Below are 253950 nucleotides of genomic sequence, written 5' to 3'. Positions count from 1 at the left end.
ACAGCTATATCTAATAGCACACACTCGTGCATTAGCCCTCTTTATTGCAGCTCAGATATAGATTATGCTGGGCACACAGGGCTTGTCTCCTTCCTGAATAAGCTAAATTTATATATATAATTATATGGTAGCATTCTCATAAATGCGCCCATCCATGTCATGAAACTGAGCTATTCCTCCAAATAACTTTTCTTCGAATTACCTTTTCTCCCTTGCTTCAATAAGCACTGAAGTATCTAATACTGACATATTGGTAATGCCATTGATTCCTGGATGAACACACCCTGTGACATGTGGGATAGTTCATGTCTTAGAGCTTAATTCAAATCCTCTTCAAACTTAAGCAAGTATCAGTTATACTCCAGTTACGTTTTCACGCCTTGCTTGCTGACACCCATTGGCTAGACACCTTTAAAGAAAAAAAGGAGCCAATTTACTGCAGCCTGAGTAAGCACCACAGGAGAGTTGTCAGTAAATAACATTAATACAATAATATGACCTAAGTCAGCCTCTAGTGAGAGCTCAGCTCTAACTCTGGCCGTACATGAGGCAGCAGTGTGCCCTTGCAGCAAAGAGGGTGAATGGTATCCTTGGCTGCATTAGACAAAGTATTGGCAGCAGGTCAAGGGACGTGATCCTTCCCCTCTACTCAGCACTGGTGAGGCCACACCTGGAGTGCCGTGTCCAGTTCTGGGCTCCCCAGTACAAGAGAGACACGGACATACTGGAGAGAGTCCAACAGAGGGTCATCAAGATGATGAAGGGACTGGAGCATCTCTCCTATGAGGAGAGGCTGAGAGAGCTGGGACTGTTCAGCCTGGAGAAGAAAAGGCGCAGGGGGAATCTTATTAATGGACATAAATACCTGAAGGGAGGATGCAAAGAGGACGGAGCCAGGCTTTTCTCAGTGGTGCACAGTGACAGGACCAGAGGCAATGGGCACAAACAGAAATACAGGAGGTTCCCTCCAAACATCAGGAAACACTTATTTACTGTGAGGGTGACTGAGCACTGGCACAGGTTGTCCAGGGAGGTTGTGGAGTCTCCATCCTTGGAGATACTCAGAAGCCATCTGGACACAATCCACCTAGAGCCAGTGGCCCTGCCTGAGCAGGAGGGTTGGACCAGATGACCTCCAGAGGTGCCTTCCAACCTTAACCCTTCTGCAATTCTGTGATTTCTATTCAGAAAGAGCACTTGAGCCCTAGCACTCAAGGTACAGTGGGAACTAGACGGCTGGACCTATTACTACCCCAAAGTGGGAAAGGAAATTTTTCTTTTCTACAGCATTTCCTATTTGTCCAGTCTATGCTGAGGCTCCACATTGTATGTTTTTACATTGTACAACATAAATTACAAATAAATTTCCAAACAGTTGACCATTCAAGTCATGCATCTAATGTACTTAAAACATGATTAGCTATTAGTGAGACTCTCTGTACCAATCATTAGCAGATAGACATGTTCAAAGGTGCCTTGAAGAACATATGGCTTACTTTGAGGTTAGGCTTATAGTTAAATTTTTTTATTTTCTATGATGAATAGTTTCACAGACACTTTTGAATGGTATGCTGAATATGCTTAAGCAAAGATTTGGGCTAATTAGTTCTTCTCTATTCTCTCTCACAACTTCTAGCACAGTTTTCTTGTGGTATTATTTCCATGTACACAAATGTAAATTATGAAAGCAGTGCTCATACAGCCAATGACAAATCTATAATGGATTAACAGTTAAATATTTTCTATATAGCAAGTGAATTCAGTGAACCAAGAGGTACAAATATCTGTATATCTCTAGCAAGCTGTTTTCTAGCCTTTCTGGTTGGTACTACTGGTCTGTGCATTTGAGAATGGCTTTGAAGAACTTTTATCATTTCTAGCAGAGTCCTTGTTTACCAGTGCACAAGTTACTTTACATATGGAAGATCACACAAAACCAAGCCTAAAAAAAAAAAGTGAATGTCAAGTACAAAGCCCTGAAGATTATTTTGCAATGCTCCTGGTAAGCTGAGCCAGCTACTGATTATGTGGTATTCAACATTTCACATGAAAGCTATAGAAGCCATTTAGTCCTGGATCTTTCAAAGAGAAAAGCAAAATTTTATGGCCAGGACAACAATAGCTTCCTGTCCTTACCAGAAATCTAGCAGTGTTTGAGTACGACTGTTATTTTAGTTGTAGCCATGCTGCGTGTGGATGCCAAAACATAATGCTGTCTTTGGCATAAATATCTTTTACCTTGAAGATCTCAGATCATTTCAATATTGACATACACATGCTGTGCTATTAATATGAAAGTCAACTAGTGCTTATACGTGCTCATAAGGTAAAGAAATGTTTGCCTAAGCAAGACCTAAGTACTTGTTTACATAGGGAAGTCAGTGTGGAACAGTTATGTGTGAAATACATCCCTGTACCTGACTGCACACTAAATCCCTTGGCAGGCAACTGGATGTGGACCAGCTCAAGGCTTCAATAAATATTAAAGCCAAAAGTAGGTTTCACTGCCCTATTTCTATATTAAACAAAATAATATTTATCTTGTGGGAGCTACCAGAATAGGACTAAGCTGAGGTTAAAAAAAAGATCTGTAAGCATTGCCTAAAGGTTGCAGACGAGAGGCTAGTAGGGAGTCTTGAACTCATAATGAGGGTTTTAGAAGGCTGGGCTCCAGCAGCTACGAAAGGACTGGGACAACAAGCTAGGTCTGAAGCAGGGATGAAAAGATGACTGAGGAGTCAGTGGGCTTTAGGACAAGGGAAGGAAGGGCTGCATGGGGTCTGTGGAGCTTTTGCGAGCTACAGGAGACATCAGCACCTGTGAGCTTGTGCCTCTCCCTCCAGCATGATCTGGTCAGAAGATGAGCAGATCCCTGCTGTCTTGCTTCCCAGATACCTTCCCCCTCTTAGCAGTCAGAACAGCCTCTGCTCCTGCTGAGGGAGATGACACATGAAGATGAAGAGCAGGCTCAAGGCTGAGAGCAATGGAAGGGGAGACGGAAGAAGCACCAGGGAAGAAGCAAGAGAGTAGTGACTGCTGCTATCAGCGGATCGCAGACTCCCCTTCAAGTGGCCACTGTCCCTCCCACCCCGGCCCTCCCCTTAGCAGGAACAGCAGCAAGTCTGGCCCTGTTTGTAGCTACAAAAACCAAAGTGAACTCCTGGGAGCAGTGAGCTCTGCTTAACCCCGTTGGCAGTAGAGCTGTGAGGAAACATTTGTCCCTTACTGGGGTGAATGGCAGCTCCTGTAGATTGCTGCCCTGGGCAGCTGCCTACATCAAAAACTAGTTTTCTCTGTCGACACTGTGCAAAGCCTCCTTAGAATAGCTGAGGCACAGTGTTTGCATTTCCCTGAAGACTGAAACAACTAGCTGAATGATACTCAATCTATCTTGGAAGAAGAAAAGGTCTGGACTGACCCCAAGGACTCTAAGGAGCCTAGGGCAGAGGTTTTAAAAAAAAAAAGCTCCATACACTGCTGTTCAGCATTTCCCAGAGGGGAAAATGCAAGTTCAGAAATACTGTACAATAGCCTATCACTTTTTTGAAGCAACCCATACTTCTGCTGGAAAAACAGTTGGTAGAAGGATTTGATGAAAAAGGCTTCCAGACATTAGTCTGCCAGTTCAACACAGAAATGCCAGTCCTGGCACCTAGATATTTCCCAGCAATAATACCTGCCTTGGCGAGCCAGGCATGGATACTTCAGTTTGCAGCCACTGAGTTAGGGCAGAATATATTCGAGTGTGCAGCAGCTGGAAGTCTCTGTGTAAAACATGGGGAGATGCTAAAATCCACACATGGGGATATGATCAAATCATTATTTTATAAACTAAGAAGCTTTATATGAGCAGAGAACAGGCCAGAGAGGGCATACAGCCTTGTGGACAGCTTACAACAGACAAGCGAGAACCCACTAGCATTAGGCTGAAGGGATTTCACTTAATGGAAAGACAAAACATTAAGATAATCCAAAGTTAGAACACTGACAAGCAGATCAAGGTCTCGGTATCTGACCACAGATGCTCTAAAACAGAACTGTAGTTACGACTCTTTTTAACCTCTGCCAGTTCCTGCTCCAGTTCTCATACAAACATACAAAACTTTAGTCTTGCTTAATGCTGAGGCGCTAAGCATGTCCTGGTCTTAAGATTCAGTCCTTGTACACCCAAAAACGTAGCACCATGTATAACGCATCAAGTGCGTGCACACACACACACACAGAGTTGTTTTTCCTTACTCTTTACTGCATTCATTTCAGATTTTCAGTATCAGTAATCCTAAATGTCCAATTAAAAACCAGACACCTCACCTCCTCCCATCCCCAAATGGAATTATTTTGCACATTTTGTGACTGGCAAGGGTTTTTTTAACCTCTAGGGTAGTTATGTTTTCCAGCTTTTGCCAGCATTTCTGAAAGCTAAATTTAAAACAAACAACAAATATCTGAGAGTCCCAGATGAGCCCCTGACTCTGAAAGCTAAGGATTTAGTAAGAATACCAACATAACAAAATTCTCAATAAAATAAGAAAAGGTGACCACATTCATACTAAGGATTGTTATAAGATTAACACAGACTATAATTAAGAGGAAGTTGTTATTCAGCTCAAAAATCCTTCTTTTCCCTTTTGTATTATTTATGGCTCCATTTAGCTGAAGGGATTACTCTATCATTCGGATATGAGCTAAGAGAACTTAAAACTTCTTCTGGAGAAGGCTTGATTTAAACTCTGCTGGACAATACATACATGGCTGTCTGAACTGCCACAAAGTTCTTACGATACAAGAAAAAATATATCCGATTTAAATAAACTGAACTATCTTTGTGCTACATCAAAGGATCGCAAAAGCATACCAGCAAAATAGCTTTCTAAAGTGTCATTTTGGTGTAATGCCTTACTAAAACCACTGTCCTCCCTAAGGTTCTTAATGGCTTTTGACTAAATTTAACAGCTTTCACTCTCTATTTAATCACGCTGATGAAATACATTCAAAGCAGTTTAGATCCGAGTTCCTCACCACTGAGTCACACCGTTGGTCTCAGTTGTCTCCCCCCATGCCACCACAGAAGTACAGCTCTTCTGGAAGCTGATGGAGATGCAAACACCCGTCCAGGCACAGCTCTGTTCAGGGAGTTTGTGGGTGCCTGTGCTTCCCTGTGCCTCCTGATGACAGTTCTTTCTGTTCTCTCCCTTTAAGTCAGCAAAAATAAAATGCAAGAGTCTTGCTTAATGGCCTTGAGCTGTCATTAAGAAGTTTTGTATGGATTTTAGTCTTTTTTTTTGTAAAAAAAAAAAGAAACCACTTTATAAATCAATACAAAACTGGCAAACATTGTTCTCAGAAGCCATAATCTTAGCAAGATTTTAAAAAACGAATTTCACTAAAGTTTTCCAGTCAGTTGTGTCAATCATCTTCTTTCTGTAGCTCCTCTTCCTCCCGTCTGCCTGTTACCTCTGCTCTCAGACTTCCTCTCACCCAGGACACTTCACTTATTCTCATGGTTCCAGCTACTGCCTACATTACCAAAATCTCATTTATCTTTCTACTCCAACTTTTTTGTTACTTCAACCTTTTAGTTTCAAGCACATCAGCTTTACAATTGGAAATTATAACCTTCTCCTCAAAAACCTTGTCCTTTCTTTTATTATCTAAAACCTGCTTACTGTTACCTCTCACCCATACTTCTAAACAGCACTTCAATTTTTTTCCTCTTTCTTCCCATTTGTTTTATCTCATACGCTTATCCCAGTTTATCTTTCTAAACTTTATCCTAAACATGCCTACTGCCACAGTCTTGTTCAAGCAGTTTTACCTAATCTTGATTACTACAGGCCCCTTCCCATCCACTCCCACCTTCCTGTTTCAACCTCTTTCCTTCTTTAATCCGAATTGAGGAATGGTTGTTTTTGACTGATCAGAATTCACCCCTTATCTTTGTTTGGTGTCAATACACCTGCTGATTCAGACAATGCTGCATCAGTTTGATTCATTGTTTCTCTGTAAGAACTGGAGAATTAACTTTTTTAAAGTTAAAGCTCAGGTTCTTTTCAAATGCAGTTATGCAGCAGCTTAAAAATAATTCAGTTATTGGTAATTTACAAATACAGAGAATTCTGTTGTAATCCTGGAACCTCTGTAAAGTACAACCTTTCAGAGTCTATCTAAGCTTGACTTTTAAAATTCATTTTGCCATATTATGCCACCAGTCCTTAATGGAAATAATTTTTGGAATATTTTATTTACCTAGTTGTCCTGGTTTTGGCTGGGAGAGTTAATTTTCTTCCTAGTAGCTGGCATAGTGCTGTGTTTTGGATTTAGTATGAGAAGAATGTTGATAACACACTGATGTTTTAGTTGTTGCTAAGTAGTGCTTAGACTAGAGTCAAGGACTTTTTCAGCTTCCCATGCTCTGCCAGGTGCACAAGAAGCTGGGAGGGGGCACAGCCAGGACAGCTGACCCAAACTGGCCAAAGGGCTGTTCCATACCATATGACGTCATGCTCAGTATAGAAACTGGGGGGAGTTGGCTGGGGGGCAGCAATCGCTGCTCAGGGACGGGCTGGGCGTTGGTCAGCAAGCAGTTGCATCACTTGTTTTTCCTGGGTTTTGTTTCTCTCTCTCTCATTTTCCTTTTAATTACATTATTATTACATTATTATTGTTATTATTACATTTCAATTATTAAACTGCTCTTATCTCAACCCACGAGTTTTCTTACTTTTGCTCTTCTGATTCTCTCCCTCATCCCACTGGGAGAGGGTGAGCAAGTGGCTGTGTGGGGCTTGGTTGCTGACTGGGGCTAAACCACAACACTAGTTAAAACCAAAATATTGAGGCAACCATTGATATAATTTTTCTCAAATGACTGGTCTGCTGCATCTGATTGCCACATGCATCCCATCACAGCTTAGTAATCTCTTAGACAGCTACAGCTGTGCCAGCAAATGCAACTAGTTTCTTAGCTCCCAAGGGCTCAGCTTTGAATTAGCTAGTGCTAAACAGTGTCCCTCCCACCACAATTAACTCGATGCATATTGCAACGTTATTTTTTTTCCTTCTGTCACTAAACTCAAGCTCATTAGTAATGTCTTCAAGCTCACATAGAGTTTGCTATCAAGTTGTTTCATGTGACATGTAAGTATTAAATTCTACAATATTAATATGTGGAAACTGCTTGTTTTTTCACATGTATTTATGTGTATAAATGGTTCTGATGGTTTACTTGATATTGTTCTGAGTCTTACGATTTCCAGAGCTCATTGTCTCAGAAGGCATCTTGGTGTACTTGTGCCTGTTCCTTGTCCTGCCATTTCCTATTATTTTGGAAGTAACCAAAAGCCATGCCCATCACCCTTAAGATTTTGCCATTCCCTGCAACCTTTACGCATGGAAGTAAAGATAGTCACTGTCGTGCTGTTTTCAGGTTGCCCCTGAAGCCCCTGAGCGCACTCATTTTCTGTGCATAGCACAGAGGGAGGAAGCAATGGAAATGAGAGAAAACGTGCGAAGCAAAGGGTCAAAGGTGCATCTGGCAGGCAGGGAAGGAAGGCAACGTCAGAAACCTGTTGGAGGAAGGTGACCGAAGGACAGATGAACAATGTTAAGTGTTATTGTCAGCTAGGGGAAGAAGAGGTGACAGTGTTCTCTATGCCAGAGTTTAGGAGATAATTAACTTAGTCCACGCTTTAGTGAAAAGGAGATAGCAGCTCTTTCACTATGCATTTAAAATACAAATGATAGAATTGAAAATGAAGGGAGTTCACCTGAAGACTAAAAAATTAAGAGGCAATTCATTTTTATATTTAAATACTCTTCCTTTTTTTGTAGTCCACTGCTTTTCTTTTCTGAGTGCACCAACACTGAACATTTTATGTAATCTAGATTCAGCCAAGAAGTTAATTACCGTGCTGGCAAATATTTATACACTTGTGCCAGGAATTTTCCAGGTCAGGTTTTGCACAGCTTCCCTTGTATTTCCCTGCATACTTATTAGAAATGCACAGAACTCTGTCTGCACTGTTCTCTCCTTTTCATTTTATCCCTATATTTGTCCAGAACATGTAGAAATGGCTGAACAGTCTGTTCATTTGAACTGCGATTACACTTTCCACTGTAAGTTTGCATTATACTTGATATACAGTAGATCATATTGACTGAAGCACAAATACAGAACCTGTCACTGACTGCTAATTAAACCTGACATCTGTGCTGTTGATTACACATGTACCAGAATTGAACATTTGCTGAAATTGTTATTAAATTACATTAAAATGATAGCAGAGCAGTTATTGTCTCAGTTGCTATCTGAGAATCAGCTCTTCCCATTCCTTTGGAGGACTGTCTGTCTGAAACAGATGCCACCACAGATTTCCAAGGAAGGGGAGCGTGAATGAGAGAAGGAGCATCTGCAGGTGGTTTTGCCTGAATTACTCATCATCTGGAAAAGACGGAGCTTAAGTAGCGTGCAAGATAAACACAGTGAAATGCGAAATACTGAAATGATGAGCAGGACTGTATTATTTGTCTCATGAGTGAATAAGACCAGGCATCATAATTCATCATAAATGTAACTGGCTGGGAGGGACTCGTTTCATGATTACTTAGGAAAACATTGAGGCTTCTCAAGTGGCACAAGCCTCAGGAGATGGGGGCTGAAGCGTTGTCAAATTGCTTTTGTGTCTGGCATTCTGAACCCTTTGAAGACTGATGTGGGCAGGACTGGCTCTGAGAAAGGCAAAGTGGATAGTTGCTTATCGGAGCAGACTCCTGGGAGCAATAAAATGCTGCTGTCATAGAAGCGGGGATCAGCTGCTTCTAGGAAAGGCAACAAACTTCTGGCTTTCCCAGACCCTTCCCCTTAGCTCTGCTCACAGCCTCTGCCTGATCTGTTGGTGTTTCCCACCATGCTGACACACCATATGCCTGCTCTGGTTATGGGTTACCCAGTTTAATCTTACACCAAACCCTGTACTGCTTCCTGAGGAATATTCACAGCCCCTCACTGAGCACTCCTACACCCCATGCTGCTCCAGGAACAGTCCTCCAGCTGAACGTATGCCTTCTGTAAAGAAAAAAAAAAAAAAAAAAGAAGTGTTATTATCAGCCCCTGCATCCAACACAGAGGAAACTACTGAAGGCAAGACAGTTTGTGGCCATATGTTGGGAAGACAGGGTAGAGACTAATAAGAAATTTAAAAATTTCTTTTTTTCCCCAGGAAGGAAGAAACTTATGGGACTGCTGAGCGTGGGATTGTGGAATAATGTTCATAGATAAGAGCCAGGCTATCCCTGTAGTGCAGAGCTCAAGGACACAAAGACTGCTCAGCTTCTCTTACAACCCCTGTACACTGCAAAAGAATAATATAGGAGACAGGAACTGGGAAAATATATAGAGCTCACTCATTGACAGAGATGGTACGGCCATCAAACAGAGTACAGAACCAGTGTGCCACTAGAACTGAGATGCAGGCTGTTTCTGCTTTCAACTGAAAACATTATGCCAACTGGAAGACATCCATTGCAATTTGTTTTCCAGAGCACAATGAATGTAACTTTCCTGGGGAAATCCAGAAAATGCGATGTGAACTCATTACATGTATCTTATGATGCTGTGATTTTTATCTAGCTTGAGAAAATTAAGATAAAAATGAGTGGGTTTAGCTCAAGAAAAGTAGACAGGCCCAAAACTGGATCACATACTTGCAGAGAGGTGCTCTGGAAGCCCTGTATTTCGCCTGGTTGCGGGAATATTGTTTCAGCGTGAGAGTGACTCAGACTAAGCCCAAAAGCTGTGCTGTCCAAATGTGCACTGAATTTGCCTCTGTTTCAGACTGGATTACTGCATGCCAGTCTGCTTTTGAGATGTGCTGGCGTCGGGTTGAAGGACTTCAGTACCTCTGACTGTCAGGCACGGTATTCTCAGGAATGTTTAGACACAAAATTCCCATTAAAATTATGGACTCAGGGTGGACATAACCTACATAAACACTACTGAAATGTTGACTGTAGGAAACTGGAACTCTTCAAATGTTAGGCTTAACAATGTATGTGTGCACATGCATGTGGATACACACAAACTATTGAAGATGGAAATACAGTAGTACCAACATGGAAGCTGTACAGTTCAAGCATGCTTTTCTTCTATTTCCCCTCCATGAAACGTATTTATGTGTTTGCAATGTCACTGTGGAATACTGTCCTTTTCCAGTCTTTATGTATATATTGTTAATGTACACATAGATATATATCAAGACAGATAAATACATATATGTATGCATACAACTGTATCTGTGCATGCCACTGGTAGGCCTATATATATATAAGAAAAGTATTAACTGAGCAAAAGGCTTTCATTCCTTGCTCACTTTAAAGTCTGTGGAGTTAGTATAATTCTTCAAAAATTACTGTACTGTGTAAAGTTACACAAACATTACGCATTCAGCAAAAACATCTTGACAAAACAAATGCACATTGGTAAAATCTTATAGCTCATGTTCTTACTTTCCAGTCGCTAACGTGTGTTTCAGAATAGAGTCATGACATTAGAGGCAAAGCATGGCAGTGACTGGAGTCTAGGCTAATAAACCCTGCTGGGATAATTAGCATGACCTCCCTGCTATTGCTGTTAAGAGACATTAAACCGAGGGAGAGCACAAGGAGGAAAACAGAAGTGGAAAGGACCAGACAGACAAAGATGAAATCTAGGGACTGGGAAAGTGGAGAAGGTGGCTGCAGGGAGTTCTGGCTACAAAAATGTTGGGAACAATGGATTCATATTCTGTAACTTGATCTAATGGTCCCAGCTGGCCTTAACCCCGATGGAAAGGCTTTGTTTAAGAACTACAGAAAACTTAATTTTTCATAAGCTATGAGTGTAATCTAGGAAGAGAGAGAATTCGTCTGATCTGAATTATGTGGTCTTTGTTCACATTGTATTCCTTACTGAATGTAGGGAACAATATGAGAGCCCTCCTGTGGCCAGCTGAACACCTGTAAATTCCCTTGGTTGCAGTCAAAGACAAGGCAGCCCACTAGGTAATGTGTCTGCTTTCTTGTTCAATGGGAGTAAGTTGTTATTATCACACCATTTATTGTGTCCACAGTGACAGAGGTGTGCATGGCACTCTCAACAGTAAATCAAAGGTGACTGGCCTCAAACACCTATCATCTAAGTTAGTGCACAGACACAGCAAAGTGAAACACAGAGGTAACACTTGTACAGAACATAACGCCTTACTATCTATTGCTGTGAGTTGGCACAACTCCATCAACACAGACAAAAGAAGATAAGTGGATTGAAGAGGTAGCCATATGGAGCACTTCAACAAAAGGCAGCGGACCTGAGGTGGAAAGGATGGCTCTCAGCACCAGTCTGTGTCCTTGTACAGAATGCACAGACATTTACACCAACACGGAATAGATGTGAAATTTCGGGTATTTTTGTTAGATCCCTTTGCAGAGGTGTAGATACTGCACAAACTACCCCACAGGATTCTTGTTAATAGTCTCCCACTTCTACACAACTTCAACTCCACCAGGCTAATCCTCATTCACATCAATTTGGTTTACAGCACTATCAGACCAAAAGGATTCACTAGCGTAAGAAAAGCTGAGAGATCACACTTTCAATAACCTTTCAATAACTAGTAACCTTTCCAGTAAAAGTTTTCCATTTGCTACAGAGGCAGACAAAGATTCTATGCAGCCTCAAAAAAAGGAATAGCTGGTCTAAGTACATAGAGACCTTGAAAGGTTATAAAAAGAACAACTGATATTATAAAGAATATGAAGCAAAATAATCTTTTTCAAGCTAAGAAATTTGACATCAATTTAGTCCTTTCATAACTATGAAAATGCCTTGCCATGAAATAATTTTTAATTTATATAGTCAAATTCAAGACATACTGAGAAACGACAGCTTAGCTCCCCTAGCACATGTGCTCTGAGCTTAGCACGAAGAACCAGTGTGTGTCCTATGCAACGTAATGCATTACATTACTGAACTCTTTAAATGGATGTAGATAGCTGAATACCTTGGAAGAGCTGTCAAGGATCATTTACACAATATTTCTACTGATTTTTCATTAGCATGAGTAAAAGTGCAGGAAGAAAAAGCAGTTTTTAATCCTTTCAGTGCAACATTGTCAGTGTTGCAGTAGTCAGTGTTGCCTACCCTACTGTCAGCAGTTTTTCATGATTTGTAAGTCAAAGCAAAATGCTGTGTGAATAACCTGTATCTGTAGTTCTTCCAGCAGTAGCTCAACATTATGCAAAAAACCTAAACAGTTGCTCCCTGAAATTTTTCAGTTTCATGATTCTCCTAGACTCTTGAATTTAGCTGTCCTTGCTCTCCTTTTTAGGCATATGCAACATGTGACAAACTCTGGCTCAGTACAAGAAGTTTAATGTGTGAATTAAAATCTCTGCAAATCCAAATTGGTCCAAGTACTACCTCTGTTGGTAGTACAGCCAGTTGATCAGTAGATGGTGGTGGTGCACTGTCACCTGATGCAGTTGGCCAAGGACAGTGCCTAGCTACTAAACCATTTTTATTTTAGAGCAGACCAGTAACAGTCTTGGAGATGACTGGGTTTTTAATATATCAGAACATTAAGAAATGAGAAATGCTAAATATCTGCCTCTTCTGAATGATGGAAGAGTTGTACTTTCTTTTTTTTTTCTTCTCCTAGAGTTTCAGGAAACTTCTAAACTTCCTTTTCCAGCATCCTGTATTTTCATTTGGTGGAAGAGAATCCTTTAGCTTTTGCCGTTTTCATACACTAATCAAATGAAAGAAGGAAGGAGAAATAGTATTAAGAGTGGGAGGATACCTAATGCATTTGCCAAACTGCAGAAATCCTGCCGACATGCTTATTTGCCGCTTCTCCTCCCACATTGACTTTGCCACAGTGGCACCTATCTGCAGGTGAAGAAGGGAGGGAAGGAGCTGGTTTCAGTCTCGTCCTCCCAGGCAGGTAGGATGGAGAGGAGGAGCGCCAGGGACATCCTTCACCTGTTTTATAGCAACTGGTTCATGTATGGGATTCTGGCGTGCCTGTATCTCAGAGGCTTGATCTGTTTTCGCTGCTGTGGGTATTTCAGAGCTTCCTCCTAGGGATATATACGGCGTTATGCATCTGGAGCCAGCGTGTTGTCATGATGATGGACTGTATTGATCTTGGGGCCTCTACTGAGAGTGGAAGAAGTGAGGTCTTGGACCAGGACCACAAATGAGTGGATTAGAGCTGCCCTTCTGAGCAGTACAGGCACCGAAGCTTTATAGCAGGACCTCTGATGGGAGTGACATGCTGAAAGCGATATCTAAAATACTGTAGACTAGAGGCCACATAGGGGCAGATCAGATTTCCAGTTAAACATGTTTGCCACCCACTGGCCAGGCTGCAGATTTGCCGGTTGCTGCAATGGGAATCTGCAGCTTGTAGTTCACAAGTCTTTACATATGACGGATGATTAGGATGTAGAAAGCGCAGTTTAACAGTAGAGTATATTTGAATATTTCTAGGCTTTGGTTTACGATTTTAAATGTAATGACTCCAGAACTGGGCAGCGACAAGACCATACTAATACCTTTAATTTGGGGTTCACATACGACATCAAAAGCAATACTTTTTCAGTTCCTAGGTGACACTGACTAAGAAGAGGGAGAGAGGCTGCCTAAAAGACAGATTATGTGCATGAACAATCAAAGCTAAAAGAGAAATTTCATTTGACCTGTGCATAAAACCTATTATGGAGGTAAAAACAGGCATAAGTCAAAGTTGAACTAGCAGTTGAGAACAGGGTGAGGAAGCTGATCCAAATTGTTCCTTTTCCTCAAGAGTCTGGTGTCAGAAGAAGAATCTGGTGTCAGAAAAGAGAATTGAAGAGGGAATCCAGCGGACTTGGCTGAAAGCATCTTCCCACAGGATCTGTTCCTATTCAGTTTTGGTTTTGGTCCTATCTTCACCCAGAAACAGAACTGCATCGTTAAGGTGGATGAGTCTTCACCTCATCTCAAAAGCACCAATAAAAGTTGGGCAGTGAAACAGAGAAAATATGTGCCCGAAGGTTAGCAGGCCAGAAACAAGAAATTACCTTTTCAAATTTTCCCACCATGAATCAGAGTATTGTTTTTTCCCCTTTCCTCCCTCCCTACTTCACTGTAATTTTTCTATCACCTAGAAAATACAAGAAATGCTTGTTTAAAGATGTAATATAAAGAGTAATTCCCATGCTGCCCCTTTTGGATTTGAAAGCTGGTAAGAATTTATTGCTCAGTAAGTTAAACTTGAAAATATGACATTTCTGAGGGCAATGGCTATGTAAATGCATCCTTATACTGTCTCTGGGGTGCCACTGCAAACAAAAAACACAGTCCTCACAGGGTAATGATATCACCTTTATATGACCGAATACAGAAAATGGAAAACCATAAAAATAATCTTTTATGAACAGTTTCTCCTTTATTAGGTCCTGGAAAAATGTGTATTGCTTCAAAAGGTAACAAAGCAGAGAAAGAGTGAGAAATTTAAATAATTTTCATGGTACCTTCAAATATTAAAAAGGGAATACAATAAAATACAAAGGAATTCAGAAACTCATCTCTGATTGCCCAGACATAATTAATTTTGCACTATGAAGATGTCAGTGCAGAAACTTTATCCATATCAGAAAAAAATCAAGTCTTAAGATAAAATTAATACCTTAAAGAAAAATCATACCACTGCTTGTACTGTAAGGCTTAGTCATTAGTGAAGTTATTTAATAAAACTGTTTCATCATGCAGTATAATTAAAATGATAAGTTAACCATAGTCATGACAGTTCTTCCTTGATTAATGTATATTACTCTTATAGTCTGGTGGTTTTCAATCTTAGAGTCATGAACTCTTGGTAAATTGGGCCTAGAACCTCCATATGGACTCCCAAGGTTTTTCATGCAAATGGAAGTTCTAACCCTACAAAGACTGAAGAAAATTTACCTGTCTAAATTTAAATATCTCCAGTAACTGGATGGAACAAATAGTCCTCTAAGGAATATGAAAGTCATGAATATTGCAGAAGGAGAACAAATATATATTTGATGTGTGTGTATGTATATATATATATTTGATGTAGTCTCAACATTAGTTATCACACCTATCCATTTAACATGAAATCTGTTTTTCTTGGGCAGATGCATGACAAAGGATTCAGGAACAAGGCACTACCTAAAGAAAAATATCATTGTCAACACTGCAATAAAACACACCAAGCTCCTTCTGCTCCTTACCATGTTAAGGCACAGTATTGCACTTCCTGTTCCTGTAGATGATGCCTATCTGTAAAGAAAGGCAGACAACAAAGCAAAAATTTGGTCTTTTACTTTGACTTTAATTTAGTAATGTATTTTGTGCCGACTATTCCCTAACTGAGAATGTTTCAAAGAAAGCAACACTGAGTATTAAAGGTAAGTTTTGTACTTTCCAAGACACATGATGGGAACTTTCCTGTTGCCTGAAGAGCTAATGAATTTTTCAAGACAATACTTCAAAATGGCCACTCAGCTGATTACCTCTTTCTGCTGCTGTTGATAGACTTATAAACAGTACTAGGAAGACTTCCAGTAGTGGGAAGGACTCTGCGAGGTTGCTCTCACCATTCTTCTGCCTTAGGCCATGCTCAGTCTCTGCAGCCCATTCTCAGCCATCCCCCTATGTCCCAATTCCCTCCCCAGGCAATCTGATTTCAATGCTTCACTGCCCTGCCTGTTCAGAAACACTTTCTAACATCTAACCTAAATCTCCCTCGGTGACACACAAGCCTCTTATTTTTTGTCTTATCCAACATGAACGTGGCGAACAGATTACTTCCTCTTTGCAGCAGCAACTTTTTACATGTTTGAAGCTTATTTCTGTCTCACTCCTTAGTCTTCTCTTCTTCCAGCTGTCAATCTTTCCAGACAGCTAATTATTCTTACTGCCCTCCTTTGGACCCTTCCAGATCATCCACATTTTTCTTGAAGTAACTGGAGTTGCCAGACATCCCTTATAATGTGGGATTTCCCATGTTTAAGCCTCAAATCTCACATGCCTTATTAAAAACACGTGATATATTGCCTGCTCTTCTATTTCCTCTTCATTTTAATAGGGGACATGGGTTTTGAGGTTGAAACATAGAAAAACCTGCAGCTGCTTTCCTGCCCCATTTTTCAGAGCCGCCTTTGGCAGCATAGAGCCACAACTTGGATGTGGCTGTGACAGAAGTGAAAGCCAGAGCAACCCTAAAGGAGCTGGGGAAGTCTGAAGGGCAGTGCATACCCTGAAGCACCAGGAAGGCATATTGGTGTTTTAAAATTCAGAACCCAGCAACTCTCGTATGCTTCCCCACATCAGATGTAATCCTCCTGCCAAGGACTCACGAATATAATAAGAGAAGAAATATTCCTATGTTTTGTAGGCAATGCTTTTGTTTATACAGCTCAGGAGATGACATTTTAGGTCCATGACTTAACGTTCAACTTGGGATTCTCTATGCTCTCTCCTCTGCAAAATGCTACCCGGCCAGTCATGCTCTGTCCTGCATTGGTTCGGTTGCTTATACCTGATTACCTAAGTACCTTGTCTTTACTGAACTTCATCTTTTTCTTAACAGAACACTTTTTAAATTTGTCAAGATCATTCTGACTTTTAGTCCTGTTCTCCATTACTCCTGCTGTTTCTCCCAGCCTGGTGTCATCTGTGAATTTAATAAGCTTACTCTCCTTTCAAGTGTACAAATTATTAAAACAAAAATACTAGAACCAGACCCTGGACAGCCCTTTAAACTGTATCTGATGTATCTTTAATTTCAACAGAGAATCATCTGCTCTGTTATTTGGAGCAAGTCAGGAACAGAACAGACTCTCCTCCACAGACACCATTTCCATGGATATGATGCGACACAGAGGTATGAGTTTGCTTCTTCCACTTCCAGATGTATGGAATTACTGTGTTGCTTGTAGAAGCTAATATCAGCTCTTGTTTCCGGAAGGAAAGACTGGAGAGGCAGCCTGGACATCCTCAGCCCTCTCTGCTGCAGCAGCAGCACTGTTTCATAGACATGAGTGCAGATCTAGCTGGAGCAAAAGATCAGATCAACCCAATGGAAGAACCATCTCCTCTCAGAGCTGAGAATGCCCTAGCACTAAGACTGTCCTCTGCAAACTATCTACTGCAACAAATAGGAATGATTTGCTGTGGGGTCCCTAGGCACCTTGATAATACAAGAGAGAAATTACAATTGCCTTTTGCAGCCTGTAAGGTCTGTGACATTCAACTGCAGCAGTGTTCATCACTTCTGAAAATTTAAACTGTTTTTTACTCTTACTGGCAGTCCCCAACTGCATGAGAAGAATTTCCTTCAACATCATCAAAAGGCCCGGGATCCCTCACTTTATGAACAGTTTTAGAGGAATCTTTTAATAATTTTCTATGAATATGTATGAATCTTTCCAATCTGGGGCCTATCAGAGGAGTGGGACTTGGCATTTGGGAAAGATTTGAGCCTAACTCACTTGATTTTTTTCCCTGGTACTCAGGCTGATGACATTTCATTGTAAAAGGAGGCTTTGCAGCTGGTGCAGCTGTCCTTTCTATTCTTGTCAAGGAGACCTTGCAGGCAGCAGCAAATTCTGCCATTCCACAAGGTGAAAAAGACACTGGTCATCCTTATCCAGTCTGGATGTCTTGGCAGGACCAGGACTATACTTCTAGGTAATTCAGTCCCAATGCAAAGCTTCTGATGACCGAAGTGGGTGAAAGGGAGGGAAGAAAAGCAACCCAAACAAAGATTTAAAGTTCATTTCACTCACTTATGCTATTTCCAACTTAATTTCTAACTTTTAAACCAATTGCCATTATTTGCCAGACCATTAAAAAAAAAAAAATCCTGTTGAAAATGAAGAGGGTGGTTTATACCATCCACCAGCCAACAGTGAGAACAGAGGTGGCTGGAAAGATATGAAATGTAGAGCTTGTGCTGATAGAACCTGGGGTCGCAGGATTTACACGCACTCAGGGACCACTTACAGGACTGTTTTGTGCTTGTGTGGCCAGATATGTGAACGTCATGGAGTAGTTTTTCTTTGCAATGATGCAAGGAGGTAATAATTCCCACATTTTTCTCTCAGTGTCAGAGGGAAGGTAGCTTGAAGAGCAGGAAGGCTGAGGATTGGGACCCCTAGTTTCTCTAAGGTGATATTAAAAGATTCTTTAACTCCAGACGCCTTGTATTACTAAGCTCCTTAAAGATTTATGACTTCTATGACGATCATTTTCCCCTGTGAAATTTCCTTTCTGCTTAAGTATTTACAGGAAGAAAAAGTTTTCCTCAAGTCAGCAAAGCTTATCCTGTGAGGATTTCTGAATGAAAGGGGGAGATTAGTGTTTCAGGAACATACCTTAACTCACTTTAGAAGCATTTACTGGACTTCCTGCCGTGCCTCCTGTCCAGCTGGCTGGGCAGCCACTGCCCTGCCTGCCTCTGTGCATGGATCTTCGGCTTTATGTTGTGGGAAGGGACTGGGAAAAAAACCCACAAACAAGTTTTAAGATGCTTTACATCATAAAATCCCACTTGGGATGTGATTGTTTTTGACTAAAGGAGGGAGCGTCACTTAATGGGATTAAGGAAATTTCCAGCTGCTTAGAGCCTCCTTTTCTCTGCCTCTCATTGACAGGGAAAAAAGTTTAATTGTCGTAATTGTATTGCAGGATAATGCATCCAGTGGCTATTGACTGAATGCCCAAGGGTAGGCTACCACTGCCTGAACTGTGCAGAAGGGAGTCAGCTGCCCTCAGGGGTTTTTACCAAGACCTATTTCTCACCAAGACAGAGAATATTTATTTTGGTCCTTAGATGCATCTTGACACTTGCCTGAAATTAACAGCTCCTTTTTTATGAAATACTGTCCTGATGGTGATGTTTGGAAAAAAATGCAAATCATCTTCTTTTGTTGAACTTTAGCTTTTCACAGAAAATCACTTCAAACTAATTTCCTTCCCTACTTCTTTTAGTTTTGGAGTATGTTTCACTCTGATAGTGATGGATCTACATAATGGGATCACAAAACTATTTTGTTAGTACAAAGTAAGCTGTAGAAAGATGGGGAAACACAGCAATCCAGCTTAAAAATAATAAAACCCCCCACACCACTGCACAAACTACTTACATTATGTTTTCGAGGTTAGTACAGTATGTTTCAGAGAGTCAGGCATCTTTTCCCTTTTGCCCCACCCTCCAAGTTTATCTGCCTTCATAGCTTTGTTTCACTGAAATATTTAGAGGGGGCATTAAAAAAGGGCTATGAAGCTATTTTGACATTGAGAACTACATGATCAGCATGCTGTTAGTAGGCTTTTTCAACATAAGTAATCTGTAGAGTTGCTTTTGGCATGTATGTTTTGTTAGTATAATTGTATCTTGCAGTAAGCTCATTGTTAGAAAAACAGCCCTATCCATAATGGTTTCTAAAATAGACCAGGTCAGATGTACTATTTTAAAAAGCAGAACAGTACTTAATTATCTGCCAATATATGTGTATTATTTAAGGTTATTTGCTGTTTAACACTATTGTTGGAGTTTTATTAGGGGAAATTAAAGGCATTCTGTGCCCTAAGGAGCTTGTGAAATGTTGCGTCAAAAGAAAAAGATGCGAGTGTTCATTAGTACACCATATTCCAGTTTGAGGCAGAGAAAATATGTACCATGCTCTATGTACTTAGAACTTTTCTACTTTATATTCTGCTGTCCAAAATCTGGTTTACCTTTTCATTTCTCTATCGGAGTCTGTTGTGCAGGCCTGTCTAACTGACAGGCTGTCCTCACGGAGGAGCAGAACCGGTAATGCCAACCATCCACCAGAATGCTAAACGCACCTGGTGCACAGCGTGGGTGGGCACTGGGCTCCTCACCGGAGCAGCTCACTGCATTTGAACCACCTCCACCACAGAGTCCTCTGTGCCCTCTCACCTCTCCTTCATTTACGTGCCTCTATAGAAATACTCGTGATTTCTGTGTATGTGTGTTTAATCTTTGATGTTTAATTCAATTTATGAAAATAAAAAAGAAATACAGTGGTTTTATTGAGTATGGCAGATTTTTTTTTTCTAGATGGACTTGCAGAAAACTGGATAAATTGTGCTTTTAGTTTACACATTTTTAATGGAAACTTTTATATTTTCAAAGGACACATAAAACTTTCACAGAAACTGTTTTCAACAAAGTGAGGTATTTTCTTCTAAATAAGTTTTCAATTCTTCCTAAAGAGTCCAAAATGTTTCCCTTAGAAAGACCAAGAAAGTTGAAATTAATATTCTTTGATTTTGCTGCAAGACTTGCAGGAAACCTCAGGGATTTTTATTAGGAGCTCTGGCACCTTAATTGCAGGGATTTTTACATAAATGAAGCTCTTGTTAAATGTTAAGTAAGGTTAAATCGTGCTCTGCAGAGATTCCTAAGCAGCTTGACTTAATATTGCTCTCTCCTCTTGATTACCTGATTTTTTTATGAATTCATCATTTCACTAACTCTCCAGTTGCCATAGAGCTTAAACAGCTTATTGAAATGAACCAAAATTCCCAAATAAAATCAAAACTGCAGCAAAATAGAACACTAACGTGAGGAGAAAAGGTCCTGACAGGGTAGGTAGAAACAAAATGTCGTAATGTAGCTTGAATGCTGCATGAATCACTGTTGGAGACTTAGAGACTTGATCTTCATGCTGGACTGGTTCCTTGATGCCTGTCTACACCACTTAAGCACATTTTTAATTCAAGTGTCTCCCAAATGTTTTGATATGAGACTTGGAAAAATCCCATTTTTGATCTCTCTGAAGCCCTCCACGGATTGTATGCTTTCCAAAGGAGTAGTTTTGTTATTTACTTCTTGCTAATGACTCTTGGCCAACAGGAAAATGTATATCTGAACAACTTAGGCTATGTCCATACGGACAGGTTGAAAATTTCATTAGATGTTGGACAATACCATATGCAAAATGTTCAGTTTCCGTACTGCAGCAGGCTCACACTCAGTCTCCCCAGAACGCAAGGAGAGAAAAGATGCAACACTAGCCTTTCATGTAGAAATATATTTGGCAAATATACAAGCCTGCTGCAGCATCCCTTGAGAGGCTAAACAAATTTAAACTTGTAAGTCTCACACAGAGCTCCTTTAAGATGTTATTTTCTCCCCTAAATATCATGTTGAAATTCTACTTTTAGCACATTTAAAAATGTAAGTTACATTGCATTTTCAAAACCAAAAAAGAAATCTCTGTGAATAAATAAATCTTGAGAAGTATAGCTATGGGGTGACACGGCATTGCACTACTCAAAAGTTTCAAAAAATACAGTGTCTGATCTTAATAAACGCAGCATCACCTGCAAGCCAGATTAGTAAGAGGGTATGCTCTCCTGCCAAACTTGAGGGAAAGCTCGTATTTTCAAGAGTTCATAACTCAGTTGTAAAATGTTAACAACTGTTTTCCAGACTTTGCTTTGGTATACAAGATTCAGCCCAGAAATCCTTCAATTTCATCACGTATGGTTCAGGTTAAGGGAAAAACAAACTTTAAGTATATTTTCAGTGTTTTTTTTTAATAACACTAACGTTCTACCAGGGTGGGAACCATTGTAAGCCATAGAACACAAATAGTTATTTTTATTTGTACAAATTGAATAAGCAATGTTAATCATATGAGCACCTAGTTTTGTGTAATACTTCTCACCAGTAGATTTCAAGAAGTCAGATGTCATACCCCATGTTAATTAGATGAACACCTAGTTCTATGTAGTACTTTTTACCAGCAGTTGTCAAGGAGTCAGGTTTGAGGCCCCCAATCTACAATGAAAGAAATGAAGAAACAAGTTAAGTGACATATAAACTGATTTGCTAGACTAGCAACCAACCTAGGAAAAAGACCAAGGGATCTTTAGTCCTAATTGGACTTGCTCACCAGAAAGCAAGTTACATGTGCAGTAAAAAGTATGACGCACTGTCTACACATGCGAATGCTGTATTACAGAGTCAGGTCTGTAACACAGCCTGCTCACTTACACAGGTCCGGTGTGGGCATAACCATGGCTCGCTCTGGCACAGTGTGATCAATAGCCCTACACAGCTCCAGGGAGGGTTCCCTTTGCCTGTCAGGGGACCGAGTGTCTGTCATCCATGTGCTCTGGAGCACGCCAAGCTGGCATTTTTCTTTAACAGTAACAGGAGATAATTATTATACAGTTTTGGTATCCTAAGAAACAGGTTTTAGATAGAGCTTTTGCAATTATCCTAAATACCTAGATATCTGGATATTAAACCTACAGTTTTTCGTGGTACATAAATTTAGTTCCTGCTCGTCCCCCTGAAAAACAAAGCAGGGAATAAAATTACCCTTATTACAAAAAAATACAAAATTACAAATTACCCTTCCCCTGAACACCTCTAATGGTAACAGCTTTGTAAAACTTTTTTGGACAATATCTATGGAGTATAAGCATTGTGCACTTCATACAGCAATGTGTCATGTGTGAAATTGTCTTTTGTGGCAATTTGTGTTTCTTAGCCTATGAAAAACTTACAAAAAAAGAATTACATTCCTAAAAAAAGAAATAAATAGTAGCGGTCTGATTCCTTGCTACAATATAAAGCTGAAACTTCAGTCTTCAGTCACTTCTGTGAGCTTATTCATACCCCAGCCCAGGCACACCTGTGACAGTACCGTAGGAACATCCATCTGTACAGAGCATACAAGTATTACCCATTATGAAGACAGCACTGGGACAGATATATAATTAATTACAGTAAATTTAGCACCATGAATTGAAGGACTTGACTCCCATTAGCAAACAGGGGAGGGAAGCTCAGCAGGCAGATAACATCTTTTATAGACAGGGATCATATAAATGCCTATTTCACACTTATTTAATCTTGCAAAAGCACTATTAGGAAAAAAAAAAAGCAGTTCCTGAAAAGCAGATGAGCTATTTGAAGGCATTCAGACACCCCCCATACAGAGTCAGTGTTCAAGACAGCCCTGAGCAGTCAGGACAGCCCGTGATCCAAGCTGGCAGACCTGCTGGGACGGGTCGCAGCCCCAAGTGCCCCCATGGACAGATGCCCAGCAGTGCTGCCGAGGGTGCCCGCCTCACCCCTTTGGCTGTGCGTCGAGGTAAGGATGTGTCGGCATCCACGCTCTGCACCACGACCAGCATGTGGTGCGCACAAGGGGCTGCCTGGGGTGAAGGGTGCCAGGTGGGGCAAGGAAAGGGGTGCAGGGACCTTCAATAAGGCTCTGCAGTGAAAAACACTACAGTGTGTGATTATTGGCGTGTTGCTATCCTCTGGAGATACCAGCAGCCACCAGAGTGGGTATGTTCTTGTGAAGATACCTGAAAATGAGACCACTGTATTTGGGGCCAACAGTGTTACAATATCTTTCTCTTAGTTTCCCAAGTATGAAGCAAGCGTAAGCAGAAAACAAGTTACTGGGAAAACAGCAATGGCTTTGAGATAGAAATGTAATAAACAAAAATCAGAAAAAAAGCCCACCCTACCATAACTAAAAGCCCAACCACCTGAAACTTCATCTGTGAAAAGATCTAAGAATTGATATATGGACTGACCATCAACTGCACCAGCTAGGTTGGAGGCTAGATGTTGAAGTTTCTACGCTGGGAATACAGCTAGAAAACGTTACAAATGCAGTCTTTACCCAGGACTCTCTGAACCACAGGCTGTATCAGCGAAAGCAGAGCAGGAAATACTCCGGCAGATGGAAAGGTCTGTTACATTCCTTAAAATATTGGCATCTAGTGCTGGAGCCTTTTTCCTCTAATAAGGTACAGGTGATGAGAACAGCACAGCCGTGAGGCAGGTCCCCTGCACTCTCTCTGCAACACTGTTGTCAGGGAAGAACTGAGAAATGTGTAACTGCTGAGCCTGGGGTCTAAGACTGAGTAATTGGTACTGAGGATACTGGTAATGTCTGGAGTAGGCAGCAGTACTCTGGTTTCATATAGCCATTTTTTTCATAGTCTGCAGGTGGGAAAACTTTAGTTTAAATCTTATTGATAACATAAAAATAGAAAAAAGCTATTGACTTCGCTGATTTTTTAGCATGCCAAGTATTTTTACAAATAATTTTGGAACCTCTCCTTTACCTTCACAGATAGCTATGTTTCCATTTCGCTTATCAAAGAATATGATTTAGGTGCAAAATGTTTCAGTTAATTTCTCTCTGATACTATTAACTTTTTCTTACTTAAATCTGTAATGTAAATTGATGATAAGCACCATTCTGCAATGTACTCTTTAGTTACTGGAAATACACCAATAGTTCTCCAAATTATCGCAAGTCATATAAGCATCCAGGTTAGCTGCTAACCCTGTGTAGAACTGAAACTTAGGCACTGGGGTTTTTGTCACAGGGTCTAAGTGTTTGTTGAAAAAGGCAGAAGGAAACAAGACATGGAAAAAAGATGTAAATTTAGAAAACTAAAATCTAAGTTCAACACTTGATATTAGTCCCCTGAGATTTTAAAACCATTGCTTCGTTTGGTAGTTTTCCCAGGATATCAGTTCAAAGTCAGTATGAGTGTGCACTAACAAAACACACATCCTGAAATACCGCTATGTCAGTCTCAGCTCTTACCCCAGGCAGTGCCAAGGTGAGCATGTTAAATGGTTGTGGCTTTAGAGATGACGCTGTCCTCCTCATCCTTCAGCCATGACCCCCTTGCACAACCAGAAGGACCGCCAGCAATACCAGTTCCTGGCCTGGGAAGTGCTTTGTCCAGATCAAAACTTCTAAAAACAAATGCTGGTGATTAGGGGGAAACAGCTCTCCCACGGCAGTGTTCGTGGAACTGGCTTTCATGCTTTTCTGTTTCTTCAAAAGGCTAAACAGCCTCTAAACAGTCTCTAAAAAGACTCTACAGCTATTTTCATGGATGTTTTATAATTCACACAGTTTGCCCAAGGACCTGTGATATGGTGGTCATGGAAACGAGAAGATGTATCTGAAAGCCTGTTTCTTTATGAAGCACTTAAAATCATGTCCTGTGCCCTATAGCTGCCTTCAAATACTTCCAGGTCAAGTAAAACATATGTAGCAAAACCAAACTGTGTATGCACAATCACCTGTGGTCTCTTCAGGCAAGGCCACCTCAGAGAAGCAAGAATAATAGTCTAGGAAATGTTTAAGAGACTTTTTTCCAGCCAACATACACAAATCTAAAGTTACTTTGTTCCCAGGGGCCAGTTTTCCTGTACCACATCATGAACATTGTTGCTTAATTTGGCCTGAATTTTTTGGCATATGTTTAACACTGCTTCCCTAATGTCACTGTTCATCTGAGGCTATTATAAAATATCACTTCTAGCTTGTTTCATCCCCTGATTACATGCACATATTCTTCATAGCACAGTTTTCTACAACAATTCAGGAGCCACCATCCTGCTAAACTAGACTGACAATCCAGTACAATCCTTCCCATCCTAACAGTCTGAATTTCTTTCTGCCGGGTTTCACCATCAGTAGTAGCTTCTGCAAATCTTATCTAACACTGTCTCATCGAGGGAGTGTTCTAAAATTAGATTCACGCACATATAATCTAGGTTTTGCTTGGCTTTGCTGGAATTTCTGTCCTGTAGCAGAGATAGCATTTGTACTTCTGACAGCTCTCAGAAGTTCATACCTTGTTTGAAAGCCATGCATTTGTAGATGGATAAAAAGTTATCTCTGTATTTTAATTACAGTGTTTGCAATGCCCCTTGTGGCAATGGCAAGTCAGTTTCATCTAATGATACTTTCCTATAAGGACATGAAATTTTTATACCCATAGATCAACCTCTACTTATTTGAGTTAATTTCTGATAGCACCTCTGGCAAACGTCCTGTTAATGTCCGGTTTTTACCCTACTGCTGTAGGAGGTCTGTGTTAATGCAGCTTATTGGAGGCTACTTTAGACAATCTGGGTTTGCCCTTACCATTGCTGGTGAATCCCAACAATTTTGTCAAGCACCAGTCCCAGATTTTCCACAGTTACTGTCATTTTGCCGCTTTGTATCACCCTGCTTGTTTTAAGGGACCCACCCTGAGTTTAAATCTCAAATTCGTTGGCAAAGCTCTTACCACCTTCAGGAGCTCTGTATTAGGACCTAAACGGTTCAATTAATCAGGCAGCTAACACCAAGCAAGTCTCAAGGTAAGGACAAATAGATGCGACCCCAGGGGGACCGCTGCGCAGGAGAGACTACAGCAGAGGCCACAGTGGGCTGGAGAAAGAGCTCCTGGTTGCAGGCTGTCTGCAGCTCCCAGCTTTTCGTGTTTGTTGAAGAACTGCAGCTGCTGATACTGTCAATTGGCCAGAAAAAGGAGCAGCTGCAAGAGAGGGAGGAAGGGAGAAGGACTGTGTAGGACCTCCTGACTTGACCCCACACTTCTGTAGTGTAAATTTTTCCTCCCTCTCCCTTGCCATACTTCACCCATAAAAAACTTGATTACTATGATTTTATGCAGGTGAAGTGAATTTCACTTTTAAGGCTTGAGAGTTGTTTCATTTTCAGACCCTAAGGATTTACAATGAGGGAGTGGGAAATGAGCTCTGAGAGATCACGGGTGTGATTTTACACGTGTGGGTTTTTTGGGCACTCAGGCTCAGGAGCTGGGTTTTTAACACTGCTGAAAGAACTCCAAACTGAGGATTGCAAACTATCAGGTGAATGCCATAAAATGAAATGGAATCTTTGCAGGAGGTGGTTTGTCTGTGTTAAATTTCACATCTGCCAGTCGTAATAGCATCCTTGTAAATCTAAAAAATTCAATGTTCATGTTATTTTGTGTTTAAATAAAAAAGCATTAATTAAAAACCTATTTTAAAGCCTGTTGTTTATTGATTCATGTCTTCTAGAATAAGCTATGAATCCTCAGCATATAGAGTGACTATAAAAGAGAAACTGTAATTTCCTATGTAGTTAAATTTTTTCCTGAGACCTTACTGCTTATCTAGTATAGTTCAGTCATCTAATTATTACATTTCCAAAAGAATGTGCTGTTTCAATACTGAGCTCCTTATTGGATATTTCTCTTGCAAAGCAATTCAGAGCTTTCTGTTCTATTTTTTTCCCTACAACATACAACTGCATACATTGGGCATGAGGGCCTACAGGAAAGATGGGGACAATCTTTTTAGCAAGGTCTGTTGTGACAGGACAAGGAAAAACAGATTTAAACTAAAGAAGAATAGATTTAGAATAGACATTAGAAAGAAATTTTTTACAATGAGGGTGGTGAAGCACTGGAACAGGTTGCCCAGAGAGGTGGTAGAGGCCCCATCCCTGGCAACATTCAAGGTCAGGTTGGACGGGGCTCTGAGCAACCTGATCTGGTTAAAGATGTCCCTGCTCAGTGCAGGGGGGTTGGGCTAGATGACCTCTAAAGGTCCCTTCCAACCCAAAGCATTCTATGATTCTATGGTATTGATGTTTTAGCAGACAAAAAATTTGGATTTCAGTTTTTTCTTCAAAAAATGAGTGATTCTTTTCATTATTTAAAATATGTTAAACATATTTTGTAGACAAATTTACAGCTGATTTAGCCTGTAAAAAGACCTGTGGCCCCCCATGACAGCATTATGCTTTGGGGACCCTGTGGGAGGCTGGGGAACAAGAATACCCAGTTGGGCTCAAGACCATGGGCTACTGGGACCAGTATGAGAAGAGCTTGGTCTTGGTAGCTGTTGTATGACCCCAGGCTAGACCAGGAGAGATGGATGTGTGTGCGATATTGATTCCTGACTGTGGAACTGGCTGGCATGCTCCAACATGGGCTTCAGTTTGCCTTCTTGCAAAAAACATGGTGTGGCAGGAAAAAGACAGAGGACTGGTAGGACGTATGTCCACGGCTCACACTGGCAAGAGACTTACCAGCCTGGATGCAGGAACGTTTTCAAGTCTGATTGATCAGGTGTTGCCTAAGGACTATAGAGCCCTGCTGTTTCTTCCAAATTCCTCGTTTTCCCCTGCATCAATAAATTTCAATCAGTCCTTGAAAATACATGCTGGAGTCTTTCACCCCAAGCCCTCCTGGCTGCAGCTCACAAGGGACGGCCATTGCTCTCTGGCTTAGCAATTCCTTATCTAGAGGGAAGCTGTCCTGAAAGCTCTCTGCTTAATAAAAACATGCCACCTATCACACATCATAAAAATGAAATAGAGGGGCGTCAGAGAGCAAATATAAACACTCCCACAGACCTCCTGCCACTGTAAAATAATTTATGGGGTTGGAGCTAGACTGGCATACTGTCCCCGATAATGTTCCCACTGGCTTACCAGCATCTATAATTTCCTTGGCTGTTTGCAGAACAATCCCAGGTCTAGTTCCAGTTCAATAAGTGACTTTATTTGGGCCCTGCTCTTAAGAAAGTCTCAGATGTGGCCAGCTCACTCTCACTGAGCGGAAAACTGTGTTCAGCTGTATCAGAATAGCCATAATTAAGTTCACTTTAAGCATTGTGCCTTTTTACAGAAGAGTCCCAAAAGAAAAAGTCTAACTGCCATCACCTCATTCTTTCCCTCCTGAAATGTCTCACACAAATTACTACAAAAGGTCTAGGCAACAAAAATCCTTCTTTGACAAATAAACCAAAACAGAGCAAATAAGAATAGGCTACACACAAATTTTAACATAAACCCCAATACTCTTCTACCCCAAACCTGTAATTTTCTGAGATCATGTGTGAAACTACCAAAATTTCCATATTTTCTCCTACAGGTGGCATGTAATAATACAGTTTTCAGTGTGGGACACATTTTTCTTGCCTTATGAGATCTTAATAACATTCTTATGGAGCTCCCATTCACAAGAATTTTTGTGTTAAGAATGCTAATAATAGGTCCCTAAGAAAGACAAGTCTATAGGAGAAAACCTGAATGGAAAGAGCAAAGAAGAGGGTCTTTCATTACTGTAAAAACCTCTTCTGAGGAACAGCTCTGAGTCCAAATGAGAAAGCCTCAGGCAATATGTAGAGAAGTGAGTTTGCATATACTGAGTCCTATGAAAGATACAGCTAGATGCACTTCCAAAGAAATGTCTGTTATTTTCTACCAGACATGCACAAATTGATGATAAAGAATGAAAGGGAGAAGAATGATACAGAAAGAAGGTGCTGGTGGTGGACTGGGCCATCAGCAGAAGAATACTGGTATTGCAGTCAGGAATTCGAAGTCACACAGCAGGATAACCACAAAGTATATCAAACATTTATGCTGAATTTCTTCTCTGCTGGTTTCTGAGACCATCATTGAAATAGCCTTTTTACTCCCATACAGACACAAAATCCATCAAAGGACATGAGGGCAAAAGGTCAACAGAAAGCACTTTTATACTTGAGTGGTAAGTGCTTTACATGAAGACACAACTGAAAGGTAGTTCTCATACGTAGCATAACATTGGGCTTTTATGAACATAAATCTGACGGATGCACAATGCAATGTTCATTACAAAATCTACATCACATGAACGGGCTGGCTTTTACTTGAATGCTCTTTCCTAGCTGTGCATTCCTCTTTATTTCTCTGTTAAAACAAAGTGTGTGGCTGCTCGGAGAAGCCGTACTGCTGCAATGAATTGCAGTGTGCATAATACCCACTGCTGTATCATGGCACATTTTTCCAGCACCAGCAAGAGAATGCTAGAATAAGAATCCAAAAGGAATTTTGTTCCATTATAAACTCATAAACGTAGAAGCTCAGTTAGTTCTTCACTCATTAAACTCTGTTACAAAAATAGGGCTGGATCCAGTGTGCTTTGGACAGAGGGGGAAATGCATTGGAAACACGTCATTGCAGAGAGCGTTTGCTGCACCAGAACAGCCTGAGGTGGGGCGTGAGAGCCACACTAGGTAAAGGATCTAGGGAGAAGGAAGTATTTTACAGAAGTCATGGTAGTTATGATCAGCAATCTGGATCCAAATCATAAAGGAGCTATCTTCTCAGTAAAACCTCCTGTAATTAAAATCACCTAAGTTCAAAAGGGAAAAAGAACGCCTTACTACATTTTTAATGAAAGCCAGGATATTTGAGTGTAGTTACCTGAAAAAAGCAGGCTGAACTTTTGAAAGCCTCTGGTGTTAAATATAAAAGTCAGCTTGCAGTGAGCCAAGACCAGACTTTCTTGCTGATAATACAATTAAACAAAGTAATACTTATTTGATTAAGTGAGGCCTGGAATTTTTTCTGTTGCCTCTCTTGAGTCACACAAAAATACACTGTAAGTTAAAATTCAGAATAATTACAGTAATGGCTCTATTTAGAAAAGCTGCCACTTCTTTTGCCAGGTCATTTGGAGTGTTATGCAGCAAAATAAACATATGTTGAAAATATAAACACACTAATATGAAAACAGCCTCTTAACATTTAAACAAAGGCCATTTGAGGAAAATGTAAAAAATAAAATAAAATAAACCATCAGAAAAAGGAAGAGGACAGAGGATAGAGGCAAAAAATGAAAAATCATGGGTGAAATGTGACATAACTAAAACATCTCTGACGCAGAATGCGAGGACAGCCAGAAATACCCTCTAAGATGCTGTCTTATGACACTGTGTAGGAGAGGGGGAAAGCAGTTACTGGGGCCAATGCAGATGCCATCCAGCGCTAAAACTCATGAAAAAGAAACACCATGAACACCTCCTTGGGGCGTTCCGACTCTGTCATTCTGAAAAGAAAGAAATGAGAAAAGATGAAGGTTTTCTCCGTTGCAAAGTAAGCTCTGGCAGCCACTCCGCCCCCAGGGATGTGTTGCTGCCACAGCACACAGAGAAGCAATCTTCACAGGATGAACCAGTTCCATCGATGCCTGATCTCCAAAGGAAAGAGATACCTCAAGAAAGGTGTCACCACCTGAAGGGGACTGTTGTGTCCCTTAGCCCCATCCCACTCTCTGTTCCTTTCCCTGCCTTAATCTGTAAGCTGCAAAGCTGGAAGAGGGATAGTCTGATCCAGAAAATGTCCCATAAGAATTCAAGACTACAAGGGACTGGGATGAGGAGGCAACAGATCATAGTACCCTCAGCAGGTAGGAAGTCTCCACAGCTCCTAAGGCTGCTGAGGCTCCTAAGACAAGGGTGAGCTACCACCCTGCTTAGCTTTGGAAACTGCATGTGGAAAACCTCCTACGACAGAGAGCTCCCAGCATCATGGGTCTACCACCAGTTGTGAAGGTGCACAGGAGCTACCTCTGAACTACTCCAGCAACTGCCTGAAATTTCCAGCTTCAGCCGTCGGAAGCTTAAAACAAGAACACACCAAACATGTATTTTCTCCTCTTAGATGATTCTTTGTTTTTTCCTCCATATCTTTAAGTCTTCAAAATTAACACAGGAAGTTCCTGTCCAGGAATAAGCCCTAAGCTCTTGCATGACACTAAACACCCTCAGCATCACTCATTCACTTTTCTTTAAAAGAGAAGTAACCCTTCTATGTCTCTTCAGTAGTTATGTGTGGCCTGAGACTCCCACCTCACAAAATATTTAAGCGCTTGCTTAACTTTAAGCATTTAAACTCAGACGGGGCCCAGAGCAGTAACACAAAAATGAGTGTGCAGAGTGAAATGTAACCCTTTGTGCAAGAGATAAAACCAATGTATCGTTTTGGTACAAACTGTGGCAAAGAACAAATTTTTAAAAGGAAAGAGAGACCAATATTTTGAAATTAAATTAAATCCAAATCTGAGCTTGATTCTGTGTTCAGATACACACATAAAACTCTAACGAAGTGAATAAATGTCATTAATGTGAATGTAACACTGAAATTAAAAGACTGTATGGAGATCATTTAACTGCCTCAGAAGAGAAACTGAGCAAGCGCTTTCTGGCTTTGCTTGTCAATGTGAGCATTGACTAAAGATGGGTATAAAGTTACGCTCATCACTGGTAATACCAAAGCACAATAGAGTGTTGAAAGACATGTCTGAGCTACAAATAGAAAAGCCTGATCAATGGCATTTTTGTAAAAGCTGTTCAAGCTCCCATTAAAGCAACGCCGGGTACTGAGTGTCCTGAGGCCTATACTGAGTGCAGAGTTTCTGACTTCAGAAATGTAACTCTTCATCAAAAGTTAACAGCGCTCTTTTCATTGGCAAGTACCTGAATGAAACCTTGGGTAGCCTGAGGATACACAGAATAGCGTGCAGTGTCAGAGACATGATCATACTTTTAAAAAGCCTCGCTAGTCTGGACACACAAATTAGGTTTTCTTCCATTTACACAGTGCCTGAAAGATATGCTATTTAAATTTAACACAGTGAACTATGAATAGGGAGAATTCTGGGAACATCTGGTGCTCCATATTCTTGACTGTCCTCATGATAGTTCTGCTTCAAAATAATTTCTACATCTTAATCCATCTCGCCCTCTTAGGATCACCTATTTGATCTCGCTACCCCTTCTGTGTAACTATGGTTACCTCACATGAAGTTGGGAGATAGTGAATTATCACACCATCTGAGGGGGCTTTAGCCATGCGTTAGTCCTGAGGGAGGGATGGAGGGACACAGCTACGGGGCTGTACAGCTTCCTCCCAGCTACCTGCCAGCTTCATCCGTCCCTGGCTCACCCTGTACCAGGAAAAGCGCTCTCGGCTGCAGAGCTCCTGCTTGCTGAAGAGGTACCTGACCTTGAGCTGCTTAGTTTTAAATAAAATCTCAGCTGAAGAACAGTTTGGTGACTCCAAGAGATTGTCCTTTTCATGGTTTGACACAAATAGTGACATGGACTATAGATGAGTCCCCGCACACAGGGATCCTAAAATCACGGGGCCAAATCTATTCTCAGTGTAGCTGTATTGGCACTAATGAAGTTACATCTGGGATGAATTTGGCCCTTAGCCCGTGAAAATGGAAACCTTATGAAAATCTATTGCTGACTTAATGACAATGCTGAGCAGTAAGTAATTTTCCAGTAGGTTCCAATACACAGTGGTAATAAATTTCAATAAGGAAATTGTTTTCCTTCTTTACTGGCAGCCAGCCCTGTTTAATCAGACTGCTAGAAGGTGGGAAGTGTCCAGAAATCCTACTTGCTCTTTGCCCCTTGAACATGGTATCTTTTAGGGCTAGAAAATCGGTGTGTGCACCTGTGATACAGCAGAAGAGCAGCCTCCCGAGAGGTCTGCTTTGCACAGCAGCAGCCTGTGTTTCCTCTGCTGTTTCCAAAAGGCTGGGGTTGGTGGAGGAAGCAAAACTGATGTCCTGACAGAAGAGTGCAAAGGGATAGTAGCTCCCTCATGCAGTATTACTTGAATGAGATATGGCTGGAGAACAACTCTCAGGAGAGAAGAGGAAAAGTCTGTAAGAAGAGAATCCCACTGAAACATTGCCTCTGCCTGAGATGGCAAAGCCTGGCAGAAAACCTCACCTCAGCAAGCAGGACAGGTGGAGAAATGCCTTTTCCTGGTGCAGGTCTATTTTACCCCACACTCTTGAGAGCAACAACAAATGCAGAACTGGCTTTGTAGAAGGTCTGTGTGGGGCACAGGTGTGTTCATTACGTATTCACCTCCCTGCCCCAAATTCTCCGTTCTGGTTGGAAGGGGATGCATTGCCATGTCAGCGGAGTTTGCCACTGAAAATCATTTTGCTCTGACTGCAAGATACTAGGATTCATTGTGTTGCTGTAAAAAATACCAAGGGAAGAATAAAATACTTATTTTTAAAATGATTTAATATAGTTCCAAATGTTCATGAAAACAGAATTTTAAAAAGAGAATGAAAAAAAAATCCATAGAAAAAAGGTATTCTGAAAGCCTTTGTTTTTTAACCTCTTTCCTACCACTGAAAACAGCGGCCTCTGTCTAGCATTTAACTTTTCTTGCACCTCCACAGAAACTTCAGCCGGAGCATCGAAAAGCTGTAGTATGTGCTGTTGCTTCACACGGACCATACTCACAGTATTATGATACAAATTAATGTATCTGATTCACAGCAGTCATCATACTTACAACGAACTCCAATGGCAGTGATATCTCTAAAGACCTCAAACAATATAATGAATTATAAACCACTCTAGCTTTCCTTAATCAGCATGAACCTTTCCAGGTGTTCTTTAGCCAAATCACTTAAGCAGTGTCCAGGTTTCTCTACAAACAATGATCCATTTGCTAGTTTATAGTTTCCTGTCCTTTGCCCTCTTAAAATGTGGGATTCAAATCTGCTACTTCTTAATCTTCAGGAATCTCTTCCTGACCCTTGTGAACTTCTAGAAAATGTCAGTGAAAGGATTGCAGATGTGCCTCCTAAAACCTTACAGATATACACTATCTGGACTTCAGGCTCTGTCTGCTTTTAGTGCATCTAGAATTTTTATAGCTGATACTGCTGTTATCTCTAACATGTGGGCAGACTCTCACCCTCCCTTTCCTTTCTGCAGACAGCTACAAATGAGCTGAGTAACAAATGTGCTGTTTCCTATCAGCCAGTATCTATTCCTCACTATTTTTCATTGACCGTATGATTATTCTTTGTCTGTTGTGTATATATATGATCATTTAACATTTATCACGCTAACCACATATAAATTCCAGAACTGGACAGTTGTAAGAGATTGTTTTCTGCGGAACCAAAGTCATTGGAATGATTTGCAGATGTGATCTCCGAGCTGCCTCCTAGTGCTGCAGAAGGAATGGTTACTGTGACCAACAGCCTTCCACTGCATGCTGGAGAGTGACCACTGTTTGCAGTATTAAAGTCAGCCTCAGGCTCAGCTCCTAAGTAGTACAATAATCAAGTTATGCGAAGGGGGCAAAAGGATCTTTTGATGAAGTAAACAGGAACACATATTTTCAATTCCTTTAGGAAAAACAAAGGAACTAATGCTTATTCTTGGATGACTACACTGAGAAGTACATAGTGGGTTTGAGAAGCTTCCATTGATGATGACTCTGTCACTTCACGTTGTGGTTCTTTGGAGCACTTTGGAAGAGCTGACAGTGCCCTAATTGCTCAAGAAATGACTCCAGTGATGTCAGTGGCAGTGGGGTTATTGCTTTTCACTTTTCTGAACAGCTTCCTGGAATTCTACAGCTTGGGTTTCTACACAAAACTTTGTATTTTTGTATTTTATATTTACTAGTATCTTTTCTTGTTTATTCTCAACATTTTGCCTGCTCCATAACTATAATAACCTGCAATGTACAATGAGGATGGAGAATGCAAAAAGTGACCAATATGCCTACTGCCACTTAAGGTATTCCTTATGTTGCTTAACAATTCACATATGCTGAAAGCTCCCTAAAATTTTGTCTATTTTTTTAAAGGTACCTTGAGATATAGTAGATATATTTAGTAGACTCTATAGGAACTAATTTTAAAATCATGACTGACAAGCAAAATCATTTCAGCTCACTGCGACATCCTTCTTTGTAATAACCAGCCCCAAACCATCCCCTGTAGTAGAACTACAATTCATTATTTTCAGGTAGGAATAAGCATCAAAAGCCAACATCTTTGATTTAAATAAATGTAATGAGTACGTATTTACCTTCAGCAACGGATGTTAATTCGTGCAGTAACAAAATAGCAACTGCCAGTATGAAATGGACCAGTTGATGCAGCTCGTGTGCAGCTGAGCAGCAGACAGTAGTGAATCACAGGGGCAATGCTATTCTCCTGAAATGACTGACATTTACAAGGAGAATTTAGCCTTTAAATGTTCAGTAGGTGTCAGGTGGGATGTCATCACACCTCTTCATTTTTCCAATTTTTTTCTGCATGCTTCTCCTTTGAGCTGCCCCTATATTGGGTTTGCATAATAATTACAGAAGTGTTACCAGCTGCGAAGTGACCTGTTTTACAGATTAAGGGGAAGTTTATTTTATAGGGATTAAAACATAGTAAAGTCAACAGATTTTTAAAAGAAGCTGTCCCCCAAGTTTCTTGTTATTTGATTTTCTGCGGCTCATCAAATTTTATATTCATGAAGTAAGCCAGGACTTTTTCCATAGTAAAACAGAGACGAAACTGGTCATAGTCTGTCATATAAATGTATTTTTCCACCAGAAACGCACACTGGTGACCTCACTTGTGGATGGCTGTTTTTCCCTGACAAACGTCACGTTAAGTTCTCAACCTCCCAGAAACCCTCAGTTGATTTATAATGACAAATATGATCTGTGTTTTATAGCAAATACTTAAGAATATTTGATGCTACTCCTCCGGATCAACTGGACAGCCGCTCGTTGCACCGCAGGGTTGGCGCGCTATTATTTTCGCTATTTAAAATTACTGAGATACTTACCAGAGATGGGCGGACAGACAGACAGACAGCGGCCTTGAGAGTCTCTGGTCCTCGTGTGCCCCCGGGAGCGGTTATGGTCGATGTGATGGCGGTGGGAGCGGGGCACCGGGGCCTCCCCAGCCCGGCGGGTGGCGGCGGGAGAGGCAGTCCTTAGGGTGATCTAAGCCAAAAAATTGCAAAGGTTCAGTAAGTGCCGCTACAGAACCACCGCGCTGCAGAACCCAGGGCTCACAGCAGGTGCTCCCACCCGGCAGCCCGGGCGCCGGCGGGGAGGCAGCGGGGCCGCGTCGCCCCTCACGGAGGCCGGGCCGAGGCGGGAGCGCCGCCGCGGGGCCGCCGGGGCGCAGAGGGCGACCCCGCCGCCGCCGCCGGCCGCGCCCCGCCGCCAGCCCACGCAGCGCCGCGGCCGCCGGGGGGCGCTGCGCTACCGGCTACGGCGCCGCCGCCCCAGCGCCTCAGGGCCGGGAGGGCGCCGCGCCCGGCCGCCCCCGCCCCGCCCCGCCCCGCCCCGCGGCCGAGGGAGGCGGCGGCCGACGGCAGCGCTGCCGCCGCTCGCCTTGGGCTGGCGGGAGGCGGCCGTGTTCCCGCGGAGCGTCCCCGTGTGCCGTCGCGGCTCTCGCCTCGTCCCCGCCCCGAGCCCGCAGGCGCTGCGTGCTCAGGGCCTCCGCGAGGGCCCGGGGCCGCCCCGCAGGCGCTGGCGGTCACAGAATCGCAGAATGGTTTGGGCTGGAAGGGGCCTGCAAAGGTCATCATCCAGTCCAGCCCCCCTGCAAGGAGCAGGGAGCTCTGGGCGCCTTCCCCATCCCCGCCGAGCCCCAGGCCGGGGGCGGCCCGCGGGGCCTCGGGGCTGCCGGCGGCAGAGGCGCCGCCAAGCAGGCAGCGGGCAGGGCCCCGCCGGCCCCGGGCCCGCCGCGCCCGCTGCGCCCCGGGTCTGATGGCGAAATGCAGGCAAGGGCGGCGGCCCTGGGGGGCGCGGGAGGGCTGGGGCCGCAGGGCAGGCATCCCTTCTGCTAGTTGCGGTCTGAAGAAGAAAGGCAAATTCTTTGGTCTCACCTAATCCATTTAAAAATGATTTTAACTTCTCTGGTGTTCCCCCCCCCCCCCCCCCCCCCAGCGTTTTTATATCTTACTCCAAGCTTTTTGCATTTTTATTTCTACTCTCAAAGCAAACAGGAAAAAGTACTTTCTTCTGGTTTGTGTGTAAGCATAAGCACCCTCTAGATATCATTCTAAATATTTTTATTTACTTTTTTTTTTTTTACAGCAGCATATTTCATCTGTGCCTTATTCATAGTGAAAACAAATACTTGAATATTATGACAGCTCTTCTCAACTCTGCTGCTTGACCGTGATTACACAGCACTACCCGAAACATCCTTGAGCCAGTGAAGTGGCTCAGAAGTGCTGTTCACAGCCCCTAACTGAGGCCCTGTTCCTCTTCCAGCTCTGTCTCCACAGCTGATTAAAGCAACCACCGTATAAAATGGAGGTTGGGATCGTTTGTGCTAGCACATCTCATTCATCCCGGCCAAACTCTATTTGGTCCAGAATTAGGGAATTCTGACTTTCTGGATACTATATTCACCTCTGAGAGTGAGAGACCCACCAGTCATGGGCAGCTGGCTACAGCTGTCAGCCTGACTTTTGGCCAAAGCTGTTGTGTGGTTTTCTATTTTACACGTAACATTTAAATTATATACATAAACATTTAATAATTTTTTTTCCCCGAGACTTCTTGAAATATCTTAAGCAGGTAGAAATGAGACTATGTGTTGCTTGATATTTCTAATCTTTAGGCAGTTCTGCTGAGTCTTTACTTTCAGCTGTGCCAAGGAAGCACGGGCTGGCACATCCTACCTAAGGCTGTGCTACCCTTAGTGGAAAACAGTGTCACCTAAAGGGGAGATCTGTAAACTTTCTGTAACTGAGATTACCTTTGTGTAAAATAAAATATCTTTGTTCGCATTATCTATCTGCCTTGAATTACACTGTCAAGTGAGGACATACTAAATCGGAGAAAACGTTTAGAAATATCAAGTTCTGTCGTTCAATTCTGATTTTTTTCATTCTTCCATAACAGTCATAGGATAAAATAAGGAATCATGAGACCTGTCCCTTGAAAGAAATCTGAAATGTCCTACAGTCACAGAACGTCTACTTGTGTTTTCCATCAGAAAACCAAGTGGTATTTGCTCTCTTTTTTACAGGAAGACTGTACAGGTGACTGGAGAGCGAGCAGGACTAAGCCTTGAAAGGCAAGTCAAGAGAAGGTGAGTCAAAAGGATAGCCTAGAAGAGAAGAAATTTTTATTAAAAAATATGAAGACCTTTTTTTCTTTTCCTAACCTAATATTGGCATACAATTAACCCTGTGATGTGTGATGCTCGTTTATTTGATGGCCTCTCAAAGAAGCTGTATCCAATTCCTCCATTTGACTGGAGTTGTGGGGCCTTGTCGTGAACAGTACGTTGAATAACAGGCCTATAACAAGGACCAAGTCCTGGGAGGCGGTGTACATTAAGTTCGGCACAGTGCCACGCTAATGCGATGGTACAGCTTCCAGGTGGGAGCTGGCCCCCTCCTGCCAGTCAGAGTGCAGGCAGGATGAACACGTGTCTGCCTGCACCCATCTGCCCTGAGTCTCTCCACTTTCCCAGAAGGTAAAAAAATGCAGTATCACACAGAACATACAGATTGCCCTGTGTCCTGGCTCACATTTATGCAAACGGTACTGATTTCCATATATTCCTGATTCGTCTTTAAAATGACAAATCTTCTTCAGAGTTTACTAGCTGCAGCTAAGCTTCTAAAATCAACTGTCTTGCTGCTGACACGCTAAGAGTTCATGTGCAATTTCCCTTCTCCTGTAGAGTCTGGGGACCCAGTACTTAAGCTGATTTGAAGAGGCTATTTAGGAACTGAACAACCGTGCTATGATGATACGAAGCCATTTGTTTCTTTCATGCTGGGTGCTTGGGCAATGCAGCGCATGGGTTATGCCATCTTGTGCAATGCACAACCACATATTAATTTACACAGAAACAATCTGAACTGGAATTCCAGTTCTCCGCACTCCCATCTGAGATACGCAAATGAAGCCAAACAGAACAGAATTTTGCCCTCCCGACTATACCAATAACCATCCCACATCCTCTGGAGTGTTCTTTCATAGTGCGTTTATGGGATGAAGTTTTCCCACTAAAAATTACTGCAGGAACATCCTCTGTTCATCAAAACATGAAACCAAGTGGCTGCTGCTTCTTGAAAAACATGAAGGCATTGTTGTGAACATTGCTCTAGTATTTACAGGGGAATGGAAAAAATAGCAGCCTTTTAGAGAGATTTAACTCAAATCCCTATGTGCAGCAGCATTGCCTCTGGCCTAAAGCAAATATAGTTTTTAATCCTAAACCTTGCAATCTGAAGCTATCCTGTGGTTCTGCAGTTGTGTTTGTTTTGGAAGATGCACAACAAATAATGAGGGGAAGGATATATGAGACATCACAGAGAGCTATAGGGAAGGGGGTTGCAACTCCAAGGAGGGGAGAGCTTTGTGCATGTGGCCTCTGAAAACCAAAAAAATGTCTGTAGATAATATTTGCTTTTTCTACACTCCCATGGGCAAACAAAAATAAACGACAGAGGGAAATGATGGGGGTTTTTACTCTATAGCCTTTGGTTACTAAAGATCAGATATGGTTTTAATCAGTTGATCTACTGAGGAGGGGAGCAGAAAGTTTTAGCCTCAAACTCCTAGAGAAGGTTGTAGAGCAGACAGGAAATCTGCACTGTAAATGGGAATCTGCTGTGAGCTGGTTGAAATGCTGAAGTGCTGTTCTGGGGGGGGAAAAAAAAGCCATCTGAATTTGCTTTCATCTCTAGTTGGAATGAAAAGTCAGAATTCATACTCCCCTGTATACCAAGTATTTCCTGAAGTTGAATTTTGGGAATACCACAGTGGACTTACCAGAACATTTCATTTTAGTGAAGTCAGAGCATTTTGTCTTGATAAAGTCAAAGGAATTTTTTTCAGCTTTTGATTTGGAAACTCTTTGACACAGAAAATGATGGAAGCCTGTTCCCTGGAGGATGTGTTGCTCCCTGAAAAAATCTCATGGATTGTTTTTTCAAGCAAACTGGGGCAGAAGAAGTTTGTTGGAATCTAACTCTGCAATGATGGCCAGCTTCATAGTAATTCAAAAGCCACTGAAGCATTCCAGTAAGGGGCAGCTTAAAAATCATCAGTACCTGCAAGGATACTGGAACGCATGTTTGCTCTGATGTTCAGTGAAAAAGATAATCATAGATACTTGTAACAGAGGTGGAGGAGGACAGCCCCTCCATCTTACATGCATTGGGCACTATGAGCAGCCTGCCTAGTCTTCATCAGCTTAAGACAGTGGTATATTAAACACATTTTGACAAAGCCAAAATAAATGGCATTAGTATATTCAAATTTGCTTGTATATTCAAATTTGCTTGTGTCCTTGGGAAATTGAAGGCACTGCAATATCCTTGGCTTTTGCATGTAGTGATGATTCAGATTCATGTTTTTACATGGTTGTTTGAACAGCCAGCTTATTATAAAGGTGAGAAAATGACTCGTCTTTACTGTGGTTTCTCCTACTTCAGGAACTGGAGTACTTACAAGGTTACCTTGGCAATTAATTATAACCTGATAATTACACATTAGAGTACTAATGGAGCTGGTAGTGGTGGTTTTTTTTCTATTTTTTGTGCTACAGTATCATGAAATCTATTGAAAAACTTCTATAATTTTGAGTAACATTTTAAGTGATCATAATTAAGAAGATAAGGTCAAAGAAAACAGTTGTTAGTAACTGGGCTGATATTTGTGACTGGTTCTTAGTTTGTAGTTGTAACTAGCAGTTGTTACTCTGAGGCCAACATCCTTTAGAAAATGTCAGGACAACCTTACAAAGCAGCCAACAACCCAGGCTTTGGGGTGAAAATAAAAGTGTTACAAGAAATAATGATGGAAGTATTACAAGTAGGTTAAACGTTTACCAGTGGGAACAAGGAAAGAAGGAGCAAGAGAAAACATCATTGTTGGCCTCAAGGGAATTATAAAGGAAGCAAGCTAATGAACCTGCAAGCAAGGAAGAGCAGGATTCTGACTAAGAACAAGTGAAAACAGACATATTATCTTGGCCCAGGAAGTCCATCACTGCTGGCTTTCATGAAAATAAAATCAGATGCAGATCCTAATATTCACTAATCATTAAAGGGAGGATTAAAACAAATTATGTGACTAAATGCAAGAGAAAGTTCACAGGTGAGTGGGTAAGGGAGAGGGAAACTATTGGCCGCAGCTGACAAAAAGCAAAGTGCACAGAACAGGCAAAAATGAAGAGATGGGGAGAATAGTGATTAACTGCAATTGAACTCTTAATGCAGATTAATTTCAGGTTCTACAAGAGAAAGATGTGAAATGCAGAGTCTATTATCAGATCTGATACTGAGGAGGAGGGCAGTTATTTTAAAGGAGATCCATATGGTTGATAAGGAGGAAGGAAATAAGGACAAGTTTAAATTAAGACATGGGAAACCAGGGAGGAACAAAACAACAAACACTGTCAAGGAGATGGACTAGATGACCTTGCAGGTCTTCTCTGTCTCATACTTCTTTGACTCTTTATGAAGACAGCAGGGTATCAGCAGTGGATATTTAGGATATTGTGTTAGTGGCCAACTTCTGCAGACTTGTCCAGCTCCAAAATTCTGCTTTTCTGCAATGTCTTTGTAATTTTAGAATAATGAAGTTCAATCATATCTTTAAAATACCAGCAATGAGTAGAGGTGCAGCTTTTCGCCTTTTACAGTCCAAGTGTGGTGGTATCTGCATTGTGAATTATTTTGGTGTTTTTCCAGCTGTTTTGTACTCTGCTGAGAATAACCAGGATATTTGGCTGTGCTGATCTGCAGTCACTTCACATAGAAGTCACCCTGTTGACATGCTGGCATGCATCCAGTTTATATTTGTAGGTCACGCTCCAGTAGTTTGCTGTAGCCTTGTACTGGGCCATAACACCATTTCATAGAAACATAGAGTCATAGAATGGTTTGGGTTAGAAGGGACCTTAAAGATCACCTAGTTCCAACCCCCCTGCCATGGGCAGGGACACCTTCCACTAGACCAGGTTGCTCAAAGCCCCATCCAACCTGGCCTTGAACACTTCCAGGGATGGGGCATCCACAACTTCTCTGGGCAATCTGTTCCAGTGCCTCACCACCCTCACAGGGAGGAATTTCTTTCTAATATCTGATCTAAATCTACTCTCTTTCAGTTTAAAGCCATTACCCCTTGTCCTATCAGTACACTCCCTGATAAAGAGTCCATCCCCATTTTTGCTGTAGGCCCCCTTCGGGTACTGGAATGCTGCTATAAGGTCTCCGCAGAGCCTTCTCTTCTCTAGGCTAAAGAACCCCAACTCTCTCAGCCTGTCCTCAGAGGGGACGGGCTCCATCTTCATAGCCCTCCTCTGGATTCTCTTCAACAGGTCCATGTCCTTATTATGTTGGGGGCCCCAGACCTGAACACAATACTCCAGGTGGGGTCTCATGAGAGCAGAGTAGAGGGGCAGAATCACCTCCCTCGACCTGCTGGTCGTGCTTCTTTTGATGCAGCCCAGGATACGGTTGGCTTTCTGGGCTGCAAGCGCACATTGCCGGCTCATGTTCAGCTTCTCATCAGCTAACACCCCCAAGTCCTTCTCCTCAGAGCTGTTCTCAGTCCGTTCTCCGCCCAGCCTGTATTTGTGCTTGGGATTGCCCCAGTCCGTGTGCAGGACCTTGCATTTGGCCTTGTTGAACTTCATGAGGTTTGTACAGGCCCACCTCTCTAGCCTGTCAAGGTCCCTCTGGGTGGCATCCCATCCCTCAGGTCTGTCAACCACACCACTCAGCTTGGTGTTGTCTGCAGACTTGCTGAGGGTGCACTCAATTCCACTGTCCACGTCGCCGACAAAGATCCCAGTAAGTCCCAATATGGACCCCTGAGGGACACCACTTGTCATTGGTCTCCACCCGGACATTGCACTGTGGACTGCAACACTTTGAGTGTGACCATCCAGCCAATTCCTTATCCACAAAGTAGTCCATCTGTCAAATCCATGTGTCTCCATTTTAGAGCCAAGGATGTCGTGTGGAACAGTATCAAATGGTTTGCATAAGTCTAGGTAGATTTGAACTGGGCTGTCCTGGATGTCCCAGCTCTGTGGGGAAAAAGAATGAGAAAATACCAGTCCTTGCACCCAGACCCATGGAAGTGTTGGAGGAAATTGCTAAGGGAATGGCCACCCGGTCACAGGGTCCCAAGATGATAAACCCATATTTCCAGTGGTGCCCCCACTGTTGTCTGTATTTAGATGAGTTGGACAGGATTTTTGCACTGGATACCAGTATCTTGGATTTGATTCTTGCAGAAGTAACTGAGTACTGTCTGGTACTGAACAGTACATGGGAGCCCAGCTGAGAACTAGTGATGCTGGGTCTCGCCAGCCTGGTTAGGTGCCCCTCATCCCCAGCCCTCACCAGCAGTCTTCTCTCTCTGAGGACATGCAAGCTGGAAGAAGCACTGCATTGGAGATAATTCTCTAGTCATCAATCACAGACTTACAGGTTATAATGCATGTCTGGTGCTTATCCAAGTCCTTGGTTTTGGGCAGATGCAAGGTAGTTGCTTTCTGAGTTCTCCTTCCCAGCTGAACAAGAATGACCACAACTGCAGAGATGGTGGTAAGGTACTTTCTAACAGTCCATCTACCAGTCATTTCATTCCTAAGCTTCTTCATGGTGCATCGACTTGCTGCTCAGTGTTTGTAAACTTCTCAGCCTGTTCCTCCTGAGTCTCTGAAAAGTGTGGAGCTGCTACAGCTCCCCCAGGGCAGTGGTGCAGTTGACACCCAGCTCCGCCAGTCTGTCCCTTGCTTGGCAAATCTCAGTAGCAAACTAATTGGAAATGCCAGGATCAGCTATCAGAGAATTTGGGAAAAGGGTGGAGGCCCAGGCTATTCAGACTATCTGTTGCAGATAGTTTATCCAGCTTTAGCTTTATAAACTGTATGTACTCTGTTTCCTACCTCTGCGTGAAGGTGTGGGAGACAGTGTGGACAAACACAACTGCAAAAGCCCCCAGTACATACTGTCTTTTAATTGAGTATGTCCTAGAGAGGGAAAGAATAAACATTAGCAAACAATTCTGACTCTCCCCTAACCTATGCAATGAAATCATCCTGTAATTTATGGTTTGATTTTTTAAAATTACTTTTTATTGGATGAACAAGCTCATGTGTGCATAAAAGAGTTCATCAGTCAAGAACATATATACACAACTTCTTCAGACTAGGCAGACGAAGCTCCTTTTTTTTTCGACAAAAAAAGGAGGGAGTCATGAAGAATGTCTTGAGTATGAGTTGAAATCCAGACAAAAATGGAAAAAACCTGCCCTTTTTGTGTTTTATGGCACTCTACTATCTTTTTAAAGTTATGGTTTTTGTGTCAGCACTCAGCAGATTTAAGGTGAGATAAAGTGTCCATTCTTTTCTTTTTACCCCCTTTATTCCACCATAGCACCTGGGATCTTAAAACCAAAAAAACTCCTTGTGATTTATCAGCCCTAATTGTCTCGCAGTGGGGTTTCAGAGAGGAGATCATTAGCACACCCAGACATAACGCAGATGTTCCAGTGATGACATGTCAGCAGGAGGAGTGTATTTCTCTTTTGCCTCCTCCCTCTTTCTTCTTCCTTATCTAATCTCATTCCCCTCAACACATTTGTCATTTATATCAGTGTGATGTTTATTAGTGGGAGCGAAGGGGAAGGAGCAGCTCTGGAAGGAGGGAGCACCGCTGGGCTGGGCTGGCATTTCAGCTGCCCGGGCAGGGCGGGCTCAGCGCTGGGGTGGCCCATGCACCCCTGTGCACTGTGAAGCCAGCTCGTTTATGGCGAGGTGCCCTCTGCTGCGCATGGCCATGGCATATCAGCACACAGAGTAGTGTGTATCAGGATATTAGTAGGATTAGCAGGGATTAGTATGACTGCCTTGGAAACGCAGGCAGCCAAGCGGCTGTGTTTGTGGGTCACACCTGAGAAAACCATCCCACCAACGTTACCTGAGTAAAACATCTCAACTGCAGCTCTGGCTTCATGCCCCAGTGATGAGGCCCTTTCCATGAGGCTGTTCATTTGCAGGCCGCCTGGGTGAAAAAGGCTCAAAACAATTCAGCTTCTGCAGCACACTTATTTAAGCAAAGCATTATTTATGAAGGTTTTCCTTTAAAAAATAAATGTCCTCTGGCCTGAGGGAAACCAATAAATGCTCTAAATTATGTTTTCAATCCAGAATTAATCTGGATGACTGGACAAGGAAGTAAAGGGATGAAACAAGAGCTTCAATTTACAAAGAAGCAGTTTTTCCTCCAGCTGCCTGGCAGTCTGTGTTGGGGAGCACAGAACTTGGGGCACCTCTGAGTCTGAAAAGGTAAAGAGTAAAAATTGCAATTATATCTGGAATTTGAAAACATTTTCTTTAAGGAAAAACCCTAAGGAACAGAAAATACAAGAAAGATCCGAGGTAGCCATCTTGATAGGAAACATTTCCCAAAGAAAAAACAATGGAAGCCCTGCCAAATCAGGATGCTTAGTGCATGGTTAAATATAGTCCTTCTCCTTTTCCCCTCAAACCTATGCTGCATGCTAGATTTATTTTATTCTTGTCATGGCAAATAATTCCATGGCTGCTTTCCATTTTAGGAGTAAAGGCCAAACTGTTTAAGTACAATGGCACCCATTTTAAGTTTCAATATATCTGCACACATAGTTATAAATCTTAACACATTTACAACAGACATGTCATACAGAGACATCGTATCTCCCTCTATATTTTGTGTGTTTCTAACATGAGGAAGCCAGAAATGGGGTAAGCTATAATGCTTATCAACTTCCAGCTTCCAATTTCCCTTTCCTCATTCATTAAGAAAGCTGTGGAAGACTTTGAGAAGAGCTGAAGAGCTCACAGCTGCTGCTCTCCCGCCCAGCCAACATATCCACAAAGACACAACTCCCCTCCTCCTTCCCACCCCCCATCACTCTGCGTTTGGAGAGAAGAAGGGAGGTTTTGGTAGCAGCTCTGACGTTGTGATGGCAAAGGGATGCAATCTGGGCTGCAGTGCTCCTGAGTCTTTTATAGCTGAGCATCCCCATTAAAATTGGTGCCTCCAAACAGGAATTCTCTTCTACAATTGACCAACAAATACAGAATTAGCTTTTTGTGGCACAGATGCTCACATGTTTTTCCTGCTCTGTCTGCACAGCACACCACTTCCCTGAATTATGCTCCTCAGAACACGCTCAGCATTGGTTTCAGAACAATGCATTTCCCATCAAAATGCATTTATTTAAAGCAGAAAGGACACCTACAAACCCAGGGCCCAGAGATGACCAATTTGAGCACAGGAGCCTATCTTCTATCAGAGAAGGAAACAGAGTTGTCTTTGTCATTGGGACTGACTAAAACCATCTCTGGCAGTGGTACACCTTTTCTTAGTGTGGGTAAAACATTAATGATTTGTCCTTTCCTTGCTGGATGTCACCTCAGTAGGTCAAGAAAGGATCCTGCATTAACTGTTAAGGTTAAATTAGTCCCTCAAAAGGAGGTTGCCATGAAACACTTCCATCTGGAGTAAGTCCTATAGTTTCCTGAGTAACCCGGTGTTCTGCATGGCTAATGGCTCTGGCTTCTAAGCGTGCTGCTAAAGAGCTCATTAGTGTGTTAATAGTGCAGTGGTGCTAACAGATTTTTTGCCAGCTAAGATGCATTGATGGGAAATCTGATCTTGTCTATCCATATCTTAAAAATAGGACTATAAATTTATTTGATAAAAGCTGCAGCACTCTAAAACATATGATACTGTAGGATACTTTGATTGCAAAGTAGCTTCAATCAGAATCAGCATGGCCCTCATTGAGTGGATTACTAACTAAATAGACAATGTATGTTAAAATATAATTTGGAAGCATGAGAACATTGGCAATGGAGTGTCATCACTGAGCAGGTGTATTTCTAGGAGGAATCCAGTTTTGGTCCCATGTTATTTAATATTTTTATCAACAATCCCATAGGAAACATAAGCATTACTATAATATTAACATATATAAAATATTGATATTGATATAACATATTGATAACAAACTCCCCATCCAAAGGAGAAGTGTAAGATGTAGCAATTGTGTGCTGAAGTTAAACAAATTTGGACTGCAAATGAGACACAGACTTTCAACAGTGAGTACAGCTAAATAGCTGGCAAATCACCTAATCAGAATTTGTCAGTTGAATTTAACATAGTGTGTAATTAATTCCTGCATAATTGGATATTCAGGAGATGCAGATAAGCACTCAAGCATGAAGAATGGCAAAATCTGAGGAACAGTATAGTCTTTAGTTTCATGATGATGGACTGTCAGGCCAGTGCTTCCATAGCTGTCATGTTGGGATTTGTTTCAAGAGTGAGCAAGGAGATCTCCATGTCTCTGTCCTAGCTTTTCCACAGTGTTTTTCACCATTTTTAAACATAATGCCTCCTCCGCATCCACTGGTGACACATGTAACAACTAGTTACTGGAGATGGTGCAGGAACAAGTCAAGCACACATGGGAATGTTTGAAAAGCCAGTTGCTAGATGCACTGCAGATGTTGCTCATTTGGAATACTGGTAGCTGTTCTGCTCACAATTATTTCCAAAAATACACTAAACAGTGATGTGAATAGCAAATTCTTTTCTTAATCAATACTTTCACTTTGGAATAGTTTTGCTCTACGTTAGACAATTTAGAAAGGAAAGAAAAAGTGACTGCAAATAGAAGCTAGAATATCTCAGACATTGACAATGGGGAAGGGTAGTTCCTGTTCTCCACTGAATGACATTTTAAAAAACAAGTAGAGTTCAATATATCTTTGCAGAACCTTGTCCTGAGTCTGGCATGCTTGTGGGAAAAGCAAACAAGAACAGTATGCAGGATATTGTATATTACAAATACTCCAGGCATTATGAATGGAAAAAAAACCCCTCCCTGTAGATGTTATTGCCTCATAGATTGTTTTTTTTCTCTTCTTTGACTTTCATTATTCCAAAATTAGTTTGTTTATAAAGTAACAAACTTATAAACTGTGTGTAAAAAATTCAGAGATAATGGTTTTACAGATACCACATTAATTTAAAATAACTTTGTGACTTTTGCTTAAATAAATATTATGGGCTTCAAACGTTGACCCTTCTTTTCAGAAACTGAGTTGTTTTTAAGCAGTTAAGTATCTGGGCAAGTTTCTTCTTTGTAAAGAGGTATTTAAAAATAAAACCAGATGCAGATAAACACTTGAATTTCAGCATCAGAAATCAAGCTTTTGTTTAAAAAAAAAACTTAATGACAAACTACATCAGCTTGAGAAGCGAGTTGTTTTGAACTGCGTATCATTCACCTTCATGAAACAAAAAAAACCCACAACCCTTGAGAATTGTGCTTGGGCAGATATCCTAGACATGCAAGAGATGCAGGCTGGATCCTCTGTTTGTGTATTTCCACAGCCTTCACATCACTAATTTATACCAAAGAAAAGTGTTTTCCTTTTCTGTCTCTTCATCCCATATGCTCCTCAGAATTCAGAGTTGAGCCTGAAGGTAGAAGATGTCACCCTCCAACGTAATATCATCTGTAACAGGTGAATGAAGCTGCGAGGCTGTGGCAGACTCAGTACTGCTGATCTCCAAGTCACCATCTATGCAAAGGGTCTTTTTCTCTGCCAAACACCCCTGATGCCAGCTGACTTCAGTGGGGTCTGCAAGCACTCAGCTTGTCAGAAATACACACCAAAAAGTATCAGAATTAGCCAGTTATAATATTCGTGGTTTCTTATAATTAGCTTCAAGACAGGTAAAGTTTCTGATGCTGAGATGCTTCTGATGATGTGCGTGAGGCTGAGTGGGTAGCACTGCCATAAATCACCACCCATGCTTCCAGCAGAAATGCTGTTGCAATCACTCACTGGAACTTGCGCTGGGGCTGTGCTCTGTGAACAGCAGCAGCATGTATCTGTACTTCCCAAGAAGGGGAGAAAAATGGCTGCGCGGAAGAAACTTCCGCATTACAGACATTCCAGTTGTTCCTTTGAGCCACAGCCATAATTCTCTCCAGATGTAACCCTTCACTTCTCCCTCTTTACAAGTTTATTTTCCTTGTAAGGAAGAAAAACATGGAAAAGGTTTTTGGTGGGTGTAAACCAAACTGAGAAGTACTGAATGTAAAGAATGAAGAAGGCTTTATACAACATCCGACTACAGCCAGTGAGCTGAGTCACACCCACAAAGCCATGGAGGTGCTAAACCCCATCAGATGCCCCTGTCTAGGTGAAATTCATCTTCTTGCCTAACATTGCATGGGAGAGGAGTATGCGTGTGCTGGTGCATATACAGGAAAGGAAATCTTTGCCTCAATTTATGGCTTCAGCAAGGAGCTCTGTGGCCTCTCTAGCTCCTGCTGCAAACTCTGGGCCAGATCAAAGCCTGAAGGTGTTGCACACATCCTGCCTGCGAGGTCACAGGAAACATGTACATGCAAGGCTGTGGCAGCTCCACAGCTCTCGTGCTTCTCTGTAGATGGTCTCTGGATCAGGGAGAAGGTACACGGTGAAAGCACTCAATTCTCACACTTCTTAAGTGTTCTTCTGGTAGGAGTATAGTGATAATTTTGGATTTCAATTTAAGTTTTGGGCAAAGGCACATGCTTTTCTAGTCTGTGTGCAAAAGAACAAGGCTTCCCACTTCCCCTTGCTGGAGGGTCACTGCAGCTAAACCTCTGCCTGGGCCCAACAAAACAGTAAAACACCTTTAGTTCCCCAGCCTGGGAGCCCTATCTGACACTGCGGCTAAGGGCAACGGTGACCGGACCACAACTGGGTGTCCTATTTTGGCCTTGTGGTGAGTAACAGCATCGTGGTAAAAGCTGAAGTGCTGATTGAGGTACGCTGTCTTTTAACTGAAATCACCACCCTCTGCCCAGGCACTCTCACAGCTGTGCTCTTCCCCAGAGAACCAAGCGAGCAGAGAGAGGAGTTGCAAGAAGGAAGTGTAATCTTTTTGGTTTGGGGTTTTTTTTTTTTAGACTTTAGTGTACTGTATGGAGAAACTACAGCAACAGTCTCAAAATATTCAGATAGTGTTTTACCACTCCATTTTATGACATGCTGATGTACTGTTGTGCTCTGTAATGAAAGAAAAACCTTGGGTTTATTTTCTCCGAACACAGGGGTAAAGCACAGCTTGTCAAGGGACCTTCAGGCAGATATCTAGCTTTTCCTGAGGTTGCAGGTAAGTCGACAAGCCTATCATACTTGTAAATTTAAAAACAAACCACACTGAAATGAAACAGCCGAACGAGGTCGTTTCTGCTGCCATCAACATTGGGCATCACCTAGATAGATGTCAACAAATGCAGCATCGTACCACTGACTTTTTCTTCACCCAGAAGCCCTCCTGGGGCTGTCAGTTCACAGAATGGGTCTGATGTCTGCAGCTCACCTCTGCCCCTGGGCTGCTGCTCCTTTACCCTTTTGGTAAAATGAGCCCCAAAAGGAAGCTTTAGAAGATGTGGACACACTAAGTTTAATTCTCTTGTCCAGGAATAGTTACCACTAAGACAATAGCATAAGAACAGAAAACTTGAAAACCTTTACTCATCAATGACACCAAACTTCATTTTTGAGAAGGCCCAGGAATAGAAGTAAGGACATGGGAGCAAGAGAAGACCTTCTGCTGAGGTGTGGTGGGCACTTGAATTGCCACTGCAAACCATCTCAGTGTGGAGCCTGCCATTTTGGTAGGTGTGAGGTACAGTAGTTCTCTTCCAAGGACAGTCTGAACTACTGATTCAATAATTCCCATTTGAAAGAAAAATCTGCATACACAGATGCAATAGGCAGGGATTATTCCATATTTTATGTCAACACATAGATATCCTACAGAGTATTGTTTCTATTTCTCCCCCCCCCCCCCCTTCTCTTTCATCTGGTTTATGTTTAGATTCTTATTAAAAACATGTGAAAGTATCACAAACATTAATTTGGCTGCCAAAAGTTAGGGCCCTAAAACCATATGTAGGTATCTGGAGTGGCTGACTTTCAGAGATGTGGGTTTTCAGAGTGTGGCAGAGCAAGGTATTGATTTAGGTGCCTACATACAAATACAGGTGCTTGTTTTGAGGAATCAAATTGGAAAAAATTTGGCCAGTATGTTCAGGCAAGAAACATGAAAATAGCGAGCTTCTGAGCATCTGACAGGTTAAATACTTAAATGATTAGCAGAACATGGCAAGGCTGTAAACTTTCCAAGACATTCACTGGGAATCTCAAACAAAATAGTTGGAATTCCAGGCTTCTTCAAGTTCATTTGTTATTGGCAAGGGACCACATTTAGACAGACTGTTAGCAACCTAAGGCTGATTTAAGAGAAATTTAAGAGCCTTAGTTCAACAGAGCAATTTGTACCACATACTAGTTGGGGCTGCCAGCCCGTGGAGGTATCCAACCTTAACAGTGCTGCTTCTACTGCAGCTTTCTCGAGATGCTCACGCTTTACTGCACACAGCCTGAGCACTTGATTGCCAGAATTTTGCAACTGATGCAGAGTAACTTCAAGTCTGTGGGAAGCCCCAAGCCACTGAGCCTGCTCAGACTGTGCTGAACACTGACAGGGTCAAGAAAAGACCAAAGAAGAAAGGGGCACTGCATGTATTACAGCTTCTTGGCTACTGCACTCAACTACAAAGCAGAGAAAGTGGATTCTAGACTTCATTCAACCTGTCAGGATCTGAATAACCATTTATTTCTCAGGAGAAGAGCATAGCTGGGTGATGGACATGTCTGGGAAGAGACACGCGCTTCATCCCTCCCACGGCATCAGCGCCATCGGTGCAGAAAAGGATGCTGGGACCCACAGGAGAGTGAGCGTCCTTCTGGCGCTTCTGGGGTGGGGACAAGCCCATGCTTTGGGCCTGCTCGTGCATTTTGTAATACAAAAGATGCAAAATGCTCATTCCTGTGAGCACAGACCATAACTTGCCAGTTCTAGAAGATCAGTCTGATCGGTGGACTGCAGCCAGACCCCCCCACTCCCTCTCCCTGCAGCGCTATGGTCCTGCTGCACGGTGGGCTGCGGCGACCCGCAGCGCAGGCGAGAGCAGAGCAGGCAGCGCAGGGCTGAGACGAGCTACTGGGCACGGCCTCCGGCCGCTCGCCGCTCACACCGGTGCTCTTCTGAAGACACGGCCTTGGGACGGCACATTCCAGTGGCACCCAGGTCCTCGGCCCTCAGCGAGGCAGGGGAAAAAGCCCAAGTTGGCGCCTGCTGTTTCCTCCTTGGCACCAGATTCGAGCGTTGCTGGATGGGCTCAAGGGAGTTGCTGGAGAGCAAACCCACAGCTGTCCCTTCCGCTGGCTGTATAAGGCATTGGAGTAACTAGGAGAGATGCTCTGGATTGCCTTGATGGGCCAGATGACTGCTATTTAGGTATTAAGATGCCCAATTTAGGCATCCAGAATAGGAAGTCTGCTTATGGCTCTGGTGTGCTGTGACCGTTGCTTATTATGCTGTTCATAATTGTGTCATTGTTTCCGTATGCTTCCTGTTTTATTATATCCATCTGCTGCTCCATATTTTATACTTGAAGTGGAGGCTTTCTGTGCCACAAATTTGCTCTGTGCTTAGCACATAGTACAGGCATGCCAACACCCAAATTCTGCACTCCCTCAGCAGCCCCTGGTGGAAGCACTTAATGGTTAAATGCAACAGTTGAGAGAGCAGATAGTTCAGAAAAATGCTTCATTTCCACTTTGAGCACCAACATTTGAGTTGTTTGCTTGTTGGTACCTGCTATCTATGGTAGCAAAAATTCAGGACTTGGAGAGCAAATTAAGAGATTGATTCTCCTATCAGTCTTTTTAAGCTGTAGACATCATTGTCAGTATGCTGAGAAGAAAAGACAGTTTTCACAGATGCATTAGACGTCATCTTTACGTCTGTGACACAAGCCAGCCAAAACAAGGAAATACAACATTAACACGCAGGCTCCACTGCCACCCTCTTCTACTCATGGTGGTTTCACAGCGGCTTTGGATGCCAATAGGAAGTGATCCTGCTAGGTTTAAGAAAAGCCTGGGCCAAGATTTTCAAGTGTTAAAATATTTCTCACTGCTCAGCTTCAGGCAGGTCTGATCCCTCAGAGGGCAGCCAGGGATTCAATGCCCCCGTCACTTCACCTTCAACCACTACTTATTTGAGTCAACACCCCAGCCTGGATGTTGCTCAAGGTCTCCCGTTTTCCTTCCTCTAAATCCTCTTCAATGATCTCATTCATGGTTGTTTGTGTATCTGTACTCCCATTCTGGGCTGTGCATCCCTTCAGTTACAGGGACAAAAAAGGCAATACTCTCATGTGCAACAGAGCAAAGGCAAAGCTCTACTTTTCTAACTTGTTGCTGAAAAGCTCCAGAATAATTTGTTGAGAAGCTCTAGAAATTACATGTAATTCCTAGATAATTCTATGTTCAAAAGAAAAGCAAGCCTGATCCCTTTGGTATCCATAGATCCAAAGCTGAAAAGAGAAGTATTTAATAGTAATAGTTCTTCCCACCTGAATTGTTCCACACAACAGCTTGGAAAACTATTATTTGTATGACATTTCAGTAGCTTTATATGACTGGATTGATGATAATGGAATAAGCAGACTTTTTCAGCAGGCCTGAGATCAATAAATAGCTTAAATCACAGTACCCACAACTACTTTCCTCATCAGTTTGGTTTTACTTTATTTCACCAGTTGTAACCGATGCCCCTAATAAGGCAGGAATAAGCAGCTAAAAAATAACCCTATATGGTTCCACGGGTCTGAGGGGAAAGAAAGGGTGCAGTCACATTCTTCTCCAATACAGGCACTTGAACTTGCAGTAACTGCTCCCAGGAGGCTGATGTTATTCAGCATTGATACAGCATTGTAAGTTTGCTTCAGCTTTAGAGAAATAGGACAGATCTGTTTTCCACCTGAAGAGTTTATTATCTGCAAGATGTATCTGACAGTGTTCTTCAGTGGCCCCACTGCAGATGAGGATGTGAGGGATGCTTTGCCCAAAATCACATGACGTTTGTGGCCAAGCCAACAAACAGACAGTGTTTGCTCAAGTTCAGCCCTGCACCGAAGCACAAGGCCATCTTTTCCCTGCCATGTCACCGATGTACACTGGCAACAGCAGCTGCCCCAGAGGAAGCTGTAGGGCCTGGGGTGGTTGTAAGGAAGCTGTTAATAAAGGGAAGCTGTTAATAAAGCTCCAGGGTAGATGGGCAGCTTTGGAGACTGGGGGTGCCTTAGCAGCCAAGAGGCACAGGCAGAACTCAGCTAGGGAAAGGTTGCTGGGAGAGGTTGTTCTGAGGGGCAGTCTCCAAGAAATGGGCTGCCATGTTGTTCTAACACATGGCAGATGAGCCCAGAAAAGAAAAACAGGGCAAGAGACATTACTTGGAGCAACAAGAGAAGACCAGGGAGATGGTTTGTCATCGAGAAGGCATATGTGTGTGTGAAACAGCAGGATATGAGTGATTTGGGGGATGCCATCCCTGATGCGCGCTCGGGTATCTGTGACAACATGGCCATTGCAAGCTGCTCCTCACGTAACCACTCAGCAGCCCTGTGAGAATTACAGGGTTGCTGCACCCTCTCTGACAGGACTGGGCTCTGCCCAAGCCTTGCTGGGGAGGAGATGGGGCGTAGCCATGGGGTGAGACCAGCCTTTGGGAGACCTGTGGTGCCCATCCGGGACCCCATCATGTCACAGGGCCAGGAAACAACTGGTGAAATCAGGAGCATATGGAGAGAGCTGGGGAGCTGCTGCTGCTGCAGTGTGGGGAGGCTGGAGGGATTTACGGCTGGAAGCACAGGGAGGAGCTGCGGGTGACAGGGAAGGCCACCCACCTGCAGGAAGGAGCCAGGGCTCACGGACCAAGACAGGGGAACAGATTGCAGGGAGGGAACAGGGAGGCCAAGCACAGAGACCCTCAGTCCTCCAGCAGCCAAGGAAGCCCATCTCCATGCCAAGTCTGGGGCAATGCTGTGCACTGGAGCCAATCTGCATCTTTCCGGGCACCGCTCCTCTTTGGTGGTGCTCGCACCCCTCGCTGCCACCTCCCCTTCTCCTGCAGACCTGCTTAGGTTAGTCCCTTTGAGGGGCTGATTAGTCCCTTTGAGGGGCTAATTGAGGGGGTGGTAGTTAAAAGCTCACCAGCTCTTTCTGAGCATGCTTAAAAAAGACAACTCACATTTTTTTCCTGCACTTCATTCCCACTCTCCAGAAAAAGCATTTCTGAGATAATAAAACCAGCTAAACATGATCTACATAAGATCAGTATATGCTTGACAGAGCATACCAACTGCAGCGATGACACTGAAGAGTCCACAACATGTTTTGCAAGATTTGCCCTTAAAGCCATTGGAGTGAGTCAATGTATTGGAAACCTAATGGCTTCACAGAGATGTTGTTTGCTTAAAATGGCTGGAGGGTCAAGTTCAGGCTTACTTTGTTCTGCTAAATTACAGAACAAAGACTTGGCTGGTGCTTAGTGAAATAATGTGTAATAGATACCACAGGACTGACTTTTTGTGTATATATGGGCATTAGAAAAGTGGGGTGGAGACTAAACACTCCTTCCCCCCAAAATTAAGCAGAATATATTCTCATCAATCATATGGGAATTACTGAAAAGTTGCAGACATGGTTCATGAGACAGTAGATATCCTCAGCTTTTTAAATAAGAAGCAGATGGAAAGGAGATGGCATTGATTCTCTGCGATCCAAACCAGTTGAGTGCGGAGGAGCCAATGGAGCAGATAATGTTAAAAAAGCAGCACGCAACAGAGCAGAGCAAGATGCTCCAGAAATCTTTGAGGCAAAGAGAATATGTCCGAAGGACCAAGAACTGTTAGGGTGTCAGGATTTTCCCCTCTTGTGAGAGTAACCATTTGTTGCGAAGTGCGGCGCATTCACCGCCGGCCACAGCCGTGGTTGGAGCAGCCCAGCCGAGGGAAGAACATGGGCCTTCCCCCTCGCTCTGCGTTCCTGCCTCATCTATCTGTTAGCGAGTATCTTGTTACATTAAACACCAATATCCCTGTTACTAACGTTTAAGTGCTTCATTAATATGATAATATACTAAATGTAGAATTAAAGAAATAGTAAACTTTAAAAATATCAAGCAAAACATTAATTACAGCCAAACTTAAATAGGATCACTGTCATCTTCACTACATCAATTAACTTTTTAATTCCATTGCTGATTTAGTTGTGCCTCCTTCATCTGTTAGCAAAAAATTACTTCAGTTCAACTACTTAAAACTGTATATAAGGACTGAAGCTATCTACATATATAGAGAAGCTTCTTAATGCATGTACTTAATAAACAAACAAAAAAACCCAAACCCCACTTAAACCCCAATTTACTCCTTGGGTATCCTGGATAAGCCAGGCATAGACAGAAAGTTTCCACAAACGATATAGTTTTCACTGGTTTGAAAAAAATGTCTTTCTGTTACTTTTGGATAGCACAGTCTGTACTACTCCAGTGAAAGATGTCGTACAGCCTCAGCAAATACTGAAACAGTCACTTTGGAACAGCAGTGAAGCCAGAAGCTTTTAGCAGACGCTGGAACAAATTCAAGTCTCATGTCTTTGCCACCTCCTTCCTTCTCTCAAAGTCAATGAAGTGAATATAGCCCTTCATTTAAGAATGAGAGGGATTCACAGATAACTCAATAGTCCTGTCACAGCTGCAGAGATATTTTTTTCCTTTCATTATCTAATTACTAGGGAAATGGTCTTCCTCAAACTTTGCATGAGCAATGACTCAGTTGGTCATTGTGAAAAAAAAAAATCACTGTAGTAGATCATTAGTCTCGTTATCGTCTGGGGTCACAACTTCTCATCTGCTGTGGCTGAGCCTTATTTCCAATCCATCCATCTTACTAATCAACCTTCTTGTTGGTCCTGATCTACTCTGTGGTAACATCTATGTGTTCAGAGGTTTGATTTCTCCTCTAGAGCCTCCTAGCCCTTCCCTCTAAATCATTTATAGACAACGTAGTATCCTGCAGCCTCCTTAACTGCTTAATATTAAGCCCAGCCACCTTGTGTTTATGCTTGTACCTGTTATGCTTGAGGGGCAGGGCTTCCGTGGTGTCATGTTCTCCTCTAGAAAAACAAATCTGTCCTAATTTTACGCACTCAGAAAATTCAGTCTTTGTCCTTCTCCACAGGAATGGTTCTTTCTGGTGTACTGAGTCAAATTGTGAATGTCTCATCCTACTGCCTAGTTTAATGGTGCCGTTTAGCGATGCTCTGCCTGTTTGCATATACAGGGCATATAGCAGGAGATGATAGACTGCTGGATTTTTAAAAATAAAATCTTCTGGTTTTCATGTTAGATGGCATGGGAGTGTTTGTTACAACAAAGCCATAACACCCTTGGAAGTCTCAGCAGACACCCAAGATACCTCCTGATGCCTCTTCTCTGCCTAAAATGGAAAAGGTAAGTCCAGATCTAAGCCTGAGTCTCCTGTGAGACTTCATTGTTAGTTTAAATGTATTTTCTTTTTCAGCTTTTACTATGCTGACCTAACTTTTCCTAAATGCTATTAAAATATTGAAAACCAACAGAAAAACCAGTAAGGCTACTTGAAGAGCCAAGAGCTATCATATATACTTCAAAATGTAAAATTTCTACAAAGGATTTGAGATTCATGGAAACTTTTTGCAACTTCAGAGATTATTTTCTGGTGCTGCTGGTCTAATGTGATAAATGGGCAGATTGCTTTTGCTGGGAAAATGTTAACCTTCATGACCAGGAGAGCATCAGAAGACAGATGTTTGTGCTTTTGCCATACACTTGATTTGGTTGCCTTTTATTTGTCTTGCGCAGGTGTAAAATGGGCCCTCCCTTCCCCAGCTTCACTGTGAGGATTGCTTGGTATTTGGTCTTTACAGTGACGATAAAAGAGGGCACACCCTGGCCCTCCTTGACAAAAGAAATGAGGAATCTAAAGTTGATGTTTTGTTAATGTGACTCTGAATATGAATTTGGGTAAACTCTTGAAAAGTAAGCTAGCCTCAGCAATGCACTGACCATTTCACACAGCATCCTGAATTCGGCTCTGCTGCTGTTATCCTGAGCTTTCTTCTGGAAAAGCAATACTGCCTGACGCAGTCCAGTTTTGGAAAGAGTTGCTGAAGTCCACTTTACAAACCGTTACTGAAACAAAGAACAGTACACAACCAAATGAAACGTGGTACATCAGTTAAGTAGAGCAACATGATGAAAACAAATGAAACCATCTGAAAAGTGAGTTGAACAATTACTTCCATTCTTCTTTTCTAAAAATCACTGTGTACAGCAGGGTAGCATCTTGAATAGTTAAGCGCCCCTCAAATACAACATACAGGCAAAACAAGAGCAGTCCTTCAATATTAAAAGCATTCCTGCTGTGTCACATCATGGCGCCTGCATAAGCTAAATTCAAGACTTTTTATTGTCAAGAGGCACTACCATTACACTACATTTTAATATGGATCTTCGCCAACAATCATAAATAAAACATTCACTCATAAACAATTCCTAAAGGCAGTGTGTCAGATGGTATTTCATTAAAAAAAAGTTTGCTACAATGTAGTGGAATCCATAGGCCATGGCCAGTTGGGACTTTCTTTCCCCTGCATATCTCTAGGTGTTTTGTCGGTTCCCAAAAGGCTTTTTAGTTAATGTATGCCATGCCTACCAGAAGATCCTTCTTGCTAACGGATGAAAAAATCACAGGTAATAGAAATCAGTGCCATTTTCAAGAGATGTCTAATGTGGGAAACCTGTAAAAGCGGTCAGGGCAAAAAAGTTGGGGAAGACAGAAAATATTGTAAATGAGTTACAGAATGGTGACAAGGAAAAATTCTTGTTAACAACCTGGTGGTTAAATGAAAATTGTATTTGCTAAATACCTTTAAATATTAAATCCATACATGACAACATATTCAAATGTACTGGTCCCTGTTATGTAAATTCTGAGTTTTTCATAAAACAGAAAATGTCGCTTGACACTTGATACTCTTAAATAAAAGTCTGCTGCATGGATGAAATAACTGGACAGCCTTTCTTAAACTCGGCAAGAAGCATGTGAAATAAAAGATTAATGTCTCTTACTAGACCGCTGTGGTGGTCATAGCAATAAACAGTTTTAAAAGGCTTTAATTTATAAAGTAACCTCCTGTTTTTTCTGCTCTCTAGACTACTCCTGTATTCTCAGCAATTAGCAGCTCACTGCATACATTTGGAAGTGTAAGGCTGAGTTACTTTTTTTGGAAAGCTGCATTTAGTAACTCATTACAAGGCTGACATCACTGAAACAAAAGTTCAGTCATGTAGGGATGTGGCAGAGGTTATCATGCAGCACATTACTAATATACTGGGGGGAAAGATTATGTCAACTGCCTGCTAGTGTCCTCATGCAGGATACAATCTCCCCAGGGGATAAACACACTTGGCAAGCACTGAAACCCAGAAATCTCCTTTGCCAAGCTGTTTGCAATTTGCAGCCAAAGCTATCCACAAATGTTGGGACCCAAGACTAAAGTCCTTGACAGCACACGGCTCCAGACATTTCCATGGGGGAAGTTTAATCTACAAAGATGTAGAAATATAAAACAAAGTTTTGCTCAAAGTAACTGTTTGTCAGATCATGCGCCTCTAATTTGGTTTCCAGTGACATTACACAGCTGCAGCCAGTGGATTCCAGCCAGGCCCAGCAGTCACTGAGGTTCTTTTTGGTTTAAATTTAGTATCTGAACATGTTTTGCCCATCATTAAAATGGAGAGTAATTGCTCAAAAGTGAACCATAGATGTTAGAACTGCAAAAAACTTATTAGGTCACCTAGTCCCATCTTCAGAGCAATGCAGGACTGAAAACACATTGCAACAAATACTAAACAGAGCTGTGTTTGGTTTTGGGTTTTTTTCCTATTTTTTTTCTTTATTGTAATCATTAATCAGTATATTCAAAAGTTTAAAAAACAACCAGAAATGCCAGTGTAAACATGCTTCAGGTATATAAGTAATATAAAGTATTGCACATACAAAAGTCCTATGTTCTGTATCTCCTTATGGTGCTATTTCATCAGCGTAAGACTTGTGCAGATGATGTAACTGTAATGAGCTAGCTGATCTTATTTCACAAGCTGCTACACACAACAATTCAGTATTTACAAAAGCTAGAAGCTCACTGTCTCTTTCATGGGAGGATGGTTTTGCCTGGAATGTATGGGATACAGAGGTGTGCAAATATGGGACAGGCTTGCTTGGTGGTGGTACTTATCAGCTGATCTCTCCAATCTACAAGGGCTCAGCTCAAACCCATTTGGGGAAGGCATCTGTCAACAGTTTTCTGGGGGACAGGGAAGTGGTCAGGCCTCCCCATCCTCAGAAAATGGAGGTGCTTCACTTCAATTTTCTGAGGCATGTGTCTCCTCCTCTCATCAAGTCTCATGAGCACACTGCATCTGATAAGCTAAAGATTCCATAAAGGTCTTCTTGCAAATCTGCCTTAGATATGAAGATGGAACACAACCTGCTCAGGTTTCCTAGCTCCTGCTTGGATCTCATAGGTCAGCCTGCGTGCAAGAAATGGTAAAACTGTAAAATCTCCTGTCAGACTGACGGAAGTGACAATGTCTCATGGCTAGTCCTGTCCTGAAGTCTTAGGAAGCAGAAGGGCAGTTACCTAAAAGAAGCCAAGCAGTGTCAGAATGGATGAGGCCATTTGCCAATTAAGAAGCTGAGATGGACTGGAAAGAAAAGGAGCTCAGGGGAAGGGAAGTGTGGTGTATGTTTCAGAAAATGAACAATTCCTCCTGAAGTTTACACAACATAGCTAATTTCACACTCACAGGCAGCACTGGAAGACTCAAGCTTTCAGCCACAAATTTGCACAGATCAGAGCTTAGAGCCCCTGCTGAGGGGGCATTTGCTGGTAGAGGAGAAAGAATGAAGCCTCCTTTCTCAGAATCCTCAATCCAGAAAAAAATTAAATCCTAAATGTATATTTTTACTTTTTACCTCACAATATCTTTCCTTCTTTCTGTTCATGTTTGGCTGGCTGGCATCCTATTTTTCTGCATAAATACAAATCCTGCCCACCTTCCCTGCAAGACTTTGCTTAAGAAATAATTATATTCAGCCCTAAACTTTGCTGAAATCAACACTTTAAAATTGCCAGCTTGTAGTCTGTAAAATAATAAAAAAGAAACAAAAAAAGCAAAGATTTCTTTAGGTGAACAAAGTGTTAGGGTCTACGACACAGATTAAACAGAAGATACAATAGCATTAGCCATTCCATTTTCAGAGGCCATTTCAACAAAGTAACAGGGCAATGGAAAAGAAAATTTATCCTAGCCCAAAACCCCCAAGCCTTCTCAATATCACCAGTGTGGCTGTGATAATTTAAGTGTTTCACAAATGTCCGTATCCTGTGTCAGCTGTACAGGTGTCAGCCATCAGCAATGCAATGAGAGGGTAACTCATCCCCTGCTCTGTACTGTGCATCGATTTAGTTATCTGGGTGTGACACTGCCAACTCTGAGTTGAAAGAGATACAACATGTACTTGTTTATCATATGTCTTATCTTGTAGAATGTTGCATAAATCTTCTGCTTTGCAAAACACCTTGTAGCCAAGAAAGATGTGTTCTGTGTGTACAATGGGTTTACTTTTCTATTTACATGCAAGTACATGATTTCTATTTTTTTACTTTCTTCTCTCAAAATCTAAGTTGATGATTATATCAGATACTTGTCCTGAAAAGGTGGAAAAATAAATAATTGTGCCCCATCTATAAAGTTCTTTATAGACTACCTTTGTTTTTCAGAAGTACTTTCACAGTACTGATATATTGCTTGTCTCCCTGAGCCATAATTTCATGAAAGTTCTTATTCTTAGGGAGGTGTCAAAGGTATTCTGTATGATACAGCAGTGTTCAGAAGTTTTGTCCTGGTCCATCTTCTAGACAGTACAGCAATGCAGGCATTCTCTCCTTGGGAGATTTGGGCTTACTCTGGAAGCATCTTGGTACACCACACATGCTCAAAAGCATCTGCTGAAATGTAGACTGACTGGAATATGGGATAAACATTCTGTTCAGTGGTGAGTATGTCTGTAAGGCAGTGATAAAGCTGCTTTCTTTGGCAAGGATGGCCATCACGTGGCATGTCCTCAGAACGTTGCATAGATCAGATTACGACACCATGTCATTTGCAGGTACAAAGGAAGACTGGTGGAAGGAATCCTTCATTTAATCCTCATCATGTTTCTAACCTCAGGCAGGATTCTGACTTGGGCTGTCAGTCTCTTCCTCTATGCATCAGTAGTCTTGTTATTTGTCAGTTGTTCCCTGTCAGCCATGTCATCTTGAGGAGGTCTAGCTCTGTCAAAGAAGCCACACTGCAGAAAACAATCAACAGAAACAAAGGCATCATGGTAAGACAATTACAGGAAGACTCAGCTGCAGTTGATCCTTCACTCCATCAGCTTGAACGGTTGGATACAATTTATGGCAGGCTGACAGACTGTGAAGCTTTTTTGTTTCTATTCAAATTGTTCCCTATGAAAAATTAGTTTTGGGTGCAATGCACTGAGTTCCAAAATATAACTTTAAAATTTCAAATGAAAGCTGTCTTTGCAGGAGATGTAAAGTTGGTCTGAATGCTGATACTGACTGACTCTCATGAGAAAATTGCTAATTTCAGTTCAGCAAGACACTCATTCAGAAAAGATATTTAGATTGACAGATAGTAATAATAACAGAGGTGGAATATGTGTTGGGAAATGTGCACAGGACAGTGTTCTGACCTAGAATGAAGATTACTAAAGATGAGATTCTTTTCACCTAACTTTAACTGCCTAAAAGTTATGACAGTTATGTAGGCTTCACAAGAGGTCAAAGGAGAGTACCACCAGAAGGTAATTCCTCTCATCCTCCCATGTTTTAGACATAGCTTTTTGCTGTTGTGGTTAACTGACTAGGTGAATCTGGAAAGTTAGCATAGGCTGGACACCTAACCCATAATCCATAACCTTTAGGCAGCTAAAGGCAGATGAGCCATATCCTAACTTAAGAAATTATTTTGGTTTTTTTTTTAAATGGGAACTGAGGGGATGGCTGAAAGCTACATTGGCTCCCTGTAATACAGCAGTTTCCAGTAACTTGTGAAGGGAATGTAACGACCAGCACAGAAACAGAAAACTTTAAAAACAGAAGATATGACATACTAATATAAAAGAAAATCTAAAAATTAATTCTCAAGCTGGGAGTGTTGTTGCATGCTGACAAAAACTGGAAATTCCTGAAGTATTCAGAGAAAACAAAGTTAGAGTCACTTCTTTTTGAACCTAAACATCCTGAAAAAGAGGATCATAGGTCTTGGGAAACAGAGCCAAACTCTGTACGCCCATTTATAACCAGACTTTATTATTAAAGGAGGACTTTGAAAACAAGTTCCCTGCATAAAGGTCAGTGACACTAGCATGTCAGAAATGCCAAAACAAAAAAGACACATGTGTATTGTTGCTTTTGCTCCAAACTGTTAAAGAACACAAAATTCCAGCCTCTGTTTTGTATCTGTTCGTATCTTCCAGTACCTTTCAGGCTTTTGTTTTAAGGCAGCAGTAACAGTAATAATGCAACATACCTTCCATAAAGCTAGGGTCAACATAGCTAGTACCAGTAGTCCAAGAAGTATTGCTAGTATTATAACCCATAAAGGGATTACAAAGGAGACATTTGGAGTGGACCAAATGACAGATGTTCTGATCTGAAATGAAGAGAATACATTAAATGAACAAAAATTAAACAAATAAAGCAAATCTGACAGTAGAATACCGAGGTTATAAGCATTCACTTCAGTATCATTTTGCAGATTAGAAATACACATTGCTTGGAATTCTCCCATGTTGGCTTCATTTACTGAAAGTTCCTTTCCACTTGTTTATGATAATTATTAGAAGTGGGATTCACACATATAGAAAAGTCTTGTCGTATCAGACATACAAATCATTTTCACTTAATACAGAGTAGCAAAAAATACCCTTCTGTGCAGATGTTTCAAGGAGAGTTCAAGAAGCAAAGTTCTACTCGCGTGTATGCTGGTACAGCCTAGGCCAGTATAACTGACTTACGCTGAATTACTCTGAAACAATGGTTGACTTCAGCCCAAACTCTTAAATCAAACCACAATATATACCAGCTACATTATTCTTATTTTAATTTCTGCTGACACACCAGTATATGGTTTTTTTCTATGACTTGCATTTCATCTAAGCAGTCCAAAAATGAAACTCAAGCAGAGCGCATTGTCCTTGTGATAAAGCTTAACGCACGATACGATGTTACGCTGCTTAAAAGAAGCCAAGTATACGGACTATTACCTAAATGGGAAATAAGCATGAATATCTCATTGTCTGAGGCTCTACAAAGCAGCAGATGTGTATAACATGAGTTATCAAAGGTTTTAATTGACTTGGCAAACTTCTCTCTTTAGACCTTCATCTTGACAAAGAGTAATAATAACCCTTCTGTATTTCTCCTTCTGGGGCCATCCACATAAGTAACCTTCTCCTCACTCTCCCTTCCATACCTTGTACCAAATTTATTCTACACTCTCAGACTCCACTTGGAAGGCTCCTCATCAATCTCATTGAATATTTGCTCTCTCCCTGCTGCTCCCAAGTGGGAAGGAATGAGTTTGAGCTTTCCTTAGCTCCTCAGCCACAATTATGTCCCTTCATTTTTAGTTTATTTTGTCAAACTTTCCTCTTTATTGTTAGCCTACAAAGTTATTTCTCGCTGGGGTTTTCTGTTGGACCTCTCTCATTTAATCCTAGTCTCCCTTAAACAGGATAAGTATGTGACAGATGGAAGTTATTTTCTTCATGACAAGATGAAATCGGTTTGCAAAGCAAACTGATTACACAAACTCTCAAATGATCTTCCTCTTCCGTGCTTGAGGTACAGCTAGGCATTCTACTCTTCTTAATAAGTTTCTTGGCTATTGCCCAGTCCCTGATCTGCACTCAGTGCAATTTCTCTTTCAACTTGTTTTTTTGCTACTAACTGGTTAATGCACTTGAAATTGAGCACAATGCTAATTTGTTCATTCATGGAACAGCATCCTAAGTTTGAAGACTGGACACACCTCTGTAGTGCAGTTCAAAATTAATTCCATTTCTGTGTCTCACTTTTCTCCTTGAAGATGGCAAATTTCAGCCTTTCTGCAACATCTAGCCCTTCCCTCTCTCACTCCTCATGATTAGCATACTTTCCTAAACTTTTCATTCTGCAAGCACCAGCAGATCTGCCTCCCAGCTATTGTCATGCTTAATTGGAAGACACTTTGGAATAGTCCTTTCCACTTACTTCATCTGTGCAGCCAACTGCCCCCTACTCTGACACAGTGCTGTGAAAGATGGCAGTCTGGTGAGGTCTACCGATGCATATATTTTTTATAGTAACCCTCACTGTTATGAGACATAGTTGAAATTAGGGACAAACTTTCTATGTGGGATACCACTTGCCTTCTACCAAAGCTTACACTGATGGTTACACAGAAAATTTTGAGACACTGCCCAGCCCTTCTGGGGTTAGCACTTTAACATTGACCTGTACCCTGAAGATGAAGTGCTTGCAGAGCTGGCCATACATACCATCGTTGATCTAACAAACACATTCAGCTAATATACTTCTCTAGAGCAGCTGTAAATAGTTATTACTCTAAAAGACTTCAAAAAGGTAGCATATACAAAGAATAAATACGTTAGCCAATTTAAGCAAGAAAAAATTATTTCAAGGCAAACAGAATTAGTAAAAAAACCCATGAAATCCCACAGCTGGGTCCCAACAGCTGTCTTGCTGGTGTGATCAAGTGATCAACTATGCTACTACAGGGACACCATTCCTTTCCCAGCTTCCTCTTTGGGTTGCTTCTTAACCACTGTAGAACGTCATAGGCTCTCTGTATCATTACATTCAGCAAGAGCAGTGCTCATTTAGTAAGGACAAAATGTTTTTGAATGGCTCTCCTTGTGTCTTAAGAGTGGCACTGTATCTGGCATTAAAATGCAAGGGCAAAGAAAATGAGATAAAGGTCATCTGAACTGTCTGCAGAGATTCCTTCCAGAGAAAAGCCCGTTAAGGAAAAAGATGAATGCAAGTAAAAGGCTTATCTTGCCAGGGAAATCAGAAGGGATGCAGATGTGATGGGGTGCATGAAGTCTGTAGCAAGCAATGAGCTCAGCTGTCCAAGAAAGAAAGCATCTCCCTTCTACTGCTTGAAAATCTTCATGAATGCTGCCCTGAGGCAGCCTTGAAGACCTGATCACATATAGCACAAGAGTTTGGAAGTGCTGATGAAAATTCAATGGGTCCCAAGACAGCAAAAACTAAGATTGATTAAAAAACCCAACTCATCCACACTGTGCACTTCCTCTGCTAGCAAAGGCTGTGGTACCACCAGCAAAAAGTTATTATTTGAAAAGAATCTGAAACTATCAACATTCAGTGTATATACCTTATATACATAAGGTTTGAGCTTCACTACAGTTTCTGTTCTAGTGCTACCACTTGTCTGAGCGTGTTGCTGTGGAGCTGGTGCAGTAAAGTATAGACCACTTGCCACAATCATCTTAACAAATATTTGTAAACAACAGCAAAAAGCAAATCCAAGCAGGGCTTTCTGTACTCTCAAATTTGACAAAATGCCTGGCTGTTTTACAGTAAGATCAAACCCAAGGGAAGACCCATTTACTTGCCAAATTTGATTTAGCCATTTCTGGTATTGATAGCTTGAGCCAAATTCCGAGGTGGCATAATGTGACTGAGATAGATGCAACAGGAAATGAAGTCAGCATCACTGCTCTGGGCTGGACTGCACAACATCAGCAATCCAGAACAAAAAGACTCTGGCAAGCTGCTGGCCAGCTACAGATGGGTCGGTAGTGGGACAGTCTACTGAAATTGTGCATCCTGAGTATGGAAATTACCAGAGTGGGCAGGTACTGCTGAAGGAAGGGTTTTTTCATTGCAGATTTCTTAAGATAGTATTTAACTGAACCACAGCTGTCTCCTTGGGCACCAAGTCTACTTTCATCCAATCTAAGGCAACAATTCCAGCAACACAGGTGCTCTCAGACAGGGGTGAGCTAAGCTGCTGCCTGGTGTTGTCTAGCATCTGAATAGCTCATAGGGCTGCCTACTGATTGCACAGGAGCACAGCAACTAGAGTCTTAACTAATGTGCTTCAGTTCACTGTTCAAAATTAGGTGGGGTCAATCCAGACCTCAAAGCATGTTTGAGAACCTGTTGAAATCAGTGGAAACAGTTGATTTCATTAGGGATGGTGGATTTCATTAGGCTTTGGATAAAGCTGATAGTAGTGTATGCAACTACAAATACCTATGTAGCTATTCCATGTCTTCTTTTATGCGCCACTTCCTAGATGTTTGCTACATTTGCATGTTGTGTTTTCTTTCCTCTTAGGCTTTGAAAAAAATAAGGCAACCTAGCTCTTCTTGTGATACCTATAGAGAACCTATCAGCACGGATCCAGATAAGGACATCTGGGTCTTCCTGAAGACAAACTGTAACCATTTATGAGTGGTGTAGCAGTGCTCAGCCTTGCTTGTACTGCATGGGTTCATGATCCTCTCTCCCTTCTTCCTTCTGTCGTTCTGCCTTTACCAATAGTAGAGTGCAATTTACAGTGTAATTTCAGTAGCTCAGCTGGAGCCTGACTAATGTTGAAATATACACAAGAAACTGTAATCTTACAGAAGCGCAGAGCATCATGTTTATAATCCTTAGATTATCAGCAATGAGTAAGACAGACAGCAGAAATCAGGTCTGTCCTGTATCAAGCAGAATGCTGCTGCAAAACTGCTGCATTTCTCTTCTCTGGTAGCAGGAGTGAGGCCAATGGCTAATGAAATATTTGCCTGCTAAAATCTTAAAACCATCTTGTTGCACCCACACCCTTTTCCCATTAATCCTTCTTTGTCTTAGGTTTTTGAAAGCAAAGGAAGGATTGTGCTAAGTGCTTGAGATTTATTTCCTGAGCAGAGGATTGTATGCAGCCATCAGTCTCACTCCTGCCTGTGTGCGTTACCAGTAGAATATAATACCCCTGGGCCACCTCCTTTTATACTCTATACAAAGACTTGCAGGGCTGCTAGTGCAATTCCTCATGAACAGTTTGACACTGCAAGTCCTTAACACCACAAAGTTGAGGCAGAAGCTGGAGAGGAAGAAAGAAACAAAGCATCCCTTTAGTTTCACCTGCCTCATTTCACCATTTTCACAGAAGACTGTCCCTCCTCTACCCCATGCTGTCCACAAAAGTTTTACATATGATTTTGATTTAAACAAGTTTGCATTATTCAGCTTGGATTTCTGTTCTTCTCCATGTGGTAGTTTTAGTACTGCAGGATCAGAGCCAGGGAACGTTTGGGAGGGATTTATCTGTTTTCATCTAAGGTGGCCAATATGAAGAAGTGGAATTTTTACACAAGTGTTGCATGTTGGCACTGTACTTTAGATGCATGTTGGCTTTCCTGTCTGTTCAGGGCTAGAAGACTTTCTGATACTGAACACTGAAAACAGTGGTTGCTTCTCTGTCAGGCTGGTGAAAAGCACACCTCACAGACTTGAGAGGAGCCATCTGACTTTTGGTCTTTCACACTGCTGAACGTCTCACACCTGTATGCAAAGGGGTGACAAGGAATGCCATCTGGCTGAAGCACCGAGGTTAGGGTGAAGCCAACTTCAGAGTTACAGAAAGAGCCTTTGTGTGCAATTGGAAACAAAATCCAAGCTCATCTTAGCACGGATGCTGTCTGATAGTCTTAACTTCAGAATCATTGTTTTGATTCCATGAAAGTCACTTGTTGCTCATGAAAGTAATTCTATAGGGGGGATTTTATTTTCCTTTTTTTTTAATGTGGCACAGTTAAGCACACTGTAAGTAAAGAAATATTAGGGGTTTTGCTACTGATTTTTTGTACAGTTTGGATTTTACTCCTGTTTTTGGTGCTACTCAATGTAGCTTCAAAATTGTCTTTGATTCCACTGGAAGGCAGCATAATGTAGAGAGAAGCATGTGTGGTAAGCTGCTGGTTCATCGGCAGGCCCTTGTGGATAGACAGAAATTAGGTTTTACTGGTGTGAACATCCAGCATCAATGGTCAGAATGCAGTGCCTGCTAGTGAGATTCTCACAAAGCTAGTTTTTCCCTCTTGTCCTTTGAAAGACAAACTTAAAAAATAAAATTAACTTCTCCATTGTTTAATCTGTTACTTTAAGAAACAGTAGCTAAATTACTATTCTAATGCTACCCCTTTTACTGCTCCTTTTACTGCTCATGATGACCTTCCTCTAATCTTTACTCATTTTGCTTACAGAGACTGAGAAACAGGAAGGCTTTAGCACTCCTACACGTTCCCATCCAAACTTTGCAGCACGATGTTCTTGTATGTTCTGAAAAAATGCTCCAAATAGAATGTAAAAGCTCCCTTGAGCTTGGTGTCATAATTAGGATTGACATTTATGTTTACACTTTACAAATGTTTGTGCAAATATATTTCATAAGGAATATAAGCACATTTAAAGTGGAAGTACTCATCACTGTGTAATAGCTAAAAAAGAATTAAAAGCCTTAGTCTGAAATCAGTTTTACTCACTGTAGGATATTGGTCAAACAGTTTATACTAAAGGCATCCCCTCTGAAGATCCCATCAAACATTTAAGAAAAGCAATCGTATTTTATTAAACTCCAAAACTGGCTCAAGAATCATAAATTGAAATGGAACAAATTACTAGTTATTTTAACTCTATACTTTTTATAATAAAAAGTATTTTTTCACCTTGCACATGAAATTAATCAAGTAGGACAGTATTATTTACCATAGTAATACCTCAGAAAAAAATGTCAATTTTCTATTGAATGATACAGCTGTTAGCAAGGAAATCCAACCAGTTGTACAATATATAGTTGTAGTTCCAAGCCTATCAGAATCAACAGAAATACTTTTATTGATTTCAGTGGATTTTGGTTTAAACTCCACTAAGTTCCAAGGTAATATCCTGTTTGATGCCATTTTCACTCTAACTATAAAAGATTTAGAATTTCTTACATTTACATAACCTTTCACACATCTATGTATAATGAGCCACTGTTCAAGATATATACCTATATTCCATGATGATGGAAATGAAGACCTCAGTGCTGCAAATACGTAAGCACATACATACGTGACTGTGTAGGTTACTGATGTGTACGGGATTATTTATACCATTGAAAATAAACACACATATCAGCCTGCAAAATTGGAACCCAGTGCTGTATGAATTAAATGAAGGACATATGCTCTGTTCTTTTAGAGTATATTCTCTTCACTATATAAACTGTAAGGTGTTAGCTGATTATTAAATATATACTTCTGACAATTAATTTTAAAATATTAAAATCTTTATTCCACTTCCACCCTTGCATTGTCTGAAAGAAACCCATTAACTTCCAAATAAATCTTTGGAAACTTTTAAAACACAACCAGTGATCTTTTTCAGAAGGAGCAAAAATATTAAGCATTGCCCAACTTCAAGCAAATATTTCTTCTTGCAAGTGGAACATCAAAAGAGCTTGTGCATATAACACGTCAAGCTGTAGAGCTGGCAAGCATCCACTGCCATGTCCAGATATGAAACGACATAAAAGCGCTATCATTTTTCAACATTTTACAGTTGCCATTACAGGCATTTTGCTGTAAATCATCTGCAGCAAATAACAAGTGTTATACTGGCTGGAGTAAGAGAATAAAATGCTTATCTGATCATTTGGTAGATCATCTGACACTTGTTGAGAACAGCAGACTATCACCTGGGGTAAAGCACCTCAGTCCAGATGAAGGCACCACTATCAACAGAGTTCTGCACATGTGTTTCTGGTATGGAACACATGCTGCAAGAAAATAAAAAGAGCCTGAGTATATCTGTCAGCTTGGAGCCTTTGAACCTTTCTGGATGAATACTGCATTAAGCATCAAATCTCTCTGGTGAAATCATGGTTCTCCTGATGTTAGAGGTTGCAGTCACCGCACATATAGGACCAAGATTTCACCTTGTGTCTTCCCAGAGCAAGTACCAATCAACCATTCAATCTGTGCTTGTTCAAAACAAAACTTTATAGCCTGTATCCTCTAAAATATATTCAATGCAAGCTGTAAAGTGTTTTATTATGTTGGTTTTCCCATATAAGAAAATATTCTGTTCCCTACTACCACATCTCAACAGACTGATATGATGTATTTGCACCAGGATTTAACTGGGAAAGTTTCTACTGAGCTTACCTTTTAAAAGAAGGACTGTAAATGATAAATCCTTATAAAGATGAGAACAATAAGCCTTCAAATTTCAGATTACTCTTATACTAGAATCAAATTTTGAACTCATATTTTACTTATTTCCATCAGTAATAACAAAATAGAGTGAATTTTAACCACGGTATTAGACACCATAAGAAGCAAATTCCTTTAAATGGCTCCCCAAACTCGATGCTTTGGCATCAGCAAACAATTAAATCAAACTTACGCCTCCAAGATTAATTTTTCATGCAATAATCCAGGGCTATACAAATCTCACTCTGCAAATAAGGCAAATAGTATCTATCCCTCACATCTGTAGGGATTACCAAGTAATTTCATATCTTGCACCTGTTGTGCTATGAGGTGGAAACCCTAGAGAGGCATGCAGACCTTTCTGAAAATCAGGGTATCAAAGAAGTGTAAAACAGATAAGAGAGAAGTTGCCATAGATAATCCATAAGCCTGTGTGAGAGAACTGCTGACTGGGAGAAGAGTGAGATCTCTAAACCCCACAGAAACCAGATTTTGGATTTTGCACAAAAATTTCCTCCAGATTTTTTTTTTTTACTCCAAACAAGGTAATTAGACACTTGCTTTCACAGTTTTGTTGTTTCCTTCTGGGTGAAAAATCCATCCAGATTGCAATAAAGCAGTCTGCACATTAATGCAGCAAGAAATTACTTTAAAATGGAATTAGTATCATGTATCAGCAACTTCCACAGAAAGCAATAAAAGTATTTCCTTTAGGTATTATTTCAGGAATTTACACTAGAAACACAGAAAAGACTGATCTCAATATTTTAATCCATAAAAACTTTCACAGCTGTGATCAGAATGACCAAATACATGTGCTTCACACAAAGATACTTACGGCTACGCTTCCCTCAGGGAGCTTTGCTGGCTGCACTTTATATGGCATGCTCTTAACTTCGAAGGACACATTGGAAGAAAGAGTATAGAGATCATTCTTTCTCTGAAATTACATAAAAAAAGAAATTATTAAACCCCATGTTTATACTTAAAAGCATTATGAGAAATAAGCAGAGAAAGAATACAGAGCACCGATTTCCTAAGGCAATGACGGTTTCTTTTGGTACAGGGTACAGCAATCCTGGGACTTGTATGTATCCACGAGACAAACTAATACAGCAAGAAGCTGAAATACAAAGACTGCATGTTCAAATGGGGAAGAAGGGTTAGATATGCAGAAAGATACATACAGTTGTTTCTTGTATTTCTCTCTGAAATAGGAGACTGGTGAGTTTGAAGCATGGGGGAGGTTTACGGGGTGTCTATGTTTTAAAACCTTGCCTCTGCTCACCAAGCCCAACAATAAACATGGGTATCTTGAGAAGACTTCCAGGCCTCCACTGAGACCAGGCTGGTAAAGCTCCCTGATGGCATCAAGGGAATGGCTGTGCCTTCCCATCAAAGAACAACAATAGGAACAAACATCTTTGCACTTCACTTAAGAGTCTGATCGATTTCCTATTGCAGTAGAGCTCAAAAAACCCAGAACAACTCACCTTGCTTTTTTACTACCTTGTGCAACTGCAATAGGAATGTATAGCAGTTGTTGTTCAACTGGCTGCCTAGTAAAATATTTATATAGCTCTCATTAAGCACTTCAACAAACCCGAAGTATCTCTCTGTCAGTTCTCTGTCTTTCATTTATACTTACTTGTATTTATAAAATATTATTAGATTAGTTTGGATTAGACTAGGCATTACCTTCCCTGGCTCAGAATGACTAAAAACTGTTACATCATATAGCTCATGCTGTGACTTTTAATTAGTGCTTTCACCTCATTTGGAAGCCAGGTAGGCACTGACACACTACGTCTGACCAACTGATTGTGCTGTTCTGACCTTGACAATAATCTCCCACTCTGTGCAAACTAATATCACAGTTAAGTACTGGTATGTCCACTAGAAAAATACCTGCCTAAATCTGTTATGAACTGGCATAAGCCTTTACATGTAGAAGTGTATGTCCCTTAAAATAATCCTAATAGTTGCCACAGTTACTACAATAGATACAAATATTTTCCACACAAGTATTTTGAATCCTGTTGAGCTCTTGGCATCATCAGTATCTAACTGGAGTTAGTTTTGAAGGCTAAGTACATCAGGTATGAAGTAAATCTTTCAGTTCACTTTGAATTTAACATGTTTCAATTTCACTGATTATTATTTTGTTACAGACAGCAGATCCTGCTCTCGAACTATGTCCTCTTTTTCCTTGTTCTTAGCCCAAGGAAGGATGGCTGAGTGGTTACCATGCTCTTCCGGAAGTGAACAAACCTATTTCTAATTCCATCTCTGAAACTGATTTTTTGGGTGACATTACATGCAACTTATCTTGTATATCCCATCCCATGTTGGTTGTAACACGGTGCTAATAACGCCAAGTTCACAGGTTCAATCCCTGCTTACTGCAGGGGGGGTTGGGCTCGATGATCTCTCAAGGTCCCTTCCAACCCAAAGCATTCTATGATTCTATGATTCTAATAATACGGATCTCCTTTGAAAGTGCTTTGATATGCTTTGAAAAGCATTAGAAAATTAAGTCCTAATATGTCCACTGAAATCCAGAGGGCTAGGAGTTATGACTATCATTATATCCCTTTACATTAGACTCCTTGAGGTAAACAATTTTAATCCTTTTTGATATTTTTGAAGCCCTTAATCATTTTTGCTACTTGTCTCAACCCTTTCTGAAATACGATGACCAGAATTCAACACAGTATTTGACTACTGATTTATGGAAAGACAGAGCCTTGTAAGTAAAGCAATCTCTCATTTTGGCACTAGCTGCTTACAGTCCAGTGTATCTGCAAAGTCACTGTCACTTCCTAAATCCTCTTTTGCAAAACTCTTTCTCCTTCCTTCTGCTTCTGGCACATTTAGGAGTTCTGCTCCATTGACAAAACTTGGTTCCTATGTAATTACTCAACATCTTTTCCTCCCTGCTAGGTGGTGGTTTTCTCTGGAATTTTCTGTTGCATCAAAGGCATAAACCCTCTCTAAGAAATGCTTCTTCCCTTTCAGCTGTTTTGTGAAACAAAGACTGAGGTAAGATGATCCCATGAAAATGTGGGCTACTGTTTCATTCCTTCACTGATGGAGAAAGGTTTGTTTGTGAACATGACCTGAAATCAGCATAACCTAAACCTGGGAGCCAGCATGGATGTAGCTGGATGACCATGGCCCAACTAAAGTTTTCACAGAACTGCTGAGGTTGGAAGGCACCTCTGGAGATCATCTTCTCCAACCACGTGCTCAGAGCAGGGTCAACTAGAGCAGTATGGCTCAGGGCCATGTCTGGCTGGGTTTTGAATATCTCTGGGAATGGAGATGCCACAAACACTAGGAGCAACCTATTCCAGTGTTTGACTGCCCTCACAGTAAAAAGTTTTTTCTTATGTTTAAATTGAATTTCCTGTATTTCAATTCGTGCTGCTTCTCTCTTGTCCTGTTACTGGATATCATTGAGAAAAGCCTGACTCTGTTGTCTTTACTCCCTCCTAGCAGATGTTTATACACACTAATAAGATCCCTCCTGAGCCTTCTCTTCTCCAGACTGAACAGTCCCAGCAATCTCACCATCTCCTTGTATATCAGATGCTCCAAGCCCTTAATCATTGTTGTGGCTCTTGGCTGGACTTGCTCCAGTATGTCCATGTCTCACTTGTCCCAGGGAGACCAGGACTGGACACAGCACTCCAGATCTGTCTCACCAGTACTGAGTAGAGGGGAAGTCACCTCTCTTGACCTGCTGGCAACGCTTTTCCTAGTGCAGGCTGAGATGTTGTTGACTTTCTTTGCTGCAAGGGCACACACAGTGGGCTCATGTTCAACTCGGTGTCCGCCGGGACCCCCAGATCCTTTGCCAGAACATTGTCTTCCAGCTGGTTGGCCCCCCACCTGTACTGCTGCATAGGGTTATTCCTCCTGTGGTACACGACTTTGCATTTCCCTTTGTCACACTTAATGAAATTCCTGCCAACCCACTTCTCCAGCCTGTCGAGGTCCTTCTGAAGGGCAGTACAACCATCTGGTATATCAACCACTCCTTCCACTTTTCTATCATCTGCAAACTTGCTGAGAGTGTATCCTGTCCCATTATCCATGTCATTAATGATGTTAAACAGTATTGGCCTCAGTATTGACCCCGGGGTACACCATTAGTGAAGGACCTCCAGCTGGACTTCATGCTGCTGATCACAACACTTTAAGCCTGGCAGTTCAGTCAGTGGTTTTTGAATCCACCTCTCTGTCCACCTATCTTCATTCATTTTGACAGTGTCAAAAACCTTGCTAAAGTCAAGATAAAAAACAATGACTGCTCTCCCCTTGTCCACCAAGATGAACCTCATTTATCTCATTGCAGAAGGTTATCAGGTTGGTCAAGCATGATTTCCCCTTCATAAATCCACACTGACAACTCCCAATCACCTTCTTGTCCTTCAGATGTCTGCAAATGGCTTCCAGATTTTTTTTCTCCAGCACCTTCTCTGGGATTGAAATGAGGCTGATAGGCTGTAGTTCTCTGGATCCTCCTTCTTGAAGACAGGTGTGACATTTGCTTTCCTCCAGTCCTCAGGAACTTCCCCCAATCACCATGACCTTTCAAAGATAATTGAGAGCGGTCTCGCATTGACACTGCCCAGCTCCCTCAGCACTTGTAGGTGTATCCCGTCAAGTCCCTTGGACTTTTGTATGTCAAATTTGTTTCAATGTTCCCCTAACCTGATATTCCTCCACTGAAGGTAAATGTTCATTGCTGAAGGTTTTCTCTCTGGTTGCAGAGGCCTTGGATTACTGTATGCAGATTTTACCAGGAAAGACCAAAGTGAAGGAGACATTGGTTAACTTGGCCTTTTCCACGTCCCATTCAGCAGAAGACCTGTATTTTCCCTAGTCTTCCTTTTGCTGCTGATATAGAAGCTTCCTTGATGCCCTTTAAGTCCCTTGCTAGGCTCAGCTCCTGTGGGCTTTCACTTTCCTAACTCTGTCCCTGCATGCTCAGATGGAGTCTCTATATTCCCCACCCAGTCCCTGCCCTGGATCGACTATCTCTGCTTCTACCTCTTTTATGTTTCCTTTCTATGTTTGAGTTTTACCAGAAGCTCCTTGTTCATCCATACAGGCCTCCTGCCACCTTTGCTTGACTTGCTGCATGTCAGGATGGACTGTTCTTGTGCTTAAAGAAGGTGATCCTGGAGAATCAACTAGTTCTCCTGGACCCCTCTTTTCTCCCGGATCATCTCCCATGGAGTTCCCTGAAAAGGCTGAAGCCTGCTCTCCTGGGGTCCAGGATTGTAGTTATGGTATTTGCCTTGTCCATTCTGTCTTCTTTTTAAACAACTAGCTTTCTTTTCAAGTATGTGTTTACTGGTGACATGAAGCCAGCACATTTATTGCCTTCTGGAACTCATTTGGCTATGCCATAATTTTATTCTTTTAAAAGACTGAAAGCAGCCAAATGTTTATTATCAGAACATTTAACCTCTCCTTGGGGCTTATATTAGAAACGAGCAATATGAAGAAAACTGCCTCACGTAACTACATAGGGATAGTCAAATCATCTCCTTAACAGAGATGGCATCTAATGAAGAGGAACTACCTTTTCTATTAATGGCATTTGAAATGAAAAATTAGACTCATTTAGTATTAGACTTAACAAATAAGTATTCTTCATACACTTTCATGGTGCTAAACATCTATGAGATGGTCTTCAGAAAAAAAAAAATTTCCTTATCACACTAATTATTTTCCATTTTCAGACTCAAGCCATTCTTCATCTTTTATTCTACAGCACTCAACTTCTCACACGAAGTCCCAGTATGTTTCTGTAGTTGTGCAATGATTTGCATTCAGAAAAAAGCCTGAAGAAAGCCTTACATTTTCAATTCTAAGCAATTAATATTAAGCAGGATTCTGGATATGATTTATATGATTTATAAAAGTAATATGTAATGGAGAGGGCAGGGTATGTTATATTATTAAAGAAGTAGATGTTGGACACACTGCCTGATTGGCTAAGGTACAGTAAAGGCATTAACTCTCTTGAAACATCATATAAAAGAAACACAGCACTGATGGAGAAATAAATCCTTTCACCTACTATACATAGCTTATTTAATTTTCAGCTTATATCAGCAATAAGAACATCAGGGGAGGGTACTTCCTGCGGATTAATGCTTGGCTCGGGTTAATAACCTTGGGTTGTGCCCATAGCTTTCAACTCTCCTTGACCCTTCATTAGGCTCCTGCAAATGCTGCACATCTCCATTGCTTTACAGGAATGGAGAATATCAGACTAGAGAGTATTTTCCTGCATTCACAGAACTATCTGTTTGTGGCAAAAGGCTTTAAAATAATGGCTGTGGTCAGTGTCAGTTACAAACAGGATTTTTACTTGTACCAACACCTTGGAGACACAGGCGGCTGTCTCGCTTACAGCCTTGTTTATAATTCTCAAGTAATTTGTGAGAAACAGCATTTCTTTACCATATCATTTTTTAAATAGCATATGTTTAAATATTCAGTGTTTACTGGAAGCAGCAGGACTCGTAGTTTGCAATTCAAGCTGAGGACTTCATTATGGCTCAGAGGAAGGGGAAGAAGGAATTTGCTATTTGTGAATGTCAGTGCCTAATGACCAACAGTAGGGAGCCCAGCCCTAGCTACATTGGCCTTTTGAGGTTCCTCTTGTGGTAGAACAAGCAAACCTGCTCTTCTGCGCTTCGCTGAGACAGTAGTTTGCCAATATTCTGATAAGCAGGCAAAACACGGCCATCCCCTGTGTTGCCTGGGTGGGACATCCCTGCTGGTGTATTTATTAAGGCTCCTCTCTCTCTCTCTCCACACTTTTGTTTACAAATAGATTTTTGAACCGAAGCCTTTGTTTTCTTTAACAGTTGCAAGACACAGAAGCATCCAGAAATGAAGGAAAGTCTTCCCAACAAATATTCAGTGCAGTGTTTCCCTAAGTACAATTGAGATAAACAGAAATAATGTGGGAAGCGCTGGAAAATCTTGGGCAATTTGAAGGAGAGTTCTCCAGGCTCCAGTGGAACGCTGGTGGTTTCTGCAGGAAGCTCAGGCAAAGACCTGAAGTCTCCCCAAAGTGTCTTTAAGGCATATGGAGGCCTCTTAGTCAGAGAGCAGACTAAAATGCAGGGATAAATCTGGCCCATAGGGAGCTAGACTGAGGGTAGGAGGAACAAAACTTTTAGCAGCTTAAAGAAGTCTGACAGGTTATTGTTATTCTGCAGGTTTGGAAAGTTTAACTACTGGATAGACTCTCCAGAATTACTTTGTTTCACTGCCTCTACAGAGCATTGTTCAGCTTCTCTAAAATAGCTTTTTTCTGGTTAGATGCAGCCCAGTGAAATCACCCTCACTGAAGGGCACATAATTTCTCTACTGCAAGCTGCATGCTGCAGTGGAATTTTCCCCCCAGAACTTACGTCTGTTGCATACAGAGTTCAGTGATACAAAAATATTGGCCCTGCTTGATTAAAACTTGTTTCCCTTCGTGTCTGCTGGAGTCTGGCACATTTTAGAGACAAGAGGGTAAGCAATATGGTGTTACCTTTTAAATATATGCTTTGGGAATTCATTAGCTTGCTTTCTTTGACCCACACCTCCAAAAACCTGAACTACTGCCAATAAATAGAGTAGCTTACATAAATGCTGAGAGTAGAGGTCATGCAACTATTTGTTCTTGTATTAATTTGTTAAAAAAATGTGTGTATGACTGTGCATGGTCAAAAAAGTACTTCAGCTATTTGTAACAAGAGGCTATCTCCACCCAAATGTATCTGTGACCAAAGACAATACAACTCATCTGAAAATCAACACATCCTCATCTCTATCATTAACTTCTTACACTTCATGTATGGTATCTTTTACATTCATTTATATAGGCAATTTTAAGTTATAATAGAGGCAGATATTTTGTTGTGATTTCAGAACACTTTAATATACAGATTTTAACGGTTATCGATTTAAGATGTTTATTTCTTCGTATACCTAACATTACCTGTACTTTAGCACACCTAGAAAGAGTCTCATGTTCTGCTCTTGTTAATGTTTTGGCATTATTTTAAATAACAATGAATGAAAACAAAACTAGCCCACACCCAGAAAACCTCCAGCTAGTTCAGCCCAGTGCCAAGGTCTCTTTTCTTTCTAGCCTTCATTCCACATAAACAATCAAATCCAGCATAATACAGTATTTTTGGCCACACACAGTTTTCTTTTTTACTTATTTTGTTTTTTCAAATAATAACAGTTGTTTGACGTAAAGGCAAATTTCTTTGACGACTTCCTCCTTTTGTTATTATATGTGGCTTGAAGGGCAGTGCATCAAATTTATGGCTTTTAATTCTCAGTCTGAATTAAAATTATCTGCTTAAACTTCCATATATAGCTTACATATGGCAGTTAGTGAGAGACCAAGATCTCTCTCTCGCTAATTTTTCTGGTGCTTCCCCACTTCCACCCATGTATAGGGAATTTAGGCTGGCTGCAGATTTATGCTTTGAAAACACTAAGCAAGCTTCCATTGACTGAGATGTTTTCCACTGGGCACAGAAAGAGTTTCTGTGCTGAGGACAGAAACTATTGTTCCTTGGTGTCATATCCCACTCACAGATGGAATAATTGCTCCCCTAGTAAAGAGGAGAGGGAGAAAAGTGATTCAATAAAGAAGCCTATACAAGAGCTAGATCTCTCACCTGTCTTGGACCACCTTCACCAGTTCACCTCTGTTCTGACTTCCAAGCCTCTGCAAAGGCACACCTGCTGCTCAGAGGATCGTGCGGCCCCACTGCACTGGTTAACTGCATTCTGCCTCCGGTGGCCTTTGTGCAGCTGAACTGAATCCTAGTCCCAAAAGCATCACCTGGCCTACAGGATTTCTACAACACTAAAAAGAGTCTCTGAGTTCATCAGTAGTAAAATATGGAGATTCTCAACAAAATTTCTCATCAAGGAAGTACTATTAGAGCATGCACTCTAACAGTAATGATAGCTCCAGGTGCCAGGCAATGAAGGCAAAGGGAGATGAGAGGACTGGGAGGACTTCTAGCTGATGGTCCAAAATAACAAGGTATTACATCAGGTTCTTTCTCATTTTCTATACACTTCCAGACCTCTTGATTTCTTTTTATGTCCTTGTAGAGGTGTAGCTTCAGCAAAAGGGAACATCATCATTCTATAAAGCAGGGATGTGGGGTTTCTCAAGCTGAGGAGCGAACTGAATTCATGTCTTCCAGTCATGAATTCTCTAATCACTAGACTGCCAGCTCTAGCATCCGCCACTGAATATTGAATAAACAAAGTCCTCCTTAAGTCTTTCAGCTAATGCTGTAGGTACCTCCTGAGTCATTTTTGGATTCTGCCTTCTGAAAGGGTGGAAGTATTCCCGCTTAATCCTGATTTGGGTGCCTATCCTCCTGGTAAGGGGTAGCCCATCATGCCGTGATGGTTAATGAAAGTCAATTTGTCTGAAGTACCTCATTGTCTCTGTATGCTGTATAGGGAGCCTAGGTATTTAGTTGCAGGTTTTGGATTCCAGTCTGGGGCCAGGCACTTAAGATGTGGGTTTCGCAGCACTCATCACCTTTATTATGTCAAGCATATATTTCCATATTTAGGCATCTAAAAAGAAACAGGAGCCGCACCTGTTCAGAAACACTGAAATAACATGTATTTAACAGAGAAGCCAAAACATGGCTTTGTATACTCAGGGAGCACCCGATTACAGTGTGTCTGCCATGTTTCTGTTGCTTTTCAGCTTTCTCAGATTAAAACTAGATTTTCCTCCCTTCTAGCTATTAAAGTTCATGCAGTCAGGGGTGTCAAATTCAAATATCTGGAACTGTCTAAAAGTCAAGAGAGAAACAATGCCATTATATTCAACAAAATTAGAAGAAAATAAAATAAACTTCAAACCTCTTGGGAACCTTGCACACACCCTCTGTGCTTTTTTTACATTACTGCCTCCCCAAGCTCTCCCAGAATGAGATTTTTTATCGTTGTGGGGAACTTGCAATACAGGCTGAAATAATAGTCAGGAATGAGCTGAGTTCCACTTCCCACAGTGCTTTAAGTGTCCAAAGACCTTGGAGCCTGGAAGGATGTCGCAAATTGGGTAGATGGTACAGATTCGTCGTTTAGAAATACATTTTCAAAACAGATGTTTTACTAGGCAACTCCTGAATCTTATGTTAAAAAGTACCCATCAGAGTTCAAAGAATGCTGGGCAAGGTCCCCTTGGATCTCCCTCCGATGACTCAGAGATACCATGATTAGACAAATGGGGATATAATAGAGCCCTAACAGAACACAATGTAAAATAACCATGTAAGGTTGTTTCTCTTTTGCATGAATCAGGCTATTATTTGCTCAATCAGCAAGTCTGAATCCAAAAGTCAGCTTCACTAGAGGGTTCATATTTACAGCCAGGCTTTGAAGTTAATCCAAAAAAGTCTGTGATTCTTCTTGGCCTTTGCACAATGCCTGTCTCTATCTTTGTTGGCTGGTTGGGAAATTTGGGCTGCTTTATTTACTCAAACATGTCTAATCATTGCATGTCATTTAACTGTTATTTGTTATGGGAGTTTGGGTTTTAAGGTGACAGATTACAACTGTCAAGAGGCAAAGGGGTCAGTTGTTGTCAGTTAAACTAAGTGGAAGAGGAAGGAGTCACTCACTACATGATTGATCTTTTGTGGCAACAAAATATACAGGCTGATTCATATAACTTCAATGAGAAACATGAATTATTTCATCCTACCATTAATCAATCATTTTCAATCAAATTCTTAACAGGTTTGCGTTGGCATATCTATGAGAAGAAAATACATAATGACAGTGGGTTCTCAGCTTTAATGAGCACAAACAATTTCTTCTGCAGATCATCATATCTTCATTTAGATTACAACACAGTTGAGGAATGTTGTATGTCACCATTATCCGGCTTTCTCTGGCATATGAAAATTTTGTACATTAATTGCATGTGCAAAAGAGTTTGGGATGTTGCTGTAGAGACAGCAACTTTTCCTTTAAGTTTCCTTACAAAACCATGGCTGTGGGGTTCAGTCTGACCCTTGAACAGTCCTTCCTGTTTCAGAATCACCACTTCCTGACTATTTTGACTGTATTTTAATCCTCAGTTTGAATCTGCAGATTTCAGCCTAGCTAAGAGCAATTGTTTTTTAGGTATACTTTACTTCTGGAACAACCTCAGGAACTACAAGTTTACAGGCTTACTAAGAGCAGATTATGCCCTTTTTAGGAAACTAATTATGCCCTAAAGTCTTTTATGGTGATGGCTGTATAACTGTTAATTTTAAAAGGGGCTGTGAAAAAGGGAACTGTTTTGAGACATGTGGGAGGAAGGCAACCAGATCCCATCACACTATTTGTGCTCTCTCTCTCTTCTCAGTATATAAGTTTGCATGTGAAGCAGGGGTCATGTTATTCTGGCAGCTTCTTAGACATAAATGGGAGGATGCAACAGTTCTCTGGGGACTACCTTCTTATACTTAGAAAAAAAATCCTGTTGCTTTAAGTGGAGTTTTCTGAGCCTTTACAAGGCTTGTAAGTTACTATCTGAAGGAAACAGAAATGCCTCCTAAGGATACAGATAAAAGATAAAGTTATCACAGCCCATAAAAAGCCTTGTTTGATAGCAAGGGTGTGTAAGGACAGTGGAGTAAGCAAAAGATGTACTTGTAAGAGTGTTTGCCATGAGGTCTCTGCAGCCAGGGAGCCTGCAGGATGGCTCATCCTTGCCCCTACCCACAAGCTGGTGTAAGGTTCCACCTCTGCCTTGAGCTTACTGAGTGAAGGGAGGTACCAGAATAGCAAGCAGGATTTATTAAAGAGCAAGGAGGAGCTAAAGGGACTGCAGCACTGGCATTGCCTGGTGTGTTTGCACACACCTGTGTCCCAAGGCACAGCTGTAACCCTTCTCCACCATCCAGATCAGAAGGAGGGCAGAGAAGGGTGTTTCAAATCAGCTGGATAAAGCATCCTCTGAAGACACCTCTCTGTCTTGCCACTGGCTACAGAGTTAGGCAACCAGCTTTAGCATCTAACTCTCAGCTGACTAAAATTAGGTAAGAGGGGTCCCACTGCACCTGCATTAAACATGCCACTGAATTTCATGCAGTTATCCTTCGTCTGAACCTAAGTCAGGCTAACTAAGCTTATATTCTAGAAGAAGATTCTGGCTTTATTAAGAGACACTAAGAAAAGGAGATTTCATGTCTTTGTCGCTAGTTTGTTCCAACTGTTACAGATCCTCCGTCACAACCAAAAACTCAAGAGAAACACTCTCTGTTTCTCATTAAATTTGTTTAGCTTTGATTTCTCATAGTTATTTCTTGTTACATACTAAACTGGACTTAGAAAAACTTTTATGAGGCTAATTCTCACTGAAGTAGCTGTAAATAGCCTAGAAAATTGGCATCTAAGGATCTGTGCAAGGGGTTTTATTTATGTGTTTGTTTTTTCACAAGACCTTGTTTTTGGCCCTTACAAGGTTAATTAGATTTCACTAGCAGAATGATGACAGAAAGACTTGATCGGATTTGGAATGTCAGGTCCAGTTCCCACTAAGGTAGCTAGCTAAGGGAGCTAAGCTTTATCTTTTGTTTGGTGAAGATGATGAGGAAGGTTCACTATGATACTGCTTGGACACTGCAGTGGTCAAAATTATCACAGATTGTTCCAGCCAAGTATAGTATCTCTGCCTCTCTGCCTGTCTCTGTGTGTTAGGAACAGTGAATTAGTGCAGTTAAGTTCTTAACTGAACTTAAGAGGGCCTAGCCTGCGTGCGAAGGTTAAACAGTCTCTTACTGGAATTAGCAAAAATTGGAATAAAATTCCCATCATATCTTCCAATATATATGTTTTTCCTATGAGTGCAGAGATGTTTACATACTGATATTTTCTGTGCAAAATTTTGTAAGATCTTTGCAAAAGCTTACACCAGAAGATGTCCATCCCAGTTACCCAGATTTGAAAGGACAGAGAGACTTCCAAGCTCTCAAGCATTTGGGCTTAAATTTGAACCAGGACCTGCCCTTTTTTCCCCACTAGCAGATGACTCACTGAGCAAACCTAAATTAAGTACCTCCAGTCTAGCCTTTCAAACACATATGCTAAATATACCTCCTCTTAAAAGCATTGTATTTGTGTTAAGGGAACTGAAAAGAGGATATGAAGTTTCTTGGGATTGATTGTTAACAGAAAGAAAATGTATCGACAAATCAGGAATTAAATCACCTAGTATCTGAAAGGATGTCCTTTGTTACTGAGCTAGACAGAAATCACTTTTTCTCAAGCAAGGCCAGATAGTTCTATGCTCTCTTCATAATGGTGCTAGAAGCTGTTGCAGAAGAAACACAGAATGTGACCTTAAGTCCTGACAGATAGGTAGAAAAGACCTTTCAAGTCATCCTTCCGGTAACCACTGCCATAGTCCAGTACACTGAGAGAGACCCGTGACCTCCAAAGTGTGCACCCATTGTGGATTTGGGAGCCATGGTGGTTACCTATTGAGCTGGCATTCAACTTTCTGTAAATGCTGTCCCATCTGCTCTCTTGTTTCTCCAGGAAAGCAAGTTAAGCAAGGAAGAATTTCTTTTATCTATTTTCATGTTTGAGGAAAGGGAGAAATTAACTTAAAAGGTGTGACGAGCTTAATTTAAAGCTCCTGTTGTAAGCTGAAGATCCTAAATTCTTCTCTTGCTAGGGCAAGAGGTATTGTGGGGATAAATCATCCTTCTCCCACAGCTATGGGGAACACAGGAAGGTTCTCGCTTTCCAGGTAGAAAGACTGGGGAATTCTAAATTCCTTGAAGAAGGAAGGTGATAATCAATCAGTTTGATCAAGACAGGATAGGCAGTTATTTCCTAGTAACAACAAATTGAATTATAAATTTCCTAATGTACCGCCCAGTGTTAAAGATACAACAACCACATAGTACTACAGACACATGGCCAGCTGCGAGGTAACAGCTCACAGTGCAACCACAATTCTGAGAGCAGATGGAGTTGGAAACAAAAGAATTTGCAAAGAGAAATCAATTTTTTCCATGGTCTGCACTGTCCTTTTTAGTAGTAAGACATAAATTGTCACTACATGAGTGTTGTATGTCATATGAGCTTGACATATGTTACTCTTCCCTAGATTAACAGAGAATGAATGAATAACAATGAATTTTTAAGCTGGACACAATATACACCATCTACTGTTTGGCTCCAAGGAAAACCTTTCAACAGGAAAAATGTGATGAACACAGAGCGTATCATGGAGATCTAAGAGATTTGGGCCAGTCCAGGAAAGCAGAAACAAAACCAGGAAAGGTGTTTAAATATAATCTTGGAATTTTCAGGTAAGATTCAGGACATGAATTTGAGAGGAAGTGATAGTGAGAAAAAGAAAAGTAAGCAGCATGCATGTGACCTAAACAGGAACCAGTAAGATGTTATCTTCAAAGAAAGTGCTAACAAAAAGGATTTGCATTCGGCCCATTAAATTTCATCATTTGTATTCTTAAATATCTGGTCAAATAAAAGATGCAGGGGTCTTTGTGCATAGGAAGAGATTTTTGTGTGTATTACCTCCAGGAATGTTTGGGCCCATAGCCGGGACCTGATTTTTAGCGCTGCACTCTTCCCTCTTTCCAGTTGTCCCACAGTGCAGGAAATTAGGACACACTTCACATTTGTACAGTTCTGTGTATGAAATAAAGGGAAATCATACCTATGCTTTAAAAATGTATATCATCACTTTTAAATGCTATAAATTAGCAAAACAAATCAACTTTCCCTTAAAGAGTTAAGTAGTCTCAAATCAGTAATTTTGTCTAATATACATGAGACACCCCATGAATCATTGTGATAACTATAAACCAAGGGGGAGATTCTTTTTGCGCCACCAATGAGTACAACCACCTACCTGTAGTAATGAAAATAAAAGTAATAATTGTCAACAATATCTAGTCTGAAGAGGTCTTAAAATATCCAGGTACTTATCGATCCTTTGACGCATGTGGTTTGTCTTTATCTATCAGTCATTTTGTGATTTCAACATGGTTTTTTTCTGTTCTCTATGCCTGAAGTCTTTATTTATGTTCCTAAATCTTTCCCCTCTTCTAACTCCCCTGATTTTCTTACTGATATTTACAGTATTGCAGCCAGAACATTTGCTGAGATTCATTAGCTGCTCTATTTGAAACTTGTTGTCCATGAAATGTGTCTGATGAGCAGTGATTCTGGCTCATATACAGGGTTGAAGACAAAGCCAAGCAATGCAACTGAAAACTATATACTCTGTTAAAGTCTGCCAGAAGAATGTCACAAAAAAGGTTAAAAGCTGACTGGAAGCCACTGAAGGGAATGAGCAGAGTCTCATGGTGGGGTAACCACAGAAATGATGTGGTTGGTTGGGGTGCAGAAAGGAAGATTTCATAGAAAAATGATTAAAAGCGTGTGTAAAAAAATATATAGGTTTATACATACAAGTGGGTTTTACCTGAAAAGTTTTGGTTTGATTCAGGAGGAAGGCTGAGGTTTTAATTGATTGATATTTTTATAACAAAGCAGACAATCCTTCCCTTACAGATGCTTTATTGATACTCATGACAGAAGGTCTTGTGACCTCGAAAGTGAAGCTAAGTTTTCACAAGTACACTCCCTCAGGAAGGGAGAATGGCTGCACTACCAAAGCCCATACTTCAGAAAATGAGATGATGATGTATGTAACAGATCTGAAAATACCCTTAAGGAATGCTCTGTCTTTACAGACAGCTCTCCCCACAAATCTCTCTCTTATTACAAGTTAAGTAGAAGCTGTATGCTTAATCACTGTTTTCTGAATCTGCCTGAAAATGAAACTGTAAACCCTGGAACTTTCAGCTATAAACCTTTTTATAAAATTAATATTTCAAAGTATCTGTTTATTTGGCTTTTCGTATTTAAACATCCTCCAACCAGATTTATTTATCTTGCAGGAAGGAGGAGAGCTGTTTTCATTAATCATAGTGGCCAAAAACACATATTAACAAAATAAATCATTAGTATGCAAAAAAATCTACTTTTGGCTGACATTTTAGGACCTGAACACATATTTCTATTTTTCTTAGTAATGCATTTAGCCTGTAGTGATTTTCAGAACACTGTAACATTAGAACTAATGGAAGAGAAACCAAGTGTTTAATAAACAGTATAAATAGAATAAGAGGTCTTCAGAACATTTTTCCTCTCTGCGAAAATGCTTTGATGAAAATGAAATTACCTTAAAATTTCTGATTAAAAAATACAAATTTTAACAAAGAATTGCCTTTGGCTAATCAGTCATTTTCCGGAGCAACATTCACTTTCCATGTATACTTCAAATGTGTCAAAAAAACCTAGTAACTTTTCTGGATCTGTAGTATGCAGTGCTAAAGGCACATAGAATTGGGACACCTTTCTAACTGAACAAATGACATATTGCTTTTCTATGCCCATCCTGAAGAAGTCCTGCTATATATCCAGTGGTAACCACTGTACCCAATCCTATCCTAGTTTGTGCTTACCAAAAGCATATCATACTTGGGCTACATGACCCCTAAAGGTCCTTTCCAACCCAAAGCATTCTATGATTCACCACAGTGCCAATTTTATATTACTAAGTTCTCAGCTAAATACTGTCTACATCAAGCAGCTGAAAAATCTCTGCTTTGTATTTTAAGATGCAGACACAGTACATACTTAAGAACTTTGTTAACCACTTTCAGTTGCTGCAGTAATTTGTATGTTGGCAGCATATGAGACTAATCACTGAGAAAGATAACTGATAATTAAGGTATTACTGAAGAATGGATTAAGTGTTCTGTGGTGTGGACTGATACATCTTCGAAAGCCCGGGCATTTTTCCTTCAGCCCCAGTGGAATCAGATTCTTCCCAGGGTATTAGGTTGATGAAAGAATGACATAGGAATCAACTGTGATTATTGTTTAAAATGGGTTAATCTGTGATTTTGTCCTTAATAACATTATGGTATTCATTACTTTCAGATTCTAGCTTCTTCCTGTTACGAAAATTGCCAAATTAACTTTCAGGAGCAGCATATTCTGTTACTCCAGAATACTTAGGTCTGTGAGATTCTTTTCTTCCTACTGAATTCTAGTGATGTCAAGGAATTCAAACATGAGCTTGCAGTAAACAGCTAAATAAGAGACTGGACAGCATGAAAGAAACTGTGCCTGAGGTTCATAAAAATAAATGGAAAGCACTGACTGCATGAATCTCATGACTGACCTCAAGGTCACTGAGTATGAACACAGCCTCTAGGCAAGGGGAGCGGATACCTACATGCTGAAGTATGCTAAGGATGGGACATTGAATGCAGGAATGGAAAAAAACCCAACCTTCTGAAAATACAGCCAAGTCTGAATACTCTGGTACCAGACTGACTAATCAGAACTATTTTCCTGGGAGAGAGATCTTTGCTCTTGCTCCAGCGTTGTCTGGAATGTTAAAAATGCAGTGACCTGTCCGATTTGCCTTGCTTGTGGTACTGTAAAGGGAAAGAGTCTTACCTTTCCATGTGTATAGAAATACTGGGGGGGGAACAAATATGCTCCGAAGTATTTCTATGTCAGAACTGTTACTTTACATGAAAATGTTAATTTTAAGTGTGAGCTACTCTTTACGAAAAAGCAAGAATGCTAGGAGTCAAGTTAAAAGCCACCTTGCTATACTGCATGCATAGTCCTAGTTTATAGTTTTTAGATAGCTCACCAATATTTTTGCAGAGTTTTTCCTGTGAGGTTCTGCCACTGTGACATCCCTTCTCCTGATGTAGTGAGAAATTGTGGAATTATATAAAAAAGCAGCAAGTTCAGGAGTGTCTTGTGGAATAGCAAACTGTAAAAAGAAAAAAATGTGAGTGATAATGGCATACTCATACAACGATTCCAACAGATTTGTTCCCTTCTCAGAGGTCTTGAATTTTGGATTAACACTGTTTTTTCAGTTTAACAGCACAGCCATGAGAACATACTGTCTTCAACCAGGAGCATGATGAGTAATAGCACAGCAAGATATTGCCCAGTTATAGGAATTACAGCAGATAACATTTTTTTCCACTTTTTACGGGTGTCAATTTCATTGCTGTACTTAATTTTGTTAGACTTTTGGGGCCAGATATATACAACAGGATAAACTCAAAGTTGCTGCACTGAAATCTGGTCATTAGTTCAGATCAGAATCTGCCTATTGAAATATAATGACTTTACCAGCTTTAGAAAGTAAAAGAAAATAAAAAAGGAAATCTGAATTCTAGCAACACAACTTTTGATCCTTATTTGTTACAGATTTCTTTTGGTAACAACTCAACTTTATATAATGCAACAGTTTGTTCATTTTTAATCTCATATTAAAATGCATTCTCTTCAGCTTTATCTTCATAGATTTTTATTTTCTGATTAAACCCTATTTTTATTGTTGTCTTTAATTTCTACACAGAGCATTTATGGCTTCTTTCAAGAAGCCTCAGAGAATGCCTGGGAACCTAATCGCTACAGAGGGAAAGAGAAATTCTAATTTACGACAATCCAATCATGTAAAATTGCAATAAAATGTATGTGGAAGTTTGTAGTAAGATCTCAACAGGAACTCACCTAAACATAGACAAGACTATTCTTTAGGGGCCTTGGATTATAAAAAGCTACATCAGATCCATTTTATCACTTCCTTTAACCTCTGAACACAAAATACCTTAAAAAAATACCTAAAGAAAATGTTTGTAATTGTAAGAAATGTTGTAGCACTAAAGGGGAGAGAATAGCTATAAATACACAAAACCTTCCACACACTAATGCTGTGTAGTACTAGATTTGGAAAATTTGTACCATTCATCTGATTAAAATTATGAGGCTAAAGAAGGAACTATTTTGACATTGTCTGAGATCTTCAGTCAAAAGCATCCTGCAAAGTGAAAGATACTGTAATTTATTAACTGATGAAAACCCCTTAAGCAAAAATAAGAATCTTTTTTTCCCCCCGTTGCTTCATTAGGTTAACATTGTCTTTTTGCAATACAGGAACAGTTAAATAGCCACTAAATCTCTCCCTCTCGGGTGATAACATGTGGGAATTCTCTTTCCAGGATTCTTTCACCAGCATATATAGACTTCTTTAATGATGACAAATTAAAAAAATGACAATACAATGGCATGCCTTTGAAGAAGCCCTCAATATATGATCACAACTGATACATATGTAGACCCATTTGAATACTAGATGATTTTTATATTTACTTTTTTTTTCATAGAACCTAGAGTGTTAGCATCTTCAGTAGTGAATTATTACAGCAAAGGTTCGAAAACAGCCCTCTGTGATTAAGAGAAAACATACACGTTTCCTGCAACACTTTAAAAGCAGAATTTCTCCAGCGGCCTAGATGTTCAGGTTGAAGATCTTATTTTATCCTTCTTGAGCCAGTAGCATGGAAAAGTATAACTCTGCCTCTGTAGGTATTTTACTTGCCACATATCTAGCACACCATACCTTGTTTTAAATGGATTCTTGCTCCCTCCTTTTAACTACAATGGACTGTCTCAGTTTCCCCACCAGGGAAAACTGTACTGCTTTCTTCTCCCAAACCTTGTCAGCTTGAGCGCTTTTCCAGATCTCTCTAGTTCTTCACTTCTCATTTCAAAACCCGGTTTAGCTTTCCTCTGTTTCTAGCCAGGCAATACCCTCTGCTGCAGTGTGTAACTCCACCAGAAACATTCTGGAGGAGGACTTTGTGTACAAGCTGTTATACAAGAGGTGTCAGTGACCATCCAAGAGCAACACACTGGATGGTATTATTTTGTCTCCAGACCAGGACTTACACACAGTAATAATGGCTCTGCAGCATGAGGAGACACTGCCTCTGGGGGAGGTTAGCTCCTGCCAGTCATGTTAGTGGATGTACCTTACCCATGTGGTAGATTTTAGCTGCTGTTTTGCTGCTTCCCCAACAGACACCTCACTCATGGTACTACAGTGCTCAGCTACTGAGAATGTGCCACGCGCGTCACCCCCTATCGCCTACCATAGTTGGAAACCACTGCCTAAACCTCTGGTATTTATAGGCACTGGCTCTATAAAACCACTTTTTGCCAGCACCCTGGGGAGAAAAAAAAAACAAACCAACTCATCAGGAATATTGGCTGAGGCCAAAGGTCCATCTAGCTGATCCCTCTCCTCATCAACACTGCCTTTAAGCAGATATGGAAGGAAGAATAAGAACAGGGCATGCATACACAATGCTCTCTCCTAATAACTTGCAGCTTCCAAATGTTTTCATCTCAGGGACTTCCTGATCTGCATGAAGTTTTGTTATTAATCTTCACTTCTATTGTGTGCATTTGTGCAGTTCCCTCTTAAAACCATGTAAACTTTTAACCCTGACTACTTCCTTTGGCAACAAGTTCCAGACATCTAATACCTGTTGCATGAACCACCACTTCCTTTTGCTTGTTTTGAATCTGGCTCTGCAGGCTTCTTTTGATGCTCCAATTCCTGTGCAGTGAACACACTGCATTCCTGTGCAGGAGTAGGTGGACAGCAGTCAATCCCCACCCACACTCTTCCCGCCACTTCTGATCTTGCAGATCATATTTGTGCATGGTCACCTTCTTTGTAGATTGAAGCATCCTAGTGTACTGAGTTCTTCTGCAAGGGAATCTGTTCCATACCTTTGATCACTCTTTTTGCTCCTCTTTACACCTTTTGCAAGATTCATAACTTTATTATGCTTTCACATCCCTCACCGCCTTCAGAGAAAGATAAACTACAGAAAAGGAAAAGTCTCTAAATAAGAGTCTTCCCATGTGTGCACAGGTTTGATTTATCTTTGTGGAAGAAACAACAAAGCACAAAGGAAACCTTTCTGCAAGACAAGAAATTCAGCAATGGGGAGGAATATACGGCTTTAACTGAAACCGAACAATCTAAGTCATTTCAAAGGGGAAATGCCCAAGCATCCTAAAAGAGCTAGGTTCTGAAATCCAAGAGATGCCAGGCATATAATGGCCTTAGCCTTATTTGGAAATTTGAGCCAGGCATCCTGCTGTTTACACAAAACCTGAAGGAAGCTGTCTCTGTATCCTCTTCCCATCTGAAGCAATAGATAAGCATTACATATTTGAAACCTGATTTGTGTATTCACGCTGTTCAGTACTTTGAAAAACTGAAATAAGGAAAGCATGTTTAAATCTTGCAATAATGATCGTAGATCTAAAGCCATATTCTTCTAAGACAGACGGAGCATTATTTTGTTATTACAGGAAATTTTCACACAAGCCTCACAAGAATTTAGTCTTGTTTATGTAACAGAGGTAATCATTATCAAGTAGGAGAAGGAAGAGCAAACTCAAAAAACTGGAAGAAAAATAATCAAAAAATATATATCCTGAAAATGTCATTAAGAACTGTGGCACTCTTCTACCCAGGAGCTCTGCCCTCCTGACAGTAATGCTCTCATCTCAGCTTCTTAATTGAAACTTAAAACAGAACACAGTGGCTAGTGAAGAGGGATGCTGAACTCCTTTCCATGTGCTTGTAACCTGATCTGACCAGTGGCTTTGAGTGGCTTGCAAACAGAAATGCAGCAGCTCAGCTTCTTGCTCCTCACCACTTTTGAAAAATAGGTGGAAACAGGGTGGAAAAGATTAATAGAAAAAATTCTCTGTTTCCAAACTCGCTGTGTTTTGGGTACAAAATGGAAATATTTTCTATCTTCAGTTCCCTACCCCTCGCTTCCTTTTTCTTCTTCTAGAGAAACTAAATAAAAGGGTGGAATCCTAACCCCTGTCTGGTTTCCTGGGTGAAACACAAAAATCTAGCCATAATGTATTTGGTATACAACAGTTTTTCTATATTCTTGTAAGTATATATTGTAGTTCTGTCTCTTTAAGCTAAAGACTTGCCTTGTAGCTCCTGTGGTCATAAGCAATCCCCTCCACTAGAAAGATGTCTCCACTTTCATCCACTGTACTGAACTCAAACCCCTTCTGGTATGCAAAAGACGTATAGCACTTTTAGCATTTGGAACGCAGCTCTCCCCACAAGATGCTTAACAGGCTACTGGTTAAACTCGAGAAGTGTTGTTTACTCCAGAAGTGTCTGGAATCAGTTATGCTTAATAAATTGAATACCTTGTTTTTGATGGGATAATATGGCGAGCTGTGTTTTGCTAAATCTTCTGACTTTGAGCCAAACCAAGCTCTTTTGGGGGGATCTGCCATCACAAACATAGATCTTAAAACAGGCTTTTGGACACTGACATATCAACACTTTACTGAGGAGGCCACTACTAGGCTTCCTCTTGTTAGCATTTCCTCCAAACTCTGAGATCTCCAGCTCTGCTATAAAAGAACCATGTCCATGGAAGTAATTTGGATGGCAAACAATACCTAGGAGTAACAGTTATGAAAAAATTGGTAGGGGAATTTTTTTCCTTTCTGCTGGTATGATTAAAATAATTATAGAATCATTTCCACGTAGAAAACCCAAAAACCTGTCATGTTGCTGACAAAGTTGTAACTTTTATGAGTTGGTATTGATTCAGCCATAAAATAATTGTAGGCTATACGAATCCTTTTATCAAGTGGCAATACATGAAAACTTCCATTTCTGGAGTACATTCCATGCAGAATTCCAGTTGATCGTTTCACTTTATAGGATATTCAAAGTGTGTTCTTTGAAAAATTAATAATTAACACTTTAAGACAGGTAAAAAATATATAGGCGTCTAAAATTACTCCCATTTTACAGACTATACTGTCTCATACTACGTTGAACTTAGCCATGATATAAAATATAGCAAATTATATTAAACTATGTATTTTATCATATACTTGGAGCAAGGAAATAGCAGCTGGCAACAAAACATGCTGAGCACTGACTGGCTAAGAAGCAGCTGTGCAGAAAAAGACCTGGCTTAAGCTGCACATGAGCCAGCAGTGTGCCCTGTCAGCAGCAAGGGCCAACAGAGTCCTGGGCTGTACGAACAGGAGCAAAGGCAGTACACTGAGGAAGTGATTACTCCCCTCTGCTTAGCATGCATTAGACCACATGTACATACAACACCCATTTCTGGAGCCTCAGCAGAAGACAGAGATCAGTATACTGGAATGAGTTCAGTGGAGGGCCCCCAGGGATACTCAGGACTGGAGCACCTGTGCAGCAGGGAGTGTGAGGGACCAGAGCTTGTTCAGCCCAGAGATGAGAAAGCTTTGGGGGGACCGAAGCTGTCAGAGGGAGAAGGTTATCACAAAAATGGAGCCAGGCTTTTCACAGAGGTGCATGGTGGGATGATGACAGGCAATGGGCATAAGTTGAAACAAGAGAGGTTCAGATGTAGGGAAAAACCTTTTCCCTGTAAGGACAATCAACAAGCAGCAGAATTTGCCCAGAGAGGTTTTGCAGTCTCTGTCCTTGGGTATTTTAAAGACCAGACTGGAAAAAGCTCTGAACAACCTAGTTTGATCTCAGAGCTGACCCTGCTTGAGCAGGATGTTGGATCAGAGTACTCCTGAGGTGTCTTCCAACGTGAATTAGCCTATAATCCTAAAAAACCAAATCACCACACAAATTAGCTATAAATTACTTGTATTGGAATAAAAAACTAAAATTGTGTTACACCCTTTAAAAATACTTAATGCTACAATACCTGGTGGCTGTCTGCTGTCTATTAAATAAACAGCTCTGAGAAGTTCATGTCTTTCAATTTAATGATTTTGCATTATTGCTATAAAGGAATCTCCCCATTGCTAACAGGTTCAGATGTAAGAACTTTTGACAAACAAACCAGTGCTAGGTTGTATCACAGTCAACTGAAGAGCTATGTGCATCCCTTGACATAACAAAGGTTTATGTCACCTTTGGGAGTTCATCTGCTAAGCACTGCTGTACAGATGACTTTCTGAATTAATGTACTCCTTAGGACACAAGAATTTTCAGGGTCCCATGAGCATTGAAAAATGCTGTGTCATCTATTCAAAGCCATGTTAAAAATGACCCTCAAGGAAAACCCTGCAAATTTCCATTAAAAAAAAATTATCTTGTACATAATGCTGCGATACTGAATCAAAATACAAGTTTCTTCTGATAAGAAGAGTATAGAAACCAAACACATACCATGCAACACAACTGTCACACTAGAAAAATTGCAGACTATCTATATCTTGCTTCTTGCCCAGGAAAATGATCTCAGGGTCATTGTGAAAAATTCCCCAAAAGCTCCATCCCATTGTGAGGTGTAGGCAGAAAAAAATCAAGCAAAATGCAGACAGGGATGGAAACAGAAGGGTCTGACTTACCTTGATTTGCATTGTATTAATAGGAGAGCTCGTTTGACAGTGCAATGGTCCGTGTGTCTGAATATGAAGAATATAAAGAAGAAATTCCTCTCGACTGGACAGAGGCCAACCGACATGGAGAACTGTATTGTTGATGGCACTTGGTCCTATATTGTGCAGCTGTCAAACAAGTATCATCAGTACTTTCCAAGGCAGTAAATAACAACAAAACCCACAGCAACCACCACTTAGACATTTTCGACTTCTTGGTGTCCACAGCCTTGAAGTACTTCAGGAAAGATGTATAGATTATTAATATCATTTTATTGATGGAGAATCCTTGGCAGGTAGGGGAAAAGGGCCTCTCCATGTTAGTCACAAAGCCAGTGGCAAATCTGGGAGAGCAACCTTTTTTGTCTGAGTCTGTATTCAAGAAATCCATCACCTTTCCCATTTTCCTACATATGAAAGAGCTGAAATTACCTAAAAAAGTATAAAAAACCCAAACCAAAACACACTAGCAAAATACACTATACAAATATATACAATGAACCTTAACAGAACATACTTGAAAATAGTAGCTGAAATTTCAGGACACAAAAGAATAACATTTCAGGGTGCTGGAATAGAAGGTACAGCATAGCTTAAACTAGTTTTTGTGGTTAAGAACTCTATTTCAACACTTCTTAGTTCAAGTTTCCCCAAGAGAAAAAAAAGGAATTAGTTTTCCTAGAGTAACGTCCCAGGACATTATTCTTTTCTGGGAAAATGACTAAAGATAGAAATAATAGACATTTCAATATCTGGGCTATTAAAATAGTTGTCTTATATCAGTTTACAATTTGAAAATATCTGATGACCACAGGAAGTTTGGATATGTGTTAACACAGGGCATGAGACCTAAAGAAGCAGAATACCATGGAGCTTTACTCAGTTTCTAGAGATGCGAGAACCTCCTTTTCTCAAATGTGTAGAACTTTTGTGACTGATAAGCTTTAACCCACTTTCAATCTTACATCTTCCCCAGTAAAGGGTTTTTGGGTGGGTGTTCGGCCTTTTGTATACTTTGCTGATATCAATAAACCATGAAAGCAGTTTCTTTAATCACTGTAACTAACCACTGTTACTATTTTAATACATTTGAAGTCACATATATAGTTCTACAAACAGCCCAAATGCTTGAGACAGGAAGATTTGTTAGAGATTTTTCAGTTGAGAGAAATGTGTTAGGATGAGGAATTCACAAATAATATTTTGTATTTTACAGTCTGATTCATTACAGTTTAGTATTAGTCATGCAAATTGTAATCTTACACTGCTGATTAAGCTCAGTTGTTTATATTTTCTTGAGTGCTAGTTTGTGAATTGTAACCATATGTGAAGCACTCTCTTTTACCCCCTAGAATAAAGGTCATCCATCAGATTCCAAAGATGTCCTGTATTACATGTATTTCACTCAATGCACATTTTTCTAACCTGAACTCTTCTCTTTTAATTGATGAATCATCCATAGAAAAAACCCAACAACAATACAAGGTAGAAATATGTATAGAGTTATTTTCAACAGAACATTTCTGAGCAATAAGGTAACAAGTTACAGGTATGTCTACAGGTTTTTTTCAGTTAGCTAAATGTGAAAGGAAACATTTTTCCTGTGTACAACACTCACAGCTTTTAATGAGATACCAGTCAAATCGCTGAAAATATTTGGCATTGATTGCAATGAGCTTTTAAGCACTGTTTTTAATTCTTGTCAAACACCCAAAATGTTTATAGATCCCTTAAATGTCAGACTCCTAGCATAACCAATATCTCCTCCACTAACATAAACAGATACTGGGGTTGTGATTTCCCAGATTAAATTTGGGTCATGTGCTAAAGTCAGAATATTTACATTTGTGGCTTTATCTAGTTGCAGATAAAGACAATAAACCAAATTCATCAGGCTTTCAATGGGAGCAGCATGAGGTCCTGTGGCAACATACATCATTTTTTACCTCATAGATGTGTTCTACTAAAGGACCAAGTTCTTCTTCTTTTGTAGGTTCATCTTTGGGTTCCCAGCTGTGAAGCGGCAAAATAATTGTTGGGGGGTGAGACACTCTGTAATATATAAAACAGATTAAAACAGTAATGGTTACCAGTGATTGACTGCATTATTTTTAGAAAAAAATTAAGACCACTATAGAAACCTGAGCCCGCAAGGGCATTTTATTTGGGCACATTCATTAGAATTAGGTGAGGTGAACAAAATACAATGCTTCCATAAAGTACTACCCAGTCTGTACAGACTATTGAGGGTGTGCATTTTGTTTCATACTTCCTCTGATGGATGGTCCTTTCCAGGCAAGGGACTGACTCTCTCTCTATCTGGAGACAGGACTGAAATCTGTGGGGCATTGACATCTTTCTCACTGACGAGGTATCTGAATTCACTATCCACAAAACTAGAGTAATGATATATAAATAAATGTATTTTCTCATTTCCATTTAAAGCCTGTAGATGTTTAATGCTATACATCTTCCATCCCTGCAATACATTTTTAGATACTTATTTAACTGCTCTGACTGTAAATTCTTTATAACCTCTGTTATTATTCCTTTAAAAAACCTTGCAAAGGAGTCGATCTCATTTTACAGGTGGGAAACTGAGGTACTGTGACTTCCATGAAGTCACAATGGAAATTGGTGTATGAAGAAACTGAATTCAGGACTAGAGCCTGAAATAGTGCTCCAGGCTTCCAATTTGCTTTGCAAATGAAGTGACAGCTAAGGCATTCCCTGAAACACTGTTGCAACTTGCAACGTGTAAATCAAACATAAATGAAGAAAACAGTGACTTCATATTTGACATCTTTCTTTCCATCTGCTATTTTATTTTTCCTTTCCTTCTCTGTCTGGCCTCTAAGAAAGGACCAAGTAGTCTTCTGTTAACATTTCTATTTGAATCACAAGCATTTTATTTCCCATAAAAACTGGAAGTTCCTTGGAGGGATCCCATTCAGATGCCAACTTTAACCTTATTCAGTTGTTGAGAAGTTGGGAACTCGGATCCCAAGAATTTCTTTTAGCATGGTAGGTGAGTTCTGGCACAGACATGTCATCTGCTGGTACTGAAAGCAGCTCTTGGTGCTAAAATGGTACTACCCTTTCTTTACAAGGGTCAACTCTCACTCAGTTTGCTGGTTTCCAGTATCTTTAGCTTAAAGAAAAGCCATAAAATTTCAATGCTTGTTCTGCCAAAGCTGGAAGTTTGCTGACAGAAAACTGTTAACAAAGAATTGCTAATGAGTTTTTTTCAGAATATAACAATTGACTAAAATGATGCACTTCTATCCACTGATGTTAATTCAGTTTCCCTTGAGTCTAAACAGAGAAAGCACCACTGCAGATTGCCCCTTGAAGAAGAGAACACAAGACTGGATGTTTGTGTTACAAATGCTGACATTTTAAAATACTAGGAAGAAATAAACCGTTCTTGCTTCCAGCTCTTATGTCGTATACAATGAATGAAATGTCTGATAGAAACTTTTCTACAGAACACAGCTTCTCAAAGCAGCAAGGGATCCCAGAGAAGAACAACTTAATACCATCCAGCTAAAGTACAACTCTTCATGAAATTTAGGGCATCCTGGAGTATCCTGCTAACTCTAAATACTTCCCCAGAGTTCAAAAGGCCCACAGTTTGTACTAACAAGTATGCCAGAGGACAAATTTACAAGCCAAACCAAATAATAAAGGAAATGAAACTTTCATTAAAAAGTCATTTCAGATGAGGTACTTAGCCTAACTTGTTATATTTCACAAATGGCCTTGTTTCCAATAAGAATGTTAATTATTAATTGTTGTTGGAGAATAGGAACTGTCCTGTGTTGTTAAAAAAGCCAAGACACAGAGATCCTTAAGCTACTGCAAAAGGTTGCAAAACAGAGTGTACATAAACAAAAAGAAGCCGACATGAGGTTTCAAAAACCAGTGTCTTCTATTACACTCCCTGTGCAGTGTTTTTCTTAACCATAGAATTATAAAGTGCAAAGTGTAAATGTAGACATTCAATTAAAATTATTATAAAGTATATAAGAACATTTATTTTAACAGATTTTACAGTTATTTTGAGGACTTCTGCTATTGACATGAAAGTAGCAAAATCAGGTCAAATTAAACAGAAATCCTCTCTTTTGACTGTTTTATTTTGCATTTAACTGAGAATATTTTTAACATTTGAATGATTTATTAGATAAGGATTTTTCCTAGAATTTTAGGTGACAATGATCATTCAAACAAGAGCACTGAAAAATAAGATAAAGGAATTATGTTCTACAGAAAATGCTTATGTGGGATATACAACAAGAATTCTGCCAGCTGCAAATCCTTCCAGTCCAAATTACTTCCTTCCTGAATCCCTTATTGCTCTAGTGTTCTTTCAGCAGTGGGAATAAACAATTACAACTATAAAACTCTTACATTTTTATAGAAAAAAAAGGTAAGCAGAATAATCAAATCTCAGTTATAAGAGCAAGGGCTCATTGAATGAACTATCTAACGAGTTATCTTAAATTTCTTTTGAATAGGATATTGAAGAAGATTTCTTCCTTTCTCATAGAGGCAGTATTTGCATGGGTCCACTGTGCAAGTATATATGCAAATATGCATACACACAATTTGGTAACTACTTACTTTTCCTCACTAAAATGTACAATGATTCCAGTCTGACTTCATGCAACCCTGTGCAGAGCAGTAAGGAAACCAATGCAAGAGATTTTACAGTCCAAATGTGGACATACTCTCTCTTTTATTTTTATCTAGGAAATTGTGAGCAAATAGTTCCCTTGGAGCGGTTTGCTTTAGCGTCTCTGAGTAATTAGCAAAATCTGTCAAGAAAGCATTTGGGAATTTTCCTTTGTACATGCATGCTATAGCTAATAAGAAAACTAAAAGACTTAAGAGCAAAGAAACTGGAAGTCACTCAGTTAAGTAATCCCTCTGAATTTAATGACCTGTTTCTTAGCACTGCAGGCAGCAATTCAAGCCACTTTTTCCACTTCTGAGCATGCTCTTTTTAAGAACTGAGGATGTTTTGGTCTTTTTTTGGTGTCTATCTATTTACCCGTTACAGAACTTTTCATTAAAAAGAACACACTATGGCACAGAAAGAACATGATGGAGGCAAAAAATTTCCAACAAGTCTGCAAAGAATACAAATAAAGTCCTTAACCTGGGTGTTCACTCATGGCAACATCTAGCAGTTGCTGGCTCCCAATGTTTTCTCACACATTGGTAGCCCACCAACTCCTTTGATTCTTATTTCTTCAGTCTCTACTTCTCTTTCTGTGTAACTTTCCCCCTCATTTTGTATTTTTCACCTCTCTTCCTATCCAGCTCATTTCCCTAGATCACTACTAACTCCAGAAAATAATACTCTCATTTCTGTTCTTGTTAAACATGTGTCCTGGTTTCGGCTGGGATAGAGTTAATTTTCTTCCTAGTAGCAGGCACAGTGCTGTGTTTTGGATTTAGTAGGAGAAGAATGTTGATAACACGCTGATGTTTTAGTTGTTGCTGAGTACTGCTTATGCTAGTCAAAGACTTTTCAGCTTCCCATGCTCTGCCAGGTGCACAAGAAACTGGGAGGGGGCACAGCCAGAATAGTTGATCCAAACTGACCAAAGGGCTATTCCATACCATATGACGTCATGCTCAGTATATAAACTGGGGGGGGTTGGCCGGGGAGCAGTGGTTGCTGCTTGGGAACTGTCTGGGTATTGGTCGGCGGGTGGTGAGCAATTGTACTGTGCATCACTTGCTTTGTATGTTATTGTTATTATTATTATTATTATTGTTATTGTTATTATCATTGTATTGTTATTGTTATAATTACTATTTTACTTTATTTCAATTATTAAACTGTTCTTATCTCAACCCAGGAGTGTTTCTCACTCTTACTCCCCTGATTCTCTCCCCCACCCCATTGGGGTAGGGGGAGTGAGTGAGCGGCTGCGTGGTGCTTACTTGCTGGCTGGGGCTAAACCACAACAACATGTTGTCTTTCAACTGCTCCTTTTCAGAAATATAAGCATTAACATATATCCAAGCAGTCTTTGAGTGCCAGTCCTCGTTTTTCCATCTAACCCTAGCCTTAGGGTTAGTCTTCTTAACCTGGAAAACACTTACAAAATGTGATGAAAAATACTTTAAAAATCTCCCTGATTTAGATTAAATATTAGAGCAGAAAACGTGATCTCTGTGATCTGCAGAATGATTGGACTCTGCTGGTGCTAGGTAGTCGAAGTATTGTCTTAGAAGTGATAACAATAAATGGATTTTTATAAATCCATAAAAGCATAAATAAATGCATTTTTATTTGTTTACACCTAAGGCAGCCCCTTGAGGTGCATCACATAAGAGACATCTACCCCTCTTGCATCAGCCAGGCCTCATGGCCTGACTGTGGGAGTGAAGCTGGGCCATGTACCTCCTGTTCTCCCCTTGCAGAGCTGAGAATGGTTAAAGGTCCAGAGCTGTAGTTTGAGAAGAGGAGATGTAGGAAATCTGACATCCCAGACAAAAAGCATTTTGGGCAATTATTTGCTTTAAAAAAACATCCTGCCGACTTCCTCTAGAATGCCAGGATAGGAGTCTAGTTCCAAGACTTTACGGGGTAGTCGGAGATCCTTATCATCTAATTGCATTTTATAGTTTCCGAAACCAAGCTGTATGTGAAAATAGAGATAGAAATAATAATCTTTGATCATATCCTGTGCTTGTTCAGTTTTGGTATCCCTTGTGTCAGTGGACAGGCAACCTGCTTCAGACGGAAATGTAAGAATCCTACAGTAGTAGCTGGCTGACCTCTTGTCATAGCCCATTCCTTATTCATCCTTTCTCCAAAGCTTTCACTCTGCTCTCTATTAATATAACGTTGCATCATTCCAGTTATAAAAGCACCAGATTCTGCTTTGGTATTCAGAACTAAGTGCCTAAATGGTTGCATAAGCAGACCTACATACGTGAACAGCCATTTTGTACTAGTAACATCCATACACAATTTGAATGCACAAATAAAATGTTGGGTCTGACTGGTGTTACTACAGTGTGAGATTCTACAGTGTGCTGCATTTGCACAGACACTCAATTAAGTTTACTGGAGTCCACATGGGCAGTCCTGCCCTACATGACCTGGTAAGTCCTTAGTAGCTCCATCCTGCAAGGCTTGCAGGGGTGAGACTCCCTGGGAATTCTCAGGTGTTCCTGGTGGATAACGTGTTTGGGATTATATGTCAAAAGAGTCAATACATGGGATTATTATATGTGGAAAGATTCAGTACAAAAAATAGGTATCATTATGAATTTAAATGGTTGAATACTTACCCTCTGATCTGTACTTGAGCCACAGCACTGATGTTGATATGGAGGTTAACTAAATTGCTGGTGGGATTAATCTTGTTAGAACTGGAAAAGATATGTACAAGGGTTTAAAAAGGTTATTTAGCAGAACTCTAGATTGGTATAGACACAGCACTGAATACCACAAGGCCTACAATTAGGAAGCCATGACATTGGACATATTACAGCATGGGCTTGTTATTGCCACTCTTCAGTCTTGTTGGACACTGGTATTTAAGTTTGATATTATTCGAGCTCATCACATGTTTAATAATATAATCAACTCAAGCCTCCTTTAAAGAATGCTATGCATGAATATGATGATACAAATTTATTTAGCTCAGAATATCATGTACATTCCCTTGTTCAGCTTGGCTATCTGTATGGACAGGAGTATCTCAATAGAATATAAGGGTGTTTATGCATTGGAGGAAGGCAGTGTTAATGAACAAGACAGGCTTTGTTATAACAGAATTTGCTTTTATGACTCTCCAAACTTATGACTTCTGCATGACAGTCTTTGAAGAACCAAAATAAACTGTTTCTTTACCTTACTTATTTTCTCCTCTCCCCTATCCAGAGTGTTTACACTCTTAACCCCACTTAGCAGTGAGAACAGATCCCTATGTTTAAAGCCTAGTGCTCTCACTCATTTTATTGTCTTTTCTTATTGCAAATCCTTAGTAGTAAAGGCAGTTTCTCTTACTTCAAAAGGCCATTCCTATGACTACAGCCCATTCATGTAAAGAAAGGTTTGCAGGTTCAAAGTCATGAAGATAGTGAAAATAAATAATTACAGACTTAGAATTTATTTAATTATGGGATTAATGATACTAAGTTTGAAGGTTTTTTACAAGCAAGTGTGGAAGTACTTCCTTGCTTCATGGAGACTAAGTTTCTATTGCTGTCACAGTTTACTGCTATCACATCTGGGTAGCATCAGTCAAATGGAAACATTCAGAGGAGGCTAGCATTCCCAGCAACTGACTCCTGAGGAGTAAAGGGCAATACGGCTTTGATCCAGGCTTTCTGGTTACAGATTGCTGAAATTAGGAGCAGCTCTAATTTGTTTGTAAACTAACACAGATTCCCCTCAAACATCATTTGAACTTTTGATGTAATCCTCTATAGCCATTGCTTTGAGTACAAAAGTAGAAAAATTGTTTAAAGTATAAAAATAACTACACAGCTAATTTGTTAGAATAAGCTGCTCTCCAATTTGTGTAATGGTACTACTTTCCATAGAGTTAAAATACAGATTTTGATCTGGTATTCAGTATTTGGTATTCAAATCTTGTTTGTGCTTTATGGTATTTTGTAGAGAAGAAAATAGTTTAAACAAAAGTGCCAGGACATCTCCCTCTCTAAGGGGTATAAAATTGCCTAGCAAAATCCACATCAGAAAAGGAATCAGATTTCAAGACACTACTCAGCCTCTTGCTTATTTTCTATAAATAATGAACTTCAGTCTTGCAAACCAAAATATTTATTTTCCACTTGATGCTTTGGAGTGAATTAAAGGTCTCTCTTTCGAATAACTCGGACTAGGACACAACAAATTCAGACATGTTCTCTGCTTCCCTTTCCTTCCATTTAGGTAATTTCCTCTTTCTACCTTATGGATTTCTGTTTCCTTCTTTTAAAATTGTTTTACCTGTTCACTGAGGGCATAGAAATTCACAAACTGTAGTGCTGCTTGAGAAGGAATGTACAAAGCAGTGAGTTTTAACTGTAGAGTACATTCCCTATGCAAGAAGTTTTACTTTTTTTTTTTTTTAAAGTAGCTGGGTGCTCTTCAGCATTTTGATACCAGTTTGTCGAAACTGTCCTTTTTGGTAGCCCAGCAGATTTCCTCCCTTTATATTTCAGTGAGTCACACTCATGGAGGAAGCATGAGATGTTCCTGTCTCCTGAAGTTCAGACTGATTCCTCAGTAAAGCCTTGTAACTTTTTCTATGAAAGTGACCTACTGCCAACTCTTATTACCTAGAAAGATCTAGCTACCCAAAAAGCCCTGAACCTCCTCAGTTTCAGAGCATGAAAAGGCCACTGCCACAAGACCCTCTGATACCCATTTAAAACTGTATGGCTTGCATTAATGACCTGACAGTGAACAGTGGTATGGACAGGGGACCTACAAGCTAGATGTTATTATCTTGCATCTCTGTCTGGAGGAGCCCATGCCCAGGTTCGCACGGTCTCCAGCTCACCAGCCAGACCCTTGGGAGAGGGCTGAGGCCTGACCAGGCACCTCATTGTCTTCTGTGGCATTGCTGTGCCCTTCCCGAGTTTCTGCATGTCCTTTCCTTCAAGGGTTACATTCTGGAAACATGACCTAAACATTTTAAATGTCTCAGTTATTTACCATAGTGAACGTGATCAAGGCCCTCATTAAAGGCCAGACATTAGCAATTAAGTCTCTGCGTGCGGGACAGGGAGGGCCCCATCAGGAACTCCAGCGTGTGTTTGATGAGGACAGATGGAGCAGAAGCCCTGCCACCTACTGAAAAAGTCCCAGGTCTGTTCTTGCTGTTATCCTAAGCCAGCCTGTTCTGTGCTTTTTTGTCCCTGTGGAGGAAGTACTGCTCAGCATAAACCAGAAGATTCTCCAGCAGTAATATTTCAGCCCCACAAATGTGGAGGAAACTAATGGAAAAATGACAAAGGTTCACCAGCATCAAACTGAAACAGTTTTCTCTCCTCATGCCAGTAAATCTGTTGAGCAGATTTTAAGTGCTCTCCTTCTATTTTCTAAATTGTCATGAAGAAGTGGCATATCTTTTTTTTTCAGACCATTGATATGTTTTTAAATACAGAACTTGGTTACAAAGTGATCCCTGTTCATTAACCCTGGAGAACAAAGTGCAAATTTGGCAAATCTGTAGAAGATCCTTGGACCACTGACCAAAACCAGTTACCCTGAATTTTAACAAAATAAAATCCTCAGAATAACTCTAAGACTGATTTTGCTAAAAGCTAACAAGGCTCCAACTCCACAAATCCTCCTGAAGAAAGCTACCATGGGAAGGAAAGCCCATGAAATAAATACCAACACTGAAGAGTTAGAGTGACCTTCTTATATATTAAACTTCAGATATCAACAGCAATTCAGAATTTCAATAACCATATTCTTGATAAAACATCTAACCTTTTTATTTGCAGCTCAAAATCGATGCTGAAATCTGCATTTTCAAAATGCTGAACAGAAAATCGAATGCCTGTAGAGAACTGTGAAAGAAACAAAACAACAGAATTGAATTTTCCATATTGAGAAAGCAGTACTGTTCAACATTGCATTTCACAGACTTGCATGGGTTACTGTTACTTTTTAAAATTAGTATGAAATAATATCATTTAGTTGTTTTCAGGAAAAAATACCATCCTGCCTGTGTATGTCACCAGATGGAAAACTTGGCTGGACAGAGGAAAGATCAAGCGGAACAGAGAAGCATACTCCCAAGAACACAGCGGTGGGCCCTTCTTCATCCAGACAGTCTTTGCTTTACTTTGCCAAGCCAGAAGAAAATAATAGCTGTCTGGCACCTCTCATCCCTGCCTCCATCCATGCATGCCTTTGTCCAGGTCTCCAGGGCTTCTGGCTCCTCCTGTTGTCTCTGTAACTGTGACATACGAGCTGCATGCTTTAGGTGTTGCGGGGTGACTGATCACCTGTTTTTCTTCCAGAGGCTAATTAGTAGCAGCTTGATGTTTTAGTCTGATATGGTTTGAGTTTTTTCATTGCAGCTTCTGGGAGCCATAGTTCAATTAAGAAGAGTACAACTGCAAAGTTATATTTGCAGTTCAGTTTGCCACAACTTGCAGTGTGTGACCGCAGAAGATAGAGGGTAAAACACACAGTTCCCAAAACTGAAGGAGACAAGGGCTTCCACTGGTGCTCCCTTGTGTTTATGCAGACCTTGCTTCCTCCCTCTGCTAATTTGCATTTGCTTTACAAGAAGGGCATGGACTAAAGCAGAACAAGGTAATTGAGAAGAGAGAATGGAATTGCAGGGCTAGCTAAAGAAGGAATATACAATAGCATACGGTGGGGGTTCTGTAACCACCTCGTTGGACATAGTTACAGCCCCAGTATGCAAGTGCAGGGGAGCAGGGGGAGATGACATCTGCCCTTCACGTTAAATTAACAAAATTGTACTGCAATGTATAAATTAATGTTTTTAATTGCCTCCCCTATTGCCTGATGGTAGAATTTCCTGCCAGATAACTTGCACACTGTGCTTTCATTTTTTCAAAAAGGATGGTTACATATAGCCATATTCTCCATGTGGAGAAACAATCTTCCTGAAAAATTCATCAAAAGGCATTAGGAAGTGAGGACATCATTCCTTCATCTCTGCCAATATCTGACTAGATTACAGGGGGTGGGGGGAAGAAAAAGAGTTGTCTGCTTGGCGTATTTCCTTAACATACTTGGGATAGTGTTGTCAGAACAGGACAGGACACAGCAATGTAGAATTTTATGTTTGGGACCTAGATTCAACATCACTGAAGAGGAGGCAGTTTTTTTCTGTGGATATCTTTTCAGATTTTAAAATTCCTTTTTCCCAAGCATTATTTTTTGAAAATTTTCATTCAATTCTCCTTCTTTCCTCACTTGCAGTGGTGCATCACTGAATCTTAATCCATCTCCAGAACAAGACTTAGCTAACATGCTTCAATTACTTCTTTCAGTTGTCCCATGCTGAAAGCAGTATTGTCATCATAAAAGAAATGGAAGTTCAAATCTTTGAATTCTGACCACTTTAATGTCATAGTTATAGTGAATCTCTCTCTTTGAGAGTAAAATCTTTAAGATGAAAAGATAATGCTCATTAGATTAAACAGAAGCTGAATAGCTGACTTTGAATAGAGACGTAAGCTATTTTTAAGACCACATTTTTGAAATTATTTTAACTGTATTGATATTTCATTCACCTTTAAAAAAATAACATGATTTTCTTAATCTCTGAAACAAAAATTTCCAAATATTGAATTCAGCATTTCTCTTACTGTTTTTACTAATCAGTCTATATATATTTTTTTCCATTTATAGCAGAAAAAAGGTTTGATGAACCAAAGATAAAATTTTCCTCAGAGCAGACATGAACTGCAGTTTTGATGATCTATTATACTCCTAAGGCTTAATCCCTTATTTAATACTGAAACACACTCCTACTGTATGAGTCTAATAAGCTGCAGATGTTACCTTTGTATGGTTGTATGACTTTGTTAATGTCAAGTAGCCCTTGACACTACTACTAATAATGGGGCAAAGATGCTCACATGCCCTTGCTGGAAACGCACTGAGGCCAAAGGAGTTGAACTTGCCTGAGCTTGTAACTTAGCAATCACTTAACCTCCTGATTTTAGTAGGACGTTCATTTTATCAGAATAGTTCAACTGTATTTAAATTTTTCCAAGTGAAGTTAGTTTCATTAAAATTGCATCATTTTCCACATTAGTAACATAATTTATCTTTGAAATACATGACATTTCTGCTATTACTGGTAAGCTTTAATCTGTTATTATGTTCAACAGGATCTAGGACTACACTGGGAGACAGAGGGCTAGCTTTTTTTGAAATGTCCTACAGTGCATATGAAAGACAAAGCCTCTGTGCGCTTGAAGAATCAGTGTGGTATACACCAAGAAATAGGCAAGATCTTCCAAGCCTCCCAGTCTTCTAGCCTTATTTCTGTTCATTTCTATTAACTTCCAAATTGTTCTACCAGAATTTGTAATAAAACCTACATCTCACTTGCTAAGGCTGCTGAACAGGCATTAGGAAGCTTGTCAGTCTGATCCACTTCAGTGTCATAAATAAGTACTTTGAGCACTTTTTGCCAGTGAGATGGTATCACAGACATTTAGTTTGCATTCTGGGCCATATGGTGGTGTGATTTTCCTTCCCATTTCTTTTTATCTTCTTTTTTATCTTTTTTTAACCACAAAGATACTACTGAAAAGATTAAGCAATTTTTGTGGCCAGTAAACAATTTCAAGGTCACAGATTTTAGAAAAGTCAGAGATATACCAATTTTGATGACAATAACGCATTTTGAAGATGTGAAGTGTCAGACAACTCTAGCCCACTGCAGTAATACCCCATGGGTTATATCACAAAATCCTGACATAACCCTCATACTCAGAAGTTGATCTTAAAGAGTTCAAGAATTCTAGGATTTCAGGGTGCTGAAAAGTCATTACAGTGACTCAATAGTTAAGAGTTTTAGGAATGTTTGATTTTGACCTAACCCTCCCTTCCCACTCCCTCACAACTTCCACAAAGAGTCCCTTTCTGACTGAATATTTTGTGAATAACTGATCTCCTGCCAGAGCAGAATTGTTTTGCAAAATTGGAAATGGATCAGAGCAGCCTTTCGTGATTTATGCAATTTGTACAAAGGGCTGGTATTTCGCTGTTGGAAGTACATTTGCCATCATAAATACATTTGGACTCAAAAAGCTCAAGTCCTTTCACCTTTACTGAGCTTCCAGGAGAGCTGGTTTCGAAGATGAAGTTAGGCTTTAAGTTTTCACTCACTATAATCAAACACTTTTTGCCATCTGGCTTTGTAATGCTCTATCTTCATACGCCTTAATTTTCAAGGGTGGGATTCTTTTGTTATAAGCCAGAATACCTTAAACATGTTATGAACCCTGCTGTTTTATTCTGATACTTCTAAGTCTCCCTTTATGAAGTATTTTGCTTGTGAATATTTGGTAACAGTGCATTTATGGCAGCCCTAGAGCTGGTTCTGAAGAAAACAGTAATAGTTGTGCTGTGAGAATTCATAACGAGACAGGTGAGAGTAGTACTGTTTTCATGGCCACCAAATAGCATTCCTGAAGTCTTGACACTGCTAGAATTTTGGGTCAAGGATGATGTGGAAACAAGGCTTTGGATTCAAAGGGAGGCATGTGAGGGGCTGTAGTCTAATACCTCCACACTCAGACCTTTCCAATGCTTATGTTTATGACAATACGCAAACCACAAAGATTTGCTCCTAGCTTTATATACAATGTTAGTGTCTCTTGTGTTTAGTCTTCCTTTTGTCTTCCAAACCCTTGGGTTTTCATGCTCTCCTTCCCCCTGCTGCCCTGCACCCCAATCATCCACAAGATTCTTGTCCACTTTCATCTGTATCTTGAGAATTTGCTTCTGCCATGAGACTAAGCAGGAAACCAGTAAGCAGGTATCTAAATTTGCTGGTTTTCTGGTATGAGAAATTATCTGCCTTGACTTGGGATTTACCTAGTGCTTTGGCTCATCAATGTCTCCCACCATCCGATTGTGAAAACTGCATTACTCAGAAATGTTTTCAATTACTTTTACTTTTTAGGAGTTTCATTTAGTAGAATAAAACAAAAACTATAAAACCTTTTAGCCCTCTTTTCTATACTCATTGACTCCAATATCTATCCAGTCTGCCTTCTTAGTGCAATGTCCTTCCCAGAAAATGTTTCTAGTACCCCCTTCAGAATTCTAGTTCCTAGAAGTTCTACAGAGAAGGATCCTCACCAGGCAGGTTCCTCCTCCCAGTGGATCCATCACCTGCAGTTCATTTTTCAATGGTTTCCAGCTCCTTGTAATCCCAAAGGATCTATCTGGGACTGCTTGTGACCACGAAGGCAGTTAACTATGAGACATCTGGTCTCCCACTCACTTTCAAAAGCTCTGTGACTGATCTGAAGCTAGCCCTATGATCCAAAGAAGCTTATTCTAGTCCCAGTCTCCTACCATATGACTCATTTGGTTTTTTTATTGAGGGTCAGACAGGAACTGCTTCAAGATCATAAGAGGCCAGGAAAACATCCCTCTGTAGTGAGTCTGAAGAATGAAATATTGATCTTCCATAGGACTAAACCTTAACTTAGTAGGGCTTTTGAAAATACTAAGGAGATTTGCTTTCATTTCTTTGCAAAGTCCCAGGCCCAATATGAAATGCAAACAGTGGTAGCTTTCAATTAAAAGCTGTTGTTTATTCCTCATATATGTTCATGCTGTTGACTGCTTCATTTTTATTAGGACAGCTTTTTATCTAGGTATAAAGGCTTGGATTATTTGTTTTTAGTTAAAATATTCATAGCATTTATGAATTTGCGGGCAGCACTAGAATTCCTCTGCAAGGGCATCTATGGCTGAACATTCCCGAGTTCAACACTTCTGGAATTACCCGGAACTGTTTTGTCATGAAAAAGGGACAAGTGATGACAATTGTGGAATGGCTAAAGAAGGTGTCATTTAATATACTTATCTTAAGTAGAAAGAATACTAAAAGGGAGAAATAAACAGATCACATTATGGATTGGGATTCTCATTATACTAGTGCAACTTCTGTGACTTCAACTGAGTCATCCTCATTTTCTTTAGAGTAAGTGAAATAAAACACAGGCTCTAGCATCATTAATCTTTAGAACAACAAATTGTTAGTTTTTCAGAAGCACAGTTATGCCTTTTATTACACCAATTTCCTGTCCAAGTAAATAATTTGGTTTATGTGCTGCTTATTGGGACATATTCTGCTAATTGAATAGTTTTCCATTTGCTCCCCTTTAAATTCAATTAGATAAAAATCAGTAAATGCATCTGGTTTTCCCTTACGTTTGCGCCAGCCACCATGGGGTTCCCAAGATCACAAACCACCATTCTAGTTTCATTTTCCATCTTGTAATCACAGCTCAGTATACGCAGTGCCTGTAACAAAAGGACGCCAATATGGAGGTCAGAGATCACAGTGAAATGTATCCAGTTGGGAAAGTGATGCCTTTTTGACTGTGACATTTCCTTTGATTTCAGACACCTGCTCAGTGCACTTATCAAAACATTTAATTGGTTATTGTCAGACAATGGGGGAAAACTGATGTCAGGGAAAAACAAACAGAAAAGTTTCCCAGTACCTTAAGAGCCATGATGAGATCACTCTCTCTCTAGTGTTAACATATGGCTTTGTTTTTGTGAATCATTCCTATAGCCATAATGACCCAACAGAGAAAAAAAAGAGTAGGCAAAACTGGGTGAGGCGAATAGGCCTCACACTAATTGCAATAGCTGTATTATCCATCACTAGAAGTCTCTGTAGTGAAATTCTGGCATTGGCAGAACTTTATTATCTCTCAAGTCTAGAACTTTATTTTCCAACCTATGGTAAAGTACTTAGAACTTTAAATACTTCCGTAAAAACACAAACTCTTACCTGTGTTTATAATTAAGCAACAAAGGAGATAGATTTTCATGTAATCAGAAATTAAGGTTTTTATTGTTTATAGCAATAAGTAAAATTTAACTGTTTTTCCAGCAACTATTCATTCAAAGTCCAGTTTGTACCTAACATACCTCAGGCAGTTTTGTTCGACAACTTTGAGGATACACTTACACAACTTCCCTCTAAAGTTCTTAATGTAAAATGCATCCTACTTTTTTTTGGTTTTAACCCTTTAGTCTTTATCACTAGTTGTTATCACCTGTAAACAGAACAGACTGTAAAAAAGGAGGAACAGCTATAGAATAGTGGAAGTTAGGAGATACAGAGTAAGACAAAGCAACAAAATGCTTGGGTTTTTTTTTCCTGTTTTCCTCTCTGGCATATTCAATAAAAGAAAATACTTCCCTATATGTGCAGAAGTAAACCAGCTTTGTAAAAACAAGATGCAGTTTGTTGTTGCTATAAGGCTCTCCCACTACCTTTCCTCTCATTTGTGATTCTCACAGATTAAGCAATACATGCAGGGTCATGCTCTTTATATAAAAAGACCTGGGAAACGTCCAGACCACTGACTACCAATTCATTCCTATCTGTAAAAGCTAGCATGGACATACTGACCTTATCATTTCCTGAGATTAAAAGAAAAGGTAGGGCATGTCCTAAAAGGAGCCCATGTGAAGCATGCCCTCAGTACATACCTCACTGTATACTGACACTTTTACAATTTGCTAGGACAAAACAAAGTTTGTTACACAGCATGTCCAGTGCACTAATAGCCTTTCCAAGCCATTCTAGGGTTGGGAGTGGGGGATTTTTACACTCTTTCCAGATGGTTAATTAGAAGAGAAGAAGAAATGGTGTTAACACAGCTGAAACCAAACTTGTCTGGGAAACTGTTCATTTTAGCTTGATGTGTGGGTTTATAGTTTTGATATTGTTTGGGTGGGGGTTGAAATTCAGGTCTAAATGTTAGAAAATAGATATTCATATGTATTTGATATTTTGCAGTTTCTTCATTAATGCAGTATCACACACCAGTACAGGGTAAATCAGCCCTTATTACACAATTTTTTGTCCCTCAGAGGCTGAGCAAATAGAGGAGTTTTGCAAGTAAGCTTTCTGCAATTTGGAGGCTATGCTCTTAGACTGAAAATGATTAATGGCACAGAATTTATATGACCAGCATCACAAGAGCTAATTTGTGCAGCCTAAAGATGTGACAAAGGGTCAGCTGTGGCAGAATTTCTTCAATACTAAGATTTATTGCCTTTGTTTTTTCACTGATCACCTTTTTGAGGTGCTTAAGTACAAAACAAGAAAATTAAAACCAGGCAGGAAGCAAGCAAGAGCAGAGACATACACACCCGGTATTGTCAGTATCATTGAGCTCATATGTAACTCACCCAGATGGAAGGTTTTGCCATAAACCCTTCTACCTGCCACTGGTAGCATTTATATTTTTATAGCAACACATGGTCTTTTTGGCAGTCTTGAGCAGAAGCAAAACCCCAACAATTAACATGTGTGCTCCCAGGGTGCATTTTAACTGGAAAATGATCGGGTGCTTTAAGTAATCCAGGCAGCCTACAAACTTGGAACTCCTTCTGGTGGTCTTAGTGATGAATTATTAATTGATGCCAGAATAGTTAAGCACAACAGGCTGCAGAGTAAAACACCGCCTCTCTTTCCTTGATCAACACCTTCCAATCTTATTTTCTGAAGAAAAATAGATGGATTAGGCACCAGGTGTCAGAATCTAGCTTCTCATCTAGCTGATGTATGAAGAACTAGTCTTTGTCCTCACAAGGCTCAAATCACATCTCATCTAGTGAGCCACCATGTACTTATTCTAAGAATTTTCAGGTAAGACAAGAAGGTTTTGTGTCTTTTTTCCTATTTTAAGAGAGTGTCGTGCTTTAGTTCAGAAAGGCACGGGGATATTGGCTCACAGCTTATCCATTGCAATATAAGTCTAGTGATCTGCAACAACTCTGCAGTTCCTAGCCTGAGGAGAGAGACAGTTATGCCAAAATATATAATGTTTTTGGTGTGGAACAAATACCTACTAGGGCTTTGTATTGGTCTGATTTACTTCTACTAATTATTCCATGTGAATTTTGGTTCCAGCCATTGCTACTAAGGCAGGATTGAGCTGTTCAATATGGGGAACTCTTTCACTGGGCAAAGGATTAGTGCACAGCACTCAGGCAATGGCTTGAGGTTCAAACACACAATCACGCTATTGTAGTGTAAGAATGTACCATACCACAAGTATATACTGTCTCTGGATCTGCTGCTGCCCACGGAAATGTGAGGTAATATAACGAGGTTATACTTTTTTCATTGCAGCTAATTCCAGTAACTGCACACCACAGCTATTACAAGCCAACAGGTTTCCAGTAACTTATAAAGCTGTGGTAATTTACTCATTTACCTGGTCTCTGGAGCTTCCAAAAGTTTCCACAATACAACTCATGAATAACACATTTGATTTCATTGTAAGTCATTGTATTTCATTAACCACCTTTTGACTGAAGGAAGTATCAGTATGTGCAACAATCAACGAAACTTCAAAATCATATCCTTGACACCAGACTTTAAGATCACACACGTTCACCACTTTGCTCTCCACTTGCTTATGATCATGGCCATCTCTGCAAAATGCTACTCTTTTGATATGGTTCCACAGTCTCTGTACAATATGCTACAGAATCAGGCCTGAGATAACAAGATAATGACAACGGAGGCAGGTCAAACACTGTATTCCATAAAGCTGAAGGGAAGAGGTAGAAAGCAAGTGAATTTTCAGTTAATTTAATTTTCAGTTAAGTTGTTGACTTTAACACTTTCAAATGATACAGAATAACCCAATAAATTGTTCCAAAAAAATCAGGATGGACAGGAAGTTTGTTTCTCTATTAGATAGAATAAATATGGAGTAGCCCAATAGTAAAGTAGCCTAATATCCTCTATGAGTATAGTTACTTTGAAATGATAGCAGCATAATAGAACGATTTGTTTCTAAAGATTTTTCAGTTCCATCTCAAGTGATTTATTCAGCTCATTACATTTCATTTATTCTGCTCTCATTCTACCTGTTTTGCTGGCTCTGAGGTGAATATTATAGAATCATAGAATCATAGAATTGTTTAGAATTGTTTAGAATTGTTAGGACCTTTAAGATCATCCAGTCCAACCATTAACCTACACTACCAAGTCCACTCTAAACCAATCAAGGGTAGACTAGACTAAACCATGCCCCAAAGTGCCACATCTACCCATTTTTTGAACACTTCCAGGGATGGGGACTCCACCACCTCTCTGGGCAGCCTGTTCCAATGCTTCACTACACTTTTGATGAAGAAATTTTTCCTAATTTCCAACCTAAACCTCCCCTGGCACAGCTTAAGCCCATTTCCTCTTGTCCTATCGCTAACTACATGGGAGAAGAGACCAACACTCACCTCACTACAACCTCCTTTCAGGTAGTTGTAGAGAGTGATAAGGTCTCCCCTCAGCCTCCTCTTCTCTAGGCTAAACAACCCCAGTTCCCTCAGCTGCTCCTCATAAGGCCTGTGCTCCAGACCCTTCACCAGCTTTGTTGCCCTTCTCTGAACATGCTCCAGCAACTCAATGTCCTTCTTGCATTGAGGGGCCCAAAACTGGACAGAGTATTCCAGGTGCGGCCTCACCAGTGCTGAGTACAGGGGAACAATCACTTCCCTGCTCCTGCTGGCCACACTATTCCTGATACAAGCCAGGATACTGTTGGCTTCTTGGCCACCTGGGCACACTGCTGCCTCATGTTCAACCGGCTGTCTACCAACACCCCCAGGTCCTTTTTGGCCAGGCAGCTTTCCAGCCACTCTTCCCCAAGCCTGTAGCGTTGCATGGGGTTGTTGTGACCAAAGTGCAGGACCCCGCACTTGGCTTTGTTGAACCTCATACAGTTCGCCTCGGCCCATTGATCCAGCCTGTCCAGATCCCTCTGCAGGGCCATCCTACCCTCCAGCAGATCGACACTCCCACCCAGTTTGGTGTCATCTGCAAACTTACTGAGGGTGCACTCAATCCCCGCATCCAGATCATCGATAAAGATATTAAACACGGCTGGCCCCAAAACAGAGCCCTGGGGAACATCGCTCATGACCGGCTGCCAACTGGACTTCAATTCCATTTACCACAACCCTCTGGGCTCGGCCACCCAACCAGTTTTTTACCCAGCGAAGACTACGCCCGTCCAAGCCATGAGCTGCCAGCTTCCCAAGGAGAATATTGTGGGAGACGGTGTCAGAAGCTTTGCTAAAGTCCAGGTAAATGACATCCGCAGCCTTTCCATCATCTACCAGGCGGGTCACCAGGTCATAGAAGGAGATCAGGTTGGTCAAGCAGGACCTGCCTTCCATGAACCCATGCTGGCTGGTCCTGATCCCCTGGTTGACCTGCACTTGCCTGTTGAGTTCACTCAATATGAACCTCTCCATAATCTTTCCCGGCACCGAGGTCAGGCTGACAGGCCTGTAGTTTCCTGGGTCCTCCTTCTGGCCCTTCCTGTAGATGGGCGTCACACTGGCAAGCCTCCAGTCATCAGGGACCTCCCCTGTTAACCAGAACTGCTGATAGATGATGGAAAGTGGCTTGGCAAGCTCCTCTGCCAGCTCCCTCAGTACTCTCCGGTGGATCCCATCTGGCCCCATAGACTTGTGAGCATCCAGGTGGCACAGCAGGTCGTTAACTGCTTCCTCCTGGACTATGAGGGCTCCATTCTGGTCCCTATCCCTATCCTCTAGCTCAGGGGCCTGAGTACCCTGGGGATGACCAGTCTGGCTGTTAAACACAGAGGCAAAGGCGGCGTTAAGTACCTCAGCCTGTTCCTTGTCCTCAGTGACAATGTTCCCCCCCACATCCAGCAAGGGATGGAGATCCTCCATGGCTCTCCTTTTATTGCTGATGTACTTACAAAAGCATTTTTTATTATCTTTTACAGCATTGACCAGATTAACTTCTTGCTGGGCTTTTGCTTTTCTAATTTCCTCCTTGCATGATCTAACAAGATCCCTGTACTCCTCCTGAGTTGCCTGCCCCTTCTTCCAAAGGCGCCCCTTCTTCTCTGCCTTAATACAGGGATTTCTGCAGTCTGGAGAAAACCAGCTACATAGAGGACTATAAACACTGATACGTTGCAGAGTCAATGAAATCCTTAGATGCGGAGCTTTAAGAGCATGATTGCAACAGGCTCTACCACAAATCCACCTGTCTACTGAAATTACTCTGTATTAAATTAAGTACATTTCAGGAGCAGTCACAGACGCCCCATTGGCAGGGTGTGGTGCAAACACAAAAATAAGAAGTGGAATCCTGACTCCACTGCATCTGACAGCAAAATGTTAATTTTCATCTATAGTCCATGCCTCAAAGTACCCACAGACAAAGAGATCTTTTTTCCGTATACCTCAGTGTTTACTGCATACCAGTGATAATTTCTTCTGTGCTCTTGTCAAGCGGTTCAAATTGACATATATTTTTAAAGCCCTATAGGTTGAATTAATGGAGTCCCTCTTTAATTTATACTCACTTATACTGTGACCCCTAAGAATTTGGTCATCCTGGTAACACATGAACCTCTGATACCAAGGATTCTGATCACTCTGAGGAAAAAAAAATAAAAAAACCCTGCTAATTCTTGTTTTGAGTGGTCAAATTACTTAATTTGTACATTTAGACAGAATGAATTAAATGAGAAAACAGAACAGGAAGGATATAAAAGAATGTCTAAGTTTAAAAATGTATTTTACCATTCTAAATTTTCTTTTTAAATTACAAAGAGTGTATATTCTTTGTCATGTTCACAGCAGTTTTAGGTGACATATGGCAGTACAGAAAAGCAACTGAATACATACAAGAGTCAACCTCCACCAGCAGTTAAATGCCAGCAAGTTTTTGCTTTGTCTTTTTGAAGAAAATTACAGTATCAATTTCTTTTCCAAATGCACTTAGAAGTGAAGTTTTTAGTTTATTTAATGGAACCATAATATCATGAAGACTATTTTTTTTAAAAATGTACATTTACAGTTCAAAAACAATAGAAAGAATAAACTTGCTTTCAGTACCATATGTAATCCTTGTGAAAACTGTACCTGCAATATGGAAGGGAAGATACTAAGAATGACATAGATAGTAGGACTAATGTTTTGATCCTTCTCAGAAAGAACATAATGACATCTCTTTGAATGGAATAAGTATGAAAAGTAACAGAATATGAAATAAATTATGTGTTGTAGTGAACTAAGTAAGGCAAAATGAAGGCAATTTCTCTATAAATCAAGAAGGATTCAGAATTGAAGTTGTCAAAAATGTATTTTATCTTCCACAAAATCTGAAGAAAATGAAAAAGTTGCATTATGTTTCCTGGGCTTTTAAAAATTTATTTTCAAAAGAAAAAGAACATTAACACTCTGTCCCAACCCATTCTAGCTTCTCCTTATTCTTCCAAAGCACCAGAATCTCCCACCTCTTTTTTCCTTCCTTTCCCCGTGAGGCTACCCTGCTGGCACTGCAAAATTCGATTTTTCCTAACATAATGAAAAGCCCTGAGTAATTTCTGTCCAGTCCAAATGATAGATACGTGCTAATACGTGCTGTGGGTTTTGGAATAAGTGCCTCCCCTGACATCCTTGGTAACAGCCAAAGGAACAGCCAAAGATTCCTGAAGAGCAACAAAGGAAAAATATAACCAGGTGCAGTATATTAAAGAAAAGTTTTATAGATGACAGTCTGAAAAAACAGAGGCTACGCTGAGAGAACAAAGGAAACAGAGAATAGAAAGAGGCTGATGTCTTTACTTATTTGTTTCTGAGAAGTAAGGTTGCAGAGAATTTCCATATCCTCATCTTCGGTTACATCATTAATTCCTGTCATTTTTTTCAAACTAGGTTAAAACACCATTAATAAAGACACCGACAGAAGGAGAATAAGGAAGTACCTTGTAAGTTACTTCCAACTTCCTTAAAAACATCTGCCTTTAGAAAGGAAATGAACTTGCTTTCTCCTGCTCTCACCCTTGAGGCCCTTCTGAACACCCCAGGCACTGACAGAAAAAAGCAAGCTCATGTTGCAACAGCTTGGGAGATTTATGTGCAGATGAGGTGATTCAGACTTGCTGTCCAACAGAACATGAACACTCTGCTTGTTTGCAGGATAGTGTTTCGTCTTTGCTCTTAAAAAACAAACAAAGACCCAAAAAAGAAACACTGTATGTTCAGTTGACTAGAAAGGAAAACAACTTTTTCAAGTTTATACTGCAGTTAATGTTCAACTATTCAGGATATCAGAGACTTGGATACCCTTAATAATGGTAAAACACTGGTGTGCTGGGAGCATGAGACAGAGGTGTCCAAGTGTCTGGGGTTCAGCAGGGCTCATTAACTCTAGCTGAGAGCTGGTACCACAGGATCCAAGGTTGGAAGTACTCAGGGGATTCTGCATTATCACTCCCTGCTATTGGTAGGGTTTACTGGTTCAAAATCTGAATGATGTGAACATCTCTAGTCCTAGGAGAAATGTGACAGTATTTGTGTGGTATTATAACTAAGTTAATAGCAAGGAGCTGGACCTAAGCTGGCTCTGAACAGTATAGTCCTGACCTTCACATCTTCTGGTGACATGGCTAACCTTTAGCCTGGACCGTGTGAGCAAGGACATCTGATGACCAATGGAATCTCCCTGTCTAAGAGGCACCTCTCTACCTGCTGCTTTCAGCTGGTATAGCCTATGTAGGTTAACCTTGCTCTTAGTTCATCTGCTTTATTATCGCTAACATTTTGATTTTCATTTACCTTGTTGTTACGTTCAACCCCAGTGTAATCTGCTTCAGGTGGAATCTTTATATGTAGCTCAGCTTCATAGGCTCCTTCCCCATCGTTTCTTGGATTTATTATGAGCATGACACAGTTTTCTTCTCCAATTATTAGCTGATCTTTATCTCTAGATAGAATATACTACTTGTCAGGAGTTAAAACATGCACAATTATGATTTACATGTGAATAAAGCAGAAGGACATTTTGGTCTCATAGTATCTGGAAAATATACTGTGAACACAGAATAAAACTTTTCATAAAAAATGACCCCATGGAAAAGTATGACAGCAGCTGGGTAGGAAAGAGGTCAAGAGAAAACACCACCATGGACAATCAAAGTGGACTACCACAGAACTTGAATGTTACTTGTATAAAATTTCAGAGCCTGACTACTTTCTAACCAGAAGGAAGCACCTAGTGGAGGAATTACTTGCCAGAGGGGTCCCATCAGCATTGTTTTCAGGAGGGCACAAAGGTGGTAGGATTCTAGTTTTCCTCTCACGCCCATTGTAAAATGAACAATGACAGAAGATCTCCTGAGACCTGCAACGGCACTGTGCCCTTTCCTTTCACAGCTATGTACCGATTTTGATGGCACAGAGTCAGATAACTGCCAGAGGTTCCCCACTTGTCCTGCTTGGCACATTTCTCCCTCCATAGGAGGAACTGTTGCCATGTTTTGAAATTCTTTTATTTTGAGATTCATTTACTTCACTGTATACTGAATTCAGGAGAACTGTGTCCCAAGTTCAAAGTCACTGGCACACTGAAATAAACAAATTTAAAATCTCCTTTGAACAACAATTTGTATTATCTCTTGGCATTCAGAGAACTAGAATCACTCCTAACAAACACTTGCAACCTATATTTTCTATGATAAATGTTAAATACCATGAATGTGTCTGACAAAGATACATTTTTTTTTCTTCATTGCTTGGTTTTTTAGATGAAATGGATGCACAAATTAGAATCTGGAGATCTGGTAAGAATGAGTAGATATAGCAAACAACAGAATGGTGTTCTACATATTTCATTCTGTTAAAGCAGTTAGAAGTGTCTGGATTTCGTTATATACAGCATCATTTATTTTATTTAACTTACGGCATAGCAGAAAGCTGCAAGTCAGGAATGCACAAGTTGTCCTCCCCGCAGTCAACCAGAATGTAAGCCTGTATTGTTGCAAAATAAAAAAAACATAATACAGTTAGTACATGCTTCAAAATCCAAATCACTTCATTAAATACCACTAACCTAAATGTCTTAAATATCACTAGCACTGCTCTAGTGAATTAACCTCTTTCTCCTTTCTGTAAGTTCCTTTCCACATGAGTAGCTGGAGACTATTTAGACTGTCAACTATGTTCTTATCAGAACAATATGATCTTTCAGGCCCTTTCCCACACTAACTTGGCTTACATATTCTAGAATGTAATCAAAACTATGAACACAACAAGGTTTTAGAAATGCTTTAAAGGCCTGCCTGGTTCTATATTTATATTCAATTTACATTTTGAATTAATTAAATCCTTGTTGTGTAATTTCTGGGCATGACATTCTGTTTTAAGGAAGATGACACACATAGTATTTGTAAATGCTTTCACGTTTATATACAGAAAATGTGGCATGCAAAATTCATACCTGTTCTGTTACTGAGCTTTTCTGGTAATAGTTTAGTATTGGCTTCACAGTCAAGCTATCTTCAAAATTGGATTCATCCAAACTATAATTCAAGCTTATATTGATGGGAGATAATTTATCTCTAAATTCTGTTTCATCCTGTGAGTAACAATCACATAATAAAAACCAATGGTTTAATATAATTATTTCAGATTAGTATGCTATGGCAACAGATTCAGACTTACTGAAGGAAAAGACATGTTTTTTTGACAGCTGCTGGCCAAATTCTGGCTGTACGTAACATCGTTAGGAAAGCAAAGAGACTCACCAGTAACTGGAATGCCCAGAACACATTGCCTCCACAGCCCCACATCTGGAAGAAGCTGGCTGAGCTGAGTAGACTCAGAATTTTTTCAAAGCATTAGCCTAAAATGAAGCTGTTTAAAAAGAGACACACAGAACCAACTCCTGTCAGCTACTGCCCTCCTTCCTTTCAGAATGGAGGGAAGGCATGTGTGGATTTGTGGAGGTAATATTGTTGGTTTGTTCCATAACCAAGAATTTATATGGATTAGCAATGGTAAAACTCCATCACCTGTGTTGCCTAGATACTTCCTTACATACTGCTTGAGACTCCTCCATTTCATCTCCCACTGCATTTCTTGGAATCTGCTTCAATTGCATGAGGTAATTCCAGCTGCAAGTGAGTAACCAATGACCCTTCCTCCTTCAGAACTTCAGTTCCACAGTTTTAATTTTTCTAAAAACATTTTAAAATATCCTAAAAATATTTTTAAAAATATATTAACTTTAGGCCAATATTGCTTCTGACACTCCTTTAAAATATCTATTGAAACTGAACTGGCATGACATTTAACATGTTTAGTTGATTATTCCACTGTGAATACCACAGGGAGAGCAATCTTGCATTTTTGTATCAGGAGACGCAGATTTAATCAGAACTTCCAGAAGAGCACAAAATGAATGTAATTGTACAGAGGAACTGTATAGTCTTCTTCAAAGGAAGTCTTTTTCTTATACATACATTAACAAAAGATGAGCCAAAGATTTTGCCCAGGTAGAAGAATGTTCTGGGCACCCAGATGAGGCCTTTCCTATCTCACGTTTCTGTAATTTTGATATCTAAGAACAATGGAAATTGTTCTTCCTTTTCCAGTGGCTCCTTTTTGTATTATTATCTTTAAATGCCTGATATTACTCAAATGATGATGACAGTCCAAAATATTTTAAACAACTTACTCTGAGATAAACCAGAAAGTCCTGGCAATAGAGCTGTTTCTGTCTTTCTATCACAATGGAGAAGTAATGATGTGACTGATGGTAATCAAAGAAGAGGGTCCTCTTAACAGCTCCTTTCTGTTTCAATGAATCTAATTGCAATTCACCTTTCAGCACTAAAGGATACAAGTAAATAAAATATTTATTTATTTATCATGGAAAGAAAAAATAGTAAACAATTCAGTATATATTATAGTTAATTACTCTAAAAAAGTATTCCAAGTAAAACTAATCAGTGCTTTAAGTGCCTGTCTTTTTAGCAGCATACTAATTTTTGATCCAAAGTATGGAATACGTGTAATCTAAGCTTTCTAATTTTATTTTATTAATTTATTTTATTAATTTTATTAATTTTATTTAAAGATCATATGTGTGTGGGAGTTCTGTGTCCTTTTTTTTTAAATTTTTTTTTAATTTTAATTTTTTTTTTTTTTTAAACAGAACATTCTCCAACAGGGTACATTCTTGGTTTTATCTGGAAAATGGCTTAAACTGAATAAAAAATCCTTCAGGTGAATAAGAAAAACTTTGTGTTATATAAATATACACACACACACAAACACACATATACATTATCTCTCTCTCTCTCTTTTTAATTGCATTTTCTTGCCTTAAGAGGATCTCACTCCTATCTTCTTTCAAGGTGTAAGAAAAAAATACATCTGAAATTGAGTAGGCCAGAGTAAATTATAGGAATATAAAACATTTCTTACCTATCTCATCTGAAATACTTTGACCTTCAAAGTCTGCGCAGACTCCTACAGTAAAGCTATATATATAAAAAAGAAGTAATTATTAGCAAAAAGAGAGCTGACCTGGGAATCAGCAGTTCCCAAGTCATATCCTTCAAGTTTTCATTTCCTTTTCTTAAAAAGATGTTCACTGAGATCTGTATTTAGCTGCCTAAGATATTGCCTAAGTTAGCAAGTCTCCCAGGCTCCACTAATAAAGAAGACAGGGTCTGAATGTCTTCCTGGGAAAGATATGGAGAAGAGTCTCTGTTCTCACTAATTTTTCAGGCAGCCTACAGAGATCACCCTTCTAATACTATTGGCAAAGTTGAGCTTCAGCAAACCACCTTCGCATGAGGCTGTCTGCGGAAGTCCCTTCTGGTTCATCATGGTCAAATAAGAAAAATCCTTGAGCATGTAGTCAACACCCAAACTGTTTTCGAGCAAATCAAAACACACAGGATGATTTCCATTGGCACTACTATGACTTTTGTGATTTCAAGAGGCTATATAAATCATTCCAAACATACCAACTGAACTGATGAATTTTTGTTGCACAAGGCTAACCAAAATGTATTGTATTTAATTTGCAAAGTTTTGCAGAAGTTGGCAGGCACATGAATCAAAGCACAGAGAAACAAGTTATTCATGTTCATTATTTAGTATGCTAATGCAACACATTCCACACAAAGCAACACATTAGAAGTTATTCATTTTTCATTTGCCTTTTCATAGTTTATAGCAAGCTTTTTTGAGCCTAGCAATATTCACATTACAATTATAACTGTAGTATACAAACATCACCTCAGCCATAACTAGTTATTTCTCATAATAAACATTTATTTCCACTTCTCTGTAAGACAGGCAATAGATTTGCAGTTATACTCAACAACTGACAGGAGAAGCCTTTTATAGTTTTATTGGCTGATACCTTCTAACAAGAGTTACTATAAAAATTGATTAAAAAAACCTAAAAATTACAAATGCTTATAGAAAAGTTTAACTTTGTAAGGAATCTATGCAAGTTATATAAATATTTAACTGAATCAGATTTTAAAAAAGCTTTCACAAATTAGTCTGGATGGCTAGGGAAACAGTTATAATGCTATTATGCTATTAGCAGGGTGTACTTCCCTGATGAGTGACAAAACAAGAAATCTGTCACTGGAAAGATGCTCTTGATGTTTGAATTCTGCTGTCACACTTCACAAGGACCTAGTTCTCCACACCCATTCCCAAAGAAGTCCCATATAATGTAAAAAAATCTCAGGTGAAAGATTTGGGACTTCCTAAAACTTGCAAGTGTCCCTGGTTACCAATCATTCTTACAGCATATTTTTGTGGGTTCAGAAAAATGTTTTGTTTTGTATATGGAAGATTCAGCTACACATGCATTGTAGCTCAGCACTGGAAGATGTGAAATCAGCTTGGGTTAGATAAAAACATATCTGAATTAGCCATTGTTCTTAATCTCCTCACTACTGTTACCCTATATACTAAGTTCTCCATGCAGTGAATTCAAAACCAGTAATATAACCTTTAAAATAACCTGTAATCACATTGTAATTGCATGTTTGCTTCCTCTGACAAATGTAATGAAACTCTGCCACATCTGGGATTCATGTAACTCTCCTGACCTTATTAAACACTTTCCTCTGGGGCAAAAAAATTGCCATATGCCATTAAACTCCACTTAACTGTAGCCTTCAAATGACATTACAAGTGTTGATTCATATTCCATGCAGAAATTGCAAATTCAGTCATATTCCTACTTCTTTACAATTATGAGTTAACAGATGAAGAACCAATTATTTCCTAGTACTCAAGGACAAGAACAAGAAAAATGAGAAAAGTTTGTCTAATTGCATAAATGCAATTTAGACATCAGGCTTCACAGGCCAGTCTCACATGTCATAGCGTAAGAGTGTATTTTCTCAAATGTAAACTCATGAACTGCCATCATGTATTAAACTCGGTCATCTTGCTTTGGAGGTCTCACATAGTTTTTGCACTGTCATGTTTAAAAAAATGTTAAGTTAAAAAAACAGCTTGAAATGTTTTACTTGTTAAACAGCACAATTTCAGTGTATGTTTAATTTACTATAATGAATAGAATAATCCATCATACACATTTGATAACCAAAGTCATGTTCTGAAGTATTACTGTGAGAGCCAGGATGTAATCCTTCCACTCCGGGCAGAACACGTCAAAAAGGGAATGGTGGTGCAAAAAAGCAAAACGTTTGAGTTTGTTAGTCTCCCAGCCTCTGGCCATGTGAGAGACAAGACTATGGGTTTAGCAGAACTCTGCCACATATTTGTGATTTTATGAATATTTAGTTCAGAAACGGTTCTAAAAACATCACAGATTTCAATCACAAACCCAGACAAATGGAGATACGCTCATCACTTTAACAAGAAGATGTGGAGATGTTGAGTGATGCTTTAGCTGTAAGAAAAAGAAAAGCAGAGCAAAAGACAGACCACAAAAGAGGACAGGAGTCTAAAGGATTTATGAGATTTAAGATCTGACTCCAAGGCACAGTAAGAAATACAATAGTTGAGCTGTCGAGCTTGATTGTAGGAGCAATCAACCAAACAAGACAATTAACAATCAAAGAAAACTTCAGTAGATAAGAAACAACTGGGAAACTGTCCATCATCCTAAAGCATATGAACTTTTATGTGCTATCAATCTTGCCTCTCTGAAGAGATCCCCACATTGCATTTATTCTGCAGTGTCTGTCATCACTATAAACTTATGGTTTAAACAGTATTTTACTGTAGCTAGGAAATAGAGGGAAAGCCTTAAAACTGAACACAGTAGCTTTTCCTGGTAATCTTGGCATAACAAAGCAGTTTGTTTGAAATAATTTTATGTTCTTCAGGTAGACAGAAACATTTTTAATATTATTAGAACAAGAAGCTTAAAAATATTCCTCTTTCTTCAAAACTACTCATGGCATAAATGGGGGTAGTCTCTTTAGAAGTCAAACCAAATCACCTAATATTACTCAAAATGGTTAATCCTTAGAAAATCAAAAAAGTCAGTTACCCACAAATGATGTTTTCCAGACTGCAGTTTGTACCAGAAAGAATTTATTTCGGTCCGGCTATTCTAGTAGGTGAAAAAAATAGGAAACTTACTTCAGGAAGTGAAAAGTAAGGAATTACCAGATCCTACCAGATGTCATTTGTCATTGTTGACAATCGCTTTAGCACACAGGATTGCAAAAGGAGAGGAAGAATGGATGATGCCTTAGCAGAAAGGCAGTTCAAGCTTTGATGCTATGGACTTCCATTCTGTGTGAGGCTGATACGCAACCTGCAAGGTCACAAACCTCTACAGAAGAACAGCAGAAGCTGTTATTGTCTACTGAAGAATGACCTTTAAACAAATTATTTCCTCCTTGAAGAATAATACGTAAAAGCAAGTCAATATACGTCTATTATACTCTAATACTTGGCCTGCTTTTAGATTTTGTTATGCCAAAGCCTAACCCAGTGACCCACAATGACCAACATGGAGCTCTAATGTTGAAGGCTTTCCATGGCTAGGCTACATCATGTGGCCAGGCTGTGGTAACATGAGGGCTGCTAGATAACTCAAATGTCTGTCTTTTGGATGTCTTTAGGGCTACTAATACCATCAAATTACCCAGCTGCATTCCTGGTACAGCAGAGGTCTGCAACACAGTAATGGGCTTCCTGGGTAGCAGCTGTGACCACCCGCCCTATTTCCCTCCCATCAGCCCCTGAGGTGTGAGGTATGCGTCTTCTGACTCTTGGCCATATGACTTTGCTGTCTGACTCATGGAGTCAGGCTGGCCAACAGTCTATGGCAAATCTCACACAAATTCATCTCAACAAAGTACAAAGGCCCTTAGGTCCATATCCACGGGGCACCGATCACACCCAGTTTCAAATTAAGTCAATAGAAAAAGAAAATACTAGCAGTAGAAAGGAGCAAAATCAGAAAAATAGTCCAAAAATTATGCAGTTAGGAAGGGCTGAAACATTATTATTTTTGGATTTATATTTTTGGTAGGAATTTTGTATTCAGCTTTTTTTTTAAAGTGTATGTAGAAATGTTTCATTTACTGGATCTAGCTGACTCAAGATTGTAAATATTTTATTACTGTTTTAATAATAACAACACATTTGGAGAGAAAAGAACCACAACATTTTTTCAAACTATTTTTTGACAGTAGGAACTTGAGGATCGGAAATTTTAAGCAGTTTGCCAGGTGGATACCTGGGTTCCCTGAAGAAGCCTACACGGCACATCTCAGATTACACATCCAAACACAAAAAGCACTAACAAATAAAAAACATATTCTGCAAATTGACTTTTCATCATCATTAGACACTTCCGTGCTACTTAATTTTTGGTAAGTCAGGTAATTTCTCTGACCTCTTGCTCCTCTGTCAAATGGAAGTAACAATATTTGCACATTACCTTAAGTTAGTGAGAGGTGGAGTAACTAAAATTTGTAGATATAATTCAAGCACAAAGTAGCAACAAAGTAGCTAGTGGAAACCAGATCTCAAATGGTAATAAAAATACCAATGCAGAGACAAATTTGACCTCTTGATAGCTGGAACCCAGTCTTGGACTTAGTAAGTCCTATGATGTAGAACCAGCTTTTGAAAAATGTGAATGATTGATTTATTTACCCCTTTTTACAGAAATTAACCTGCATCTTTCACACCTAAGGAAAAAAAAAAGGTCTTTTTACATTTTCTTTAATAGCTTCAAAGTTGCAGAATTTGTTCCAAATTTGTTAGTTTTGGGAACTCGGAAATAGCCACATTTTCAACATAGCAGAGAAAGAACTGTATGTTTCTAGACGTTCAGGACAAATCTCTTAGGACTGTGCATAAAAATTACTATTTGTGCATGTTTCCTCTGTGCTTCAGCTTTCCAATTTGTATCATGGCAAAATTTATATTTTCCTAATACTTGAAAATGTCCAATAATCCACATTATTCATACACACACACTTTTCTGGTAGGAGGCTTCCTTTCATTCCAATTTTGCAGTGTCAGTCGGTAGACATTTTATACAAGTTGCACAGCTGGCTAAGAGATACAGAAATCTATCCCATGGGACTGAGGAATTCTTTGCCTGTTGGAGTTTCCCTACTAATTGTTTTCATATGTACAATACAAGCTTGTATCAACTAAGGAGAAAAATTACAGCATGGAAAATACCAGCTGCTCTTCAGTCATTCTGTAATACAAACTAAATCTTTAGGAAAGAGTATTTCAGAATAAATCAGACAGAAATTAAATTATGCTCCTATTAAAACTCTTGTAGATATGAACCAAACATCTTCTGACTTACTGTTACACAAAAATGCAAAGTAATGAAAAAACTACACGTTAAAGGAGCATACTTTATTTTTTCCCCCTTTTTCAAACAATATCTCACAGCAGGAATACTTTTTTAACAGAGATGTTTTTATTTCTCTTGTGCAAAAACCCACCTTTTTTCTCTCAGTACACTTTCAGTAAATGTTATGGTTTTGAAATCTTTTCCATTACAGCATAAAACATTCTTAAAAAGTCTTAAAAACTGAAGTTTTTAAGTTCTGAAAAAACATAATTTGGATCAATGAACATGCTTCAGCCCACTGTCGATATTGTAAATTCTCTATTACATCAACTATTAAAACAAAAGGTGCTTGAATCAAAAAATCAAGATGGATCATGGTCTGGATCCTATTCCAGAAAGGCCAAAGCTTTTTACAGTTCTGGGACTGGCGAGTAAAGTCTACATTGCTCTGGGTAATTTTCTACACAGGATGTAGAAATGAGGAACATTATGATAAATATGAGAAGTCCCCTAAAGTGCAAAAGACTAGAGCAAAAGTGAAAATCTCTTGACAGCCCCATCCCAGATTTTCACAATCAGTAGATTTACGAACTTCCTGAGTCACAAATTGCATCAAATGCATTGAAAGCCCATATATTTAGTGGTTTAAGAGTATCAGAGTTGAGTTCCTTTATGACTCTTAAACGAACTGCTTCTGGTCATGATTTTTTTTTACGGTTCATATTTATCAATTCGTTCTAAAAACTCTTTTGCTGACTTCTACATTTGAGATGATTTTTAAAACTCGTCTCCTATAAAGAATTCCTCCAGTGTGGGGAATCCCTCTGACCACCTCTGGTTTAAAAGCAGTGCAAAATTTCTGCAGTTACCTTATCTTCTGGAATCCTCCTTTACACCTTAATATTCTTTTCATCCAGCCCATGTCCTGGCAGGCTTTCTGCCTCTAATGTGTTTAAATAAAACGGTATGACTAGGTTTTATGTCTTAGAAATCTGTTCCTCACAGTCTTTCTGGCAGGACTTACTGGTATTTTATATTCAACTTGCACGTGTTTATGCTCTGTTTTGTTTTTATTTTCCTCATTTGTTATGATTTCCACTTTCCAACAGTATCTTATGTATTTGTAATAGCCTCTTTTATCAACTGTTCCTGGGGTCCTTTTGAAGTGACTTTTTTTCTAGTGCGGTAAATGTGCCTTTATGTGGTATTATGTGCTATTAGATAGCCTCCAACTGTCCTGCAAGCATTTTATATTTGTAACTGATCTTATATTGTTTTAATTAGCTTCAAGTTTTTGAATGTTCTTTTTCTTTTCAAAGTTAAATGCTACTGTGGTGGAGGGTTTCTTTTTTAAAGATATATGCAACATTGTCCTTACAACACACTTAAAAAAATCTTTCCTCAGACCAATGACAGCCAGAAACAACATCTTGTGAACTGCTCTCAGGATGGCCAGCCAGATATCTTCTCTCTTCCACAAAGGACAGAGATCTCTCTTTCTGTAACAGAAAATGGCAGGCCCACCAGCTCTTTGCATCACTTTCACTGTTACATTTTCTCAGCAAAGATGTATGTTTTGACAGATCAATGTTTCTGTGTTTTGTCTGTCTTAGCTGTTTTGTGTTTCACTCATCCAAACACTGCATCTGAATTTGCAGCTTGATCCTAGGAGACACTGAGCATCCTCCTATGCAGAAGGAGAGTCAGTGTATCAAAGGGCTCAACTTTTAGCTACTTCATTTTGAGAATCTGTGAAGTACTGGAAGATATCAAAAGGAACTCTGTTCTATATAGGGTTTTTTGTTGCACTCATAGCATGTTTGAACATTTTTTTTGAACTTTGAACACATTCAACAAAAAGCTGCAAGAAAAGTTAGGAATAGGAAGTTATTTGAGAAAGAGGATGAGGACTTTTTTGTCTAATCATGAACTTACCAGGCTACCAAAAGCTGAGAGCCAGGGAGCTGACAAGTTTTATTGTCTGGATTCACAATCATGGGGTTCAGAATGAGCTGAGCATTCACTGTCACAACAGGTCTGGCTCTGAGGGACAGAAATAAGGTTCACTGCATACAGAAGGAGTACATTAGTAACTAAGTTGCAGCATAGAAAACACTTAACTGAGATGGCCACAAAGAAGCCGGAAATGTAGGGTTACCTGTGAGAAAACACTTTTACAATGCTGCTCCTACCCAAAAGAATTTTTTTTTTTTTTTTGGTCAGAAGCTGTGATACCTCCTACTACAACATTTTGAAAGTTCTTCACAAAAAAATCACCGGTTAATAGCATCACTGAAACAGTATCCTATAGTTAACAATAGGCGTGTCCTGGGTCTAGGGCACATCAGACACATTTCATCATATTGGGTTTTCACAAAGGGACAGAGTCTGCCTTTTGGGATTTACAGCAGTCCTTTGGCCATTATTTTATACTGTCGGATTTGTTTTATACTGTCTCCATTAACAGTGACATATTCAGAATTGCTATCTCTGTTTAAGATTCTTAAAAAAATGAACATAATTTGGTTGAAGTAGAAGTTGATCTAGAATATCTTGAGACAATAATAAAATAAACTCTGTCTGACATGTCTTGAGACAATTGACTTTGAAAATGAGGAATAATCATCCCAAAATTCTGCCGAGTATGTGAATATATAGTTGTGGTAATGGGAACCATCCCCTGAATAACAATCTGTTATTAAATAATGACATAATCTATAACTGAGAGCAATTTAGAAGACAAATGAAAACAAGAAAGGGTCTAAATTCTATTTTTTTAAGACAGCAGTACTATTTTACAGTAACTTACATCATTCTGGCAAAACCAGCTTATTATAAAATTACTTTCCTCATATTTTAATCCACAGCTGAGCTTTTATGCTTACTTCTCTATATAACTTCAGCAAGATTAAAAAATAAAATTACTTTCTTCATTTTAGTGCAACAGGAAAAACCTTTTTTCTAGCACATTTCCGTTAATAAAATTCTGTTTCTCCAGTATGACAAGTTGCATATTTGATACACTCTGGCCAGGAAATGGAAAAATTGAGGGCCTCCTGCTATTCACTTTCTTAAATTAAATAGGACACATTTTTTATTGCTGTCTAAAATACACACTGGATCTAATTCTCCAATGTTTCACATCCTGTGCAGTCATTCATGCCACTGCAAAGTGATGCATTGCAAAGTATTTGCATGATTCTTAATTGGGCAGTAGGAAAATGAGGTCTACTCACTGCACCTACAGTGTTAGCTACAATGAGCCAACATTCTTGTTTTACAAAATTCTTATGCTTTGACAAACATTCAGTTGGGAAGCAGAACACACCTTCTCCCAGTCAGGTACTGTTGGGAATACAGACAAGAAGACGACAGACAAGAATCAAGAAATATGACCACATTGTTGCAGCAATGGATGGTGAATATTTAAATGCAAAGAACTGTCAGCATGGCTGGACTAAGAAGGCAGCAGCAGATTTTTGTTTATGCGTTTGGTAGTTTTAATTTATACCTCTAATCAAACAGCACGTTTAGTGAAAATCCATAGTCAGCAACAACTTTGTGATTTGTAAAATGGGATCTCACACATTTTTTCTAAACCGAAGCTAAAACCAGCAGTCTTTATTGTCAATAAATAGTTCACATCTTAATGTACACAACCTCTGAAGAATCAGAGTCACTTGAAAATTTCTTACTAGTACCACTCCCCCAGGAAAGAAATTAATTTTCAACATTATGCTTTTTAAATTTCTCTCTGATGAGCTGTAGCAAGAAATTTTTGACTGTATAGGAACGTCTGTGACATTGCTTTAAAGGTAGAAAAGATACCATTTTCTCTTCTTGTCTTATTTGAAATTAACTGAGGAGTCAAACATTCCAGAAGAAGTTTCTTGAGCTAAGACTAAGCATTGAAATTTTCATTGAAAATGACAGGCTTTGAGCATGGGAAAAAAAGCATTTGTTTCTCACAAGATGCTTAATTTATCATCTGTAGTGAGCACCTTTTACAAATTGCACCAGGGAAACACAGGAATGTGAAATTTGTTTATTTGCAGATCTCCCACCAAAGCTGTAAAATAAAAAATCCATTGTATTTACCACATACCTGTAAACAACTGCTTTTCCAGCTCCAAATGCACCTACAATTAAATCTGGAAAAACAAAACAGCTTCAGAAGAACTATATAGAAGCCTCTCATACATTTTTTTTCCAGCCTAAATTAGATTATTTATATTAAAAATGCAGTAATACAAAACAAATGTGATAATTCCTTTCTAAGTAATTTTTTCAACAGTGTACCTGAAAGAAAACATTTCACATTGTCAGAGATGGGCTCATAAATGTCTTGGTTGTATCCAGTAAGCACCAATCTATTTAACACAAGGTCACCCATGCCACATTCTCACTTCTTTCCAGCTTGCATTAAAGGGGAAAAAGGATACCATTAACCCCTATACATTTTATTCCAAAACATTAATTGCCCATTACACAAAGAGATGCAAACCACTTTGTCATCACTCTCTTACAGATCATGTTGAAAATTTATGATGTTCCTTCCTGACAATCCTTCCCATCCTGCTTTGTGTTTTAAGTACTTTGTTCATTAATTTAAGCATTATTTCTCTGTGTACATAAATACAATGCACAGGTGAGAGGATGGCTGATTTCATAGTTTCTAATGTTTTCAGTGTTGTAGCAGCATGTGCTAAGGCTTACAATAGTTACCCATCTACAGCTAGCTTTTTCCCCATCAGTCACCATTTGGAACAGATGGAATCAACACCACAAGCACTACACTGGGCCTTGGGCACATCTTCGTTGCTGGACACCGTCCTGGGTTGGGAATCTACAGGCCCAACTATTTCCTCTTTTTCCCTGAAGTCCCCACACAGAACTCTCTGGAAAGATCCAGATTGGCTTCCTGGACCACACAGGCCTGCTGGAGAAAAGCTGGAGCCAAGCAGTGAGGAAAAATGATCAACTTTCCTGCTGCCTCTAGCTGGAACACAGTTCAAGAAAAGGAAAGAGCTTTGTTTCATTTTCAAACCCTCTCGTGTCCATCTGGGCACCCCTTTCACTCCGCTGTTGTTATCATACGATTTGATTTACACATGTCCAATTCAGTAGACTGAGTCTTACAATAGACCTTGCAGTGGTACAGACTGGCAACCTAAATTGATCTAAATGAGTTAATTAAACCAGTTGTGGTGGGTTGACCCTGGCTGGATGCCAGGTGCCCACCAAAGCTGCTCTATCACTCCCCTTCTCAACTGGACAGGGGAGAGAAAAAAAACCCAAAACCCAAACCAAAAAGCTTGTGGGTTGAGATAAGGACGGGGAGATTACTCACCAGTTACTGTCATGGGCAAAACAGACTGGACTTGGGGAAATCAGTTTAATTTATCACCAGTCAAATCAGAGTAGGGTCATGAGAAATAAAAACTAAATCTTAAAACATCTTCCTCCCACCCCTCCCTTCTTTTCTGGCTCAACTTCACTCCCGATTTTCTCTACCTCCTCCCCATGAGCCGCGCAGGGGGACGGGGAATGGGGGTTGCAGTCAGTTCATCACACGCTGTCTCTGCCGCTCCTTCCTTCTCAGGGGAGGACTCCTCACACTCTTCCCCTGCTCCAGTGTGGGGTCCCTCCCACGGGAGACAGTCCTCCACGAACTTCTCCAATGTGGGTCCTTCCCATGGGCTACAGTTCTTCATGAACTGCTCCAGCATAGGTCCCTTCCACAGGGTGCAGCCCTTCAGGAGCAGACTGCTCCAGCGTGGGTCCCCCACAGGGTCACAAGTGCTGCCAGCAAACCTGCTCCAGCGTGGGCTCCTCTCTCTCTCTTTGAGTCCACAGGTCCTGCCAGAAGCCTGCTCCAGCATGGGCTTCCCATGAGGTCACAGCCTTCTTCGGGCATCCACCTGCGCCAGTGTGGGGTCCTCCACGGGCTGCAGGTGGATATCTGCTCCACCATTAACCTCCATGGGCTGCAGAGGGACAGCCTGCCTCACCATGGTCTTCACCACAGGCTGCAGGGGAGTCTCTGCTCCTCCTTCTTCACTGATCATGGTGTCTGCAGAGTCGTTCCTCTCACATATTCTCACTCCTCACTCCAGCTGCAGTTTGTGCCAGGTTGTTTTTTGTCCCGCCTTCTTAAATATGTCATCCCAGAGGCGCTACCACCATCACTGATGGGCTCAGCCTTGGCCAGCGGTTGGTCCATCTTGGAGCTGGGTGGCATTGGCTCTACTGGACACAGGGGAAGCTTCTAGCAGCTTCTCACAGAAGCCACCCCTGTTGCCTCCCTGCTACCAAAACCTTGCCATGCAAACCCAATATACCAGTACTCAGGGTTGTAAACAAACCCTTACTTGCTGCTTCCATAGTTTGAGCACTGGTTTGCTTAAGAAGCCCTGAAGTTATCAAGCATGATGCAAATACAAAGCTTTGATGCTATTTAGCTGGGTGGGTTTGGGACAGGTCTGGCAGCATGTTTTCCAGCACTCTGTCTGCCTTTCAGATGGTCAGGATTTCACAAGTTTAAACAAGTACTTCACATGGGCAACAGCCTGTCCTACAATGAATTCCACTGAATAATGTCCTAATAGGAGCAGGCATGGACAGTTTATGGGTCTGATCATCCTTTCATACAACATCTACATTTTTCTACTTCCATTGGCCTTAAGAGAAATATGCTTCAGGGTCAGGAACAATTTAAATAGCAAAAGAAAATGAGTGTTGTTTCTGTCTCATTTTTGGGACATTTATGAGTCCTTTTCATTAGCAGCTTTTATAGACAACTTGCACACAGTACCAAAACCTAAAGATATTTTCCTCTTGAATAAACAAATAATTGAGACATAGCCATCATCATAAAGGGTACATAGTGCACATGGTAGAACTTTTCCTGGCAGCTCCCTGATAGCAGTACCCATGGTAACCCCTAAAGATGTAACATTCTGTTGTTCTTTTGGGTTTTGTGTTTGTGGGTTTTTGTGGTTGTTTTTTGTTTTAAAGGAAAAGGAAATATCATGCTATGAACAGAAAGACAAGAAGGAAGGGGTTTCCATTCTGTTGTTCCCAGCTGGACGCTCTTTATGAATTCTGCAACAGGGTTAGGATATGTGCTGTTTCATACTAGACTCGGTAACTCAAAAGGTTTCAGTACAGGGCTACATTATGGCAGAGACCAAACAGGTAGATATCCAAGACTCATCCAGATCCTGGTCTTGTAATGATTTCATAATCTGATCTTTCATTAAAAAATAAAGCACTCCAAGCCTTCATGTGCACAAGGGAAAGCTTGAATACGCAACTTGAGTAAGCTTAATAAAATGTAGCCTGTTTGAATCTGTTGTGGTTTAACCCAGCAGGCAGCTAAACAGCACACAGCTGTTCGCTCACTCTCCCCCTCCCCAGTGGGATGGGGGAGAGAATCGGGAAAAAAAAGTAAAATTCGTGGGTTGAGATAAAGACAGTTTAATAGGACAAAAAAGGAAGGGAAAATAATAATAATATCCAAAATAAGATGCACAATGCAATTGCTCACCACCCGCTGACTGATACCCAGCCAGTTACCAAGCAGCAATCGCTACCTCCCAACCAACTCCCCCTAGTTTCTATACTGAGCATGACATCATATGGTATGGAATAGCCCATTGGCCAGTTTGGGTCAGCTGTCCTGGCTGTGCCCCCTCCCAGCTTCTTGTGCACCTGGCAGAGCATGGGAAGCTGAAAAAGTCCTTGACTAGTGTCAGCACTACCTAGCAACCACTAAAACATCAGTGTGATCAGCATTATTCTCATACTAAATCCAAAACACAGCACTGTGTCAGCTACTAGGAAGAATCATAGAACAGAATCATAGAATCGTTTAGGTTGGAAAAGACCTTTAAGATCATCCAGTCCAACCATTAACCCAACACGACCAAGTCCACCACTAAACCAGTTAAGGGTAGAGTAATAATTTCATGTTTCCTGGCTTGGTGGCTGGATTATTTTTTAATGAAAGTAAAAACTAGGAATCATTAAGGTTGGAAAGGACCTCTAAGATTATCAGTCCAACTGCCAACCCAACACCACCATGCCTACTAAACCATGTCCCAAAGTCCCACATCTACATGTTTTTTGAACACCTCCACGGATGGTGACTACTCCACCACCTCTCTGGGCAGCCTGTTCCAATGCTTGACGACTCTTTCAGTAAAGACATTTTTCCTAATATCCAATCTAAACCTCGCTGGGTGCAACTTGAGGCCATTTCCTCTTGTCCTAATTAAATTAAGAAAATTAACTCTATCCCAGCCAAAACCAGGACAGAATCTGAAGGTAAAAAGAATGAGTCTGTCAGATACAATTAGTCTCACTAGTATGAGTGAACTCTTAATTTCAGTATCTCCAGCTGTGCAGACTTAGGTCCCCATGATCTCGGCATCCCCACTTTAATATTAAAGGGGATTTTGTGCATCTGCTTAATAAATCCTGGCTTCTTTGGGAAAGAGACCAGCTTATTTGAAGACAGAGGGTAATGGGCCTAGAGGAGCAATGGTAGGCCCCAGCCACCAAAAGACTGGTTTTCCCTGAGCAGTCTTTCTGCATTGCCACCTCAGCCAGGTTTGGAAACACAGCAAAAAAGATGAGGACATTCAAATCATGGCACCATCACAAAGGCCCTATCTGAGCATACTCTAAGGGCAGCCAGGACTGTACTCATCTGGCTCTCATTTCGAAGCTCTTACTTTTTCCCTGACATGTCCTTTATTCTCTGGTCTAAGCCATACTTATTCTTGACCAAAAGATCTTGAATGAGTGAAACTACTCAGCAGGAAAAGCACACTTAAGAATGAATATGCAAACAGTAAAACATGTCACCCAGTAGTGACATCTACAGTCTAATGTAAGGATCAAGTCATTATATATTCAAGCAGAGTATTCACTGGAAGATCCATTACGGATTTTGCTTTGCTTCTGCTTGTTCTGTTACAGAGCAGTAGTTGTAGTCTTTCTTTCATTGCCTTGTGGGGTGCAACTCCTATACCCATCATTGGGAAAAAACATTTTTGATATTGATACAAATCCATAAGACTTGAATACACATCAAATCAGAGCACTTTTACAAGCATTAGTTTTGAATTTGTTGTGTGTTCTGCAGAAGTTACTAATAATTTCTATGAAAAAATGCATGAGATGTCTAAATTATCTGAAATTTGGCAAATTTCCCCTCCTAAAAATAGAGAGAAGTTGTCTTTATTCATTGCTTGTTAATGCTACACATGCAATGTCACTGATGCAGAGGTTACTAGCTGAAAAATAAGGGTTTAACAAGCAATTTGGAATTACAGAGAAAAAAAAAAGCTAGCTTAACTACTTGTAACCCTTCCAAACAGAGCCTGAAGAAAAGCATATGAAAACCTTTGCTCCTTTGCATTTGCGAGGGGTTTTTTTCAAGCCCAGATTAAAATGTGTATAAATAGAGAGAGAAAGAGAGAACTATCAGAATCACAAAATCTCCTTCACTCCTTTTCTCATATTTCATGTTTTCAGGAGGACGAGGGACCTCATAGATTTAAGTAAATGACCACTTTGCCTATGTCGTCTCTTTGAGAAGATCATTTATCAGCTGCTACCCTTCAGAGAAGCAGAGATCTGTAAGGAGGAGCTGGTGGCAGCAGCTGTGTGCTTCTGCCTCATTGCTGTTGTGGAATAAATGAGCTGTGGGGTCACAATCACGCTGCAAAAACTAAGAAAACAAGCATGGCATGACTCTGAAGGAATTTTCAACTTGCATTTCACCTGAGGGTTGTATGCACTAAAACCGCAACTGGTGGAGCTTAATCCTGGAACAAGTGTCTTTGGCATGTACTTAACTGAATTCAAGGGGCACTGTGCAAAGTTAAACAATCCTAATGCTTATTTCAAGTTTTACTTTGCTCTGAAGGGAAGGCTTGCAAGATGTTGTCTGGTGAAGAAAATGCATTTTCTGAGACAAAATGATCATAAAAAGGTAAGGAAAGAGTATTCACAGATGGCACTGAAAGGCACACTGGATTTTGTAAGCTGGTCTGTTTACCTGCACCTTCTGCCATGTGGCTGTTGCAGACCCAAAACACTATGTGATAAATGGCAGAAACTTGCCATGATACTGACTAAGCCTTCAACCAACTGGAGGAAGTAGGAAGATCACCGAAGTCCTACCTCCAGTCTCAACAAGATAGATTAATTTATTAACTTCAGCAAATTCTCTGATCCCCTGGTATTTCTAAAGGACATCTCCACCCCTGTGAGAGATGCAGCCCCAGGGAGTCTGAGCAGGGAGGAACATGCAGCGTGCTCAGCACCCCACACTTTGTTGGAGTCTGTCCAGCAGTCCCAAGAGAAATTACCAAGGCATGGTATCTCATCTCACTTCATGAGGGACAGTGGCCAAGAAAGACCGCCAATGAAGGACTACACAATTAGCACATGCTTCACTTGTGAGAAACCCAAAAATGAAACAATGGATAGCTGAGTCACCTCCTCACCGCAACTCTACCAGGATACACGCATGAAAGTGTTCATTTTATGGACTCAGAATGATTTGTTGACAGCTTTAAACATCACTTTGTGTAGTCTGTCAGTTTAATTGCATAGCACAAATAGGAACTGGAAAACAATTAGAATCCTATCCAAGTACAGGTGCTAATGGAAATTTCATAAAAGAGAGTGAGAAAACTGCAGAACTGGAAACAGTGTTAAAAAAATCTTTGTGAGCCTTTTTGTTTTTTATTTCCCTCAGTGGATCAGGTGCCAAAAAGGCCCATGATCAGATTTCTATTTGTTTTCTCAGATTTCAGAGAGCACTACACTCCCAAATCTCAGTAGGAAAGGTCCAGAATAAAATTTCCTTTAAATGGCCATCACTTCAGGCTTGACTGTAATGAAGGACACAGGATTGTTCAGTTCAGACAACTTTACTCAAGAATTTTAGTGAAATACTACAAACAACCACTTCCCAAAACAGAGTTACTTTCTTCCAATCCTACCATTCTCAACTGCCTTGCTCCTTCTCTGTTTTTCAACCATTCTGGTAGCAGGTCTGTTAAGGATAACACCTAAGGCCAACTCATTTCAATGCTCCCCTTCTGTCTGAATGAGTCCCTTTCATAATACAATGTTATTATTCACTTCATTATACTACAACAAATCCAAAAGAGGGCAATTAATGTTCTATCACTTCAGTAAATCCCTAATTACTCGGATTAATTGCTTTATTCTTATATTCCATTGGGTACAATATTGTGATTTCATTAAATATCTCAAAGAATTTTAGAAAAGCATACCTGTAAATAACATAGATAATAATTTGCCACAAAATTAACATATTTGTAGGAGATTCTTTGCTTGTCAGTACCTGTTTGATTGATTACTCATGTGAAAACATAATTAGCTGGTACAAATACTAGAGCTTTTCTGCATTTGCTGGCAGAACCCACGCCCTTATTCTGGCTCCCACGCTCAGCAGTCCTCCCTTAATAGAGCAGATGCAGCCTCTTATTGATTTAATTTGTTTGTCTTCCACAAATCTCCTGGACCAACTTCATAATTTCATAATGACTAGATTATGATTTGTCATATTGTTGGCACAATGCCTGTTGTTCTCAAAAAAAATTATGAATGCTGAAGACCCTTGCCTCTCAGAAAGAAACTTGAGGGTTTTCTTCCTGTTGTTTGAGTTAATGTACTTAGCAGATGGAGCTGTTAAATACTCCTATTTTAATAAGATTAGATTGGATTACTGAAGTTCTGAGGAAATTGTCTGATTGTCACACTTGTTTCCTTCTTAAAATGCTTCTAGAGTCATTTGTTTATACTAACTATATGCTATTCACAAGATAATAACTGAGTCCAAAATAACAAGGCATGAAGATGCCTTTATACATTTCCCTGTGCTAACAAAGGCTTGACTAAAGAGAACAATCAAAAGAACAGGGCAACAGCTGTTTTTGTATAAAAGTAGGATACCCTGAAGATGAAACTTCAGTGGTGCTGGCTCCAGGGTGACTCTCTAAGTTAATAAGGAAGACTTATACAAGCGTCTAAACAGCCAGGGAGCAGAAACAATAGTGCGCAATTTATTTGAGCAATTAACTAACTAACTAATCAACAGTCTTTGAATAATGAATTAATCTAGAGCACTGCTCTGAATCCACCCATACTTAAAAGAAACTGGTTAAATCATCCTGGTTCACAAAAACATCTGAAGAAACCACAGCCTACTGGAGGATACGCCACAAGAAGAAAGCAAGCTTAATGAGTTGAGCAAGTTATTCATTATAAACTATTTGCTCAGCTATAATCAGCCATCAAGTGACTGCACATATGCTGAAATGTGAGGGTGGAAACCTTACAGCCTCCAAATGCCTGAGCCCTGTGCAGACAGATGAACCAGCTGGAAGTGCGGCACCATCACCTAGATAATCAGACTCCAAGCACTCAGTGGGGACCAGCTTTGAACAGATGCCCAGAAGCCAAAAGAAACAAATTTCTTTCCCATTAAACAGATTTATGGATTTCTTTTGTTCCTATGAAAATTGAACTATGCTAACAGAAAAAGACAAATAAAATTATAAATAAAATCAGCTACAATTCAAAATACATGCCTAAGCTGAGGCTTCATTTCCTGCTCCAGGCCTTGATGACACAAATAAAGCTCAGGATGGAGCAAAGGGGCCCTAAAAGCCCCAGCTTTACTGGGGAGTAGAGTGGAAGCTGTGTTGAAAGTTATCATTATGTTGCTCAGCTATTCCAGCGTAGAAGACAGCCAGGAAGATTGTGCTGAGGCAGAGATTTCAGAATATCTTGGGCAAACCTTGAAGAGCTGCTATTATAGAGAATCCCATGGCTATATAAACTGTGTTATGGGCCTCGCCAGTATGGCCTCAGATACAGCATGATGCTGCTTTGCCATGTCCTAACCTCAGGACTGAAAAGTGCAGCACAGAATCTTGCACATAATTCCTTCCAACTGCCACTGTATTTGCAATTAAACTGATGAAAAAAGCCCATCTTTTACAATTTTTCACTCCATTCACTGCTACCCCCCTTTATTTCTTTAATCCCCCTTTTTCTTTTACAAGACTGTCAATCCAGAGTAATGGCATTAAGTAAGAACGGATCCTCTCCTTTGAATATGACTTTAGAACATGAGTTGTGAGAAAACTGTGAAATGGATCGTCTGCTGAAAGATGTTACAATTATGTCAGTGACAATAAATTAGTGCCAGAGAATGTGGCTGTGTGCTGTACCTGCACTTCCTATGGTGGTATCATTAGAATGGCCCTAAAGCAGTTGGCCCATGCCAATTATTAGTCTCCAAAAAAGAGCGTGCAGCAACCCGGTTTTGGCAAGAAAGTGCGTTTGATAGTATGGACAAGGACTGTTCAGTGACAGTTCAGAACAAAAGAACAGCATATTTAGAGTGTAGATGTAGCTTAAGAGGATTAATTGGTCTTTTCCTTCAAATACTGGGTACGTATTGTATACTGGAGAGGTACTGAGTATCTCAGGTAAGTATAGTACAAAGTTTGTCAGTGTCATGCTTGGAAGACTGGGAAAGCTGCATGTTGCGTGTTCCCCTGAATAGTCACATCAAAAAGCACAGAGCTTGCTTGGGACATTCAATCTGTCTGGCTGACACACTTAATCTGCCTTCCCCCTACTGCTTCCCTCTCACTAGCCTTATCTGACTATAAAGTTTGGTCAGGTTCTGCCTAACTCTTACATGACTACAGAGAAAGGAGCATCCATCCATTCATTACCACCATCACCACTGTCTGGCACTGCAATTCTGCTACATGAGGAACAGCACTGTTTGGGCCTGAAGGTGATGAACACCAACACAGAGAGAGGGCAGCTGCATGTTTTTAGAGCAACACAGCTGTTAGGATGATCAGCACACTTTTCTGCCTCTGCTGTTTCCCAGGGTTGAAAGTTTCCCACTCTGAGCCTGCAAACCAGAGACTACCATGTTATCACCCCTGTCTGTGTTGATAAAAGAACAGTTCTGGGCACATAACTTCTGGAGTGTCTGCATGTATGACACAATTTACAGAAGTCCTTCCCTGGAAAGCTGTGGAGATGTAAACCAAGGGTTGTGCTTAATAACAAAAACTAAATCTTCCCTGTTGAAAGGTTAGAAAAATCCCTGTATTTTCACAATGCTGAGAGTAGAGGTCTGTTACTGTTACAGTGATAACATCTATGCCAGGGCAGCTGAAGACAGACGGTCATTGCACTGACAGGACTGCTAGCAAGAAGGAAAAGCAGCCCTGTCTGCATGCTGACCCTACTAGAGAAAGTTTCATTTTTAAGTACGATGTTGACTAGGTGGCCATTCAGCTGTCTGGATCCTGTGCCTTCTGCAGTGAGTGGCTACACAAGTGAAATCAAAATAAGGCCAGAGCATGAGCTTGAGCACTGTGTTGGTACTGTCCAGATTTTTATATTGTTAGCAGAGACTCTGGTCTAATTTTAGTGTGCAAGTTAGTACTCTCCCAGATAGTGGCCAGGAATGGTCTGGGGAACAGCCTGGGCCAAGGACCTTTCCCAAAAGGCAGTTTGGATATGGCCACCCTGTTTCAGTGGACAGGAGGGTTTTATCTGATGATGATGAGCTGTGCTGTGCCATGAAGCCTAAAGGCCAGACCACAGCTCCTGACTCACTTTATTTTCTTGCACAAACCTAATCACTGATACCAATGCAAAAGACTTGGGATTATTGTTTTGTCAAGTACTAATTCTTATTTTCTTCTCAGTAGGGAAGATACAGCTTTTTTTTATGTCGGTTAAGTTCGAAACCCAGGTCAATGGTAAAATCTTTATTAGAAGCAATGCTTTAGTCAGACATGAGTCACACTTTACACACTGCTCTTTACATAAAAATGTATGAAGAAGAGGCAGCAGTGATGACAAGGCTGAACCATCATCTGGTACAGCATGACTGGTGTGGCATTTGCCTCCGCACAAGGAACAATTAAGTAAATTAGGGTTCCTTCCGTAGGACTGCTAAAACATATGGCTGAGGGAGGGAATATGGCAGAGGTCTGTAAATTAAGAGTGGACTAAAAAATTGTTTACTGTCTCTTCAGTGTAAGAACTAGGGCACATCCAGAGAAACTGTCCAGTGGAATGTTCAAGACTTGAATGGGATGCAGTGAAAAGAATTACTTCTTCACAAAACATGCAGTTAGGCTGTGGGGCCCCTTGACACAGGTTGCTGTGGGTGCCAAAAATTCACACAAGTTCTAAACCTGATTGGTCAAATTCATGGAAGAAAAGTCTGTCAAGGGCTACTAAATTTGAAGATACCATCTCTGACTCAGGGATACCTTGCTCCTCCAGTTGGTTAGAGCTGGGTGAATATTCTGGGAAATACCACAACACCTGTACAATTTCCTGGATATCTGTGGTTGGCCTCAGCTGGAGACATGCTACAGTGCTAGACAAATCTTTCATCTGTATCAGTATGGCTGTATTATGTTTGTCCCTGCCTGCTCTGCTACTCCACCATTAAACCCGTCCGTGATCACTTTTCTTCCATATTTATTATGCAACGGGGGTCCTGGGGGACATGAGGGTCTTCCTCTACCTTTCCTAGATAAGACCAAGAAGCAGGAGGCGGTCTCTCTCCCTTTGCTGGCCAGGAGTTGCAGGAAGAAGAGGAAGGAGAAACCACTCCTCCACCCACAGGAAAGCTGGGGGATTTGAACAGCAGTGAGTATTAGGCAGCCTTTGTCTGCTCCCTATTTCCTTCTCTGTTCCTGAGCTTACACTGCCATTTGGATGGAGAAAGACATCACTTCCTGTTCCAAATGGCTGCTCTTTCCCAGAAGGCTAATAGATCTCAGCCTGAATTGAACTCCCAACCAAGAGAGGATTTAACCTTTGTCCAACAGGAGAAAAATTTGACTGTGATTCACCCTCACCTTTTAGGAACTGTACTCCCCAACTTGTAACCCAGTCTCTAAGAGCACTAGTTCCTGGGCTCTGTACAGCAAGCTCAGGATGAAGCTCAGTGGTCTGTGATAAGAAGCCACACAAGCAGGTGGTTTCTTCTGGCCTCCAGGTCTGTGACCTGCTCCAAGAACATTAATACATGGTCTGGTTTAAAGAAGGAGGTCTGAAACTCTAAAAGCTCTGAAAATGCTACACAGTGCATTAAAAATGAAATAGCAGAGTAACTCCTATCTCTCAGCCTCTCATTTCCTAGCAGGGATATGTCTGCCTCATGAACAATGTTAGGCACAAGGGATTGAGTAAATTGTACAGGCACAGCTATAGTTACATGAGTCCTCACAAACTGGTGTCAGTCCTGAACTTCTTGCAAGCATGATCCCTTTTTGAGCTCATTTGTCTTCACACAGCACTTGAACTCTAGCCATGGAAGAGCTAATTGCTCGGAGAATCTCACCTTAGACTGTGGCAATACACGGTTAAACCTGCAGCCAGACATTACAGCTGGCTCTCATTTCCCAGTCTATGGGAACTGACCTTCCGAGAGTGATGAGTCAGCATAATTTGGTTTTATTACTTTTTTCATTTTATAAGATGGTTGATTTTATAATATACACATTAAAAAGCTGAACTGAAAAATTTTGAGATTTTTTTTCTAATCTTTCACAACCTTCTTTGAATCACAGTCACGACCAGCAGTTGGGAAGCACTGCATTAAAGGCTAGTTTCCTAGACCTTCTATAGTCAGCAAATACTCTGCCTCTCAGCTGTCATCTAAAATAAAACTTCCTCCCAACTCTGTCCAAGTTCAGTCCCTTGTTTCCTCCTTGTACAAGGGCTGCCCTTCAGCATTTCCGTCAGGAGGTGAAGAAGAAAAGCTCTTTGACACAAGGATTACTTACTTCATTACCTAGTGTGTTTGTCCTGGACTTGTATTTCCCTGTATTATTTCCTTTCCTTTTTTTCCTTTTCCCATAGGAAGGCATCCTATTTTTGTGCTAATACTGTGCCATGGTTGTGCTATTTTTACAGCTCTGTTTTGGTGCTTCAAGTCTTTGTGAATTAAGGAAGAGGTGGTTGACTGACAGTTAGGTTTTTTTCTTCAGTCATTTTCCGGCAGATTCTCGCCAGTACTCTGGACTGCTCATCCAGATATTCAACTGAGGGATGGAGGGAAAAGCTAGTTACAGCAAATGCGGGGGTGGGGGTGCGTGCGTGCTGCTAAAATAAGTAATTCATGTAATAAAACCAAACCATCTAACACATAGTGAGCTGATATCACAATGTGAAATTCTGCAAGTAGGATCCATAGTGGAGCCAACATCAAGCAGAATAACTCCAAGAAATCTCACAACTGAATTGACTATAGCCGTTCCTCAGTACACATTTAGAAAGATCAAGACCCATCACCCAAACTTCTCACAAATTAGCTTAAAAGATGCTCCACAGAAAGTATGCTAATACAATAGTTAAGACTTCTACTCTTCTTTCTTCCCCATGTGACTCAAAGAAGACCTGAAAAAAACTCTCCCTTCCCTCTATCTTTTCAATCTTAGAAATGTCAGGAATGCAATATCCTGTTTTCTTTGGTTTTGCTGGGGGGCCTTGTGGGTGCTTTAGGAAATGTTTAAATACTGAAACTTTAATAAAGAGCTCCTTGTCCAAAAGAACCTCATTAGTCATGGACAATGAAAGACTATTAATAGCAACATCAACAATATGCAAACAAAAAGTCAGAACAGTGTTTAAAAGCCCCTTCTTTTCCCAAATGCTAAACATCCTCTCACTTCAGTCTTGTGATAGCCTCACTTTATTACTCTGCAGTCAGCTTTTCTGTTTGTAAAACCGTAATTTCTACTGTAAACACCCCTTCCCAGATACACTCTTCCGCTTTTGAAAAAAGACACCTCTTTCAAGGTTTTTACAATCCATCACAAAAAGGTAAAAGAGATCCCATTTTTGTCCCTTTGAAAATCACAGTTTTCACTTTTGAAACAATACAACTTTTAAGAACACTAGCCTTGAAATAACCCAGGCTAACTAAAGTGATTTCATAGTAAATTAGGGAAGTAAAGACTATTAGCATTTTACTGTGGATGAACCTTTCACAATAACAAAATATATTTTACTGCACACCCCTGCTAAGGCTTCTGAATTGTGATGAAAAGAAACAGAACAGATTTGCTTCTAGAGGAGAGAGAGAATAAATACAAGCACATTTAAAATAGCGCCAACATTCAGACTACTTACAATGCTATGAACATGCCTCTTAAAAAAATAAATACTTCTCCAGCGAAACTCAACTAAGTTACAAACTTGATAAATTTGAATGCGTGTCAGGTAAACTAGTAAGGAAAAATCAAAGCTAACCTAAAAAGGAAGAGTCCATATAGCAGAATGAAAATACAAAAGGGATGGAAAGGCCCAAATGAAACATCTGCCTTTAAGCAATGCCTTTGCATTCTCTCTGCTTTTTTGTAACATAATCAAAGCCATTAAGAACCTATATATAGCTCAGTGTCTCTTTGGACAGCAAAAAACAACTTAGCAACACAACAAAGTCAATCCCTTCTTCTGCAACACAACATGTTTTTAATTAAGAAAGACTGCCAGGATGAAGGAGACCTTACAAGTTCAATAAGCTGAGAGCATCCAATTTTTGTAAGTGGGGAGAAAGGGTTAAGCTTTTTATTGTAAACTTCACATGTTTTATGTTAATGTAACTATTTAAGCTCTTTTTTGCCTTTCTGATCATGTCTTTTGACAGGAAAGGGAGTATTTGTTTTGTCTGATTTTAACTCTCAGGAAAGCACGTTAGGACTATCCAAAAATGTCTATTCTTTATTCTGACCTCTGCCTTCCAAAAGGAGCAGTTTAGGCATGATGCATTTTCCAGAGAATGGAAGTATGAAATTCCCTTTCTAATGGAAAAATCTTACCTGGGTAATCATTCTTGTCTACATCTGAGTCTCCTCTTAGAGTGAAGCCAAATCCCGAAGGCATGGACTGTGAGGCCCATGCTCCATTGAGAACCTGGGAAGGGTTAGTATTTAACCCGTTATTATATCCATTGTAAATGAGAACTTTCCCTCTTCTGTCTTCTCCTGCAAATGGTGCACCAATAGCAATGTCTGCAGTGCAATAAAAGAATAAAAAAAATGGGCACAATTAAAATAAAGCAAAAATTTAAGTCCCTGCAGGAAAACAGACATAAATGGCTTCCGGTACATACATGCAAGAACTTCAACATTCTGTACTTCTGTAGAGATTCTAGTTTTAAGCCAAATATACAGAAATGTTTGTAGTGTCTTTTCTGTGTCAAACTTTCATGACAAAAGCTTATAAAATCATCCTGTGAAGGGGTTATTGCATTATACTAAACAGCCAGTCCACACTGGATTCCTCCACGATATTTCCAGGGCATTTAATAAGCTCTAATAAACCAAGATCTAATGAATGCCTGGTTCTACTTTCATATTTTTAAACATACACAAATTTTCCTTGATTTCCTCAATTACCTAATTAATAAGGAACAGCTGTTAGATAAAATAAATTTTCTTTTTCCAGATAAAATATTCAACATAGGCAAAAAAACCCACCCCCCTCAAACACCCAGTGCTTTAGTATGCATAAGAGAAAAATGGACTATAACGTTTTCGTCTACACCAAGCCAACATCTTATTGAGAAATGGGAATAGTACCAAGTCAGGAATTTAACAGAAGGCGTTGGGCACTATGCAATTAAGCACTGCAGTCCTTAAAAAATGACGTGCCATATCCAAGAAGTGGAACTCACAATGCTCTTCTTAGTTCCTGTTCATGGGATGTGGAGAGAATCATGTGTCTAGATTGAGATTCAACAGCTGCAGTAGCTGAGCTAGCCAATAGGAAACACTAGAGGAGGATACATATCTACAGCTCTCATTTTTAGGTTCTGATCTACGAGCTGGTGCTGGACAAGTTACTAAGCTTGACGTCAGCACCTGGAATTTGTACCTTCACTCTAGGGGCAGGAGTGTGCCAAAGCTCCAGGACTGGCATCTTCAGTTATGAAGCAGAAGACTTTGGCTCTAGAACCTTCTTAGTCTTCTCTATACAGTGAGAGAGAAAAGCAGGAACGTCTCCTTCCTGCCTTACCAGAATGCTGGAGAGCAGGGATACAAACCTTCCCTACCCAGAGAAGCTGAAGGCATGTGCTATTGCTCACAGGTAGGAAACAGGAAGTCTCCACTGTGGGGTCCAGCTGAGCTGCACTCCATGGTGGGATTCCAGGACAACCCAGTGAGGTTATTGTCAGCAGTCACAATCTAGTGGCTTCTACCCACAGGATGGTATTTGGATTTTGCGCACCCTGAACCCAAATACAATTCTATAGCTCCTGACATGACTTGTCCCTTGCACAGAGGCCACACATTGGTGACACTGCCCTAGAGTCTAGTGGCTAGAGCACCATGAAAACCAGCCCTCAAGTAGGAGCTAAGTCCATTAATTTTTCCTTAGTTGGCCAACTATCTTTAAGGCTATGGTGCAAAATACCTCTTCAGGAAAAACTCCTTGGACTTTTAGATGCAGAGATGTCTGCTTTGCAGATCCCTAACATCCTGGAAATAAGGAAATGCAGGGAACACCAGGGTGTTACCAACCATGTCTAGGAGGCTAACTCTAAGTGCTCAAGGCATCCAGGCTATCTCAGATAATTAAGCAAGTTAGTTTACTTGGACTGTTTTCTTGAATTTAGGCTCCCAGTTAACTTACATGAACGTTTTGTTGTGTGCATGTGCTACAGGCATTTGAAAAAGGTCCCATTATGCACCTGTTTCTTTCAGTGCCTAAGTACCAATGGAAGTCTGATTCCAAAAGAGTACGTCTGTACTGGTCCAATTCTTTCATTGTGGACAGAATGCTCCATTTACTGAGCCTCATTCAATCCTCAAACTCGTCCAAGCATTTGAGGAGAGAAGGACCACTCTGCTTTTAAACGAATGCAACATCTTAACTAAGTATTTAAATGTAATTATAGAACAACAGATAATATTTTTATTCAAATGAACATGTTAATATTTAATAAAAAATAGCACTGTAGTCAATATGACTATCCTCCTATAGATAAGCTTTTCATGGTTTGGCCCTCAATAACAGTTTCATTAGGATTAGTGTAAATTCTCGTGACTTTCAAAGGCAGTTACGTGTTAAAAAGCCTTTTTCAGGCACCGCACAGACGCTTCATATTCACTTAACCACTTTTAATTTCAATGTTATACAGAGATATGTATTACTATATTACAAATAAATTACCATTATAGCCATCTTGATTGAGATCTCCAAGGTGTGTGATTGCACTGCCAAATCTACCGAACACTTCAGTGCCTGTCAGAATTTGTGCATCTCGGAAGAGGAAAGCACTTTCTTGCAGGTATAGATAAACTTGCCCAACTTCTTTAGGCTTGCTCTCAAATTCTCGTTCCATAAAGAGAGGGGCACCAACTAAGATATCATCTAAACTGGAACAGTCAAACAAAAAACAGTGTCACTGAGAGACTGAGTATAATCAACAGTTCATGCATTTGTTAAACAGGAAGCTGATAATTATCATAAAGTCATAGACTAACTGAGGTAAGAAGGCACTTCTGGAGTTCTAGTTTAAACACTTCGCCAAAGCATGGTCAACTAGGGAAGGCTGCCCAGGGCCATGCCCACTCCAGTTTTGAATATCTCCATGGAGGGAGATTCCACAGCTTTCTGGGCAACTGCTTACAGTGTTTGATCACCCTCACAGCAAAAATGTTTCTTCCTAGGTTTAAATGGAATTTCTTGCACTTCAATTTATGCCCACAATAGACACTGAAAAGCTATACTTCACAGTTAATGATCCAGAAGTCGGGAATTTATCTCAGGGGATCTGTGTTACTAGAACAAATTCTGTAGACCTATCCTGCTAACAGTGCTAGTGAGAGACAAATTTTAGTACAAAATCTAGCTTTTAAAAATTATACATCAGTAAGTAAACAACAGAAGAACAATTGCCACTTTCCAGCAGATTTTTGAAGTAATATACCTGAAACATGGGTAAACCATCAATTAATAGAGAATGCCTCATCACTAATTCAAATGGAAGCTGGGAGACAAAGCCAAAGCTTTATTTCTGAAAACACTTCTGTTGAATATCAGGTACATGAGTAGTTGCAGTGCTCACATAATTTGCTGTAATAAGTATTAAAGAGAAAGGACATCATAAAATCACAAAAATATGAGGCTTAGAGGGAAAAGTCCTTCTGTTCATTTTGCTACTCCAAGAAGAATCAGTAAAAGAAGACAGACTAATCAAAGGATATTTTGCATGTTGTTGTTCTAAATGGGAGTGGTTCAAAACATGTTACCAACATTTAGTTAGCGGGAAAAAAGACCCTTTACTGGACAATAAAATCAAGCAAGACTGATAGACGCGTAACAAGCAGAAATATTCTCAATAGATTATTCTGAGATATGAAATGGCAGTATCAGATTAATTTCTGAAGGTTGCTCAAGCCCCTATAAATTAATAGGATAACTCCCATTAAATTCAGTGGACATTGATCATGCATATTAAGGAACTCTGTTACTGCAAATAACTAGTACTACCTGATCCCAGAATTTTTAATGTGGAAAACATATGCTCTTGCTTGAACATGAAACTTTGTTCAAACTTTGTAAAATTTGTAGAAAACTTTCTATTCTCAATTCATCATATTCCCAATAGTGATGTTTTCAAAAAGGCTTAACCATTAGTAAATCAATTAGTAAAATTGCGCTACATTGTTTTTCCCAATCCTGACAGAAAAAAACCTGTATGATTTAGGAGTAGCTCAGCTAGTACTTTACCACGGATATATACTACGGTTCTAAGATATATACCATAGAATTTTGTACAGAATATCTTATCTAGAAGCCTTTTAATCACATTGTAGAACTTACACATTCTATAAATTGTGACAAAGTACTTCTAGAAATGTTATTTTTTCTATTAAGTTTTATAGTATGTTTCTATAAAGGAAACCGTAATTCAAAATGTCAGGTCACTTTGGTACAGTTGTTCTATTCTTTATACATCAGATTTTACCCCATGGCATGAATAACTAAAAAAGGAAGGAAGCAGATGCTGACTTGACATCAAAGGTGGGATTTTCCTTTCACAATAAACATCAAAAGTCCTCCTCTACTAATGGAAGATGTTCGTGTTTGGCACAGAATGTCAGCTGAAATGGTTGCCATGAAACAATAGCAGTAACAAAAACAGATCATGAATGCTCTTTTTTTTTTAACAAGTTATTTTACGTATGCCGTGTACTAAAAGCATTACACAGTAGCACTATCATCAATTATTTTTATTACATCACAGTCCAGTTATTCCCAGTAAGATTGGGACCCCATGGTGTTATGTGCAATATAAACCATGAAGTAAAAGATGAGCTTGGCTCCAATGAGTATTTTACAAATGAAGGATTGTAAGACTAAGGGAAGATTTTTTTAGAGGTGGTAAGTAACCAAAAGATTCGGAGCCAGGAAGTTCCCAGCACATCAATGTAAAATAAGTAGATACCTAGATAACTTTAAAACTCTGGTCCATAGAGCAATATCCAGAGTGCCTAAAATGGTGAAGAGAGAGAGGCAGACTATCATCCACAGTGGCCTAAAATTCTCTAAGCAGAAGGCTAACCCAGAATACAAGATTCACCAGGTGAGACAGAAAGCAAGCAGACAGGAGCTGGAGTCTGTTGTGCAGGGATGATGGCATCTCAGCTGGAAGTGCACAGCACTAGGCTATTTTTCTAGGAAAATTTCTACTTTGTTAAAATAAATGACGATGATTGTATAAAATGTATGAATAGTCGAGGGAGCAGGGACCAGAACCCAGTAGCTAAGATGGCTCATCTTCTGATGTGCTGAGGGAAAGGTGGGAGGAAGGCAGTCATCTAATCTAAATTACGCTGACCTATCTCTAAACGGGTTACGGGCAGGAGAGCTACCTGGAACACCTGCAGCACTTAGTTTGCTTTCCCTCCAAGTCTTGGCACGTCCCACACACGCACCAAAGCCTTCCTCTCCTCACCTTCTTGCTTTTCCCCTTCTCTGTCAATGCTGAGCTCTGTAGGTTAAGGCAAGCTGCTTCAGCAAGTCCTCTGCAAGACGGAATTCTCCCTCAGGCAATTCCAGGGCTTTGGGGGTTTTTTCACTGTCACAGCAGTGGACTATAGCCAGAGAGGAAGGATTCTTCCGCTACCATGCTGTCTCTAATCCTCATTTACTTATTCCCAGTTCCTCTCCAAGTGGGTAATAAGCAAGCAATTGCTGCTTACCATGCTTTATAGCCAGTTTTACCTTCCAGCTCCTACAGTTTAAGTATTTAGACATCAAGCAGTCAAGGGGGAGTCAATTCTTGGGTTATAAGTACCTATGTGATTAGAATTACGCATTTTTGTTGGTGAAGGAGGATATTTCAATTGGCTTTTAAATTGTAGGAGTTTATATTTACAAAATTGGAGTTCTGAGCCAAATTCAGATTGATGTGATCCCTTTCAGAAGGCTGTAAGAGCAAAACAAAAGCAAAAGCCCTTTGATTAAACCATAAGTGCAGTTCGGTTTGCAGTGGTATTTTGAACTGGTTCATTAGATTTATTTCATTACTGCACTAAGATGTTGCAGTTAACGTAAATTATTTATTTATTTCTGTTCCAGCACAGAAAGGTAACCAGTCAGTATGGCTTCCCTTCTGATAAATAAAAAAAATCTTTAAAAAGCACAAGCTGACCACCTGCTGAGACTGTATGCAGTTTCTTTGTATCCTGCTGAGTAATAAAAAGCAGGAGTATGGGAAATGTCAAGAGGTCAAAGTGTAACTATGGGAAGCTTTGATATAGGCCGAATAAAAGACCAGTAAAGAGTATATTCCACTATTTTTATTGGACTGTTTCAGTCTAAATTGAAAGTGTTCTCTTTTTTACTCTTTGCTAGGAATGTAGTCTGTAAGTTGATGGCGAAGCTTGATTTGTTAAGTTTCATTGTGGATTTCTCATTATTAGCAGAGGACAATTAAATGGTAGTTCAAACAAAATCCTCAACTCCCCTGTTCTGCCTACAGTCCTGACGTGGTATAGATAAAACTGCAAGAGTCACCCTGGAACACATGCAGAACTGCTGGAGCAGAAGGTCTACAGAGCTTTTTTCCTAGATGAGCCTAATCTTTGAGCCATGTCTTCAGTCTTATTACAGCAAAGCATCATTCCTATTAATCTTTTCAGCATATAACTTAATCAGCTTTCTCTTACTGATAAGGCCATCATTACCTCCTTTGTCCTTAGCTGCACAAAAAAACCAAGTGGATTTGAAGTGGTCATTTCCTGTTTGCTTTTTTTTTTTTTTTTGTCTCTCTGTTTTACTCTCCCTTTCAGATAAATGTTTCTATCGACTATATGTGCAAACCAGCAAAGACAGACTACGTATCTAATCAGACATGTTTATCAAGTAGAGCTTTTTGTGTTTTGTTTTCTGTGGGATGTTTGGATCTCAGAGAGTCATTAGACTTCTTTTAAGATATAGACTGGGAGACCACACAGGCCTCAACAGCAGTTTGATTATGTTATTGACATAAACTGTGGTCTTAGAGGTACACAGAAAATATGAGACCTGCCAAGTAACCCTATGGTTCACAGGAAGTAACCTGCACAGGAAATAGTTTGGTTCATTGAGAAGTTAAATAGCAAGTTCCCTGAAAGTCTAATGAGTGTCTATTGTAACTTAGATCAATGTTTCTCCACCCTTTCACATTAGTAATGCATTACAGTAGGACTGAATTAATCCTGACTCTGTATATCATAAAAATAGGAATTTTCAAAAGCTATGGTACTATGACAAAATTTGACCTCAGAAACTTGGAAAGATTTGAGTACTGTGAAGCCACTACAGAAACTGTTGAAGCTTTTGTTTGTTTGTTTGTTTGTTTTGGAACTGCAATAACATTTTATCGCCCTGTTACTTTTCTCTTCTCTTGTATCCCTCACTCTTTAAAAGGTCACTAGTCACTGATGGGAAGCAATGATAACCCAGAAAAATTATTTAATGCACTATGTTTAAGCACCTAGTAAGAAATAATCACAAGAAAAGAATATGAAGTAGACACATCTGAGACATTTTGCAACAGGCAAGAGTATGCCACAGCTCTAAATATAATCCTAGCTCATCTTTGTGCAGACTTCCAAGTCTCTGAGCTTCAGGGATCTTTATCTCCTTGCTAGAAAGCTAGTATCAATATTCACTTACGAAAGTCCTGATCTTCTAAAACATTTAACCAGACTTTACATGAGTTCAAAGTTAGCAAGTGTTTTGTTCAACAGTGCCTGAAATCCCCAAGTGTCTTAGGCGTGACCCTGGGAGCTGAGCGGCATTCTCCCTCAGACAAGCACAACGCCTGTCATAACAAGTATGGGCCACAGACACTTTTTGGTCCTCTGGAGGATGAAAATGGATGGCCAACAAGCAGGTGCTGGAATGAGGAGCTGATGATATTGGAAAGCTTTTAAAATTGAGAAGTGAAGCTAGGGATGGTCCACATGGGAGAAGACTTACCTGCTTTTGAGAATGGGAGAATGAACTTTTGACTTTCACCTATCTCTTTCCAGCAGCAGCTAGCACTGTTTATTCACTGTTCTACCTGGATCTGTTTCCTAGGACTTTGGACATTCCCGCTCTGCCACACTGCTTTGCATAAATATTCATGAAGATAAACTCACCCAAACTAGACCTGCAAATACTTGTGCCACTGTCATTGCACAAAGATAAGCTTACATGAACAATTAGAAAAGCAGAGAAGCAGAGAGAAGCATTTTGAGGTATGAAGCACCTGAAAACCTGTGTTTATTAATAAATATCAGACATTACTTCTATGAATGTTCAGTGGAGCTGAATGTATTTGGTAACCTACCCATCATTGTTAACATCAGATACTGCAACAGTGTACCCAAAATAAGACGCCATCTGGAAATAAAAAACAACAGACAGGCTTTCATATCAGACATCAATTTTTAAAAATATTTTACTGATAATCCTCTTTGTTTCTATGGTCATTAATTCTAAAAAATATTTTATAGACTCTTCAAGCTATGTTAATGAAACTATATCCTCTAGAGATATAATATTTCATCACATAGTCGTTTGACATTACCTGCTCACCAGTGAAGTTCTGGATAAATGTCAAGTCTGAAGAATTAATAATTGAGACCTGGTAACAGAAAAATATGGAAAGTTTCAAGCACAGATGGAGATGCTACAGTGTAATACCACTGCAAGCCAATTTGACACACTGAAGGATGGTCCAAGTGGCCAAGAAAACCAACAATTCTTTCGTTTCACCACAGTTTTCCTGTATGATCTTGACCAAATAAAGATTTTATGAGTCTCAGGTCCCCCATGAATCAAATGAGGAAAAGACAATTTTCCTTCCTTACTGGACACTGTGAGCAGCAGCAAATCACAAACTATCAGCTAATCAGTGACTACGTTAGTATGCATGAAAACATGAACTTAAAACATAAAGAAACATATACATACATACATATATATACACATAAACACATACACCCCTTTCCTCTGAAAAATAAGTTCCAGAGACACAAGGAGTTTTCGGTCCACAAAACTAGAGAATGTGTGTAGCTGGGATCTCCTTTTCCCAATCAGGTTAGTTCTGAAACTTTTTTTTTTCCTATGAGGTGAAAGATGTATCCACACACATATACTGTTTTCTCCCATCACTTCTAACTGCCTATCATTGCATCTGGTATTCAGTGTATATACTTAGAGCACTGAAAATAAAGACTGGGTATGAATAATCTCAACTTGGACTTCTCTCCACTGTGGACACAGCATTGCACATGAAATACGCTAACCTCAGGCTAAGCTTAGGTCTGGTAACACTCAGTGCGTATAGGGATATATATAGTCATACTCAAAGCATGCTTGTAATTGGCTATTGAAAACAAACTTCAGAAGGGACTATGTGCTTAATATTCAAAGCCCAAACCAGCAAGGCATATAAACCCAGCCAGGTGAGCCTGAGGGTGAAAGTCAGTGCCGGTTTTCTCTGATCAGAAAGTTTACGATCAGAGAGACAGAAAATATAATGTAGACTTTAATCTTCCAAATGGTCTAACTGCATTCTCACTATGAAAAGGATAAAATATGGGTCCAGTACATACATAGCCAAAGTTCTGTGCTCCCCTTGGGACTCCAGCAACCAACTCTGAAAAGATAAATGATAAACAGGGAACTGGTTATGCTATCTGAGTGGTGCACACAACATGCATCCCACGCCACCTAAATTCTTCCTTGATATATAAAGCTTAGGATTTTGGTTTGTTATGTGTAGCAGAAACACCTGCAAATCATTTCAAGACATTAATTCATAAGATTTTAACATTCATTCAGTGCATCTAGTTGCATGAAATACTATATCTTAACTGTTGAACACACTCATCCATAGAACTCTTTCTGCCTAGCATTACTTAGCATAGAACAGTATAATAAAGCTCTTAGTACAATTCAGCTTGTTACCTGACAGCTGTGGATTGATGGAACCAGCATTAGTTGTGGCATCACACACTAGAGTACAGAAGCTAAACACAACTGTCCTTACAAATACCCCTTTTCTTTCTGGCTGCACGACAGTTTGTCTCATCTGTTATTTCTCTTGATGCCATGAAAGTGTTCAACAAGTTCTGCATGGGCTATCTAAAAGCATTAAAACGAAATTTTTGTGAGTGGCATTGGGGGAATCCATTGAACAAGAACAGGAAACACTGGACCTAGCTGCCTTCTAGGATGTAATTCTGCTCAATGGTGAAATCTTAAGCCACTAGTGGAAAAAATGGAAAAAAAAGAAAAAAAGAGCAAAGTCACAGCCTGCAATCTTACTGTCTAAACCTTCCCTCATTAGGATATCCACATCAGAAGACAGCAGCAGGAACTTAAGATATCAAAGCACCTCAGACACCTGCTTGTATTGACCTAGCATTCCTCTGTTCCTCTCTGGGTTTATATACTCCCCTGTGGTTGAATGTGTTTGGTCACAGGGAGATGGAAGTAGCAATGAAGGACTGAACAGGACACAGGACAGTTCCCAGGTCAGCCAACAATGCAATTCTTTGTGCCAATCATTCACGTGACTTACCGATTCAAGAACCATCCATTATAAAAATTTGAGTATGTATTTAAAAAAAAAAAAAAAAAGGTGGCTGCAGCCTTCCATTATCAGGGACACATCTTTTTTCCTACATTATAGCATTCGGCTCAAATGTGTTTTGTTTTTTTTTTAACCCACAGTGGCACAGGACAGGAAGTTCTGAAGAGAAATGTACACAGAAATGTACTATGTCTCTATGGGCTTTGTGAGTCTGGACCACAAAGCTGTCCACCCCGTCAAGAAAGCTACCTCTTAAGCAACACCTTCTGACAGACTGTCAGTATTACACAAGAACCATAGATCTTAAGGTATGAAACATCAGGGATAACAGATATTTTCAGCTACCTATATGTTTTGAAATCCTGTACAATTTCAGAACAACTGAAAATAGCTAAATCATGGACAAATTTCTAACTATAACTGATTATTTTTATCATACTCTACCAAACAGACAACTGTGACAGGAGCTTTTCTTCTACACTGGATTCAACTTGCCAGAGACACAGAAAAACTAGTGTTCAATTTCTAACATGCCCACAAAACCTACTTTACAACTTAAAAATCAGACAATGTCCAGCTTGTTTTTAGTTCTCCTGCCACAGCACTTTGTGCTATGACTTCAGCACATAAATTAAGTGAGGTTTAAGTCTTGTTGGTATTTAGTTAAAGCCTCAGTGGTGTTCCAGGAACTATTGCTGCTAAACCTAGCCCCTGAGGGACAGATTGCTCTGACTTTGTCCTTAGAGAATTACAGAACTATGTTACTGGGGCTGCCACCTTCCAGGGCAGTTTTCCCTGGCCATGTGAAACTAATAAATATCCTGTGTCACCTTTTGCCAGAGGGAACAACTTGAACCTCAGTGTTTGAGCTGAATTCTAAATTATGTAATGACATTCTGCATATTTAAAAAAATATTTATCCTGTAATTTTGGTCAAAACCTGTTCCTCAGTGCATCTTGCTCTACTTTATCAAATCATGAATGTAGAGTCCTAGAAGGCGGTGTTTTACACATCATGAAATATTTCAGGTGAAGGTTTCACAGTGATCACGTTTTTAAGCAATGCTATTAAGTCTGTGTGAGGTCTGATTCTTGTGGATGACAGTTGCTGTCTAAATGCAAATTATTCTAAATATGTCCTGTATCAAACTTACTTGATCCAAGAACATTTACAAAGTCTCAGGCATGATTCTATGTTCGGACATTTATATTAATGTGCATTCAGCTTTTCCTAATTCAAGGGACTAATTAACACCTCATCTTCCGGCAGAATGTTTTCTCTCCCTCTAAGACCAGGTTTTAATAAAAGGAATTCAATTCTTCTGTTTCTTGCAGTTAAGGCTCCCGGTAGAAGCAAGAGCACAGGGAACATGTTCTTACTGCATTATGCCTGTGCAGGAAAATATAACATATGAAAATGGTCAGCTAATGAACTGCCCCAGGCACCCCATCCTTAAGGCACATGAACTGGAACTAGGGAAACTTTTATAGAGCCAAGAACAAGAGCTAGCATGCCAGTGTAGATACATGTCTTTGTCCAGAAGCAGCTGAATGTTATCTCCTAGCCTGGGCTGTGATGCTTATGTGGCAGTCAGAAGTGTGCTTTCAGCTTACACCGACACTTCCAAGCCACGCTGCATCTGGCCAGCCAGATGCTGAGGTCCCACAGCCTCTATACAAGTGAATAACTTGAGTATGGACCGAAAGACTGTGCAGGACTGCACTGTTGGCTCCACTTGTTGCTACTGGTCTCCAAACTGGCTAAAGTAAGTGGCTCCACCTACCATGCTGTCACAGCTCTAACTGCTGAACAGATGCATGGGTATGATACCATAACAGATTCATACTTTTGGATTACTTAAATTCTGCTCTGTTATGCTATACCTTCTAAGGAAATATTTGCCTCTGAGAATATCAGGTACAGATAGCTTAAGTCTCACTAGTGTTTCAAGTGTATAAAAGGTATGTTCCTGTGTAGAGACCCAAAATGCGGAATTTAATAGGTGCATGGCCATATGGTTTCCATTTAAGTATATAGCTTCTTACCTTGTTCAGAATCCCCAGTAAATTCCCCAGCAGCCACTGAGTATCCTGTTTAAAGATAAATTACAAGCAAAACACTTGATAAACCATTTCTTTCAAAAAACATGCAAGGACAGTCAGATTTGTCTGTTCATCTGATCATTAGAATGCAAATTTTCTAACATTAGTATACTAAAACTCTGTGGAAAAAAGGAAAATTGTTTATCACATTATTATGATTAAATGAACTGTAGGTCTGAATGTATAGTAAATCTATCCCTTTTCTTCAAAAATGAGCTTCTAAATCATTAATACTTAATAATTTATCTGAAAAAACAGCAGGTACTATAGTGGTTTGTCCTAAAAGTTATTGACGCAGTTTAGGTCTTCATTACTATACTGTAATGTGTGAGTATCCTGTTTTAGCTCTATATGGAGGACAGATTTCCGAAGATGCAGTTAAGTACCTCCTGGAGCTTTAGTAAACCTGTGAGATAATTGCTATTGACAGAGTAAAGACTTTTGGATTATACCAGGGACTATAGTTTCAAATCTATGGGCAGAGATGAAAGGATGCATCTTTGCCTTCAAATTCCGCTGCATTTTTTCTGTAATTATGTGAAGAAAAACCTGTCTTACATGTGGAGACATGTGAATATCATGCAAATTCTTAGAGATCAGTACTAATAAAAGGTACATAAAAAGCCTTTTTGCTATTTATTACACAATATCTTCAAACTGACTTTTGTTATTGTTTACTTAAATTGTATCTTTTAAATATCAGTGAGAATAAACTGGGTATTTGTGCAGTACTGTACAAAATACTGCAGAATCGAATTTTATCTATTAAAAATTGAAATAGTCTTTAATTACTTTAAACTCAATGCATCATCTTGGAATGAAAAAAGATATAAATGGGGAAATTTTGTATTTCTGCTTAATTATATAAGATTAAATAATAAGAACCATAATAAGCTATTTAAGATCTCAACCCTCAAACCCTGTCGCTGTGCGTAATTTTAAGAATGTTTCTTCATAATCCCATTGAAGTAACTAGCAAACTACTGATTTGCTGTTGTGCTTAAGGCAAAACATGTTCAAAACCTCCCACAATTGGGACAGTAGTAATTTAGGGCTTGTTTTCACATTTATATAAGCCCCATGCTTTTAGAACATATTGCTAACTTACACAGAGCTTAGCTTACCCATGTAATTGTCATCGTATGAGGGTGGTGCCACTCCTGTTTGTTTCTCTCGTGCCAGTTTCCTCAGAATATCCTTGAAGGAATAATTTGCAATGATATCCGCAATACTTGCAGTGATTACCTGACCTGGATTCAAACAACTTCATAAATGAAAGGGACATAAAGGAGAGCCAGTTTCTACAAAATAGGGCTAGCAGAAAATCAGAACAGAGCTGAAGGGATAATATAGCACAGATGCAAAGAGTAGACATCTTCTCTCAATCTTTCTCCTTTATTACCCTGAAAGCCTCAAGAGTACATATAAATCAATACAACAAGGCATTGAGTCTGTATTGAACCATCACAAACACATCTCCAGACCCATTTCAAGGTGCTGATTCAAACTGAAGTCAAGCATTTTCAGGCTCAGCTACCTTTTGATGCTGTACTGTACAAATGTAGTAGATGAATGGAAGCAATTTCTCAATGGAGAATTCAAAGCTATGAATTCCCTACCATCATAATCAACTAGATCTTCCTCCTTTAATGGAAATGCAAAAACACACATCAATGAGGCTGACAACAGGCAAGTTGGTAGGCAGTCTGGGAATCAGCTAGATCATACATGTCAAAACAGGTTAAAGCAAATATACCCTTTTAACCCTTTACCAAAACCACTTCAGGTTTTATCTACATGAGAAACTACAATGATGCCACAAATGAATTAAAAATATATGCAGCTAGCAATAAAAGGTTGTGTTCAGAAACAAACAGTGACAAAAACTTTGAAAATATTACATTTGCTGTATGAATATTAGCTATTTTAAAAATCGCAGTATTTCTAGGGAAAAAGTCAGCTTATTAATTGACAAATGTGCTAAAATGCCAACATAAAAATAGTTATTTCTATTTGCTTTACTTCTTATACAACCTACATCCTGAATTTTCCCTGACTTATTTTTATGCTCGGTTGTTTGTTAAGCAACTCTTCTGATTTATATTTGTTGAAAATAAGACCAGAGACTGGTTATCTTAAATTGAGAAAACAATGGAAATCTAGAACAACATTTCCCACAATACCTTCTGCTTCACTTCTTAGATCAAGTTAACCAGCCAGATGAACATACCTTGCCAATAAAAACTACCAGGCCCGCCTACTATCAGGTCTCCATTCTACAAAAAGCAGAATTGAATAAAATTAGACAACAAAAGAACACAACAAAATTAAGCATGTGTGCGAAAAAAAATTTAAATGACCAAAAGAATATTAGAATCATGATAAAGGAGAACAGCCCTGTTCAAGGAAAGGATGTAGGTACATGGATGTGCAGGAAAATCCGCGGTTAAATAAAGTTAAGATCACCTTCACTTGAATGAAAGTCATAATTTTTTTAGCACTAACATAGCATTCTAAAAATTGCAGATTATTTGTAACAAAACAAAGCCAGCATAATAGAGGGTCTTCACATTCAATGAAGCAACAGTAATGCTTTATAGAGAAATACACTTTTGTCTACCCTACAGTGAGGTCTTTACTCCTCAGCTATTAATAATGTGAATAACAATGTAGCTGCAGAACACTGAAAACAATGATCAAAGTTATGTGAGGTCCTGGTGCTGTAATAATGGCACAGATAATAACAATAATTACGAAGTTTATTCTTTGGCCCACAATATTGTTTCTGGACCCTCTTGGCATATAAGAGCAACTAGCTATTTCCCTTGAGCACTTTCACCTCCACAAGAGAACGGTCTTACTCAATGACTAGTCTGCCTCCAAAAGCATCCTTATACAAACTATTTTAACTCTTAAAAACTATCTGGTGCCTGCCCATTATTTCCTGAAAGTCAGGACTCTGGAAAGCATTGTAAGTGGGACACACTGAGATACAAGCACGTACAATTTTTCACCTCATCATCTATTAAGATAGACTGAGCAGAGTCAGGTTAGAGTGTTGCAAAGAGACAAACAGGTGCTAATTGCAGTTTTCTTTTATTAATGAAACCAGAAAGTTTGAAGCTTGCAAAGGAGGAAAGAACTTGCAACAACTTCACAAAACTTTCCATATGCAACAGCATGGGGATAAACTCTTGATCACTGAGACAGTGCTTGAACATTGGGGATATAGCAGTATTACATTGGGTCAAAGTATTTCAGAAGCAGAATCTCACCTTGTAAAAGTCTAAGCTGAAACCTGCTTGACAAAAGCCTTGCCCTTCGGGATCTGCATTGCCTGCAATTATGAAGGTAGAATCATTTTATTGATTTCACAGTGTATGTGGAAGACAGCTTACACACCTCTGGAGCTGTAAGGCTGTAAATACAAAACTACCAAAACATATGAAAAGATGTGTATTCTTTTTTAGAAGAGGCAGAGCAAATCAAGACCTTCTACAGGGCCCGGAACATGCAGCCCCCTTGTGAAGATTTTGAAAAATAGGACCAGTTACTTGTGTCTACTTTTTCTGTAAAATGCCTGTTACTTTCTTGGCAAAATAACCCATGAGAACCTCAAAGGTAAGAGCACACTTTGCAGTAGAGGAACAGTTAAAAGGTGTGTTTTGAAATTAGCACATGGGCACACGGCAAGAATGCTAGCTGCAATAGCTGGGTCTCTGTACAAGGGGTATCATGACAAGAAACTACATTCAGACATCTCATGTTACTGGCTAGCACATGCGACTTGAAACAGCTACCCATCTCAGCTAAACCAAACAACATCATAGTTTTGCTGTGAGGGTTTTCCCTGGAATGGATAGGTAAGTCCATCATATTTGCTATCTTACATACATTACCTTTTGAAGAGTAACTGAAAGAACAATTCTCTGATCTGTGAGTGCAGAAACTGCCACAGAGCTAGCCCAGTCCGTGGCATTTTCTGCAGACTTCTAGGTAACTGAACTTGGCTCTAAATATACATGCAGTTTTTCCCTATTCCCCAAGAAGTAAGGCCCAGAGATGGCTATCACATCCTCAGAACAGCACAGAGAAGAGTATGGAATGGCAGTGCTAATGTGCATGGCTTTCTTCCATGCTGGAATTCCTTCATAAATGAGCTATTGTGGACAATATTGGCATGAATGGTGATATAGCCTCGTGTGTTTCTGTGCAGGGTCTGGTCTTCAGATGGTGATCCTGTCCTGAGAGATTTATACTCAGCACAAGCATCAATAATTGGTTTAAAATGCTGTCTGGTTCTTATATAGATCCTTTTGCTACATTTTAAAGCCATTTAAATTGATCCAATTATATCTCATCACTATAACTGCATAAGCTTAATTTACTTAATTTCTCCTCTTTCAATTATACAATAAAGCATCCAATTGCAGGCATATAATTTAATGCCATTTTTTCTTTAAACCCTCATCCAATGCAATAATGTCATATAGTAATCTTCATTCAACCAAGACTGTGTGAAGACTGAAAGGATGAAAACATTGAGTGCAGTATCAATTCCTCCAATACAGGGCTGTTCCTATCAATACTTACTGTTGCGACAAGGTGAATATTCAGCATAGGCACTGAAGTTCTGAATTGCTACATAGCAGGTGCCAACGGGGTCCTTCTCAGGGCTATCTTTAAGGGTTCTCCAATGATATAAGGGAGCACAAGCCTATCAAAACAGAAATGATGTCATGCATACCTTTCACACACTCACACATCTGGCAAATCTATCTAACAAACAGTGTACAAGGATTCTCTCAGGTATTGTATCATTCACACAGCAATGATCATAACACATTGACAGAAGAAAATGCAGGACCACTGCTTCTTATAATTTCATTACAATCTGAAAAGCATAGTCTAATCTTTCACTTATAGCCCTTAGCAGGTGAAATCTGTCAGGGACTACAACTCACATTTAAGCATATGTTACAAATACCCTCTAAGCCTGCTTCACAAGTAGTATGTTTGCTCTATTACTGCTCATTGCACAGGACTTGATCCCATAGTTTAAGATGTAGATCACATACATGTGGCTGAAGACATTCCTACTTCTGTCCTGATGTGTCTTCAGATAATGGCCATTGCAGCAGAACTGCTATGATTCTACTCAGCAGGAGATTTGTCAGGGTGTTGTGTCATACTGTCTATCACAATCATCAGAATGTCTGCCGCCTTATAAACCCGTGGTTCAAATCTTTGGAGAGATGATACAGCTGTAATGCATTCAACAGTCTCTTACTGAACAGGTTTTTGCTAAGTAAGTTTTGGCTAGTGAACTAATATTTAATCTTCTGTGTTACGGTAGTGGTGTTACAACCATGACAGTGTAAGGATAAAAGATATACAAGTTGTATAGAGAGAGACATTATCTTTTCTGAAAGCAATTCAGATAATTGGAAAAATAAAAAAGATAAGCTGTCAGGTATGCAAGTCATTCTTCAGGGGTTCCTGTGCCCTAAAAGTTTTCAGTTGGCTGGGGCAGGGGGAGAAGACAGCTTGATGACATTTTCTTTTTCTCTACTTCCAGTCTACAAAGCTTAAAAGACAAAGGTTTCTAGCTTCACTGTTCAAATTTTTGCCTGAAAAGCGCTGACTATCTCTCTGTTTCAGAAGGCCTGAGAACAGTTAGCAGAAGCAAAACAAAGTTTGGTCAGTACAGACAAAGCACATCAGTTGGTGATGAGGTTTTCTGCTCCCTTGATTAAGATTCAGCAAATGGTGGTAAAGAACTATTTTATTTCAGTTTGTGAACTGTTGTTTAGTAGAGTACACAAAATGAAAAATCTTCAGCTATTTTTAGAACTTTTTAGAATTTTTACATTTACTTAGCTCTGTAACAGAATAGGGTGATGTTTTATTCATTACCTGTTTCATGTCAAAATCCTTCCCTAGGTTAACCACAAGGCATACTATATAAGAGAAAGCATTTCCTTTAGGTATTTCTTCCCTTATGACTACCTCTTATGTAATAATTGGAAGCTTTAAGCAAATCCCAAGACACAAATTACTGCTTTGCAATTGTAAAAACTACTAAAACTAATGCCCAAACTAATTATTCTTATCACAATTATTTCAGTGACATTTCAATGTAGACGTTAGTGTATAAACTGTAAATATAAAATGTCTGTGTATAAGCAGCATCACCACTACTTTACTAAGCAATAAAAGTACTTGCCCCCTGCTGGGGTCCTCTATCAATAAGGTAAAATGTTCAGTGAAACTGGAAAAAAGACATTGCACTTTGACAGCAATCTTGATTTGGAACTTTTTTATCATTACTTTTTTGCAGCTGTTTTACCATGACTGTGACACAGCTTTTCAAAACAATGTAAATGTGACAAAAGAGGTCAATGCTTTCTCTTACTAACCAATCTTCAGCGCAGGTTCTTGGCTTCCATTACATTCTGCATTTAACATTTCAAATAGAGCTTCATAATACAAAACATTTTATAGCATATATACACATTACTGTGTATCTCTAAAATATGTCCATTATCTGTTTAAAAAAATTATCATTCATTTCCATAATAATATGGCATTTTGCTATTTTCACATGGCAGCAGGATCATCTTCACTTGATCAGTTCAACCTGATTTTATAGACTGCTTTCATTTTCTGAGCTATATACATCATCTGTTTTATAATTCATGCATAATCACAGAGTTGTTTCCATAATATACATATAGAGATCTATTAGAGATACATTTGAGAAAAATAAACATTACCTCCAAATGAATACCAAATGCATAAGACTTACCACAACTTTTTCTTTATGAGCTTTGACTGTTGCCCCAAACCATTGATTTGTCTTAAACTCAATAGGTTCCCTGGTGCCATTGACTTTAATTTTCCTGTTGTCTGCCAAAGAAAGAAGCAGTATGTTGACAGCTTATTTTAAAAAGTATTATGCTGTGAATTACAGATACAAGTGAACAGACTAATGGATATATTACATGGCATCCACTGTCATGGTCCTACCAGCTTAATAGGAAATGGATGTTCTAGTATCATTTAAGATTTTTACTGGCAGTGGAAAACAGCTTAAATTCACATGTGAAAATTCAAAATAATTAAACTTCAGAAAAAAATACAAAGGACTGGAAGAAGAAACTCTTTTTTTCCCCCTGGGAGGGAAAAGAAGTTTACCTGGAATTTATGATGAAGAATGAACAAGAGTCTACAAAAACAGGTGAAAAGCCCTAAAGAGTTTTCTCATACGTGGTAGAAATTTTCCATGTAAAAAACATGTTCCATAATTAGTTTTTGTCAAACAAATGACATTTCTTAGCATGCTTATTCAAAGACCAACACTACAACTAGCAAAGGACTTAGTTTTTAACAGAATTACATGTGTACACACTGTCACAAGAGACAGCTCCTTAATGTTGCTTTATATACGCTCTTGCAGATGTCAGCATAAGAGAAGCCATCTGGGCAAAGACTCAGGCCAATTATAATGCATTTCAGGTTTTAATAAAAAGCAGACATCCCTTCCTTTCACCCTCAGTTCTCTGAAGTAAACTGATTTCCCATATGTTCATGAGCTATGCTCTTCCCTTACCAGTCATTCCTAATGAACTTCTCAATTTATACATAAACAGGGCATTACTCCTTCCCCCTTGTATCTGCATTCCCTTATGTTTGTTTCTGGTTCCTATCAGGAGGGATTTCACAAGAATCAAGCCTTTTTATTCACTCTAAGTGAAAATAAAACCATATACTCTCTACTTTGGAATACAGAAAAAAATGTAATGTCAGATTATGTTATTTGGATTTACATACATTTTTAAAAAATGAAGAAAAATGGAGCTGGTACAATTGTCACATTTAAAAAGCCAACGCTTCCTGGGATTTGCCTGACAGGAATAAAAGGGATATCTGAATGCTCTTCTAGGATGTTGGATCACCAGTTACCTCAGCTCATGGTAACCTCATAAACATTACAGATATAAACTGAAAGAAAAATGCACTATATTTGGAGAACAAGGGGACTCTATCTCTGTATTTTTCTAATAAACATGAAGAAAAGTTGAATGAGAATGAATCTGTGAAAGTTTGAAAGTCTCTGAGAAAACGTCTTCCTTCATACAAATATTTGTTTCCGTGCTGCACCAAATACAGGAGCTAGTATGGAAATCCATGCTTAGAGAGATAGGAGAGATAAATTTCAGGAATATTTAGATCTTAAAAATTCAGGAAAAATAATTTAAAATCACACTAAAATTATTAATTTTAAAAATACATTTTATTTACGTTAGATCCAAACTTTAAGAGTGTGGGAGACAGCAACTTTGACATGCGGCATTGTAGGAGCTGCCAGCTTCTACCTCGCTGTTGGCAACACCACTTTTGATTATTTTTTCCAGTGAAGTCAGGCCCTTTCAAACTTTAAAGGTTTCTTTTTTCTTTTTTTAATGCTCCAGGAGATCTGAACATGATCAGTGTCCACAGATGAGGTCTTGACAGAAACAAAGCTTTTGAAGCTTGAAAATCAGCCACGGTCAGCTTACAGCAGCCAATGCTAGCCTGGCTCTGAGGATACTCACGACCTGTATTCTCACTTAAAAAGAGATTACATTTTCAATCAAAACAGCATACTCGTCTACTAGCAAAGTATACTCAAATTTGAGAAGATCTTAGTTTTTAAGAACAGGACAACCGTTTTCAGGATTTATAAAAAGCATAGCTGAATTTACCAGTAGATCTGCAAGAACTGTACACACCCTCCCACCCCGCTTAGTGGCATATGGTGTAGTATGAATCCTTCATCATGTGGCATGGGATTTTCATTATAAAATAATTAGTAAAATATCACACACACTCAAATTAATAAATAGCTTTTTTCCCTAGATGAATCTCTTTTGGCAGAAATTCTCTAATCACCTTTGTTCAGGATCCTTGCTGGAGCGATGGAGTCATATTCCTAGTTTCTGAGGTTGTGCCTTAAAATACAGTTTAGTCTTTTGTACATAACAACCATTCAGTATTTCAGATGGCTGTGAACCAGCTACTGCTTCCCCTATTAACTTTATCAAAATGAAGCTATATACACAATTAACTCGTCTGAATACACATGGACTGTCATGACTGTGCCCTGATTGTATTCCGTTACACAACAAGGTCACTGTAAACGTCCACTTCTGACTTCTGTAAGTCATCCACTTACAACTGAGGGCACAGTTCTCCTAAAGCAAACATCTGAGAAGGTCAGAAGAACCATGGCCTAAAAGTGCTTAATTTTTTTTACCAACTGTAGATAGCCAAGGATGACCAATTTAGTCTAGACTCAGACAAAAGCCATTTGTCAGATAAATCCCAATCCAGTTTTCAAAAACAAACAAACAAACAAATGTTATTTCTGTCTTTGGTACATCCCTCAAAACTGGTTACCTAGAGTGTTTCAAAAAATGTCTGTGGCCTGACAACACCCTTATATGACATGGAAATATCTCTCCTTGTGTTATTTATGGGGATCTGAGTCCCACAGGCTATGTCTATACTGTACCTTACCCACAGGCTAAGCTATATTTCTGTAAGCAGCAAAAACTTGGCTTGAATTCAGGCTGCATTCAAATGTCATCTTCTCTTCTGGAGGAGAATGCCTGGCCCCTTTTAGGAAGGAGTCCAGGCTATCCTGTATCACGATACGTGACGCTAGTGCAAGGACAGCTAGAATACAAGGCAGCAGCTGGGCTGGGCACACAACGCCTGAGCATGTCCACAGAGCGGTCCAGGGAGTGCCTGACTACCAGCTGGATTGCTTCAGAGCCAGCCCAGGAGCTGTTCCAGATGCTCAACAGTCTGGATAACTCGCACATTTGGCTTGAAACTCAGCCCTGGAGTCACTCTTAATTGCACTGCCTAAGACTGTATTGCAGACTAAGGCCCAGACAACCAGGAGTATGCAAAGAGCAGAGAGATGTATAAGGATAAATTTAGGTGCACGGACATCCTTAAACTGCATTTCAGCAACCCAAAGGCATCTCATTTTCTACTGCAGGAGCCAAGACTCCTATACATTGGTACTGCCCCACAATCCAGCTTCAGAAGCAGCTCTGGAGATGGTGAAACATGATTCTCAAAATCAGTGTTCCTTCACCCAGTCCTTTAGACATGAGGTACCTAGGGGCTACCAAATGGAAAAAGGCCCCTTAAATTGCCAAAGCAGTAGCTGGACAAGTAGAAAAGTTTGAATTAGGACAGTAAAAAGCAGACATATGTAAGAACAACAGTGCAGAGATTCATTTTTAGGAATTAAAGCGTGAACCTGGAGCAAGCGTTAATGCAAATGCACCATTTGCACACAGCAGACTAAATTTGGCACTTTCTACGGGGATTGGTCGCCTCTCAGTCACTGAGTCAGCACATTATAAACTGTTTAACAGGCATAAATCAAACATTAATCTTACAAATATTTCTTTGTTGTAGTAATCAGGATCTGCATAAGAAACAGATGTATTTGTAAACATGATAGTGGCTCATTGTGATTCATTCAGCCCTTGAAAACTAGAAGTAAAAAATGCAACATCTATTTTAATTTGAAAATACTCAAATGAACAAAAGCAAATCAAAATATTTTAATCAAACTTAACACAGGAACAAAATGCTTCTAATCAAAGCAACAAATCCGGCTACATAATACACCTGTAATTCTCTCAGGTAAGTTCTCACCCTTCAGGAAGTTGGAAAAGTATTACCTTTACTTGCTCTGCATGTGTTCGCCTGTATGTACTGGACAAACACAGATGGCCATTAACCAGGCATCTGCAGCAGGCTGTTACACTCTGCCCTCTAATCTGTACCTACTCAGACTACATCCAGAATGGCAAATCTTTTTCAAATAGCTGTTTTGATCTATGTGTGTGTATGTATCTATGCATATCCATACATATAAATAAATATAGATAATATGAAATGTAATATATATATTTCATATATGTATACATAATTATATATACACAGAGTAGAAGTGAATAATCACCTCAACCTATCCATATTTATATAAAATGGGAATATGAACATATAAAAACAACAAACATTCATATTTCTATAAATATATACAGGTCAAGGAAAGTGAATACCCCCCTCACGTGGAGACATGCAGCAAAAGGAAAAGAAGCAACAGACACAAGTTGCAGCAAGGGAATTTCTGATTAGATATAAAGAAAATACTCTTCACAGTGAGGGCGACTAAGCACTGGAACAGATTCCCCACAAAGGCTATGGCATCTCCATCCTTGCGTAGTTTCAGAACTTGGCTACACAAGGCTCTGAGCAACCTAATTTAACTTTGAAATCAGCCCTGCTGCATCATCCTGGCTTACAAGGGGGAAGAGAGAGAGGGAAGGGTTCATACTGGTGTACATGGTCTAGAAGTGAGGGAAGAGAGGGGATCTTCTCAACCCTGTCACCATGTCAGAGTGGTATCTTTTTGGTATCACTACCATAAAAGATTCCAGTGATACCACCCATTACTAGGCAAAGGTAAGTCAGTAACATTCACAGGGCCATTGATATTAGAACTTCAACAGAGAGACAGAACACAAATGCAAAGCTAAAGACTATGATCCAGGGAACAAAGCCAAGCAATTGCTTTCAACATTAATGCTGGGGGAAAAAAGACTCCATAGTGTTTAGAGACAGTAAGGATATGCAAAACCCTTGCACGATGAGAAGAGTTCCTTCTATTTTTAGATTTATCTGATTCTGCAAACATCTACTTAATTTCTGGTTCTTGTTGTGCCTTAGATGCTATTCATATGAGCTATTTTAATTTAATAGATCATATCTAGAGAGTTTTATATGGACTTTCATTCCATGAATCAAGAAAAAAATGAATCATCAAACCCAACAGGATTTTTTCCCTAAGTACAATCTGATCAAAACCAAATTAAAACCTCAGGGCTTGAACTAACATAGCTAAGGGTATTTTTTCCCTTCTTTAGATAAGGCTGAGACTTATAAAAGAAACTTACGAGGGTCTCTTATAAATCAGAATGCTACAAGTGAACCATGAGGCTCCAGATAAGGTCCTACTGGCATAGTGGACTGAAATGTGTCAACATTTAAAAGTACAACAAAGTTCTCCCTCAGCACTTTCTCTTGAGATGCAAATTCTGTTTTATAACAGGATTCTAAGTTTTCCCTAGAATCTTACCATCTTTACAGCTAATGATTTTTTCATGTAACTAAACCTCTAGAGCCCCACAATACATCCTTTCCTTATACAGTACCTGGGTTCTGTTACAATCAGCTCAACTGCTGGCCAGATTAGCTCATGTTTTTTATCAACTGCACCCTTGGCCAGAACTGATCTACATCCCCGCCCCGTTTCTCTTCAGAGGCTGTTCAAATTTTCTCCAGCTAGTTTGGAAAAATATAACCCATTTTACTAAAACTGGTAAAGTTAACTGATAGCAAAGACACGCAAGTGAGTTCTGGAAACACAGGGGAAGTGGTATCTAAAATTCTGCCTTTTGGAGCTAATTTAAAACATAAGAACTTGTTGCAGTCTGTTAAGTATTACAATTAAAAGTGACCATTATAATGAGTTTCTGAAATATGAACTATTAGCTCTTTACCAGATTTCAAATGTAACAGTGCACTTCAGGGGGCATTTAAGTTTGCTTCTGGCTGCAAGATGCTTTGAGTGGTTCAGAAGTTCCCCAGTTAATCAAGCGGGGAGAAAGTTTTCTTCATATTGCTCTCCTGCTACCTCTCCTGGCAGCTAAATGGAAGAGCACCCAGCTCAAACACAAGGACTTGGTAATTCTACCTCAATGCTAAAGCAGAAATAGTCATTATGAAACGAGTCTTACAATGAAGAAACTGAAAAGGAGAAGTTAGCTTTGTGTAGGTAAGAGAGGAGAGACAGATCACAGCTCTTTAATGTAATGCCAATGCTTGTTCCCCTGTCCGCTCATTGAGTTTCAAAGGGATTTTTTAAAAAAAAAAGTTCAGGGGTTAGACTAGATGATCTTTAAAGGTCCCTTTCAGCCCAAACCATTCTATGATTCTATGAAAGAGTATCACAGCCTTACACTGCAATGCAACAGGACAACTTTACAGAGCAGGGAAACAAGGGAGAAGAATCTCTGCCCTTCAGTCCATATCTCCTGGAGTAAGGGGATACTAAAAGCTCTTGTATTATACTTTATCTCAGTTCCCTGCTGCAGTGAAGCAGGTTAAAGCACCAGTTGTGCTCTCAGGGGCAGCACTTTCAGCTTCTTCCCAGAGTCTTGGCCCCGGTGCACAGATTTAGGGAGCTTTAAAGAACTGCAAACATGGGTCTGCAGAGTCAGTGCTGTATCAACAGCAGGAAACACGCAGAGTTCCTGCTAAAACCCCTTCTTGGCTGGAGGCCATATCACTGGCCAACCCATATGGGAATGTCCAGTTACATGACTTGCTTATGGATGGGTCGGCTCAAATCCTACAGCATGTCAAAATTTCATCCTCCTTCCCTCCTCTGCCCCCCTGTCCCTTGTCAGGAACAATATTTCATCAGTAGGGTTAATTATCAATGTTAGTTTGCAAGTAAAGCACCTTATTCTTTGGAAATCTCTGGATTAGCTACTATGAGGAACACAGATAGGTGATCTGAGAAAACAGAGACAATCCAGGAGACTTGCCTGTAGAATTTCAGTTAGGTGGTATGACCTTTAGGAATGGGGTGCAGATACTCCTGCACCTCTGTTATCTCTAACTGAGCCACCTTCTCAGCAGAGTAGTTTAGCCCACACACATTTCCACATTAACACAAGTTATGCAGCTGCTCATAGCACTTAGACCAGCCTGGGCATCCTGACATTTGCACAGTGCCACAGAGATGATTTCAGGAGTCGTCTTGGTTTTGAGTATCAGTGTAGTAAGGAACCCAGGCTGTGTTTGACAGCTAGAACATGGCACTCAGAAGTAATGATGCATTTTTTTAAAGTGTTTTCATATCTTTCACTGGGAATTGAGTGAATACAAGGTGTTCCTGTTGGGTATACATTAGCAGCCAATGCAATGTCTACCCCCTCATCTTAGCTTCTGAGGAAAAAGGAGCAAGAGAGCTTCACAAACCATAAGGATTTGTCTTTTGTCATTTAAAACTTACATGACACAAAGAATAGCGTTTAGTCCTGAGTGTCACAGCCTCTGTGGTGGTGGGGAGGTTAGCTGCACCTTGCCAGTGACTCTGGGTGCATCCCTTGCAGTGTCAGACCTCTGATCCATTGGGGAACATCACAGCTGTCTTACACCAGTGTCAGGTTATCAGATCCAGTTAAGCTTAGCATTTGTATTGTCCCTCCAGGACTGTATGGCATGCAGGATATAGAATAACTTTCTTTAAACTAAAACTTCAGTTATTTTAAAAACAGGTATTATTCACAGAGAAAACCAAAACTCTTCAACAAAACAGCCTTTACAGGACCAAAGATGATCCTACCTCAGCGCCTACCATCATAATATTAACCTAAGCAATCCTAGGTTTTTCACTAAGGCATCTATCACTTATTTGGTTCCCTCAAATCACTTTCTGAACAAGTGCCCCCTCTATCTAAGGCAATATATACTTTACAAACTCAATACATTATTTTTTCCTTCCTTCCCTTCCCTGACTCATGAGCATGTTCTTGTTCATCATTGCCTCTTAATAAGCCTTAAATGCTTGTGGAGATAAATTTTGTTCCTTTTTAGTTTGTTATACTTTACAGCCCCATAACAAGGCATATATATCCATTCATTCAGTAAACATTTCAGTATCTGTAAAATACAGGATAACTATAAATTAGTACAAAGCAGCTCCACACCTGTAACACCATGATATTCGAAAATGTCCAGAACCCTGACTGAAGCCATCACAGAATACTAAGTCAATGTCCTCACTGTTTTCGTTTAGTAGGACCGAGATATTAACAGTGTTAATACAAATAGCATCAAAGCATTTGCAAATGAAGGAAACCTTGAAATTAAGTCTACTGTTCTTGTGGAAATAGTGAAATAATCTGTACAGTTACATATGAGTCTTACCAATTAGGTGCCCACTTACACACTTACTTGTGTAGTAAAGGTCCAGCTAACATCCAAGTGCACTGTATGTTCCCTCCTCAACAGCAGAACATAACTGGCATTGAATGCAACATACCTGAGCTTCATTTGTGTACCCAGCCCTCAGAAATGGAAGACATGAGCCCTCATACTCATACATAATTTAAACCAGTGGTTTTCAACCACTTGGATCTGTTGATCTCTTGAATTTTTATGTTATAATGGATATTTCACCGTTTCTGTGACCTGCAGCAATTTCACATATCTAACTTGGGATATAGTATATGTGAATCTGCTTCACTTTTACAAATTCTTTAGAAATCCTCCATTGAACTCTTGTGGCTAAAAAATACTGATTTAGTAAATTCTTTATCTATTTGTTGGGTCACACTGCCTTTTAAATGTTACATTATACTTTCCCTTTCTTTCTAGTTCCACTCAATTTTTACTTCTGATCTTAATTAAACATGCTTTCAACTATCCAGCAGTTTTGTTTCTTTTATTGTGTTTAGTGAATCTAACTGAAAGAGCTGATATTATTGGGTTAGAGTCAAGAAGAAAGTATTTAAAAAAGGAAGCTTTTTATAAAAACGCATCAAAATGAAATCTTCCAGCTCTGAAGCAGCCTCTGTAGTTTTTCTGTTTTGTTTCAGAAAACATTCCCAAAGCTTTCCAAGACTTTTAAAAATCTCCTATGAGGCATGAAGCATTAATCTTTAAAATTAAAGCTGCTAGAGCTGAATTTCCAGTCTTCTAACAATTATTGGGTGTTTTTGTTTTGGGAGAAAGGATAATCTTGTGGTTAAGGAACTGGAGGAAGAAGAAAAAATCCTGAGTCAGTTACCAGTATCATCACCAACTTCTTGCATGATCTTTGACAACCCAGACTAACTTTTTTCTGTTTATCAGAATAAATATAAAAATGGAATATAAATATAAAATGGGAATAGCAGCATTTCTGAGTGATGTTGCAGGGAGAAGGCACAGTGAGTCCAATGTGCCTGTACGAGAAAGAGCCATAAACTGAAAATACCCCTCATGCTTCCTAAGGACCAAGTCCTTAGACTGCGCATACAATAGCCAGAGGCTTCAAAAGGAACTGTGTGTAACACAGTATTTGAAATAGTATCATCTAGGATAGAGCTCATGTGGACTGTTCTGTTTGTGGGACTAGTGGATAAGATGGAAAACTCACTCCTGTAAGTAGCGTATTTTGGAGAGAAAAAAATGCCATGAAATATACATCCATACTTCAGCAAAAAGAGTCATCTAGGGCATACTGGAGATGGCCTTTATGTTGCTGGCAATGAAGAATGGGTGTTGGTACAAGCTAAGCAAACCTTCCTGGGGTCGCTGTCTATGAGGGCAGCTGGCCATCGCTGAATTGTGTGAAATGACACCTTTACTGCCCTTGCTACCAGAATTAGACAATTAATGATAACACTACTAAACCTGCCTATACTGCAGTCCCTCCTCCAAGTACAGTGCATTTATACCTACACAATGGGCTCTCTCTGGCTTAACTTCAGCTGTCTACAGGTCAGGCATCTATCCAGAGGACACAAACAACCAGCTCAGGTCAACTAAATGAACCACACTTTGAAGATTCCAAGCTGAATAGTTGTGTGATACAGTCCAAAGCCTTGTTGATAACAATTACTCATCAGCCTGTGTTTGTGCCTTTATTTGAAACATGGTATCTGCAAAAGGACATCTCTTCCAAGAGTATAGAGCTGTCCTGAGTCTCTTCAGTCAACTTTTCTGGAGTTTCCCACAGGCAAGCCAGATGTCCTACTAGGTTTCATCACTAGGTTTTCATTCATTCTTCAAAATGTCCCTTTAAAATGCAATGGAATTTTCATTTGGCCTGTAAGTTTCCTATTCAAACCTGAAATTAATTTGTATAGATAATATATTCCACTTCTGTTACATGAACTATCTAATCATAAGATGGAAATACAGGAATATTTCCTAAACTGGTTTTATTTTAAAGGTGTACACTCAGGGCATATTACAATAAAAATACTGTATGCATACTGTCTATACCTGTACATTCACATTTACATATAACCATATGCTGTACATAGTATTACATGCCCAAGTAGCCATATACACATACAGGAGCTATCTCTTACTCTGTTTTGAAGAATGCCAGCATGATGGGAGAGTCATCCTGAGTAGAGTTCCTAGACGCTCACATAATAATAGGATGTGTGGGTGGCTGAAGCTGGAAGGAGTGAAGAACTGCACTGCTTACTTGCTACATTTAAGTAAGCTCTTCTAATTTAATTTGTTCTCTCAGAAAAGAAAAAAATTGTATTGTGTTCGCATTTAAATAAACCACAAATGTTATGATTAAATATAACCTAAAGAATCATAACTTTTGCTAAATGATTAAACTGTCAAAGTCTGCCTAAATAAAGGAATCAGTTTTGAAGTCTCTGCAAACACTAGGTTTAAATTATTTTCAAGACCTATAGAGAGACAACAGAAAACATAAACAGCCTGAATTGTTTAAAATGTGTGTTCCCTCTAATTAAATAAGAAACATCTGTCTTGGTATTTTGGAAGTGGATATAATCCATCCGCATTGTGCCTAAATGAGTTTGCATCTAGCTTCCAATATTCTGAAATAAAATTCTTGCTTTCTGAAAAGAATTAAATAGGCATGCTGCATAAGGTACTTCATCCGTCTGAATAGACGGAAAACCCCGTGCTGAAAATAACAGCAAAGACGAGCAATCCTGTGACTTCCAGGATTCAGAGAAGTGTGTGAGACATGGGTTTTGGGGTTTTACCTTCTAAGCACTCAAAAAAAAAAAAAAACCAAACAGTATTTTCAAAATGAGGAATCTGCCACAAGCACCTTTCATTAAAGCATTAAGATGAACGACGCACAGATCCTGGAGGTCATACTCCTGTTATTTCTCTGGGGAGCGTGAAACCCTTCCCTGCAAGCGCACATGCATACAGACTCCCAGAAGCGGGATTTCTCCAGCAAACTGCAGATACTCAGATCCAAGCGACGCAGCTGAAGGGAGCGCGGAAGAAACTTGTGCCGAAGGGGGACCTGAGCACAGCGGGAGCAACGCACACAACGCTGCGCTACCAGACGCGGCGATTTACTTACTGGTGTTATCAAAGGGTATCTGCCTGCACTGGGTGGCGGGCCAGGCGCAGTGGTACACCGCTCCTCCTTCCACTATGTCTGGCTGCGTGGTGTTGGCTCTGGGAGCTCCCACCAGGACACTGACTCTGCGGAACACAGCGGGAAGTCAGCGGGGCGGTGGGGGCCATCAGCACCGACGGGCGGCGGCCCCGGCACGGCGGGCCAGGGGCTGTCACCCCGGCGACCGGCCCGTTTGCCCACCGCCTTCCCCAAAGCCTCCCCCCAAGCCCGTCGCCGCCACCCCCCAGCCCCGGCCGGGCACAGCCCGGAGCCCGCCGCGCCCCGGGCAGGGCGCTGAGGGGAGCGGCCGGCCCGGCCCGCCCGGCGGCGGCGGCACTCACGTGCTGGGGTCGGGGATGTAGAAGTCCACCGAGTACCCGAAGTAGCTGCCCGGGGGCCCGCTGTACACCGTCAGCTTCTCCTCGTCCAGGTTGAAGGCCACCAGCGCCGGCGCCCAGAGCAGCGCTGACAGGAGGAGCAGCGGGCACGGCCGCTGCCGGCGGCGGGCCCCGCGCCCGCGGCTGAGGCGCAGCATCCTCGCCCCCTCCGCGGCAGGCTGCCGCTGGCAGAGCAGAGCGGAGCGGAGCGCAGCGCAGCGGAGCGGCGGCCGAGCGGTGCCGCGGCGGTCTGGCTGCCGCCGTGCGCCGCGGCGGGGCGGGGGGCTGGCGAGGGAGGCTCGGCCCCGCTCACCCCTCCGCCGCCGCCGCCGCCGCCGCTGCGGGGCCAGCCGCCCCCGGGCGCCCCCTGGCGGCCCGCGCCCGGCGCCCGCGGCGGGGAGCGCAGCACGGCGCGGCGCCCCGCGGCTGTCGGCGGCCCCCGGGCGGGCGCGGAGCCGCGGTGAGGGCCCGCCGGAGCGCGGTGGCTCGGCGGGGATGTTGTTCTTCTACGAGGCAGCGTTTGAGCCCGAGGGACCCCCGCGCCACCGGCCTGTGCGTGGGGCAGGCCGAGGCGCTGGCGGTCGGTCTGGGGCCGCCTCACCCGCGCCTCCCTCGCTGAGGGAGAAGCCTCGCTGAGGCAGAAGCGGTCCCGCCGTCGGCGGCGGAGGTGTCGGCGCCTCGGCCGAGCCCCGCACGACGCCTCCGGCGTCGTTCTGCGAGAGAGGACGGTGCTCCCAGCGCTGTGGCCGTCGGGGACCCGGAGCGGCCCTCGTCCCCCGGCGCAGGAGCCACGCTGGGGCCGGGGCCCGGGCCAGGTTTCTCCGTCCTGGCTTGACAGAGTGCTCAGGGTCGTTTACTGCACTAACCAGGCTGTATCTGGGGAAACCAGTTTGTCTTACTAAGAAAATCCACAGGTGAAGCTGGGGGACATACATGTTGCATAGGACACCCCGTTATCTCTGCCCGGCAGAGTTACCTGATGGCTGCGTTTGGACAGTCGTGTTCGCAAGGGAAAATGGCGGAGTTGAGGCTAGTGATTTCTGCTTGAATTTCTCTTGAATTCCAGCATTTTCAAGAGTTTGAACTGAAGAGTCTGGTACTTTAAAATGCCTTCTAGGAAACTAAAGTGCATGGAAAAAAAATAGACCTTCATCAGATTGCTGTGTGACTGCCAGCATGGCTATTACTTAAACCATCAACCAAAACCCCCTTCTAACCACTGGAAAGATGTAAACACAGCCACATAGTTCAGAACACATTAAGAAATGCATTCCTCTGTAAGTTTCTCTGTTAGTGCTTTCCTGGCTACATAAAGTTTTAATATGCTGAAGGGGCACCTTACACTCGCGTGAAGGAAAGCATTGCTATAGGCTTTTACCACAGCTCCATGCAGGAGCAGGTGTCCTGACTCTTTTCCCACAGAAATGACTAATACATGTGGCATTGAATGGAGCTTGTAGAAAGCTCCTCTTAAAATTTATTCATAAAAGTAATTAAAACCAGAGGGATCTGGACAGGCTGGACCGATGGGCCAAGGCCAACTGTATGAGGTTCAACAAGGCCAAGTGCCGGGTGCTGCACTTTGGTCACAACAACCCCATGCAACGCTACAGGCTTGGGGAAGAGTGGCTGCCCCGGAAAAAGACCTGGGAGTGTTGGTCAACAGACGACTGAACACGAGCCAGCAGTGTGCCCAGGTGGCCAAGGCAGCCAACAGCATCCTGGCTTGTATCAGGAATAGTGTGGCCAGCAGGCGCAGGGAGGTGATTGTTCCCCTGTACTCGGCACTGATGAGGCCACACCTGGAATACTGTGTCCAGTTTTGGGCCCCTCACTACAAGAAAGACATTGAGGTGCTGGAGCGTGTTCAGAGAAGGGCAATGAAGCTGGTGAAGGGTCTGGAGCACAGGTCTTAGGAGGAGCAGCTGAGGCAACTGGGGTTGTTTAGCCTGGAGAAGAGGAGGCTGAGGGGAGACCTTATCGCTCTCTACAACTACCTGAAAGGAGGTTGTAGCGAGGTGGGTGTTGGTCTCTTCTCCCAAGTAACAACTGGTAAGATGAGAGGAAATGGCCTGAAGTGGCATCAGGGGAGGTTTAGATTGGATATTAGGAAAAATTTCTTCACCAAAAGGGTTGTCAAGCATTGAAACAGGCGGCCCAGGGAAGTGGTTGAGTCCCCATCCCTGGAGGTATTTAAAAGATGTGTAGACTTGGCAGTTAGGTTGGACTTGATGGTCTTTTCTTAAAGGTCTTTTCCAACCTAAATGATTCTGTGATTCTATGTTTTGCCCCGGCAAGCCCCACAATAGCGTTCTAGCTGGTTTTGTTAAGAATATATAAAAACTGACTCTGCTTGAAATGCTCCCTTCCCCTACAAAGCTAAACGGGGCATCATACCTGCATCTTGAGCGGACAGTATTCTTATTTGTATTTTTTCTGGCCAACTCAAAGGTAGGAAGAAAAGGAGAACCATTTTATTTTCTATTTAATCAACTCTGTTAGGAGGAAAAAAGGATTATTTTTCAGTATTTATAATACAGATGTGTCCAAAACAATATCAGAGAAAGATCAGAAGAATAGAGAACCCATTTATAAACATGCTACAGTTGAGCATAGCTATGAAAGCAGCTAAGAGTAGTTTGTTTTGTTCTGAGGTTCTGGTTTCTTTACTTTCGTGTTTGTTTTATTTTAAGTGCTTTATGGCAAGATTATTCAGATAAGACTGACATTCCTGTTCACGAAAATAGAACAGTGTGTTTATTTCCAGCATTAAGTGTGTGACCCTTAGCTGTCCCCACAGGCTTGTAATATTCCTTAAATCTGCTCGCCTTACAATTGTACCAACTTTACTCTTGCTATCAGAGTGAAACATCACCACTGATATTATTATGTTATTTTACATTGAACAAGTATCTCTTAGAGATCTAAGCACTGGTAATAAATTTAGAAGTACCTCAATGACTTGTAGGGTTAACGCCTACTCTTACAAGTCATACAGGTTTAAGGCAACTGAAAGCATTTGAAAGTTCTGTTGCCTTATGCTAAATAATAATAACGCCTTGCTCTTTTTTAGCACAACAACAGTCAGTTCCAGTGCTGAGCATCGTAAGTGAAATCGCTGGGGCTTGGAGAACTGCTCAGATGGCACGCCAGACCTGCGGCACTCAGGGAGCGAGAAGGCAGCACAGGTCTGATGCTGTATCCGTCTTGTACAGATCTATGCAAAACAGGGTTAAAATTCAGTAATTAGCACAGTTGGAGATAGGTGAGCATTCACACAAATCAGAAGCAGAAGGGGCATAGCAAGAACATAGGCAGTTCTCATGTGCTCCCCTTGTACCTGTCTTTCAGTTTGAAACATATGCCACCTAACCTGGTTGCTTTGAACTAAATTTAAAAAAGGAAAAAAGTGCTTCAAATGGCTATCGGTGCTAAAACCTGTATGGAGAGCGGGGCGGAATGAAAAGAAGGAAAACTCTTTCAAGATCCTCTTACCCCTAAAGTCTTAACATACAGCAGTCCCCCTCCCCTTACCCTTTTCCTTTTAAATTTTTTTCCATATAAAGAAGAGGGACATGAGTGTAGGATATTCCAAATCATTGAGAGAGAAACAAAAAGAACAATCTTTTTGGTTTTTGAAGGATTTGCAGTGTTTCCCTAAATAACTTGGACCTGTTTTGATCACTGGAAGCTTATTCCAGATCTTGGTTTCCTCAGACTTTAGACTGGGCATTGTGATCTGCACTGCTCAAGAGGTAAGCAGCTGCCCCAGTTGTTGGTAGACTGAAGTTTGGTCTTTAGCATACCCAAGGCCCAATACATTAACTGCTTTGAAAATTGAACTGAAAAGTCTTAATAGGCTCTAGAACCTGACCTGGAGCCAGGATGGAGAGCTTTTATAAGAACATTTAGCCAGGAGTCCAAAAGTCATTATCTACCCTACAGAATAACTGGAAGGTCAGATGTGGGACGAAATAATTTATACAGAAAAATACAAGATTCATGGTGTGGATTTCTACAGCTTATACTATGTGCCATTGGTGAGGTTAATATGTCATTTTGGTCTTTGCAATCTTAAAAATAGATCAGCCAAAGCTTCTATGGAAGATTTTGTCAAAGCAAAACTTAAATACTAGTATTTCATAGAAGGCTCTGTTATGAAAGCTTTAATCTTATTTATGCCATTATTTAGAAATCTACCTGCTAGCAGAGGAAGGGTAAGTATTTCAAAGAATCCTATGGGATTATAGCATAACTCTTGTCAAAATTAATGACAGTTTTACTGCTAAATCTTTTCAAAACATGGCAGTACAGAAGCCTAAGTGTCCAGTTTCCATAGGAAAGCTTATCTTTTCTCTTAGCTGTTTCCTAGTGTTGTTTCTGTAGGCAGGAAGCCTTCTCCTGAACTGTAATTGGAGCCACTACGTAGACAGTATTTTGTGTTGATTATCCTGTCACAAAGCAAGAGGATAAAATGAAGATGTGACCATACTCTACAAAGAGCATGAATTTCTTATCAGCCTTGGTATTGCTGTTTTTTCAATCTGAGCACCTGCTTGTCCCTTCTAACTGAAAAGGATCATTTTTAGCCAATATACAAATCTGAGAGGAATGAAGTGGCCTAGTTCATTAAGGGGCTCATTTCTGTGCTTTTCATCTCTGATGCTCTCCTGCATTTGGGAATAAAAAGCCTGACAATTTTTGCCTGTGTCCAATTCAGTTAAGGATTAGAAAACTCATTAAGCTCTACTTCAAGGTTTGCTAGGTTCCTTTAGACTAATAACTTTACTACTACAAGACCTTGTTTCTTCTTCTCCAAAATGCTAGTTGGTGGGACCTGAATTCAGGATCACATGTCAACAAAGGATGTTCAGCATTCAGTTTTGAACCTTACCTCTGTGAATGACATCCAAGTTAAAAATATTAGCAGAGTAATTGATATATGAAAAGCATTGAAGCTAATTTGAGAGTGAGCAGACTAAGTCTTCTAGCAACCTAAACTTAACAGCCTGTGAAAAAAAAGTTTCTTTTCAAGAGATTTCATGGAAATACTATTTTTTCTTCATTTATAAGTATTAACTAGTTTAGTCACATGAAATCAATGTAAACCAGAGTCTAATGAGCCAATCTACCACCATTGTGAAAGCACAGACTGGCTGCTTAGCGTGCGAGACCCCAAAGGATGGAAGAGTAGGGACACTGCAGGGGAGGATGTGCGTGCACTCAGTGTTCACGCTGCACCTCCCAGGCTAGTGCGGTCAGCAGACTGGCAGCACAACACACAGCAGACCCGCAGCGGAGTCTGAAGGTGCTCTCCAGAGCGTGCCTGATGCTATCTGCTAAGCAGCTTCGCGTGCAGTCAGGAGCGCCCAGGCTAACTGTCCACAGGCTGGCTGTAGACAGTCATCTAGCTGGAAAGCAAATGTGCCACGGTATGCATTGCGCTAATGGAGGTTCTTGTTCCTGCTCATGAACTGTTGTGCAGGCATAGCCAGTTCACTACCCTAACAGATTTTACTCCCACATCACTTGCCTGCTCCATCCAGGCCCATCTTGGACTCCTTTGCCCTAAATTCATTCTCACAAAGAAGAGAAGAGAGAGTAAAAAAGCATACAGATGGGTCAGATAAGCAGAAATTATAACTGTCTGAAAGACAAAGCCAAGAACTTCAACAGAAGTATTCTGAAAACAAAGTGCCCTGCAAGTTCTTAAGTGATTCACTGTGATTTTCAACCATAGAATCATAGAATCATAGAATGCTTTGGGTTGGAAGGGACCTTTAGAGGTCATCTAGCCCACTGTTTTAAAGGGTCTTCATGTGGCTTAAAACAAGGATATTTACATTTGGATTTATATTGGCTATTACCTTAAAACAGCTCAGGCTTTAACAAAGCAAAAATATGTTTGTTACCCTTAAGCCTTCAAATATAACTCACCTGGGTTAATATGAGGCACTGGAAGTAGTCTTTCCATTATTTATTTAGATAATTTATTTAGAGTATCTAACTGCAAGCTTCAGTACACATTGAAGGGGAAATAATTTCTCTTTTACCACTCAACCAGCAGTTGACCCCAGAACCTCTTTTTCTCCTCACCTCTTTGTTATGAAAGTGAATTTAGAGCAAAGAGACACCAACACGTAGCTGAACAATTTTCTGTCTCAAAGGGCTCTGAGACATGGGAGGGAGAACCCAGTTTTCTGGACCGACTATCCAATGGCCTGTTGACTGCACCATGTTGCCAGCTACGACACTAGTAGTCTCCCAGAAGTTACTGTCCTTTCCTTGGCAAGTAAAATTCAACCACTGTGCAATACATAAAAAGTCATTCACCTAGGGTATTAATCAAAGTATCATTTAATTGCATATTTAGTTCATGTGATTTCTTACAGTTAGCATTATCAATTTGCTCTGGTTAGTTAAAGCATGTATTTAATCCCGTAGAGTGCTCTGGTATTACTTATCAACTAAGCCTCAATTTGGAAATTACAATATATACATATATATACACACACACACACATATGTAGCCTATATATTTGGCACTTAAAGCAGAACAAGCTGTGAAAATCATACAGGTTTCTGGTCATTTTTCTATGGAAGGAAATCGAAAGTACCAGATATTAATGACCCACCTATTATAAGTCTGCCTTCTAAATAACCACACTCTTTTAGGGGACAAAAGGTGAATTTCCATAAAGTCAGAATCTCTCCCATCTTGTTCATCGGGGAGGAAAGGACAGAAAAGTTCACTTGGCTGAGGCTCTCAGATGAGCTGGCTAAGTTCCATTAAGCACTGTTAGTTAGCCTCTGTCATCCAAAAATATATGAAGTAAACCAGAAGCCAGGCCTCAAACAACTGGGCAGGATGAAGGAAAAACAAAGATGCAGGAGTAAAGGTTCTTATAACACACGGATCATCAGCTAAATTCCTCTAGAATATGGCAGAAGATTTAATCCAGAAAAATGCTTATATATAGATCTCACATCAGCTGGGCTTCTCTTTTTTTTTTTTTTTTCCTCCTGTGAGATAGAGCATAAATTGTATCTGACAGTGGACTAGAAAAAGACTATTTATTCTAACAGATTCAAGCTAGGATTCAGTGCAAGCTCCATTGTGAGATACTCTAGCACAAGCCAGGACAGCCACCAGAATCCAGGAGAAAGAGCAAGAAAGGTGAATTGTCACCTTCCAAGACGTCAGTGAAGGTCTGCCTAAAGACATTTATCTTAAAAGTGCAAAACCAGCTAAAGCAAATACCTATCAAGCCTGAGCATTTTAGGAAAAGTAAAGTTTCATACTTGCCAGGCAGTCCAGATTAAAGCAGATTATCTTAATTAATTATCTATATACTTTTGAGTAGCAATACTACTGTTGCACAAGTCTTTTAGCATCAGGCTCACACAGCAAGACGGGATACTTGTGTTCTAAGTATAGTGAGTCAGATAAGGTGAATTAAGGAATTGTCGTGGTTTAACGATGGACCCGCTGCTGGCCAAAGCTGAGCCTGTCAGCAAAGCTGGTGGTGCTTCTGTGGTAACGTGTTTAAGAAAGGGTAAAAACCGCTGTGTGGTGGCTGGGAGAGAGGAGTGAGAAAATGTGAAACAGCCCTGCAGCCACCAAGGTCAGTGAAGAAGGAGGGGAGGAGGTGCTCCAGGCACCGGAGCAGAGGTTCCCCTGCAGCTCCTGGTGAAGACCATGGTGAGGCAGCTGTGCCCCTGCAGCCCACGGAGGTGAACGGTGGGGCAGATATCCACCTGCAGCCCACGGAGGAGCCCACACCGGAGCAGGCTCCTGGCAGGAGCTGCATTCTGTGGAGAGGAGCCCATGCTCGAGCAGGTTTTCTGGCAGAACTGTTGCCTGTGGGTAACCCACGCTGAAGCTGTCCATTCCTGAAGGAGTGCACTCCATGGAAGGGACCCACGCTGGAGCAGTTCGTGAAGAACTGTAGCCTGTGGGTGGGACCCTGCACTGGAGCAGGGGAACAAGTGTGAGGAGGAAGGAGCAGCAGAGAGGAAGTGTTACGAACTGACCACAGCCCCCGTCCCCCATCCCCCTGCCCTGCTCGGTGGGGAGGAGGTAGAGGAGCTGGGATTGAAGTTGAGCCTGGGAAGAAGAGGGGTGGGGAAGAAGGTGGCTTTAGTTATGTTTTTGTTTCTCATATCTCTATTTTTAATTGGCAATAAATTAAATTTAGAGTCTGTTTTGCCCGTGACAATAATTGGTGAGCAATCTCCCTGTCCTTATCTCAACAAGATAAGGAGCTTTTTCTTCTATTTTCTCCCCCTGTCTTGCTGAGGAGAGGGAGAGAGCAGCTGGGTGGGCACCTGGCAGCCAACCAAGGCCAACCCACCACAGAACTATACTGTTCACCCATTTCCAGATGTAAATCCAACAGATATATTGTACAGTCTTGCAGAGGACATATCTGCAAAGTGTCACGCAAAGGATGTTCTCTTTTTACCACTACTACATGCTTTACAGTGCAAATTCTCCAACAAGGGCTTCCCCTCCACACTACATACCTCATTTTCGATCAAATCAGTTTGTTTTCCTGCATGATGATCATTCTAGAGTCATACTGTTATTTACACATAAAAATAATTTTTTTAAAAGTAAGTAATTCTGAATGCGAAATTCAGCCCTGCTGGCAGAGCATAGGCTCTGCAATCACAGTTAAGATGCAATAAATTATCTTTTGTTGTTTTTTTTTTTACTGAGATGTGTTCAACTTGAAACCTGACATTTCTAAACCCACAGTCCCTTTTCATCATCTTAGAGAGGCAGTAAACCAAGTTCGATGAAAAGCAAACTTAAAACAATACATCATGATTCAAGGAAAAGATTTTATTTTAGGGCTAACAAGTTGATAATAAATAAAGGAATATAATAATGTAATAACAGATGTTCTCATGCACTTAACACATACAATAACGCTGGCTTACACTGCTGTTTGGACAAATTGAGAAGAGGTATTTGGCAATACTCTAAGTTTGAATAGGTTAGAGATTATAGAACAAGAAATTCTTTCAGATGTTTTTACATTTCTTTTATACAAATTCAAATAAATATTAATTAATCTGTTTTTCCTCAGGTTTTGTGTTCACTTTTAACATGTCCGATAACTAAGCCACAGTAATATACAACTGCCAAGAAAGAGTTTTATGAATTATACTTATTAATATTCCTAAAAATGTACCCTATTTATGTCACATTGTGCAAGCTCTTTAGGTAAAATTAGATTTTAGGAAAAATGGCAGAAAATTTAAACTAATTAAAACATATCCAGTGCAAAGGCCAGTCTAGTCCACACATTATGGTACTGTAATGTAAGCCAATATAATTTAAATAATAAAACATGCCTATATGATTCAGAGGAAGCTGAATATGTTTTAAAGATCTGACATCTAATATGCAGATTCTGCAATATCAGACATTTTTCAAATCTTCATGAGATGGCAAAATAATGTTAAGACTTGTAAGTAGGCTTTTTCTTTTTTTTTAGGATAACTCACATTAACAGTACTACAGTGGCCAAAAAAGACAAACTATTATAATAGAAATCAATCTGATTAAAAAATTAAATATTCCAATTAACACTGAAAAAGTGTTTGTAATCATTATTTACAATTCACCAATGATACCAGTGTATAACTCCACTCAGTCAAAGTATACCACTTTCCAAGCAAATACCAATTCCTCTATCCCCATTCAAGCATTCGATAGTAGTATGATGGTTATGCGCAGCGTATCAGTTTAAAGAAGGAGATCGATCTGTGGTCCAGAGTAGTTCTATATATGGCCATTTGGTTTGCAAGCAGCGTTTTACAGGAGTGTCGTCGGTCTGTAGCATTGGTTCTTCAAAACCCATAACAACTGCTGTGCCTTCTACATACATGACCTGTCAAAATAAATCCAATGATGTCAGCCTATGTTTGTTTAAAAACTCTGATATGAGATGATTATTTTCACCAGGATTTCAGGTGAATCCTGAATCACCTCAGGAGAGGAATTTTATGATACTTCTTTTTATTTACTACAAAATCAAATCCATGAAGTTTTATACACTTTTTTCTTTTTAAAATGAAATGAAGTATGAAATAAAAAAACCCTAATCTCTTAGACTCAAGTGCCTGAAAATCCTGATCAGGCCATATTCATTTGAGTGTTTACTTCAGTAGACAGTAAAGGGCAAAATTGCGGAAAAAAAAATCTAGGAAATGCAATGTAAAAATTCTGTGACAATAGATCTTCTATTACTGTTGCAGTTGCAAAGTTTGATATTGTTATTTTTGTAAGGACAGTGTTGCTTAGACTTAACTTTATGGAACTAATTTTCCATAACATGGAACTTATATTGCAAATCAGCTTTATTCATAAAACAATATTTAAAACGCTATAAGCAGAATCCTTTGAAAACAAAAATTTGTTTAAATTTTCTTGATTATGTATGTATGTTCAATAGTAAAGATAAATGCATCTTTGAATGCTTTTGCCTACAGTTTGGGGTATGAAACTGCTGGACAGGGGTATTTTAAGGACTTAACTCCAAGCTATTCCAAAGACTGAGTATATACATTTTCTCAGAGAGTCTTCTTACTTGAAATTATTTTTGTTCCCTATGTCTGTTAATGCCTTATACTCTTCTACCCTAAATGCTAATTCAAGAACTAACTGAGAAGCAGTCATGGTGTGTCACGTACACCCCTCCTTCCAAGAAAGCTGAAAATGAAACAGGTCATTTTTGTCCCCCACTAAGTGGTTCCAAAAAATACTGATTTTTGATGCAGGTCTGGAGTATTAAAATATTTCACAAAAAACTCCAAACATCTCAATGTAGATGTAGGGTTACTTATAGAAGTTGCAGCTTGTCTGTGTTACGTCTCCATGATCCTTTACAGTTCAGATCCCAGTTCTCATGGATAAGCGTGAGAAGTGCTCTATTCGAAATGCACAGCTTAAGAGATGTGGTCTAGCCAGCCGATCCAGTATACTAGCTAAAATATGATCAGGAGCACAAAGCATTTTTCAATTCCAAATCTATAATTTTGGAAGAAAATTATCAAAATAATAATTTTGTAAAAAGTCTGTTTCAAGTTAAAGTATTTTGCCTGTAACTATCGTCAGTTTTACAATTTAACATAGGGAGTCAGTTCTGCACACTAATTGTTATTAAGGCTAGATGTATGTTTCTTAAATCTCACCTTTTCATTATAGTTAGATTGCTTCAGTCCATTGTAATGGTAAACAGTGAATGACTCTGAAACCCTAGAGTCCTGGTAGAAAGAAGACAGTTAATTTCATGCAACATATACACTGTGCCTTGACAGTCTCTTCTGTTTACAACTAGACAAATGCATTTAAACAGGAAGACTCAGAGAAGTTGTAAAAAAGTACCATTTCTTTTTGGTGACATCATGTTGAAGATTTTGTTCATTTTACCTTTCTCATCAGAAATAATAAAAAGATGTCAGTAAATTAATGGGTTACACCCCAAGAGCAAGTCATGTTTCTCTGTGTTCAGCTGGACACTAAGCTACAACTTCAGCACTGAGCATGTAGGAACTGTCCTAGTTTTTCCAAGACAGCAGTAGTAGCCACATTCACGTGTATTTATGACTGTTTGGATGCTACTACGTTAAATATTTACTAAGGACCAGATCTAATCTCCAACCCTCCATTTGAGAGATAAAAACTTATTTATGCCCACACCTGCCTAAATGTAAACTAACTGTGAAGACAACTGTTCAGCGGAGGCCTAACAGCAGAGGTACTGCAGTTGTCAACCTTTACCATGCCAGGTGTTTAAATGCTTTAGCCCTAAAAGGACTGAAGAGCTCTGCATTTCACTGAATCGGGTGTAATATCATCTCTTTAATGCCTGCTAGACAATAAAGCTTATCCCTTTTTTAAGTACACGGAGGTAAAGGCTGGAATGAGAAGAAATCTGCTCAGGTTAGAGTACATCCATCAGATTATGAAAAGCCCTCATTCATTTTTCTCTTCAATGATTCAAAAACCTTATCTCTGTATGGGTCTATCACAGCAACCCAGGCTATTCAGTGGAGGGAGGGTGATAGAAAGGAAGGCAAGTAGTAACTGGAAAGGAAGGTAAGTGGTAACTCTACTTAAAGAAGTTGCTTCAGAGAGATGAATAAAACCAAGCACTAGGTAAGTGTTCAAACACTGTATAAGGGGAACAGCAACAATTCCAACCATCATTGGCATCTGCTATTTTCTCACAGTATTTTAAAGAAAGACGTTAATCTTCATTTCTGCAGAATTTCACTTTCAGAAAGAATTCTGAACGAGGTGTCAATATGAGAAGGGCTCCTGCTGTCTGAGCCACAGAGCACAGACTGGGCAACATATCCGTGCCCTCAGCATTCAGTCAGTCACTGATACTGGCAGGTCCCAGTCCAAAATGTGCTGATTGTTCAGCCTGCGCCCTGAAGGCAGTAACACTTCCCACATGTTGTACTGGAGCCAGCAAAGGTTCAACAGCACCGGCAAAACTGAGTGGTGGGGAATCACCTGCAGCAGGGGATTAGTACTTGATGGACAGGCATTGACTTGGGGGCTCCAACCTTACAGCAGGTAAAGAGTTCCTCCACCAACTCTCGAGGTGACTAAGGTGGGGATCTGCCCATGATTCCACTATGCGCCCTTCTCCAGCTGCCCCTCCTCAGTCAGTGATGCCCTTCAGCAACAGGCAACAGAGGCAGCAGCCCCATACGATGGCCGTTTTCTCCTCCAGCTACCTATGGCCCACAGTACTGGACAGTTTAGGCACGGCCAATTATGGAGGATGTGCTTCGGCTTTCTGAACTTCATTCTAAGCATCTGGGGCCTAAAATTAAGCAGTGGAGTCTTCCAGATTTGCAAGTGTAATATAAGTGTAAGAAATAAGATTAAATTATATTCAATTGTAAAGATATTTCCACTTCTGGATATATGTATGAAAGGAAGAAGAAAAAGTTGGCAAATACACAATGCAGATGTAATTCTGTAAATCTGGAGAAAATGGACACTCTTAACTCCTTCTTTTTCCTCTAGTTGATCAGTCATCTCTTAATGATGTATTCAGTCCTTACCATCTTTGGCACTGCAGTTCTAATGTCTTCTGAATGACCAGGTTGTTTCATAGTACAGAATACTACACCCAAACAGTGCTGCACAACCCTTAACAAAGAGAGTCTTGCTGAAGGCTTTTTAAAAATATTAGTTTCACATTTCCTTGGTTGCAAAAATTAAGCCATATAGTTTCAATAACACGTTAAGCCACAAAAGCCTCTGAAGAAGCACTCCTCTCAGCCCTTCTCTTGCCTCACCAGCCTATCTTTCTGTCACTGGGGAAACTCTCTCTCTTCTGCCAACGCAAGCATTTGCATGGCCATGGAACAAGCCTCCATAAACCTGCAAAGAGAGCTCTCACCCGCACCAGTTCCCTGTTCTGGTTTACCACATATCTTCCTGGTGGCAGGGAGGGAGGCAGCATGAGGGCAGGAAAATGTGACCCAGGGCAAAGGGAGAAGAGGACAGCAGTGCTAGGTTAACACATGCTTCTCAGTGGTGGTGCTATCTTAATGAGTAAATGGAACAGGTTGAGAGTTTGAAAATAATTTTCCATTACCCTGGCAGATACTGACTTCCACGTATGTAAACAGAACTCTATCATAGGTTTTTGTTAAACTGTCAAAAATTTTACATTATTAGAGATATACATTAAAATAGTTTTAAATATGTTTGTAACCTTTTCCCATTTGCTAGCAATTACAGCAGACATTTGTAATTCTGATAAAAAGAGTATGGTCATTTATTCTCAGAAAAACCAAACTCAGATGAACTTTCTCAGTAGGGAACCAGTTCAATTTCATATGCAAAATGATTATGTATTTCCTGAAGTTAATTTTAGAACTTGTCACTACAATGGAGTTTCCTTCCACTGTAAAGCTGACAAAATCATGGACACCTTACGCAAAACGAAGTCTTGTATTCTTTGCAATACAAGAAGTTATTTGCTGGTCAGCTGTGTCAAATGAATGCAATACTTGTTATTAAAAAAAGCTCTGTGATATTGATGTAAGTGTTTAATGAATCTCAAAGCCAAGCAGAATAGGCAACGCTCTGCAGCAATAAAGCTATATAGATTACCTGCTCAGGGAAAAATTCTTGCAGAAAGGGACCCAGTAATATGATGCCCAGTCCTTCTGGGTCTAATTTGGTCTTCATGAGGTTTACACTATGACAAAAACATTGAATATAAAAGTATGAGTAAGACATTTTTATTCTTGCATGACTAAGTTATGCTGGGCTACCATAGTACTTGCTGCCAAGTATAGCAATGCTATTCTATTTTTAAGCCTAAGTGGCAACTGCACCAGAATGGCATGCAAGTTGCTAAAACACGGTTATTTTTAAATAAAAGTAATCTGTTATTTTAAATTAAATAAGTGATAAATCTGAAGGACCACCATATTTGGTAAAATAATTTGAAACCCATATAATCTAAAACCACGTTTACAGCCCAAAACGCGTTTTGCTGTCTTGTAAGCATTCCTGAACTTAGATACTCAAAACAGTCATCTTTTAAATACAGCTCCATAACTGCCAAACAACCTGTTTTTAAATGGAGGTTTGAAAAGCCTCCAAGTTTTCTAAGTACACTGAAATAAAATTAACAGATACATTTATTATTTACATCACACCCTTGATAACAAAGAAGCCAAACCCAATAATCAATGAAAATATTAACAGTACTAATCTGAAAGCCTTACTGCATGAATATGGTATAACTTCAGGTCACTACAAATGAATGTCGATTATAACTTTACATTTCTATTTAAGCAATATATTTCTACAGGCATCAGATTGCTTAAACATTTTTTTGCATCTGCCTATCCTTTTGCCTAAGTTACAAGTTGTACTGTGCACAAGAATGTCCTCATTGGGTCAAAGCAACCGAGCGTCTTGCCCAGTATCCTGTTTCTGACATTGGTCAGTAGGGGATGCTTACGATAGGGTACAACAGGGCAAACATACAGTGTATCCTTAGTTTACCCTCCCCATTTCCAGCAGTCTGCTGCTCAAAGACATCTTCAGTGAGAGGCAGTATCTAAAACACAAAGATATATATTTTTTCTTTCCATGCATGTGCCTAATTGGCATTGAACCCATATACACTTGTGGCATTTAATAAACTTTCCACTCACAAAATTAAAATTAAACTATGGATTCCGGGAATAAGTATCTCCTGTTTTGAACCTGCCACCTGATAATTCAGTTTGATGACACCTCATTTTTGCATTGTGAGAAGCAATTAACAATCACTCCCTATTTATTATGAAACTCCTGATTTTAGAGACCTCTCTTACATGCCAATGGTTGTCTCCCTTTTCCAGGTCGAACAGTCCTAACCTAGTTCTTCTTTGTACTAATGCCATTCTGTACCTTTGATTAGCCTTGTTGCCTTCCTGATACTTTTCTACAATGTTCGTTTTTAAGATGGAGTGAAATGTCATGCATTTATACAATGGCGTAATTCCTAGAAATCCCACTCCATATCTCTGTCTATCACTGAGTATCAGTTTAAATCTAAGATCTGTTTCCTGAATGGTAATATTTAGTTCACAGCCCAACAATGTGTATGCAAAATCAGGACTGTTTTGCAATCAATCTACATTTACTGTAGTGAGACTTCTCTGTTACCCTATATTCCAGTAACAACTTCTGCTCTTCCACACCATTTTTTAGTATCTTGAATACTTTTGTGTCAGCAGCAAACTATCATATTAATCCCTACCTTCAAATCTTCACTGGTGCCATGACAAAATTCACAGACCTAACACAAATTCCTGTAAAATTCCTCTAATGATCTCCCTCCATTAAGAAAAAAATGACATTTTTATCCTTTGATCAGTTATTTACCTACAAGAAAACCTTCCTTCTTATCCCATGTTTACACATGGAACATTTACTTGTGAATTTTCCCCAATTGGCCTTCAAATCCTTTTCTAAGTACTGTTGTCCATTTGTCACCTTCTCATTCTGGTACTGTCTGGTACCAGGACAGTTTACAGTGGCATGCAACCTAGAATAGTTCAGCAATTTCATTCTGATGTTTCTTCAGAATTTTGGGGTTTTTACTTTTCTTGACACTTCAGACTCTTAGTTGCTCTGACCACCCATAAAAAGGCTTAAGTGTGGAAACCTCCCTGTAATCTTCCCCAGTGAAGATGAGAACCAATCCCTGTTGTCTTCCCCAGTGAATACGAAGAGGAATTCACTATGCTTTTCTTCTAACTTTGAATACTTTTTAATACTGGTGATCACCGATCCAAACTACAGACCTCTTGCAAGTCTCCTGGTTCCGATGGGCTTAAAAAAAATACTATTAGCTTTTATTTTATAACTTTGCAGATTAGTTGTCAGAAGATTTTAACTCTGCTTTATTTTGTATTTGCATTTAACATTCCATAAATGTACCTTCGTCCCTATTTTTTTCATGTAGGCACTACATTTTCCTTTCAGAAGACACAGTCTTAGGTTCTCATAGCTGCCTCTTTTACCACCTAGGCTTTTAACCACCTAGGTCTCTTGTGGGGGCTGTGGGCAGAAGGTGTCTTTCTAAGCTCTTTTTGATTATTGTTGCATGTAAGCATTTTATCCTTTTGGCTACCACTTCAGTGTCTTCATTTCTAAGTAGCTTCCTTTCTTGGTCCTAAGTACTAGTAGTAAATTATTTGGCTTCTTTTTATTTCTGCCTCAATACACGCAGAATACATCATGCAACTTCAGAGAGTGGCTCTGTTAAGGCCCTTGGAAAAGAAATTTTAAAATTCATAAAACTGAATGTGATATCCTATAAACTATGTTAATTTAATATCTAAAAAAAATTTTTCCATACTCAAGTGAAACTAGAACTGAGTATTTGCAAGATACTGAGCTTTAATCCTTCTATTGCTCATTCTTACTGCTCTCAAAGTACAAAATTTAAGATATTTCAGTAGCTGCCTGAAACCTGCTCAAATCCTTGAAATGCTATTTAACAGAGTTCTAAAAACATTGTGTTTGTAAACAGAACCAAGGCAGATTTAAGTAAAGATAATTTTGAAAATGCACTTAATTATGTAATAAAATTAAAGCAAGCTATAGACTCACTAATGAAATACAAGAACTGTTTAAAAATGCAGAGTCATACTAAGTTTTTAAGCATTGGCAGTCTACAAAATTAAATCAATTAAGCGGGAGGGGAGATTTAATAAAAGTTGATGGCTGTATGTTTCAGCTGAGGCTTTTTCGTTTAGCAAATAGCCATTCAATGTTACTGATATTCTACAATGTTCTTGTTTAAGATGGAGTGAAATGTCATGTATTTATACAATGGCATAATTCCTAGAAATCCCACTCCATATGTGTGTCTATCACTGGAGTATCAGTTTAAATCTAAGATTTAAACCTAAGATTTAAACAGCAGAGCTACCAAAACGTGTTCATGCGTGCTTCAGTCACTTCAGTGCAAAGCCTAGCATCTTAACTGAAGAGGTTATGAATGTTGGGGTGATGATACTGATGGCCTTTGTACTGTTACGGCTAAGAAGTGTGTGGGGACAAAAGCCTCCAGCACTGGTCAAATAGACAGATAGGATAAAATATTTTAAACCAGCTAAACCGAGATTGACAGATGTACTCAAATCAGTGCCCTGAAGAGTGTCAGATGGTTTTTAGAAACAAACGGACAAAACAAGAGAGCTGGGTTCTCAGATGTATTTACTAGAAGACTAGAAAATTTTACTAAAACCACATTCAATGGCATGCAGTACTGGAATGGCTAATCCACCTTGTTAATTCACATCTGCTCTACAAAGTTTTCCCCTCTATAATTCTTAAATTCAGAGCAGGTCTGACCATTACTCATCCTGAGATTCTGAGAAGCTTAAAGCCTTGGATTAGATGATCACAAAGAAGTTCCATTTAGTTCTTGAAATAAAAAATTTAAAAAGTACACTTAGAAGCAATGCCTTTAATTTTACTTAAAAACAAACAAACAAAAACCAACTAGAAAAGCCTGCATGGAATTTGAAATGTGTTATTTACACTTGTGTTCCATGTTAAGTAGGCAGGACATCTAGAACCAAAACAGAGTAGGTCCTCAAGACAGTAGTATTAGACATTTTTATTTCATAAGAGATGTTTCAAGACTTAATATTCCATGGTTTGATCATGGCTTTTCAATACAGCAGGCCTTCTGACTGGCTCTTCCTACATCAATTTATATTCATTGTGCTATGCACAATAAAATAGGCCAGGGCTATGCCACAAACACCCTGAAGACCAAACAGCCAAACGGAAAAACTGCTGAATGCAGAAAGAGGATTTCTGCAGATTTATTGAGGCAGCAGAACAAAAAGGCTAAAAGAAAGCTTCTCAGACATATTAAACTAAGGCTTTTTTCTTTTTTCCTCTTTAAGAAAAGCTTTTGCCAATTTCACCATTTATTGACATGATACGAATGCTAGCCTTTTTGTCTTGGGCATTTTTTTTTGTTTGTTTTAGTTTCTCCGGTATCTTTTGATTTCAATTTTCACTCTTATTCTCCACAGAGAACAGCTCAGTAAACTTTGTTGTACTTTGTAACATTTGAAAGTACAGACAATGGCAACAATAAAATTTCAGATGGCTGTGGTAAGTAAACTTCCAGTCTCCACAGCCATTCTACAGGAATAACTGATTTAGACACCAATAAACTAGACCATACGCTTACGAAAGAGCAGAACCACCTTTTGGAGAAGTGAAAAAGTTCAAGCACATAGCTCTCCTTTCCAGGTTAAGCATTTAGTGGCAAAAAGTGGTAAGGTTTGGCACCAAAGGTTAACTGCTGCCACTGAATATTAGTCCTGTCTGTCCACATAAGATCTAAAATAAATTACCTTTTTCATTTGATAGTTTTATCTCTAATTCTAGGAATCAAGGAGTAATTTCTGGAAACAAATGACAATTACATACAGTACAAGGTACTGAGTGTTGGTGGAAACAAAAGTGTAACTGCAGCAGTTTCAGCTTCAAACTCTGTAGACAGATCCAGCGGTAATCCCATGCTACTCTGCCTATGAGTACCTTGGTGGTTTGGCTCTTTTGTCACACACTTTCACCTTCACTAACATACAGGAATATATTCATGATTATTTCTTCTCTATATAAAGTAATGCAGTAGGTTTGAGGGGTTTTTTGGCTTCTAGTTATCCTTACCAAAGTTAGAGACATTTTAAGTTGAATTCCTCCCATTTAATTTAAAGCCGACTTAAACACTTCAAAATAACATTCTGTGACCAGAATGCAAGCTAGGAAAAAATCTATTAAAACCTCTAAATTATACTTGATATGTGATTAATTGAATCAAGGAAAAAACTCTAAAATATAATTAATCTGTAGTTAATCGATACTTATACTTACTATTCAGGATCTGAAACAAGGTCCAGAGCCTTCATTACATCTTCTAGCAGAGTGTCAGGTATAAAACCATTATCTGAAGAACCAGCAAAGCTCCTCATTAGAAAAAGAAACAAAATACTTTCCAGGAGTACAAATTTTATTCAAAAATACAAATCCTGTGTATCTTTATATCTAAAATTCGCAAACAAATGGTGGGGTTCTAGAAGGAACATAGTTTTCAAATACTTCCACTTTGTGGAAATGAGGAGTGCAATACAGAAGCTGCAGGTTCATCGTTCGTACACTTAGAAGCTTAATACTTGCTAAGAATCCAATCTCTTTATAGCAATCTCCACTTGATACCATGTGATAATAACTGTACATTTTTTCTCTTTTGATTACTTAAAATAATACCTGAATGTTAGACATCCTCTGTTTTCCAAAACGTAACAAAATTTTCAGTGTATGCTACATACATTCAAGAACAAAATTTCATGAGGAATGCAATCATAGTGGATCAGTTATTTTATAAAAATGTAATATAAGAGAAATGAAATTATATTTTTAGCTTTATGTTAATTACAAACAACATTACAAGGTTAAAAAGCTTATGCTCTAAGAACTCTACTTCCTACTACACAGTGTTGTATTCAACTTCTCTCACTACAGAATTCTCAGAAAATTTCTTCATGTCACTTGTAGATTGACTACTGTATAGAAAATTTTTTGTCTTAACCAGTAAGTATTTCATTCCTCTCTTAATCAGCTCAGGTATAAACAGCATATTACCCTGGCATGGAAAGGACAATGGATTTGGAAGTGCAGTATTTGGAACAAATTTTAGAAAATAATGGTTCTATTTTTGAAGAGATACCCTACACAATGCAGTATTCATTACTATTTAGAATTTGTCTCTACTGAATGAGTACATTTCGATTATAAAATGTTATTTCAGCAAGAAGTACAGCCCTTACCCTCAGGGTCATATGTCTGGAAAACCCTTCTAGCTTGTTCTGAAGGTGCTTCAGGAGCGACAAGGGCCATATCCTTAGGAAAAAAAAGAAAAAAAAGAAAAAAAAGAACAAAACGTTCAGAATATTCTTAATTCAGATACAGAATACTAAGGAAATATTTAGTCATACTACACAGGTTTGGACCTTAGATTGATGAAAATTTAAATACAAAAGAAAAATTACAGTAATTTGGCAATATTGCTTATAGTGACGTAAAATGATCAAGAAATATGTTAAAGATTATTCCACAAACTTCTAGACAAATTTTACGTAAGTCTTTTCATGCAGATGTTGTGGCACAAAAGCTACTTGGAGACTACACGTATTATGTGGAGATTGAGATTTATAGTACCATTCTTTATATCTGAAAACACATATACATGTACCAGTGAAATTTGTTGAGTGTACTATGCATACATTGAAACATATAAAAATTGTTTAGGTAGAAAGCTGTGAGAGAATGTTTTGAAGTCCATTTCACAGAATGGCAGAACACAAATTTGTTAGCTACATGAAAAGGTATGATTTCAATAATAGCTCTCATAATGCTTTTATTTATCTGTGACTTTTTAACACGCTTTCCAAAATATATGCGGAGAGGCACATGTCTATCTCCTACTGCAAAACCAGCAAAAAGCATATCCCTCTGGTTTTATGCCAAAAACATTATTATAAAAAACGTGAAATTGATAAGTTATTCATGAGAAATGAAAGGTGGCATAAAGGGTAAGAAAGGCACCTATTCACGACACCCTTTAGTTTAAAGAGATACAAAGACTTGATGTTCAAATAGAACATGACACTCCAAAATAGAGCTCCAAAACCTGCTTGCTAGGAGTACTTAAATCCTACATCTCCTCTTGCAAATTTATGATCACCTATGTTGTTTTTCACATAGAAAGAAACATTAAAAACTTGCTCAGAGGTAAACACTGCATTTCACAATACCCCCTCTATAGCTTTTCTTCCTGTCAGAGCAAAAATTTAATGTTACCTGCCATGCTATGAACAGTAAACACAAACCCCCAGAAATAGCAGCATTAACATTATTCTGAATAACATTAACCCTGAGAAACACACTTCTGTTCATATTGTATTAAGTAAATTGATTTGGTACAAATGAAAAAGTTATCTTAAACTGTTTCATAAAGTATACATAAGCTTTTTATTTCCAGTTCATTTCAACTTTGCTTTCTGAACATGACTTAGATTTTCTTGAAAGAGAAAATCACGTTAACATCCTCTCATTATACCTGCATGTGCCAACATTGAACTTTGGTCTAAACTGTACAAGTCTGTATTACTTCATTTGAAGGAAGGCACAGAAAAGAAATCAGAATGTAGAGTTAAAAGTTGCATAGCGACCTAGTGTTCTTTTACCAGATTAAGAAAACTGCATCTGGAAAAGAGCAGAAACAAATCATACATTTGACCAGAATTCTACTCAACCAGTTTCTCTTAATAGCTGATTCCCAATCAGCCAAGAATTTTAAGTGTACACCTAATGGCATCCAGCATATACTTAAAAACTTTCCTGAATGAAAGCGAACTGCCTAGGACACATAAACAGGATAACATGGAACACAACATACCCTTAAAAAAACAAGGCAACGGTTTTACTGTGAACATGAGTGATACAGCTATTAGTGGCATAAGGTGCATACAGTGGGGATTACAGAGCTCCCCTCATTTCCATGTACAGGAGAGAGAAATATTTGGTCTCATACAGTACTGTATTCCACAAAAAGTTGGGAGGAGACATCTGCCCTGTCTTCCACAGCTCTAGATCACCAGCCCATTATACTTTCCCTCCTAAGGGCTACTCCATTGCCACTTGAGCACAACACAAACGTCTACATTACCAAGCGATGCAGCACACGGAGGGAAGGATTGGGGTTCAATTTGCTGTGATGTATTACGGGATATCCACATCACATCTTTACTGGCAATGAAGCTTGTGCCAAACGTCAGCCTTAGAAGCACACTATGCAGAAGCAGAGCCAGTAAGCTCTTGTGTCCCCACTGCAGGCAAGGCACTCCAAAAGGCCTTCCAGTGTGCAACTTCAAGTGTTGGCTCCACCAGGAGAGAAACAACTTTCAGCACATCTCTTGGACACTTTATTGCATGCAGCAGGATTCCAAGTATAGATGCAATGCAAATTTGCACCAAAAAGCAGCTCTCCAACATGCTAAATCACTAATGTAGATGGATCTGGTGAATCATGTCTGCTGGAATTCTCCTAGTTCCCGAGATGTGATAGACTTATCATCAGGACTAAATTAATTCTGGCTCAGCCTACTGCCTCTCTTGCAGCACAAGTGCCACCTTTCACTGTGACTGGACTGCAGAGCCCATCTTTAGGTCAGAAGCAGGCCTGCCTGCAGAGAAACTAGAACTCTAAGCCTCTCGTACCATGTGACTTCTCCAATCACCCTGTACCCAAGTATTCCAAGTAAGAAAGTGTACAGAAGAAACTAACTTGGGAGAAGTCCCTTTGTCCTTCTAGTCTCTCCCAGTGAGAGACTTGTAAATTGCTTGCTTAATATACTGGAAATATAAAACCTAGATTTTTATATGAATTCAGTACCATAATAATGTAACTTTAAGGATCCATAAATATGCCTAAATTGGAACAAACCCACTATTTAATGAAAAATATTCCAGTGATTTTATAAATGAATAACTAGAACACTTACAGAAAATCAGTACTTTAACAGTGTATCTTCATGTTTACGTATGTTCTAAACTTTTTTAAAGGACTTTGCAGATAAAGGGACCATACTGCTTTAATAACATCTACAGCTCAACACAATTAGTTTAATGATGCCAAACAATGTATGAAGATGTGCAGTTGTTGAGTACATAGTCTGTTATAATGGGTAACACTTATGTGATTATATAAGGTAATGCAATCATCAGGCCCAGTCAACATGGGTTCACAAAGGGAAAGTCCTCTTTAAATAATTTGATACCCTCCTGTGGTAAGGTCACCCATCTAGTGGACGAAGGGAAGGCAGTGGATATAGTTTTTCTGGATTTCAGTAAGGCTTTTGACACTGTCCCTCACAGCATCCTTCTGGACAAGTTGTCCAGCTGTGGGATGAGCGGGTTCACGGTGCTCTGGGTGAAGAACTGGCTGAAGGGCAGAGCTCAAAGGGTTGTAGTGAATGGGGCTATATCTGGCTGGCGACCGGTCACCAGTGGTGTCCCTCAGGGCTAAATTCTAGGGCCAGGTCGGTTCAATGTATTTATCCACGATCTGGATGCAGGAGCTGGATGCACCATTAGCAAGTTTGCTGATGATAACAAACTGGGAGGTGCTGTGGACTCTCTTCAGGGACAGGAGGCCTTGCAGGGGGATCTAGATAGATTGGAGCATTGGGCTATGATTACTGGGATGAAATTTAACAAGTCCAAATGCCGGATTCTGTACCTAGGACGGAGTAATGCCAGGCACAAGTACAAACTGGGAGAGGAGTGGCTGGAGAGCAGCCCTGCAGAAAGGGACCTGGGGGTGCTGGTCGACAGCAGGCTCAATGTGAGTCAGCAGCCAAGAGGGCAAACCGCATCTGGGGTGCATCAAACACAGTATAACCAGCCAGCCAAAAGAGGTGATTATCCTGCTGCATTCAGCGCTGGTGCGGCCTCACCTGGAGTACTGTGTGCAGTTCTGGGCCCCCCAATTTAAGAAGGATGTGAAGGTCCTTGAATGCATCCAGAGGAAGGCAACAAAGCTGGTGAAAGGGCTGGAAGGCACGTCCTATGAGGAGTGGCTAAAGACTTTGGGCTTGTCTAGTTTGGAGAAAAGGGGGCTGAGGGGCAACGTCATTGCTCTCTACAGCTGCCTGAGGAGGGGAAGTGGAGAGGGAGGTGCTGATCTCTTCTCCCTGGGATCCAGTGATAGGACACATGGGAATGGTTCATAGCTGTGCCAGGGGAGGTTTAGACTGGACATGAGGAAGCATTTCTGTACTGGGAGGGTGGTCAGACTCTTTGCAACAGGCTTCCTAGAGAGGTGCTCAATGCCCCAAGCCTATCAGTGTTTAAGAGACATTTGGACAACGCCCTTATTAACACGCTTTAACTTGGTCAGCCCTGAACTGGTCAGACAGTTGGACTAGATGATCGCTGTAGATCCCTTCCAACTGTAATAGTCTATTCTATTCTATACAACACATGCACTGTAAAATTTCATAATATGTGACCAACTCTTAAATAGTTTGAAATACTCCAGAATTGGAAAAGTTTCATTTTGGGGGGGGTCAGTATTACGAAACATATTAAGGAGGAGTAGATTTCATTATCAGTGAATTACAGTACACCACTGCAATTAGTTCTCAGTTTAAAATAGATGATGCCATAGTATATAGAGCTTATTAACAACAAAAAGACCAGTGATTTCTATATTCAGGATTTAACTCTAAAGAGGGGATATTTTTATGGTAGGTTCTTATTAATGAATTAGCAGCTCATGGACACAGTGTAACAAGGGAGAACTCTTAAAATTTCCATGGTTTGGAAGGATAGCACCAAAGTAACTTCCAACTGCACAGACATACTATTTCAAACACAGACTACATAATTCTACTTTGGTTTACGAGTATGCAGTTCTTTCCATAAAATCTTAATGTAATCCAAGAATAAAGACTATCATTTGTGTTGTCCTCCCTCCCCCCAAATTATCTTGTTAATGCAGCACTTTCCACAGTTTCATGTGATGCAAACCAGATTTTAAAAAATAAGGCTCCTGCAACTACCAACAATTTTTTTTTTGATAGTCCAATTGCAAATAGTGTGTATTTCTGTTGGCATTTTAATTTTCCAGGTCCTTAGTTATTTCAGTGCATGTGTACATGTGAAGAACTTGGAGAGTAAGTCACTAAATGCACTACTCAATACTGAAAATTATCCATGTCTTTCAACTGAACTTTAAAATATGGTAAAGCCTCCCAATTATTATATATTAACACTTTTTATTAATTAAATGTTATTTACTGATGCTCTAAGGAAGTCATTTCAGGAAGAAACTTAGAAAAGTTACCTGCCTTGGAGAAATGACCAAAAAAACCCCCCTCTTATCTTCAAAATAATTTTAACCTTTCACTGAGACTGTTATCCTGTACACAATTAAAAATAGAAGATTTTAATCCTGTATATACAAATCCCATGCACCCCCTAACTTAGCATGTCATTCATTTCCAGTATCCAGAAAATTTTAAAAGTTCAACTACTCCGTATATTTGTATCTAGGGAAAAAAGAAGTAACATACCTCCTTCAGGCAGCAAAGCTGAAAACGTGACAGACATCTAACAAAAATGTACTTCAGCTGCCCAAGCTGATATTTCAATATATGTGCCAAAATATATCCCCCATCCCAGCCTTATGAATTGTATTTTGATGTATCTCATGCACTGAAAGTTCCATATAAGGGAATCCCATCAACAGTTAATTATAATAATTACTTCCAATACTAAGTACAACATGTCCCAAAAATCATGTTTCACTCATTGGCTCTTGTGATACACAAACAAGTCATTTTATATTACTTTGAAAAGTTATTCTCATCAGTAGTACCAGTTATTTTAAGATCCCATGTTTACCCTCAGAGGCAAAAAATACTCTTCATAAGTTTTAATGAAAACATTCCAGAAGTTTTCATTCTACAAATAAAAAGCGGAGCATAATGGCTAAGCTACACTGACATCCTAGCTATGAAATTTTACAAAGATCCCTCCCTGAAAGACCTGTTGCCCTTGAAAATGAAATCTGTTCACATATGGACTGCTTTACAGTTCTACACTGCCACTGTTGAATGATACGTGGAAAAATTACATATTGTAATGCTAACTTTCTTAAAAATTTGCCTAAAGACAATAGAGAAACACTGATTATTTATCAATGATTTAACTTGCTATATTTTAATCAGATCTGCAAGAATGAAGGTTATTTAATCCAGTCTTGTATTACAGAGAAGAGTGTGTATTTTTCAGTGCTATAATCAGTGGCTTTCAAGCCAGCAACTTTTCCAAAATGGTTTCCTAAGTAAACAAGGTTGATGGGACCTCTGAAACGGGTTCCCATCTCTCTAGCTGACTTCTCAATCCATTGCCCAATTTCAGTTTTATTTGACAGAGGGAATGGAGTCTCATGACCGGTTGTTTGACACTGGAAGCCAGGCAGGGAGGAAACGTACAGGTTTGTGCACCCACCGAGGGAAGGCAGAACCCTGCTGTGAATCGCTGTGTTTGGCAATAGATAGACAACCATTCAAACACCACAGGCACAAACCCAGATTTGCAACTACATGCCTGGCTGTTGTTGGGTGGCCCATTGCAGGAGACAAGTGGTGGGTTACCGTAGCAGGTATTTGTGTGTATGGGAGAGGGAGAAAGAGAGGTGCAAGACACAGATGGAAAGAGTAAAAAAACATTTAAGAAAGCGTCTAGGAGACAAGCTGCTGGAAGACAGGCTTCAGATGGTCTGCTCTTACATAACATGCTTTGACTTAGAAGTGCTTCCATATGTAGTTTTAAATTAACATGACTTGAAGTAGTTGTACTGTTTCACTAACTACTCAGGGGAGCAACCTCAGATTTCTTCAAAGAACATTGCTTTATTAAGGTTCACATCAGTCTTGGGGGCTTCAGAGATGGCAAAACATTTGACGAAGGTACAGACAGTTTTTACAGAAGTTGGGGAGGGAGGTGGCAGGAAGAGACCAGACCAGAAATCCAAAAATCATTTGGTAAAAGCATAGGTCCAATAAACAGTAGAATAATGGGCTGACTCAGTATGGACTTTCACTTATCTCTTTACTCAGCTGAAGTGGATATTTGAAAATAATTGCAGTTGATGTGGAAGGAACAGATTGCCAGGAAAACTAAGATGGAATTTTGATCCACCTAGGAGGATGCAAAAAGAGTCTACACATTCCTATCATTTATGCTGCAGAGGAACAGAAGTCCTCATCCAATGACAGCCACCACAATCCAGTGTTGTGAAGATTTTTGAGTCTGGAGGGATCAGATTGTTTAATCACCGCTCCTCGTCCAGATGCAATGGTGGGGACTCTGGTCAACTTACTGAGGTCCTGATAACAAAACTACCCCAATCATGTCAAAAACACTGGGGTCCTGTTCTGCTTTACTCTCAGTGGGACTCAAGGGACAAATTAAACTGGGTGAAATACAACATCTGCCTCTTCAACCACGCAAGCCATCAGAAACACAACTAAGAAACAAGTGGCAGTTTTTAACAGTATGGGAAGTAAAAAGATAAAACTCAGATCAATCCTAATACTGTGAGACTACCCAAGCAACACCTGATGCATGGTGTAGAGGCAAGAATGTCATTCACTTAGTCTCACTGTGGAGTTGGTTCAAAAAGAAATTTGATTTTAAATGTCAGTAAGGTTCTTTTGGAGATTATCTTTTGAAAGAGAAAAGATACTTCATATAGTCCTACTGATGTACTATATAACTGTATCATTACCACTCGGATGCATAGGTCTTTCACACATGACCACAATACATTTCAAACTGGGTAGTGCTCTAAAATAAGAATGTGAAGCTTCATTTCCTCCTGTGGCTGTAATCCATTTGCAACGAACCTCCACATCCACAAAAGCCACATCCAGTGTCAGGATGTCCCAGTGTCCTCCACCCCAGAGGACAGAGAGACGCAGAGAAGGTTTCTTCTTCCAATGGTGAAGGGATCCTGCTACCAAAGCCAGAATTGATGAAATGCTCTTTACAGCCTAAGAAATAACAACCCACTTAACTGAGGGAGAATAGACTGAATGCAGCTTTATTTAGAGGCAAGGAGCATAAGTGTTGTATGTAGCACCACATATACAAATGAGGTTATGTGTCCTAAAGGTGTCAGATACTGTTTTACTTGCAGAGACTAGTTAGGAAGTGAACCAAAGAATAAAATTTAACATAGACTGGTATCAGTTCACAAGTAGGAAAGCTATCATCGCTACAGAAGTAAAAACAGGTTTAAAGTCTTGCAGTGATATAAAATTTAGTTGTTGATTCTCATTGAGATTGAGAAGATTAACCAGAACCTGGACATTACTTGGAATTGAATAACAGCTTTCTTGTAGGTCTTCCTAGAAGCTAATTATCAAAACAAGGAAAGAGGAAGAGTCCTTAAGATCTGAAATAGGAGGCCATTATTACCGTCATACAAATTGAACAGGTACGGAAAGGCCATAGATCTTGTCTCCTCTTAGCGCACCACTGAACAGAGGTTGAGATTCCTAAGGTATGCAGTTACTGGTTCTAAAAACACTCAGCAACATAGCATCTATTAGGCAAACTATTGTGAAGGGTCCCTGAAAAGGGACTGAGTTGGAGAATTACGGTGTGGCAACAAAGCAAATCAAATCCTAGAGCCTCACCTGTATAAAGTCCATACTAAAGCATTTGACGTTACTTGACATAAATGTAGTTTGAAAGACTACCAGTCGGGCTCTGAACAGAGAGATAGCCAATGAAGACTAGTTCAAGACTCCCACTGGTGTTCAGGGACATCACCCACACCAATAGTTTGGAAGGGCCACTACCTGTAGTTGTTGCAGTGATGGAAGCATCCTCTACAGACTGCTTACAATGCTTTTCTTGTGCTGGCTGGTGGAATATGAGATTGCTCTGCAGCATATTATGTTCTATGAGAGAATGCATTAAAAAATGTCAAACAGCTGGAAAATACCCACAGAATACTTGAAGGAGTAAAAGATTTTCCTGCTTGAGAGCTGTATATGGAGGAACTGAAGGAAAGGTCCTTGATTTAGCTGTCACTATACAAGAGCTCTGCAGCCACGACTGTTTCCACTTCAGAATGGCAGCTGTCAAAGACCATATACTGTATCTTCCTCGGCCTTAAACAGGGGCTTTGGGTCTATCTGGGATTCAGAAAAAGCCAAAAGAAAATCCCTTCCTTGAACGAGAGAGGGGAAAAGACACAAAAGGGAGCATGCCACCCCCAAGGTAGCAGAGTTCTTATCACGAGTCAGAAAATAACATACAGACCTTATAATACAGACTAGCAAAAGATGACAGAGTTTACCTCAAAGTGTTCATCAAGGGGTAGAGGTGGTGGTGGAGGAGAAACATTCATGTAATTTGTTTCAACAAAGTGGTTGAGAGGAAGCAAACTGACTCTAGTTGCACTCTGCCTTGTGAGTAAGAGTGAAAGGATTGCATTTACTCTACAGTACCTGCAGTACCTTGCTGGTACTGCAAATGGAAGAATTCTCAATAGGGCAGAATGAAAAGCTACATATGGACAACTACTTCAAATCCTTTTTCATCTTCACCCATGCTACCCAGACAGAAAAGGGAGCCTACTGGATCCAAGGGTGCAGTGAGGCTGTGGAGGAAAAGCAAACACAAACCAAAGAGCAAGAATTCATAACAGAGAAATCTACAGAGAGCACATTGTCAGCCTATCCATCTGGAAAGCAGGGCTTTTAGCATGCGCTCAACTAAGTTATTGAAACCACAATATATGCTCCATTCCTGTGGGAGAGGATGGTTTAATAAGACAGCCAACAAAGCAAGCCACAGCATTGCAATTTTTCAAAAATAAGAGAAACTCAGACTACAGTACACCCATGTTTAACAGTTACATTACCACAGATGTTGGTGTTTTTAGTTCAAAACATTACAAGAAGGCAACAATTCACTTGTTGACATGTAAAAAAAAAAAAGAGCTTCTTCACCATGTTCCCTGCTTTGAAGGACTGATCACAAGAGATTATTGTAAAACAACAAAGATTAGGTATATAGTCTTTTTAATTCACAGTTACTAACTTGTTTTGCTCATCACCACAAAATATAGTCTTTGTTTTGAAAGCAAAAATAAATTACTGGAATTACAGACCAGGAGCCAGCAAATTCGAGTTTACTGGAATTCTTATCTAATTACTAAATTACATATTACCCTCCAGTCACAAGTTTAATCCAAAAGGGCAGCTTTTCAAATTACCTGTTGTCTGCCATATTCAGATGTGGTTTTTTTTTTGGAGGACAGAATACAGTGCTATACAAATGCCAAACTTTATTCCTAAGACGAACCGAACTGGAAATGGGCAAATTCCATGCTTTATGACTTCCAAAAACTTCACAATATAATTCAGTCAAGAGGAATGGTAGTTTCTATTATCATACTACTTGTTTCCTACTTAAAAAAAAATAGTATCTGTATTAAATACTATTTCTATATCTAATACTATTTCAGCCAATAGACATGAAGCGTTTGCTATACAACCCATGGTGAGGATTAACATTCTAACTCTATTTGGCAATTACAATAAGGAGGTGGGAAATGAACAAGTATATCAGGAATATTTGATACAGAGTTCAAGGCCAGTGAAGATGTACTGAAGAAATTCAAATCTTCCTAAATACAGTTCTCACAGTACTAAAAGCTGCACTTAATGTTGGAAACCAGCTTCAAGTGTTCAGTTTCCCACTTAAACCATATAATTCTCTCTTGGGATGATGAAAATCCTCTGGTTTGCTTCAATCCAGAATGATGAAATGTTTTAGAAAATGGACCAGATTAATTAACCAGGCTAATAATTGTCCTTTAGAAACATTTTTGTTATATTTGAGTTATAAAATAATTATTCTAATAGTAATATCTTATGGCTTCATATATGAAATGTATGAGATCTATGAAGCAGTTAAGAAAACAATATATTAATAATGCCTGGTAGTCCACTGTTATTTTGTAGTGTTAAGTAGTATTTTAGGGACTCTTTATATGCACAAGTGTTGATACACATATAGAGAAAATACTAAATATTCACAAACTTTACACATTTTCACATGTTATAGAAACAGTATCGCCTTTAATGTTCATATTTGAATTTGGTATTTCAGGTAGATAATTCCAGTAGTAGTAGAATAGAGCAATTAGCTTCTATGAAAAACAGTATGTTTATTCCTTTACTTAATACCAAACTTGTGATATTTTTCTCCTTAAAGCTGTATTATATAGTAAAGCCCATCTCACATCACACCGATTACATTCATTTTCTTAACTATGCAGAGGCACTGAACTTTTTTTCTAAGTACATCCACACTGTCTCAATATTTCCATACCAAAGTGTCTTTAACTTATTCAAGTCTTAGACTGACAACTTTGCACCTCTCTGTAACACAAAACAGTTATTTTTAAAGTACATATATAAATGTATATGCATATAAACACTCACAAAACTATCAATCAGTAGACCAAAATGGCATTGGACTCCCTAGACTACAAGTTAAAATGAGAAAATATATTAATATATTTCATACCCTTCTTATGTAAAACAAACCAACACTGGAAAAAATGCCCTTAAATTGTGAAATAAGGTTACTTCAATTTTAGAAACAAACAGATCTATTATTCAGATAGCTAATCAAGTGCGACTTCTGATGTTATATAAGGGGTGAAATAGATAGAAATTGAAGGTAATGTCATAAATATCACTAAATGTGCTTCACCTCTGCTTGGAAGAGTTAAAAGCTTCCTCTACCATAGACAGTCCCCTCCCCCCCTTTTTTTGCATTTTTTTCCTCCTTCCACATTTAGACTTTCAATTCATTCATTCACATATCCTAACCTGAAAGTAGAGCTGCCTTATCAAAAGAGGTCAAAGATTTTATTCTGCACACAACAAAGTTGCTATCAGTATGAAAGAAGACAATAAAGGGATGAAAATCACATTTTTGAATGCTTCTCAAAAAGTGGTTAGAAACGTATTGTTAAGGGTATTTGTGATTGTACTTGTAAAGTATGAAATAAGACGCTGCATACGGATTCACTCTAATGTTCCCAGGGATTCAACAGCTGTCACATGCATTAAGGTTTTGTGGATCAAGCAAGAGCTAAAACCCAACCTGATTTCAACCGGGTTCCTGCCATTTATGAAGTTACCTAAAGTCTCCTGGAAACATACCATACAGATTCTCTCCACAAGCTCAGTCTGCCATGTCACATGTTTATTAGGCAGCTTGGGGATTTTTGCAAGAAGCAGAGTTTGGCATAAACTTTCAGAACTAGACTACAACTGTTACTATTTTAAAGAATATTTTTATTATTGAAGCACATGTTGTCATGTTGGCAGTCTCATTTAGTGTTTCTAGTTCCCCGCATCTATCCCAGTAGGGTTTGGGAACATGGGAATAAAGCAGGCTGAACACAGAATAAAAAAATGCCATCTTCCACTTCCCAAGGATACATGGTGCCCTGCTCAGAAAGAACATCTGGTCTTCAGACATTTTGGGGGAAAAAAACCACAGAGAGAACGAAAATGGCCGCAAAATAATTTCCTTGTTTAACCCACGAACACTTCATTTTAAAATATCTTTAATAGGCATTCAATAACTACATTTAAATCTATTTAATAAGCTCTGTAAGACATTTATGACTTCAGGACATTTTTCTTTTTCAGGAAGAAAAATTCTAAGGGGAAGAAAGAATCTGAGGAATCAGTCTAGAACATGTATTTATAACAGGGGAGCACAGATTAACAGCCATTCATATAGATTAATTTTCTCAAACAGAAGACACGATGGGCATACCAATAGTTCATACACTAATTCTGGAACCGCCATTTGGTCATGTAGTAGGTACTAGATTTCCATTCCTCAGTCTCACTAAAAATGGGTAAAACAATATTCCCAATATCATTATCTGGTAAACAATTTCTGCAGTTAGTAGGCTGTAATTAGAAGATAAGATAAAATAAAAAGGAAGGTGGCTTGCAGAGCAAAGAACGGATGACGTGAAACTGGCACTATCACAGTTTATGATTTCTACCTATTATCTCATATAAGGATACATGGAATATGGGGAGAAGTTGTTCATTCTACTTACCTGTCATGTCTCTTCATTGTGACACTACAAGCATATTAAATTCCATATTTTGGAAGACAATGAGTTAGATTTTGGGACTTGTAAAAAAAAATTTCTGTGTGGAAAGGACTCAATAGAATTTCTCTTTTGAAATTCCGTTTCTGGAATGATTCCATGAAGATAACCCTTGACTACAAATATACTATTTGCTGTCCTAAATTAGTTTATTTACTGACCTGCATTGGTTTAGAAACTCTGACAGTTGTGCATATTTACTTGTTGAAAAAGCATGGAAACTAAACTTAGCTTTTTTCCTCTTCCATGTGCTAAGGCTGCATCTTACAACTAGAACAGCATCTTTAACCTCTGCCTTATCTCTTTCATAAATACAGTCATGTCAAAGCCTGGAGCATACCATTGCATTTATATACTTTCTGGAAAGCAGTATTCTACTGCATGAAACTAACACCCTTCTTTCCATTCTTCACTTGATGCCAGATTAACTATTAAGAAAGCCAGTATTTTCTTCCTAATCATTTGCATACTATTCAGTGATTTGTAAACCAGCAGGAAATGAAAGTGCACTAAATTTATCAAAGTCAAAGCTTTTGGGCTAGGACTTTAGAGGGTCTTTAAGGGAACAAAAGAGTTTATGCCTCTTCTCTCCATCTACTCACAAATAATAAATGAACTACAAATTGATTAGGGTGTAATAATACCTGCTCCATTATCAAGAGTGCTCAAATAAAAATGATAGTTTTATTATTTTGAGGAAATTTGAAAAATATCCAAATACATGCTGAAGTGTAAAATAACTTTGAACACTAAAAAAATAAGGTATAAACATCCAAATGAGAAAAGGGCTTTTGAAGCAGAGCTGTATTTCTCACGCCAAGATCTACTGTGAGGTAACCATTAACGCATATACAACTTGGAAGCCATCAGACACCAGAAGGATTCTAAGTTGTGCTGTATAATATTCAGTAGCGATGACCCAACAGAAGGAAGGGGTCTGTAAATCAATTACGCAAAGACATATATATATAAACAATACTTAATTTCAGAACATCACCAGCAGACTGGAATAGCTGCAAACATAGCATGTGCCAAATGCAGAATCAAGACAGCAACTAGTAAATGTTAATGCAGTGAGTGAGGTGGATATCCTTTGTGTCCAGCAGGAAAAAAAACGTAACGCAACATGTGAGAGCACATTATATTAGAAAAGGTGTGTTTAAGAGAACTCCAGGTCAGTACTCACTGGATGGCTGTATCCCAATGCACTGCTATCTGAGCGATAGCACAAACAATACTTCACGATTTAATATAGCTGAAAATGGAAATAAAGTGATAATTGTGGCAGAATTGAGTAGGACTTGTACCTGGAAAGGCCAGGGCACCTGACTAGTGGAAGAAGCAAATGATGGAGGGAAAAGCCATCAGCATTTTGTTTTTCACTTGATTTGGAATTAGGAATAACAATTTTTTATGCAACATGTTTCTGTACATATCAATTTGATTGATATTTAAAAGCTGCAATACTATTGAAAACTCTATCAATTTATTCAACATACTCTTATAATAAGCCAGGATGCCTGTTCCTCCAAATTCGAAATACAGAGTATCTACCCATCATCTGATGACTCAGGCCCAATCTCTTCACTATTGTATCAACTACAGCTGGAACCAACATTGGTTTCACACCTAAAAGGGATACAGAATGATACAATGATGTTCTCAGCCCTTCGTTCTGTACGGTATGTTGACTTTCTCAGTAAATAAGCCACCATTTTTATACTGCTTTGTGCATTTTTCATAACAGGTGCTTTTACGCATTCACCACTACAATCTATTCCACTAAAAATATAGATAACTAACTTTCAGAAATAATGTATCATTTAAGTTATAGTCAAAATATCATTTCATGGACATGAGTGCACATTAGCCTCAAATATGTTCCCAGAGCCTACTGCTAATCTTTAAAAATCAGACAGAAGTTTGCTTCTTAACCAATTGAAATGCAGACTCAGCAAATGGAAAGTAAACAGCATATGCTTTGAAGGGAACTACGAAGTTGGAAAAATTAATAATTTCATAGATTTCATAGATCAATAGATGACTACTAGAATCACCTTTCTTCCTAATTGTATTTAAAATAGACTTGAAATGATTAAGGAATACAATTTTTTCTAAAAATGGTTAATGCGATATTCATGCTCATTACTTAAGCATATTTTCTTTGTAAGTTTTCCAATTCAGAAGTGCTCCTACGATATATTAAATTGAGAGCTTAGCAGTTCATGGGTAATTCCTTCCGTTTTCATTCGTGGATCTAGAAAAGCATTGCGCTGGCTTTCTTTCCTTCCTTCTTTCATCCCTCCTTCCTTCCTTGTTTCAAAGGGCATCTCATGCAACAAGTGGTAGTGTTTTATTTTGAATTTTTGGATCTAAATTTTGCTGGATCAAAAGTTCCTATTGGAACTGCTAGAACTACTCCCCCATCCCATTTTACAAGTTTTCATCTAGGCTTGGAAACAGTGTGCAAGGAGTCAGTACAAAGTCATTCTCTCATCTACCCCAGCACAAAACAGTATCAAAACGTGTAACATTTCAGGAGAAAGAATTCAGTGACACAAAAATTGGAACAACTCAAACAAACACCTGAAAAGTGATATCATCTAAGCAGCCCTACTTCATATATAAAAACTGAACCTCCCCCTCTGAAAGAAAACAGATGGATGAGAAGTCTTTTCCCAAAAGGAAGTAATTTGCTTATTTGCTTAGGGGCATATACAATTACATTTCATGGTATGCATCAGCCAACCATGAACAACGTCCTTAAATGATCATTGTGAAAGCTGTATATAACGGGATGAATGTTAAAAATTGTCTCAAACTTTAGAGAACATATAGATATGACTAAATGGCTGAAATTAGTCAGAGAATTTGGGTAAACACAGTGAATACAATTATTTTAGGATGGTAAACGCCAAATAATTGGTTAGACTAACATTCAGAGTCTTACATCTTTCAGTTTAATGACCTCTACATGACAATTTCTGTCTCAACTCTAAGAACAAATAATGCAAAACCTCATGACTGAGTTACCTCTTTAAGATCTGAGCAGTAAGTCCTCATAATTGCTACTCATTATTATGGGATGCACAGCACTTCTGACAAGAGCAGTACAAGCATTACAGAACTTTGACCTAATTCCTCACTGTTCTCACTTCAGACTTTTTGCCACAAATTGTCAAAATGCCTCCCACTGCCCAAAGATTAATTTCTCCAGTGTTCACAGACATGAACTTTTCTACCACCCAACCTCAGGAACTGGAAGACCACTCAGAATGCTCTTTAATACTTTATACATGCAATTTCCTCAACATATATGGGCATATTATTGTATGCCAGTCTTGATAAAAGTCAATCATGTGACCTTAGATTCCATGGTTATGGCTTTCTCTTCTAGCTCCACATTTTTAGTTACTGTACTAGGCTAAAAAAAATAAAATCTGTATAGCTGGATCTCCATTTCAAGGACTCTTTATAATTGTGTGGCAGGGACTCAGATCACACTCCATCTTTCTAATAACACCTGAAAGACCCAAAAATCCTATGTAACTAGAGTCCTACCTGACTCTGGAAGATGGAGTGATGATCCTCTATGACCAACCCTAAAATCAGAAAATCCAAGTCAGGCCCACTAAAATCCTGAAAACTTTAGTACAGTCTCTTGACTCTCTTTGATTTAGGATGTAATAACGTATGTCGCAATCAGAGTGTTTCTGGTCTACTGCATTAGAATATGATTTGGCCTCTGTTACATCTATTACGGGATTTCTTATGGCACAATGATCTATGAATCCTAACCTTCTAGCACTGCAGATCAGCCCCACCTGCCTACCACAGACATGTACACCTCAATCTTCCCACTCAACCTGTCTGTTGTCCTCTGCATATCTCTGCTCTTCTTGGAAGTCGAGAGTTCTCCAAGACACTTTGTAGGCCTGAACAGATGTCAGCGAGGTGGCAAAACCAGAATTCGTTCTTTATCTCTTGGATTGGAGAGGGCATACTTGGCTTCTTCACAACCTTTTCTTCTTTCCCAAACCTTGTGCAAGACATGAAAAAGAACATGTCCTGTAGAAAGCTGGTATAACCACTCTAAGGAGCTTTGGTTTCTCCACTATTAAAAAATTCTTTTAGTACAGCTGAAGTACAGACCATCAAAAACTAAGAGGAGGCAGAGGGATCTGATTTTTCTTTGCAGCTATCACAGTTGGCTGCTCATTCCAGCAATGTGGGAAATAGGAAAATAAAAGGAGACGGAAATGTTTCTCCTGAGCAAAGCCAAAAATCATATGATGGTCAAAGTTTCTCATGAAAGCTACCTCCACTTAAAGCCAAAACTACATTTCTAATGAAAAAATTGAAAAATAGAAGTACAGAGACTTCACAAATGACAGTACTCCAGATTTGTTATCTTTAGAGAAAATAAAGCCACCATGACTTTGGGTAAATTGATGTCATGACCTTATTTCATTAAAACTAAATATGCCACCATACAGTGTTGTATCACATATAAAGTCTATTTTACTATAATGAAAAGTTTAGACAAAATCTAGAAGTCACTTGGATAAATGCTGGTGTGAAATTTCTTACATGAATGAAAAAAAGTACAAGCTTCCCCACAGAAAACCTCCCAGACAAACAATAAACAAAGAAACTGCCCAGAAGTGCCTGTTCATAGAGAGAAACACATTTCTGTAGTAGGGACAAATTCATGCAAAAGTAAAACTTGAGTAGACCCACAAAGAGCAGAATAAGGTTTCACAGTTATACTCTATGATCTTGCGAAGCTAGAACAGGGTAGATACCCTACAGAAGTATTTTATTTTGAGGTGCCCCCTGCCAACTATGAGACCATTATTCCCAAGAGACTTGGCATTTCTGCTAGGAAACTTATTTGGCCAAAGCAACCCTTATGAACTACTGTGTTACTCAGAACAATTTAAATTCATTTAGCAATAGCATTGACACTATGAAGCTTAAACCAACCAATTCTTTTTAGGGGCCCACAGATCCCACAGGGAAAATCCTGCTCTAACATTCGTTTTAAAAAGGGGTCTCTTCTTGCAGAAAGGAGCTCTTAAACTAACAGCTGATAGAAATATTTGAAGATTCACTGCTAATTTAGCCAGGTCAGAGCTATTGTCAAGAACAGAGCAGCATTTGTCTCCCTGCTCTTAATCAACACACAGAAAATTTAAATCCTACTTCAGCCCAGAAGTTATTTCTGCAGTTGCCTCACGCATCTATATTGTTTCTACTAGATATCCAGACTGTCTCAACCAGAACCAATTCTGCTTACTCAAGGAAACTAAAGACTCTGAAACCACACGCTCTGTAACCACTTCCTGAAGTGTAATTCTTCAAAACCTGATTTTGATTTCTTCTCTGATGAAGAAAGTATTTTTAAAAATCTGATTACCTGCATTCACTTGTCACAGGAGTAAAAAACAAAAGGAAGGACGTAGGTATTTTTCACTACCTTCCCAAAGTAGAAGAGCTCCTAAGTTAAAGGAGAAGTATAATTTATTTGGATATACATAGGTCACTTTTGCAGACACCAGAGTTATTAACACATACTAGTCACGGTTGAATTTTTATACATGCATCTTATTTTCTTTCATGGCCACTGATATACTCTGTTGGTGTTCTGAGATTAAATGCTGTACCCGATAACACTCCCTCAGCGCAGTTCTGGTAAACACCACTGACCCAAATTCAGGATCTCCTCTATCAGTGTCAGTGTTTGCTCAGGTGTCCCTCTGTTGAACTTTGATCAAAAAGATTGTTTAGGAAGAGAAGTGAATGTTCTTTCTTCTGAGAGACAATACTAACAAGGATGCTGAAGAAAGGCCCTGAGAATGTGTAGAACGGGTTACAGTGATCAAAGTTAGAAAAATAAAAAAATGTAACTCGAAACCGTAAGTACAGCCCCAACACAGCAGAACAGGCACACTTTCCTTGAAAAGCAGTAATTTGTAACTTATTCAGATTTCTCAGCCAGGAGTTTCCTCTGCTTATCTGATTCTTCAAGTCTAGAAATGCTACAATGCTGTAACTGAAAATGGATAGCCGATTCTGTTGTGGCCTGCATGCTCCAAGACCTGGGAACAGACTAAGGGAATTTTTGAAAAACTTACACAGCTTCTAAGTGTCCCCACGGACAGTTTCAATTCCCTGAACTCACCAGACAGACACTCATTCCATGCTCTTTTCACTTTCAAAGAGCCTGAATTCAAACTTCCAGACCATGCGAGTTTGCATGTCAGCAGATCATATTTAGAAAGCAGCTACTAACCTGCTGTTGTTCTTCCTACTGTTTGCACTGAAACATTTTCTTGTTATATTTCACGTAACATTTCAACCTGTTGGTATTCTTTTATACAGTGTCTGACCACAGTCTGACATTCCTAAAAGTTCTGAATAGTCTCAGCTTGTCATAACTTCCTATGTTACAAGTATCATAAAAACAACGAAGGACTGACCATACAGCATTTGACCACATCACGGCCCTATCCCTACATGAAGTAATTTAGAGCTGCCCCACTTCTCACTCTCTCTTTTCCCTGAAATATATATATGAAAAAGACTGTAACTTTAAAGTTGATTTTTAGAGGACATTTACTATACTGTCTATTTGCATTAGCACAATCTGACAGAGCATGCAGGGATAGTGTGTCAGATGAAAGCTTCCTTGTTTATTTTTGTTGGCCTGAGGTCATTTGAAAGTTTTGATATTCATTGAAAGAAAAGGAGGGCAGGGAGAGGCAGAAAAGATGGCTGCTTGCATTTAGTTGCCTATGAAGAACCCACACAGTTGCTTTTTGAGGGAAAATCTACCTTGTTGCAAACACAGAGTCCATGACCACTAGGATTAAGAGACTCTTACTTTTTCAGTAAAGGTTAAATTTGGACTGCTGAGCATCAACCAACTTTCTGGCCTTATACACAGACAGTTGTAATTGAATGAAAGAAAATATGCCAGTACTAATTACAGTTCCCTACTAACATTTGCCCCCCCCCAACTATTCACACAAGTTTTTTCAGCTCTATTATGATACACATAAGTACCAGCATTCTGAAGAACTAATTATTTAGGTAACACAAATTTTGTATGTCCTTTTCAACTTCATTACATACTCATCTGTAGAACGAGGTGTAGTATTTTTGTTCAATACAGTCTACCTTAGAAATTAAAATCTGGAAGGTGTGAGTGAAGCTTCATTTCAGATGTTTCCAGATTCTATTTTCCTTCACCTAGAAAGAACACTTCCACTAAAGTGGGTGATAGTGGATCAAAACATTATGATGAGTATTCTCATGCTTCCATGTTTTGTATAGGAGGTCATTCACTGCATTTCAACTTGTTGTGTCTGCATGGTTACCTCCAAAATATCTAACTGTCAGCAATTATTTGGCTGGCGACAGGTCAGCTAAGCCCCAAGAAGAAAAACTACTGATATTTGATACTCTCTTCAATAAAACGTGCTTCAATCAAAATTGCTGTTTTAAGGAAGAAATTATTTCTTAAGTCATCTCTTTCTACCTCCACTTCCTTGTAGTAAAATGAGGCTAATAATATTTCTGTACATACAAAATGAGTTTTGACAATCAAGATGTGGAGATGAAGACTATGCAGATAGAATAAAATCTCTGTTATTTTAGAAATGGGGGAAACTGCTGACCCGCTGGTAGACTTTTGTTAAAACTAGGAATTGACTCAGCTGTCACTGTTTAAGGCTATTTCATGCAGCAGCAGTACAAGAGAACTTAAGCCCAATTATGCACTTTAGTTCATTATTTTTATTTTCACTTTAAGCTGTAAGTGTGATCTTCAGCCTAAAGATGCTGTGCTGCATTTTGGTCATTCATTAAAATCCACTGAAAATGTAGAAAGTTTTAGAATGGCAGCTACGGACAGATTTATTTATTTTAGAATGTATGACTGAAAAACTTTTCTCTGAAAGTCACAGCTACAGCAGAATGGTCCACATTTAGAGTAATGCAAATATATTCAGGCAGACAGCAACAGATGTCTATGGTATTCAATTCAAAATGTTCTGAGATAGAAAAGCAAGGTGGATGATCTTTCATTCCACAGTTAAGAGGACAATGTTTATTGCTGTACTCCACATCAAATGTAAAAATCTGAGTGAAGCACCCGAGTACTAAAGAACAGCAGCCAACCTTCTTTGAGTAGGGTGGTATGCAGAATTTGAGTAAAACCTTTTGCTCGCTGGCCCCCCATGCTCAAAAGTCCCCAAGATAGCAATGAAGATTCTGTCCCGTTCCGTAATTTCCCCACACTACTTGTCCATAGTGACAGTATCCTAGGAAGATTGCTTTTTTCTAGATTTCTAGGCCCAATTACTCAGCTAATGACAAAAGTGACCACTATTCTATCTAATAACTGCCTAATGTTCCTCTATTTAAACATAAGGGTTTAGGCTCCTGTAAATCATATGCAGCTGGAAAGACTTAAAGCTGTATTTGTTTTTTTCAAACTTAATCTGCTTTTGGCTCCACAGTCCATTTTCCTCTTTCCATTCTGAAGATTTCTTTCTCATGTAATCAAACTCACCATCAAGCTAGAAGTTAGATCCTCAGTATCAAGTACCATCTAGACAACTACACACACTGCTTTAACAACTTGCTGACTAACCATTGGCAATGAATTCAAGTTTCTTCCTGTAGTTTCTGGCATGTACCTTCAACTGATAAAATAATGGATTGCTAACACAATTCATACTTCCACTGTAGCTGACATCTCTGTTGCACCTGAAATGCCACCAACCTTTATTTTAGGAAGGGTGAGGTCAGACATGCAAAGCATATATTCAAGGACCCTTGGAACATTAACACACCTTCAGCTCCTACTTCTTTTCATCAAAAAAATTTCTAGGAAATTCTTTGCCAAACCTATGTTGCTTCCTTTTCCTGCTTTTTAGTTCCTAAGGTATTAATCACAAGCTGAAGCTTTCCACAGCCTAAGTGGAGTTCAGTGAAGAAAGAGGACCAAGCTGTACTGGAGGCACCACACTTTGATGCCGTTACTTTAAACCCAGCAAACAGTCCTCAACATCCTAAAAGAAAGAGCATTAAGAATGGATTTCTACCTGGAAATAGTCACTGTAGACACAAAACATTAGAAGGTGTACTAACATTCTGGACAGGTACACTTGACTTCTATAAGAGAGTGATTATGCCTATTTGCATCAGACTGCTATCTATACAACAAGGTACTGACTCTGATGATATAATTCAGAAAAATTGTGGATAAAATTTCAAAATTGAAATAAAGAAAACTTTACTAGGAAAGACTGTTTGGGGAAAGAGCAAAGCAGAAAAAAAACATTCAAAGGAGGATAAGGATTTTTCGATTAGCATGGAGTAGGGAAGAAAGAGCATTTATCAGGCACAAGGAACTCAGGGAAGTTCAGTATACTATTTGCATCAGAATCTGCAAAAAAATATTCAATGTGCAACACAGACTGACTAATTAAAGGATTTTTTAATTTAAGTTTAAAGGTAAAGAAATACTGCTACACATGAACTTCCAATGTATTGTGAGGGTTGTTTTTGTAATAAAAATCTCAGTTTTTGTGTGCTCTTTTTAAAGATTAGGCCAAAGTTTTCCTTATGGAAATTCAACAGCTCAAGAAAATGTGGTTTTGTCATATGTTCTAGTACTTATTTGCAAGATTTATACCTAAAATATTCACTCATTTGTAAGATACTAAGTACAGGAAAGTTAATTCCTAACAAGGATTAATAAATACATTAGTAAGTACCATTTAAAGTTTCAATAAATATTTTTAATCAGAAACAAGTGTTCTATAGAAATAAACAAAAAGTAAGGAAAACAACTTACAATCTTCAACTAAAGAAACAGAAATTCTCTCCTCAGAAAATTTGGTCTAACATTTTAAACCGAGAAGTCACCTCAAAGCATTTTATATGTTTCACAGATTACAGTATATATCTGATAGAATAAATACAAGGAATTATCATAACAGTCCTGATATCTGTTTTTAATCTAGAACAAAAAATGATGGTTATAGATTAAAAACTGTGAAAGTACTGTCAGAGAGATTAAACTACTAACAGGCACCTACACATAACTATTTCCTTTTTATATCTCTTGCACTACAGAAATTTAAGACAGTACTTATCCCAATTATGGCGTCCTAAAGCTTAACCTTCCCCTAGCCCAATAAATTAAGCTAGAACTGAAAGACTTCACTAAAATTTATGAGATATCATTAAATCATTTGAACAACGCTGCTTTCAAGGGAAGGCTTAATTAAAAGGTTTGGTGACTACATTTTTACATTAAAGCCACATGAAACTCACATTGTAGCAAGGGCTGAACTTTGAATTTATGTGGTGCTTATCTGCCTGAGGTTATCAAAAATCACATCTCACGTACCTTGGCAAAAAAGACTGTGAGGTGTGTTTCACTGCCAAGTATCCAAATGGGAAATTTTGGAGATTTCAAATAGGAGCCAACCTAAAAAGGTACAACAAAATCAGAAACACAAAGCAAACCCAGAAAACTCACCTAGTTAGTGATCAAGTTAATGACAATTCAGTTAGTGAAGTCCCAACTGCTCTGAAAACTAATATAAAACATTCAATAAAATAACAGAACCGTGTAAAATACTTAGATTCTAATTTTGATCACTGATTCCTATTTGACTTAGAAAACAACATGATAATTAATGGAAATAAGACATCAGTGAGAAAGTGGTATCAATAATATCCCTTATTGCAAACCTGGAGACATGCACACGAGTAAGTACTCCTATGCTTAATAATACTATAATCAGATGCTAACTGAGGTAGAAGTCCACTTGACTTATTAGCTGATTTTTGATGAATCAATTCAGAACTGACATTTATTTAATAAATGAAGGGACAGTTAGTTACAGTCAATACACCAATGTTCTGCAAACTATACAATCCTCTTTAATCAATTTAAAGAAATTCAATAGAGATTGAAAAGGAAGCAAAGGACAACCAAAAAGCCTTTTGAAATTAAGAGTATTAATGCTGTTTCAAAAGTAGTATTTGTAAAGCACAAAATTACTCAAATAAAAACCTTAAATCAAGAAATTCTGTGTCAGAACAGGAAGAAACAATATGGACTAGGTTGCACTTCAGTTACATTCAGATGTTCACAGATAAATACATAAAGTAACTTCCAGGTCTTGAAAATATTATATTCAGAATGTATTTACTTAATAGTAGTTTTACCATTTTTACTTATGGCTATTTTTTTAAATGGAAGACAGTGATAGCATAAACAGAGAACAATAAAACTGCAACATTCACCATAGCAAGCCACTTCGGGACTTCACAGTTTTATAAACATCTACATAACTTGCATTAAGCATTATTTTAGTAAAAACATAAGCCACTAACTAGCTATATTAAATTGGTACAATAAAGTTCTAATTTAAGTAGCATCAAACAACATTTACTTACTCAATAAGATGCATTTAACAGTTTTATTATATATGTTTTAATATAGTATTATTCTCAGTTTTAATTTGAACAGACTTCAAAAGTTCTTTAATATCTCCAATTGTACACAGTGAAGCTTTTAGTAATACTGTCAAAGAAGCCCACACCACCTTAATGAAAAATTTTAAATGCAGAAAACAGCTTACCTTACAATATCTCAGAGACTCCATCAGTGTCAAAAAGCCTACTGTTGCCTGTTTATGTATACCAAGAAGTTCTGTTCAAAACAAAACACAAAATTTATTAAAAAAAAAAATCTGCAAAGCCTCTTTTAAGCCATTCTTCTTGCTTTCAGAATTGGTCAAGTAACAACAACTTTCAAAGTTGTGCAGTTTTAGCAACAATGGCAAATCATCAAGGTATAGTCAAAAAACTACAAAGGTTTAATAATTTCCCTCTCTATAAAATAAGAAGAGCCAAATGGATGGTTTTAGAACTTTACTGTTGATAGCCTCTTTTGAAAAGTTGTTGGAATTATTTTGGAGATGAAGTATTTGTAACTTACACCAAAATTATTCTCAGAAAAATTTAAGAAAAACAGCTATCTTGAAGGGGAAAAAAAATGTATATACGCATATATGTAGTTTTCTTTCCTTCCTTTTTTTTTTTTTTTAAGTGTTCCCTGGCTATATTTACCTTAATCATTGCACATTCTGAATAATAAAACATAATTTTGCACATAACACTTTTGTTAGTAGGAAAGAAAGCATGCACTCAATTTGTTTTTCTGTACTGACTTCCACTTAATGTATCATACAGCTCTCAAACACACACAGCTGTCAGGAACAGCTGAAATATTTATGTACTACTGATTGGAAGAACACTTACACAGCCTTATTTGAGGTGCTGTAATAAAGAATGAGAAAGTACTTCAAAATTCAGGCTCAGAAACTCGTTATAATCATAAGGATTTGAAGAAGCTCTGGGCTTACATCTACATCATCTCAACAGCGCAAGTACTGTCTACTTGAAACAGCTCTGCTAGGTCCCCAAACATTGTCTAAACAAAGAGCAGCACATACCTGCACATGGGAACATACACCATGATCAATTTAACACGATCTGTATTTCCTTTTTTCAGAGAACATTGACTTTCATATTTGAAATTTCCTTCTAAAACACTAATTCTCAACTATATTTTTTTAACATTGATCATTCATATACAACAGCATAAAACTATGACATCTTCATCCACGGGCTAAAGCCTCAGGACCATTAGCAAGTGAAAGAAACTGTTCTAAATTTAAAAGATTTCTTCTTAAATGACTTCCAGAAATCAACTCTGCATTTCATTGCAACTCACAGCACTAAGCATGGTATGCCATGTTTCCTTCACCAACTTCAATTTACCTCACTGAATTTTGCAACAGTGCAGAGCAGTTATTACAGCAATGGTTTAACTTTTTCCTCTACTGTTAAGCAAAAAAACCCCTCAACTCCAAAAAAAAACCCCACTCCAAACCCAAAAAACTTACAGACACTATCTTGTTCACTACCTTTGTGGCTTGGAAGTACAACTCCTTCCTCAGAGTTGTCATCTATACATATTAAAAGGCTCTTTTTGCAGCACAGAATTCTTTGATCTGAAAGCATGCTTTCAAGGATTATCTTCAAACTTGCTTGGAATTAAAACATCTGGGGGTGCACAGATAATATTTTGCAGAACCCCATTACCTCACTGACTTATAGCTGTGTTGCTATAAATTGCCATATGCTGAGACAATTCATCCTTTCTTTGAGCCAAGGGCAATGGAGCTAGTCCAATTAAAAGACTAGTGAAGGATCCTTCAAAGTAGGGAATAGCTATTGTTCAGAAATAGCACATTTATATGTGCAATGAATGGAAATGAATGGTAGAAGTAAGCAACAGTACATTAAAGAAATAATTTTAACACATCACATGTATTTCTTAAAAATCATTAACAAAAATCAATGAAAAGTCCAGTCTGCTAAACAAAGGCTTCAGATTTAGGAGCTGATGCTTGAAACAGAACAGCAAAGTCACATACAAATAATACTTACTATTCAGAAAATTATTCAGAAAAAAAATCAGATTATTAAGTATTTTGTTCCCCTGACAGATAACTAGATGAGAACTCTGACTGATAACCAGAGAGATCTGGGATCCTGACTACAACAGTAGCTGCAAAGGGTGAATATCCTGAATAGCTAGTAGTCAAGCTACATAGATTGTGTATCTGAAAGCTATTAGGTTAACTTTAGCCCGTAGCCACTGGTCTACCCATGCCTCCTTTAGAATAAGTCAACAGAGAAGACAGACACAAAAGCAAAAATCACTCTCAGATGACTTACGAGGAAACAAAGGAAGACTAGCTGCCCTAAATCAAAGTTCATCCTTGTGAATATCCTCACCCCACAGAAAGGAAAAACACCCCTGGAAGAGATCTGATAACACCAGAGATCATCTAAGAAAATGAATATGCATGCCTCTTGTCAGAAAGTTAGTTTCTCCTTTTTTTAACGTACTTTTGCAAAGTGCTCAAATTTCTAAAAGGGAAGAAAACCTGAGCCTTTAACAAAAAAGTCAGGCCCAAACTAATGATGGTTTTAAAATGCAATAGTTACCAACCATATCAGAATACCGCCACCTACTGACAACACGAAACACCACAAATTCTTGGCACTACTTAGAAAAAGCAATTAGAGCATTATTTGTATTCATATTCAATTGCTACACTTCACATAAGAATGACAATCTTTAAAAAAGGGAGGAAAAAAAAAATCTACCCTTCTATATCTTCCTACTGTGGATAACTGTGGCAAAAGAAGAGATTGGAATAAGAAGAAAGTTTAAAGAGAATTATGTAGATAGTCAAAGAAGAGGGATCATTTCACTGGTATTTGTACCAGTGGTGGCCAAGAACAATTCCAGTTAATAACTCCGGCCCTATTTGGAAAATATGCAATATTGTAAGAGTCAGAGCTCTGAGTATAATCTGCAAACTACCTGGTAATTCCTCAAGTTTGTAATTCAGGATGTTCTTTGTCACTGATAAAATTACTGACAGTAACTTTAAAATGGCTTTAAAATAATTTTAAAGATGGACTTATTAATTAAAAATTGCTTATCTAAACAGTTGAACAAGAGGTAAAGTGTTTTTACATACCTTCTGAATAAAAATGTAAGGCAAGTGCCATTCTGAATATTCAATTTAGTAAATGTGTTTACTTACGATAATAGCATCACCTATCTAGCATTTTTCCTGTTCCTGCATTGCGGCTGAAACTTGTTTCTTCATTGCTGCCTCCGCAAATACGCTGTGAACCACATCACATCCACTGCTTTCTGCACCACCTTTCCCCCATGCCCAGGGATACCTTTCCTGCCCCTCAGTTTCAGAAGTTCACCTACTGATTACACCTAATCACAGAAGTACCTCACATTTCTTTCCATTATGTTTACACATGGAAAAATCAAGCAGCACTGGCAATCAGCTCTGTACGATACTAATGGTCAAACCTTCCAACTTGTAGACACTTGACCAGAGGAATTTAAGGCAAGTGACCAGTAACCAAACCAAAAAAACATACATAAAGCCAACTTCAGAAAGGAGTCAACAACCACATTTAGTTCTTGTTATTTTTGACACTGCAACTCTTCTACATAAGAAACTCATAGCATTGGCAGAAAGGAAGCTGAAGGCTACAGCCAAAGAGAGTCAAAATACAGGAGAAATGATTGATGGAGAAAAGAAAGTATGACAAAAAGGATTGATAGATAAAGGAAATGTGACAATTTATCCAAAACTCAGTCTTGCCTAAGAAGATGTGAACAGTACAAGCTGTTCTTTGTCCTTCTTTTTGATAGGCTACACAAATACTTTGTAATAGATACTGATTATAGACTTAAGACAGTGAATAAGCTAGTTTTGACTGTAATTATCCCAAGGACTTAAAAGAAAATAGAGGTCTCCCAACAGTAGTTAAGTCCAATTACTCGACTGCTGAAAAACTAACAGGACACGTAATACCAGATTCTTAAGATGTACTAAAGATTATTTTCTGCTCCTCCTCTCCCCCCCAGAAGAGACAGATGTTTTTATGGAGTTCTGGTTCTGGATTTTTAGGGCAGAATTGATTGAGAACCTAAATGTAGAATATTATTGTGTGAAAAGAGAGTTCACTATTCTCCGAAAAGAAAAAAATTCCAACTTGGATAACTAATGAATAAGGTCTACCAGAAAGATAACTGGAAAGACAAACGAGGGAATGAACTGCAAGATTTAAAAAAACGATACATTAAATTGCAGAACAGCAAATTATCCCAATGTAACAGAAAGTTGCAAGAACAATTCAGATTGATTGATCATAATCTAAAAATCAAAAAGAGAAAATTAAAAATACTGAAGAGATTTTTATAGATAAAACCAGGAAGGCTAATTACAACAGATTTCAGTTAGAAAGGGGGGGATAAATGACAACAATGTTCTATACATGCAGCATGAATCAGCGTAGGAGTTGACTGATAACACAAGAGAAAATGATACAAAGAAAACACAAGTATTCAAAGCCATCTTTGCTTTAATTCACAAAAAGGTAAATGATGTCATATACTCAAGAAGATTAACAATGAGATAATGGTGTCAGCCATAAAAAAAGAACAAAATTAGCTAAAAAAACTGTAAATAAGACAGACCTGTTCAAGCTTGTAGATCCTAATGAAATTTATTATATAACACTTAAGTAGCTAGACAAAGTAAGTCTCTGAACCATTAACAATTACCTTAGGTATCGAAGATAAAGGAGGTGTCAGGAGACTAGAAAAGGGAAAACAGGGTACTTACCCTAACAAAAACAACAACAAAAAAACCCAACAAAAAAAGCAGCCAGTATAGGCTCATCAATAACAGACTGCAATAATCCAATCTAAATGCCCTGGTAAGAAGTCTACCAAATAGGGGTGAGACGAATTAGATACAGTATCCAAATAACATTCTGATAAGTCTGATGCTGAAGTACAGCCTGTATGGAATCATAATCAAGTGGAAGTCTAAAAAGTCTCAAAGGAGATTACACTACTTGTTTATTGTCAAACCAGAGCATTTCGATTCAGGGCCTGCATGGATTTGTCTTAAACCTCAGTTCAAGTCAGTATTTTCAGTGATGACTTAGATGATGGAAAATCCTTGTAAAAAACACGCTGATGAACCTGGGATGGACTTTGTAGCAGTGGTAGAGAGGATGTGAACACTTTGAGAATTCAAACTGTTCCTGCTTTCAGATCATCCTCTCTGTTTGTAAGATGAAATGCAAAAACCACAAAAGCCCCCTAATTTTGGTGGCCCTCCACTGGACTTGCTCCACTACGTCAATGACTTTTTCCTGTGCTTTGGGGAGCCCAAAACTGGACACACCACTCCAGGGGTGGTCTCACAAGTGCCAGAGAGAGGGAAAGAACCACCACTTCCCTCCACCTGCTGTCTACCCTCCTCCTAATGTAGCCCAAGATGCAGCTGGCTGCCTTTGCCACAAGGGCACACTGATTCATGTGCAACTCATTGTCCACAAGGACCTCAGGTCCTTTTCTACAAAGCTGCTTCCTAGCCAGCCAGTGCTGCCCTGTTCTCTTGCACGGGCTTATTCCATCCCCGATGCAGGACTTTGCATTTGCCTGTGGTGAATTTCATGAGGTTCCTGTCAGTCCATTTCTCTAGCTTGATGTGGCTGCTCTGAATAGTGGCCCTGTCTCCAGTGTATTGACCAACCTTCCCAACTTGCAGAGCCTGCACTCCCTTCCATCATCCAGGTCATCAGGTAACTTATAATTTCAACCTGTAGCTGACAATCCTGTATTCACTGATATTAACATCAGAGATTTTGTGCAAGTATATTTTATTTCCATTTGAGGTCTGCTTAAATCAAAGGACAGTACACAAGGAGACTATCAAAACAGAATTAGAGCATATTCCAAATCTGTAGGTCAGCATCTCACAGTACATAAAAATTATGAACAAGCATAAACTAGAATCAACTTACTCATTCCTGAACATTCTCTGTCTCCATCCCACACATTAGAAACAGCATGTCCCGTCAACAGGAGGTTAATCAAACTTTGGCTATATAACAGAAAGAAATAGCCTATTAAAAAGGACATACAATTTATTCCTGAAAAAGTGGTTATCATTAACAAATGAAAAAATTATTGTAGTACCCAGACAGCTAAGCACTCTCTAGTTATATTCCTTTAATTAGCGTGTATCTGTAATTCAGCAATGCTAATATGATCTCCACTCTTTCAACCAACTTGATATAAAAAATGTAGCCCTGAATTTGAGAATTATTCCTCTGAAAATTCAGCAGTAACAGAAGCATTTCCTCAGAACTGATGCACTAAATGGAGTAAGCAGTGAAAAAGGCATGCTATGTTAAGTAATGTTTTTAGCTATTATGAAGTTATAATTGAATCTTTGTCGTAATGTCAGTAATTTCTAAAAGAATGATCAGTTACAGAAACATAAAAAAATAGCCCACTAATCTATTTTAAGTGGTAGTAACCATACTTTGTAGCTTACCTTCCATGACCGTAAACAGGATCTATCAATGGTTCAGTTGCATCTTCAATTTCATTTTTTATATTTTCAATACCCTGCAGAAAAATTACAAACATTTTTGCTCTCTTAAGGAACGAATTGCAACATTCACAACAACAGAATGCAACAGCAAAACATTAGGAAGCTGATGTTCTTGTATGAATTCATACCTAAACACACTTCTTTCTCTTGATAAGAGATGTTAGGGATATACAAGGAAGGATATTTCCAAAATCTGTAATTCTCCCAGATCAGAGGAGGGAAAAAAAACACAGACTGAGCTTTTAGAATTTTTATGCTGGAAATGTACTGCAACATGAGTGAAGATACCATTCCATCCATTTATCTAGACTTGACTTAGTTTATCAGTTTAGTGTTCACCTTTTACAGAGAGAGAGTTACATGATCAAACTTTCTCTTAACAAACAAGCAACCCACACACACACACACACACAAAAAATCAAGCAACCCACAAACCTTTGTCAGTATTACAGAATACAGAAAGAGCAGTACTCCAAATCTGTTTGTCCACACTGAATATTGATCCCAAACTGCATCCTTCAGTTCAGGGAAGCTTTTGAATGCTCGTTTGCTAAAGACAAAAAAAAAAAAAAAAACCAACAGAAAAGGAGAATGTATTTAGATGAAGCATTAGAATAGTGTCACAAAGCACAAACAAGAACTACTAATACCTAACATGAAAATGTCAAAGTAAAAGCAGAGTAAATCTGGTGTTATACACAGAATGACATAGCAGCTGTTCTGGAGTTACTATAACTGCCATAGAGTCATTAGTATTTACCCATCAGAAGAAGATAAATAATTCTGGAGCAATGTGCAAAAATGAACATAGTTTTTATATGCAAACACTAACCATAAAGTTACATATGCTTGTGAAAGATCTGAGTGGCTTGAACCAGTAATTCTACAAAACACTGTTACTGGAATTGCAAATAGACTATGTGACCAAAATATTTGCTTTATATAGTGTTCTGAAATACATCCAGTCCATAAACAGTGGAGAAAAAAACCCTTTGACTCAACCAGGTAAGACTATCTTTCAGGCTTTTGAAGTAATTATTACATTTCCCATTACAATTTGATTTTGTCAGACTCTAGCTTTGGATAAAGCAAAATGTTCAAACCCGCAAGTGGTACATTAACATTTGGGAAACTATCTGGTTGTATAATAGGGTTGCTGCCTGGATGATAATGTAATACCAGGTGATCATATGTTTAAAAAGAAAAAAAAGTAAAATAAAAACAGATGGAAGGAAGAGATCCATCAATATCCAGTGAAGTAATATACTTTTTATTTCTTGGGATATTTAGAGCTAAATACTGCTTTTCAGAACATAAACATTAGTTTTTATTGAGTAATTCAAACTAGATCACACTCTCTGCTTATCTTATACAAACTTAAGTATATTATTTTCTTTTTGATTTCTCGCACACTTTTAGTAAGTCTTGTTTAAAAAAGAAACAAACATTTGCAAAAATATATCCATAGATGGGTTTACTCTGGCTAACACTTGAGATTTTTAAACTACCTTTCATTATCAAGTATATGAAGCATAAAAGGTATGCAAGGCAAAGTCAGTTCTGAAATCCATCACTCAGCTTGCTCTAAAGGCGTATGCCAGAGCATTCATTTCCAGTGAGAAAGACTGAGCAGAACTGAAGTGAGTACCACAAGTCCAAAGATCGAGGGGGTGAGTGGGAGGGAGGGGGAAGACAGGAAATCAGTGTTTTGATCAGATAAGGTTACAAACTTTTTATATTCTCCTCTTTCTTCTTTCCTCATATGACAAGGGGTTTAAAGAACAAACTAGAATTACTACTGATACAATAAGCAGTAGTTATTTCAGTTCTAATTAGTAACATTTTCCATCTCAAGTGTTTTTTTAAATTCTGTTGCTCTTTATTTCCTCTTTGGGGATTTATTTGTATAACAATTACAACTGTCCACTGTGAAAATAAAAGGCTGTTACCTTTAAAGATAAACTCAGTAGAAGTGTAAGCTCTTTATTTACACCCCAAAAAGAGAACAGTGTTTAAAGTATGAAAAAAAAAAATCAGTCGTGTATATGAAACATTTTTCTAAATGCTTCTTACATTGTCTCAAATCAGGGAAAATACTAGGTGACAGTCAGACAGAATCACCTGTGAAGACTGTGTATAAAAAATTGAGGATTAACATCTTTAACTTAAATGCGAATCTTAATTATCTGTGTTCACATACTTGAAATGCACAAGTTATTAGGCCAATTTTGCACATTACATTGCTCCAGTTTTATTTTAAAGCCTATCCTTATGCTCAAAATAATATTCCATTTTAAATGGTACAATGCAAAGAAAAACCACCACAACCCCCGAACCAAAACTTGAAATCCAAGTTTAACCTCATGTGTAACACACAAAAAGTTCCTCGACATATCCCTTTCAGGGCTGTGAATATTAGTGTAACTTCAAAATATTGTATTTTAAATGTTCCAACATATTACTTACTGAATTAATGCATGAAATCGCTCAAAGCCAAGCTCTTCGACAGCCAAGGCAGCTATACACAAGAGACACTTTTCAGCACTACACATGGCAAAAAAATGACACAAGATACACACAGCAAGCTAGTATACTTTCAAGCTTTAATTATATTTTTAATTTTTAATCCTCCCTTGACATTTAAATTTTTTAACTGATTAGTATAAACTAATTTACCACAACATTAGGATTCCACCATACAAATTAGTGAGCACATTTCTATTTGGACTAATCAACTTATTAAAAGCACAAAGCCACTGGAGTGTGTAGACTTGAAAATATTTGTCAAATACTAAGCTGTTGATTTTGTACAAAATGTGGCTGTCACAAAGTCATCAAGCATATGCATACTATAGATATAATTTTGCAGGTTAACAAGAAGTATTATTTCCTAGAAAAGCAAGCATGATTATTTGGATCATTTTATCAATGTAGGTAAGCTGTATTTTTTCTTCAAATATACATTTCTGTTACTGAAATTTTGGGGTTTTTTTCCCCCTTTTAATGCTTATTTATTACAAACAAATGAGTAGAATTATTCTACACAGTGTTACACATCCTGTTTTTAAATAAATCCTCACTGTTTTCTTTTAATAATGGATAATTATTAAAATTAGCCTTTCAAATAAGTGTCGCGTCCAAGACAGAAAAAAATACAGCATTAGTGTCTTCCCAAGTTCAACACAGGCTTTATACCTTTGTTCCCCTCACAATGTTTCCAAACCAAGCAGATGAAATGAACTTTTAAAATCAAATTTTCCTTTGCCAACAGGAAGTTATACTCGCTAGTTGTGTAATTACCAAATTCTACAGGCATTAAAATATTAAGACTGTAGCAGTCTTTACTGCCCTCTTATGTCCACAAGGACCTTATCTTCCTGCTAGCAGAATAATACACAAAACAGATAGATCTGCTTTCTGATAAAGGTCATTTAATCCTGAATATTTAAATAATGTCTGAGCTTCTAGCTACTGAATTTGACTGCATACAATTCATTAAAGGCCTGAAGCCATTAGGGCTAATACTACTGATCAATTCCTCGAACAAGAATTCCAGAAAGGGCTTTCTATGCCCCTTCTCCTCCTATTTTGAAAGATGCATTTGATTTGCCTACGTGCAAATACAACTGATTCTCTAGCAATAGAATACTTTCATTTTCTACTTCAGAAACAACGCAGCAGTAGTCTTAAGAGTGTTAGTTTTTGTCTTTTGAAAATCTACAAGAAATTGCTAAAATCAGGTTACCAAGAGCAAAACTAGACTTAAGAAAATGTATTTTTAAGAAATTTTTAAAAAATGTGAAACAATGACTCTGAATTGCAGAAAATGCTACAGGAACTAACCCCGCTCCAAGAACATGTGTTTTTCTAAGCAGAAAGTTAGAGGGACTAAAATCATATAAAGCAATCTTTGAACCTGGGAACTTGCACTACTACAGCCAACACATGGCCAACAACAAGTCACTGGTATACATCATGAAAGCAGATGAAAAATGCTATTGCATTCAGTAAGTGTGCTCGAATCCACCTTTTGTTCACACAGCAGAATGATAAACAGTTTCATTCTGTTACTACAGAACAGAGTGAAATGGTAAGAGAACTACTATTTGAAACAAAAGGAACGAAGTAGAAATCCTAAAGAGAAGTGTAGCTATACATAACCCAAACAAGGCTAAATAAAGACAGTGCTTAGTGAAGAGGAAAAGAACAAAGAGCAATAGAACATGAGCTGTATGAGAAATACAATTGTACAGAAACTCTTTAAAATGATACTCTACCATGCTGTGTCTAATCATATTTCATGGTTTTATTATAAATATATTTCCATATTCAATTTCCAAATAGCAGTAGCCTGCCATGTGGAATTGTATCTGTAATACTCCCACACACACATAACTCATCTCTTAAGTCCTACCAACTATGACAATGCCCATTTCTATTTTTATTGATTACAGCAACCAAGCAAGAAATAAATTTATTCCTTTGAACTAGCAGTAACAGAACTCTGCATTATTAACAATACCCTCTTCTCCACATCTTTGTCCCAAGCCTAATCAGGCAAGAAGCTGGTCTATAGTTAAATAGCAGGACAGAAAAGAAAAAAGGCCCTAACAAATATATCTTAAATCAGGAAGTGTATTGCATTTTACATAAGGTAAAATACTGTTTGAACTGTAGAGTACATACAAGAAGTACATTCAGTGTCTAGCAGGGAACGCAGAATACGAACAATGAGAGATTAACATTGCAGACTGTTCACGGCAAATGTATCCTGCTCTTCCTAACCACATTCCATGGCATTAAGGACAAGTCAGGCAGAACTTGCAGACTTGTACAGAAACATGAAAAATGTAGATATGTAATAGAATGGATTAGTTCAGTTAGTGTCAGTGTTGAGAGTAATTATTAATCGAGTGTTCAAAAAGACTTTCTGCTGACCATTTTCTACAGTTAAAAGTTCTTCAGAATAAGGCAATATATTAATAAACAGGATAGTAAAAGCCTATTGATAACTAGGCTCTGGTTTACTTTTTTCTTCAAAGGAAAATTCACAATATGAGCAAGAGCTTCAGAGACAACTAGAAAATCCACACAAATTATGAATTTCAGAGTTACAAGTGCCTTACTATCTTGCAAAGGAAGATTTTATTTAAAACAGAAAAGTTGTAGATACAACTTTCTCTATAATACTTTTTCTTAGTTAAAAAAAATATTCACTTTGGAACTCTTGTGTAGTGACTTTCTGTTTTTTCAATTAAGTAACATTTTAATTATTATTGTTTGAGCCTTCTAAAGCACATGGAGCATTTGATAGAAGCAGATGAAGACGGCTTGTAACATAAGTGATGGGCTCAAGCTGCACCAGGGGAGGTTTAGATTGGATATTAGGAAAAATTTCTTCAAGGAAAGGGTAGTCAAGCATTGGATACAGGCTGCCCAGAGAGGTGGTGGAGTCACCATCCCTGGAAAAGTTCAAAAAACAGGTAGATGTGGCACTCTGGGACATGGTTTAGTGGGCATGGTGGTGTTGGGTTAATGATTGGACTGATGATCTTAGAGGTCCTTTCCAATCTTAACGATTCCTAGTTTTTACTTTCATTAAAAAATAATCCAGCCACCAAGCCAGGAAACATGAAATTATTACTCTACCCTTAACTGGTTTAGTGGTGGACTTGGTAATGTTAGGTTGATGGTTGGACTGGATGATCTTAAAGGTCTTTTCCAACCTAAACGATTCTATGATTCTATGATAAAGAGCTCCAGCACTACTAATTGCTACAGCTAGCTGCGCACATATGAATCTACTTGTACAATTCTTACTTTGTAGTTATAGCACAAACTGCCAAATAACATATTCCTTCCATCAAAAGATGGCACCTTTATAAGCATGTTCTCATGTGAAGTTTTTCATACTTCTTAAGGGACACATTGGGAAAAAAAACTGAAAGAAAAAGATGCTTATCTTTTAACATATTAGATACCTCCTATAAAAGATTAATAAATACACATCTCAATGATGTGTGCACAGAAAAACCTTCTGTGTCACTGGCTCCACAGCAGTTAGATATGACTGGATGCCATATCTTAGCGCAACAGATGATGTTCACTGGATCCTTGATGTCAGTAACTAATGAAGGAATGAAGACATTTGCAAAAAGAAGGTAACCGAAAAATTCTAATCTACAAAAAAATTCTGTGAATCTACTAGAAGGTGATTTGATTAAGCTGTTTTGGTACTGCATAGAATCAAGCAAAGGGAAAAAGGCTACTTCTCCATAACAGGGGAACCAGAATATTTTAGAACAGATAAAGCTTTGCAGAATTTCCTTCAAAAGCTCTTCTGAAATAAAGCAACAAGTGACAAGTTAAAATATTCCTCCAGTGTTAGGAAGCATGCAGAATTTTCCAAATTAAAGACACATCAGGTCCAAATAAATTACAAAATAAAATTGAAAATATTATGGAAGTTTCTCAAATTCAAGAGAAACACGTATGGTAGTGATAGACAGCACATTCCTTTCAACAAAAAGGATCAATGCCTCCAATTCCAATGGTAAAAATCCATCTATTGCTAATAGAATCACAAATGCGAAAACCCCCATCTGTGTAATAATAAAAAGCAGTGGCCCCTCAAAAGCAACGTTAATACTTCACTAAGTGATGGGTAATTTAGTATAGAAATACATCTTACAAGGTTGTTCCTCTTGGCGACTAGATTCTGCAGGACTTTCAGAAATACTAGCAGTTTCTTCAGTTGTTTTTCCTCTTATCCACGTTGCCAGAGAGTACGACTCAGAATTATCAGAGCAAGCCATTTCCAAAATATCACATAATGTATGACAGAGAAGGTTCTTCTGCTCCTCTTCTGAAAGATCAGAAACCTAGATGAGTTCAATTGCTGCTAATCAGTATCTTATATAAGCTACTAGTATCATTTTTACACATTAGTTATCTAAAAATTTGAGTTTATTATTTTTATCTTATTCATTATTAATTGCTGTTTGACTATACTGGACCAAAGAATTATGAAGCTGTCTTTAGAAAAATGTGTTCTAATATGATTTCTAATCCATTCCCTTTCCTAGTCATAGATTTCAATCAAAAGTACTATGGACAGGCACAGACCTCACAAATGGAAGTTTAAAGACATGTAGAATACATACTGTATGTCTGATAAAATGGCATTGGAGCACAATTAAACAGAAAGAAAGTGTAAAACACTTTAAATTTGTTGTACTAGGACATGCTTTACAAATAATTAAAACAGAAAAAATAAAGAGGAAAAAAAGAGGTCTCAGTACCTGGACAGTCTCTCCAAGCAGACTTTTCACTGGTAAAAAGCCTCTTCAAAAGGAATGCCTTTGTCATCAAAGCATAAAATAATATTAAAATACAAGACAACACCAACTTTTACGTTTTGTCACAAGGTCTATACCAAAGCGTTTTTGCATGTTATTGAAGGGTTTCAAGCTGCTCATTGTTCACTAAGCGACCCTGAGCGTGCACTGTTTACTGATTTTTCCCATTCAAACTGACTACAAAGGTGGCCTCATACCTACGTTCAACATTGAGTGTGAACCTCAAGCACGCTTCAAATACAGGGTGCATATTTACATAAACATCTCCAGATTCACAGAACTGCAGTAATGGAAGCACAGATATTTTGCAATGTAACTGATAAGTACTACAAGACCAACCCTAGTCACTCAGACAAACCCCTTTAGTAGCTAAAAAGCCCACCTCTTTTAACAATTGCAAGTCATAATTTGCAGATGAGATGAAAGAAAACCTATGCATCTCCATATCCCTGCTTTGTTTTCCATCAACACTAATGTTGCAACTAAAAAAAAAAAAAAAAAGATATGCTCTAAGTTACAGAGAAGGAATAATCAAAGAACAAACTCTGGGAAGCAGACTCTTGGTCTTTCTAATTACTGTTAGACGCTGTTTCAGGTACTTGCGGCATCTTAAAAATAGCTGCTTCAACTTTCATTTCTTCCCTGACAGACTCACCCTGTTCTCCCAACACAGATCTTCCACATACCTTTTTTAGTAATTCACAGCAGCAGTAGGCACTGCAAGAACTGTTTGATCCCTTCCTCCTTCCCTAGCTGGAACTCATCTCACTTTTAAACATGCTTTAAATACTTAATTTCAAGGAAGTGGAACTACCTATAAATCTGGAAAAACACTGTCTATAAGAACATTTGATATGGTAAATACTTGGCACTGCCTTAAGGAGCTGGCTGGTCCTATTCTTTACTCTCTCCACTCGCCCCAAAATAAAAGACTTGTAATTCTAACGTCGGAGACCAGACACTCTACATCTGGTTTTAAGACCACAGAACTAGGCAGAGCCATGTTACAGAGTGCAATTCATAATAAAATATTTTTCTATTGGTTGTTTACAACCTAAACAAGTGGTGCTCCCTGTGGTTGTACAAATCTTTTGGTGGGACCAGCATTTAGAGTGTCTTGAAGTAACCATAACAGGGGCTTTAGGACTATCACGTTACACACATCAGAGACGCTAACAATTCCACAATGTCAGTTGTCTGACCCAGATACCTTCCAGTTCATGACCAGATAACTTTGCTACATGACTTTAGTATGTCCCCTATCAGTGGACAAGACCTCAACTCAGACCTAGACATGCCTGCAGAATTTGATCTGTGTGTAAGAGGAGTCAAGAGCAGGTTACCAGCAACAGTAATCTGGCCCATGACTCAACATCTGCCTGCGCTACAGGGTGCTCCTACGAGAATGAAGAGCAATCACTGATTAGACAAACTGCTCTAGCAGAACGGATCCAGCCTACAGGTCATATATCTTACACAGCAATAAGAATTGCCTCAGAAACAGCATTTCAAAGAGTATGCACATAGCCTACAAGATACAATGGAGTAAGAAAATAAAAAAATCACAATCACAGTTGGTTGAGCGTATCTGAAGCACAAGTGAAATCCTAAGCACACAGCCAGAATAAAATATATTCACCTGACATACTTCAATTATTCTGCTAACGAGGACTTTGAAAGTATAACAGTGCTCTTTTTCTTACATAGCAAACCTTATTAGGTTTGAAAACTGGTTACTTCAAATATTTCTAATACTGATTGATAAAGCAGCCATTGTGACACAGATACTATCCTTCTTAAGGGCAGGGAATTTGAGAGATGAGAAAGGATTAGGATTACGTTTATATCTCATCTTTTACTTCTCTCCTTTATCCTGCATTCCTCACTTCAAAGTTACCTCTGCTTGAATCAACCTGCTGCACTTCCTCAAACAAATCCACTTCTGCAAAATTATACTTCAAAAGCAGCCCATCTCTGCCTTTTTACTGAGTTTTTTGTCTTCTCCACACTGTAATTATGAAATCAAAATAAAACTGATCTGCAATTTTTAAAATACTTATTTTAGTTCCACATATACAGAGAAAAGAACAAATTTTGGGCTTACTAATTTTAAACCATTCTTATAATAAATGCATCTTACCTGTACAGGCGCAATCACTGCACAAGGGCCACCCTCAAATTGTTCTAAAGCAGTTGATTCAGATTCACTAAATACAAATCCTGTCAAATGAAAAAAACCCCTCTATTTAGTGAAATATCTAAACAAGCACGTGTTTATGTATACTCCTTCCCTAACAGAAATGACACCTGATTTATTCACCTTTAAAGATTAGATAAGTTTTCAAGATTTTTTTTTCCCCCTGATAACACAACAGAATGTGGTTAAACTACCTGAAGAAAAGAAGTCATGAATACAGGTGAGAGCACAGAAATGAATTATTTATCTCAGCAATGAAATCATGACCACAAAGTGCCAACAGCTAGGGTTTTAAACAAAAGGATTTTTAACAGTAAAACTGTCACTAGAGCACATGTGGATGAATACTTAAAACCACAGTTTTTATTTTATTATGGTTTATTTCTTACAACTCAATTAGAATTTGTTTGTAAGTGATATTTTGTCTCATATGTAAAAAAAATCATCTTTGGACCTTCACTGAACACGTGTAATACATTTCTATTCCCTATGAAGGGTACACTATGCCTCCCACTGATCTCATTTTTGGCCTATCAGTGATTCCTATTAAGACTGAAATATGCTGAGTAACTCAAATATTCACTTGTAACCACTGAACCAAGCCTCTTAATGGTGTTCTTTCACAGAAGATACACTATATTTACTGAGGTGCAGGATCCCTTATTTTTCCCCTCCATCTTTAATGTATTTGAATTTCAGAATTATCTTATGGTCACATAATAAAGCAAACGCTGGAGCAATTACTGCAAAATTGTTTGTTACCACCTTGCCCTTAAACTTGTCTTCAAGATATGGTGATTCATAGCTTGCATTTCTCATAGACAAATGCATATGCATGGATAATTACCTTAATGAAGCTGACACACGGAAACTTACTCACAGTAAGTGATATTTTGCATTATTGTTTTAGTGCTGATGATTGTGCTGAAGTGACTCTAGTTCAATGTAATCTAGAAACCATGCAACTGTAGTCAGCAACTAACCAGCAAGCACAAGCAAGTGCAGGCAGGGACAAAGGGGACACACATGCGTATTTTCGCAGCAGTGTCAGTCTCAGCAGAAAGAATATTCAATGCTTCTTTCCCACAATTTCCCCTTTTCCCAATTCTGTATCATTACATGCTGCCATATCAAAAGCATCCCTAACCCCTGGATCTGAATTTGAACTGGGGAAATGCATTCCCCCAGTGCAGACTTCCACACTACTGCATGACAGGTATCCCAAGCAGCACAAGAGAGGACTACTGCATGTTTTGCAGGCCATATTTCATCACAGAAATGACAGTTGTTCAACAACACGGTGATTTTTTTTTTTCTAAGATGGATCAATGTAGCCATAGGTCTTAAAAAAATGGGGTTCCCCCTGTAGCTGACAGAAGGCTCCATTTTTTTTGTTAATTGAATGTGCAAATGTACATTACAAAGATGTATTTTATATCCAAAACCCAGATCCACGTCAAGCCTACATACTTAGATCCAACATCACCTAACGTAGCAACAAAGCTCCATTAATCCATACTTCAACCAAAGTTTGCACTAGTGTCATTTTGCTCCCCTGTTAACATGCTCTAATAAGAAATATCACCAGTCCTTTAAACTTTCTGAATTAGTTTGTGCAGGCTTATCATATTAAAAGGTAAGTCTTCCTCTACTTTTAAGCGTTACTGCATGCCACCTAAGCACACTGCAACAATAGGTTTTTTTAGTTGTTTTAATGATTTAGCCACTGCAGAAAAACAACATACTTGGATGTGGTACCATTAAACCACACTTAAGAAATCTTGAATTTGTTTCACATTCTTCAGGCTTCTTATAGAATGCATGAACTGTCTCAGCTTAGCCCTGCCCTATTTTTCAAAATTGCTTCCTAAAAATAAAGAAAATTGAGTGTGATCCACCGGAGTGAATACAAATTTGAGATAGACAATGCAAAATTGATATTACACAGAATTTGACAGAATACAACCACAGGGAAAAAACCCATATATAATACTTAAATGAACACTTTTGGTTTTTTTACCTAAATGCTGCTTAAATTTTAATAAACATCAAGGTTCTAAAAGCTGTTAAGCAAAAAAAATGGGCTTCAGGGATTTTGGTCTTGCTCTCTTTTTTAAAACTTCTACAAAATTTGAAGTCAGCTCAGGGAAAATTTCAGAAACCAGCAGTCTGAAGTCCAGCTAGGTTCAAGTCTACCTCAGCCTGCAATCACACCTACTTACCTTTTTTGCCCTCAACAATAATCACGTCTTGGGCAATCTCTATAAAACCCCGTCAACCCCCATGCTCTTCCTTACGATTCGTAGGAATGGCCTGGCCACCCTTTAAGCTACCAAGACTAGCATCTCTGATCCAGACTAATTTCTGCTTACTCTCACTCTTAACCAGTCAGATCTATCATACAGCTCTTTTCACTCAAGATAAAATTTCAAGAGCAAAATAGATGTAATGCAGCCAAAAACATCTTTTTTTTATTCATCTGCCTGCCTTTTATCCATAAGTATAATTATCATCATTTACCTATAAGAAACATAAAACAGTATAATTATCATTCATCTTCCTTGTCATTTATAACCCTATTAAATGCTCCATTGACCCCATTTTTACAACTGCTCTACCGCTTTAACCTTTCTGTCGGGGCAGGGACGGGGGGAGTAGATCTAGATTCCTGTTGGTAATCACTGTATTGCCCAATATTTTGAGTTATGGTGATTATGACCACCCCACCATTTTCATGCATCTTTTTATTATTTGCCTATTTCTAAAAAAAAATATATATATTTTTTTTACATCCAAGACAATCTAGACATTAGTAACACCGTCATTTTACAAAGGATGCTGTATACCTTCAGCGTTTTCACTCTGTGCAAGAACCAATTCCAGCTGAATGAAAGAGACAAGGGGAGTAGCTAAAGAGCATGCAACATTAACCACATTAGAAAAAAATCTTGCTCTCTCTCTAATCCAATCTAGCTACAAAGATGCTGCGCTATTCTTTTTTTTTTTTGTTCTGTTCTCTGCTGAGCCGGCCTCTCACCATGGAACTATTTCTTTTTGTCTTTTGGGATACAAGAACTGCCTGACAGAAACACTAGAATAAACCATTAAGGTTTACAACATGTCTTAATGTTTCATCCTTTCTCTAGAGCTGGGTGTAGAACGATAGACACATTTTGTGTATGGCTTGGGTTTTCAAAGTGTATTTTTATAGTAAAATGAAACTTCTGAAATTTTCTGGGGGAAAAAAACCCAAATAAACAAAACAACTTTTTCCCACACACAAAAAGAAAGAAGTGTTTACTACAGCAATACCACAACAAAATTCCACTTGATAGGTTGTGCATAAAGAGCCAGGAAGTCCTGGAAGGGTTTGAGGAAAGTATCCAAATTACCTGGTAGGCTACCACTAAATTGGGCAACAAGCTGCCAGAAAACAAGGTAAGATTCCAAGGTAATATTTTTTCACACCTTTCTAAAAAAAGAAAAAAAACACCAAAATAAAACAGCTCTGTGAAACTTCTGAATCTGTACCCTGGTAAAAGCATTCTGTGTGAGCACTCCTCAAGACCTTTTATTTTCTTATGCTTGTCAGCCTTATCCAGAGTAAAGAATGGACTCACTAGCACCATATCCTTTCTTAAAGTAAGGACAATGTCTTTTCAGATATTCCTTTTTGTGCCCAGGCAGCAGAAAGAATTTTAGGGTTACTAATTATTCAGATAATTGTATTACAGGGCATTTCAAATTCTTACTGCTCTATGTGTATTCCAACTACATTAGCCACCATGCCCACTAGCCAGAAAATACAATCTTCTTAACAACTTAACTTACATGTTCACACCCCATTTTTTCACAGTGACTGGTATCTTCTATTCTCCTTCCAGTTTAACAGTGCTGAAAGGGCTGTTACTTACACGTAATGACACAGACAGTTCATCAAAAAACTGTATTTCTGCCCCAAAGCCTAACTTCTCATTCAGCAAGCTTCACAAGAGAGGTTTTGTGTTCTTCAGAATGAATTCATTATTTTAAGACAACTCTGGATTACAGAAGTACATGAAATAAGCATTTAAATATCGTACACAATAGAAAGGGATTTGACTGTCTAAAACAGCAAGACGTGATTATTTTGTCTGTAAAGACAGTATCACTACCCCAAACCCAATATGCCACTCCAAGGGAGGAAGGAAGAAAAAAGTCTACCAGTATAAAGTTGAGAACAGAAATTTTTCCCTAGAGAATGCTGTTAGGTAGCTTGTCTCAGCAGCATGTTCCTGCTGTTTTTCCAAAAGCTACTGTTGTCTCACATTTGATAGTAATATAGCTTGTGTTAGCAAGAAAGACCGCTTCCTAGTGGCAGAATTGGCAACATCTACTTAAACTGAAGCAACATCTTCTACTTATACAGAAGCTCTAAGTTGGTAGTCATCAGTACTTTGTTTGAAGATCTCAATATTTTTTCCACACGATATGCAAAATCCTGGCAGCAGGTTTGGCTTCTAACTTCTTACTTAATTTTTACAGATACCTTAAAAGCAGTCCACAGACCATGACTTGAAGACCTCTCACCAAGGTTTACTTTGCTAAGTGTGACCAGCATCGGTAAAGCTTCAAAAGCAGTTCCACCAAAAGATTTGAAGAGGCAATACTTACGGCAGACAAGCAGCAACAAGTAGGCAGAGGTGGGCCAATAGATGTAAACTCCTCCAGCTGTTTGCACAATCCACACTTGTCTATACCCTAACTGTGAACATTAAATGAAAAATGCTTTTCTTTTCTTCCTGAGTAACTGTTTGCACTGAATAATATGGAACTCAAAGAGACAGAAAGCAGACAAATGCAAATATTCTATAAATCATAGTCATCAAAACATAAAAAAAACCCATAGATACTAATGAGTATTTCTCTCCCATCACCCAATTTAATTAAATATTATTAAATTAAACTCAGAGGAACACTTTTCAAATTGCTACTTCTATTTAAGACTTTGAAGAGTGGCAAGCGTATTCCTTTTGCTCAAAATGTATCTGCTTGTCTGGTAAAAACACTATTTCCTAGTAACCCTGACCTGATTGTGGTCTAACAATATTACAGCTCCAATGACTTAAAAACAATACTATAGGATCTAGCTCCTCAACCAAGGATGTAATAAAAGCCAATCTGATGATGTTTAAATGTACTAGACCAGAAACAGAGTTCCAGGCATGTGAAAAAAAGGAAACCTGGAAAGAATAAGGGAGAAAGAAAAGGAAAGTTGTCAATCTACTCACCCAGCTCTCAACCTGGAAGCTGGAAGAGGATCCAAATAAAACGGACCTTTTTACATTGTGCATTATACATAAATACACAATAAATACACAAACTGTAGTATTAATACCTTCACACTATGCTTTTGAAGTTAAACAGTTGTTTTGAAAAGACTGTCCCATATCTTTCTTTCCAAAGACCAGCAGAAAACAGCTTAGGTAATTCTGAAAGGATGCTGCGCTCAAACCTGCCAGACATTCATAGTTGTGTGGACCTGATCCACATGCCTTAGGGCTGATCTGAAGAGTGGCTTTATGAATGGAATTTCTCTCTTGGATCAGTGAAGAAAATCACTCCTAACATGGGTATATTTCTTTAGGGCTGTCGTGGTTTAGCCCCAGCCAGCAACTAAGCACCATGCAGCCGCTCGCTCACTCCCCCTACCCTGATGGGATGGGGGAGAGAGTTGGAGGAGTAAGAGTGAGAAACACTCCTGGGTTGAGATAAGAACAGTTTAATAATTGAAATAAAGTAAAATAGTAATGATAACAATAACAATATAATAACGATAATAATAATAATAACAATATACAAAGCAAGTAATGCACAATGCAATTGCTCACCACCCGCCGGCCAATACCCAGACAGTTCCTGAGTAGTGATTGCTCCCCCCCGGCCAACTCCCCCCACTTTATATACTGAGCATGATGTCATATGGTATGGAATAGCCCTTTGGCCAGTTTGGATCAACTATTCTGGCTGTGCCCCCTCCCAGTTTCTTGTGCGCCTGGCAGAGCATGGGAAGCTGAAAAGTCCTTGACTAGCATAAGCAGTACTTAGCAACAACTAAAACATGAGCGTGTTATCAACATTCATCTCCTACTAAATCCAAAACACAGCACTATGCCTGCTACTAGGAAGAAAATTAACTCTATCCCAGCCGAAACCAGGACAAGGGTTCAGTTCTCCTCCTAACTCCTTCCCAAGTCATCAGATCTATGCCAGGAAACACCAAAGTGCAGACTGAGCCTTTGCTCTACACTCCACTGTGTCCACTTTGAGGATTCTGGTAAATGGAATTCATGAGGTTCAAACTGCAAATTCTGCTGCAATCATAAAGAAAAAAAATTCCATTAAAAAACCCAACACCCAAAAAAAAGACCAAACCCCAACTGCAACAACAGCTTTGCAGCCATGACTTTGTTAAGTCAGGAATCAAACCAACATATTCAAAGTTGCCAATGCAGCAGAGGGAATTACGGTCTGTAACTTCAAACAGCATATCCACATTAGCTAGGTCCGTTCTGTTAACTGCTCACAGATCAGCCTGTCTTCTGTTTTGACCAAACAAATATGATGGTTACTGAGTTCGGTGCATGACGAGGATTCCTGGAACATTGCTATCTTTACTGAGAAACTGACTGGTTTGAGTCTTACATTCCTCAGCACTCTCCCTACTCTCTACTTTTCTTTCTAAATGTAAATTATAGTTCTCAACTTCCAAAGGGTTTGAGAAAGGATCAGACAACATTCAGAAAGTATCTGAAATAAATACCAGTGTATACACTCTAAAAAAAACCCAAACCACAAAAAAACCTCAACACCAAAGTGGTTGTTTAAGCAAGCATCACTTCTTTGATACTTTCAACACATACGATGTGAAACAAGGGTCTATCTTGTAAACTTTGAAGTCTTTGGAAATAATAAAGCTTGATTTTTAAGGTTTGCGGTATTTTAAATCTTGATGAGTCAGCATTGACAAGACTCCTTTGCAGTAGGTAAATGGTGCAGAACTTTTTGTACAAAATAGAAACTGAAAGTTGGGTAAATATACTATGCTGCTACACAACATATGGGACTGAGACTGATGCTTTTGATTCCGAGCACAAGACCTCTAAACAACACACTAAGTTATTGTCACGTGTTTTTACTACACAAAATTGATTATATTAAAGAGTATATAGAGAGGGGAACAGATATACTACACAGTACAGTTACACAACTTTCCCTAAACACAGATAGGAAATAATAGCTCCTTTTCAGGAGCCACCAAGAACACGAGAGCCCTTTTCCATTAATCTTTCACAGGATCACAGTGTGGGACATTACAACATACATTTCAATAAATTTTGAAACTGCTAAAATTTCATATACAAACAGTCCTGAAAATATCAATTTCTGTAATCTAACATTACCAGTTAAAGAAATAATTAAGCTTGTTAACACCAATTCTTTTTTCTGACTTTGCAAAAACCTTGTACTGAAACAGCAACACTCTACCAAAACTTAAGAGATATTTCAGAAAGTAATTACATTTCAGTAAAAATAATTAATTCACTAGGAAAAGTAATGGCCTTACTAGGCCTGTTTACATTCTAGAACTTAGAAGGAATTTAATATTTTTTCCCCAAATATTTCTCACTGAATTGTTTGAACACAGATTAACCTAGGGAAAAAGATATGAGAGTCTGGTAGTGCACTGTGTCCCGTGACAGGGGAGCTGTGCAGCTCCCAAACCAACATCACAGCTGCAACTACTGAAACTATGCAGATGACAAAACTCACGCTACAAAAAAGAAGAGCAAGGAGCAGAGAACACTAAGAGCATCCTTTTGTTTCAGCCAACTTTACCCTGAGACCTTAACACATTAATTTTTTTTTTTTTAATCTGTAAATTCCACTATCGTTTTAGAACTTTCTCCAGGAATCAGGGGTGTTTTTATGATGATCTTCATAACCATTACTAGAATTCTTCAAAGCTGGCAGTAAGTTAGATAGTTATTACTCCTTTTCTTCAGCCAGGACAGGTGCACAGACTGATTTCTTGCATGTCATTTTTATGAGTAAGTCTCTGTACTACACCTTGCAACTGTAGTTTGAAAGAACACCAGAAAGTCTCCATCAAGAAGAGACTATGTGTAGGTTGCATAATTTAAATATGGAAAAAACATCTTACAAAAATCCCAGGTTCCATGGTTATTGCTGCTTTATCTCTTGCACATCGTAAAGATGGCAGGCACCTGCTTCAATAGCCAAAGAACCAGTTTGCAAAAAAATTTACGGGTCTTTCTCCCAAGCCTGTCCCCACTTTTGAGAAGGTTGTTTGTGACTCCCATATCCTTCGCAAAAAAAAAAAAAAAAAAAAAAAGGCAACTTATGTTCATGTTTCTACGAGCTATGTAAAATAATGGAGTAAGATGCTGCTGAAATATATTGAAGAAACAAATTTCCTTCCCTACTCTTTTAAGTTCCTTTGAAGATTCGCGGCAAAAGACGACCAAGCTGCAAAAAATATTATTTAGCAAGTGAAACTGCTGCATCACTTTCCCCGTGGGCCACACGCCGGGTTGCCGGTGACCGAGGAACACGAAGGCAAACAGCGATCGCTACCAGGGATGGCTGTCCCCGTCCGCAGACGCGCGGAGGGGCCCCTGCCCCACGGAGCCGCGCCTCCCTCCCCTCACGGACACACGGACACGGACACGGACACGGACACGGACAGACAGGCGCCGCGCAGCCCCGCGGGGGCGGCGGGCAGAGCTGTGGGTGTGTCCGGGCAGGCGGGCCGAGGCCGGCGGGGCGGGCCGAGGGCCGAGGAAGGACCCCCCGGGGGAGAAGGCCGGGCAGGCACGGCGGCGGGGGAAGGGCCGGGCGGGGAGCGGGGCCGGAGCACGGCGCACGCAGGTACCTTGCGCCCAGCGGCAGAAGATGGTGTCGGCCAGCCCGCGGGGGCCGGCCTTCTTGCCCCACACCAGGTGGACAAGCTCCTGGCCCGCCTCGGACATGACGGGGGGGGCGGCGGCGGCCCTGGGGCCGGGCGGGCGAGGCGTCTCCCGGCGGCGGAGGCGGCGGCGGTGGCAGCCGCTGCCCCTGCGCAGGGGCGGGGCCGGGCCGGGCCGCGCCGGGCGGGCGGGAGGGCGGGGCCGGGCGGGGCGCTCGTGCGCGGGGGGGCGGGGCTCCGCCGGGCGGCTCGCGGAGCTGCGCATGCGTGGCGACCGCTTTTCCGCTTCCCCAGCAGGCCCCGCTGCTTCCGCGGGCGCCGGGAGGCTCGCCGGTTTGGCGGGCGGCGCACGCGCCGTTCTGCAGCCGCGCGCTGACCGTTGGTCCCTGAGGAGACCGTTGGTCCCTGAGGAGACCGTTGGTCCCTGAGGAGACCGTTGGTGGGGAGCGCAGTGCTGGCCTTCTCCACTCTGCCCCGCCGCGGTACCGGTACCCAGGCCGCAGGCTGGCCGCAAGGCTGGCCGCGCAGGGCACGGCCGCGGGCCTCGCAGTGTGTGTGTGTTTGGGGGGGGGGGGGGGCGGCTAGGTGGCCGTAGCAGTGAACCCAAATGGTAGCCCGCGTTGTCAGTCGCCCGGGCGTGAGGCCGGTACCTTCGGCTGGCAGCAGCTCCCCTTGGGCTTCCCTCGCCCTCTGGGCTTTGGCCGTGCCGCTGCTTGCACTGCCCTTTTTGGGTTCTGCTCGGTACGGGCTGCCCCCGACGCTTTGTTAAAAGATGAATGGAACAGAGCGCCACTGGTGAAGAGATAGTGGCATTAGAGAAGGTGGCCTTTTAAGTCTTAATTGAAGCAGACTCCTAATCTTGGATGTGGGCTGGATATACCAAGAGATGTCAGGAATTCAGAATCATACCAGTATAAGTAGGTTCCTTTATGTATTTGTTTTGTAGTGTGTTGTGCAAGTGCTAACCTAACATACAGGTAAAATGTAGTGCTTGCATATGTACATGAAATATTTTTACTATTTGAGAAACAGTTCTCTTACCTGGCAGTACCTATATTCATACAATAGTTTGAACTGAAGAATGAAAGGTAGCCGTATGATTTTCTTAAACTATTTAGGAGTGGTGTTAGGTGGACATCCCATGAACTTGAAAAGATTCAGATTTGGAAAACAAGTTTGGTTTATCTACTGTAGTAATGATTTTTTTCCAGTAGAGATTCTAGAAATAAAGACTGGGGTTTTTTACAAAAGACAGTTGCCATCTTTTCTGAAAGATAATTGCCATTCGAATGGGAATTCTTCATGGAGGTGTTGCGGTCAGTGTTGTACACAGGGTTAACACAGACTTTTATTAAACAAAACTCTTCAGAAGGGTGGTAACCATTACCAGTGACAGAACTGGATTAAGGATGTTCTCTTAGAAAAAAGCTTTTCAATCTAAGTTTTCTGGGTGAAATTGTATTGCATACGCCACTTGGAATTCTTCATCGGGAGTACAGATGAAATTGAGCTGTAATATTGTGCCCACCCACTTTATTTTCATCATACACCTAGTATTTTTATGGAGATTGAGCACATATTGGGACTGTTATATGTGGAATCATTCTGAATTAAGTATGAAAATCATCAGTATCAGGGTGTTTGTAAGCTTTCTGACATGTCATACCACAGGTTGATCAGAAGATGGTGTGGTTGTACTGGTTTTTAAGCTTTTTCAAATACTTGCACAATTAAGCATTTTCTGAATAATTACTGACAAGCCATCAATTTCTTTCAGTATTGATTAACAGAATGGATTCTGGATTAGCATATGTAATGCTTATAATGGACACTTTTTGGTTTTTAGCATAAAGACTAACTCCACTAACTTCCACTAACGTGGAAAGAATTTAATTAGAACTAAAGGCATCATAACAACAAAACCGTGTTCTGTACTTACTATATAATAAAGGCCACCATGTTCTTTAGTTTTTGTGTGTTTGAATCAATTATGCAGTAAAATGCAAATTTTCCTGTAGATTTAGTACTTTGAGTTTAATACTAGGTGTAGCAGGCTTGAAATTGTAAGCAGCCCATGAGCAGGAGGAAAATGTCAAAGTATATATATTTTAAAGTGTATTGAATATACATTTAAAATATTTCAGACAAGCATATATATATCAAAATGGTGCAAGCGTTAAGTCAGCTAGCTCCACAAGGTTTAGACTGTCCATTGATAGGCAGGCTTTATGAGAAGGGGGAAAAGAACTGCAAGTTTTAGCCCGTTTCTTCAAGCTGCTGGGCTTGTTCTGAAGAAGCAAATATACATTGTCACGGATGCCAGGGGTGCAATCTGAAAAACTGAATTCGGTGAACAAGTGGAGAATCGAGGGGAGAAGGCGCTGGAGAGCAAGGGTGCTGAGCCTACAACTGGGCGATGGCCACTGCTGTATGCAAGAGGAGTTGGACGGCACCACCCAGAGGCACCAAAAGGCTGGAAAAGCTCCTCCTCCACTTCCCTCTTCGGTGCGTTGGATCATCATTTGCGTGCTGTGGAAAGGAAGTTAATTAGAATGAGAGTGCCCTTTGATTTCATGGTTGCAAACAGGTATTCATGCTGAAACAGATGTAAGGCAAAACTCAAGTCACAACCTCAGGAGTTGTGAGCCAGAAAGAGGTGTTGCAGTTTAATGCTAAGTAAGCTCAGCTGGTTTACTTACTCATCATGGAGTGGAAGAATGCTTACCAGCCGCACATCTGTGATTATAGACCCACAGCTGAGCTAGCAGCTAATACTCCTGTAAAGTCACAATATCAAGTTAAATTGAATCTGTATTTCTAACCTGAGTTAGAATGACAAATAGCCCTGTTTTGGTGTGGTAGCAGTTTTGTTGTGCCGCACTGACAGTGAGGGTTTAGGCCAACGCCCTGTGTTGTGTAAGAATGATCGCACTTGTAAAATGTCTCGGCAGCTACTGACTGTTGTGTACCTCTGATATCGCTAATTTGCTCCGTATAATTTGAACACAGATATGAGAAAATGTCTTCAGAGTTACTCACTATACTGACAAAAGCAAAGACGGTAATGAGAGATGCAAGATGTAAAGCGATTTGACCCATCTTGATTTGGTTGGCATACAGCGCATGGTGTTCAATATAGACAAAATTAATGAATCTGGGAACAAGGGAGTAATTTTGGACATATGTGCAAACCGGAATCAATCTGCCATGTGCTGGTTAGGAAAAGCACAAGGAAGTTATTTTGGAAATACCACTGAAATCATTAGCCTCACTAATACAAATGGTAAAAGGCAAACTGTACAGTCAGCTGTAGCAAACAACACTGAATACGAGCAAATGAGACTGTGGATGTCATCAGCTATGACTTTTGATCTCTCACCAATCATCTTTTAAGTTTTGGGCATTCATTAGTGAGTGATGCGTTGCATATGCGTACCAAAGAATTGGACTGGAGATACGTATGTGAATTTATGTAGGCAGTTGGGTTGCAGTTAGCGAGGAGGAAACTAAAAAAGGGGTATTAGGACAAAAGCGTACCAGAAAACTGGTATTTTGGAATTAGGCACGTACCGGGACTTCTGTTTTTTCAAGTGGTTGGTTTTTCTCACTAAGGGAGAAACTGAGAGCTCAGTCCGGTCTAATAGCGGGCTCCCTATGTTACATGAAGGTAAACTACGTACTGTATTTCAGAAACAGAATATATGTGGATCGGAGTCTGAACTCTGAAGAGTGTGCAAGTCAGCACACTAATACATGGAAATAGTATTTCCTAAAATTATGACACAGTGGTATTTAAATCTTGTTTCTGTGGAGTCTGAGATGTATGAACTGCTATGAAGTCAGAGTTTCATGGAAGATAAACAGCAAACTTCTCTGCATATCAGGTCTTTACCTCCTTAAAAATGTTTAGAGGTATGCAAATCAAAAAGGATTAAAACTCATTGCTCTACAGCATTGCTTGGATATATTCTGAGTGGTATGCACAGGTTTGAACTACTTTTTCAAATAGTTTCTATTAAGTGCACAAGTGTTCGTCTGGGTTTGGGGTTTTTTTTTGTGTTGGACTGCCATCATGTGGTTGGTTTGGTGATTTAATGTGCGCTTTTAAAAATATCTGCAAGTTTTCTTTTTTTCCTCTTAAATAATATGCATTATTCACTTTTTTTTACATTGTGAAATGCTGTTAATTCCCTCTGCAGGCTGGTTTGGCAGTTTTGTTTTTTTACGAAAACATGGCAACTACCATTCTCTCTCTTCTAATCTCTAATCCAAATTCACTTGGTTTAGCTTGATTCTGTTAATTTTAGAACAGTTCTCCACTACACAGAAGGAGAAGGTAA

The 253950-nt window shown here is 39.5% G+C and overlaps 2 protein-coding genes across 5 annotated transcripts; both read right to left on the bottom strand.

The window, feature by feature from the left end:
* Nucleotides 1-62808: 62808 nt before the first annotated feature.
* ITGA8 (integrin subunit alpha 8) lies at nt 62809-180370 on the bottom strand. The gene is made up of 31 exons (XM_075705173.1): nt 180074-180370; nt 179560-180021; nt 179180-179304; nt 167771-167871; nt 165556-165679; nt 164238-164299; nt 163193-163238; nt 162087-162212; nt 160906-160950; nt 157877-157920; nt 156847-156903; nt 156607-156659; nt 150948-151153; nt 148592-148783; nt 133768-133813; nt 131598-131705; nt 124307-124362; nt 123555-123709; nt 122316-122453; nt 121779-121846; nt 120656-120803; nt 112220-112312; nt 106763-106842; nt 103600-103680; nt 98229-98334; nt 96253-96411; nt 89678-89803; nt 86512-86625; nt 72731-72832; nt 64143-64265; nt 62809-62895 (listed from the first exon to the last, which is right to left on the bottom strand). Exons 2-31 carry the CDS (start codon nt 179751-179753, stop codon nt 62809-62811), a joined length of 3165 nt encoding a protein of 1054 aa, XP_075561288.1. The 5' UTR covers nt 179754-180021; nt 180074-180370.
* An 8051-nt stretch (nt 180371-188421) lies between these two features.
* On the bottom strand, nt 188422-249674 carry MINDY3 (MINDY lysine 48 deubiquitinase 3). 4 transcript variants are annotated; one of them, XM_075704627.1, is made up of 16 exons: nt 245921-245982; nt 245296-245387; nt 240586-240665; nt 238389-238446; nt 237779-237952; nt 233554-233605; nt 231523-231637; nt 231028-231101; nt 230492-230571; nt 224641-224711; nt 223398-223478; nt 200001-200073; nt 199048-199120; nt 193750-193837; nt 190800-190871; nt 188422-189496 (listed from the first exon to the last, which is right to left on the bottom strand). In XM_075704627.1, exons 1-16 carry the CDS (start codon nt 245980-245982, stop codon nt 189347-189349), a joined length of 1395 nt encoding a protein of 464 aa, XP_075560742.1. In that variant the 3' UTR covers nt 188422-189346. The 4 variants fall into 4 exon arrangements, with proteins under 4 accessions (XP_075560742.1, XP_075560745.1, XP_075560747.1 ...); XM_075704630.1 differs by lacking the exons at nt 245296-245387; nt 245921-245982 and adding an exon at nt 249578-249674; XM_075704632.1 differs by lacking the exons at nt 238389-238446; nt 245296-245387; nt 245921-245982 and having other exon boundaries at nt 240586-240607.
* Between the last annotated feature and the right edge of the window lie 4276 nt (nt 249675-253950).

This window comes from Pelecanus crispus, chromosome 2, assembly GCF_030463565.1.
Source record: "Pelecanus crispus isolate bPelCri1 chromosome 2, bPelCri1.pri, whole genome shotgun sequence".
Taxonomy (NCBI): Eukaryota; Metazoa; Chordata; class Aves; order Pelecaniformes; family Pelecanidae; genus Pelecanus; species Pelecanus crispus.
This window is presented reverse-complemented; position numbering and strand designations above follow the sequence as displayed.

Coding starts and splice junctions, on each gene's coding strand:
- MINDY3 (XM_075704627.1), bottom strand. CDS start 245,982: ATGTATAATGCACAATGTAAAAAGGTCCGTTTTATTTGGATCCTCTTC. Junction 223,479..224,640: donor AGTCTCTGAGATATTGTAAG/GTAAGCTGTTTT, acceptor GTACCTTTTTAG/GTTGGCTCCTATTTGAAATC. Junction 193,838..199,047: donor CTTGTTTCAGATCCTGAATA/GTAAGTATAAGT, acceptor TTTTTGTCATAG/TGTAAACCTCATGAAGACCA.
- ITGA8 (XM_075705173.1), bottom strand. CDS start 179,753: ATGCTGCGCCTCAGCCGCGGGCGCGGGGCCCGCCGCCGGCAGCGGCCG. Junction 148,784..150,947: donor CAATCAAGATGGCTATAATG/GTAATTTATTTG, acceptor ATTGCACTGCAG/ACATTGCTATTGGTGCACCA. Junction 112,313..120,655: donor GGGTTGAACGTAACAACAAG/GTAAATGAAAAT, acceptor CTTTTGTTACAG/GCACTGCGTATACTGAGCTG.